The sequence below is a fragment of the Hirundo rustica genome, chromosome 8, assembly GCF_015227805.2.
Source record: "Hirundo rustica isolate bHirRus1 chromosome 8, bHirRus1.pri.v3, whole genome shotgun sequence".
Classification (NCBI taxonomy): Eukaryota; Metazoa; Chordata; class Aves; order Passeriformes; family Hirundinidae; genus Hirundo; species Hirundo rustica.
In genome coordinates, this window is record NC_053457.1 from 22,686,165 (window position 1) to 22,973,378 (window position 287,214).

The 287,214-nt window shown below is 45.6% G+C and overlaps 5 protein-coding genes across 13 annotated transcripts; 2 read left to right on the plus strand and 3 right to left on the minus strand.

Moving 5' to 3' along the window:
* The first annotated feature begins 3,525 nt into the window (after positions 1–3,525).
* On the plus strand, positions 3,526–62,645 carry FBXW4 (F-box and WD repeat domain containing 4). The gene is made up of 9 exons (XM_040072024.2): positions 3,526–3,870; positions 14,961–15,056; positions 17,626–17,811; positions 18,980–19,112; positions 21,624–21,718; positions 49,038–49,103; positions 61,189–61,329; positions 61,487–61,628; positions 61,885–62,645. Exons 1-9 carry the CDS (start codon positions 3,620–3,622, stop codon positions 61,999–62,001), a joined length of 1,227 nt encoding a protein of 408 aa, XP_039927958.1. The 5' UTR covers positions 3,526–3,619; the 3' UTR covers positions 62,002–62,645.
* A 1,638-nt stretch (positions 62,646–64,283) lies between these two features.
* On the minus strand, positions 64,284–71,461 carry DPCD (deleted in primary ciliary dyskinesia homolog (mouse)). The gene is made up of 6 exons (XM_040070972.1): positions 71,383–71,461; positions 71,046–71,126; positions 70,262–70,386; positions 69,333–69,466; positions 65,604–65,706; positions 64,284–64,486 (listed from the first exon to the last, which is right to left on the minus strand). The coding sequence occupies exons 1-6, from the start codon at positions 71,444–71,446 to the stop codon at positions 64,382–64,384; spliced, it is 612 nt and encodes a 203-aa protein (XP_039926906.1). The 5' UTR covers positions 71,447–71,461; the 3' UTR covers positions 64,284–64,381.
* Positions 71,462–71,519: 58 nt separating this feature from the next.
* On the plus strand, positions 71,520–83,156 carry POLL (DNA polymerase lambda). 4 transcript variants are annotated; one of them, XM_040071663.2, is made up of 9 exons: positions 71,520–71,723; positions 72,888–73,031; positions 73,287–73,584; positions 74,187–74,352; positions 76,835–77,158; positions 77,663–77,836; positions 78,755–78,883; positions 80,903–81,071; positions 81,380–83,156. In XM_040071663.2, the coding sequence occupies exons 2-9, from the start codon at positions 72,917–72,919 to the stop codon at positions 81,742–81,744; spliced, it is 1,740 nt and encodes a 579-aa protein (XP_039927597.1). In that variant the 5' UTR covers positions 71,520–71,723; positions 72,888–72,916; the 3' UTR covers positions 81,745–83,156. The 4 variants fall into 4 exon arrangements, with proteins under 4 accessions (XP_039927597.1, XP_039927600.1, XP_039927598.1 ...); XM_040071666.1 differs by having other exon boundaries at positions 71,526–71,723; positions 73,290–73,584; XM_040071664.1 differs by having other exon boundaries at positions 71,526–71,723; positions 72,913–73,031.
* A 16,361-nt stretch (positions 83,157–99,517) lies between these two features.
* On the minus strand, positions 99,518–108,170 carry LOC120755898 (solute carrier family 2, facilitated glucose transporter member 5-like). The gene is made up of 13 exons (XM_040071500.2): positions 108,109–108,170; positions 106,731–107,010; positions 105,734–105,832; positions 105,130–105,290; positions 104,923–105,047; positions 104,533–104,678; positions 104,320–104,452; positions 103,786–103,973; positions 103,554–103,664; positions 102,283–102,384; positions 101,687–101,762; positions 100,048–100,175; positions 99,518–99,831 (listed from the first exon to the last, which is right to left on the minus strand). The coding sequence occupies exons 1-13, from the start codon at positions 108,168–108,170 to the stop codon at positions 99,592–99,594; spliced, it is 1,851 nt and encodes a 616-aa protein (XP_039927434.2). The 3' UTR covers positions 99,518–99,591.
* Positions 108,171–112,306: 4,136 nt separating this feature from the next.
* BTRC (beta-transducin repeat containing E3 ubiquitin protein ligase) lies at positions 112,307–232,385 on the minus strand. 6 transcript variants are annotated; one of them, XM_040070782.2, is made up of 16 exons: positions 232,245–232,385; positions 215,586–215,654; positions 204,765–204,872; positions 183,764–183,841; positions 171,225–171,314; positions 140,871–141,102; positions 136,125–136,311; positions 132,430–132,526; positions 131,413–131,550; positions 130,830–130,948; positions 128,272–128,521; positions 127,490–127,608; positions 123,278–123,388; positions 122,586–122,664; positions 119,105–119,298; positions 112,307–118,084 (listed from the first exon to the last, which is right to left on the minus strand). In XM_040070782.2, the coding sequence occupies exons 1-15, from the start codon at positions 232,290–232,292 to the stop codon at positions 119,137–119,139; spliced, it is 1,887 nt and encodes a 628-aa protein (XP_039926716.1). In that variant the 5' UTR covers positions 232,293–232,385; the 3' UTR covers positions 112,307–118,084; positions 119,105–119,136. The 6 variants fall into 6 exon arrangements, with proteins under 6 accessions (XP_039926716.1, XP_039926717.1, XP_039926721.1 ...); XM_040070783.2 differs by lacking the exon at positions 215,586–215,654 and having other exon boundaries at positions 232,245–232,375; XM_040070785.2 differs by lacking the exon at positions 204,765–204,872 and having other exon boundaries at positions 117,687–118,084.
* Positions 232,386–287,214: the final 54,829 nt, after the last annotated feature.

A 287,214-nucleotide genomic window follows, 5' to 3' on the forward strand; every position in this document is an offset into this window, starting at 1 on the left:
ACAGAAAAAAAAAATGACAGGCAGGTATTCAAATGGTGTTTCTCCAAGCTGGATTTCATTGCCTTATGCTGTTAAGGCTTTGCGGATATAAGCCCCCTGATTTTTAGTTTACAAACCCTGCAAGCCATGATGTTAGAATGGTCTGCTACTTCAGCACAGAACACTACCCCCTTTGCTAGAGGTTGAGTGGTCATGAGCCATGAAAAAGAGTAGGATCTTCGCAAGGTTTGGGAAATACACATTATGCTTACACTGCACTGAGCACCTGCTTTGAGTCCTTCATTACAGTGTGAGCAATGCAGAGGAAATGATCATGCTACACACACAGTTTTAGGAACAGTTCAGAACCTTCCTTGGTTCTTGCCCCTACGGACACCTACATGCACACTTTGGCATTATTGTGAACACTAAAGCCATGGGGTTCTTAGTCTGCAATGCACAGCTTTGAAAGCTCTGCAACAGGCAGCATCCAAAACCATGCCTGAGTGTGTACAAGGGTATGCAGTTGCTGGTATATTTCTCTTAAAAAAGAACTCAGAGAAAGCAATGGATGACATCTACATTTTGGGCAAAAAAATGACTATTGTTACTATATTGTGAGACAATTATCCATACTTGAAAACAATGCCGCATTTAAGAGCTGTGTCTCGTAATTTTTTTCTTCACACTGCTCTATGTCCCCCACTTGGAGCATAGTTGACCTTCTCCAAAATTAGTGGGTATAAACACCTTTCATCTCAACCATATATTTCACAGTTGTTTATACCTTGGGCTACAAATTGGAGGCCACTAAGGCCCTCCCTTCTTCAGATGCACTTGTCCATACCTTGGACCTGGTATCCCAGAGGGTCATACTGCATGTGTTACTTTGCACCAGGCTCTTCTGGTCTGCACCGCGTAGTTTCCCTTGGTAAAGCAGCACAGCCACAGGCTGGAAACTGTCCACTGGAATTAGTGGGCGCCACACAGTGCAGGGAGAAATGCACCATGCACATGCTGCCTCTGTAGGGTAAGAGAGCCTAAGACTAGCAGAGACCCCTTGGACTGTCTTGGTCTGATATCCTGAGTTAGGACTCTCCAAGTCAATTCCTGGTTAAGTTTTAGCAGTTGTGGTCAAGCCTGTCTGTCTGTCTGTCTCTCTCTCTCTAAGGAAAAAAACTCAAAACAGGCATTGTTTTTTATAAATCCAGTAATGGTGAATCTACCATAAATCTTGGTAAGCTGTTTCAACAGTTGATTTTATTTACTACAATAGCACACTTTATTCATAAATTTGTTTCCCATCACCTTCTGTCAGGAGATTTTATCTCTTTGTCTTTCAAATGGAAGATCCAGACTTTTCTTCCTGTTTCAGTGCTTATAAGGTATGATCACCTCACACCTTAACCTCCTCTTTAGAAAGCTAAAATAGATTGAGCTCTTTGGGTCTTTCTACATGTTTGACAGTCCTGTAATCATTCTTTACTACTCTTCTTTGAAACCTCTCTAGTTTTAAAACATCCTTCTTGAAGTGTTGTCTGGACAAATTATTTCCAAAACAGTCACAACAGAGTCAAAACCAGAGGTAAAAGAACACCCAGCTCTTGTTTTTTTCCCAGGACAGCACTAGCCCTTTGGTCACAGCACTGCAGAAGGAGCTCACATTCAGCTGATTATTCATCTTAATGAAGTCTTTACGGAATTGCAGCTTTGCAGGATAGAGTTACATCCTTTCAGTGTGACCTACGTTCTTTGTTCCTAGATATGAGACTTTACATTTGGCTTGACTGAAATACGTATGACGTGATTATACCTAAACTTAACTTAGGGCAATGCAGCCATAAGCAGCCATAAGCATCCTTCGCCCCCTGCCCCACGGTTTGTGCCTCCTACAAAGCTTTGCTAAGAAGGATTTCAGATTTTTTTTCAGATTGTTAGTAAGAAATAGTGTAGGGTGCATTAGCAGTCTTTGTAGGATCCTACTAGAGAAAGACCAACTTGATAATAAGTATGTCTTTACAGCAACAATTTTAAGACAGAGAAGTCACTCTGCTTTTAATAATTTTAATGTTTCAGACAATATTGTAGTCTGTTACATAAAGAACCAAGTTTCATATCATCAGAAAGATACGAAATTGACATAAAACTGCATTCACACAAAGTTTCCATAATCTTAAGCAAAATTTGTTGTATCACCTCCCTTTCAGCTGGCTACTTAAGTCCTGTACTAGATGTGCTGTTATTTCATCTGAGCTCAAACTCAGGTTGAGGAATTTTTGATTACTTCAGACATCACTCGTTAAAAATGCTGATAAAAAAATGTGCTGCCTTCTGAAACTTCTCTGACTTCCAGGGTATATTAAAACTCAGTGTAAATGGACCAGAGAGCTCCTTATCCGGCAGTTCTGAACCTCTAAAATACGAGGCTTCCACACCTGGTGATTCTTTCATATCAGTATTTGGGAGCTTGAGATTAGACAGGCAAGTTGACCTTTTGGAATAGGATGCAAGTACTGTCAAATGGACTGTATGCTATGGTAACCTCATTATATGCTGAAATTTATTATCCTACTCCACCCTGAAAAATGAGACGTAGATTGTGGTGGCTAAGTGATACCTGTTCAAAGCATTCTAGGCAGATGATGAACTTCTTATAATTTATCTATTTTTTTTTATTCTGACGGCAAAATTTCCCCAGCATTTCAGGCTTCTGTAGAGTGGAAAGTACTATAAGAAAGAATAGCACAACACTAGACTCATATTTTCCTGCTGTACTGTCTGTGTAGAGCTACTTTGCCATTTTGGACCAGAATCCTTCTGCGTTGTCAGTACTCCAGGCTCCTGTGGATGGCAACAATGACTCAGTTATTATGAACTGTTCTTTCGAGGTGGTGTGCTTGTGTATGCGTACACACGTGTGAACTCCGAGCACTTTTCAGACCCCACTCTGTGGAGCTCTGGAGGGGGGAATGGACTGCAAGGAAGTGAAGTGCTCTGGTGAAAAGCCAGCCCTAAATCCATTGTATCAAGGCCTGCTCTTACGTGGGGAAGACCCTTTCTTTTATGTGTCACAGGAATCTGGGAGTGTTGAAAACCGCTGTGCGGCACCAGATGACCCCTGCTGTCACTTCGTGGGTGACAGGCGCTCCTGACCCTGGTCAAGGATAATTAAGGAGCATTAATCACCTTGCTGTTCAACTTCCTTTGCAGGGGTGCAGTACTTAGCTGGTGTTGCTCCAGGTGGTGAGGCAGATGTTCTGGTTACCTGGGATCACCGTCCCCACCATTAACTGCTCACGTTATTAATGAATACTCGGATCAGGTGACGTTGCTAATCCCAGATCGGAAGATACGGACCCGTGAGCCGGTCGTGGCGTTGCGAGGGGGTGTGGGGGAGGGCAATTGGGCACAGGGAGAGTCCCAGCGGCTCCCGTTAATGAATTAATCCGCTAACGAGGGTGGGCTCGGCGGCCCGTGCCCCCTCCGGTCCCGGCAGCCGCCTCCTCCCCCGGAGGGGGCAGTGACAGGCAGCGGCTCCTGCCCCATGTGACTGGGGAGCGGCTGCCCCGTCCATGGCTTGGCCTCCCCGGGGCAGCAGCAGCTCCGGCTCCCGGGGAGGAGGGGCGGGAGCTGCTGCTCCATGGGGAGGAAGGGCAGCCCCCGATCCCCCCAGGCGGAGGGGGGATCCCGGGCCGCCTCCCCCCCCTCCCCACTCTGGGCCTTACCTGAGGAGCTGCTGCTCCTCATCTGCTCCTACCTGGACGCGCAGGCCTTGGGCCGCCTGGCCCAGGTCTGCCGCCGCCTGCGCTTCCTCAGCGGCCGCGATGTCCTCTGGAGGCGCATAGCCCGCGGCTGCCTCAACTCCGGCTTCACCCAGCTCGGCACCGACCTGTAAGCGCGGCCTTCCCGGCGGAAGGGCGGGGGGCGGCGGCCGCGGCGGCCAGGAAAGGCCGGGGATGCCGCGGCCCAGCCGGTTGCCAGGGCCGCGCTGCGCTCCTGGCGCGGCCGCCGCTGGGCCGCGAGGGGCGGGGGACGCGGGGCCATTCCCGAAGCGCGGTTGCGCCGCCCTTTCCCTGCGCCAGGAGGGGCGGTGAGGGCACAGGAAGGGCCTCCTTGGGAGGGAGCGGCCGATGGCGCACCCCGGGATGGCGGGGCCCAGCCCCGGCGCTGCCCGGAGGGGCTGGGGGAGGCGACTCTTGCCCCGCGAGGGAGCGGCCGAGCGTGGCGGGGGCTTCGCGGCGTGTCTCACTGTCAGGCTCAGCGGGAGTGCTGGAGCGTGAGGCCCTCTCCACGTCTGGAGAGCCGTGTCCAGTTCTGGCCTCCTCAACACAAGAAAGACAAGGAGCTATGGGGTTAGGGTCCAGCTGAGGCCACGAAGAATGATGAAGGGTCTGGAATATCTTCCCTGTGTGGAGAGACTGTAGGAACCAGGCCTGTTCAATCTAAAATGACTGAGAAAAATCTCATCAATGCATATAAGTATCTCAAAGGCAGGTGCCAGCAACAGCACGAGTAGCAATGTCCATAAGCATGAAATAAAGTTTCACCTCAGCATGAGGAACAACTTTATGCTGAGGGTGCCAAAGCACTGGAATGGGCTGCCGAGGGAAGGCATGGAGACATTCAAAACCCTCTTGGACTCATGGCTCTGTAACCTCCTTTTGGTCACTCTGCCTTGGCAGGGAGGTCAGACTAGATTATACTCAGAGGTCTTTTCCAACCCTAATAATTCCGTGATTTTGTGATCTTCTTGGTCCCTAGATGCCTCCAAACACTGAGGTTTAGGGGCTTCAGGCTAGGGGAACTTGGAGCACAAGGAGACGAGCAGAGCTGCTGTGTGCAGCTGGGGTGGATCCTGTACCCCCACATGCCCTCCGCACTTTTGAGCAGTGATCCCTACCGTGGTCTTGAAAACACCTCAGAGAAGAAACTGCAAGTGAGCAAGGCCTGGGGTGGCATCCTGGGAAAAGGCTGGAGAGTGGGCCTAGTACATTCTTAGGTGAAAGCTTTTGTGGGCCTGCAGGAACACGTGTCTTAGGTTCTCATAGAGGAGCTTGCTGGTATAAATGGTGATGGCACAGAGAAAGTGACTTCTGGACTTTTCATGGCTTCTGTGTTTTAAAGTTTTGTGTATGGGAAATGCTTGAGTTTTTTGGTTTTTTTCCTGGGGTCTTTATTTTTCCCCCAGTTCAACAGCACAACACAGGTTAGGAATAGGGTCAGGCTCTCTAGGCTTTGCAGTGTGTATGACACCAGCATCTTTCTAGACAAAGTCCCTTTGGGGCTTGCACCTTGGCAGTGGTTGGTGAGGATCCAGAGTTTGCCTTTCCTCTCTCAAGTTCGGCTGTGTACCAAATGCCACTTGGAGGTAACCTCACAAAGTGGGCTCTCCTTCCTCATTTAAGAATCCCAAGAGAAGTTTGTGTTCTTAGGATCTACAAATCCCTTCCCATGGCTTCTTAGCTGCCAGCATGGATCTTGCTTGTTATGCAGTGACTCAGTATTGTTTCCATAAACACTGTGGTGACATGATTCAAAAGGAGGGATAGCAGGTTTTTACCCCATTTTGCTGTCTGATGTTGCTGTCTCATCAATGTATAGACTTTAGAGAAACAATTATGGCTTCTGCTGGCAGGAGCAGAAATTTGGTGCTGCTGAAAATCCTTGTGTTGGGTTTTCAGGGCAGCACTTCAACTTGCTTGGTGTTCTCAGGTTGGAAGTTAAGCATAGTTCCTTTGGAAGTCAGCAGGAATAAGCACTGTGGAATGGCTGTGCGTTGGACTCTTGTCTACTGTGATATATGATTTTGTCTCCTGAGGAAATGAAGTTCTGTATTTTTCATTAAGAATAAGGTGATACTCTGCTCCTTCAGTTGCAGGAGGGATCAGGTGTACAGCAGAGCAGGTGCAGTGTGTGTAAGGACCACCACTTCCTCCTGTGGAGGAATGAAGGTCTATAAACAGCTACAGCAGAGATTTGCTAGGTCAGAGGGTTTCAGAGAAGGGGAGGCTGCTTGAGTATCATGAACTCACAGGGATTTCAGTGCTGTTAGATTTGCTATGAACAGGGGTTTTTTTAGTAATTCTAGGATGTACTTTTGTGCTGTGTCCTATTTTCAAGTTTTCCTCAAACAACTCCAGTACTGAGAGCTGCTTTTAGCATTGGTCAGCACTTCCTTGGTCCTGGGGAGTTCAATCATGGGTAACACACCAAGTTACATTACAAGTGGTTATGAAGAAACCTTGAGATGTATCTGGAGAATAATTCCTTTAATTACTTTTGACTTCATGGAAGGCTAAGACAGTCTCCAGTTCCTTGAATTAATGTACCAAATCCTATGGAGAGTGCCTGAAAAACAAACACTTGTTTTCCTGGGGTGGAGATCCAGCATCTGGGGGCAGTTGCAGGAGTTTTACCCCAGTAGGGTAGGACAGTTTGGCAACAGATAAAAGGCAAGGACATATTGCAGAACCAGGAAGTCTGGATATCTGAACATCTACGGAAGAACCAGTATGGATGCATGTGTTGAGTTGTACGGCTGTAAAATCTGTACTTAGCTGAAGAAGAGTTTAATAGTCTCTGTGGCAACTCAAGGGTTTTAACTGTCCATGTCTCTTCTGTAGCAGTTGCTCCTCATGTGTGTCTCCAAGATCAAGAGCAGTCTCCCAGATTGCTGCTCTTGCAAGTGAGGGAGTAAGGTTTGCAGAGAGATACGGTATTTTATTTGAGTAATCAGTACCAGTTGGGAAGGGAGTTTAGGCAAGCTTCTGGGTACACCATCCTTCATAATAGCAGTTCTAAGTAGGAAGCTGGTAGAGTGCTCATTGGAGGTTAAATTTGAGCTGAGTAGGTATTTAGGCTAAAGTATTACTGTGTAAATAGAATGGTGATGAAGATGATGGATTGCTGGACCTTCTTGATAACTGTGTTTTCTTAGCGATATGGAATAACTCTTGAGTTTGTCAAGCTTGGCTTTGACTGACTGTGGAGCTGAAGCTTCTATTGCATGTTCTGACTAATGTTGCATGAGGTGAACACTAGTTTTTGCTTTTGAGAGGTTTCTGTGCAATACTGTGTGCAATTGAGAAAGCAAAGGCAGGAACCATTTATGGTTAATATGCTTAATGAAATAACATGCATGGTTCTCAAATTAGGTCTTAAACGGATGGTCCCTGGGAGGCTGGCATAATTTAAAAATTAGTCTAGGGAGTATTTACAGTTTAAAACAAAAATCCATCTCAGAATAGTTTGATCATTTCTGCTGTTAAATGTCTTTTGATAAGCCATCTGTTAATGCTTTGTAAATAGCAATAAATTTGAGCCTAAAGAGATACGTGTGAAACTTAACCCCTGCCCCCACTTTCCCATTTTTAAAAAGGTGATTAACTTGAAAATGACAATATTTCTTTAAAATGTTGTTTCTGTTGGATGTATCTTCTGATAATTGTAACAACAAGGATCAGAAGGAACAAGGTTTATCTTGTATTTAAAAACACAGTTTGCACAGTCAGCTTGCTTATAAGACTTCTTTCTGCCAAAATAGGGAAGAGGTAAAATTGATAAGAAACTGGTTGCAAACCCCTAGCTGTTAGGATCATGGAGAAGAAAAATAGTACTATATGTTAAAGAAAAAAAAAAACAAAACAAACCACCCACCTTTTATCTAATTTTTAAAATTTTCACCTGGGCTACATACTTCTAAAAATTGCCAGCTGTGGTTATCTCTAGACACAAGCTTATGCTTAAATGATACTAAATTAAGTTGCTAATGATGTCAAAGGAAGATGTGGACTTGAGCCCAGACACTAGCAGTTATGCTGAAAGGCATATTTGCAACGTTGACAATCTTTCATATTTTCCATTTCTGGTAGATTCAGCCAAATGGGAGCTACAGATGTAAGCCAAGTTAAGTATTTAAGGCATGGATTCAATTGTGCACTTGCAGGAGAAGAAAGAAGTTTGCTTTGATGGGTGTATCTGTACACTTCTTTCCTTTGGCAGAGGGGAATCACTAGGTTCACATCCACCTGAGCCACTGTATGTTAGGGATGGTAGGGGCTGACCTGGAAGTGTTCTTAAAGCACAATCTCAGTGTTACAAATGTGCTGTTTCTTTGTTAAATCAGCAGTAACTAATGTTCAATAGAATATGGTGTCATTATTATGGAAGTATAGGGTGGCTTTAGATGGATGTGCTTCTTGGCACCTGAACTGTGAGTCTCTGCAAATCAGGTTGTCACTTTTTCTGTATAGACAAGCTGATCTTACGTATAGACCTGTACTGCTACAAGACCTTGTAGGATGGTAAAAAGAGTCCCTATGGTAAGATTTTTGCTTTACTCAGTCATAGAAGCAGCTCAAGTAAAAGTTGAGCCATGTCTTCACGATGTAAGGTGAAAGGAGATTTTTTCGTTTCAAAAATGTGTGGCAGCATATCACAGAAAAGTTAAGTCTTAACAACACTTTCTGCAGCTGAACTGTGGCTGAGTAGTAACACAAAGCCCTTGAGGATTTTGGTGATATAGTGATATTACAGTTGTGTCCTGTAGTCTGTGTCTGTTTTGCCAGCTGTTGTACAGGCCCAGCAAGAGCAGTCTCTGCCCTGACGAGCTTGCTGCCTAAATAGCCAGGGTAAACAAGGGTTGGACGGGAAGGAGAGGCAGGGAGATGTCAACCAAGCTGCCCTCTGTGCTGCAGGTCAGTGTCAGAGCCAGGAATAGCAGAGGGTGCTTTAAGCCTTTATCCAGGGCCTGCTTGCTGGACCACCTTGGACTGGAGAAATCGGAGAAGCAAAGAGCTCATTGCGAGGTGATTCTTTATTTAAGGCATGGAAGAAAGGAATAAAGTTGCAGCTGGGCTAAACTTATTTCCTCTTTGTTACAAAGGAATTTTAGAGGGCAGCTTAAAAGTTGGAACCTAAATAGCTTGACAATTTGCTCTTTGTAACGTATTAATAGATGTCAAAATATAGCAATGTTCCACTGCATGTTTTCTCTTTCCCTGTCTCCTGCTCTGCCTTGCCCACTAGGATCACGGTATATTCTCCAGTTCAGAGAAGCAGATTCATTAATGGACAGATTTATCATCTATGAGTATTTAAGAGCTTGCGTAAGCATTTTGGTGAGTTAATAAAAGCTGTGTTTTCCCCAGATCTTGGAAAAATGTGTACACCTACAGGAGCAGGAAATGGCCAATCTGTGCAAGTCAAATCCAAATACAAACTGCAGAAATCATAGGAGACCTCAGCCTTCACCACTGGAGGGGGAGGGAGTCTGAATGCTTGTAAAGCTGCTTCAGTTTCCTTCATCTTTTAAAACTTGTTTTTTAAAACAAAACTTCATTACTTTAAGACAGAAATGAAGGAGGCAATGAACTGGTGCAGATGATGCAGAGGGGAATACTCTGGGGAGGATATTGCAGTAGCAGAAAAAGCTTGGAAGAGGGAATGCAGCTATTGCTTTGTGTGGGAAAAGTCAGTGGTTTTTATAAACTGCTGTTACATTTGTTCTTACTCTGTCTTAAACTGTTAATGCTGAGCAGGACAGATCTGCCAGGACAGCTCCACAACATTGAAACTGCTGCTTTTTCTGGGAATGTGAAGTTGTTTCTAAGAGTTCTATGAGGCCTGCCTACTTTTCCTTAAGATCTTCACAAGTTCAAAGAGGAAGAAGATTTTTTTGTAGTTCAGGGTTTAAAATATGTGTGCTTTGTTTGTCGCTGTTACCCCTGTTGGACTTGCTATGGGTTATTTCATTCTATCCGAGTACTGGCCTGACAACCTACTCTTTCAAATCAGGATACACATGGCACCTCTTCAGCAGCTTCAAGTTTTCTCATAATCTTTCCAGGGCAGTGCATTTTTTGGAGAAACCCAGATTTCGTCTCCAAAAAGCCTACGCAACTCCCTGAGAGAGTCCAAACCCTGCCTGGAGTTTCTAGCCAATATCCTATTGCAGTCACTTGTAAGGAAGAGGGAATCTGATGGCGGAGTGGCCTGGCTCAGTCTTGGTGGTGGTGGTTTTTTGGGAAGCCTTTGTGAAAATGTGTGTCCTTGCTGTGTGCGCAGAAATTTGTTTGCACCTCTGGATATTATGACAGCCTCTGCCTTCTTCATGAGGTGACTTGTTCACAAGAGCTGTTTGGTGGAGCAGTTGACAGCCTGGTAACATCTGAGATGGCATAGACACAGCAGAGGAAGCAAGGAGCAGTGAGGAACAGTTGGTAGAGCTCACTTCCATCTTGGAGTTATTTGAGCCCTTGTCCCGTAGGGAGAGGGGAGCACAGAGCACAGGCTGAACATGGCAGGAGGCTAAATAAGGGTCATGTGCTAAAGGAATTCAGTTGGAATTTTTGTCCTGGAAGAGACATTTTGAAAGCTAGCTGACTTGTTGAGGACAGCAACAGGGGCTCCTGACATAAATAGCTTTTCCCTCTTGGCTGGCTGTTGGTGGCCCATGACTTGTAGCTGCACTGAGACCCTGCCAGCCAACAGGTGTGTGCCGACTACACAAATAAGCGCAGTTGGTCCTTGTGTTAGCCAGCCTTGCCACAGGGCCAAGGTTGATAGTGGGGCTTAGCCAGTGTGACCTGTTTGTTCTCTGTATGACCCTTCCAGTTAGGCCTCAGCAGGCTGGTGACAGCTTTTATGCACACAGCATATTTTGTCCACAGAAGAAATTCAGTTTTGGCAGGTCTCTGCAGACTTGTATTTCCAGATGAGCTCTTCAGTACCTAAAATGTAGCAAAACATCAAGGACTTTGGTGGGTTAGGGTGCTGCATGCAGCTGGGTAAATACACGGTATGACATGTTGGTGTTATTTTCTGTAACATGGTCTATGTTGTTGCAGACACCACTGTTTTGGCACATGCTGAAATTGTAGACAGCTAGCAGAAGTCTCCCCGGGATGCAGTACAGCACAGAAGCTCTTGCTGTTGCAGAAATACCATTTCTGGTGGCAAAGGACTTCGGATGGGGAGGGGATCGTTGAAGGCAAGATCTGTTGGAGGTGAAGCTTTAGGAGGTGATGTGCCTTGGCTGAGTGATTCTTTTGTTGCTTTCTTTTGGGGCCCAGGCCAGCAACTGCCTTGGTACCTGAGGTCACCTGGGTCAGTGGTGCTGTGTGGGGACAGTTCCAGTCTCTTACTTCAGCAGCTGGGAAGTGGGCTCCAGAAGGAATATTACATTTCTTTTGGTAACTCTGCCAAGAAAGAGAGGAAATTCATAATTTGAGCAAAATACTTCTTGCTTTTTTGTAGGGTGGGGAGAGGTAGGAAGGGAGAAATGAAAAATCCTTTATAATAGGTTGCTTGGGATGATTTTTCTGTTGGAGCTCTCTCTCAGGCTGTAAGAAATGCTCATCTTCTCTTTCTTAGTATAACAAAGTTTTTGTAAAGGGAGACTCCATCAGGGGTGCATACAGTTAGAAACATGTATTGCACTATGATTTGGGATCCCGATAGAGCGCTTTTTGGCGATAATTAGATAACAACAAAGACAACCTTGTATGTCCTGAGTAATGTAACTTTATCAAATATTGATAATTGTGATGCCCTAGCAGAGGTGTAAAATGATGCATTCTAAAGGGCTTTAAGAACATTTTGCTTGAATTTCGTTGTTTTCATAATCAGTGTTCACTGGTTCCTTCATCCTGTTTCCTGTCATCCTTCTAGGATGCTGGACTGTACCTCAGTTCTTTTCTGATGCAGGCCTGTGCAGATCCTGCTGAAAATAGCAGTCCTTCCCCAGTGAGTCAGCCTGCAGCAGTCTTGAAGTTCAGTGTTGGGTGGCTTCTCTGGGAACACAAATGCCAAGATCTTGATTTCACAGAGTACTTAAGCGTGTGCTGAAATTTTAAGAATGTGACTTAGTATTTTTCTGGATTGTATACTAAGAAAGATCAAGGTATTTGTTGGCCAGTGGATAGTGTTCCCTCCATAGCATTTTATATAGCATTTGGCTTCATAAGGTGGTTTAGTCTCCTGAATCTTTGGCTGTTCAACACAGCTGCTGAAGTTAAGAGGTATCTAGTTGAGTCAACCACTCAGTGCAGATGTGTGATGTCTGTTGATTGCCTCAGGTCATCATGGAAAAATTCTTAAAAGTTTGCAAGTGTAGAAAGTGTGTTGATCATGACTGAAACTAAACAGGGTCTTGTAAGGGAGAAAAGGAGTTTTTTCTCAATTTCTTAATTTTTTACAGTGATACCTTTTTTAACTTTCTAAGATTTGAGAATTGCTCTCATGATTTGCAGTGGTACTCATCACTCTTTTTTTATGTATTCTGGGAGTTTCTCTGGAGGGTGCTGTTGAGGAAGCAAATCAAATGATCAAATGGTATCTCAGCACTTGATTCCATAACTGGGCTCGATTTAACTTCTGATATAAGAGATTGAATGTCTCTTACCAACACTGTGCTTCAATCTTTGCTGCCCCATAATTGGCAAAGGGGCGGGATGTATCAGTCCAATTTCTACATCATCTTTCTCCATATGTTCTGTCCCTTTTCTTGCATCTATTTTGAATAAATAAAATGTCTGGGATATAAAAGGAGGATACTTTTAAGATGTTTAAATAAGCTGGATCCAGAGTTGCTATATGGAGGAGGAATGCTTCATGAAAAATATAGCTATTAAGAGTAAAACAAAAAAACCAAAACAACACCATCACCACCCCCCTCCCAAATCCCATCAGACCTCCCCCATATAGTCTCTCCACCCAACCCTCATCCCCTCCAGACAAGAACTGTTGATATGTGGGAAAGAACGAGGTGTCTGTTACAGGAGTAACTGCAGTAGTGAACTGGGACCCTGGGCTGAGCCAACGTGTGACTCTTCAGAACTTCCATTTTCAGCAGCAGGAGGGTCAAGGCCCGCTAGAAAAGGGACCAGCAGGGTAAGATGGAGGCTGCTTTTTTGACCTTGGAGTCACCTTTTTCAGAGCCTTGGAAATTACATCAAGTCTTAGTAGGGTTTATGCATTTAGTTCCGAATGTCTGGTTGGACCAGCATGTGTTGGGAGGGGGATGTGGCATGAGTGTGTTTTCCATCAGTGTGCAAGCTGGTGACTTAAAATCTGTACGTGGGGAGAACTTAACTGAGGGTTGAGTGTAGGGAGGAGAAGTGTTTTGGAGTAATGAATGGAATGGGATGTAGGCGGAGAGCCTGAACTCTGTCTGGGAGAGTAATAAGCAATGATGAGAGTGGACCTGACCTGACTTTTCAGTACTATGCATTCCTCATCTCAGACACTATCTGGCCTCATGAGCTCTTGCAAGTGCTCCCTTTAAAAAAGGAATTCCTCTTCCTGCAGCCTAGTCTAACTCTTATTTTGGTTTTGTTTGTTTGTTTTTAAATGGCTATGAAAAAGCTTGTAGGTTTCTAAATTCAGTTTTAATTGGTGTGGCTCTGCTGATCATAAACGTAAAGTTGCAAAGCTTTCTAGAGGATGAAAAGCTTTTCTGTGTGTGGTTTCTGTTTTTGTTTAAAATGGGTCTCATGCCCAGGAATGCAGTCAAATTATAATGGTGACTAAGTGCCGGAAAGCATAGAAAAGAGGAGGGAAGGGTGAGCAGAAAAAAAGGAGCCTGAGGCTATGGAAGGAAGGCTGGGAAAATAAGAATCTGGCCAGACCCCAGGGCCAGGTTAGGGATTCCTACACCCATTAACAACCACAGGAGATGTTTATTTACAGGGAGCTAATCTTTGTTTTAAAAATGACAGAGTACCCAAAAATGCTGCTTTGGGGAAGTGAATTGGAGGGTCTATAGGGATGGGAGGAGGAAAGTGATTCTGATGAGGCACCAGTTCCCATCTCTCAAGGATCTTGCCTTCTCCCTATGCATCTGGGAATGTTGGCTGTTGAGAAATGTATGAATGCATGAAAGCGGGATAAACTCTTGTAATCTAGTAAGTGGTTCATAACCCCTAGTTACAAAGGATAAATTCTAGAGTTTCTTCTCATTTGTAGTTTTCTGATCTTTTCTACCTAAGTAGCTCCAGCAAGGATATTGAATAATTAGATTTATGATATGAGAAAGATGGGAACTAAAGCTGCCTTTCCTCCTGTCTTTAATCAACTCTGGATGATGAAAACAAAACAGGTGTTGAACAGCTGCTTGAACTGGGTGTATTCATGTAGACTCTAAGGAGACCTTGGTCCCAGGTCTCTGTGGTACCTACTTTTTGTCAAATATTGAAGAGTGTTGATCTTGGTTTGTCTCAGCTCATTCCAATAACTTTGATTTGTAACCCAGCAACAGCTCTATGAGCTACAGTCTCTCTTTTAGTAGCTTTAGTAAAGAGAGAATTTTCCAGCAATATGCTGGAATTCTCTGTCCTCTGGTGAGCTGCTGCAAAAGGTAATTTTTCTTGGGGTGTGTGTGCATTGGGTGGTTTATACATATGAATGTATTTTATCTTTGGTTTGAACACATCTTGATTTCTGATTATTGTATCTGGGTATGTGATTGTTAGACAAGTGAGACTCTGGAACAGTTTCTTTACTAGTCCTTCTGGATAGATACTCTCTGGCATCTTGTTTCAGTTTCTCCTGACTAGTGTTTCTTCCATCTGTTCTTGTGTGGTGTTATCCTTGTCTTAAATGGCTCTTGTCAACCTCTATTAAAAGGGTGATGTCCTGTATCTCTGGTTCTTCTGGTGGTTTCTTTCTGTGTCATCTTGTTTGGATTATCTTTTGTCTGAACTGTGCTGCATTCAGTATACTTGGTCAAGTCTTGATCGTATTTAAGGTTTGTGATCCTCAGAGGTGGCTTTCTTTGCTGGTAATCCCCCACTCTTGTCAGTGTTCCTTTCTTGTCAGCTCTCATGAATGTGCTCATTACAGTGTGGCTCTGGCACCGTCAGTGTGTCTCGGTTCATCATCGTGGAACCAGGGTTAGAGCTTACCTGTGACTATTTTGAGTGCATTTGTTGTCCCGAAGGCATTGGTCCTGATTGTTAATCTCACCTCTCCTCTGTCTGCAGAGCTGCTGGCATTCCAGTGAAGGAAAGGGTGAAGGTGTCTCAGAACTGGAGGCACGGACGCTGCAGGAGGGAGACAGTCCTGAAATGGAAATGCAAGCAAGTAGCTTTTTTCTCTTCTTCTTTGCTATGTGATTACTGCTGTGGGGCCTTGGGTGTATGCCTGTGCCCTGAAATGAGATGTTTCCTGCTCCTTGGGGTGTTCCATGGGGTCTTATGAGTGATTGTTGCTGGCTTATTTTGGCTATTGCTGGCTAGCTGGGTGTGGGGTAACTGGAGATGCTGCCTTGCCCTAGGGATTTGTGCTAAGTGTCAGGAGTTTCTTTCTTAGTAATTTGGATGTTTCTTTGTTCTGATCTATACAATTCTAGTCACATTTAGCAGCTGTTACTACAGATTTCTAACTGTTGCATTCGTGTCTACTGCTGTATACCATGAGCAATCTTTTGTCCTGCTCTCACAGTGAGCTCACCTTGATCCCAGATATGGACTTAGGTGTTCCCTCAAAAATTTTTTTTTGTCTCCTGTGTTTTATCCTGGTCCCTGATTTGGATGTACAAATCTAAAACGCTAATTGCCATTCACCTGCCATTTGCTCCTTCACTTAAAAAAAATAGGGTATTTGACATTAATGATAGGAGCTTGTTATTAAATTCTTGTTTGCAAAGGTGTACTTGGCTTTCAAAGCAAAGTGTAAGATAGGTCTCTTGTCTGAGCAGCACACCTAAATTTTCAGCCTTCACATCATTAGATGGAGGAAGAATGAGAAAGACTATGGTTTGTTAGCTGCTGAAGAGCAGGGGCCTTCTACTGAGCTTTCATACCTTTTTGTGCTGTGTAGATGGAAGTGGTGGATAATGTGCCGCTTCTTGTGTAAAGTTCTGGGAACAGCTGTAATGAGCAGAGTGGATTTTGGTGCAGGTTGTATACCTGCCTTTGAAGTGCTTGCAACCATCTGTGAAGACAGGCTCTGTGGATATTAGAGATCATTACTGAACCAGCTTCCCAAGTGAAAAGGCAAGGACTGATTTAATGAGGCCGCCATCCAAATGGCATCCCCTAATTTTCATTTATCCTGCTTCAGATTTGTTACTTCTCCTTATGAAAAAGCCAGAGAAAAAGGTAAAAAGCTAAACTTCTGCAAAAGGAGAGCCACAGAAACTGGCTGTAGTTTGGGTAAGCTGGATATTCACTTGCTTTTAGAGGACTGTGTAGGAGTGGAGGAAGGAAGGGGAAATCAAAGCCTGCCTAAACCCAAAGCTCCTACTCTAAATATCCCTCTTACTTTTTCCATGTATATGATCAAGTCCCAGATGAATAGTGTAAACTCAACTACTTTGTCCATGTGATTAAAAGCCTCTTACTGGAGATGAATACAAACAAGCAGGAACCTTCTGTCTAATGAGCAATCTTGTCCTCTTGCTTGTTTCTGGTTGTTCATTGTGATGTTACAAGATATGGCTGTGTGTAATGACTCTGATGACACAGAAAATCATGACCTCTGAGGATAAATGATCTGAAAAAAAGGGGGAGACAGGTTTTTATGAGAAGCCCCACTGCTTTCAAAGCCATTTGTTCCTGAATAGTTTGAAAACTGAAAGGCTGCTTGGTAGAAAGGTGCTGGATCTGCTCGGTGTTTCCATGGACATTGGTGCACTTGGCAATGACTGCAGAACAGAGACAATTTTGCACATCCATGTCCCATAGGACATGAGTCCCATGTGTTTTTCTATCTAGCCTCACTATATCACAATGATCTCGCTGCTTAAGTGTGTGTTGTAGCCTGTTTTCTTCTGTATTTTGGTTTTGTTTCAAGAATAGATAAACTTCTTGAGATGGCAGACTTGATTCAGATATTGCTTGAGTGTCTTCTTTTCTTCTTGGTCTCCCAGAAAGTAAAGCATTTTTTCCATATGTAACATCAGTATTCAAAATACTTTGGAATAGGTTTTTTTTGGCTCCACTGCTCTTGGCCTGGAACCTGTCCGTACAGACCTGCCACTGTCCCACATAAAACAGTGGGCAGAAGGGTGTATGGGCTCTTCTAAAAGATGGGCAAGGGAAATCAAGAGCTTGCTCTGCAGCTTACAGCTCAGCAGGGGAAGAGGTGTGAATGTAGAAAAAGACCTTCTCTGTATGATGACCATAAAGTTCTTGGGTAGTCTCAGAGTGCAGGAGGCAGGTGTCTTTCTGTCTGTAGGAACATCTGCGGTATTTTGGTGACATGCTCTCCTGCTTAGACGAGTGTGGAACAAAGAAATGCTCAGCATAGCTCACCAACACCAGAGTATGGCTTCTTAAAAAGTACAGAGCTCATGTGCAGGTTCAGGGGCCCTTAAGTATTTCCTATCTATGCTCACTAGACTTTTGGCCATCTTTTCTTTCGGAGATTCCATGCTTCTTCTCCTCAGCTCTTGGTTAGAAAAATGCCAGCAACGTAATCTGCTTCTTATGTTGCTGGAGAAGCTTCACTTGAAGCTGTGCTGCCATATTAAGCCCTGCTTTTGCATGTGTCCTGCTGTTCCAGCTTCACTTTTCTTGGGCAGGCATTTGTTTTTGTTGATATGTTTGCACGTGGAATTTTTTTTTTCTTTTTCTGTGTGAGGTTGTTTTGTTTTGTTTTCTTCTCCCCACTCCTGCATGCTCCCAACCTGCTGTCTGTTTGCAGTTTGATGCCCTGGATGGAACTGGATGGCGAGTATCTCTACCTGTCTCAAGCAGAGAACATCCATGCCTACCACCTCTGTGCAGAGGGGACAGGTTTGCAGCGTCACCCTCAAGCCATCTTCTCTGGCCATCAGGAGGACGTGTGTCGCTTTGTTCTTGTCAACTCCCACATTGTCAGTGGAGGGGGGTAAGTTGGGTGAATGAAGGAGCCCAAGGGTTCTGCCACTGACATTGGGAAGATTCTGTGTAACTCCAGCCCAGAGCACAGGGGCGAGTTTTGCTATGCAGTGTCCTCATGTTTGGCTGTGGTCAGCTGCTGCTGCTGCTTCCTCTCTTTTAGTAATGGTTCTGGCCTGAAAAGGCTTCTCCTGCAGCAGTGAAGGAGCTGAGTCTCATACAGTTGACTTTAAAAAGTGTCCTTTGCTCTTGTAAACTTGTGTTGATGGCCACAGGATTGTTGAATTGGGATTGACTGATCAGGCAAACCTGACTGCTGTGCAAGTTTCATTTCTTTCCCTGTTAGAGCCAGGGTAACTAGACTGTTCTAATAATCAGTACTGCTGGTTGGCCGGGACTGCAGTGCTGCAGAAAGTTTTCTGGAGACAAGTGTGTATTCATTAGATCCACTGATATAATTGTGGAGAGGGGAAAAACTGCCAAGCCTTCCAGCACACCCACACTTCTCCAATTAATTTTGCATTTGACTGGCCTTTTACACTTACAGAGCAACAAGACTTTCATTAATAGCTAAAACTTTAAAAATATACACAACAATTAACCACAGAACTGGGAGAGATAAGCGTGGCTGTCTGCCCTTGGTATAGTGGAACTCTCCTCTTTGAACTGTAGACCAAAATTCGGGTGAAAATGAAGGCTTGCATTTAGAATTCCAGTAACTGTGTTGGTTGAAAAAGGTCAAAATGTCTGTGTAGTTAATTCAAAGCACAGCACCCTGCACAGCTGCTCTGAAATGAGTGAAAGGGCTTGGACATGGGTGAGAATGTCCTCTCACTTGTTCTCTTACTCCACCCATTCAGCATACAGACAGGATTCTGGCAAGCTCAAAGCAGTAGGAGGAGGAATGGCTGCTTTGCTATCATTTCTCTAGTTCAACACAAAGTGAAGGGTGGAAAGATAACCAGGAAAATTTTCATATGCATCAGATCAGGTTTTAACTGGCCAGATGTGGAATTGCAAGAGAACAGGTGATGTGTGTAGAGTGGAGGATTAATAATGCTGCATGAATTTCAGCCGCTGTCAAAGACCAGTCCTGGTCTTTTTGTAGCACTCCAAAGCATTAGTGGAAGGTGCATATCAAGGGATACAGCTTCCCTGCTTGTGGATTTGTTTTTCAGAGATGGAAGTATTGTTCTTCACAAGATCCATGGCTCCTACAGTGTCAAATTCTCTGCTCATGAACAGGAAGTGAACTGTGTGGACTTCCAAGGTGGCCTCATTGTCAGCGGCTCCCGGGACCGAACAGCGAAGGTGAGCAGGGAATGTTTCAGCAGGTGCTGCTGTAGAGGTGACTTCAGAGGTCTTGTGCCATGGATATTTAAGTGTCGGCAGAACTGTTGTGAGCCCTGCACTCCTTGTGGGAGGAATGCTGATTATCTTGGCTCCTGCCTCTGAAAAGATGCTTGCTCTGCCAGGCTTGTTAGAAAGGGATTTGGCAGTAATTTACAGCATCAGCTGCTGGCTTAAACTTGGAAGTGCAGAAGGCAGCAGCTAATATTTTGCTTCTTTCCCTGTACATCTCTACACTGTAGTGGAGATGCATGCCAGTTAGTGTCAAATTTGCTGTATGAGTCTCAAACCCATCCTTGTTTTGTGATTTAACATTGCAATGTGGTTTAACATGTTCTCTGTTATATATTCAATCTCTGTAAGGATAGGATGATGTATTTTCCAAATCTATGGTTATTTACTAATTTCATTGTTTATTTATTTGTGTGTGGAGGTTTTGTTGTTGTTGTTGTTTTTTGGTTGTTTTTTTTTTTTTTTTCCCCTATTGGTTCTTGGTTTGCAAACCAGGAATGAAGTTAGACTATAAGTACTGTTAGCTCCCATTTTTTACTTCGAGCTGGCATCAGTGGGTCCTGTCACGTAATTTTTGACTATTTCTTTTTGGTGCGGGATCTTGTTGATTTTTGTCCTTCTGGATCTGGTTGGCAATGCTTTGTTGCAATGTGTGGACCTGGAGAGTTGTTCTTCTGAGCTGTAATCAGCTCTGTGTGATCAGTTTAGGAAGCTCTACACAGATGTTTCACGCTTATCCTGCTAGCATGATGCAGTACCTGTAGTATCTTCACAACCACTTGTTCCATTGTTGGAAGTGGTTGCTGTATGTTGAATGTTGTATGTTGGCTTTTGCTCTGGGTAGGCTGATAGAGACTCTTGCTCCCTGGTTTATATCATAGAGGTAAGAGGAAAACCAGTTAATTCCTGTTTTTCAAGAGGGGAAGTTGAAGCAAGGAATGACTTAAATTCTCTTTCAAAGTTTTATAGGAAGTGTGTGATGCAGCGTGACCCAATTTATTTTTGTTGGTCCCTCTGTACGGTTGTACTCCTGAGTAAAATGGCTTCCAAGTAAAGCGAGCAATGTTCAGATGCAAAAGGCAGTTTTGGGGTTGCTGTTTGCCTCCTGGGAGCAAGACCTTGATGCTGCTTTGTCTCACACTTTAGTGGTGCTGCTCCTGTCTGGTCTGTGGATCCTCTTTTCTGGGAGAGTGCCTTCTTGCTGCTTCTCTGACAGCTGGAGGACAGACATCCCCGACCTTGGGAACAAATTCCTGAAGCCCAGAGGGGAATTTCAAGCTGTTTTTCTTAGAGCTAGTGTGAGATCTTGCCCACCCAGTTCTCCCCACAGTATATACTCTGGGGATGTTCACCTCTTATTTTTTATTATCTCTTTTGTAGGCTGTCTTGTTTGCGAGAATGAGACTCTTGGAGGGTGGAAGGGAATCCCTACCAACCTTTTAAAGGGGCTCTAAGTGTCTAAGCTATTGAGGGCTCTGCTGAGTGTTGATTAGGACTAAGCCCTGAAGAGCTGCTAATGTACATTCCTGTGTGATAGGCAGCAGATAGTGTGCTCTGAGCAATATTTTTAACCTGTAGGAGATAGGGATGCCTTACAGGAGTTAAGCTTTTCTGCTGCTTTTGCTGACACTAGGTGCTAAATTCCCTGCTGACAAGAATAGCCTGCAATCCTGGGCATTATCAACAAACAAACAAATAGGGCACTCCGTGCTTTGAAGTCTTGAAGCAAAACATTGGGGGTTGGTTACAGACAGCTGGGGGGGCCTTGGGTCCTGTGGGCCAGGAATGATGGCAAGGTGGAGAAAATGCGGGCCACTGGCAGAGGCCCCAGCAAGAATTTTGGGGCCTTTATTAGGGCCCAGAAACAAAGGGGTGAACTGGTGGAGGGAGATGTGCATGTTTGCACTGTTGGGGGAGGGAAGGAATTCTCTCATACTGTCAGTGAGCAAGGGCAGCCAATTTGAAAACAGCCTGGGGTACACTTGAAACTTGGTCTTAATCGGGATCTTATAAAAGAAGATTATTTTACAGGCTGGCAAATTATTAACTTTGTAGTTAATATTAATGGAAAATTTTCAGGGATGCTTCTAAGACATTCCACACTGTTCAAGAGAACGGATTTGAACAAATCCTAGTTGTCATTTATTTAACTACAGAAGATGAGGATTTTGTGTTGAGAGCTGCCCTTAGAGAGCAAGTGGTGATGGGAGTGCTCTCTCTTTTACCAGTGAGGTGGAAAGACATATTTATGAGCTGATTCTTTGTGTGACTTCAAGTGCTTGTTTCTGCCAGCAACTGAAGGCTCTGCTCCCCCAAAATAAGTAATTGGAATTCAGGGAGAGGGTCACCGGGAAAGTAAGCATCGCAGTTTGGGCAGCTCTTCAGACACAACATTAGCAGCATGCATCCTTCCTTCTGCAATTTTGGGTGATGTGGCATAACATGCATCTCTCTCTTTAGGTTTGGTCCCTGTCCACGGGCAGAGTTGGTCAGTGTCTACATACAGTGCAGACAGAGGATCGAGTGTGGTCCATTGCTATCAGCCCATTATTAAGGTAACAGATCTCTTTATTCCCAGTTTTCAGCAGAGAGAAGTAAAGGAGTTGGATAGGCTGTGTGCCCACAAATCTTTCTGAGGCACCAGTGTGACAGTTCAGGGACTTGATTTGTGTGGAGGCTGATCAGGTGCTTGTGCCTGCAGCAGGAGCTCAGGGAAGAGCATGTGGTCTTTATTTCCTGTACCAGTGGAGTGATCCCCTCATAAAGAGGCTGTGAAAGTGGCCCTGGGTTCTTCTTAGTGCCTCATGTGGGACCTGTTCGTTCTTTCTTGACGAAGGAACACTGACTTGCTGATTAGAAATAGTGAGCTGGATCCTCTTGAGATTTTCTGTGCTGGAAAGATGCCAACTTGTATTCTCATTCTCTGGCAGAAGAGATGCTGAGCAAAAAGGTCCCTTCGTGAGAGCTGCATGCAGTGGTTAGAACTCAGTTTTTTTGAGTATGTTGAACTGGCAAAGATGGAGTTCAGGGATGTGGTTTTCCAGCCTCTGTTGCCTGTATCTCTGTGCTTCTAGTGCAGGCATGATGCTACAAGTGCAGCTTCAGCATGGGAGACAAGTGCAACACATGTAAGTGTCTCCCAGGGTGTTCTTTGAAGTGCTGCTGTTCTGGAGGAAGTGAAAACCTGAGAAACTCTCACTGTTAAAATCTTACACAAACCAGCAATGATCTGGCTCTTTAGTTCCCTGTTAAACTGGTCTGCATCCAAGAGAGTTTCTTCCTCAGCATACCTCAAGGAGGAGGGGAGGTACAGCTGCTGTTGCTGATCACGTGATGTCTGCAACAACTGAATTTTAGGCTTGTGTAAAACCAAAATGCTGTCCACAACTGCTGTCCTTGTTAGATTTCCAAGTTTGTTTTGCAATCAGCAGAAACTTAGTGGTACAGAACTAATGGCTTTATCAGGGAAATGACACTCCAGGCTTGCTATGATTTTGCTGTTACCTTGTTCTTTTGCTCCAAGTGTTTGAGACAGTTAGTGTTTTTGAAGAAGTGCCACGTGCATTAGTGCCACTGCAAGATGTAAGATAGAAGCCGTTTGCTGTCTTCTGTGCTGCAAGGGTCCCTTTCCTGGCAGACAGGCTCTGGCTCGGACACTGTGGCTGGTTAGAGGCCAGTGGCATTCTGCTTCCTGCTCCTAAGTGATGACCTAGTGGCGTGGCCTCTTGTCAGGGCAGTGTTCCTCTCCTTGGTGTGCATGCTTGTGCACACTGTCTGTCACAATATTTACCCTCAGTCTCCCCACCCACCCTGCAGGGTGATAAATTGGAGGTGGTGGGCTTCAGTTGTGCACTCTCATTTTTTTATGAGACTGTGGACTGTACCAGCCTCTCCCACCAGCCCACCCTTCTTCACCCCCCCTTACCCCTCCATATTTTAGGGAGGGGGTGTGGAGAATTAGAGCCAATTAGCCACGTCATTAATTCTTCAATTTGACGGCTGATATAGCAGGGCCTGAAACACGCTGCTGACCTCGTATAATGGGAACCCTGCTCCTTAACATATTGACGATGGGAGAAGTTAATTAAAATTCCACAGAGAGAAGGTGTCGGCTAACCTATAAACCTGTCGCTTCTCAGAACAAATCGCAGCCATCCTAGAAGAGAGAGAGGATCAGAGCAGGAGGGCATGTGGTGGGGGTGGGCCAGGGCAAGGGGCAGGGGAGATGAATTTTTCACTAACAGGTTTTATTACTTGCTGTCTAATGAGGGTGAGTATCAAAAAGATAATATCTGGTTTCTAGGAAAGTCTGCTTTGGGGAGCTCTGTGGTGTCTGCTTTATTTGCAAGAGCCCACATTTCACCCATATGCAATCCCTGTGCACTTTTGTGTCTACAGCTTTTCCTCCCTCGCAGTCCCCATCCTTCTAGCCAGAGCTTGGATACATTTGTTCCCCAGTGAGGCTGAACATGGCCTATAACCTCCACTTCCTCCTAAACATTTAACATGACCTTCTGATTCTCCCTTCTCAGTTGTGCTGATGTAAACTGACATCTCCTCCGTAAGGACAGGTAGTTCTACTGGTGTAGAACTGCTGGAGAATCAGGCTCCAACCACCTAAGTATTTTGGCCCATTGCTGCTAAGAAATGGCAGCTGTCTCTGCTGTGGATGCACAGAGCTCAAAGCAGTTGTGTGCAATGGGGTAGGAGTAAGGAAAGCTCCTCCAACTCCAGCCATTCAAAATTGCTTCGGAGAGGCTGTAGTTTCCTGACTTGGAAGTTTGCCAGGACTAAGACTCTCTAGAGTAGTCACCGTGATATTCTTACTGAACTTCAGCTGTTCATGGGCTGAAACTTTTTGTCTTTTCAGTGATATCTTCCTCTGTGTGAAGCCTCTTACAAAGTATCCCATGTGTTCCTGACCCACAGCTGAGTTTTCTGCTGTGCCTGCTGTAGTCCTGCACTGCTGGACTGCTACTCTAGAGGACAGTGCCTGTACACTCAAGCTAAATGTTAGAGACTTGTGCTCTTAGAGCACAGGTCCTCTGGTTTCAGGCTTTTTTCCTTAGGTATTCTGCTTTAATTTGTCCATAGTATCCCTGTGGCACTACAGAGATCATCCTGTAGATGGGCAGACCTAGGGGGAGGAGGCTTCCTTGTTCTTTGCGTAATGGTGCTATTCTGGAGGTTTTTAGGGTCTGCAAACAGAATGATTCCTATAAGGGAGATTAAGTAAAAGAAAATGTATTAAAAGGATACCAAGAATATTGGATCATCTCTTCATACTGGGCAGGAGAAAACGGTGCTTAGTCCTTTATATAACCTTTTCAGCTGGGGAAGTGTCTTGACATCCATGTGTGGTGTTGGAGCTTCATTGCTTTGGGGATCCCTAACAGTGCCCTACAGGGTAATGGGGGTGGGAGGATGTTGTGTTTCTGGATTTTCAGCTAGTCTGCAACGTTATGCTGGTCAGTGTGCTTTGGATAGCAGGTCACAACATTGCATGTCACATAAGTGACTAGAGAAGATACTGAGTGTTCTTAAAGTAGGATGCTTAAAATAAGGGTACGTCAGCTTCCTTCAGCCACTGGTTCAATTGATCCCCAAAGCTGTCCTTCTCCATGGATTAGTGAAATGCTTAACTCTGCTACATACCCTAAACTATGTTTCTTAACTGCTCATAATCCTCTTCCCCCCCACAAAGTTCATTTGCCATTTGAACTCTGCACCACGCAGATGTTAAACTTTCATTTACTGGTGCTTACTGCAGTGACTTATGTGTCCTCAGGGACCAGGGCAAGCTTGAGTGCAGTGGACCGATTCAAATGTACAAAGTGAGGCAAACTCAGGAGTTTCTGGTAGGGCAGTGGCACCTTCATGCTTTGTGGCTCCCTGAGGTGGCAGTGGCCAGGGAAGAGAAGGGAGCAGTGTACGATGTAAACCGGAGGGGAAAGAAAAAGACTTTCATGTTAAGTTCATTATTAATCTTGGATCCAGATTTCTTTTTGCATTGAATTTAAAAAAATGCTCAGATCTAAGCTAACTTCTGCCAGGTCTGGCCACTGGTATTTGCTCTTTTCATTTTGAAATATTTAAATATTTATCATGAGTTGTACTCAAAGTGTGTCAGATTTTTGAAGCAAGCAAAGAGAAGACAGAGGCACACAAATGGTTTCCAATGTGCAACTGTAGATGAGCTGCAGGATGCCAGGTTTCAGCTGTAGATAGAGAGCTAGGAAACCCTAGGTACATTTTGGGGCAATCATAAAGTGCCTTACTGTGACAGAAACACAGTCTCTTCTTTTCTGACTGTGGCATCAGTCTGCTGCAATAGATGACTTCTCCTCATGGGTGTTGCCTTGGTGAAATGCAGGTTAATTGCAGAGAGAAGGAAAGTTTGTACTGAAGACTAGCTTAATCTAAAGGAAAAGAAGTACTTATATGAGCAGCTGAATTTGAAACGTCAGGCTGGCTCTCCTGTTTATGCAGTGTTGTAATTGAGACCCAATTCCTCTATTTGAACATGCTGATTTTCACCTAATTGCCTCTCCCATGGATTATTATGAGGAAGTAATATCTGAGGAGATGTCTGCTTCTACGGACAACCTCAGGCAAATTGTAAAACGTACCCCAAACTCATTGGGGAAAGGAAGGAAGAGAAAGGTTACAGACAGGCAACTTTGCTGAATGGGCCCCACTTCCATTGGGAGCGATCAAAATGATTAATCTTGAGGGCTTGTTTTTAATGGTTATATTGAAACTTCTTGTGAAAGTGTAACAATCTGATCTTGGGGATTGCCTTAGAGCAAAACAACCCACTTGAATCAGAGCAACTTTGCAGTGGTTTTAACTGTGCAATTGAAGCCCTAATGTGTAGAAGTTAAAATGTCGGATAATATTCCCTTGTCCTCATTTCTTAATTTGATTTTATCAGCAGATTTCCCCTACTGTATATCAAGATGAGCTGTTGGCTGTAGTGTGCTCTGCTTTGACCTAGCTTTGTGCAGTTAACCTCTGTGAGTCTGCTAGGACTTGGGAGAAGTAACTGAGTTTTGTTCAGGTTTGTGCATTGCCAGCAAAACAGCCGGCAGCAGTAGTCCTTGGGGATCTTTGTAGAGCCTGGTTGGTTTGAATAATTGAGAGGGGACTCTGACCTGCAGCTGTTTCTTAAGCAGGGCAGGAAGAACCTTCTCAACTGTGAGATCCCAGAGTGGACATGCAGAATTAGTGGTGGCATTAACTGCCATCTTTTACTGACCTCAGAGGGTGATCTGGATGTGGGTTTCTAGGTACATGCAATAGTCATAACTGGCTTGGTGCTCTTTCATCCTAAAGCTGAAGAGCAGGAAATGAGTATCAGTTTCTGCCCTCTGGAGCTAAAATGACACCTGTGTCTTATGCATTTGCCCTGACTGTTCCCTTGATGTTGGGAGGAAGAAGACTTTGTTTTACCTTCTTTAATTGTCTGAAAATAACTCTATTTGGTCTTCTTCAGGTGGGTGAACACATGAACATGCATGTCCCTTTTCCCTCTCCTCTAGAAACAAACATGCAAGCATTTCTATAGATTGAGAAACTGCAGCTCACCTTTCTTCACTTCAGTGTCTTTCTTTTGCCCTCTAAAGTTCACGTGATTGATGACTTCCTCCCTCTTTGTCACTTCTGGCCAATACTCTTATCTATATATTTTCTGTGACTGTGTGAATTGCCTCGCTAGTGGTAGCGGGCAGGTGAGCAGGTTTTGGGAGGCAGTAGCTGACTGAGTTGGAACGCAGACATCTGTTTCTAATCATGTTGAGCTGTGTTGCATATTGAATTTTTTTTTTTCCTCCCCCTGCAGTTTTTTATCATTTTTCCTTTTGCTTGAAGGGAAAGTCTGTCTCAGAAAGCTTGGAGGAAGCATCTTTCTTGTGCTGCATAGTTTGCGCAGGAGAATCCATGACTGTTTAATCGATGTGACAGAAGAAATTTAGTTGAGGGGGCTGGCAACCTTATGGTTTGAGGTTTCCATTTCCAGTTTGTGATTGTTTTCTCTTTGCTTTTTAAGTTCGCAGGGGGAGAAGGTAACTTCACCAGACCTTGGCTGCTGTTTACCTTTGCTCGGTTGTGCAGTGTGCCTTTGTTTTTCCACCTTTGATCAGTGTCCTGCCAACAGATAATTTAGCAATTGCATCCTAGGGTGGAAGTGTGGAGTTAATGTTAAAATTAGGGGTTTTTTTCCTTTCCTTACTTCTGTGGCTGATGGAGCAGAGAAGAGGAGAGGGGAGGTGAAGGGGGCCATAAATTCTAGACCTGGTGATTCTGTTCCTTGTAGAGAAATGAAAGCCTCTGATGTCTCTTCAGCACTTTCATTAACATTTAAATTAAGGGTTTGTTTTTCAGTCGGCTTCAGTCGACTTCAGGCCCTTTCATAGTCTGACACATGGAGGCCGTTCTCCCTTTCCTTTTCTCTCTCTCTTTTTCCAGCTTGCATATCAGTGTACAATAGTAATCACTGTTTTATTATTTTTTTCTGATCTCTCAGGAGGGCAGCGACCTGACAAGCTGTACCAGAGGTTCAAAGAGAAACAGAAATGGAGTGCAAAGGTAGATGAGCAGGAGAATGCCAGGTTTCACTCCTACAATTAGAGTGGTGTCTGTTCCCTCCCCACCTTTCAAATGACTGCTTTTGGGGGCGGGAAGGGACACAGAGGGCTGGACCTTTCTTGCACTGTGAGAGCCCCAGGTGCAGATGCCTCTAACCAGGCTCAGCTTCTTCCAGTGTTACTCCTCCCAGATGCGGTGGATGTGTCACTGAGAGGGATGCAAGCTCATGCCCTGAGGTGGGAAGTGAAGCTGTAGTGTCCTAAGATAGCAGCCTGGCCCTTCTAAAGGAGTGTTGATTCACTCTCAGGACGGCAGGAGACTGGTCCTCAGCCTGCCATTGGCATTTGAAAGGAGGGTGATAGTGGAGGATATTGCCCTGAAGTAAAGGCAATATCTGTCTTTTGTGCTGCAGCGCTTAAGTAATGTCTGCTCTGAGCACTGCAGCTTGCAGTGTCTGAAGTGTCAGTTTGGATCTTGGCTTACAATGACCTAAACAAGACCATGCCTTTCCACAGTTAAGCAGTTTTTGGTATAAGAGCAGTTGGTTCAACATCAAGAAGAAAAAGCTGTTTTCCAACTGCTTCAACAGTTTTATAAAAGCCAAGGAACAAAGGCACAGTTTTAGGAATATCAATGACTGGCAGTGGAGAAGCAATGTAGTAGGATTTGTGTAAAGACATGAGTCTTTGTCCCAGAGCTCTTTTGGAATCTTCCACTTCTCGTCTCTTACCCAGCTGGTCACCACTGGTAGACTGTTACCTTCTGCAGGCTCTCTGACAGGAATTGGGGGGCTCCAGTAGCACTGTACTAGTATCTTTTAGCTAGAAGACAGTGGAAAATGAGCCAACACATGAACAGTGTTTAACATAAAGAAACTTACAGCTTGGTTGCTGTGACTGTTCCACTTTTATGACTTCACTATATTACCACCCCAAATTTGTTTTCCTTTCGCTAAGACCTTCAACCAGGTGGCCTTTGAAGAATGCCGACAGGTTGAGAGCAGCAAGCTGGCATGGGGTCAGGAGGGGTATTCCCTGAATGACAGTAGATATGGTGCATAAAGGAATGTGCCAAAAATTTCTGTTTCTTCAAGACTGATCATAAGTGTGCCAGTGATGGCTTTGACTTACACCATGTGGCTTTTCTGGAGTACCTAATTCAAAGTCATGCACTTGCAGAAGCATCCTATATATGCTGAATAATGTTCCTGTTATGGAGTTTGGATTTTTTTCTTTCCTTTTTGTGTGAACTATCACAGATTGTAGTCTGTCATTTCTTGTTCACTTGTCAGGTTGAAGTATTGCGTATGACCATTCCGAGTGTATGGTGATGACTCAGTGAGTGATGCAGAACAACCTTTCAGAAGCAGTTGATCTTGTTCATATTCCTTGTGCTCTGAAGCTGTCTGGTGGGATGTGCTTCTCTGATCCCGTCTGACCCATGCTCTAATTATTTGTTGTCCATCTCATTGTTCTGGCACATGGCTCCTACCTCCTCTCTGTGAGATATTTCTGTATAATCCTAAAAACTGCCACCATCAACATCATCTTGGTATCTTCATCCTTTATCATGCAAGGGGGTACTCAGAATGTCTGCTCTGCATTGCTGGCATCTCTCCACTCTTCCAGGTGCTTCAGCTTTTGGAGACTTGGAATTCGCATCCACTGAGTTTTTCTTCTTCAGTATTCGTTTTTGTATGGTGCTGACCATGTTTAGTGAAACCTACAGCCCGCACAAACCAAAGATATCAGCAAGAGGAAAGAGAATGCTTAGTATTTGTCACACAGTGTCCTTGATTGTGGCTTCTGAGCCACCTCCAGTGTTGCCCAGTCTGTAACTTTTCAGTGAGAAATGCTTTTAATTTAAGCTCTCCTGAGGCTGCATGCCAGCACGGAGCTCTGCTTGGCTGCCCTAGTGGTACTTGGGGCAAGTGTGCTGTAGCACTAGCTGAGGTAACTCCTACTAATTCTCTGAGGAAGCTCCACTGTATTTATGGGTGGAGAGGACAGGAGGATGCTTGCTCTCCCACCTTCCCCCATGTTGTCGCAAAAGTTCTTGGTGCATCTTTGATTAGGTGTAGGTCAAAAGAATTTCCACATCGTGACCTTAATAACTGAGGTTGATTGGCAGGCAGTCTGCGGAGAGGGAGCAGCCTGTCCCTTTCATCTCCCTTGGTGCCGTGCTGGGACAATGGGCCAGCATATTTTCCTTGTTGTTCCTCATTTGAAAAGGGTCTGGTATCTCTACTAGGTACCTGTGACATGGGGGTCTTGATTGGGGTCTCATAAAGGGCCCTGTCACTGTGTCCAAAGGCCAGGAATACAAAGGCGGTCAGTGGGTGGGGGTCTCAGCTGACCACTGAAGAAGGGAGGGGAGGGTCCTGGAAGCAGTGGAGGGAGAAGCAACCCCTGATGGGAGACCTTAAAGGAGGGAGGGGGGGAGGAGGCGGCCCATTTTTGTCCCGAACTCATCAAGCACATCTGCAGAATTGTCCCAGCCGCTGCCTCCCAGTTTCAAAAGAAAATGATCGTTTGATAAACCGTCCTGATTCACCACTTTCTCACAAGGGAGGGAGACCCACCTTTGACCTCTATGATTTCACATTGGGCCCAGCTCCCCCCCATCCAATTGCTGGAGAAACTTTGAAATGCATCCCTTGTGCTCCCTTTCCTTCTCCCTCTTTCCCTTTACTTGCTCTTCCCCCTGCATTTTTTTTTTAGTCCCCCTCCTCCTCTTCCCACCACCCCCACCTTCCCCACTCTCCCGCTTTGTAAAAAAGCAGGCGTACTGCTTTGGAGTTTAGGCAAGTAATTAGTAAAATCTTTTCTGCAGCACAATAAAACCACAGCCCTTGGCCTGCATATTCCCACAATTTACATACTTGCAGGCATTCGAGAAAACAAGTGGTATTCCCAGTGCATCGTTGCCTATGAAAATCATTTGGAAGGCAGGGAGGGGAGGGTGCTGAGACCCACTCGCTCCTGCGAGCTATAGGAATGTGCATGAATATATTAAAATGTTTTCACACAATGCTTGTATTTTCCAGCGGGAAGAGGCATCTTCTGGATGAAAGGCAGCTGGCCCAGACACAGGCCTCTTCCAAACGTTCTTTCCCACTCAGGATTTGTTTGCATGGACCAGATAGAGAGGGGGCCTGGAAGGGGAGAAAGGGGCAAGGCTGCTATCTATGAAGAGTAAATCTTTGTGTGCTTCTTACCCACTCCCCATTTGTGGTCCCAGAAAGTCAAATTATGAGGGAATTGTGTCTGCAGAGGGAGGCAGGAAAGGAGATCATCAGGACTTCCTGCCAAAGCGTTTGGAGGCATTGCAAACGTAGAGAGGAAATAGTTTGTAATGGAGCATATAGTGCTGTGACCAATGGGATTCGGTGGCTGCAGCAGGAAATGACTGAGAGGGAGCTGACTATCTGGAGCAGTATTAGCAAAGTGCCTATTAACAACAGAAAACACTACTGCAGCACTTTTCCAGCTTCATCTTAACTGTCAAGAACCGGCTACTCAATGCTCAGTCTGGGCAGCGTGTCCAGCTGTTGTTCTATGTTTTCCAAGAGGGTGGTTGTTCCCAGGCTCTGCCACCAGTGGAACCCAGCAGTTTCCACTCCTTTTCAGTCAGGACCCACTTAGCTGCCTTTCCTCCGTAGAGGTTCTTTGGGCACTTTCAACTTACAGGATGTTGACAACAGGTGTGTGGTAAAACTTGTGCCTGAAGAGTGTAGATCTATATTTTCCTTTCTAACAGACAAGAACTGATGGAGAAAATTGAGGTGAGGGAGAGGCCGAATACAAGTAACGAATGGCTTGGCTTAGGAGCAGGGTTTGTATGTAGGGAAGACTGGGTTCAGCTCCAGGGTTACTGTTTTATTTGAGAGTATTGGGGCAGGCTGCAAAGAAGCTTTGCTTGGAGGTAGGATGGTGGCTGCATTTTTTTATTATTTTTGTTCAGTAATAGTCTTCTGATGACTAGAAAAGCCCTTTGAAATTTCTGTGGGAAGTGGTGTGGCATGAGCAAGGTCATCTGGGTGCCTTTTCCTATGTGGTGTGTACACAGCTCTTCTGAGTGGATAACCTGTCCAGAAGGGTTCTGCCCTGAGGATTTACATATCTGTCCAGCCACAACCATGGCAGCACAAATTTACGGGTGCCATGAAGAGCTACTCCAAGGCCCATGCTACCCAGCTGAAGTCTCTGCTCTCCTGAAGGAACTTTGAGAACAAAGGCTCCAGAACAAGGCATAAGCCATTTAGAGAGGAGTGGTAAAGCTTTATTGAGAATTTCTCCTCAGCTGAGCCAACTCTTCATGTCCTTTCTGACCAGACTCTCCCTGTGACAGAAGGAGAAAATGTATTCCCCAAGACCTACAAGGAGCTAAACCATTTAACATCTCAAAACCTTTTGCAAAAGAGTATTCTTGCATGGCAGCTGTTCCTAAAATGGATCTGCGGAAGTAGCAAAGCTCTGTAATGCCGTTGCTCCTGGCTGACCTGCACTGGCCATACTGGTGTTGGTCATGGTGCAAAGGTCTCTAACCTTTTGTTGGAAACAACCAACAACCCAACTTGCAAGAGGGCTTACTTCTTGTTTTTAATTATTGTCTTCCCAAGTCCCTGCTCCTCCCCTTCATCTTTCTGCATTTCTTAAAGAGGCAGTGGAGGGAAAAAAGCTTTGGTTTTTGTTTGGGAAGGGGGTTAGGAAGGGCGACATGGCCCCTGCAACCTCTCATAGGGGTGTCTTGTCAGGGCGCGGCATGGAGGGCACAAACAGATCATAACCTTTAAATGAAAATGTGATGGAGGGGAGAGATGAAAGCAGTGAAACAAATTAGATACATCTAGAGGGGGTGCTCAACTGGAGAAAATTAGCATTTCTTCCTAATTGGAGTGCAGGGCATTCCATTACAGGGTTTCATTACAAGGAGGGAAGCACTGGGCCTCTTTGGGGGATTCCCCCCTTCCCTCAGTTTTTCTAGAAGTAAAAAATATATTTGGGGGAGAACTGCGAATGTTAAATTTATCGGAGTGAAGGTTTCAGACTGCTGCAGGAGGAAGAACTATAGTAAAACACCAGTTCTTTATTTACTAAGATGAGAAAGCGATGATTATGTACACATGAAGGCAGTTGCTAGTCCTAGTTTTCCTGAAGGAAACTAAAAAGCATACAGAAACTAAAAAGCATACAGAAGGCTGCAGGTGATGGTAACTTTCTGATTCAAGTACTTGCTGAATAAAATTTCTATACTATCCAGAATGCACTAGTGTGTTTGAAACAAAGGTTGATTATGGTCAATTGAAGCCTGTTTTATAGTGCATATCAAGTCCATGCTGCACAAAACACTTGTTTAATGTGTGTGTGCCTAACTCAAGCTGTTGTATCCAACAGAAATTTGCATATATCCCTGGGAAGACAATGGCCAACTTCCAGCACACAATGTCTGGTGGCTGCTTTGGGGCTTGTGCACAGCTTTGTGGTCCAAATAGCTTGTGCCAACTTGAGGAACAGGCAGACATATATATGTTTTATATGTACATCTGTATGTGTAAATGGGGGCAAGGAATAACTTGAAGGGAATTTAAGGGACAAGGTTTTGCACTGCATTTCCTGGTTAGAAGTAGAGGGGGACTGTTTCTTTTTTCCAAGCATGGGCTGGATTATTTATCAGTCAGTGCTCTCAGGAAAGACTGGGGGAAAGAGGAGAAGGGGGAGGAAGAAGAAAAGAAAAGCATACTTTCTTCAGGTGTGTGGTATGCAATGTATGTTGCTCTTCCAGTCTACAGTTACAAACCTTTCTGTTCCACCTCAGGAGAGGGAATACATGAGCATATCAATATGGATTGTAGGAAACTGCTGAAGGAAGGATTCTGTTTGCAGAGAAGGAGGATCCTGGCAGAGGGCAAGATGTTTGCAGCAGCATTGCCTTCATCCTGGGCAGGCTCTATCATCCATGTGTACAGGATGAGGATGCAGAATTTAGAGAAGTCATAAATGTAAATCTCTGACTTGTCACTTGCTGCTGAATTTCAGCATTTTGACACAGAGCATAGCACTGTCCAGAGGAGTATCTTCAAGCTTAGAGAAAATATTGATAAAAATGAAAGCATGAATCAGAGATGGGCTTCTCCTATATTAGGTCTGGCACACATCAGGATGACAATGTCTCCCGTTGCAACATTCTCCTTGTCACTTCAGTCCTCACAGAAGATGCTTGGCAGACTGCTTAAAATAAGGCAAGACAGGAACAGACCAAAGAGGCTGAAATTTGGAGAGGAGCAAATGGGTAACAGAAGATAGTCATCCTTGAAGGGAAACCAGTTCCTCTGAAGAACAGTAATTTCTCCTTAATGTGTGCATCTGGGTTGAATGCTGATACACTTTCAAATGAAACCTGCCAGAGTGCCTCTTGCTTGTTGCTAAGCTTCAGTTTCCTTGGCTTGCTGGTATCCTAAATCTCTGTTGTGGGTTGAATCAGACACTGCAAACATGGACAGAATTGTGTGGCTCTGTCTCTCTCCTTGGCTCCATTGCCTGTGGTTTCTTTTCAGAGCAGCATGAGACTGCTGCAGAGTGGAAGGTCTGTTCTTTCTGTGCAGTGTTGGCTGTATTGTGTTCTGTGGTTCATTATCTAGGATTTGTCACGTCTTCTCTACCTTCCCTCCCAATTGTGTGAAACACAACCGCTGCAACCAGTTTCTTGCTCTTAGAGATGTTGTGGGTTCATGATGCTCCATACACCACCCCTACATGTGTGATGTACTCTTACTGCTTTGTAGGCATCCTGATACTTAGCAGGTGCAAGGCTAATTTGGGACCAGGTATTAAAGCCAGCTTTTAATGTGCATTGCCCCGTCTAATTAGTAAATTCTTCTTCTCTCTCCTCTGAGATTGAAGCACATATTCCTTTAAGTCTAACCGTCCATCAAAGAGGACTTGAATGAGGCCCTGCTATGGTTGGTAGACACAGGCAGCTAATGACAAGAGAGAGCCCATTTCCTTTGCAAAGAGAGACCTGTACCAAGGTGATTTATAGTCCCAGAGATTTATTAGTGTGGGGGCTGAAGAGAGTCTTGCAAGCTGGAACCCAACAGCTTAGGCTTTTTTCAGGGGAAAAAGTAATCTGTGTGTGTACCTCTTTCCCACTCCTGAAAGATGTGGACTCATCAGAAGCAGCAATTGCAAACTAAGCTGGGCCAAGCAGCAACTATTACTATTGCTGTGCTTGGTCTCTTCCTCCTGGTGCAGCTGTGTTGAGCTGTACACTGTGCTTTGTTCAGTGACCTGCTTTGGCTGTTTAGGCTGATTTAATGAGGGTCAAGGATGAAGCAGGACTGTCTGATTGAAGAGTTTCTCACTTGCATCTGATTTTCTGTCTTGGCTTGGAGAATGTTTTTGTTTTCTGTATACTTGCCCTGGATTTTCTCCTCTTTGACAGTGGAGAAGCAAGGGAGCCTGCTTCAGGTATTAGAAAAGCAGTAATGTTTCTCTAACACCTGCCTTCTGATGGTCTCAGAGCAGTCTGGGAACATGGATGGTGTGCAGACCACTTCAGGTGAGTTTGGAGCCTGACAAAGCAAAGACTTCATGCTCCTGGTACATGGTGGAAAATATGAGGTACTTTAGTAGTATTGTGTGCAGGTAAGCATTGCTGTTGGCACTGTGCAATATCTCTGCTTCCCCAACTGGTTTGTGAGACTCTCATGGTCTTGATATCTGTGCTGGCTCTTCAGCTCTCTCAGTAGAGCCAGTGATACTGTTCCCTACTAATTTTAGGAGTGATTTAGGCTGGTTGAAGCCTCAAAACATGGGGCAATTAACCTGCCTCAGAAGGGGCAATGAACCAACAGGTTTTGAAGAGGAGATACACCAGAGAAACACTCCTCTGTACCAAAGAAATAGCTACATTCCTAGTTTGTGTCATGTTTTGGTGGTCTTTCTCCATACTTGCTCCCAAGTAAAACACTCTGCAGAAGTTAATGATATGCTGATATTTGGTTGCCTCCATTAGTCCTAGTAAAACCAGCCTGATATGAAGAGTAAGATGTTGGGGTTAAGTTTGAAAGTGGAACTGTTATTTACCAAATCCTACAACAGTAGTACCAGAGACATTTGAAATTACTAGGAGATTGTTTTAAAATGACTAAAAGAAAGTATTCCTTCACACAGTATGAACTCAGTGCTTCAGAAGGTTGTGGAGGTGGATGATACAGCAGTTTTGAAAGTGATTTTGTAAATTCCTGGACAGCAGGTTCATAATGGGGAACTAGGTGGGGATAAACGCTTTAAAATCCTTGATACAGCAATTGTTGATGCAAAGTGAATGACCACGGAAGGTTGCCAAGCTTACATGTTCTTCCTGAGAAGCATCTGCCAGTACCACTGGAGACCAAACACTGAGCTCTATGGGCCATGTCTTGACAAAAGTGGGCATTTCTCTTCTTCTTCTTCTGGCCAGCATACCTCTATCCCAGCATTTGGTGTTCAGCAGCGGTCAGTAGTAAATGTCTATGGAGAAGGTAAGAAACAAGGGCTAAAAGATCCTTTCTTGCCTATTCCTTCCCAGCTTCCATTGAGGAGAGATTAGGGTTTCCCTGGCTAGAGTTTTCGATGGCCTTGTGTGAAGCAGTAGCAAGCCACAACTTGCAGGTACTTGCTGGCCAGCTGTTACTTGGGGCAGAGTTCATATGGAGTGCAGTTCAGGCGTCCCTGAGCTGTGGTAAGCTCATCACTTCCTCCCAGTGCAGCCTTTGACTGGAGACCACAGAGATGCAGCCCAACATGAATTGATGGCCATGTAATTGGTTCTTGTGTATTCACATGATAAAGGATGAGTGACAGTTTTGACTGGGATACTCGTAACTGGCTACAGAATCAAATACTGATGCTTGAGTAATGTGCTCATTTCAGTGTAGGACGTGTGAGTGAGGTTGGTTTTGGCATTTCTTTGTGTGGGTGTTTGACTTACCAAGTAGAAATTGTTCTTTTAATGGCTGTGCTTTTGGATGTGACTTCCTATATTCTCAGAGCACATGGAAATAGAGCAAGCCATGGAAAGGAAAGGAGGAAACTGTGGTTTCACGCTGCTACCTGCAAAGCTGCCTATGCACTTAAAGCTTCTCGACTTCTGTTCCTTGAAGTGTTGGAGGACTGACTGCCAGCAGGTTGTCCTGCTTCACCTAGACAGCAGCTTACTGAGTGCTAGGAGGCAGTGTGGTACAAAAATATCCCTTTATCAGATATTTTTTGTCATCAAAGGGCAGTGTAGGTTAGGGGATCCTGTGTTCCATTGCAAACTTGAGATGTGTGCCTGAAAAGTCTTTTTCTCAGTCCTTTCCAATGCAATCCTTTCCCTCTTGTACCATTTTATGTGTATTATTCCCCCAATACACTGACATAAAGCATCATATTAAATTACTGCTCACCTTCTTGTCTTATCCTTTCCCTATCTCTATGCCATCTATTTTGTCTGATCACTTTCCCATCTTCATCTGGCTTATCTCAGTTATCAGTGAAATTTAATAATTCTTAGCCTGCCTTGCAGCCCAGCCAGAATACAGATACTGGAGGGGATAACCTGTGCTCTAAAACTGTGCCATATTGATGTCAGCATGGTTTGAACTCTGGCTTCTGCAAAACTTTTCCAGCAAATTTTTGGGTGGTTTGGGATCTATGTGGGAGGTGGCCACTATACATCTTTATGGCTTAGATGTGTATTATCTGTTAATGAAATCTTGTATGCCTTTCTCTGCATGCAAGGCTGGGGCTTCCTGGCCTGACTGAAAGGTTTGATTTCTCACTCTGGTGCTTGCTCACAAGCAAGCATGCCCTGAACCTGCAGATGGGGAGGAGGGGTTTTATTCAGGATCTTGGTTTCTTAGGGCTGAAGAGCTGACATGCTTCAAACACGTAGTATGAAAACCCTGAAGCAAATCATATTGCATAGAGTGGAGAACTGGGGAGGTGGAAGCTGCCCAGAGCTTTAAGGGCAAGTGGGTTAAGGTTGTTGCAAGCGTGTCCGTGTCAAGACTGGAATGATCAGAAGAGGAAAGCCCTAGGAGTCATTTCATGGCTGAGTTAAACGCAGATGAGGCTTTGCTTCCCTCCTCCATAGAACACCTGTGTCTCCATGCCTCAGTGTCCTGGCCCTCTCTGTGTGTAGCATGAGCTCCATATACATGCTTTTCCCTTTTCACCTTTTCTGGTCTTTAAATTCTTAAACCCCTCTGAGCATTATTTCCCTCTGATGAAGAACTCCTTTAGACTTAATTTGTAAATTGTTTGAATATCACAGGAAGATCAAGCACTCTGTTTTTGTGATTTGGCTTCTTTCCCCTAAAAGCATAAACAAGTACAGCTCCTGCCTCTGTATGGTGTCGAGAAAGAACTGTGCTAAGATAAGGAAAGTATATGTTTGTTGATAACTCTTCTTCCTCATCATCCTGATCACTTTTTTCAAAATTCTCCTAAATACAAGAGTTTGAATTTATTATATGTGTGTCTGTATGGCAAAAGGAAAAAGACAAAAATAATTTGTGGCTTGTGGCACCAAGAAAAGAGATTCCTTCCACCTCTACTTTTAAACTGAAACATTCTTGATTTTTACTTGTTCTGGCAGACCTGAAAGGATTCTCCCCTCCCCCTGACCTCACTGGCATGCATGGATTGCTGCTTATTGAAAAGTAATTTTCTGTCACAGATTCTAATGGAAAAGTTTATATAGAATGTCATTCTATATATATACATGCACTTTTAAAACAATACTTGTTAACTGAAAACTTTGCCAGTCACATCTGAAAAAATACTGGGATTGGTCTTGGCAGTCCTGAACCTTAAAAATAGGTGGTATTTTATAATAAAAGAGATTTTCTTCTTTTGCATCATGATTCTTTAAGCATTTTCTATATGTGAGCAAATATTTAGACTTTTGTCCAAAGCAGCGACAACTGGAATATTTACTTAAATCAAGTCTACATTTCCTCTTGTAGGGTGTGGGTTTATAAGAAGAAAAAGCCCTGGACCACATAAAGTTTGTGATAAAGTGTGAGCACAGATGACATTATATACCTTTTCCCACTGGTGCAGGGAATTTTTCTTTGCACAGTCTTGAAATTGGCCTGGTCAACATGGGTCTGCATTTATTCGTTCTTGGTGCCTGCTTCTCAGATGCTGGCATGGATTTCACAGCAAGCATACTTTGTCCAGACGTGTCAAAAGTTGCTTCTAAGGAGAAGTCTTGAGCATTGATGGGTCAAAGGCACAAAGTATCTGGCTGAACTCATCACTGTGACAAGTGCTTAATGCAGCTTCGTTGAGGCCGAAATAAATAGGATTGAAATTGAAAAATTGTCCTTTCAGTGAGAGTCTTTCATGAAATGTGACAGAAATAGATATGGCTTGAAAAGAAACCAGAATCATGGGGTTGAACCAGGCGTTTTGCTTCTCTAGTTTGCAGCCTGCTGCAGCATTGTGCCACAGTTGTATTATAGGCAGCTCAGAAATTAAAAGTCTGTGCCCTGGGGGTTGTGCTTCCTGCCTGCTCTCTTCCTACAATTGGAGTCCCTGAGGATCTCCTTTGCTTGTTGTCAGGATTGTTGTAATCGCATCATCTCCTAGGGCTTGCTCAGCACTCCTGTGTACCTGTCCTTTGATAACAGTGGCATCCTTTTACTTCCCTGCTTACCCCCTGGTCTTCATTGCACAATCAGGACCAAGCTTTTAGATGATGACAATTCTTGCTTTCTAGTAGGATATTGCAATCATAAGAGACACGAGGTGAGTTTTTTAAAACTGTGGTTTAACATTTAAAAGCAAACAAACAAAAAATCCCCAGACCCCATTGCACTGAAGCTGTGATGATTAATCCAGCTGAGCAGCAGCTTTAACTTGTCTACAAGACCTGACAAGTCAGGACAAGCTTTTCTATCCTGAAGGCAATGGTGATAATTCAAAAAAAGCATAGATGCTAACAAGTCCTGAGAATCAGCAGAGGCAGCATGCTACACACAGGGATGGCAGTTTCTGGCTTGTGGGACATCTGACATCAGTCTGATTTAACACAGGAGTGATACACTGGTGGCCAAGTTTTTTGAACCCACATGCAGCAGGTTTTCTGGTAGTTTTGCAAAATCAGTCTTGCAGCAGAAAGGGAGACAGAACGAGTGAGGTCCCACTATGAAAACCAGTTTTGGTTTGCTAATGGGAGATGTCTCAGCAAAAAGAAAACCTGGAGCCTTTGTTACTGTCTTCCTGGTTATGGCTGTTGCCTGACTTTTGGAGCAGATGTTAGAGGAGTTGACTTACTTTTCAATGATTTTTCTCAGCAATAAGAATTCTCACTCTGTCCTTGGCACAGTTCTTGCTATCCTATTTGGGACCTGCACTGTCCAGCTTATTCTCCCCGGAGTCTGTTGCCTTTCTAAATCTTAGTGTGAAGGTACTGGACTAGAAATCCTGTCCTGGGAGCATAGGCTACACCAGGCCTTCAAGAATCTGTCATGCATCGCACTCCTTCACATGCTTCTATTGTGCATCACTGGATCTCTTTTCACCTTTACCGCTATTTTGGCATCCTGCATTGCCCTGTTCCACAGGCTGGGGGAAGGATGCCGTGGGCTGACTCCCTCAGTGTGTGTCCCACCGCTGACCGTGCCCCAGCTATGCCAGGCAAACTGTCCTGCTCTCACCCCCCCTCTTGCTCGGCCCAGATTGGAGCCCCCGAGAGGTCTTTGTCGGCCTGTTGAGAGCAGCCCCTGTTCCTCCATTCCCACATGGCGCACCCTCCCCGGCAGCCCTCTCTGCATTCAGCACTTTGGGCTGAAAGAACCTTGGCTAATTACGCCAGGCTGAAAATTACCACTTTGCCGTGTTGTCCTGCTGCTGGGCCCATTTGTGTGGGGCCTGTAGTTAGAGGGAACAAAGTCCCCCCCGTGGAGCCAGGCAGGCCCCAAGTGTGAAGCTACAGGTACAAGCAAGAGGGGAATGAAGGGAATAATTACCAGCTTCTCCAGGTGAAAGCCCCGTTAAAACTTCAATAAGCCAATTAGGGGCCGGGGTGTGTGTGTGGGGAGAGTCTCCCCCACCTATAACTGATTCCCACCAGGCAATTAACAGAAATCATTTCACGGAGAGGAGGATAAGAAATGGCTCTTAGAAATTGTCTTAAGTTGGGGGGGCCTGAAACAGCACGACTGCTGCAATGGTCTTCATGTACTCCAACCTCCCTGCTCACTGTGTGGCCTGAAAATGTTGGTGGGGCTAGGAGGAGAGGGAGGAGGGAGGGAAAATGGCAAAGAAAAAGGAATCGCTGGAGCTTTACACCTGGGCAGGCTTTGAGAAAGTGAGGGCCGGAGTTCAGAGCTTCTTGTAAGGCTGTGTGTGGGCCCAGAGCACCGAGCTCAAGGGGACTGCTGGGTCTGGGGAAGTGGGCAAAGATCGAGCTCAGGGTGTCTTCCCCAAGGGGGGAGGATAATGGCACTGAGCAGAGTAGGGAGGGGAAACGTGATGGGTGTGAAGGCTGGAAGTGAGTGTGCAGGTTGGTGAGAGCTGAATGCCAGGCCCTCAGAGATCTGCCCAAGATGCATGATAGTCTCTAGGTACAAGTGGTGTCCAGTATCTAATACTGCATGTATGTATGCATGTATGTTATATAGGGATCATGTTTTTCTGCTGCTCTGTCAGCAGCTTCACCTGTTCCTTCCTTTCAATTAGTTTCAAAAATCCAGGGAATTTTCTCAAGATAGAGATTTTATTAAGTTATCTTGCAGCTCCCATGTACTGTATTGCAGATGGCATAAGCAGCAGTTGGAGGTAGAGCATGCTGTCTGGTGGGTACCTCACAGGACTCTTGCCCACTGGTGTTTGAAAGGCTCCTCTGGGGAGTAGAGCATAGGATGAAGTTGCTACAGATGGCTGAGATTTCTGTAGTGATGCTGGAAGGGAGAATGCACTGTGTGAGTAAAGAAGTTGAGACACCAGCTGCGGTTATTTCTTTGGTGGTCTACAACCAGCTGTGGTTGTATCTTTGAAAAAGAAACAAAAACTCCAAATAAACCTGCAACTCCTCAAAACACAAATGTAACCTTAGTAGCCACTTTCTTTGAATTTCTAATGTTACAGCTTCTGAACATTAAAAATGTTCTTTAAGATTTTGTTCTGGTTTGATAAGCTGATAAAACAGTGCTGTAGTGGTGTTTAACCACCTCGTCTGAAACTGACCCGGAAGTCCCTAGATTTCATATTTTTTCTTCTTTTTTTTCCCCCTTCTCTTTCTCCACAGAAAGCTCTCTGTGGTAGGAATAGAGAGCCCTGTCTCTCGCACAGCCCAGATTTTAGAAGTGATTTCTCATCTGAGGCATGTTTCTTTATTATTCAGCTTCTAAGATGTAACGCCAGTGATTGCCTGCAAAGAGAGCTCCACTCATGGAAAGGTCTGGTAGGCATGCACAGACAAATCGGTTTTGGCACAGGCTTTGATTTTTGGTACAAGTTATTCATAATGCCTGAATTATGAATTTATGTGCTGCAGGGCTGCTGAAGGGTCAGTGATCAAGATTGCGGGTGACTTGGGCACAGAGTATGGGGTGAAACTGCAGAGCAGTGAAGGCAAGATGGAGGTGTCTAGTTTGGATGCCTGCTAAACAGCTTGCTAGAGTAGGGGTGATCTGTCTACCACGCCAGGAATTGAGATTTTGGGGGTTTTAAAAGCTTTTTATGTTCGTCAGCCTGAGTGTCTCTGAAGTCTGGAGGAAGAGGCTAAGGAGGAAGGCTGGAGAGGTAAAGCTTCATGCCTCTGCCATGAGGCATGAAGTGAATTACCTGGGAGGTAATGACGTGAGCATTTCTTCTATCTCATGGGCTGGTGTTCTGCCTCAAATGCAACTTCGTGTTTCAACCCAGCATCTCTACAGTGCTCTTCAGTACAAAATGTAAATGCCTTCTTTCTGGGCATCACTTTTTAGTGGTCTACTTGAGGTAGCATATGAATGAGTTATTAGTTCATCTGTTCATGTATGTGTCACTGGTGCTCCTTGCAAGAGCTCAGCACTTCCTCTTGGAGCAGTAGTGGTTGTCAGCATTGCAGGCTTCATGGTCTCCTCTATGTATTTTGCTTTCTCTCTGTGCTGAGTCCATGGTGGGGTGTAGCAGAGCTCTTCTGTACCTTCCCTGTGTGACATTTATGAGGTATATCAGGAGCACAAATTAACTCTAAGTTGACTGGTGCCTTGGGGGATGCTATAGCATGCACAGGAGCTCAAAGAAGTAGCAGTAAACCTGCCAGAGCTTTCCAGTCTGTTTCTGAAACAAGCCTGGCTATTTGCCTTTCAGCTGCTGGATCTTTTCAGCAGGGTTATTCAACAAAGATGAGGCTGTGCTGCAGTGGGATTCTTCTGCTTGCTCAGGTGAGCTTCAGGTGCAACTGTCTTACCTGCTGATTTTAGCAGAATTTGTGGTTACAGAATGTTGACATATAACCCAGCTCTCTTAACTTCTGACATATGGAAGATGCTTGGTTCAATTCTCTGGTCATCCTGCGAGAAGTACAAAGTACAGCTAAAGGAACTGGTCTGGGACAGTGAAGGGGCAACACCAGCCCTGCATGACCACCCAGTCCTGGGTTTGTCCAGCATTGCCTGCATCTAGGGCAGGTGGGATTTCTTGCATGTTTGTGGTGCCTGCTTGCTCATAAAGAAGCAAGTGCTAAACTGACGCTGTGATGTTGGTTTTTTGTGGTTTTTTTTTTTTTTCTCCTTGCAAATTAAATGCCTTTAGGGAAAGAGCACTTGCTTCCCTGCGCTCTGTGTCTCTCTCCCTTTGTGTGTATCTGGTCTGTTGGAGAAGTGTCATGCCGGAGGTGGTGAAACTCCCTGTGCTGGGTTTCTGACCCCCTCATCTCCCCTTCACAATGTTGTTACTGTTGCATCTGCTCTTCAGCAGGGGCTCCATCAAGTTTGTGTGACCTTAGCACTGTATTCATGCTGGAGGAGTTACCTTCCATAATGATGTCAACTGATGAGGTTGGTGGGATGGTGGCGGCCACGATAAGACATGACATGTTCTAATGATTCGCCTTAGCGAGCTGCATGTGTGTGTTGGGGGGGCACAGAGGGGCTTGGAGAGGGGAGGTGGGGGCCCCACAGGTGCCGACAAAGACTTTGACCTTTGCTGCTATAATATCAGTGTTTCACAGGCAGGGCGGTTTGGTAACCCACTTTCAGCCCATCAAAAATTGATTTAATTGCAATTTTTTCCCCCAATTAGGAGCACTGGAGCTTAACTAATTGGAGTAATAGAGAGTAATAAGGCTCTGATAAAAAGCCTTCCTCTGCCTCCTTTGTATCTTGTGTCATCGCCTGTCAGAGGTCAGAGAGCTTGCATATTCTATTAGGCAGAGTTGCCTTCATTTGTACAAATTAGTTTACCCAACAGTAATTAAAATGCCAGTGCGGGTCGGGGAGAGCTGAATACAATTGATGGGCACGTTGGTGAAGGATTTGACAGCTCCGGTGGCCTCCCTTGCCAAAGCGTGTCAGTGCTGAATCAAAGGCTACACAAACCCACAGACCCGTGCGTTTAACCCGCGGCACCGTCGGCACCAACTGCTCTCTCTTCTCCTGTCTCCCTTTTGGACTGCTTTCTCTTCTCCTTCTTTTCTCATCTCACTTGAGTCTTTTTAAAATAGCTGTTTCCCATCTTTGAGTTGTCCTTTCTGTTGATCGCTTTCATAACGCTGCTACCAACCCCCCATCCTGTCTCCCTTGGTTCTCCCCCTTCTCTCCCCCCACCTTCTACATTCCCAGCTGCAGAACTCTGTCAAGTAATAACTTCTTTGTTTCCCAGTCCAGTGAGTCTCCATATATAATAGTTTCCAAAATGGAACAACGATGTCCAGTTCCAGGGGGCGGGGGAGCGCGCCAGGAGGAAGGAACAGGCTCTTGCACGTGTCAAGTAGATTCTGGATTTGAAATCCCTGAAGAACAAAATGGAACTAGAGAAGCAATCTGTTTACAGTACAGGGGAAGGGCACAAGCCTGGGGTACAGGGGAGGTGTAGTGAGAAGAGGTGGGAAAGGACCTGTTTTACCCAGGTTCCTTCAATGACTTTGCATTGCAAGATTCCCAGCTCTGGCAGGACTCACTCTGGAGGCTGGGTTGGTTGTGGGGTTCAATGTGTTGTTCAATATGACTTGTATTTCTGGAACTGAGACTTTTTCCAAGCCTCAGGGTAAACAGCATCTTTCCAAAAGGACTGATGGGCATCTACCTCTGTCCCTCTGGTCTGTTCACATCTGGCAATCATCTGTCCAGTATGGGCTAAAGAGGGATGTTACACGAGTCAAACTGTAGTTGGCACCTCGGTAGCAGCCATGGGATTATTGCAGCTGGAGCGTAGCCAGAGCACTACTGCTGTTGCCAGAAATGCCACAGGATCTTCAACAACCACAACTCAGTCAGATGGAGAGTTCTTGTGTTTCTTCCAACAGCACTGCCAGGATGTGTGTTCTCTTTCATTTCCTGGCCCAGCTTCTACTGGGGGATGATGTCTAATGAAATGACTCTTCTGCAATGTTGAGAAGGTCTGGCTTCTAGAGAAGCAGGCTCTTGGTTGTTTTCATTTTTTTTCTCTCTTGTTTATTCCTCTTCTCTCTGTCAGCAGGGAGTTTCAAATAAGAAAGAGGGCATCAAAGTATCAGATGGGTTGGAATATTTCTTGTGTTGGACCACAAAAATATGCTGTTTATAAAGTATGTGTGTCTCAGTTCTATGCAAAATTCTTGCCTTCCTGGTTTGTTTTTTGGCTTGGTTTTAGTTCCTAGGGGATCCCTGTGAAGACAACATGCCCTGTTATGGAAGCCCTACAATGGTGCTTTTTTCCCCCTTAGAAGGGCCTGTCAGAGAGAGCTTGTAGTCCTGGTAGCCAGCAGCTTTCAAAGGACAGAGGGAAGCTTAGTGAGGAAGGGGCTTTACATCTCCAATGTCATCTGGAGACCAGCCATAGCAGTTTTTATGGTGGATGTAGATGCATCTGATCAGTGTCAGTGTACATCAGTGTGTTGTACATACTTCAGGTAGGTGGGTCATGCCTGCATTAATATATTTAGGTTATCCTGTACTCCTCTCTTGCCAATCTAGTCTCTCCTCAGTCTGGCTGTTGAAAGCAGTGTGGGCCAAATGAATGACACTCTCTTAGCTAGTAACTCATCTTGAATTGTTTTTCTTGGGCAGCTGACAGAAATGGTTGTGAAAAAGCTGTGCTTCTCTAAGTTGGAGGGTTTTCTTACGTGTGCTCTGCGCTCTCTAAGAAAAAAGAGCCTTGTTGAAGATAGATTGAAAGAAGCAAGCCTGATAGAAGGCTTCAGCTCTGCTGAATGAAGCTTCAGAAGTTTTGGAGCTAAGCTTTACATGCTTTCCTCCAATCTGCATGTTGTTTTAGACATATGAAAGCTGAGTTATGTTGCTCTTTTGCCTGAAGCAAAACTGTCACCTCTGTGAGGTTCCCAGTTATGAGACACCTGAGGCTTCAAGGTGTGTGCCTGCAGATCAGACTCAAGGTGAGGAGCCCTGTATCATGCCTTGGAATCCAGACTTTAAGGTCAGTTCACTCCCAGCCTTGGAGAATTTCTCACTGGCACCGCTTCTTGTGCATGTCATCTTGTGAATGCTGCATTCTAATGCTGCAGTGAAGGTGGCCTGCTCTTGTGGGAGAAGTCTTATCTTTGCTTGCTAATGGGCTCAGGCTGTTAAAGATAAGGCCTGCAAACCTGATCCTGCTGAAGTATGAGACAAAATTCCTGTTGACTGAATGGAGTCAGCTTTACCCAGAAGAGACTTGTTTGTGGCCCTGAGGCCTGTATTTGATGCTGGAGAAAAATCTCTTTATCTAATGCTTTTCTCTCTCTCTCTCTCTCTCTCTCTTTATTTTTTTTTTTTTTTTTCTCTGAGGGGGTGAGGGGTAAGGACCAAGGAGGAAAAGCTGAAGTCCAGAATTGACAGCATGAGGGAGGATTAGACCTAGTTGTTCCTCCCACCTTTTTCTCCCTGTTGGTGTGCCTCCATGGTAATTTAGGCCTGTGGCAACCATCAAAGCCTTGTGCATACCTTCTGCACAAAGGGGTCTGTCTCCCACGTGAGAGTGTTCTCTGCTGGGACAGAGTCAGTTTGTCCCCCAAAAGAAAAATCTTAAGCACCCAATTGCCTGCTTGACTGACTCCCTGACTGCTATTATGTTTCTAACCACAGTAATTGACTTTAGTAGTTATTAATGGATTATGACTGGGGAGGGGGGACAAAACCCAACACGTAGCTTTGTAACAGAGGGACCTCCTGACCAAAGTGCTGCTTTCCAGACATGGGGCTTGACAGACAAGCTGTCCAAGTGGTGTTGTTTGCTTGTTTTCCTCTGAGATGGATGGCATTGGCAAAAGGGAAATGTTCCCTCCTGTCCTGGACTGTGGTGGAAGGAAGGCAGGCATTGAGCAGAAACCAAGTTTCCAAAGATGAAATGGTGCTCACTTTCTTCATTGATCCTGGTGGCTGCTGCACAGCAACAGGAATTGGATTTTCCGTAGACTCTCAGACTTTGGTCAGGGACTTACATGGAGAATAATGTGAGCACCCTGCAGTACCTGTAGGGACAGCCCAGTGCTACAGTTGCTTTGGCTGATTGCATGTGCACTGCCAATGAACCTGGAGTTTTGCATGTAGGGTGTCCTGGTTGGAGACACTTTGAAATAGCTCTAGTTTTACAGGCCTTTTCTAGCCCAAAAGGGCAGCTAAGGGTCACAGAACTTGTGGACACCTCCAGGTGCATAAGTTTAGGAGGAAGGATAGAGTCAGCTCAAAAGAGAGTCTTGGTAGCTGAAGCCCTTCCTAAGCTCTTGTAGCTCTTCAAAATGGTTTAATGTTACTGCTTGCCTCTTTTGCAGTGTTTTGTCAGTAATGCTTTGGCCTTATGGTTTGGAGAAACCAGTTACTCAGCTAAACCACAGAGACAGGAGTAGGAGTCCTGAGTTCTGCTCTTGCTTCCATCTGGTTCTTCCCTGGCTTTGATTGAGCCCGTGTCTACCACTTGGCTGCATTAGTGCTTCTCACAGAAGTCAAGGATGCTGCAAGAATCCGTTCCTGGTGCAGTAGAGGCTTGCAAACACGTTGACTTCCAAAGAAAGAATGCTGTAGAGGATCAAAGAAATGTTAAAAAACTGCTCTAACTGCTATTTTTACAGACATGACATTGTTTTCTTATTTTGCTTTCATCTTTCAGCTGCCAGTCCTGTGTCATACTGCAAAAATTCTTTAAGCAAAGTGTAGAGATGGCTTTTATTTAAAGCAGGTTCCATTTCCTGTGTTCATGCTATCTTTGTTGCATTTACTTAAATGTAGTTTGGGCATTTTATTCTTGGTAGCTGCAATAAATATGGCTTTGTGAGAGGTCATTTGTAACTTAGAAGTCCTTGTATGAGCTGCTTCCTCTTATTTGGACAGAGAATGGGAAATTGGCAAGAAACAAGCAGTGTGGTTTGGAGAACACAGCATGCATGTTCCTGATGCTTGATTTTAAGAATTTATTCTCTCTTATGAACTAGTATGAGGCCAGTGGGTATCAAGTGACTTCTGGAGCCAGCATGTGCAGCAGGGACATAGCATTGCCAAGATGACTTTGGAATGGACTCTGCTGGAGGATGTAAGCTGAGCCAAATATTGCTGCAGGAGAGCTGTGCTGCCTCTAACAGAGAGTGCCTGAGCACTGGGGAGGGCAACTTGATTCAGCTTTGAAATTGGCCCTGCTTTCAGCAGGCTGGACCAGAGACCTCTATTCTATGATTCTTTAGGCCTGTGGTGCTGCAGCCAGTTCACGATTGTACTCAGAAGTTGCCAACAAATAAAAGTGAGACGTGAAGTAGGAAATAACAGTATTTATTTCTGCATCTACAGCACTGACTGTGTATGAAATATGCTGAGTACTGTACTGACTTGTTTGAAAATGTTTACAGCTGTTCCTGTTTAGGTTTTCCCTTTGTGTTTACAAATACAGCTTTATGTCCTGCCAATTCTCTGCAGTTGTGACCTGCTGCATCTGGGAAGCTCAGCTAGTGAGAGTCTTGTGGCAGCTCTCCCTTTGCTGCTGCCTGTTCCATGTGAAATATGGTGGGACATGCTGAAATCATCTTGAACCAGAATTCAAAGTCTGGCTTGTAACCTGTTTTCTCTGTCTTGCTCATGCACTTTCTTCAGAACATGAGGATTAGTAAGTGTTTTTTGTTTATTTCTTTGTTTTTTTCAAACAGCTCATTTGTGACGGGGACAGCCTGCTGTGGACACACCTCACCTCTGAGAATCTGGGACCTTGAGAGGTGAGTGAGCTTACAGGTTACAGGGAGGGATTTGAAAAGAAAAGTGAATAATAGTGTAATATTGGAAACGCTGCAAAAGGGTGTAATTCCTTTTGTCAGTATAGGCAATGGATGATTGAAGATGAGATGTGTTGCGGAGTGGGGGACAAAGCAGACTGGTGTGGAAAGGTATATGTGGGGAGTGGTTCTGGTTCAGTAACTTGGCTTTTCTTCTGAGCTTTTCCAGTTGATGGCACAGCCATCCTGGTTTCTTCCCATTACCTGTATACAGTCAAAATTTACCCATTACACCCTCGTTTTCATCTGTCTCTGTTGATGCCTCAGCCAGAGGAGGTGAGGAAGGTGATCCTTATCCTCCCATTCATCCACTTCTCTGTGGTGCTGGGAAGCCAGAGGCAAACACAGGCTCTGAAGTCACCTTGTGCTGGCTGGCAGTTCCAGTAACTCAGAGAGGTGAGGTGTGGCAACACGTTATCTATGGAAGTGACTTAGGCACGTTGTCTTCTCTTTGTCCTAATAAGCACTGAGGAGGTTAATTGCTGTGGCCTCTGATTTGGGGTCTTTGAGTACTTCCTGTTTGGTGAAGGTGCTGACCTTAGCAACTGGGGAAATGTTGTTCTCAAATCTTGATGTGAGACTCAACTGCTGACAAATTTGAAACTCTCAGCCTGAGGGTCTTAGTGTAGTGATGGACAGATAGCAAATATTTCATGGGATTATTGGAATGGCAGCCCTGCCTTCCAGGACCAGGATACTCTGGGTAGGAGTGGCACAGCCCAGATTATCCAAAGGAGTGCTGTCAGGATTGAGGTGAGCAATGGCAGAAAGGGGCCTGAAGGATGTCAGTAGAGCTGTATTTGGGGAAAGGGGGTGGAGGAGGGTAGGTCTGAGACCAATTGCTTTCCAATCTATAGTTTAAATAGTTTAGATTGTTTAAGTCAACTGTATCAAATACAAATTTAAACCAGATGTTTTTTCTCTGAAGCAACAAAAATACTTTGCAACAATGCGTCCTACAAAGGACAAGCTGGAGCAGGAAAGAACACCAGTGCATTTAGTTACGGTGCATGTTTCTTAATGACCCATCCAGTGGTGCCTTTGGAATACCCCAGAAGGATGCAGGCTGTGCTGTGATACCCCTGCTCATCAAGTCTTCTGGCTGTTCTTGAATAGAGGCATCTGACAGGGGTGAGGAGATGGGCAACCCTCTCCCCCCTGCCCCAGCCTTTCTGACAGCCTTTCCCAAGGAAGCCTGAAGAGATAATAAAGCCGTGTAGAAAATAGGATTAAGGTAATGAACAAGCACAGCAGAGTTTGATCTTTCAATAACGTAAAAGCCTGAGTGACAGGCAAATAAAAACGCCAAAGCAACCTAGGCCACTGGGCCTCTGTTGAAATGGCTAGAGTGTCAAACTTATTCTTCCCTCTTCACCTGTCACAGCTGGAATGCACCATGCCACTGGGTCAGAGACCTGTGTGTGTCAACATGTGCAGGGCAGGAGGCTGAGTAGGAAGCATGGCTGGGACTTTAGCATGTGAAGCTTGATGTCGTCATTCATAGAAAAGGAGTACAGAGCTTTCCTTCCAGGTCTTGACTCTCCATAAACTGTTCATCTTCGAAGCAGAGCTTTGGATCCATCTTTAAAGGCTCCAGTGATTGCCAGAAGTGATCTTGTAGGGAGTGCTCCTTTGAGGCTTTTGAGTGTTGTCTCCCTGGTCAGACTTCAGGATTGACAGTGCAACATGAAAACTTAAAATCTTAGAGGCATCCAGGACTTAAAAACTCCTCCTGTGCTCAATGTGTCCTGATAACATCTGGTAGGCACAGCCAGGGCCTCTGAGTTTGCTGCGTATCCTTTTCTTGCGTCCACGAAAGGGCCCAGAGGCTGACCCACAGAGGCTGAACATGGCAAGGATATTATGTCTAAGAACAGAATCCAGGTAACTTCTGTCAAAAAAAAAAAATTAGGCAGAGTAGAATGATGCATAAGGTGTGTTCTTGAAAACCACGGGATCCTTAGCACCACTGAGGTGTTTAGTGCTGTCCAGGATCAGTTAGTTCAGTTAGGGAAGTTTTCTTTGCATTGGGGGGTGAGTAAGTTACAGTACAACAGTTTCTGTGCCATTCTCTTCCATTGGTGTAGGTGGTCTTTTTACCCAACAGCTGAGAGCTGGAACGTGCTACAAGAGGATTTAAAGCTTAAATAACCTTTTGTGTACTGATCATCTTAGTTCCAGGCCAGATAAGTCCTTGGCTGGTGCTTGTCGCTGTTGGTCATGGTATGTTTTGTATTTATGACCTTCGCTGTTCCCTGACCCTGAGGCAGCCACTCTCATCCCTCCAAGTGGAAGGGGATAATATCTTCACCTGTAAATATGTCCTGTGCTTTGAAAAGGGTTTGGTTGGTTTTGGTGCAGAGGAAATTTTTACTGGGGAAAGGAAACGCCTCTTGCTGCATCCCACTCCCACAACTGTCTTTCATTTCTGACTCTGCTGAGATGATGGTGTTGGATCAAAGCCACAACAGGCAGCAACAAGCAATTGTCAAGGGAGTCTAAAGCAGGGGAATGACTGCATAATGCCAAGACACTGTCTCTGATGGCTGAAATTCCAGCTGCTGCTACACCTGGCCCTGTCTTCTGTAATGAAGGAGGATTTCGATTTTTTTTTTCTTATGCTTTTGAAGCTGGCTAGCTGCACTTCTGGAGGATGTCTCTCACCCCACACGTGCTACATTGTACCATCTGATTGTTTTTAGATGTGGGGAAGTGGCTGTGCACTTATTCTTGCTCTGGATCAAGGTGTGTGTGTGTGGAAGGCAGCTGTAAGTTCAGTGATTAGAGGCCTGAAAGGAGAGCAGTGAGCAGTACAGCCCACGCGATACTAACTGGTGTCCTTGCATCAAGTATCAGGGCTTGCTGACTCCCTGTGCTCTTCCAAGCCCCCTTATCCTTCCTTTAGTGAAGGATATGGTGGCAGCTGCCCCTCTTGTGGGTCAGGTTCCTCTGCTCACTTTTTTTGCCTTTTTCTATTCAGACTGTCCTGTCTTGTTTGCCAGTGTGAGTGTGTGGCTCAACAGAACAGCCACTTAATGGTAAGCAAGAGAAAAGGAAACCTTATTCAGATCCTCCTCCTCTTTCTTCTTCTTTCTATTGCCTTTGGGAGTTTAAACTCCTTGGAAGATGAGGGTCATGCACCACTGACAGCTCCACGGCCAGCATTTGTCATTTGCCTGCAGAGAACTGTTGCTTCCCATGTTATTGGGGTGGTCTTGCATGTTGTTAGGAGACAAATGCCTCTGTTTCAAGGATGCTTCTCCATAAGATAGAATACTCCAGAGGTCTCTTTGCAGCAACTCTTGGAGCTATTCTGCAAAGCCTGACATTTGAAATGGACTGGTGATCTGTCTCACATGGTAGTCTTCAGGCTATAAACACTTTGAATGCACAAATCCTACAGTGTTCTTTCCTATGACATGACATGCTGCAGGGCATGAGAGCTGTGAAAACTGTACCAAAGTTAGCTGTGCCCTGCAAGCCACCCAGATCCTCCTTTTAAATATCCAGTCTTTGCCAAACTCCTCCCCACTTTTGAAGGTATTTTTGGCAGAGTGGAGATTTTGTTTGTTTGTTTTCTGGGATTTGTTTTGTTTTGTTTTTTTTAAGAACCCTCTAATTTCTTGCTCAGTTTTTCTCCCGCTCCTGAGCCCTTTGAAAGTAGCTTTATGCCGTCACTGACACCAAACTGACACTTTGCGTTTCCCCACTTCTTATCCTTTTATGGCAACAGATGTTGAAATTTTGTATCCCTTTTATCTGTCCCTCTTTGCCCTCTTCCTGTAATTAGGTGTCCCTTGTTAGCAGTACAAAGTGGCCCGGTTTGCTGCCTGGCCTTTTGAGCCATTGTGTCAGAGCTCATTTTTTTCCTCCTCTTTTCGGAAGAGTTCCTTCCCCCTTAAGTAATAGGCAGGGTGTGGGCCCGAGCTGTGGCTTTTTCTTGTTTCTTTGTTCTCCATTTATCTCTGCCACCTTTTTCAAAGAGATGGAGAAAAAAAAGTAGAGAGTACAGAGAAGGGGAAGATACAGAGTTGCTTTTTCTTGACCATCAGGCCCCCCTGCTCTTCAGGTGTTCAAGGCAGGTGCCTTTGATGTCTGCAGGTTTTGGGGAGGTGGGAGGTGGAGGATTCGTGAGAGTGACTTGGGGGTGGAGGAGGAGGGAGTTTCAGGGGTATGGATGGTGCCCTCAGCAGAGGGTTGGGGAGGAGTCTCAGGTAGCCAGGCAGCTGCTGAGCAGGTTAGTGATCTGTTCTGCCTATAGTGCTATTGCGCTGTGCTCTTTCTTTCCAAGAGCCAGCTTGAGTCTTACCATCCTAGGCAGCTGGTTGATGTTTGTTAATGTGCTGCTGCTGTATCTCTAGTGTGTGTTTCCATGGGTCCCTTGCTAGGTTACATCTGTCTGGGCCACAGAGGGGGCAAGAATGAGTTTCTATCTTTTCAACTTTTGCCTTGTGTTGATCTGCATCCATTTTGGTGGCTCTTCAGAGCCGATGGAGTTAAAATTTGTGCTCCGTGTACTGGTCTTAAACAGCAAGTGTAATTTGAGAGTTGAAGCATATAGCACTGAACACCCTGATCAGCTGATCACTATTGATGATTTCCTGTTTAAATCCCATCCTTCTTTACTTTGTCTCCTGTTGTGCTCCAGTTTTTTAATTGTGTGGAAGTAGATGAGTGAAATGAGAATCTGCAGATCTAGTTCTTGGTTATAAGTCTTGTTGAATGTTTTCAATAAAAGTTTTTAATGTAGAAACTTGGCTCAAGGCTTCTTAGTGTTGTGTTCTAAAATAATTTCTAGAGAAGAACATTCTCTCCACAGCCTTGAACTCCAATGTTTACACAAGTTTGAGACCCTCTAATTTAATCACCAAAAGAGCTGTTGGGTGAAGGAAGCACATATATTCAGAACTGGAGTTGCTAGATCAAAAGGAAAGGTAACTGGTGTGTGGGGAGTCTGTTTCACCCAGGGATTTAAACTGGATTTATCCAGTCACAGAGAAGTGGGTGCATATGTCTGATAACAGGAGAGACAAGCAATAGCAAATATTATCCTGTCACTGATACCAGTTTCACAGGATTTGGGAAGCAGAAGAATAAATGCAGTAGATGTGGAATACTCTTTCTGGCCCTGATTTTCTATACATTCTTATGCCAGGCATCTTTTTTTGCCAAGGAAACTCCTCCAGGTTTTGTGGGAAAGAGGCTTCCCATTCCTTTCAGACTTGCATTTCCTTCTCAGCATCTCTGTCTTGGCTGAGTTTTAAATCACACTGACCAATCCAGACCTTGAGATCTTGAGTGTTGTTGGAAGCAGGACACCAGGCCAGCTTGAGCCCATTCTGGAGAAAGCTTGCTGTTGCAGGGAGCCTCTTAAGTGGTGGTTTCTTGGATGTCTGTCCCTTTTAGAAGACTTTGTTGTGTTCAGAACTCTGTCTCCTGTATGTAATGGACAGCTTCAGTCTTGTCTGTGCAATGTATTCCCATGGTATGCATGTTTTCTAGAAACTGAAGCCTTGTTTTTCTTAACTGATTTCTGGTTGGGTTTTGGTTTTGGTGACACAGTATTTCTGAACTGTCTCACATAAGCTGGGCATCTTCTGCCTTCTTTTTGTTAAGAGGGCTTTAATCCATCTTAACCTAAATGTAAAATCATTGTAAGGAGAAGCATACAGGTGTTTATCCTAAATCCTTTCTTCCCCATGGCAGTCTTGGCCCTGTCACACTAGAAAGGACCATGATGCCAGCTCCTGCCTTTTGGATGTGTGCAGGTTCAGAGCATGCTGCGGCCTTTGAACTCTTGTTCAGGCATATTTATGACAACTTTACAAGGCCCTGAACAATCAGAGAGCATGGGTGGGGGCTGGACACTCCAAGCACATCAATCAGTTTCATCCCTCTGAGCCAAAGCAAAAGTAATCTTTATTTTTCCCTGGGTTGAGAGAGAATCAACAGAGGCAAGAGAGAAGAATGGGAAGGAGTGAATGAGGAACCCCCTCTGTCACTGGCTAGTGGTAGCTCATTTAAACAGATGGCTTTGTTTTGATTTGGACTCTCCATTTTTTTGTCTCCCCATTAAAGGAGACCTGCAGAGCTCTGTCCAGAAAGGGAGCAATGCAGCCGCCTGTTCCCACACAAGTGGGGCGAAAGGCGAGAGGCTTTGAGAATTCCCTGCTTCTTTTCCTCGCCTCCTGCTTTTTCTCTTCCTCCAAGAAATCACAGTTTGAGAATTCCCCCCTACTCCTCCCGTTGGAAAGAAAGACAGAGAAGACATTCTTGACATTCTTTGCAGAGAAAAGGGGTTAAATGTCTGAATTTGGGGGTCACCATGTTATACAAATTGCAATCTAATCGTTTTTACAAGAACACACGTGTGCTAAGAAAAGGAGCCACGGACAAGAAAGAAAAGAGGATAGACAACCTTTTTTGTCCTATCTTCTTTTTTTTTTTTTTTTTTCCCCTCAAGGTTTTGGGCTATTGTCATGTCCTGTTTCTCTCCCCTCCTCACCCCCGAGAGAGAGAACATTGGTTTTATAGTTAAATTGGTTCGTAAAGCAGAAGGGCTTGGTGCCATTTCTGTTTGTTTTCCCAAATAAAAGACCCAGCAGGGTCTCTTTTGCACCGTTGTGGCTTTATTTGAAGAAACTGGCTTTTTCCCATAGCCCAGTGTGTCAGTTTATCCTCTGAACTTAACCTTACGGGAACCCGAACAACAAAAACTCACAGGGTCCCAGAGCTGGAAAGGTAAAGAAATTGTATCTTTTTATTGGACCATTTAAAACGTGTGTGGGCCAATTCAGAGAAAGCAGAAGAAAAGAAGGCAAAACTCCCTCTTCTGTCTCTCCCCTCAACACAATCTCAGACCGTTGTTGGTGTCTTTCCCCCCTACTGCCTCAAGTCCCTTCAGCTGCACTGAAGAATCAGAGAGAGGTATTTGCCCTGAAAATCACTTGAAACAGCATCTCTGAGCCATTTCACTTGGAGCTGCTCCCTCAGAATTCTCCAAGCCAATCCCACACCTCCCTGCAGGAATTAGTAGCCTGGTCTAAATGCAAGGGCAACTTCGGGGTAGGATAGAAGAATAACTTTGCCAAGGATCTGCATTTCTCCCTATGTGCAACAGAGATCTTTTTTGATCAAACCTTTTCCTTCTTAGCATAAGTTGCTGCATCAACTCAGTGCCTCAGCTGCTGTTGCAAAGCACCTGGAAGAGACTGCAGCTCAGCTCTTCTCTTTGGTTTTGGTGCTCTCTCCTAATTGGGTGACAGAAATTGTACAAATGCTGCACTTGGGATAATTATTTTTAAATTGATTTGTTTTCCTTTTTCTGTTTGATACTCAGTTCAAATATGCCAGGGTTTGGAACTGAACAGGGCTCTTTATACCCTTTTTATAAAGTGCATGCTTGCCACCTGTATTGTTTCAAATAGTTATTGGGGCTGAAATATTGGTTTGGAGTTCTGTTTGATTTCTGAATAGTCATCTGCTTATGTGCAATAGATTCTCCTCTTTGATGGATGATCACACTTCACAGATGGGGATTCCAGAGCAAATGAATTGTCCTCAGTTTTGCATATCTCTGTTTTCAACAGATGTTCAAAATTCAGCAGTTTCCTAGAGTTTGCATAGTTATATAATATCAATTCTAGTGAATTGGGATCACCAGAAATTGAGGGTAGGGGAAAAAAAATGTTGTTTCATTCCAGCTTTTGGAGTGTAGTTCTTGTGTACTGGAGACAGCTGGGCAAGATCCTCAGCAAATGGGCAGGTTCCAGGGAAGTAGGTGCAGACTTCTTCTGGACTCTGACTATCAGAAAGATCTCAAGGAGATCCTGAGCTTTTATGGCCACACAAATAGCTGCAGTGGTTTGGGAGGTATATAACTTTAACGTGGTGAAGCAACATCCCATGGGTTATCTGGAAAGTAACCATCTGGGCTTTGCCATGACTGATCTTACATTAGTGACTGAGAAGGAGTAGAACTTGAAGCTGTTTTTTTAAAAAGAACAAGAACTTAAAGAAACCAACCTGTTTCTTCCCTTCACTGTGCTTCCAGGCTGCCTGTCTTCTGGAGGTATCAGGAGAGCTATGCTCATGGCTAGATTTCTAGCATGGAATGGAAAGAGTAAAATGTGGAAATCCTGAATAAATACCTGATTTTAAGAGTAATTTTAAAAAGTCTTGAGGAACTTGGAAGTTGATCAGGATAAATCAAAGGATTCTCTATAGTGTCTGAACAACATGCTTTTCATTGTTGGACTCCTCAGTTGGATGCATTTACTAGGCACATGGACTTTGTTTAAATATCTTGTTCTATCACCAAGGAGTCCAGAGCCTGGTGCTAATACAACCTTCCTGTGCTAGGGATGAAATAGGCTGCTCGATTTGCTCTGGCTCTGTTCCTTGTCGGCTGGTACTGGATTACTGTCAATATTATTCAGTTTGTCTAGATGCTTAACAGGAAGTATGAAAAATTAGGATTATGAGATTCCTTGACAATAGAGGCCTACCTGTGTGTTTGTAGGTGCTGCATTGGCCCAGACAGCTTGTGGTTAAATTGCTGAAATTGAGAGCTCTTACTCTAGACTGATCTTCCCAGAAAACTTGAACTGTCACATTTGTGATTCTGCTTCACAGAGCTCCACTTCTGCAGAGTTGTATCTGTTGGTGCCACCCAGCACCGGGACTGAATGTGGGCATTATCTGACCCAGGCTGTTCAGTACAAAGACAAGCAAAGCTCCAGCCATCTGCACAGGGAACTACCTGGTTTGTCGGAAGAAGACCTGGGAGCGAAACAGCTACTTGCTACTGCTGGAGCACCATGGCAGGGTGGGGAGCTGGTGTGGCCCTTCCATGTTTGGTCTCACTTGTGACTAACCTTCACAGCGTCTAACGAAGATAGGGCCTCTGAAGTACTGAGGATTAGCCTGCCTGGGATTTGAAAGGTGTTTAGGTGAAAGAGGAACCACAAAGGAAAGAAGATGGCTGTTTCCTGCTATGTTTGGCTGGTGTTGGTGAAAAAGGTCCAAGACAGCTATGCCATCTCTTTCTGTCCCTCATGGAGAAGGTTATCTTCTATCCCTCTAAGCTGTTAGAAACCTGTTGCCTGTTAATGGGTTATCTTGATCGGTTATTAAGGATTAGATGTGGGTTTTGCTCCCAAGAAAGGGGAAGCTGTTCAGGTGTGAGGTTTGAGGGAAGAGAGTATTTGGGATCACAAAGAGTGGACAATTTGTGGGCACTAACTTGTGATCCAAAGACTGGAAGAACTGTTGTGGTAAAATTCCCTTCCCAGCATGGGCTCAGCGTGGGTGTGTATGCTGCAGGCACATAGAGCTGGTCTGGCATGGTGATAGCTGTCCAGGGACACCTTAACCTGCTGAATAAAGGGGAAATGCTAATCATGTTCTGCATCTTTTTCATCTTAAGTGTGCCCATGTCAGAACACATGGGTGTTTTGTTTGTATGCCCAGTGTAGAGCACAGTGAATTTTGGGCTGGTGTCAGATGGTTAAGTGCTTCACTGTAGCAGCTACCACGTTGCCTCTGTAAATTGCCAAAGAGCTGCTCCTGTTTCTAGGGGCTGCAACTCCCACCTGAGAGGTGCTTTGGCTGACCTGTTCTTGAGCCAGGAGAACCAAACTGATTAATAAGCCAGCAAAGCAGGGTTTACTTTGCTACAGTAGTTTGCAAATGTCTGTGCTTATTTTATGCCTACAGAGAAAGGCCAATCCTTTTCTTTTTTCCTCCCCTTTTTTGTTGCCTTTTCTTTCATTTTCTTTCATTTTTGTTGCCTGGGGTGGAAAGGTTGGGCAGTCTGGCCCCTTATGCATTTCACAGGTAGTCCAAGGATTCTTGTCTGGGAGAGCAGCTGACTCCTCCTCATACCTCTGTTGTATATCTTACAACTCTGGGCCACGCATACATCTTTTAGGATGAAGAAGATTTTGTGGAAGCCTTGGTAAGGGCTGCATGCATGTCCATTTGTCCTACTGGCTTTGCAGAATGGCAGATGGAGGGTATCTGTGTGCTTGGAAGGGCAGCAGCGTGCCAGAGCACTCGTGTCCATCCATGTCTCACTTCACGGTGGATCTGATGACCCATCTCTGCCAACCAAACCCCACTGCTCTTGCTCTCAGTGCTCAAACCATGAGTGCTTTGGCCTCTCAGCCCACAGACAGGTGCAGAATTGCTGCTGGGTTGGTTTACAAGTAACCTTCCAAGGGTTAATGTATTGTGAGAAGGTTGCAAGGGGCTGAAGCCTGGAATCCCCTCGATCCCTTGCCTGGAGAAACACAAAGTCCAATAAGCCAGCACCCCTGGATTCGTGTTGGGGGGGATTAATTCATGCACTTGATGTTAAAGCTTGTCCGAGAGGTTTGCATGGGGGGGCCATTGCTAGGGCTGGTTGGCCTCTCTAAATGGTTGCTAGGGCCCTGGCATCAAGGTCCAATGTAGCTGCCCACAGCCACGGTCACGGAGGGAATTACACAGCCACAAAGAAATTGTTATTCTACATAATCTGCTCTTTGGAGAGTGACTGTGGGGAAACAGGCTGGCCCCAGCATGCCGCCAGCTCTGTGATCATAGAAGCGTGCTGGCTGCAAAGATCGGCCAGGGCTCGCCTTCTGATCTGGGGACACCAGGGCTCGAGGCGCTAATCTGCTTTATCAGCGATTTCTCTCTCCTGACACAAAGGTGTTTACTTGTTTTAACATCTCCCAGGACTCTATTTCTCCTTTTGTGTGGTCTTTATCCCCCGACGAGGGCTTTAGCCCAGATTACAGACAGAATTAAGGCATTTGGCGATGTGCCTCAGAACTGTGTGATGCTGGATCAAGGAACAGAATGTAACAAAATAATGGAGGGAGATGCTGAGAGTGACCCCACTGCGGGATCCGTGCTGTTGGCTTTCAGGACTGCTTCATTGTCCTGAGAACCAGGAGGCTGTTGGAGAGGGGTGGCCCTGCAGCAGAGTTTGAAAAGCAGGTGCTTCGAGTTTTATTGTGTCCAGCATTTTTGATGTAGAGGGTGTGAGGAGAAGGAGGAGGAAAAAAATGAGGGTTTGCAATAGGTGGCCATTTCAAGCAGCTGGGCAGATTGTCCATTCCATTCCCAAGAGTCTGTCATATCTGAATATCACTGGGTGCTGCAGCAGGTGGAATGACACTGGGACAGGCTGTGCCATGTACCTTGATGCAATTCTGTGTGATCCAGGGAGGGGGCTCAAGCTTCTTCTTGAAGTCTGGCAGGGTGGGACCTCACCAGGCACCATCCACCTGGTGAGCTGCTGGTTCTGTACATGAACGAGCATCAGAGTGATACCACCACGAAGCACCCAACATAGAGCTTCATGGAGACCTTGCTTTTGCTCTTTCACTGCAAGTAAAGAATTAAAAAGGAGGAAAGGGTCAAGAAAAAGAGAAAAAATCTAGCCTTTGGAAGGTCATCTCCAGAGCATCATTGGGGTGGTTGCTTTTGACCTATCACGTTCAGCCCCAGATATGGTGTTTGTAGAATTTGGTGTAACTGGAGGGCCTTGAGGAGAGCAGCCATGGCAGACTGGGTTGGAAGAGTCTAATTTGCCTGTAGATCTCTGCTGTGTGTCAAAGATCTAGGGAAATACCCCAGTGGACAGATTATTTGGAGTCTGACTAAGATGGGAGTTGTCTCCTATGGAAGTGGAGCCATATAATTCAGAATACTGGTCACTTCTCTCAGGGAAAAGGATCCCATTCTGGGAGTCAGCTGCACCTGTACTTTGGCTCTTCCACTTTCCTGCCGGTCACCCTTCATGACACCTTTCATGGTTAGTGGCCCAACCAGTAGCAGAAGCTGGGGGTGGGAGAGGAAAACTCTGCAGGCTATTCTATTCTATTCTATTCTATTCTATTCTATTCTATTCTATTCTATTCTATTATCACAGACATGAGATCTGGAAGACTTCTATGACACCATCTCTGCTCTGGCCATCTTAAATGGAAAGGCTTTTTGCTCTGAATGACTCTTCCCCTAATGTGCTTCATTGCAGTGGTCAGCTGTTGACCTGTTTAGGGACCGACTTCCACCGTGGAGCTGGAGTCTTGGATGTGTTCTATGAAACGCCCTCCCTTCTCCTTTCTTGTGGGTATGACACCTACATCCGCTACTGGGACATACGGACCAGCACCAGGTGAGCCTGCCCTGCTGGCATGTGGGGCCCACACAAGGCTCCTGGACTGTCCTTGTGCAGCTCCTGGGAACTCAGCTCTCACTGAATTAGCTCCTTCAGGCAGAGTGGATTGAGGAGTGGAGGCTCAGCCCTGCTCTGGTTTGTGTTGTCCTTGCAGGAAGTGTGTCCAGGAGTGGGAAGAGCCCCATGACAGTGCCCTGTACTGCATAAGGAGTGATAAGAACCATATGATTGCCAGCGGCTCTTCCTACTACGGTGTGGTGCGCCTCTGGGATAAGCGGCAGACTCGGTGCCTGCAGGTGAGCACCGCTGGGAGACTGGGCAGCTGCAGAGCTTCTCAGCTGTTCTCTGGCAGCCCAATGTGCATGCCTTGTGGGAAGAAGAAAGAGGGGCTGCTGAGCTGTCTTTGGGGCTAGTCCATCATGGCAAACCTAACCTATATGCAGGGAAAACCTGCTTTGCTCAGACATCTCAGTCTTTGGATCTGTAGCACCAGCCAGTGTCTTTGGGCTGCTAACGTTGTCTCTGAAAGGTTGATTCTCCTGTTTTTTGCAGAGCTTTCACCTGTCTTCACCTACCAGCAGCCCAGTGTACTGCCTCCGTTTCAGTACCACCCACCTGTACGCTGCCCTTGCATCAGCCCTGCACGTCCTGGACTTCACAGCCTCGTGAAGGGCACCACAGCTGCTTCTGGTGACCCCAGATCAGCAGAGCTGACACTTGGCTCAGGGAATTGCAGGGCAGGAGAGGTGAGAAAGGCCCACAAAGCTTCTGAAGGGACTTTTTTGCCTGCCAGAAAGCTACAATGAAGAGTGCACAAAGGGCCAAACTTTCTCAACCTTACCTGCCTGTTACTGAAAATAATAGGCCAATTGTCCTTTACCCTTTTTATTTTGTGCAAGTCAGGAATTGTTTTATTAACTGTGTTCCTTTTTTTTCTTTTCTTTTTCCTTTTTTTTTTTCCTGTGGATACATCATTTGAGGGGCAAGTTGAGCCAGGCTGCCCCATCAGCTGTGTGCTGGTCAGTTTGAGATCAGCCAAGCTCTAAGCACGTGAAGCAAGACTAGGCCGTGTGTGGGGTGGACTGATTTGGTGGAAGGGAAAAGTGCCTGGAGCCAGGCCCACCTTTCTCCTTAATTTGCTGTTCTGACAGCTGCTTGTGTTGTCCTTCACAGCCAAGAGCAACAATTGAGCTAAAAGGCAGAGCCAGCCCTGCTTTCAGTGTGCCTCCCCAAGCTGACCGTCAGGTCAGGCTATGCACTTGGCAGGGCTGAAATGGTTGTGTTTTGCAAAATAAAACTGAAAGGAAACAAAAAAGATTGTATGTTTTGTTTCAAGTTATGAAGGGGCTGTGATGTTCCCTGCTGGTTGCAGGGGCCTGGGTGGGTGGGGGAGGTTGGACTTATTTTCAGATGCTGTCTGCGTGTCTAATAGAGCTCTCTCCCTGGCTAGACCGTGTGACGCTGCTGCATTGAAGGCAGTTCCTGGGAGCTTGGATCTCCTGTCACTTTTTCAAACAAGAATTGAAAAAGTAGGGTCTGTGACTCATTTGGTGCCTGCATGATGAAGCAGCAAACCAGACTAGTATGAACACCTGGATGTGATTTACTGGGATCCTGTTGGCACATCCCAGTGGGTTCTGCTCCTTTTTGTGTCATCCTGACGTGAGTCTTTGAACAACCATAGCTTTTAGCGTGCTCTGTGCTGTCTGATTGGATGTGGATAATGTGCTGTGAGTGAATACAGTGGTGTGTGGGGTCTGGCCTTCCTTGGGGAAGAAAGTGTGGGAACCCTTCTTGGTTGAGTTTGGGTATCCTGGATAGGTAAAGGAGATGTTTTTATCACACAGTGAGAGCACTTCTAGGGTGAGCCACTCATTGTGATGCTCTGTTAGTACTTCATACATTCATTTCCACTGTCAAGAGGCTGTTCTTCCCTTGTGATGCACAAGAATCGGAGGAATATGTTTGCTGGAGCCCCAGACTCTAGGGAATTGTCATGGTTTGAAAGCAGCCTCATCAGGGGAGCTGTGCTAAGAGCCCATCAGCAGCCGACTTTAAGGTAGGTTTTGTTTGGGTAGTAACTGTTCAGGTATGAACTGGGATGGAACAACATTCAGAAATTTAAGCAAGGGGATGGCTGTTGGAGAGGAGTTGGTAAAGAAGCACTGTTGGGGTTGTCCCTGTGCAGTGAGGTTTGCATTGGGCCATGTTTGTGCCTTCACAGAAGAATGGGCAGCTGCTGCTCCTTAGCTAGCCAGTGGCCCAGGCACTGCTTCCCCTCTGTGCCATGCAAATGGAAGCAGCTGCACATTGGTTCCTGTGCTCTGCACACCCCTGTCACGTTGTGGATGGCTGGCACTAAGGAAGCAGCTGCATGTCTTCCTCTTTACCCTGTTTCATAGTCTCTGCCCACTCAGGTCTAAGCATTGATGCTGTTTGCAGAGATACCAGAGTCACCAGAGCATCCTTCTGACTGCATGGAGGAGCTGCGTAACTGCACAGGAGGGAGCTGCTTCCAAGCACATCCCAGGCAAGTAACGGGTGTGAGGAGGGAATTCCTGTTTTCCAAACATAACTGCCTTCCACAATGACGGCAGATGGAGAATTCCCAAGGTGTCATGTTGCTCTTGGAGGATGGGGACAGGGCTGCTGGTTGTGGATGTGGTATGTTTCCTTTGCATACAATAGCTTCCCACAATTCATAGAAGGATCATTCCATCCCTGGGAGTGTTCCAGGCCAGGCTGGATGAGGCTTTGAGCAGTCTGGTCTAGTGGAAGGTGTCCCTGCCCATAACAGGGAGGTTAGACCTAGATGATCTTGTGTTGTCTTTCCAACAGAAAGCATTCTATGGTTTTATGAAATGTCTGCATAAATCAGCAGGCCAGGCAGCAGACAGGTCAACTGCCCTACCATCTTTCTGGGCTTACAGAGATTCCTCCAAATGGCTCTATTAACAACAGAACTCATTTTTATTAGATAAGGCAAAATCAACACCATTAAGCTGTGCCAGAGACCTGCCCCTCACCTCAATCTCTCAGCAGCCACTGCCTACTGGGTCTTACAGTCTCCATCCCCACTGTTAGCTGCCTTTATCTTCTTCAGCTCCTTCTGCAGCTGCTCTTCTGCAGCCAGGATCTCCTTCGGCTTCTGGTACTGTAGGACAGAGAGAAATGCCCTTACCACTCCTGAACTCCTGTTCTGCCTCTGCTCCAAGCAGACCAGCTGGGGCCTGTTGCTGCCAGCCCAGCAAGTTCTCCTGCCAAGGGAGGCCTTGCCATTACCAGCTGCCTCTGAAGCCCATTTAGAGAGGTGATGCCATCAAGCTAGAGACATTTGCCAAGTTCTGGAGTGTCTTTTACAGTGCAAGTAAAACTTTCCAGTTAGGTGTGGAATCCTGGCCCCCACCAACCCCACTGGAATATCCTGGCAAGCAGATCCTTGCTGTGCTCACTGACCATATGCCCACGTGTATTCTTTGTACATACATACGTACATATAAAATACACTTTTTTTTTTTTTTTCAATGCAAAGAGAAATAAGAATTGCAGTTCTTCTGTCTTCCCCTCAGAGGCCTCTCACCCAGCTGCAGCTTAGTGGTGGATGCACGTGCTTTTTGCAAGGTTTGGCCAGTAGCAAGCAGAAGCTCAGGAGGACTCAAGGTGCTCCTCTTGGCCCATTTCCTCTGCATGTGCAGCCCAGCTCTGCTGCCAGGTTTCTCACAGAGGGTGTGCCCTCTGTAGCTGACTTCTGTAGTGAATAACACAAGCACCTGTTGCTCAAAAGCATCTGTCTTCTCCTTGCAGCAAGAAGTGTGTTCCCATGTTGTTCCACCACATGTGTGGAAGTGTTCCCTCACTGACACAAAGCAGCAGGTGATTATTTTTTATTATTATTTTTTAAGACTGCGAGACCTCGAAGTGCAGCAGGTCCTTGGGCTCTGATGCTCTGAGACAAGAGAAACTCAGTGTCACTGAGAGTGGAGGCTTGCTCAGACTTGAGGGAGGGAATACATGGAAAATAGAGCACGACAGACACTCTTCCACCTGCATGTCACCTTGAGCAGCAAGCAGGGCCCCTCCTGCTGCCTGGGATCTCTTGGCTAGTGTCAGCATGCCCAGTGTAATCTGAAACTCCCACCGACTGTGTGACAGAGAAGGAGCTGCATGGGTGACCCTCAGCTCTGCCTTGTTTCCCTACGTGTAAGAACTTCAGTTTCTTTGTGGACATAAAGAGAAGGGCAGAGTGCTGTTTGGCGTGGTTAAAACCTCACCGTGATGATCAGCGTGTTGTTGGCATGGGTGAAGCTCAGGGCAGCTGCATCCAAGGGGAGGCGGTATCGATCCAGATCAGGAATAGAGAACTTTTTATAGTACCTACAAATGAGAGGAGACAGAAATAAGGAAGGTGGGGTTTCTATTCTGCCACTAGGTGTGCTGAGACACAGACTGCTGGTCTACAAAGTGTAGATGAGGACAACAGACCTCTCAGGGTTGGCAGGAGGCTCTTGTCCCATGTTGTGTGCCTGCCGGTGCCCCCAGGTTAGCAGGAGTACTAGAAACAAGCCTCCAAAATGGAAACCAGAGCTGGCAAAGACCTGAAGAACTTTGGTGTGTGACAGCAGGCTTGATCCCTCCAGCTTGCCTGTATGTGTAGTGCCAGCTACATTAAAGATAGACTACTCAGCCCTACCATGGTGTTCCTTGTCTCTTTCCCTGCTCATGGCCTTTCATTCCCTGTAACTAGCAGCTCCTTTAGCTTTTGTCAAAATAGCTGTCAAAGCTCTTGTGCCATATGACTTACTTTCCTCTGTGATGCACCATTTTGTGTTGCAATCCTCCCTAAACCCCTCTTTTTAACTTCTTGCTGTACTTCCTAGGCAACTTCTTGCTTTGGTGGCATGGTGGGGCTCAGTTATACCCCTGAGCACAGATCTCCAGGTGCAACTGCCCACAATCACCTAAGCCTCTGCTCTGCAGCATCTCCATGCAGCCCCCATGGTGCTGTGGTGCTCCTCTGCACTTACAGCTCTCCTAGTTGTTCCTTCCCTGGTTTCTATCCCAGTCTTCCAATAACCTCTCACATCCAAGAAGAGGACAGAGAGGCTTTTGCCAGCTTAGAGATTTCCTAAGACTTCAGGGCCAGAACACTGTAGACCTGTGTCTGTGTTTGCCTGAGATCTGTGCTTGGCATGGCTTGCCCTGCATCTACTGCTTCTCTCTGGGGCTGCACCAAATACACTGGCTTGTGGTCCTATGCCCACTCAGAGACATGGCTGGATTTTCAGTCTCTTCCAGCACTCTCGTGGGCAGTGCTTTCCAAGGAATTGGCCTGTAGCTGGTACTGAGGTGGTTGGAGCAGAGTGGGAATAGGCAGTGGCTGCTACCATGAGGGGTGGCTCTCAATTCAGATGGCTGTGTGTGAGGCTTGGCCTCTCTAGCTACCTCTGCCCAAATTGCGGTTTATTTTCTAAGTCACGGTGAAAACAGCTACAAAGGGCAAATGGCTTTCCCGGTGCAGTGGGAGGAATGTACACGGCTTGTTACCGCAGGGCTCAAACCGTTCTGTGTTGTCACTGCTGTCGGTATTTGGAAAAGGTGGCAGACATGGATAATAAGGGAGATGTCAAAGGTTAAACAGCAGAGATTAGATGAACACAAAGACATGTTAAGGAAGTGTTAACTTCTTACCGATTAGACAAAAAAAAAGCAGTACACAGAAAAAAACCACTGTTTCAAAGGGCCTTGGGAGTCATCAATGAAACACCAGCATTCTGCTGCCCCAGGACTAAGGAGAAGGGGAGAAGAATGGCTTTGGCTGGCCTCAAACTAAAATCTGTGACAAGATCAAAGGAAACCAGATCTGCCTTGCCAACCCCTCCTCCTCCTAACATTACCACTGCCTCTCGCTACAATAATTGAATCAGGTTTGGCGTTTGGGGAGGTGGCTTTCTAGGTTTGTTTTTAGAGTTCAGTTTAATGGATTTATTTTACAGCAAGAGGTTTTAAGCAAATCCCACTTGAGCAGCCCTTGCCGTGGCCAGAGGGAACAGAGTGACTGGTGGAAGTGAAGAGCTCCTGTCTGGGCTGGGGAGGTAGCTGATGGATGGTTATCCCAGCCGATGCAAGCTGATTCTCTGCCCTCTCCTCTCACCCCATGGCCAAGGGCAGTATTACACTCTGAGTCCGAGTCCTGGCCAGAGATCCACAGTGTGTATGTGAAATCACCTTTAGTATTTTCCTACTGGAAACCCACTTTTTGTCAGCCCGTAGGGAAAACTGCTACTGGTATGCTGAGAATTTAGAGCTGAGCTATTCAGTAGTAACTTGGCAGCCCATCCTGTTACTTGTGCCTCTGGCTGGCAGTCAGCACAGCTCTGTTGCTCAGAAGCAGCGTGGCTGACTTCCAAGGGTTGGAGAGGCTCCGAGGCTTCCTTTCTCTCCCGTAGTGATGTGCGCTCTCTCTGTGGATTCCATGCTGCTGTTGCTATCTTGGAATTAGCTGCTGAGTGGTGCCTTGCCCTGGCTAAGACCCAGGAGAAATGATCTAAGATATCCTGGAGCCTGTACTAAGTGTGCTAATGCTGGTGTCTGTCCCTGCTCCCTACTGACAGCAACGTCATTCTTGTCCTCAGTGAGGTGGCTTTCAGCTTTAATTCTGGAAGTCCTTAACTGTCAGACAGGCCACGAGTGGGTGTTGGGTCCTCTGACACTAGTCTGTGAGAGAGCAAGTGTCAGCTGCTCATGGAAGACCCTCCTGAGAGCAGTACAAAAAAGTCAGCTAGGGCATAGGAAAAGCCTCAGTGCTACATTATAACCTTATGGCACCTATGCAGGAAGTTCCCACATACACAGGCAAGGAACTTCCACATACACACCACTATCAGTAGGACTGGGACTAGGTAAGTCTGGCTGTGACAGTACGTGGTTGGATTTAGGATCAAGTACTCCATTCCTGTCCTAGCTCCATGCATATCCATGTGTTGCTGATGGGAATCTTTTGCTACATAAGTCTCCCTGCTAAAGCACTACTGCTCTGTGAATCCCTCTGTGTGCATTTAAGCCAACATCTCTCTGTATTGGAGCTGTCATTGCTTGCTGTTTCTATGGGTTATCTCCCCTCTTCCCAGCCTTCAGATCTGGCCCCCCAGGTATGCTGATGTGCAGAGCTCCAGCAGTCCTATGCCGGGAGGCTCGAAGGGGCCGCGTTGAGAAGTCCTCAGCAGCCGAGCGGCCGTAGTTCTGTGCCGACAGCACCACCTACAGCCACTTCCATCACCTTCCCTTGTGATCCCAAGGCTCGTTCCATGCACTCACTTCCCAACACTAAAGCCTCATCTTGGCTTATCTGAGACTGTAGATGCTTTGGGACACAGTATGTGTTTCATTCCATGTGGGATGTCGTGTATTTACACACTACAAGATGCTTTAAAAGCATTTTCCATTTTCTTCCTCCAATCTCAAATCTTTCTTGGCAGAGCACCACGATGCTGCCTTCCCAGATTTAGTCATTCTTTTTTGCTTGTTACCTCCAGATCATATCACTGACATTGTGACTATAGGACGTGTTTATGCAGGGAGATCTGTCTGGGTGCCCACGACTTTGCTGTCCATGTTGAATCCTGCAGGATTTTGAGATGCAGTGACTAAATCAGAGGGAGAAAATGGAATGTTCTAGCTTTAAGAGGTCTGCAAGACTCTTATTTTATTTTTCTAAGAAAATGACATCTGACAGGGCAAGAACAGTGCAAGCACCACCCTACTGGAGCCAAGATGATTTGCAATGGCCAGTGCAGAGCTTGAGGGGCCCTACTTGTAAATGTGTCTGAGGCAGTTGGGACTAGAAATCAGGCAGCAGGAGACGCGTGCCGCAAGGTGAGGCCCATCAGCCCTTGCACACTAGGGACAGAAGAGGGGACAGCCCCCTGTGCATTCACTAGCCTGCCCTCTGTGCCAGCCCACCCCAAGGGACTGTCAGCACTGGCAGTGCTGTCCTTACTGACTTCTTGTTGGTGGTCCGGATGACACAGCAGCGCTGCTCCTCCTCCACGGAGACACTGTAGACCTCTTTGGGGTAGGGAAGGTTACGGATCCGCCACTGGAAGCTGCTCAGGGTATCCTTCCTCATGAAGATAGGCTACAGCAAACAAGTACCTTTAGCAAGGCTCCTCCAGCTGTCTCCTCTCTTCCCTGTCTCCTTCCTGTACTACCTTGTAAGACTCCACATGAGAGTAGCTGTTCTTTCACACTGGAGCATTAGGGAGTAATCCAAGAAGCTGCCTGAGCACAACTTTCCTACAGCTAGGGCTGCTCTGCCTTTGCCCAGGGCACTGCTTGCAGAAGGCTGAAAGTGTCCAGTGGGGAAGCCTGGCAGTACAGGGTTACAGGTAAACTTCCTCACAGACAACCAAGCTCTGCCTGCTCCAGGAACCTGCTGGATTCAGTCCTAGCTCTGTCCCAGTCTGTGGTGCAGAGCTGTGCTTGGTGCTTCTGGTCTGGAAAAAAGCTGGTGAGAGACTAAAACAGCTGCACCTTCAGCTAGAGGGGTGTGAAGATGAAACAAGCTGTGCCCTATTAGGGAGCAGCCTGCTATGCACTGCCTGTGCCTTTCATTGCTATCACCTCTGTTTTCCATCCCCTGACTTGTCCTGGCACTGGCCTTCCTGTCACCCTGCTCTTTCAAGACAGGATAGTAGTTTGCCAACACAGCAGTACAGTTCCTTTACTTAAGGAAATTACAAATCTCTTGAAGACTCCTAAAGAACCTATGCTGTGCCTTCTTTCTACTCAGCCCTGCAGTTTTGGGGTGATTTGTAGCAGAGTGCTAGGTGCATTGAGGCTGTCTCATGGTGATCTGTGCTCTACCAACTACTGCTGTAAGCACAAGACAAGGTAGATTTAGGTGCAGTGGTACCTGCAGACCCTTACATACATTTGAGCTGCTCTCTGTTATAAGCTCTGACTCCAGTGCTCCCAGGAGTGGCGAGATCGGCTCTCCCACTTCCACCTGCCACTTGCCAGTGCCCCCGAGGGTGTTCTTCTCTCGCCATTTTCTACCTGGGGAAGAGAAGAGTTTTAATTCTTCTGCTCTGTAAGAACTCCAGCAACTGACTGCCAAAGCTGCCCAGCACACTGAGATGATATGAATATATGCATCTTAATTCCAGTAATTTTGACTTTGGTGTGAGTTGATCTGCTAGTTGGCCTATTCCTAGGTCAGAAATTCTGTGCTGAATGCCTCTCTTTTTTTGCTACTTGGTGCTGAAGCCATGGTGAGGTTGCAACAGGTGCTGTGCCGCAGCTGATGTGGTTTTGGACAAGAGCCATAAGCGACACCTTGTTTGCGGTAGCAGAAGCCACCAAAAAGCATATTTCAGCCCTTCATGTGGTACAGACTTGGTGCCTGGCAGCTATGATGGCAATCCCATCAGTCCATCCAAGCCTTTTGTGACAGGTGGGATGTTTGGGGGAGATCCTGGGCTAAAGCAAGCTCTTCTATGCCATGAAAGTCAGAGAACCCTGGCTGCAAGATGAACCCTACTTCTGTCCCTACAAAATTCCGCTACAGGCATGCCCGTCTCCCAGAATAGGAAGGGGTGATTTGTTCCTGACCAGGTGCTCCCTCTCAACACCCCAGCGCTGAGGGTACAGTCCCACTGCCCTATAGTTCTGCCCCGACCCACGTCTGCTGGGGGCCAGCTGAGAGCACCACTTACTTATCAGCTGGCCAGTCTTAATGTCGTACTCTTCGGCCATCTCCTTCCCATCCTCGAACAAGTAGTGGATCTTCCGCTTCCCTAGAGGCAAAGCAGGTGGTGAGAGGAAACGGGAAACACCCACCCCTGGGTGCAGGGCTCTGTCCCACTGTCTGGGGCCCCATCCCATTGTCCGGGACCCCGTCCCACTGCCCGCGCTGATGGCCTTGCGTCCTTCCCCGGGGCCCTGCTCGGGGTGCGGGGCTGTGGCCGGGAGCGCTCCCCTCCCCGCCCGCTCGCTGCAGGACCATCCCACACTCCGCGGCGGGGGCTGTCCCGACCCTCGCCCCGCGATTACCGTCCTGCACCAGCGCCGTCTTGCCGGCCGCCCGCAGCCGCTCCAGCCAGCTCGGCACCGCCATGGCGGCCGCGCCGTCGCCGCGGCAACGCGGAAACTTCCGCCGCCGCCCGGGAGCGCTTCCGGCCCGGCCGAGCCAGCGCGGCCCTGCCCGGGCGCGGCCGCGGCCCCGCTCGCCTTCGGGGCCCTTTCCCTCGCCGGCTGCGCCCCCGTCCTCTTCCGCCTTCTCTCGGCTCCCCCCGGGCATAGCCGGGGCGGTCGTTCTTGCCCCCGAGGTTGTGGGTGCTGCCAGCCCCAGGGTGGTGACCTTGAGACCTTCGCGGCCTGAGGAGGCTGGCAAGGCAGGTTTGGTGCCGGGCGCGTGTGCGTTGTGGTTTATAGGAGTTAAAATGCAGCCTGCAGAAACACGCTTCTACGTGGGCACCCAGAACCTTGGCGGGCTTTTGGTGGGGGTTTTTGCTTTATCTAATAGAAAGGATTACCAGAGGTTTTTGTTGTTGTGGGTTTTTGTTTGTTTGGTTGGTTTTGGTTTTGTTTTTTTGGTTAGAACGACCTGAAAACTGAAACGTTTCAGCGAAGGTGAGTTTTAGAAATGTAGCAGGGTTTCTGTTCCCATGGAGCTGAACTCTTGCTCGCAGAAGCAAGGGCTTGAGTCGAGCTCTGAATTCGTCTTCAGAGGATTATGTTTAGTGCTCAGATGAGAAAGTGACCTTCTCATCTAGCAGGAAGCCATGGCCAGATGGGACCATATGAAGCTTTTCCAGGTTTGGCAGGATAGGTTTGTGCTGGACTCTGTGTGAGAACTCTAAGAGAAGCAGAGTGCTGCGCAGAGAGGAAACCAGGCTGGTGTTTACTCAGTGCTGCAGCCACATGGAAGGGACTGTTGGGATAGACTTGTTTGGGTTACGGAAAACTGAGCTTCCTTGTATCCTGGTAGTAAAAGCTCCAAAGTTTGCATTTGCAAGGCTTGTCATGGTAAAGCTACACTAAACTTGGCTAGTTAATCCTTAGTAATTTGCTCTTTCTAGATGAAGTCAAGTTGGGAGTTTTCCTCTTGTGGCTGTGTGAAATACTTGGTGTCAGTCAGTGTTCTGTCTCATAGATGGCTAGATTTCAGCCCTGGCAGGAGAAGTGTTTCCCTCTTGGGAATGTGCTTAAGAAATACCTGGGAAATAAAGTTGCTCTTTAGGTTGAGCAGATAGGAGCTCTAAAGTGTTAAAGTAGCTGAATGCTTTCCATTGCAGGAACTTGGCTGTAGATGTTCCTAAGATATTCAGGCAGGGTTGACTTAAGTCAACTTAAGACTTTCTGACATTGGTTTTTCTGACCTTGTGGGCTGCAATTCTTGATTCCAGTTGCCTCCCTCGGGCTGAGCATTTTTGTAAGGCAACAACAAAAAACTTCAGAACAACAAAGACAGTGAGGAACATGAGTGAATCTTGAGTTGAATTGAGTTTTTATTAGGTAAGATCTAAGCAACCTTCCTCTTTCTTATTTGTATTTAGCAATTGCTGCTAATCTTCCCACCAGGCCTATGGAGCCACAAGGGATTGTCAAAGCCTTTCCCAAGAGGAAGAAATTGAGGGATGACTCGGGGAAAAGCATCCCTCCAAAGATCCCGAAAGAGGAAGGAGCAGAGATACCTGAGGGTAAGTCCTGTGTCCCTGTGATGATATAATACACCCAACGTGTTAACTGCAAGTGCTGTTCCCCGAAGGCTTTTTCTGGCCTTCAGTGTGTTTTCTGTAGAGGTCATGGCCAGCTAGGTTTGGTGTGTCCAGCTGGAGCCCCCCAAAGACTGTCTGCCGGGGCTGGTGCCATCAAGTCCCGTGTGAGAGATGTAGCCCTGCTGGGCTGGGGCACTTTCTCTTGTCACTGTGTCCCTGCCGCTTTGCTTTCCTCAGCAGAGTGGCTGAAACCAGTCGTCGCCTACGTGCTGCAAGCCGGCATTGGCCAGGCCAGGGCCGAGATCTTCCACAGGGAGATCGTCCAGAACGGGGGTGTCGTACGCAGCCAGCTCTCCTCGGAGGTGACGCACGTCATCGTGGCTGAGGACATGGACTGCGATCGCGCCTTGCGGCTCCTCAGATTAACCAAGCTGCGCCCGGGGCTGCAGCTGGTGAAGGCGTCCTGGCTTAGCGCTTGCATTAGAGACCAGAAGCTGCTGAGTACTGCTGGCTATGGTGTCTTCATCCCTCACAGGTATGCAAATGCCACACTGCTATTCCTCCCTGCGTGTCCTCTATCCTAAGCTGAACGGCACTAAAATTTGACCTCTGCTCAAAATCTTGGACTGCAACTCCTGTGAGCATGACTCTTAAGTTCTGTGTGGTAGCAAAACATGTAATAAGGCCCAGAAGTACTACCAGAAGTCCTGTCACTTCCTCCAGGTGCTAAAGGCACCTCTTCCTGATCCATCAGTGATAATAAGATGTCTCAAAAATACTGAGGATTAAATACTGTTTCTTGCTTATTGAAGTTGAAAGGTAGAGAGAAATTGGCAACTAGACAAGAGGAAATTAAGAATGGAGCACCAGGCACAGGTTAGGGTCAAAATGTTTTGGCAAAGTTTTGGGGAGACAGTGTAAGAGTGAGGTAGGTAGGAGTGGAAGTTGCAGGTTAGCAAACTAGATGTTAATTGAGGAGCTGAGCTAAAACTCAAGTAGTTAATCTGTGATCTGAGAGAGTGCAATTCATATGGGTTGTGTGGTCCATCCCAAAACATGCAGAAGGATTTCTTGGTCAAACTTCTGGGGAGTGAGAAGTCCTCCTTCTCTTGTACTGAAACATCTGATCCATGACAGGTACCTGGAGGAGGAAGAAATCCAGAAAGAACAGCAACAGATCCTGGACAGAGAAAAAACCCAGCCCCCAATAGAGGAGGGAGCAATGAAACTGAATGCTGAATCACAGGTGGAGAATTCTTCACAGCAAGGCTTGGGCACCCTTGGACAGCAGCAACTGGCTGAGGTGAGGCTTTGCTGCACAAATCCATCTCCTTGTGAGCAGATCCTGCATGTTGCTTTTCATGGCTAAGAGCATCCCTGCAGGGATACACAATGTGAGGATGTTTCAGTGAGCCAGACTCAGGCTGTGGACATGGTTACTGCTTCTCTTTGTCCTATTTAGGTGTTAAGAATAGAAACAATGCCCCTAAATTGCTGTTCCCAACAGAACATTTCCAGCTGAGACAGTCCTGGTGCTCTGATCCGGCCAAGGCTCACTATGGAGATGTCCTTTTCAGGAATATTCCCTGTCTGAGAATATCTACTTTTCAGGAAGCTGTCTCTGATACTTCATCCCATGTTCCTGCCTGAGCCATATGGACCAGTTCTCCACTCCATGGCAAGCACCCTGTTCAGACACATGTTTTTACAGTGGATCAGGTTGCTGCCAGAAGGATCGTGGAGGTGTTCTTAAAATATCTGTGTTGGGTTAATAGTGGCTTCTGCTGTGAGTCAGCTTCTCTGGCCTGCTGTTAGGTTTCCTTCTGTATTTTTTCTCAAATTTGCTGAATTCTTCTTGTAGCAAGTTACCTCAAACATCCTCAGCAGCTGCCTTGTATTGCTGGCATCTGTTTTGCCACACAGTCCAAAATTTTGTTGCCCAAACCCTGATATTACTCTCTACCGTGGCAGCTCACTGAGGGCACAAAAGCCACATTTGTAGACATTTCAGTAAAATCCCTTGTCCCAAGCTTATGTCTATGTGACTTGGGGAGGAGTGGGATATGCTTTTACAGACAATACCAACCACTTGAGACCCAGCTACCACAATAAAGCTGAAACTTAGTTGAGACGTAGCTTTTAAACACAGAGTATTTTATAGCTTGGGTGGATGTTTTTTTCTCTAGGAGATGATGGGTGTGCCAGTGTTTCGTACTAAACAGAGACTGATCTGGGAGTTCTGCCTTTGGATATAAACTCCTGTGAGGAAATCCTGTTACCAGTCAGACAGGCAACCACTTTTTGACTGGCATCCAGATGCAGTAGTTCTCTGCAAGGCAGCCTCTGTAAGCAGTGCCAGTTGCTCTCTGTGAACCCAGAGCTGTCAGCCCAGGCTGCCTGCCTCCCTCTCAGGTAGCCTATTGCTGCTACTTGGTTTTGCACATGTGGTTGTAAAGAGTCCATCAGCTTTGCTGAAAAAGTGTAGAGACTCAGGGGTTTAAGGGCTGTTTCACCTCTGTGACACTGCTGGCCAAGAGGATGGGAATTGCTTCCAGCTCCAGCTGCAGAGTTCTCTGCATTGTAATTGGATGACGTGTTCCTTTATATGCTTTTAAGGGGCTTACTGACTTATCTGAGCCCTCTGAGGCTTTGCTGCCCTTAGGGGGAACAACATCTCAAGGGAGTTGCATTTCAAGACAAATTAAACTGATTAAGTCTATCAAATCTTCAATCTGACCCAGTTTTCAGAGTTATAAAGCAAGACTGCAAAATACATCCCATCTATGTGTGTCCAGACCTCCTACCTCCTCAGCCAGCAGAGCCAGAGGTTGTAAGGATGTGGCTCTGACTTAGGCTGACGCTGCAGAAACTCATAACAGATCATGGTGTGCTGCATGTAATTGCTGGACTGATCCCAAACAACCCTGCATAGCTCAGAGTTACTTCCACAACACAGAAGCTCTTGGATCTTCACAGACTCCTGTGTTTATACATCAGGGGAGATGGGGACCCCAGTGAGCAAAGCAGTCTACAAAGCTTCTGTGCAGCTTCCTACTTCTATCCCCTTTTGTTCATTACCTGAAGCCGAGGTTCATTGTTTCTTAAGTCTACACAGAGGCATCCTAATGCTGAGAGTATCAGCAAATGCATACATTGGTTCTTTCTTCTGTCACTGAGGAATGTGGAGTCCTTTGTGTCATTCCTTCCTCCCCCTTTTCTCTTGCAGATAGCCATGGGGAAAATGAGGGGGTTTTAATTTACTACTATGTTAAGATTTTGTGTTTGTAAACTGAAAACAAAGTTCAGTGCCTATCTGCTGTTGTCTGCATCATGGGGTAGAAGTTGCTGAGTCTGAATGTGAGAGATGTGCCTATGCTGCCACCAGATGAGCTAAAGATTTCTCACTGGGAGTAGGGAGTCAGGATCTCTCGCAGCTAGGGATTTTGGCATTGCCACAGCTTGCTGCTGGCAGCAGTTGCTCACTTACTCAGTGTCTTACCTCAGTTAGGGGCTTGGCAGTAGGAGGAGGCTGTGTGCCTGAATCACAGGTAGACAGCAGTAGAGTCTCCTGGGCAGTGTGAGATGTGCGTGTTTAGCTTGAGGTGTGAGGAACTGTGGTGTGCATGTAACCAGCCATTTCTAGAGGTGGCAGCTGGAGCATGGCATGCCCGGGAGGGAGGGTGGTTACTGCCCTGGCTTCCTAATCTCAGAAGCAGCCTGTGCCAAGGGGACCTATGAGGCATCTGCTTATGCTCACACAGCTGCTTTCTGATCTTTCCCTAAAGAAATACTCTGAGGATGAAGACAGTGAAGGAGAAGATGCTGGTGTCACCCAGGGAGACCTGGAAGCATTGATTTCTGGCCGATACCCTGTGAAGTCATCAGAGAAGATCAGTGACAGCTCTTACACGGTGGCCCAGCCTCCCAGCAAGTGGGTTTGTGCCCAGTCTTCCAACACCAAGAAGGAAAATCACAACCAATCTATCACAGAGAAGCTGGAAGTGCTGGCAAAGGCTTACTCTGTCCAGGGGGACAAGTGGAGAGCTCTGGGCTACTCCAAAGCAATCAATGCGCTCAAGAGCTACCACAAACCAGTCACCTCCTACCAGGTAAAACACCTCCCTGGGGGGTGGAGCAGGGAGATAGGCCTCTGGTGGAAGTTGTATAGCAAGTGCAAGTTGAGATTTATTGACCACACACAGTGTTTGCAGAACAGCAGAAAAATGGAATCTGAGCCTTTTAGGGCCAGATCTGAACACTCACAAGATAAATGCCTTCCTTAGATACAATGCAGGGACGTTTTCACCTTCCTTTTCATCAACAGCCACTGGCCACTGATGGCAATAGCATATAAAACTAACTGGATATGAGTCTTAGGGGCTGTGGCAGTCCAGCAGTTCAGTGTGTTCATGTTTCAGTCCCATTCTGCAGGCTTGTCCTTTCCACTTGATTTGATCAGCCAAGGTAAGCCTGGGCTAGAGAGGAGACCGTCAGGCAGAACTAGTCCTGCCACTTACCCTTTACTCATCAAATGCCTAACCAGGCTCTGGGTCAGTAGCAGCTCCTCAGCTTGTCTTTGATCTTTCCCAGAAGCAGCTCTGGTTTCTTTCTAGGAAGCTTGTAAAATCCCTGGGATTGGGAAGCGGATGGCAGAGAAGATCCTGGAGATCTTGGAGAGTGGGCACCTGCGCAAGCTGGATCACATCAGTGAGAGTGTGCCTGTGCTGGAGTTATTTTCCAACATCTGGGGAGCAGGGGTCAAGACAGCTCAGATGTGGTACCAGCAGGTAAGTTCAATGCCTTACACAAGAGGCTATCAGGTTATGGTTTGAAGACTGCTGCTGAGTGTAGGAGAATTACTTTCACAAATAGTTTTTAATTGCTGATATCTACAGGTTAGATTTAAACCTGGGGTTTTTTTGGGAGGAACTATGAGGTTGGGTGCCATTGTGTCTCAGCACCCAGCTGAGATTTTATTTGTGATGTGGTGGGTAAAGGACAAAGATGTGGAGAGAAGGAGTGGGAGACACACTGCCTCTGCTCTAGCATCACTTCTGGGAGCTCATGTCACACTAGTCATGGCAATGATGTTGCTAAGAGCCTGGCTTGAATCAGGGCATCTTGTCCACGAAAGGTCCTGGTGTGATTGCTGGCTGTTGGCCTGTATCTATCAGAGCAGCCATCCATCTTGTCTGGAAGTTATAAAGATGAGGTTGAAATAATGGTGCCAACAGGAGCAACCCAGCCCACTGTGTGGGTTCCTTCTTTAAAAGCAGTTTGTCTCCTAAGCACGAGCTAATGAGGTCTGGTTTCCTGTAGCGTTTGGTTTGTGACCGGATTCTTGACTGTTTTAAAAACACGTTTGTGTTCACGCTGTCAGCTTTCCCTCATTGGGATGTTGTGGGTGTTGTTCCTTTACCTGCATTACGTGTTTTCCTTCAGAGTGTAGGGACACGATGCCTTCAGAGCAGTAGCCTTCTGTCAGAGAAGGAGTGGAGATTAGAGGTGTGCATTGACAGTGGGATTGCCTAAATCCCTTCTTTTAGGATCCAGGCCATAAAGCGTTCTCTGTATGTGATCTCAGAAGCTGTGACTTGGCCTGAACTTGAGACAGGCTAAATACAATCTCCCCAAATCCTGGTGGAAAGCATGTGAAGAGCATAGTCTTGGTAGATGTCTGACTATCAGCACGTGGTCTGCACTAGGGTTTCCGGACACTGGATGACATCCGCACCAAGGCCACTCTGACGGGCCAGCAGGCCGTGGGGCTGAAGCACTACACGGATTTCCTGGAGCGCATGCCTCGGGAGGAAGCTGCAGAAATAGAGCAGACCGTGAGTAGCTTGGCCCCAGGCCCTCAGAGTGCAGTACCTGCTGGGACATGACAAGAAGGTACACTCTGTGAAAATGGTCCTTGTGTTATAGCTTAGCTCTTCAGCCTCTCCTCTGAGTGGGGTCAGTGCTTGGGGGACCCTTTTTGGGCATGGGCACACAAGGCCCCTACCTTGCCCCCTAAGAAAGTTCAGTCTGAGTGCCTGGCAAGGAGGATACTTCACAGGGCTCAGTTCTACACACTGCTTTGAAGAAGGCTGCATATGGCATGGTGGAATAAGCAGGTTCCCAGCTCTGCTTTCTTGCCTCTCATCATGTCTGTAGTGCTTTCAGCTGATGTATCCCTGGTGCTGCTTCTTCAAAGGAAGCTGTGAGCACCTCATGATCTAGTTGTCAGAGAACAGAGCGTGGATATCCTTGGTGGAAGCAAAGGGGATCCAGTCTGCAAACGAGTGCTGCTTGCTCTAGGATGCTGTGGCACTCCATGACTACGGGGTCCTAAGCCAGTGTACCCTAATGTGAGCAGAGAGCCTGGGGGACGCACTGTCATTGCTACCCCTGTGTTCTCCAATCACCATGGAAGCAGCAGCCAGTGTGACCCTGTCACTCGGCCACAGGGCCTGGCCATGAAGAATACCCTCCTGCCAGGCTCCTGCTGGGGTGTCAGTCCTGTGTGCCGGATTAGCCATTTTGGTGGTGAGTGGTCCCTTTCCCAGGCAGGCTGGGTTGAGAAGCTGGCTCTTGGGAGTGGGTCTATTGTTATCTTGATGGGATTACTGTGCTCCCCTCCATACACAGGCACACACCTCTGATCCAGGCCCAGGAGAGAGAATGAGGGATTAGTCACTGTCTGTGCTGCCTGTCACAGTGAGATCTGAGGAGCTTTTAGGCTTTCGGGTGGGGCTGGGAGTTTTCTAGAAATCTTCATTTAAAGCCAGAAGGGGGGCAAAAACACCAGAGGAGGGCTTGCTCCGCATGAGAAAGGCTTGTGGCTTCTTGGAGCACCTTTGGGGCAAAGGTTAATGGGTTTATCTCTTGCTAATGAAGGATGATCCCTGAGAGTGACAAGGGGCTGTGGGCACGGACACTGCCTTGCTGAACCCCAGCCTCTGTGATGGCCCCATCACTGGGAATTGCTGAGGCCCTCATTATTTGCTGCCAGCAGGGTGATTGGCACAATCAGACCAAGAATACTTTATTGCCTTGTCAGGGTCTTGGGAGCCTTTCTTAAACATGTAACAAATGAAGCCATCAGTGTTAGCACTGTCTGCACAGAACAGGAGCTGGGGTCCAGCCTGGAGAAGACTTTAATAGGGCAAGTTCTGATTATGTGTTTGATTGCTGGCAGCAGCATGTTGGCATCCCTTTGGTCTAAAATGCTGGGACAGTTGTGCTTTTTCTGGGTCAGGAAGCCCAGCTGTCCTGCAGAGGCAGAGCTCCTTGCAGGAGTGAACTCCAAGGGGTGCTCACAGATTTTCTGCTGTGTTGTGTTCTGGTGGGGAGACTTTGTGACCCCATCCCTGTTTTTGAAACAGGGCCTGTGACCATCACCTGTTGAACTGATTCCTTTTGTGGGCAGAGCTGGTGTGCCTTGTGCCTGTAGGGCAGCTAAAAAACCTCTTATCTCTTGCTGTCTCAGAAACTGAAGGCTCTGAAAGCTACTGCAGTACTTCGCCCCTTCATCTTCCTGCTTGTCCCAACCCAGTGCTCCCAAGAGCTGATATTCGACTGTGGAATCCCTAAAGCCCATTGAAACTCCTAAAAGACACGCTGTTACAGTCAATCACTGTGCGGTGTGGCATTGTGCAGGGTCTTTGCAGGACTGGGTGGAGGCCACTATGGCTCACTCCTCCCCTGACACCAGACCAGCCTTCTTTGTGGGGCGGTGCGCCATGCCTTCAGATGTATGGAGACTTTGGAGAAGCAGGACAGGCCTCAAGGCAGACACGAGATCCTTTGCTGCCTTGATGCAAAGGGCATGAAGAGACTGGTCTCTGACTTCTCATCCCTCTTTCTCAAAGGTCAGACAAGCCGCCCTGGCCCTGAAGCCTGGCCTCGTGTGTGTTGCCTGTGGCTCCTACCGTCGGGGGAAGGCCACCTGTGGAGATGTGGATGTGCTGGTCACTCACCCAGATGGGCAGTCTCACCGTGGGGTGTTCAGCAAGCTGCTTGACAGCCTCCGCAGAAGCGGTAAGAGGGTGGGGAAGCTGGTCTTATAATGGCCAAGGCAAGGAGGTAGTGAGGTGGATGGCATTCATCGAAGGATAGGTGATCACTTCTCCCAAGGATGGAACGTCTTGTTAGTCTTTAAAACTGCTGCCTCTGGACCTGGCTCAGCTGTAGTGTTAAGGAGGGAATTGTGCTGCAGCCCAGCACGTTATCGCTGGGGTCCCGCAGCACCTTGTGAGACATCTCTGCTGCTCTCTGGGCAGTGGGGAGTTCAGCATGGAGGTGTCCATCTACCATCCAGCTCCTCTTGGCCTGTTCTCTGTCCCCAGGCTTCCTTACAGATGACCTGGTGAGTCAGGAGGACAATGGCGATCAGCAGAAGTACCTGGGGGTGTGCCGCCTGCCGGGGCCAGCGCGGCGTCACCGCCGGCTCGACATCATTGTGGTGCCGTACCGGGAGTTCGCCTGCGCCCTGCTCTACTTCACGGGCTCGGCTCACTTCAACCGCTCCATGCGCGCCCTGGCCAAGACCAAGGGCATGAGCCTGTCAGAGCACGCGCTCAGCTCGGCCGTGCTGCGAGGGCCTGGCGGGGCCAAGGTGTCATCCGGCCGTACTCTGCCCACCCCCACCGAGAGAGATGTCTTCCTTCAGCTGGGGCTGCCGTACCGGGAGCCCTCCGAACGGGACTGGTGATGCCTGGTCGTCACCCTGGGCTGGCTGCTGTGCTGCTGTTTTGAAGGATGGGATTTCCCCGGCGGTGGAAAGGCTCTGTGGTGCCTGCATGCTGAGGAACGTATCCCAGCAAACTGGGGCTCCGGCTGCTGGACGGAGCTCTGTGGCTTCCTCAGCAGAGGCTGTGGGCTGGAACCACACTGGAAGTGCTCTCTTGGTGTGGCTACCAAAGGCTCACTGCCCATCAGCTACCCTGGCCCTGCTCTCCCCAACTCTGGAAGACTGGGCTGCAGAACCTTGTGATACAGCCCTTGACAGTGCTTGAGAAAAAGGGAAGTGGGATGCATCTTTCTCTGTAACTGAGCACTGACACTCTGAAATTTCAGTTCTGAGCTGTGAATGAAGGTAGCAGAGGCCTAGCTTGGTGCTGTGACAGGCCTTCCTCCTCACTACTGCTGGCAGCTGCTACTGCAGGAGTCTCAAGGGGTTAACCTGTGCTGCTGCTCTGTCCTTCTGAGCTGATGTGTCCTTTGATGGGTCCCATTGCACAGGACCAGGCTGCTGTGACTGCCACTAGCTTTCCCTGGTGCCAGCTAAGCCTTGAAAGAGAGGTAGGCACCTGAGGTGCTGTGCCTGCTTGCTTCCAGCCTTGTCTTCTGAGGATCCTCCAGATTTACTGAGAGCCCTGGTTTGGCCCGAGAACTCCTTTCTTCTTGGTGCAGGAGAGGAGCAGAGCTTATAGCTTGCGGAGCTGTGCTCGGGAAGGATTTGAATGTAATGGCACTGAAAGTAACCCAGCAGGGCTGTGTGTCTGTCTGTAGGAGGCAGGTCTGTATGGAGACAGAGAAACACAAGGAGATAGTTAAATTCTAACTGGGGCAAAGCAAAGCTTTTTCCCTTTTTTTTGTGTGTGGAAGCCATGGATTCATCTGGTCCTTGATCAGGGAAAGTGTGTGTGTGTTTGTGTATACATGTGCGTGTGGCTGGTCCCACCAGTTCCATGGAAGTGAATTTTATTTCTCAGGAAACCTCGACTGTTTTGTATTGTGAAGATGAATTTTCCAGAGACATTGAGTACTCTGTCTGTTACAGGTATTGCAGTGGTTGCTTCTGGCAGAACTGCCATGGTGGGCATTTCTGTGCCAGGACCCTGGGGCTCTTGTTCCCTTGTGAGGGATCTGGTCCTGTCACTGTACAGTGACAAAGCTGCATGTTTGCTGCTAGGGCAGGCACAAACCAGGTGGGTTTGTACAGTTCCTGTGGCTGCTGGGCACCAGCAGGGCTGGGGCTTTGCTGGGGTGGCCCAGACCCCAGCAGTAGCATTTGTCCGCCCAGCATTGCTGCTGGACACCTGAGGGAAATGAATGTTTTTTGGCATGTCTTGGTGCTTTGAAATATGAAGTGTAATAAATAAATAAATCCCTTCTCTCTTTGCCCTTGGTATCTCTGTCTTTTTGCTCTCTGCACTGCTACTGTTGGCACTTTCTCCTGCAGCTTACCAGGAGCTCCTCCAGTGCTGGTCCATTTCCCTGGTTTCAGTGGAGGTGGAGAACACCTCCAGTGTGGAGATCATCACACTGTTGGACCAGCACTTCTGGCTCTCAGGACCGGGAGTTGCTGGCCACCATTCTCCCATACCATCCTCTGTCCTGGCATTCAGCTGGCCATGTGCCTGAGCTGGGATTGGCTGTTCCCAGAGAAATGAGCAATTCTTGAGCTCTGAGCCTTGGGTTGAGCTCACTCTTCAGGTGTGGAGTCCGGAAAGGATTGCTGTCAGCTTTTCCATACACATCAAACAGTAGGGCATATGGGAGTTGGCTGCTGTTCTATTTCCTGTTTTCTGCCTGGAACACAACTCAGAGTCCTGAGCATGGAAATGCTTTGGTTATCCAAGGGGAATCTGAACATCCTGGAAGGGGTTCACATGGAGATGAGCAGCAGGACTGATTGGTTCGAAAGGGAGATGGCGAAGCTATAGAAGGCCAAGGGCTGCTGAGGCAGAAGCAGCAAGAACTGAGCTGTGTTATCCAGGAGCAGAGGGGTGGCAGCCTCAGGCCAGGGGCCTGTCAGGTCCACGGAGAACACCTTGACCCCAGGAGGACTGTGCAGCCCAGGGACCACCCCTCAGGGAAAGGGGTTCCCATCCTTACAGTCAGGAAGCTTTGGCTGGGCAGCACCAGATCTGGCCTTATCCAGGGCTGGGGATAGCCCTGTCCCACAGGGAGCTTAGATGGGGAGGCTGCCTTATGTCTGACAGGCCATGGGCCTATTTCTGCCTGGGCTGATGCAGGGAGCACAATGCAGGGCTGCTCACCTTTGTGCCTTGGTGAGCACGGGTTTGCCTCTAGCCCTGGATGCCAGGGCAAGCTGTTCCTGGGGGGCCAGGGCTGCTTCTCTCAGTGGGGACATGTGCTGAAGACACCAGTAGTGGTATGGGAAATATGGCACTGCCAGCCCCCAACTCCTTTCCCTTTGTCACCCCTCCTCCAGGGCTACAGTTCACACCCTGACCCTGCTGTTTATCTTGCTTCTATTTAGGGAGAAGCTGGACATGGGGATGCATGGGGCCAGGGCTCCACAGGAGCAAGGCTTTGTGCCCAGCCCCCTGGGAAATGCCAAGGAGGGTGGCCCTAGTACATATGTGTCATGTGGAGGCCACTGGGTCCCACCAGTCCCCAGCTCTGTGAGGGAATGAGCACGATGTCTGTCCCCTTGCACCCCACAAATCCCTGCCCAGGAGCTTTGGAGGGGGCAGAGGGCCCTCATGTGGCTAACTGCAGCCAGTTGGGCCACGGATGGATAAGGACCCTTTCTCCTGGTTGTAACTGTGGAGGTTGAAAGGGCAGGAGGTGAAGGAGCTTGTCTGGAGCAGCTGGAGGCTGACATTTCTGGTGCAAGGAAGGGGAGAAACATGAGAGGTTGGGCTGTGCTGCCCTGTGAGTCAGTCCTGGGCAGAGGGGACAGAGCTGCCCCACACATGCTCCTCTCTGTACCTCTAATCCTTGCCCTCGCAGCAGGGCAGGGTCTGACCACCCCCTTATCACAGCACGCCTCCTGCCTCCTCTAAACCAAGCATGCCACACTTGGGAAGAAGGTACAAGGGATCCTGAGGTGTCTGGGAAGAGGTGGGTGCTGAGTCTCCAGGATCAGTGCAGGCAGGGAGAGCAAACATCATTTTAGGCTTCTCTAACGAGGTATTGCCTGGTTTCTGCTTCCCAGGAAGGGGCTTCAGCTATTCCCCCCCTCCCAGCACACCCCCTCCCTCTCTCCCTGGCTGTGAGTCTGATCATCCTGAAAATTAAAAATAAAACAAAATGCAGCAGCACTTAGAGAATGAGTGGAAAGTCGTGGAGCTGGGACAGGCCCTCAGGTTCTGCCACAGAGCTCCTTGCTCCCACCCTGCCGTCCCTGTACCCCGAATCTAGACTGGGGTCTCAGGCAATTCCTGTCCCCCCAGTAAGCATCTCTCTGCCACCCTCATTGAATAGGAAGAAAAGCTCTGGAAGAAGGAAAATCTCTGGGCAGGGATTAGACAGCCTTTCCCACCCTGCTCCCTACCCTGTGGGAAGGGCACCCATCCTCAGCTGTCCTGCTCATCCTGGTGCAGGGATGGGAGGGGACTGGGGGAAAGGGGTGCAGGGAGGGTAGGTGGGCCTCTAACTCTGGCACTTTGTAAATATTTGCTAATGGCAGCATGGCTGGGTGAATGTAGGGGAGCTGCTGCTCCCCCCGTCGGAGCAGGCAGGGAAATGAATATGAATTTATCATGATTAGGTGAACTCAGCAGGGAGAGCGGGAGAGAGAGGGCTAGGCAGGGAGGGGGCGGGCGAAGATGGATCTGTGCAATAAAATTAAATAAGGACACCAAATAAAGTCACTTCTCACGCACTCGCCCGCCCTCCCGTGTGCAGGGCCTCTCCTGCCTCCCGCGCTTCTCTGGCTTTGCTGATTTCTCTCTTCCCTCGAATTTATGAGGCCAATTATGAGGATGAGGTTGGAAGTTCTCAGAAGTTCACTAAATGCAAAGTGTGGTCCCTGCTGTTCCCATCAAATTAATTAACCAAGCGCTATTGACGGCCGGGGTGACTTCGGCGTTGTGCGGAGCATGAGGGAAGGGCTGCTGGGGGGTAGCTGAGGAAGCCTGGTTGGAGAAGGCCTGGAGGGCACAGCACCCTGTGGGGCTTCCTCAGGGCCAGTGGGCAACAGGAGCAAGGAATGCAGCAGGGCATGCACCAGGTCCTGGTGTGACGGTTTCTACTGCGATCCCCGCTTCCAACAGTTTCCTCTGTGTGGAATAAGATGCAGCTGGGTGATGGCAGAGCTGCCCTGATGGGAGTATGGCACGGGTACATGGCAGGATGCTGTGCTGTGTTCTGTACAGGATACCGTGGTAGTGTCTTGTGGTCTGCACGAGCCTGTGTCTGCAGGAGCAAAGCCAGGAATCAGTGCCCTCTCAGAATCATCCTCCCCATCTGGTGAAGGGATTGTGATCCCAATCCCATGGGAGTGGTCTGCACAAGGGCGTCATGCTTGGTAGAGAAGTGACTTTCTCTATGGCTCGGCAGTGATGGTGCAGCTGGGACAGGGCTACTGCCACCTTCCCTTGTTGCCTGAGTCCCAGCAGCCCTCCCTGCCTTAGTTTCCCTGCCTGAGCTATAAGAAACAGCCTGCCTGGTAGGATCTCATGAGCAGAATATCCTGATTCTACACACCCCCTTGGCCACCCCTGACCTCTGTGCAAAGCTGCCCAGCTCTGCAGGGCTCAGGGTGCCAGGGAGTGCCTTTGCCATGGGGGCAGCACCCGTGTGCCTGGATCACACTGGTTCTCATGTGCCTGGCTGCGTCGGTGTCATGTCAGCCCCCGCGAGGGAATGTGTTTTGGGGGGGCTGTCTCCAACATGACCCTGTGCCTGCCCTGTCCCATGGTTCTCTCACTGCAGGGAAGGTGCTGCAGGGCTGTTCAGCACGGGGATTGTGAGTCCCCAGGCTGCTCATGTCCAGGTCAGACACTGGACACAGGGCCGCTCCTTCGCCTGCTTGGGGGAAGTTCACTCAGAGCAGTTCGTAGTTGCTCAGGTTAAATCTCAGCACTGTCTGTGCTATAGCAAATACTTGAGGTTGTAAAAGGATTCCCCCCTACTGGTTGAAACCCAGGTTATCTCTGCATGCCACATGGGCATTCTGTGCCTCAGCTTCCCTCCTTGCATCTCCTGAGGCTGTTTTTTCTTTGGGCAGGGTCTGTTTTTCTCTGGGTGCAAATAAGATCCGAGTTCCTGAGCATCCTTGGTCACATTTAGTGGCTGTGAGTTGTGGCCAGGTAAAGGGCCAGTCCTCACCCCCAAACCAGCCTTTTTTCACACCATATATGTGTTTCATAAGGCTCTGGGCTTGTACCATGCTGGCATAGGGACCTCCTCCATAGTGCCATGGACTCCTAACTTAAATCCTTTTGCAGTTGCTGGCCCAGCAAATGAACTTGTTCAAGGGGTGAAAGAGGCAGTCTGTGTCCTTAGACCAGGGATCTCACAGAGGCAAAAGGATGCAGAGGGCCAGATCCAGGCATCCCTGCAGGTGTCCAGCTCCTGGCATGGTTCTAGCTGTGTCTCTCCACCATTCCAGCTTCTGCTTCTCTTTGCTGGCTTCGCTCCTGTCCCAGTGATCAATGGGCTTGGATAAGCTGGAAAACAGCACAAACAGAGGCATTTACAAACCCGCTGTCTTTCCAACAGGGCCATAACTCAGGCTCCCCATCACCGTGGGGAATGGGAAGCAGGAGCTCCTGCTTTGGTGACAGCAGCAGCACCGACATTTTTCCTCTTGTGGTAAATGTGTTACTTGAGGATAATTTACCTGCTTATGTCAAGTTTTAAAAAGAAACAGACTGGCTGCTGAGCAGCTCCTGACACTTGCAGTGTGCATGGCATGAGCACACATGTCTTCCCAGAGAAAAGAAATCACCTAAGCTGAATGCCTGCACTTTGGAGCTACAGTCTCAGCGTGGAGTCCCTGGTGTCTCGGGCTGAGATCTTGCCAGGGTCCATCCCTCCATGGGGTCTCCAGGGTCTGCAGCTACCTCCTGGTTCTGGTAAGGCTGCCCACTTGTGCGGGAGACTGCTCGGGGCTGGGTGTCCCACGTCTCCCGCAGCGTGCTGGGAGCATCCTCTGCCCGCACCCCTTCTCCAGGTGAGCGGATCGGGGGGCGTGTGGGAGATGCTGCTGCAGGTGCCCTGTCATCCGTCGTTGAAGAACTTGCTGGGGATTTCGGGCGGCTGAGGCGCTGCTCCGGCCGGCTCGGGCAGCCGCCGTCCTCGCCGGCAGCAGAGGGAGCTGGAGGACCGGGGATGGCAGCACGGGCAGGCAGAAGGAGGCTGGACTGGGCTGGGTTCTACTGGGCTGGGCTCTACTGGGCTGGGCTGGGCAGCTCGGGGCCCAGCCCCATGGCGGGAGAGAGACCCTTCCTCACCCACATCCTGCCCTAGCAGGGCAGCGGGAGGTGTTGCAGCCTGCGGACTGTCCCCTCAGCCCCGTGGTGTCATCTCACAGACACATCACCCCTGTGGGTGCCCAGCTCTGTGGTGGACACTCCCTGAGCTGGCCCTCAATCCCCTATCTGGGCTTTTAGGGTCTCAGCCCTGCTGATTCATTCTGGGGAGCCGTGTAGCCTCTCTCTGTGGCACAGTGCCCTGTCCCCTCCCTGCGGCACAGTGCTTCTCATCACCCTCAGGAGGGGCAGCGAGGTCCCCAGGGAGCCTGGCTGGATGTGATGGGGTAAGGCCTCCATCCCTGGGAAGCATCCCAGGGCCAAGGTGGTCGGGTTCTACAGCACATGGTCACTGTCACTGCCGTCCCCAAATCTTCTTGCCCACAGGGAGCTGATTTATGTCTGGGCCAGCCTGTGCTGACCTCCTGCCTGGGCTCAGGCACTATAACTAATGACAGGTCAGTGGAGCTACAGCTAAAGTGAAGTGGCTGCTATGGGTCGGGGGGGGATGCAGAACAGAGGGTGCTGAGGATCCCAGTTCCAATGGCACAGCTGCCCAGGGCAGTGAACAGCAGGGGTGAAGCAGCTGTAGCTCCCAGTATACCCCCTCCACCCTGTCCCCTGCTCCTGAGCTCTTTTTCTGACCATACTCTCCTGTTTTAACCACAGGATGTTCTGGGTCAGTGGTATCAAGCCTGGGGAGGTGGCTCCTTGTTGAGGGGAAACCGAGGCGCACATGGACTGTTATTTTCATGAACATCAACAGGAGAGGCAGGGAGGGCACCAGGATCTGAGCCCAGTTCCTGCCCAGGACTCAGGGTGAGGAACCAGGAGGACCCGATACAGGTACAGCAGAGGGCAATGCCACAGTTGGTGGCCCGAAATGTCCCCTTTGGTCTGTTGCTCTCACCTCCTGCTTGACCCATGAACCTTAGGGTGCAGAAATCTCCTGTGGGGGGCACAGCCCTCCTGTTCCCTCATGACAGGTTTACCTCCAGGTCCCAGACCCCAGTGACCATGGGCCTGTGTCACTCAGCCCCATCTCAGCACGCTCTGTGTGTTTTGGCAATGAGCCCTATTTGCTTTCCCTGCTGGAGTGGATAAGCAGCCCAGCACCCAGCCAGGCTATGGGAGCTGAGCTTTGGGGACAGCTCTATCAGCTGCCACCCCAGCCCCTGCCTGCACCAACTGCTGAGGTGAGACCTGAACGTGGCTGTAAACCTGGGTATTCGTGTACCCACCAGGCAGCTGCTCTACATCCAAGGACGATGCCAGCCCAACCTGCCAGCCTAGGTGGTCTCAGTCAGTTGAGGGGAGCCCTTGGGGGTGCAATAAAAGACACCCCGTGCCTCTCCTGACCACACACTGAGCTCCCCTCTGTCCAGCAGTAAGGGAGTGCATTTTTACCGACACCTTGCCTTTGCTCTCTACTTGGGAAGGAGGAGAACAGCAAAACATATCTGAGGAAGACATTAAGGACTTTCCCAGGGATAAGCTATATCTGCCTGCCTGTGCTGGGACGGGCTCATTTCTGGTGAGCAGTACAGCCAAGGCTGGGGTGTGCAGGCTGCCAATGCCCTGGCTGGGTAGGCAGGGCTCTGTGAGCCTCTCCTGGTACTGCCTGGCCATCCCACAGGTGCAGTGGATCTGTCACAGTCCTGCCAGGCTCCTGCTGCTGGTCACAAACTGAAGGGTGTGCTGGTGTCCAGGCTGGCGCTTACGCTTTCCAACTGGTAGCACATGCTCCCATTGCTCAGCCAAGGAGTGTTAATAAGCTTTTAAGGCTGCAGCGAGAGCTCCCATCCTTCTAAGCAACCCCTCCCCAACAAGTTTATCAAGTCCTCCAGATGACCCCATTGCAGGCTGTTTTTGTAATGTTATGGGGGTGATTTATCTTTTTAGGGTCCTTCTTAGGGCTAAGCTGGGATCAGACAGCAGCAGCTTGAGGCCAGTTCTTAAGCATCACCCTTGAGCACTGGCCTCTGACAGGTCCAGGTGCAGCATCCAAAGCTCATCCCAGCTGGGGAAGCAAGTCCCCTGATTGAACCTGCTGCAAAACCAGGAACTTGGTGCTTTCCCAGCTGGCTCTCAGCAAAGGTGATTTGTTTAAAGTAATTTCCATGGCCTCTGCACTTATTTTTGCTGCTGGATCCTGGAGAGCAGGTTCAATCTAGGCTGCTAGGCAGCACCAGACCTGAGTTTCATCCAGAATAAACTGTTGGAAGGCTTTGCTCAGCTCCCACTCTGAATAGGTCTAAAATTAGATCGGGGATACAAAAGTTGATGAGCAACAGATACATGAGTCTGGCTTCAGATTAGCAGCTTTTACAACAGAGCTGGGATGCTCCCACTGACAATGGTTGCCATTTGGGATCAGTTTTACTCCAGGAATATTTCAAGTTTGTCAAAGCCCCTTTGAAGGCCTGGTCAGGAAAGGAGCATGGGGAGCTGTAAATAAGTGTGAGCCTTAAAAAACTTCCTGAAATGACCAATAAATCCCCCAGGACATGACAGGAATCATTTGGGGATCCTTTCTGAAGAAACCTAGCTCTCCATTGAAAAGGAAGAGTACTCTCAAAAGCATGTTCAGAGCAGCGAAGTGTGGTTCCCGGGCAGGGAGTAGCCTATGTCCAAGCCTCCTTCTCCATCACCCAAGGACAGTGACATTCCCTGACAGGTCCCTGTGCCACTTACTGCCCATAACTTGCTGTGTCCTGCCCAGAATTATTAAGATGTATGGGACAGAGCCAAATAAATGGAGAACCTGAGCCTACAGACTGCCTGGCATGAGGTAAATACATGCTGGATCTGGCCAGGACCTGCAGCAGGAGGTGCTGCTCTGTGCTATCCTGTGGGGTGTAGAGTGTGTGTGGGGCTGCATCCCCTTGGCACCACCCTCATCATGTCTGGTGAGGGCTGGAGGTTGCCCAGACCTTCCCTGCATATAGAAAAGATGGGAAAACTCCATCGGTGTTTCCCCTCAGCACATCTGCAAGGTGCAATCAGGGATAGGTCCAGCCACACAGAAGGGCTCTGGTGGCAGTGCCACTGCTCCTCTTAGGAGCTGGACTGCAGGCCCTGTTGGGTGTCTCCACAGCACATTGAGACACCCCACAAGTCTGACCCACATCTGTGAGTGCTCTTCAGATCTCTGGGGAATGAGCTGTCACTTGCACTTCTCTTTCTCCTGGTGACAACACCCAAGGAGGCTGGGGATGTGGGGTGGGCAGAGGCAGAGAGACCAGACCTACCTCCTTGCTGGGCAGCTGGGAGAGGGCAAGGGATGTGCAGGCAGCTGGGTGGCAGTGGGGAGGTGTGGGGACAGTGGGGAAGGTCCCTGCCTGCAGAGTCTGGGCGCCCCATCTGGGCTGTGGGGTGTTTATCCCCACTGTGCACCCGTGGCAGTGGCTGACTCCTTTCCCCCCGCAGCTGCTCCTCACTGGCAGCTGCGGTCGTGTCCTTGTCACCAAGGGTGGGTACGGACACACAGAACTCCCAGAAGGACTGACCCCCCCCACACAGAGGATTTCCCTCTCCCACTCCTGTCTGAAAGCAAGCTGCTGCTTTCCATGAGCATCCCATGGACCCCTGCTCAGCCCCGTCGATGGCCACCCCCTCTCTGTGCCCACAGGAGCCGGTGGTCGGTATTGGTGTCCCTGCTCCACAGGGCTGAGCCTCTTTCCCAGGGTGACACTGTCCCTCCCATCCCCTCTCTGCCGCGCAGCGCTCCCCCCGCCATTTCACACGCTGCAGCAGATGGTGGAGGTGACATTTGTCTCCGAGTGACGCATTTGACGGTGGCCGTGTCCCCCCTCCTCCCTTCGCCCTGGATGGGGGAACCTTGAGCCCACCTGGCAGAGGCAAGAAGGGCAGGCACAGGCTGAGGGGTCCCCCAGCCCCCACCCGCCCTGCACACCCCCAGACATCTGCACTTCTTGTTCATCTGCATCCCCACCAAAGCCCTCTCCAAGGCTCCGGGGCACCAGGGCAGCTGGGGGACATCGTCCCTGAGGGCGAGCGCCCATCACCGTGGGGCGTTTGAGGGGGGAGACTAGGTGGGAGCCGGGCACCGGGGACTCCTGTTCATTCTCCGTTTTCTGCCTTAATTAGAACCCGGAGAGACCAGGCGAAATCGCATTAGCGCGGGGCCCCGGTGCGCTGAGCCATCCATCTTTTTTTATTACAGCGTAATGGGGCTGCTCGCGAGGCGCCGTGCGATTTGTCACAGGCCTCGTTCCCTGATAACGGGCATTTGTCATCACTTTCTTCCCGTGTTAATGTCATCATCGGCGAGCTGACAGGCAGACCCGTTGAGGGAGCACTGGCGACAGACCACATCCGTCAACCTAATATTTCCATGGCTGTGGGGATCAGCCGGGCTGCGAACACACATTAAAGCACTTATGAGGGGAGGGGGGAAAAAGGAAAAAAAAAAAAAAAATGGGGGTTGTCATTAATTAAAATGTTAGTGTGAGAGCGTGAGCGTGCGCGCGGGTGGCACTGCGTGGGGACGGGGGCACCGCGGCGCGGGGCGGGTGCGGCGCGGTGGCCTTTTAACGGAGCTTGCATCAGCTCCTGAAACCCATTTAAAAGATATTTGGGACTGGGGAATCAGCGGTGAGCACGGTGGAAAGGTCATTGTTAATAAGGGAGAGCACGTGGGAGCACGTGGGGAGGGCGCAGGCATGGCCAGTGGAGGATGGAGGAGATTGTCATCCCCCTGGAGCGGGGCCGTGTTTGTCCCACGGGGAATAGTTGAGCCACTTCTGTCATGAAGTGAGTGGCCTCAAGTCTACGCGGCAGAAGGATGAGGAAGGGAGAAGGAAACCCTGCAGTGGGGTTCCACAGCTGGCCAAGGGCAGGAGTGGGGTGTGGGATGGGCTGTGGGGCTGCACCCCTCACAAACAGGGGTTTGGGACAAGGCTCTGCAGCTGCAAGATGGGCTTGTGGCAGAAGGCTAGAGGGTCAAACCCGAGATGTCTCCCCTAACAAACCAATGAGGACACCTGCCCTGGTCCTGAGGCCATTCACTGACAAGGGGGCTCAGGTCCCCACCCCAGAATGTGTGGTTGTTGCCATGGAAATGGGTGGTGGTGACTGGTGTGTGGGATCTTGGGTTTTCCTGGCAATGGGAGTTTGTTTTCTGGACTTTTCTGAGGTTCCTGTGTCATACAGAACAGGAAGACCTGGTGGGCTGCTTTCTTTTTTTTTTTTTTCTTTAATTATCTTTTTATGGTTTTTTGAGGATTTGAGGATGGGTATCTCAGTCAGATCTACCCAGCTGCCATGACATACTGGTACAACCCTGATTTGCATTGCAAAGTATGACTCCAGGAGCTCTTACACAAATGAGACCAAAGATGCTCCTTCCTCTGCTTAAATCCCATCCCCAGGTTCCCTGGGAAAATCCCCTGATGTTCCCTACCCGTGGCTGGACACAGCGCTGGAAGAACAGGCAGAGGCAGGGTGCAGGTAGGCGTGGGCAGTGCTGAAACCCTGCTGAGTGCAGACGGGGCTCACTGTTTGAAAGTGTGGCTGCACAGAGCCTTCACCCCCATGTCCCCCATCTTAGGAATGGTCAAGGGCAGCCTGTGAAGAGGAACACGTCCCATAGCCCAGGAAAGCTCATGACTCTTTCTTTCATTGTTTTTCTTCTTTTTCTTCTCTTCTGCCCTTCCTCGTTCCAGTCACAGGCTCTGTGCATGGGAAAGTCAGGTTTGGGATGAGGTGTGGGGTGTTTTTAGAGATCTGGGCCCTTTATGTGTGTGCACACGAGCACACACTCCTGCACACGCATCCCCATAAGTAATTTCTATAAGTGCACCCCAAACTTTGGCTCACTGGTGAGCTCTGATGATGGGTGGAGCTGGGAGAGGGTAGTTTTCTCCAGGTGCTGACGGGGAAACTGAGGCACAGAGCAAGGATTTTCAGTCCTCATCCACGCTGTGGATCATCCACATCAAACAGGTCACCCCATCACCGGCAACATCCAACAAGTCTGCAGACATCAGGGGAAAGGTGTGCAGGAAATTTTCTTAGGACTGCCCAGCAGTGGAGAGGCTCCCAACCCTGTGACACCCCCAGCACCCCTGGCAGCAAACCCTGCCACCAAAGCTCCCTCCACTCCAGCTCTCGGCCATAAATCAGCGCCCTGCATTGGCCGAGGACCTTTTAAAAAGGATTTATTAGGGGGGATTTCAGCGCAGGCGGCGATACGGTTTCATAAATCGGAAGGCAATAGCGCTCATCGTTACCGGTTTGCTCGGGGGGGACACCCCTGCTCCCCCCGTTCCCACGGCCCTGTAACAGCTCCTCCCCAGCACCGCTGCCTCCGCCGCTCCCCTTCCTCCCCGTCTGTGGAGACCGCGAGTGTGGAAAATCCCCAGACAGGGAGTGTAAATGCTTGTTCTTTGTAAATGAAGAACATAATTAACATTAAATTAAGGTAATACAAATGAAGACAACACAGAGCCTGACAGGATGAGTGTTTGGGGAGGCAGTAGAGAGAAGTGATTCATATTTTTAATTTACTGTACAAATAGACTAGCAGGGCTGGGGGGAAAAGGGCCATCCAAGTGGAGTGGGGATTTTTTTTTTTTTTTTTCCCACTGTTGTTTTGCTGTGCTTTAAGCACACAATGACTATTAAAGTCAACTGCCCATATAATAGGACATCTCCTACATGACTGCTCTCCGAGAGGCAGCTTGCTGTAGCAATAAATTCTGGGAGTGCCATCTGCTGGTGTGCACCCTCCGCCGGGCACCCTCGCTCCGGCCACCCGGCCCCTACTGGTCCTGGCGCCCCACGACTGCTGCAGAGACCTGCAGAGCACTGGCCATGGCCCTGAAGGCATCCATATGGAATTATTGCATTTCTCATAGGGTAAGAAACACTTTCCCCCACCCAATTGCAAGTATTTTTCATTATAAATTTTCTTTTTTTTCTGAGGTTGAGTGGGTATCGTTGATGCCCGGGAAATATTTTAGGCTTTAAAAAGGTGTGAATCATTGTTCTCCGCCCTTCTGAAGTGCTGGATTTCAGCTGAGTGCCTGTCACCCAGAACACAGTAAAAAAATACGCCCATTTTAGATTTTTACCTGCAGGAAGACTGTTGATCAGAGTCCATGAGAAGTGCAGGCTGGACCTGGCTCTGCACTTTAAGGAAATGAGAGCTGTGGTGTCAGCCTGGGTGAGGGGTGACTTTTAGCCAGGAGGGAGCCCAGTTTATCATAGCACAAAAGTGTCCACGGGGCTGTGACACGTGGGATGAGCACACCCACAGTGCCTCCGTGTCCTTGTTCCATTCCCTGGGAAACTCCTGACATCACCAGTCAAAGGAAAAACAAAAGGAAGCGCCAAGGGGGCCCATTCCTAAATGAAATCACCCGTCCCAGGCAGAAGATGCCCTGGGATGGTGCTGAAAGATTCCTCTGCTGTGTCAAAAGAGGAAAGGAATTTCCACCATTTGGGGGGGCGGGTTGGGGGTGTGGCCTAATTTTGGGTGTACAATCTTTTCACTCTGGTAACTTGTATCCTGGCAGTTATTACTGCGAGCAGTGCTCATGGGTCCAGGGCAGCCACTTGGCCAACTTGCCCTTGAGCACTTCCAGGGGTGGGGAATCCACAGCTTCGCTGGGCAACCTGTGCCGGTGCCTCACCACTCTCACAGTAGAGAATTTCTCCCTAATATCCAGTCTAAACCTTCTTTCTGTCAGTTTAAACAATTCTCCCTTGTGCTATCACTACATGCCCTTGTTCCAAGTGCCTTCCCAGTTTCCTGCAGCCCCTTTATCCAGTGAAACCTCCTCAGAGCCTTCTCTTCTCCAGGCTAAACAACCTCAGCCATCTCAGTCTGTCTTCATAGGAGAGGTGCTCCTTCATGGCCTCCTCTGGACTTGTTCCAGCAGGTGCATGTCCTTCCTGTGCTGAAGACCCTAGAGATGGACACAGTATTCCAGCTGGGAGTCACTGGAGTGTACCAGAGGGACAGTATCCCTTGACCTGTTGGTCACAGCTCTTGTGATGCAGACCAGGATATGATTGGCTTCCTGGGCTGCAGGCATGGATTGCAGGGTCATGTCAAGCCTCTCATCCACCTCCAAATCCTAGAATCAGTCCCTGAACCCCTCAAATACCTCCAGGGCCCAGGCTGCAAACACAGGGTCTATTTACAAACCGAGCTGACCCCAGATGATGCCCCCTGTGTCCAGCACCCTTCTCCCCTGGCTGCTAAACTGGAAGCATGGATAATCTCAGTGAGACAAGAGGCAGGGACAAATTCTGCACCAGCCTCTGTGGGGGAACAGGGTGCTGCCCCAGCGTCCCTTTTCCACATGGAATAAGAGAGGAGAGGGAGCACACAGGAACCTACCTCAGTCAAAACTGGTCCGTGATGGAGCCTCTGCAGTCAGGTGAGATCTGCGGGGAGTGAAGGCAACCCCGCTGTGGTGACAGGGACAGTTTGCTGTTAGAACACTTGGTGAAACCAGTGCGAGAAGGGTTCAGCCTCAAAGGCTTGGTGGGCCCTCAGGATCCATGATCCTGGAGCCCATCTCTGCTGGAGCCGTAGGGCTGAGGGCACTGGCAGGGTATGAACGCTCCATGGCTTGTCTGACCATAGTCTGCGGCCGCTTGGGGCCTCACCAATCCCCAGTCATTGCACAAGGACACCAGGGTGCATCCAGCAAGCCTTAATCAGCTTTCCAGTTGGGGTGTGACCATTCACCTTGAGCCAGGTGCTCTCCTAGAGAGCTTCCATGAGCGATCTGCAGATATCCAGGGATGGGCCATGACCATTTCCTTGAGGACCCCATTGAAAGCATCTGCAGAGTGCAAACTGGCGTCTTCTCTCCCCTTCCCATCTCCCATTCCATTCCCATTGTCCTGGGCTGAGCCTCAGCCCTCCATGTGAATACTTCAGCACTTGAACCCAGCCACCCTTTAGTACTGGGCTCACCAGAAGGCACTGGTGCATTTGGAGAAAGCCACGTTCATCTTCATTTCTGCAAACCTTAAGAGGATCAGCAGCATTTCCAGGTGTCCAAGCAATTTCTCAGACTCTTCTTGCACCTTCTCCAGTCTTTCAAGGTGTACTTGGACACTGCTGGAGATTACAGCCTCATCCTCACCAGACAGAACCAGTGCTTTTGGAGGCCAGAATCCAGGGAACTGGATTTCAGCTTGGGGAAGCAGCTTTGGACATGGAAAAGCAGCTCAGAGCTCACCCAGCCATATCCTTCCTGAGAAACCTGCAATGGAGCTTCTGGGAATGCCTCCCTGCCGAGACAAGGAGAGAGGAAGCCCAAACCCCTCTTTTGCAAGAGTACCAGGTCATTGGCATGGGGCAGTTTGAACTACAATCCCCCCCAAAAAATCTTGCCCCAATAGCCTCGGAAAAAACTGATCAGTTGCCAGTGTTCCATGAACATGGGGGCTCCTCTTACCCCCAGGCCCTGATGGAAAAGAGGATGAACGTGTCCTTTGACATGGTACCCTCAAATGAGTCCCCGGGAACAAATGCATCCAAAAGGCACCATAGAATTTTGCCACTGACCCCCAGTCCTTGGAATGAGGGCACTTCTGGCTCTGGTGGCATCCAAAACCCCGAGAGAAATAGGTCCTGACCCCACATTTCCCAGGTCTGCCCCATCTCACTGGCCACTAAGAGCAGTCCTTGGCCATAAGGCAACATTCCAACTCCTTGGCTGTGCCAGGACCCCAGGAATGGGGGGCTGGTCCCAGGGGCCCCATTGCCTCCCACATGGAGGGCAGGGGGCAACCTCCAAGCTGCCCCACATGCTGGGTGGGAGAGATAGATAAATACCAGAATAAATAAATACAAGTGGCAAAGAGGCCTGAAATGATGCTGTCGTTTGCTGGGAATGAGAGACACAAGTGTAATTTAGGTTTTGATATTATCAAAGTCTCGCTGCTCTAAAACAGCAGGGCACTCAGTGCCTCATTAATAAAGGATAAACTTGGAGTCTATTTACAATGCACTTTTTGGGGTTATTTACACTCCATTATACATATGTAATGCTGCACATATTTACCGCTCTGTTCTGCTGCCGAGAGCAGCCGAGGCGGGAGGGAGGCGGGGTGGGAAGCGGCGGATGCTGCAGAGCCATGACCCTGCTTTGACTGAAGTCCTTTAAATGCAGGAGAGCCCCAAGCTGGTGGCTGAGGATGGAAGGGATAGGACCAGGCACTGGGGACTCAGTGTGGCCCAGTCCCTGTCCCCACAGGTCCAGCACCCACACACACCCAGAGGCGCCCTGAGGCTTTGCCAAGGGATGCAGGAAAGGGTGGGCTCCTCACTGAGACACCAGAAACACCGAACACCAAGCTGTGGACCTGTCACAGAGAGGGAAACTGGAAAAAAAATAATATTTGCAACAAAATGATGTCTATGTTGGCATGAGAGTGTTTTGGCTGCACAGCCCTCCCCACCACCTGGGTGTACCTCTCACCAGAACAAAATGTTGTAGTTTTCCTCCAAACGATGTCTCCTGGGGGTCTGGGAACCCCATGGTCTACCATGGTACTGGTGGGAGCTGCTGTGGGGGCGGGTCCTGGGACATGGGACAGCCTCTCCCTCCAAGCACAACCCCCAGGATTCAGGGCAGACACGGGAGAGGTCAAGCTTGGAGAGCACCTTGGGGTCCCAGCAATTCTTGGAGTACAGTAAGGGGATGAGGGTGTATCCTTGTCCTCCAGAGAGTTTGGGAGTGTACAGGGCTCCCATGGGAGCACTCTGTGGGGCCAACACACGAGGCCAGGCACCAAGGGCTTCCAGCAGTCTGTGGAGGGGCACAGTGCCTGGACAGTCACCACCAGCTCAGAGCTGCTCTACGTCCCTTCTGCAACAGCTTCCAGCTTTGCCTGAACAACTTGGGGTGAGATGCAAGAGCCTGGGAGCCATCCTGACTACCCTTCCTAGAAAATGTGGGGTGACCTTTCCAGCCAGTCACAGCGGGGAGGGGTTCAAGCCCCTCTTCAGATTCTGCCCTTCCCTGGTACTGGAGAAGCACCTGCCCATTCAGCACACGCCTGCTTGCTGCCATTCCAGGCTAAACTTGCCAAACAATGGCTCTGGTGGCAATGCTCTTTATTAAACAGCTCATGCCAGAAGCTCTTGCCAAGGCCCCACACCCAGGAACAATGAGAGCCCCTGCCTCAGGAGGTTCCCATGTCTTACAGCATGGAGACCATGTCCATTAGTCAGAGCAACCTTGGTGCATCAATGGGGCTCATCCTGGGTGCAGATTGTGCCACAGAGAAATGTCCTGGGAGACCTAGAGATGGCCAGGGTGGAACAAATTGGCCCCCACATCCTTCCCCAGCCCCAAGCCTCCTCCACCATCCCCATCCCGCCCAGTCCACTCAGGTCAGGGCAGGCTGGAGCCTGAGCCCTCCAGGGAGCTGCTCTCCAAAGTCCCATAGCCATCGAGCTTCATCATCCCGATGAGATGGGCCGGGATGGAGAGGACGGAGCGGCGCGTGGCAAAGATGTGGCTGATCTCCATGAAGGTTTTGTTCTTGGTCTCGGGGATGACGAGGTAGACGTACAGGGCCACCAGCAGGCAGACACCACAGAAAACCAGGTAGCAAAAGGCACCGGCTGACATCTGGGGACAAGAGCAGGATGAGGCAGAGAGACAGGCACTCCCAAACCGGGCATGGCAGGAGGCAGTGTCCCCTCCCATCAGCCTGCCCGGGGCTGGCTCTGTCCAGCACTGAGATGAGCCAAGAGTACGGGCATGCCTGTCTTGGCACCCCATCGTGGGAGAGCAGCAGGGCTGTGTGCATTCCCTCCATCTCCCGGGGCCCCTCTGAACCGGTACCTGCAGGAAGGGGAAGATGAAGCCGACGGTGAAGTTGCAGAGCCAGTTGAGAGAGCCCCCCACAATGTAGGCAGCCGGGCGGTGCGACTGCGTGAAGAGCTCAGCTGTCATCAGGAATGGGACCCCGGCTGCAGAGGGAGGGGACAGAGCAGGGGTTTGGGAGACAGGCTGACTCAAGTAACCCTGGGGTCAACGGGTTCTGCCCACCTCAGTGCTGGGGCCAAAGGGCTGGAGCCCAGCAAGACTCATGGGTCAAACTGGTGGTGCTGGGAGAGCTGGAGGAGACAGGGAGTGTGGTGGAACAGTGTCCTACGCTTGGTCTCCCTTGGGATATGTCTTGGGGTGCTGGGGATATCCCTCTGTCGTACCACACTGGCACATTGCTGAGTGCTCAGGCCAGTTCCCCAAGTTGCATGACTGAAAGCTTTCAGACCAAGTCGAAATAAAGGTGGAACATTTCACGTGGATCTTTGTTTTCCAAAAACGCTGATATATTAAATCATGTTTCTAAATGCTGATATATTAAATCTTATAGAAATCACAGGCATAGAGAAACATCTTCCTGCCACCCTCCATAATGCCCTTTCCAGACTGCCTTGATGAAAACTGTTTAGAAAACTTCCTTCTATCAATCAGCTTCTGTTGCCACTGTGGCTGATTCGGGGAGGAAAGAACCAACCATTTGTCTGACCATCATCTCCCACAGGACACGGAAATGTCATTTTCCAACCTGCTTTTCCCATGTGTAGTAAAAAACCCTAGAATGTATGGAAGCGATTTCCCAAGCCAACTTGTAAGTTGTCTGAAAACTGGACACAGGTTGTGGCTACTTCTTCTAGAAGGACTTAGCCTCTCCAGCCAAGTGTCACTGAGCCAGAGGTCCTGAGTCCCAGGACCGTCCCTGTGTTGGGGGACAGGATGCAAGGTCCAGAGAACATTGCAAGACACACAAAAATCTGGCAAGGGATTGCATTTGATATGGTGACGTGCCTGGGGTCTCAACTGCCTGGCTGAACCTCTTTATAAATGCTGGGAAAAGATGAACTAAAAATCAAGTGTAAGAAGTGAGGGAGGAGTGGAGCCCCTGATGGACTCTTACTCACAGTTCACCCAGAACAGAGATATATATTTTTTTTTTGTTTTAAAACTCTATTCATCATTGTTTGTGAACAATGAGCCATTAAAATCCTAATTAAAGATGTAATTACAGTGAATAAAGTCTGGGCTGAGGATGAATTATAGATCTGCTAAGAGCTCTGCTAATACATCAACTGGGTAAACCAGTCCAGGTTTCACTCCTGGCTGTTGGAGCCTGCACTCGATAGGGGCAGGGTGATTCTCACCAGCTGCACTGCGACAGCAGCGGTGACACCTCCACAGAGGTCTGGGGAAGGCTGCCAGGGCTTTCACTCTGCCTGCTCCTGGAGCACGGCCCAGCAGGAGGAGGGAGAATGTGCCCTGAGGATGCCGGGGCTGGAGGGGTTTGTGGTGGGGTTTCACTTGGAGGTACAGCACCATAAACCAGGGCCTGACCGTGGGGACGGGGCCAAGGCTCAGGTCCTGTCACCTGCCCGCAAATCCCACCGGTCCCCTGGAGCCCCCATTCCCACCCCATTGCTCCCCACTCCCCCAGACCCACCTGGTCCCATGCAGAAGCCAGCGATGATGCCGACCACGCAGGCAACGCTGACGTAGCGCATCCAGGGCAGGGCGGCCTGCGAGGGGACACGGGGCTGGGATGCTGCTGGGGCCGGGCTGAGCTGGGCACCCAGCATCCCTGGCACTCGGCTTCATGCCTGCCCTCGGCCTGGTGGTGGCTCTTGGGGACAGTGGCCACACAGCGCATATTGGTGAGGTGCGGACAAGCAGCCAGGCTCAGCAGCTCATGATGCTGCAGTACCCCCAGAGCCAAGGGAGGATCCTCTGGAAGCAGACAGCAGGAGAAGGACCCTCCACCTGCCCTGGCATTTCACAGCTATCTCCCTGGGAACAACTATTTCTGAAAAAAAGTCACCAGAAGCAGCAGGATTTTTCTCATATGGATTTGTGTTTTCTTTTTTGTTGTTGTTCTTGGTGCTAAATTTACATTCTCTTTAACTTTGAAGGGAATACATGACTTGGAAGAGCCAGCTCACTTCTCATTTCCATGTACGCTCCTTCCCCCGGGATTCTACCCATCCCTCCGGCGCTGAGCCCCACATGATGGCCCAGGGGGTGGCAGTGGCCTGGCCCTACCTGCAGCAGCAGCGAGATGGTGATGCCAGCCGAGCAGACACCCATGGCACAGAAGCCGGTGATGATGAGGGGCCGCCGGCCCACCCTCTCGATGGTGAAACACTGCCAGGAGAGAGCAGAGACTGATGGGGTGTTGGGGAGCTCCAAGGTGGATGGGAGCACCCCTGAACCCCAGATCCAGCTGAAGGTGGAAGGGTGCTCCCAGTGGCATCTGGGGATCGGGGGCAACCCCAGCTCAGAGCGCCAGGGTTGGGGCTGGAGCGTGGAAAGTGCCAGGGGTGAGCATGCCTGGGGCAGGAGCTGGGTCCCACAGAGCAGGGCTGGGGTGCAGGGCTGGGGCTGGCTGGGGTGGCACGGAAGCCACATTGGCATCAGTGCCAGCTGGGGGTGCCGGGGCACGGGGTGTCTGTGGGGCAGTGGGCACAGCAGGGTGTGGGCAGGCAGCACAGCAGCAGTGGGAGCAGGCAGGGTATTGACAGCAGAACAAATGCCTGTAATTTTATAACCAATCTCAGCATGTCCATCGGGGGCCATTCGTGGGGCTGCTCCCAAGCAATCTGGCTCTACGCTGGGCAACAGCTGGGGGGCTGGGACAGCCCCACCGACAGGGGAGGGGAGAAGGGAGTACCCTTCAGAGAGGCAGGGGACCCCACTCTGCTCTGGATTAGGCTAGGGGAGAGGGGAGCAGACCCCCACTCATTCCCTGTTCTCTGGGAGCAGCCACCCCCATCCATCTCTGTAATTGTCAGGGAGCGGATTTAGTGCTGGGTGGCTTGAGCTGGCCCTAGGTGACACTTGCAGATGGGACAAGGACCATAAATCTGCCTGGCCCAGTGCTAACTCTCCAGCTAAATGAGGGCTGGCTGGGTGGGGGGGGGGCAGGGCTGCTAGCCTGGGGCCGGGCCAGTGCTTGGCTGGGGGCGGGGGGAAGTGGGGACATGTGGCTCTGCTGACAGAGGGACAATGAAAGCGAGAACCAGAAGGAACTTCTCATCCCCTCCATCATCTCCAGCCTGCTCTTTGTCTGCCATCTCTACCCAACCTCCCTGCTACCTTAAAATTATCCCACCACTCCTAGATGTGACTCCTAAATTGAGCCTGTCTCATCCCATCTCCCATCCCCATTTCCATGCCAAATCCTCCAAATGGGCTGTGCTGTGGCACAGGTGATATTTGGGTGTCCACTCTGTCCCCCGTTCGATGGTGCTGGGAGCTGGCAAGAGGGCTCTGGCACGGAGGGGGCTGTGTGCATCTGTCTGTCCCTCACTCACCCCGATCAGCCCGGCAACGACCTCAATGGCACCGGTGCCCATGGTGGTGTAGGGGATCTGGGACGCGGGGATCCCGGCGTTCTCGAAGATGGCGTTGGTGTAAAACCAGATCTGCCGAGGAGGGGGCACGGCGTGAGCTGGGGCACGGAGCCGTGGGGCGCTCCACGAAATGAGCTGCCCGGCCTCAGCTCGGCGTCTGCAGAGCGCGGGGTGAGGACCGCGTGGGGCTTACGGCATCGATCCCCGAGAGCTGCATGCCGGCGTTCACCACCGCCACCGAGAGCGTCTGCCAGCGCAAGGAGCGGTCCCGCAGCAGCTGCCAGACGGACGCCATCTCCATGGAGGAGAGCGACCGCTGCTCCTCCTTCATCTCCTCGATCACATCCTGTACGTCGGGGGTCCCCAGGAACCGGTGCAGGGCTGCGGGGAGAGTGGGGCCATGGACGCGTGTCCCTAGCACGGGGTGGGTGCTCACAGGTATGGCACAGGGTAGGGGCTTGGCTCTGCCCTTGCCCAGCTTCCCCAGCAGCCCCCATGGGGCTCAGCATCCATAGGAAATGGGGAAAAGCCTCACTCCATAGTGCTGGGCACCGTGGAAATGCTGTGGCACAATCAGGTGGGACAGAAGGGCTGAGCCATCAGGACTGCGGTGGGCTGTGAGATGTGGGTACGGAAGAATGCCATGAGGATGCACCTTGGTCTTGGAAGACCTTGGAGAAGCACCCAGCACCTTCCAGAGCCAGTCTCCCCCAGGATATCCCCTCACCTTTGGTGGCCCCACAGACATCGTTTCTCTCTATCAGCAGGTACCGAGGGCTCTCGGGGAAGCAGTGCAGCAGCAGAAGCTGGAGGGAGGCAGGAACGACCACCACGGACAGGAAAAGGGGCCAGAACCTGTCCTGAGGGGAGTTGAAATAGGAAGTGTCATGGGGAGGGCAGAGCAGTGTCCAGCGTGTGTGGGCTGGGGTATTGTGCTCACCTTGCCCAGCAGCTCAGGGAGGCCCAGGACCTGGGCAGAGAAAACCCCCAGGCAGATGAAGATGCTGGGCATGAGGCCCAGGAATCCCCTCAGGTTCTTGGGAGCGATTTCTCCCAGGTAGAGGGGCACCACACTGAGACAGATACCTGGAGGTCACAGGAGGGACTGGGATGGCAGAGGCAGCAGGGAGAAGGGTCCCTAGCCAGACCCTTGGTCCTTCTCCACCCATGCCCAACATCATCCGCAGTGGGGACCCCATGGCCTTGGAGGTGGCCCTGGCTGTACCAGAGAACCTCTCCACAGAGCTTGGGGGAGTACCAAGCCTTCTCCATCCCCCTAGGATGGCTGTAGGGGACTGAGCCGTGAGGAAGGGGCCGTGCAAGCACCCACCTGAGTGGAGGCCCGTGATGGAGCGGCCGATGATCACCATCTCGGGGGATCCCAGCTCCCGGCTGAAGCCCATGAAGCCGCCGGCCAGGAGGACGAGGAGAGCGCTGCGGCTCAGGGCGCCATTCCTGGCAGGCACAAGCAGCGGGGCAGCTCCTCCAGCCCCATCCCACCTCGGAACCGCCCCGGCCCGCGGTAGGACAGCCTTACCTGCCGTAGCGCTCCACCAGCACCCCCACCAGCAAGGAGCCCACCAGCCCGCCCAGGGCGAAGATGGAGACAGTCAGGGCGTAGAGGAGGGTCAGGGGGCCTGGGGCCAGCCCGTGTCCGTACCGCTGGGACCACGTGACGTTGTAGAAAGCCTTTATGTACTGCAGGGCAGAGACACACACAGGCACCAGGCGTGTTAGCAGAAAGGGGAGCACAAGGGAAGACAGGATCTAAAGGGATGATATCATGGGTTTAACAGCGTTACAAGAGATGCGGGGCAGAACGTGTTGTGGGGATGACCGGGATGTTCTAGTCTGGTTGCTCAGTAAGTCTCAGCACCTGAGAGGCCTAAGGATGACTTAGAGATACCACAGACAGTGCTCAAGCTGGGCAGGGAGGTTGTGGCCAACTTTCCAGGTCCTGCTTTCCTGGGGAACCAATTTGGTGCACGTGAACGTGGACTCTGATGTCCCTCCCACGTCATTCCTCTCTGGGTGACTGCTCAAGGAAAATGCCCGTGTTGTGGTGTGGGGCTGCTGGACAGCTGTCCCTCCCCCCTCCAAGGGGGGCATGCAGAGCCGTTTTCCCTGCTCCCATCCCTTACCTCTGCTGGGGAGTTCACCACTGCAAGGTTGTAGCCATAGAGCATGGAGGAGCCAAAGGACACCAGAAGGGTGACAGACAGCAGGGGGAAGGTGAGACGCTGGGAAAGAGGAGGAAGGATCAGCACAGCCCTGGCCAGCAGAGCCAGGAGCCAAGGTGTCATGAACTGCCCTTTTTCCAGTAGGGATGACCCTGGCCCAGAGGAAAGACCCCAGTGCAATGGAATCCTGTGTCGAGCACTGCTTCCTGCCGCTGCCCACACCCAGCCCAGCTGATCCAGCTTTCTCGTGGCTGGTCTTGTGGCTGTGCTGTGAGGTTTTTTACCGTGGTGCTGACCCAGCCTGGGTAACCTGGGCACCCCTGCCCCCAGATGGGAGGGGCAGGCGGAGCAAGGAGGGACACGCACCCCCCTACCTCAGCGGAGCAGCTGAGTGGTGCTGCTGCGAGTGGCCCAACACCATTGAAAGGTCCCCGTGGAAGGTCCCAGCCCACCCCAAAACACCACACGGACCCACCTAAACCCTCGCCCCCTCCAAGGCCTTTGTGTCCCGCTCCAGCTGCCGGGGGTCCTCACTGCAGGAACAGCCACCCTGCAGCTCTGACCCAGCCCAGGATCGGGGCGCTCCTCAGCATTCAGAGCACCCCGGAGCAATGAATGTCCCCGGAGCGGCGGTGCCCGCAGGCGGCGGACACGGGACGAGCCCGGCTCCCCCAGGAGCAGCCCCGCTCCCCCAGGAGCAGCCCCGCTCCCCGGCACCCACAGCCCGACCCCCCTCGGAACACCCCCCGCACAGTAGCCGGGTTTGTAGCACCCAGCAGCTCCCGGCTCACGCACGGCAAATCCCCTCTAATCCCATCAGGAATCCCAAGCCGGGAAAAAGGGGAGAGGGGAATGTCAGGCCGAGGGGTGTCAGGCCAGGGGCTAGGGGGGGACAGGGACACCGCAGGGCAGACGGGAAGCAGGGATGGGGCCGCCTCCCGGCCCGCAGGGAGCTCACCCCGGTGATGTCCCCGCCGGGCCGTGCTGTCCCCTTCCCGACCGGCGGCTGGAGGCTGCAGGAGGAGCGCGGGGCAGGAGGAGGAGGAGAGGGGGAGGAAGGCAGCCCCGGCCCGGCGGCCCGGCTGCTCTCTCCCATTTTCAGACAGAAGAAGGAGGGGTGAGGGAAGGGAAGGCAGGGCAGGGCAGCCCTGGGGCCCCGGGGCTCATTGGAGGCGCCTGAGCGGCCGGAGGAGGAGTCCGGGAGCCTCTCCCCTCGCCGGGGCAGCGCCTCCGGGCTGCTGAGGGGTCACGGCCCAGCCTGGGGGCAGCGGAACCACTGACGTGATGCTCTGACACCTTTGAGAGCTCTCGCATGTCCCCTCCCAATGGGAGCGACCCCGGGAGCCGTAAGCGGGGGAACATCACTGCCCCATCCCCGAGGCTGGCGGCGGAGGGGCGGCCCCGCGTCACCGACCCCCCTCGGCCTCCGTGGGGCAGATGTGGATGTGCCCCAGCCCCTGCGCTCGGGAGGAGGCCGGCAGCCATGGCTCCGGGCAGCTGCCTTCCCCGGACACGGAGGGACACAGCCCTCAGCCCCAGAGAGGAGAGAATCGGCTCACGGCAGCTCAGAGGAATCCAATTTTGCTGCGGCCAGGAGCTGCCTCCCCTGCTGCTAATGAAGTGCCTTTAATTAGCAGCCTAATAGCATGCTCTTAATTTGCCGAACAGCCAGTTGAAAGGATGGGGACCCCACTAAGGCACGGCTGGAAACAGCTCCACGGGCTTAAAAGGGACAGGTCCCGACAGGTCGGCGCTGCTCGGGACGGTCCCGTGGGGCCGGGAAAGCGGAGCAGAGCTGGGGGAGCTGCGTGGGCAGCCCAGGCCCGCCGTGCCTGCCCCAGCCGGGCTGCCTGGGGTGTGGGAGAGTCCACGCTCCACATTCTCCCACGGAGGATGTTTCAGCTCTGGTCTCCTCCCTGCACATGAGCCTCCAGCTCTTCCTGAAAGCATCGGGCCCTCTCCCCCAGCCGCCAGCCCATGTGAGCCTGCCAGAGTTCAGTTTTCCCAGGGCTGGCCCCTGCTCAAGGGTTCCCGTGTGTTGCCCAGGCTCAGTTTCTCCACATCTGGATCAGGGCATCACCTTTACCTCTGTGCGGGTGTGCTGGGTGGCTGCAGAGGCCTTGGTGACAGGGCCACAGTGGGGGACACCTGCATAAGCCACCGTCCTTCTGGGGATGGTCCTGGTTCATTCTCAGGGCAGCAGGATGAAGATCCATTTTATTGGACTTGACCATGGGTGAGACGACTCAGCAAGAGAAGATGCAGCCTGTGGGTCCCAGCCGTGCCCAAAGCACCTGCAGTGCCGCAGGGCAGCCCTGAACATGCCCAGGACTCACCGCAAGCCCTTGCTAAGATGGGGCAAAGCAGCAAACTTGGACGGGATGATGAGCAAGGCCATTCAGGTACATGGCTCTTCTCTGGGAGCAGCACGTGGAGGGTTAGAGGTGTCCACTGGTCTCTGGAAAGAGGAAACAGCAGCAGCCATCTCTTCCCCAACCCTGGTACTCTCCCAGCAAGTACCTAACAAAAAAACCCTCCTGGAACTTTCCGGCTCCTCTGCACTGAAGCCCATACCCATCCCCGAGCCCCGTGCTCATCCCTACAGCCACAGCCTGAGGCTGGGGACCAAGCAGGGACATCCTCCGGACACAGCTCCAAGCCAGGGGATGGCTGCTGCCTTGATTCAGAGAGTAAATCCGGGTTATGGTCACGGGTACCCAGCACTGACTGGGATGCTGGGAACAGAGCCTTAGCAGCAAATGCAGAAGTGAGAAACGCGTGGTGTGGCAAGAAGGGGGAGGAGGAAAGCCTGGAGTGCCAATTAAGGATCACATGGGGGCTGGGTTAATTGGAAACACTCCTGTGACCTGACCCGGTGATAGTGGCACACGACAGACAAGGGCTGGTGAGAAACAGCCACTGCTCTGAGCTGCAAGGGAGCTTGTCCCCACATTTTACAGGCATGCCTCCCCTGCCTCCATGCAAGATATCCCTGGCTAAAATATTCCCAGGGAATATTCCCTGCCTGGGAAAGTGGCTGTGAGCCCAGAAACCACGCTGATCCCAGAGCTCCTGTCCCAGACTCCAGCGCTGGGGCTGTCCCTGTTCCAGCATTCCATGTCATGGGATGCTCACGCATCTCCTCTCCTCAAGGCATCTGACAGTGTCTGAGGCACACCAAGAAACCCATGAGAACCGGGAGAGGCAGAGCAGCAGGTGTAGCTGGTCCCAGCACACATCCTGCAGAGTGATGGCATTTGCTGAGGCCAGGAGGATGGAGAAGCAGCTGGGACACCTGAGGGCTTCCCCTGAGCTGACAGCTCCCCACTGGGAGGTCTGTCCCCTTTTTCAAGACGAGATAGAAATCCCTTGGAAAGGATGTGGCCTCAGTGCTGGTTCTTTGGGTTTGCCCAGCACCATCTAGTCCAAACTAGATAAATTACACAAGGAAACAATAAACAGCTCATGCAAAGGCAAAAAGATGCATTGCTTAGCATTGACAAAGCCACTGACCCCTTTCCCTGTGCTGGAGGAGAGGGAACTCAGCAGCATGGGCAGGGCAGGCAGAGTGCTCACAGACATCTCTGCCGCTCCAAAGGTCAGAGCAGTTTGCCAGGGCTGCCCTTTTGGAGTTGACACGGCAGAAACGGAGATGGTCTGGCAGCTTCCCCACCTTAGTGCCCTTGGAGGAGAAGCCTTCCTCGATCTGCCTTTGTAAACACCAGCAGGGTGCTTGGGGCACGGGACAGGGAGTTTTGGATACATCAGCTCTGTGATGTGAACCAGGGGCTCGAGTTTCTTCCAACCACAGTGGCCTCCAGAAGGAAGTCAGTGCTGTCCCCAGTGAAAGCACCGCTCAGGCTGCTGCCTCTGCCTCATTGCACTGCAGAGCCCATCTGATTGCTCTCCATCTGCAGACAGGCTATTTACCTGTACAGGTGAGACCTTTCCAGCCCAGGTTTCCCTGCTCATATTCCTTATCCAACTTCAGTGGTCCCCAGCTGATCAGCCCCACAGCTCAGCAACCTCTCTGCCAGTTTGGAGATTTCTAGCTGCTCCTACCAGCCAAGTGCAGGTCAGCAAGTGATTTTGGAGAGAAAGCTCAGGATGGGAAGATAACATAGATGTGAACAAAGGGTATCTCTCTTGGGGATGTAATGAATGTGTCTGAGCTCTTTTAGGGTAAAGCAAAGTGACTGGTACTCACAGACATGCACTGCTGGGCATGAATCAGCTGGCAAAGGGCTCAGGCTGAGATCTCTGATGGCTGCAGCCCACTGCATGGGAGAGTGCAAGCAGCAGTTTATTCCTCCTCTCCTATCTCCTCCAGCAGCCCTTCCTGGGACAGGGTCATGGGCAGGGTGTATGTGCTGGCTGTGGAGCAACCCCAGCACTTGGAAAAGCAGAGCTATCCAGAGCTCTCAAGACCAGGAGTGGCATCTTTTTCACAAAACACTGAATCATTTCCACGTCCTGGGCACTGACGTGTGCCATTGCACAGGAAGCTGTGCCCCACATTGCCTTGTAACAAAAGGGGCCAGGACACTGCTGGAGCCAGGCACAGCCCTTAGTCCCAGGACAGACACAGCTCACCCACAGAAATCCACGGCAGCCTTACAGTGTCTGTCTGCTCAGGGCCTTTTGTTTCCTTGGGCATGCTGCCTCCTCTCCTGAGAGCTCATCATCCTCTTCAAACCACCAATTGCTAAACTCATCCTAAACGGTTATTGTAAGAATTACATTCTTTCTAGCTTAGCTAAGAAAGACTGGCCAATTCCCCCTTTCCAAAAAGTGCCTTACTATACTCTTGAAACCATGTATATAAGACAACAATAAAAAACCACCAAACAAGAGATTTCATTTTAAAGTTGTAGGTTGATCAAATGCTGTTAATTTGAAGCTATGGCAAACATTACTTTCCTCCTTCATTTGAAGTGGAAATAAGGCACACATTTTTAAACAGAAAGGGTAATTAACCACTGAATCTATTTAAGATAAGCTGTTCATTCTTTTCCAGTGGAAATTTACAATTGAGATTGCTTTTCTTTCTCAACGACTCTCTTTAGTACTTGAGTTTTTGGATTCCAGTCCAGATTTCCTGGGAGAAGTTTTCCAGCTCATGCCCTGCAGGACAGCACTGTCCTAGTCCTAGAAATCTGGAACAAAGACCCTGATTCTCATTTTTAAACATCAAGGAGAAGGGGAAGGACTGTCTAAGGAACATTTAGAAATCACCCACAAGGAGAACCTGTTTCTCATGGGAGCGGGCACTGTGTGTGTTGCTTGGCTACACACAGACACCCGGGACCGTGGGTACGGAAGGGGTCTCATTTGTGTGTGCTGGCACTCACAGGTTGTAAAATCAAGCTGCATTCTGTGTTACAGACCAACCCAAACCAATGGATTAAGCCTGTCACTGCAATTCTTCCAAATCTATTATTGGGTGGGAGGAAATAGCAGAGAGGGAACAGAAAAGGTTAAAGTGGTGTAAATGTATATATATTTTACATATAATATATAAATATGTATGTAAAATATATGTGCGTGCACACACACACATAAACACCAAAGCCTTGCCAAATAAAGCACAGGGCTGCTGGGAACCCTGTCACAAGGAGAGATGGAGATTGGAAGTGACAAGAATCCTGCTCCCAGCACTTCAGAAAAGCAGGAGCCTTCACAATCTCCAGTCCCCTGCTGGCTCCCAAGAATGGAGCCAGCAGGGAAAGAGATGTTGGGAGCGCAGGGGTTTGTTTGTTTTCTGACCACCCCTGGAGTCAGGATCTTAAAACTGCGGTGGCCTTTGTTTTAAAAGGGGCTGTTAAATAAAATGGAAAGATCCAAGGCTGCTATCCAAGGAGCACTTTTAAGAGGAAGGTAGTCTGAGGGCAAGGGTGCCTGCGTTCTGATTTGGGCGAGCAGTGAGCACGGCAGCATCCCCAGCCATGGAACTGCGTGGCGGTGCTGTGATATGTCAATTACTCACTCATTATTGAACAGCAGGATTCTGATTAGCTTATAAAACAAATTTGTGCTTCTCCTACCAGGATCTTGCAACAGTACTCAGAAAAACAAAGTCTTTATAGGTTTTCCCTCACACTTTTTTAATGGGCAGAATGGCTTCAACTTTTCTCTATCAGTCACATGCACTCTGGCTTACAGGGCAGACTCATCTGCCCCAGCCAGAGGCCATTAACTATGAATGGAGAGAGTGTTAATTAAAAAGTATGCTGTGGTTTTAGGCATAAGTGTTTTGGTTTTGTGTTTTTTTTTTTTTTTTCTGACTGCCAGGACAGTCTTTTATGCTGCATTTGTCCATGAGCAGCAGCTCTGAGGTGGGACTGGCTACTGCAGACTCTGTGTGTCCTGTGAGGATCCACTTCAGGCTCTGGGCAAAACTGTCCACCTTTTGCTCCCAGCACTTCCAGGTGTTCACACTGCAGATGTTGTGTGACACACACACATGGGGCTTGAGGAAGATAAAGGACTGGTATTTTGACAGTGTCTTTCCCCCCACAAGGAAAACAGGAGAGATTCACAGCTTAATCTTTGTATTTAAGTTATTTTCTGAACAGTTAAAAAAACAAAAACAAAAACAAACCACACTGTTACCATGATCCTAGCTCAAGTGAACATTAGTACATTAACTACACATCACCGTAACATAATCACAAAATTCAAAGCACTCATTACTTAAGAATCCAGATAACAAATATAGCAGAGTAACAAACAGAAAACTCTGGAGAAACCATGTTCTTTCTCACCTCTCCCACTTCCACAGCCTCCCCTGCCTGAGCAGGCTGGAGTGATGCAGCACAGGCTGGCCTGGCAGGCATGCAGCTCTCCGAAATGCAGTGATGAAAAATGACGGGAAGGAACAGGACAATACATTTTGCTGAGCTCCACACTATTGTTCTGCCATGCTAAAACTGGGGCTAGGCTAGGCCCTGCAGTGCCTTGCATGATAAAGACACAGTAGCCAAAGCAAAGTTTTACTCTCAAAAGCAGCTCCAGATTTTCACACTGAATTGCTCAAAGATTTTCATAGGTAGCTCCTTGTAAAAGCCACTGCAAACAGCCCACTGGCCTGCCTCCTGCATGTGGAGATTTGCTCAGATGTGAACCAGTGCTCCAGTGCCACGGGGATAGAACACTTTGCCTGTGAGGGCAAAAAACTGTTCATTGTGCAGGTACGAGCACAACTGCTCCGTGATGAAAACTTGGATTCCATGCTGATTTTCTGGCCACAGCTGCACTTGGTTCCTGCTCGAGCAGAAATCAAGGTATCTCTCAGGGTGATAGGCTATTAAAGAAAGGGACTTAATTTAGCAGTTGTCTATAGCATCTAAAGGGCTTGCTGCACATCCATGTACATCAGAATTCTTCTGATTTTGAGAGTATCATCTTAACATCCCTAAGGATCAACCAGTGCTGCCAACTCCCATGGGTTATCTGCTGGACAAGACATGTGGATGCCCAGCGATCTTTGGGAACAAGCACAAAGTCATGGGAAGAGTTTTCTGACCAGTCAAATGATGATCTATTCTGGCAGAGTGCCAAGGCTCCCCCTGGGGATTTGCTTTGGGGATTTCACCCAGTAGTTTGGCTACACCTCATCTTTAAAAAAAATGGGGCAAGGGGGGAATGGAGGGGAAACCAAATGCTCAGACTCAACAAGCATCCATTCCTCTCAACCCACTACTGGGATTTTGGAGAAGGAATACACCCAAGGAACCTGCTGCTCCCACTTTCTGAATTAAAAGCAGGGGTAGAAAGGCTGGAACCTCCTCATGCCAATCAATCCAGTAGGTATTTTCCAGCAGGATAGAGGAATTTCATATGGAGACCTCCTTTGAGGACAGCTGGGTCACTTGCTGTTTCCCCCCTCCTCCTGGGAAGACGCTGCTTATCACTTTGGGGGAAACAGTGGGGCAAAGCTCAGCATGTCAAGTGCATCATGCATGCCACCTGGAGACCCTGGCAAAGCTCATTCTTCTCTTGGCAAGTGCAGTTTAGACCATCCCTTTCTCATTATGTCTCTACTGCATCCCAAAAGGAGCATCAGATGTCAAGTTCAACAGTTGAAGGCCTTACTTGATCACCTCCTGATGACTTCTCATCATGTAAAATCTTCATTTTCACCCAGCCAGCTGCACAAGCTAAAAGATCTCTTTTTTAGCATAGTCCCCACTTCTGCAGAGATCCATCTCCATCCCCACATACTCCTGGTTTTCAACCGCTCAGATCAGCTCCTCCTTTTTCTCCCACAGTTAAGAGCAAGCCTGCAGTAGGAAGGCTGGACATTCCTTCTTGTTCCCTTCTCTAGCAAAGGAGAGCTGCTAGTATTTGTGATTTATTAAATGCAAATATTGCCCTTTCTCTGTGAATTAAGGAATAATAAGCCACAAAAGGCAGATCTAAAATCATGTTAAAGGAAGCTAACAAAGTTAGGCAAGAGCCCAACCTAGAGAAGTGCTTCCCATTTGAGCCAGGATGCCAAAACACTCAGAACCAAGCCTGGAGCCCTGCTCAGACTGAGGAAGGGAGATGTGGAAGGGGCAGATACACATACCCGGGAGTGGAGAAATGTGCATGATACTCTCCAGTTTTTTCAGTATTCAAAAAAAAAATAAGAAAAAGAAAAAAGGATCCTTTGGAGCAGGAGGTGGGTAGGTAAAGCATGGTGGTCCAAGTCAGCTTCCAGTTTAGAAATAAGTGTAAAGCATTTCTACGTTTCTGATGATCACAGACTTCTCAATTTGTCACCCGGATCCTTCCGTTCCAACAGTGTCTGTCCTTGAATGTTAACAGGGAGCAGAGGGAGCTGCTCCAGAGGAGACATCTGTAGAAGTTATCTCACTGCAAACTCCTTCATGCCATTTTCTATTTGCATATTTGAAAGCAAGCTGTGCTCCTCTGAGGACGAGAAATATTTGCAGCAGAACTGTGCCCAATTGCAAAGGAGTCACACGCAGGAGATGGTGTGGCCACAACAGATTGTCCCACACCTCCAGTGCTTTCCATCCCATAATCCAAGGTGGAAGGCTAGCATGAGCTTCCTACTTGTGGGAGAAGTGACGATCTCTACGCAGCAGAGGTATTTCATTTCAAAGCAATGTGCAACACTTAAAGCCCACAGACACTTCCAGCCCTTTTTTATCTCCTTTCAGCAGGCATGTTCTAGTTATTTTCGTTATAAACTCTGCAATTATTCTAATCTGATTGAGGGATTATCCATCCTGTTCATGCTGAAACCTCTCTCTCACATGCACTCTTGCACACTCACACACACATGCACACATATCCTAAGGGAAGGGAGTTTGAAAAAGCCACTTTCTTCTGACATTGAGAAATCTACTTACCAGATTGCTCCTCCCTGGGTGCACAGTAAACACCACCAAATGTCAGGCTGTGGCAGTTTCAAGTTCAAGTTAGATCAGTTAACTTCAGTTTCCTTCTTAGCTATCAGAAAATTTGTACAACTCGGGGAGTGAAGTAGGAATCCTCACCCTTCTGCAGTCCTGTTTGAAGTACCTACACACAGTCCCTTCCTGAGGGTGACACACCTTTCTTACCACGTGCCAAAAATGGATTCCAGCAGTTGCTTGCTAAATGTACCTTAAAGAGCTCTATACAGCAGAGTACAAAGTATGGTACCACTTGAAGAGCCAGCGGAATAGCAGCATAGAGCAGCAGGGCTATGACAACCAAGGACAATTTGCACTGGTGGTGTCTCTTGTATTTGGCCAGCCAGTCTGCCAGTTCTCCCAAATTCTCTCAACCAGAAAAAATACAACATATCCTTGTAGGTGTTGGCCACAAAGATGTAATTAAAATATTAGGAAGTCCTGCAGCCTTCAGCAGCTGGAGTAACAGATCATTGTTTTCTACAGTAACAGAAATGGAAAAGACAGAGGATGACCAAACTAAAGAAAATAATTGTTAAATCTTCATCCAAGGTATAGAAACCCCTGCTGATATGCAGCCATGCCACAGACCTTGTAATACCTGAACTTAGAGGGACAGTGTTAAAATAGTATTAAGACTCAGAATTTGAACTGAACAAAGTTTGGGATATGAACTTTGATTCTTTCTGCTCCCTTGCCACTTTAGCTTTGGGACTGCATTATTCATGATATGTAGAGCTGCCTGAAAGCCAAAACAGCCTTTCTGGACTTAAAAATAGTGCCAAAATTAGTTGTGGACAAACATTGTGACTCAGAACTTACTTATGATTCTGCAGGGGTAAGTCACTCTGTCACTGTTACCTGAACAGAGTTGTTAACCTGTTTGACAGTAACAGTTCAAACAGAAGAGAGGAGTGTCATCACATGCTCTGAGATGCTTGACACTGCTGCCTACATGCTTCTGGAAACACACTAGGTACTCCCCAAGAACCAGCTTTGCCCTCCTCCCTAACTCCATCGCCTTTTTGTCTGTCTTAGCTGTCACTTAAATTATTCAAGCCCACTGGACTGCTCTTTGGGGACTCCTGGACCTTGCTAGATTTCCCTGGGGCAAAAAAGCACATCCCAAGCAATTAGAAACAATGCAACAGCTTTCCCAGCCAAGTGAAGTTGATGAGATAAGCTTACAAAAAAAATCCCATCTGCCAAGTTCAGAGGGTGTTAACAAAGCCAGTTTAAACCCCTCCATCCCAGAGACAAAAGACCTCGATTTCCTACTGTGGGATTGGAGCAACTCCCCACTAAAGCAGTGGAGATTTTTCCAGACTGACAGCAGAAGATCTGGGCCTAAACCTGGAATGGCCAGGAACTGATTTACAGAGTCATTTCTGATGTAAATGCAGGCCAGCTGCAATTTGTTCCAGCTCTGTGAAGAGAGCTGTTTACCCCCAGACCTGTCTAGTTCAGAGACATGCAGAATTGTTTCTCATGTACCTACTCTTCAGGGCTATTTTTGTCTTCTAAAAGCAACAATTTGCAGAAGTCTCAGCCAGAAGGCAAAGACCCATCTCAGCTATTAGCAAAAGGACTAATCAGCCTGTAACCCTAAACTGCAATGCAGTATATAGGTTAGAGAAGGAGACCAAAAACTCCTCAATCCCTTCTAGCAAAGCCAGTCCCAGAAATACTGCAGAACTGGCCTGGAGTCACTGCTAAATGCAATGATTGTCCTCATGGCCACACTCCTTTTACTCAACCACCATCTCCAGGGTGTGCATTTGCTCATTTAAGTGAGGCAAAGTCTTATTGTCATGGCCAGAATGTTTGTGTAGTCCAATCTAGGGTGGCTCTTGAGAGCTCCATGAAGTTTTTAATAGCTCCCTCTTCCAGTACCCAGCTACAGCCTCTCTGAGGGGAGAAGGAATGGAAAGATAGGAGCAACGTCCAGCTTTCCTTCTCAGCCCAGCCCCAAACTTCCTGCAATTTACAGAATGATTCATAAACCATCAGCAACATACTGTCTTCAGGGAGAACAGCAGTAGGAAGACGGTACAGACAATCCCTTTGCCAGTGAAATACTGTCCTGGGCCAACAGTTCACCTGGGGTGGGGGTGGACAGGATCTCAGCTCCAGTCCATCATGCTTGGGACTTTGGCAGGAGAGAGTTTAACTTTTCACTGACTAGCATTCCCCAGCCAAGCAGATGTTAAGGGGGGACTACAATACACATCCAGCTTCCAAAGGGTTAGCATAGCAGGCAGGAGAGGAAAGAGATGGATTTGGCTCATAATAGTCAAATTTCAAGGGTCCTCTCTCCACAAAAAATAAGTCTGCAGTCAGAACAGCCAAAAGCCGCAGGGAAGCTGGGGTTGGGGGGATGATGGTCTGGCTGTTATAAGTGTTTCTGCTGCTCTTCAGAGCTGAATGCTTTTTTGAAGGCCTAGCAAAGGATATTGATTTCAGCCTGAGAGTAGCAGCCTCTTCCCCACCCCCCCTCCCACCCACCCTGAAGTGACTCTCAGCAGGATGCACTGTGGCTGTAAGTCTTCTGCTTAACAGCAAAGCAACACATTCTGGCAACATCTTAAATATATTCATAGGACTTCGGTGACTGGGCTTGGAGGGGAACCAAATGGGGTAAAGGGAAGAGTGAACATGAAGAGGGGAATGAGGGAAAGAAAGGGATGGGAAGGTTTAAAAATGTTAACTGTTCATGAAAGATAAAAGTCATCTTCTGATATAGCAGCACTTTAGCAGTCAGCCGCGCTGAGTAGACCCTGTCTGAGATCAACCGCATGCCAACTTTGTTCCAGAAACAAGTCTGAGAGCCTCTCTCTTCAGCAAGTATTGGTTACGTGGATAGTTCTTTTGTCCTGGCATTTAAATACTGCAGCTTAAATGAGACCTGGGAACAAAAAAACAGAACAAACCAAACAAGCCCCATTCATACTAAGCCTTTTAATGATTTAAAATAACATCTGGTTGACCAGAGTGTTTGAGAAAATCAAGATCTGACAGGTGCAGAGCATCACTGTATAGTTATCAAACAGGATACAGGATATGCCCCTAACAGAACACTTTCATGGGAAAATGTCACTGTGGACATCCCTCTGCAGAAGCCTGTAAGCTCTTCTGCCATTCTTCTCTCTTATGTTTACTGCTATTAACAGTAACTGTGCACATACCCACCCATGCAGGCAATCATGTTATCCCACCTCATTCATATGCATCAAATTCACTCTACAACTGACCCAGACATATGAAACATTTTGTCCTCCTCACACTGTGCTGGCCAAGACAAAAGGTGATGAGCAAACCAGGCTCTGATATGAATAATTTAACATCCATGCTATGCGAGAGAGAACAAGGGCTAGGCCCCATCAGTAAATTATTTTGCACATTGGTGCATCTCGATTTAATTTGCCTGGGCTTGGGCCTCAGTGTCTCCTCCCCTAGCCAAACTGTAATCTTGAATCAGCTTGCTGCAGAGTGAGGAGAATGATCATCACTTCAGAGGGAGGTTCTTGGCAAAACCCTGCTGCCTGGTGACAACTGCCCAGGGTCAGGCCATCTGCATCCTCTTGTTAGGCAGCAGCTGCTCTACTCGCTCTGCAGAAACCCTTCTTCCTTCTGGACAGCAGTAAAACTGATTTAATTATTGATGATGATGGACAGAGGAGGAGGAGTTCTTCAGGGGGAGTCATCGGCACCACATGTCACAAATGGTAAAATAAAGTCCCTATTCTAAGGTACCAGAACCATTCCTGTCCTTTTACAGGACACTGTAACTACTGTATAACCAAGATGACAAACACTGACAGACCCAGCCAGTTATTCAAGCAGCAGGCTCACACTACATCCAGTGTCACCTTTGAGCCTCACCTTACTTTTAAAAGTTTTTTATTTTTTTTATTTTTTTTTTTACCTGTGCGAGTGTGAGGTACAGTATAGTGTTATTTATCTGGAGATGTAGGTGTATGTTCTGGACGGGGAGCGAGTGGATTCTGCCTGGGCAGCTGGGTCATTCAGAAAATCCCAGATGAGGATGGTGTCATCATGTGAGCTGCTGACGATCTGGAACTCATCAAACTGAAGTCGAAAGACTCTTCCAGAATGCTCCTGAAAGGCCAGTGGGAGACACAGCACGTTACTTTGCAAACTAGCTGGCATCTGGGATGGAGCAGGGAAGATGAACTTGGGCTTGAATTTAATGTTGTATTAATTTGTCAGTAAACCCCACATGACACACTGTGCAACACCATCACGGAGCATAAATTAAGCCCTCTCTCAAGGAAAAGAGTTTGCCATATCTGAGTACTTGACATGCAGGAAGTTTACGTTCAAGTTGTCCCACTACTCCTTAAATCCCAATATTAGACATACACTGTGCAGAACAAACCAAGCTCCCATCCCACATAATTCCATCTGGTGAGGCTGACAGGTGCACTGTCTTCCTTATTCCATGGCAAAACTCCTTCCTGAAATTACAGCATTCCCAGGTACAGAAGGTTACAGGGTAAGAGATGAGAACTTCGCTTTCAAGACTTGGCATCATTGCCACTGCTGAAGAGGGAACAGCTTAACACTGGAGGACACTAAGGAGCCTATTCTAAAGTCCAGTAACACAGCAGTAATTCCTCCTAAGCAGTTTTAAAAATATGATCTAGAAAGGACATTCTTTATAGGCAGTTTGCATTCTGCTCCGAGGCTGTGTGGAGATGGCATGACGATTTGGCAAGAGTTCAGACCATAGTTAACAGGAGGCAATGGCAAGATCCTGGATATCACAGAGCAAATCCACTCTGCTTTCCCTTGTGTGTTGTCTATTTTCTCTTGGTGCTCACGAGACTCCAAGAGCAGTGGCCTCCTCCTTGGTCATCAGGGAACAGAAACTGTGCAGCAACAGTGCAGAGCCCTAGCTCTTCCATGAACACACATTTCTCTTTAGTGCTCACACATCGAAAGGGGCTTCTGAGGGTCGGGAAAAAAACATGTCTTAAAATACTTTAATACTGAAACTACAGGCTTCTCAAACATTTAGGCAAACGAGAATTGCTAGTTACTAAAGGGGAAATCTTTGTCTTACAGCATAAGACTACAAAAATACAGCTCAGCTTACAAAGAACAGGAGCTGTTTTAAAGTGAATTTCTGAATCTTTTAATCAAAATTATCTAAAAATAAATGCAAACGTAAGTCAGATTCTAAGATAAATTTTTTGGACTTTCTAATCAATGGAACCTTTTTGATCTTCTAACTGTAACTTTATTTTGTCATATAAACACCTTAGGAGTTTCTGTCTTCCTTCCCACCTATTCTTAAGGGAAGTGTTTTTCTAGATTTTGTTATAGCAGTAAAGAAGTTCTTCCAAAAAGTATCATTACAGCAGTCAGATCCACTGACGGATTACTCACAGAGACGGGGGGGCGGGGAGGGAGAGAGGTACTTTCAAAAGGTCTTTTCAAAACTCTCTTTTTGATCCCAGTCACTGTGGGCTAAGTAAGGCTGTCCTACCTGGACTGTTTCTGTCATAAGGAAAGCTGAACTGTGAGCTTACTCTGTTCATGGAAAGCCTCTGTCAAATTCATGTGGCCACTGTTCCAGCTAAGGGAAGACAAAACTGGAAGGGACCTGGCATGCAGCGAACATTTGTTATCTGTGCACTTTCCTCCTACTGTTTGAAAATTGAACACAAGCAGCAGGAGACTCATGATGTTCATTGTGCAGCCAGGTTTAATTTTGGAGGACGAGGGAAGAGGAAAAAAACACCAAAGCATGGGTAAGCGGGTGTAAGGACACCCTGTTGTCACAGAAGTCCTAAAAGCACCGCAACAGCTTCCTCTGCTCCCCGCCCTGCTTTTGGCCCCCTCCATTGCTATCAAATAGGGATTTATGAGTATCCATGTGCTGAGATTCCTACCGTGTTTCCATCCCACCGCTTCTGATTTATAATATAATTAGCTGGGACACTTTGGCTGTCCACTGCTGGAAAATGCAGAGGAAATCACACCAGTTAAATTAGTCTACAGGTTACTAGGCACACATTTGTCTCAGGCTGGAGCAGAAACGCTACTAATACCAAGCCTAAGTCTTAGACTCTCAGGATGTGAGCTCATGGGCACAGAGTTGTTCCATAGCTTGGAATGGGGCGACCAATGACAAAGGGTTTTTCTGGATTTCAGCCATGAAACTATCTGCAACTTCTATTTGGCTAACGAGAAGATTTTTCAACATAGCACCGTGGGCATCCAAAGCTCTCATGGACTCTGATCCTGAAGCTGATGGTCCAAATACATGAATGGAAAAGGGTAGCATGGCTTCATGATCTTACTACCTGTCAGCTGAGCCCGAGTAACCTCACAGCCTGCACCAAATGTGATGTAAAGTACTACAGAGAAACCTACAACAGGAGCAATTCAGGTGGTTGATGAGTGTGCAGAAGGTCAGCCAGCACAGCTCAGCTGGTGAGAAGAAACCACGTTTTTAGAGAACCAGCCACCCTTAGTACAATCCTGTTTTAGAGCACAGACTACAGTCATGTGCCTCAGCAGGAAAAGGTCTAACATACACCCATTGAAACACTGCCCAAACACTTTCAACCTAAGAAATAAAAACATGTGCTACTGATTTTTCAATGAGATTTTGGTCCTGATTGAAATCTTGCTTTACCCCCAGCAACAGTGCCGGTTTATTGGGTTGAATGTGGTAGTGGAAGAATTATAGGAACCACCCCAAGGCCTTGGCTGTCCTGGAATTTTTCTCACATTTTTCCCACATTATTCTAAGACGAAGCAGAGACATTGTTAAACATGACTGTGAATGTTGTTAACACTCACATAATGACATTTTACCACACCATCATCGACCTGCACTAGAAACCCGTGGACATGTAGCATGAAAAGAGTAGTTGCTGTTTAAGCATAAGAAGATTTCACTGTTTCGGGCCTTATCTGCTTTTTATTTAAACACCCAAAAGGCAGATAAAAAGCAATCCCAAGAGTGTCTTTGTTCCAGTTCCTCAAATTTGGAGTGTAGTATTTTTAAGAAATTTCATGCCAACAATTCAGAGAACTTACTACTGTATCATCAGGTACACATAGATTAATGTAAACCCATTAGCATATGGTTTCCAAGGATGAGTTAAAAAATGGATTCAGTTATTAACTTCAGATCACAGAATAAAACTGGTGAAAAGTCCAGAGCGGAGTGAAAAAGCAGAGATTCTGACTTTTAATGCTTGCAATTAATAGCTTGCAAAATTAAAAGAAGTTGGACACCCAAAAATGCCAGACCCCTAGAAAGTATTTCAAGGTCCTGCAGACTGGGGCTAAACTGACTTGAGTTTTCACAGCTCACGACAGGTCTGAACAAGCACACTTTCTTCAACACCTCTGTCTAAAGCTCTTACCACAAGGGTTCGCAAGCAGAGGGTCCCTGCTGGAGCACGAGGATCCAAAGCAGCCACAAGATCCCATACTTTAATTTTCCTAGTGGTGAAAAAACAGACAAACACCATGGCTCCATTAAAGAGAAAAGAGCAAGTACTCACAGAAAAAAAAAACCCAGAACACCAAAAAAACTGTTAGTACAACTTAGCTAATACACCAGTTTAAGGAAAACTACAGTAATCCTTCTGCTCCTGAGACCTGGTTTGTGCACTTCCCCTTTGTAAAGCTTATAGAACTTAATGGGAGGTAAAAATATGCTGTCAATAAAGTAAAACACATAAAAAGCAGGTGTTAATAACGAACAGAAACTCATGGGAGTGCAGACAACTAGTCTGCAATGGCAAGCAGTCCTGCAGACAACCTCAGATGGGAAAGATTGTTCTTACAAGTGGTTGAGCTGGAAGAAGTTTCAGGTTGAGCCAGTCAGATACTCTTACACGCACAAGAACTGGACCACACACATCAAACCACGTGGACTTATTTCAAAAGAAGAATGAAAGCTATGCTCTGTAGCACAGTCCTCATTTACTGGGCATAAAAAGGCATCTCTTAGTATGACAGAGAGTTGGTATTTATACGGAAGATGCACAAAGTGGGACGGGAGACACCGAGACAGGAAGGTACAAAGCACTGACTGTGCTGATAACCTCACCCATCGTATGCCCCACTGACTATCCTCTTGTTATCAAAGCGTATGCATCTCACCAACTCTTCATGGCCTTCCAGTACTCGTAAACACGCCCCACACTCGATATCCCACAGCCTGCAAGACAGTACAAAGAAGCATTAAGAATTTTTTAATACCTTAGCATTGCAATGAAAGATTTGGTCTTTGCTTGTAGTTAATGGAAACTTGAAAATAAAGGTTATGATGGAACAACAAAGAAGAAACAAACTACACTCATGGCTCCTTTTCCCACAGCTAAATGGATACATGATTTTCCACATGACCCTATGATCTTACAGTAACACACAGGAGATGAGTCACAAACCAGTTGTCTCTTATCTACTGCTCTAGCAACACAGGATATCTCTCAGTGATCTCCACAGTGAGCCTCACTTGATTTTACTGAGGTTCATTGTTCATAAAAGTGTTGTGCCTTGGTTTGAAGATACTAAGAGAGGGAGACTTACCAATCCCCTTGGCAGCTTGTTTCAATTGATATGATCACCTTCAGAGGGCATGAGCCCCTTTCTGTTCCCCTACATGCCCATTTCTGATTTGGAGACTATCGTCAGACAAATTAAGTTATCAATATAGCGGTGAGAAGTACAAGAATTAACAAGACCTTATCTTTTGTCATTTGTCTCCCTGAAGGTATGTTTAATCTGTAATCCAGGCACCTGATGCATAAGCTAAAATGGATGCTCTGTGTTTATTATTTTGACATGCATTTTTTCTTGCTTTCAAGTAACTCCTGTGGCTCTATGAGAACTTTTTCTAATAATACAGTATTTTTAAAAAGTTTTGGTACCCAAACCAATATAAAGTAAGAGGCACAGCAAAATATTATTCTCTCAACTGTAACTATCCCAGAGTTTTGGTTTTTCTGATGGATTTTCAGCATGGAGAATACATTAAAATACATAATTTTTACACCTGGACACTACCTTGCAAAATAATTAAATGCTTCAAACAGTTACAAAGTAAGTCTGTTTGTTTTTCATACTTTTGCCAGCTCTTTGACATGACTCCCAATTACCATGGATAAAGAAAGATTATCTGCCTAGAACTGAAGTTCTTTGACATGTATTGTCTAGAGGTGTTCCATCTCTGGTTGAGACATGCTCTGCTCATACAGCAGTCTTGTAACAGCAATACTCGCTTGGACTCCCTGACACACAGCAGAAAGAAAGCAGTCACAAATGTTCTCAAATGCTCATTCAGTAAGTGCTCTGACTGGCATGAACTTCACAGTAGTGAGAAATATGGGGGATTTGTGGAATTTCTCTGGGTGACACATCTTGAAGCAACACAGCTGCTGAGAGGTCAGGTCACTTTTGCTTGAGAGACAAAGAGATAAACCATCCCCGCATATTTTATTCCGGAGGTTCCCCAGGGAATAATCCAGATCCAGCTGATGTGTGCCCAAGGCTGGTGGAAATGACTGCAGCTGTCTTGCCACGACAAGTTGCTCTCACTTTGGACAACAGAGGAATGAACAGAACACTTTTGTCACTGTAGAACTGAGAAAGGATATGTCTCTGCACATGTTTGAAGACAACAAGAAGCAAAAGCACACCAGTCAAGGTCAGAGCAAGAAACTCCATGGCAAAGGTCAGCCAAAGGCACACTGGCTGGTCAGAGAGCACTACATCTCTCAAGGACTGTAAACAAGATGGACAATGCCAGAGATTAACTGGTGCAGAAAGGTCTGAAGAGCAATCTTGTGCCAGGAACTTTTGTGCCATGTGTTTCCATTCCTTGCCATTGATCCTGAAATTGCCAGCAGCTCTGGGAGGCTGCATCACACTAACTCAGGCCTGTATTTTCAGGTCCCAGTCTGAGGTTTTACCTGAATCTGAATGGGATTACAAGAGATGATAGTGTCCCTTGTCACATGGCAAATGGGTTTTCATGTACAAAGGGAATAGCTGTTATTAAGAGTAAGATCTCTTAGTAGAGGGTCCTTCTCAGATTTGATAAGTTTCTCTAACTTCTACATCTTTAAATATTCAAAGGAACAAACAGTATAAGAACTAAAGGCTTGAGAATGAACTGAAAAAAAATCACTACAATGTGTATGCAGTCAAACACACTACTACTGTTCCTTCCTGTAACTTTGGGAGTACTTCTGGAAGTAGAGGGAGGTCTGTAATTATCTCAGCCTTTAATTCACTTGAAAGCAGAGCAGGGAGATGTACAGAAGGCAGGTGAGTCTGAATCCCCGCCTTTTAGAGAGAATGCTGTTGTCTAAACAGATTGGTATCAGATCCTTATGTGTGCACACACTAGTAACAGACACATGACAACCAACCACTCATTAAAAACTTAACCCGAGATGATAAGGTCTAATTTTATTTTCTTGCCCTAAATTCCCTGGTTTCTTTTTTTCTACACTATGTTTATTTGTAGCAAATAAGAACTTTGGTCCTAGAAGCTAAGATACTGAAGTGATTGGATTATACTTGATGGACCGGTTTCTGCTAGATGGAAATTAACACAATAATAGTGATGTCTAGGTAGCTGTGTCCTCTTACCCAGGTGGAATTTCCAGCCTAAATCAAAATCTAAATCATTTTTCTATGTGGAGTCTCCCTACAGAAGTCTCAGGTACTTCACATGCCCTTAATGTTTGCAGTTGCAAAACTAGAAACCACAAAGTCATCTTCTGGAAAAGAAATTTCCCTGCAACTGAGGAATAATGGACATTTGAGTTCTGTATTAGCCTCTACTGAAGTCCAGCACACAACACCTGGTACTGGATTAAAATCAAACCTACAACCGACCAAGTCATCCACAAAGATGACTTAGGAACCTTTTTCTTAATCATCCTCCCACTGACTTGTGCCCTCTGCTAATGGCCAGGAGAAAACTGTCTTTTAGCACTGGGTAAGCTTTTTGTCTTGCTCACACTGCTGCTAAACTTGACTTCCATTAAGAATCACTGTTGACATTCCTGAAATTCTAGTATAATTTATCTGTCAAGTAGGGATTTTGTCCAAAGCAAGCATAAAAGTAACTGTATTCCTGTTCAGCATTATCACTGTCTTGACATTTGTTTTTATCAGCATTGCATATTTTAGATCCTTCCTTAACTGTTGTAGTCTTTAACTATTTCTTGCTCTACTTCTGAGGCTGAGTTTCACAGTACAACTGCAGAGGCTTATTTTTTCTATTTGAAGTGCAGAAGTTCTCACCAAGTGGTGCTGCTCTTACACAATGCCTGTAAACCTCTTCCCTTGATTAAGAGATGGAAGTTTTAGCTCTCCTGGTCATGCTTCCAGACAGCCCTGTACTAAAATCTGGAACAGTGACCTGGTGATGTCAACCAAAGGACCACTGTTTTCCTACAGAATGCAGAGCAAGGAGAGGCAGCGTGTTGCAAACCAGGTCCATAGGCAAACAACAGCATGGATCATTCTCACAGAGGAAAAATTATTACTGACATGGTGAAGTGAAGGGTTCCTGCTGACACTGTCCAGATTTCAAGTTTTATCAAAAGGCAGACAATTACTTAAAAAAATTTCAAAGGGAAGAGGAAGGTTGCTGCTACTCCCCTGACAGAACCATTTTTCTGTATCATGTAAACTAACATTCAAGCTTGCTCCACACATCCTGAAATGAGTGGGACATCCCTCTGCCAGCAGCTGCAGGATATAGGGAGAAATTCTTGCTTGTGATACCAGAAAGAGTTAAATCTCAGATTGCAACCAGGGCAGCTGGAGAAGTGCAAAAGGCAGCAAACTGAACTTCATACTCTAAACCAGCTGTTCCAAACTTAACCAGGTGCCAAGTACCACAAGAAGAGTTTGGCGAGAGCCCAGGAGGATTTCTGCAGAGGATTAAATGCCTCTTACTTTAAATCTGACCCCTTTAACTAGACACATAGTCCAATTAAAATATCACAAGAGGACATCGTAGAAAGTGGTACTTGCCAGTTCTTTCATACACCAGAACTGTCAGAGCAATGCAACTTGTTGATTAGTATGGGACTCTTGAGATGCAGAGGATGAAAGACAACACAGTAAAACAGGCTCCTAATATCTCTTTCCAGTAGTTCCCAATGTTCTATACCAAAGAAAGCATATTTCAAAGTTGACAAGGGTACAGAGCACTTCAGTTGCCTAACCTCTGCATGTCTCAGGGCACCAGAGACAGTGTGCTTGCACAGAACCCTGCGATGAGGAGTTTGTGTCTCACCTGATGGTATTATCTGAAGAGCCGCTCACTACTAGCCTGTCTCTGTACTGCAGACATGCAATGCCTCGTTTGTGGCCATTTAAGGTGCGCACAAATTCGCAGGTACTAGTGTTCCATACCTGTGACAGGAAGCGGGGAGGGAACCACACAGAGACAAAATTATTACGAAGAGACTAACAAAAGATGGTGTCTGTATGATATCTAGATGCATCCAGAATGATCTCAATGAAGATGCTATCGCTAAGACTGGGAAAATCACCCCTCTGATGACCTGTGATTAGAGTCTGCAACCGGCAGTAGCTTGGGTCACTGTACACAGAAGATTTTTGCCACACAGTATCAAATTAGCTTCCAGGTTTAGCATTCTTGGGCTACGATTGATTTTACACACAATAAAGATTTTCCTGAGGTTTAATGCTGCAGACTGGGATCACAGCAGTAACACTTTAATGTCTCCTATCCACTCACCTTCACTTTTGTCCCCATGCTGCCCTCTAACTACTGTTTAAATGACTGAACAGGTTATGGAAGTGGTCAAGTCGATAAAGAACACAGAAAAATATGTTCTTTTTCAACTGCAGCTGTACCTGGAACTGATTTGCCATAAGCTCTGTAAATGAGTTTTGCCAGCTCAGCTGAGGAGGGACAGGTGCATATGAGCAGGAGGAAGAACACTGCTTCTAAAGGAAGATCCTGCCAGGGGCCATCTTCCCTGTGTGGTCACTGTTCTTTGTTAATAAACACCCCAGTGCTGCAAATAAAAAGCCTCCGAAACACCTCACCTTTATAGTTCTGTCACCTGATGCCGATACAATGTACTTGTCATCGAAGTCCACCACATTGACGGCAGCTCGGTGCCCTACGAGCACCCTCCTCAGGGTGATGTCTGTCGGGGAGGCCATGTCCCACACGGCGATGGAGCGGTCCTTGGAACACGTCACCATCATGCCGTTGTTGAAGCGGAGGTGCAGCACGGCTTCGCAGTGGTGGATCAGCGTGTTCAGCATCTCGCCCGCGTTCACGTCCCACACCCTGCAGGTTCACATTTCAAACCAGAGAGAAGAGAGTTAAAAACCCGCACGGTGAAACTTCTGCAGAGCGAGAGAGTGACGGGGAGAGCTAATCGACTCTCCAGCGATATTAGAGAAGCAAACACCACAAGGCATATATACATCTATTAAATAGTTCATTAAAAAATGTATTAGATAGACCTGTTGATTACATGTACATTGAGACAGTCCAGCAGCCAAAAACCCTGCAATGCAGTTAACGCCATAAAAATAATGCACCCAGGAAAAAAACATTCTTTAATTAAGGGAATTTAATGCTGAGGAAAGGTAGAAGACTGATGGCCTTAAAGACTGGTGTCTCCTGGTTGTGCCAGCCTATTATACACTTCATTTCCAGTCAATGTGGAAAACTAAGTTCTCTGACAGGCTTCATTTTTGACCTCTCTCACAGGACTATCAGCTCAAGTGGTAATTTATACCTTAGTAGAAGAAAAGACAATTCTTTTCAAACAAATACAAGTAATTGCCACAAGTTGCACAATTTGCATTTACCCTGCGGTGCATCTGGTACACAGCTACATTCCAGGAATGTGCTGAATACCCAAATTAAGACACAGCGTTTATGTCAATTTAATGTTATTGGAACTAACTGTTTCAACTGAGAGATAATTCAAGATGCAAGTTAGACAGAAAGCTTCATACAGAACTTCTAGTACTTGAAATGAAGATTTTAAGCCTTAAAAATACTTCTTTTGGGCTATTCTGTTGGCAAACTTCTTTTGCCCTCCATAAAGAGAGTTCTTTTGGCACTATCACACTTGTATCCCAGATACACTATATGAGAACAGAAAATGGCTGTATCATCAGGAACATCAGACCCTGAAGAAGTTAAAACTTCCTACTGCTAATAAGGCAGCAATATGAAAAGGCAAGATGTGAGAAAGACATCTAATATCTTGTTTTCTAACTTATGGAAACTAAAGTGCGTCAACATATAAACTCTAAATGAGAAAGAAAACCACATTCCAATTAGAAAATGCAAAGGAGAAAAAACTAAAGACCTGAGCCATTAACATGTGAGCAGTTTGCAGACAGAGTTGCCAAACTGAACAGGAGCTGGAGACCCACTGACTTCTTTGGACAAGTGCATCCCTGAGATCTCAGAAGCATTAAGAGCCCATCTGTACAGTCTATTGGATGAAGCCTCTCTTCCTGAGGAGACCCAAGGATAAAAGTGATGCATCCTATGTGCCTCTGGGGTCTGCACAAACATTTATAGATACAGTGGGAGACAAAGTATTCCTGGGCAAGTAGCCAGTCTGCAATTTGGCCTGCCTGGCCTGATATGGAAAATGACAGGGCTTGTTACAGAAATCAGCCTCTCCTTTTGAGATCTGTTTAGCCCAGTGCAGTTCCCACATCACCTCCAGGCAGGCAGTGCTGCCGAAATTCTGGATTCCTATGAATGACAGGACTCCAAAACCTAGCAGGACTGCAAGACTACATGCATCACATGTCAGGAATTCAATTTAATAGTTACTACCTTAACACTAGTAGTTTACACAAGCACAGAGGAGCTTGCAGCAATAGGAATGCATGCTAATAGCTCCAGAAAAGATCACCCACGCAGCTTTTTGCTGCCTAACTTCACTGCTTGAGCATTGCATGACAAGGCGGGAGTATGTAACAACACGGAGAAGTCAGACCTGCCCCTCCACATCCAAGTTCAAATTGCAATTCATTACCTCATATGTGCCTCTATTTACACTACAGGTCTTACACCCTCTGGTATCCTCTAATATGACTAGTGGACTTCACCACTAGTGAGTGCTACCTTGAGGTGTCCAGCCTTTTACTGGAGACTTGAAGGAAAGCAAGGTTAGAAAGACTGAATGAAAAGAAACATCATGCTGAAATTTCATTTAACGTCACAGGACATCTAGTCATACATATTTTGTTAAAATTAAATGACAATGGATGACTAAACCTTCAAACTTGCTTTGAAAACTTAAACTTCTAAAAAGTTATTCTCAAAGAGAATTTATACCATTCTCACGAAGTGTCAAAACAAGCAAAACCTTGGTGAAATGCCAGATGGCTTTCCTAAGTCATCTTGACCTTGACTGGCCTTGGCTTAGATTCTCATTTCTCCTTGACAGCGATTTGCATGGGCATCTGATAAACAAGGACAGCACAATGCTGAACAAATATGCTTGAACTACTTCTTGGAACTGCTCGAACAGCACACATTTAAGAAGAGATCATTTCAGCAGCTTGCAAAGCTAAAATCTTAAGAGGCAAACAGAAAGGTCCGAATCATGAGCACACACCTGACTGTTGAGTCTGAAGATCCAGTAATGATCACCCGTTCGTCATACTGGAGGCACAGGACAGAACCCGTGTGTCCGGTGAGAATTCGCTTGCATTCCAAGGTATTCTTATCCCAGATCTAAGACAGCAAACGTTCAAAACCAGACAGTTCAGTAAGGTTTTCATCTCTCAGCACTTACTGGTTTGACTAGACTGTTTTTTACTACAGCACATCTTCCACAGTGCACTTAAGAACACCTTTAGTGGCATCTGCAGAGTCTTCTACAGGCTCTTTGGTGCAATACATTGGCATCTTTGATATTACTGGCTTTACTATGAATATTGGTTTTACCCTTCTCATTAGGGTACGGTGCCCATAAATTACATAGCCTGTAATTACTGCTGGACAGAAACGCTGCTGGTGAAGCCTGTCTGTCTGAAAACAGGGTCTCTAGCCAGATAAAAGAGGCATAGCCGCTGTGCAGGTGGGAGATGGGGGAAGGGGAAGGAGAAGGCTAGGGTAGGTGTCACTGAAATCAGGACACTATTATTTATGGTATAGGCACTCCAGGCCATTAGTATGCCGTGATGGAGCATTCTCACCTTAATAGTATTGTCTCGTAGGCCGCTTACTATCTTCTGATCATCATACTGTAAACAATAAACCCCTTTGCTCGTCTCACTTCGGCAGTGGATCCTCTGTAAACTGTGCCTTCCACACCGCCAGTTCGACTCTATTGTCTTGAGGAGAGACAGGAGACAGATGTAGGGGAAAAAGAAAAAGCATAGAACTATCTCTCCGTTTTTTTGTTTGGTTGAGAAAGCAGCAGACACTTTCCTTTATGCTTTTTCCTGCAATCAGGCCCATAGAATGACATAACCGCTTTCTAGAATACACGTAATAAAAACAATTAAATGGACAAATGCTTGAAAAACATATCATGGCTAAACTGGTCCGTGTTGTTAGGAGTGGTGAGGAAGAAGTAACCTAAAAGACTTTTTTTATCTCCAACCTTTAAACCCCTATGACTCAACAGCTAAATAAATGAAGAGAAAGTCTCAGTTGAGCTCTAAGTGCTTTTGCAAACTTGCCACAACAGTGCCCAAGCACTGCTTCTGCCATTAGAAAACAACCAGAACATGCCATTTTGCTCACACTAAATGCAAGGCAAACATGCTCGGCTGCTTCTTGTTTCCCTGAGTCTTAGGATTGAAGACTTTAGGAATGCACTTTCTCCCTGCCTCAGTTCTTGATATCATCCTGTAACAGCCTATCAGGTCTCATTGCACCAGGAGGAGCAAAGTACTGTGGAACAGAGAAAACCAAGATGTTACGGTGCTGCTGTGATATCTGATGTGCAAAGTGTGGAGACACCACCTGCAAACAGCTCACTGAACAATCCAACCCATCCGCTGTCTAAAGGAACAGCAGGATCTTTTATAACTATCCCAGATCTACAAACTCCAGACAAACACAGACAAGTCAGATTTAGTGAAATATTACACTGCAATGGAATATTCCTACAATTCCAGCATCATGAATAAATCAGGAAAATCTGAAGAAAACAAAACTAAAAAACCAACAGTGAAACACCACCACATCTGGCAGCTGTTTCTTACCTCTATGTCCTGTATTATTTTGGGGTAAAGTGCTCTGTAGAAGGAGTTGGGTGGTGCAGTTCCATCAGGAGGTTTATTTTTAAATAGATATTGCCCCCTGGAAGACAAAGAACATTTCCATTGAACACAAATCATGTTTCAGCATTTTGGAGAAAGGTCCTCCTGGCATTTTACAAATGGGTAACCACTGCTGACAGATTCATAGTCAAACTTTATTTACTAAGATGGGATGGTTCCTTGTTTGTTTGCCCTGCAACATGTCAGCGTTGTATTCTAACACTGAAATACCCAAGAAAAATCTGTGTCTAGTAACTCAGGGAAGGGAAATAAATTCACTATTATGGACATGGGCCCATTCAGCTCAGCAAGGGTTGACACTGGCTCATGCTTGCAATATTCACACACATTATCAGAGATCACCTTTAAAATAAAGCATGCAAAGTAAACTAAAGAATCAAAGGAACCCTCAAATTCACTAAACATTAAAGGCTAGCTTTTACCTGCGTGAGCAGGAACAATATCAGTTTGGGTACATGGACATTTTACTGCTACTATTCTGTTTTGGTAAGCAACACCTCATCTGTGGTGCCTCCCCCATCTCAACACTGATCTGGAATACTCATATCCCAAGCTAGAGTTTTGTTACCAAAAAAATCTGTAAACGGCAATCACTGCCTGCTGTGTAAAAAACTTTAATTCCTCATCCTGAAGTTAAGAAGCCACCAAACACGGTGTGGAAGCTAGTAAACCCCACCATGGGCGTACTAACTGCTGCTCTGCCTGGCAACATGCCTCACAAAATGGAGAGAGGCACAAATGCCTCCGAGTGTAATCCTGGCATCAGAGGCACAGAGTTTACACTGGGCCAGCTCTCCACTTCTCCCTCCCATGATCCATTACAGCATAATTAATCGCTCAATACTTCCTTGTGCATTTCCTTCCTGTCCTTTAAAACTCAAAACTCATTCCAGAGACTGTACATTAGCTGCCCGAAAGCACTTGAATGAGAGAGATCACAACAATGAACCAAAATCTTTGGGTTGTAAGGCAGTACCAAACTACAGGATTGGACAAACAAAATGACAAATGCTCAGGAAAAGAGCTTTTGATACTTCTTTAAATCAAGTATTCTAAGTAAAACTTGAGAGAAAGGTGCTTTCATGCGTGGACAGAGGAATTACCTGTTTCTTCAAACACAATGACCAGCAGACACAAATATGGGAACAAATACACGAGATGGCACACACGGATGCAGACAAACCACTAACAAGACAGATGCCTATTTACTGTGATCCAGCCTGGAAGTGCGTTCATGAAAATTAATATTACTGGCCAAGGAAGACGAAAACCTATTTGGAGATGCACAGAATACCTCAGGGACCTTCTAGAAGACTTGGGGCAGGTCTAGAAAAACCTGTGTACAAGCCTGTGTGCCTAAAAACCTTTTTATTCTTTCTAACTTTACTAGCTAATGTAACACTTAGTTTGGTTGCTACCTGTAAGTTGTGCCCTGCTGCATGTAGAGTCAGTTGTTTACTGTTCAGCTGAAGGATTGCTTGGAATTTCCATGGCATCCCCGTAGTTGTTGTGCTGTGGCTCTGGGATAAAAGGAACTATTGTTTGCAGGTTTTGATGACCAGCCAATTCAATCAGATGGACACAGGCATGCCCAGATTCTGGGCTTCTGTTTTATATTCCTCTAATCTGTGTAACCCTTACCACTCCCCGACAATCTGCCAGGGAAGGCTGCCATGCTGCAGAATGGTGGAGGGGGGGTGGTTCTGTTGTAAAGCACAAGCTGCAAATGCTGAAATCAGGCAGCTCATGTGCAAATTGAGGAGCTGTAACCAAGTAACACCAGTCATCCATCATTCTGAACTGTCCAGTTAGTCATCTCCTTGTGCCATGCACTGATTACAAGCTGTAACGTTCTATATGGCAGAGATGGAATTGCACTGGCTATTTCCTGTCTGCAGCTCAACCACACAGTTCTATCTGCTCATCACAGGGATAACCAGAGGGCAATCTGAAAGACTTGGGCACAACCTGCTCTTGTGTCAAAGCAACCTCCAGCACACAGCACAAACCTGAAGAGGTACAGTAACAGGGTGACTGTCCTTGAGATGAGAAACAAAATTTTTCACCTGTCTTTCAGAAATGTCATGTGTCTGTATGATTAGTATTTGGAGCTAATGTTATTTCTAAAGCGTGGAGGGAGCACAGAAGACACTCAGCTGATTACACCAGACTCCAAGAATTGAGTAGAATAATTGGAAGAGTCTAAACAGAGAAAACCAAAAATACTAAGAGAACAAGACAACACGTCATTATGGTTGGCTAGTGCAGCCAAAACATAGGAAATATGGTCATCTTCCAACATGGAAAAGATTACTGCAAAAAGAAGAATGAGAAACTGTCCTGTTTATCTGTGCAGGTTAAATGTAACAAGTCAAACTGTAGCTAGGAAGACAGCCTAGATAACAGGAACACCTCTCAAACACTAAAGTTAGAGGAGTAAAAAAGTGAAACCGTGGAATTCCTTTTCCAGGCACTGCCTGGGGAATCCCCATCAGTAGAGGATTTTAAGAACAAGTTAAGACAAAGATTTGAGATGACTTAAAAAAAACTTGTCTCTGCCTATGGGAAACGAAAAGGACTAAAAGATCTCTCAAGCTCCTCTTAGGACTTACTGTGACCTCAACAGTAGGAAGAAGCAATGGAAGTCCTGGAGAGAATAAGGCACTAAAAGAAATGCAAGTTACCACTGCCATGCTTGTGTTTATTTTACACTCTTTAGAAACTCTGCACTATTGGAAGCAGATCAAAGTAGTATTTATTTTTAAAGAATGTCTCATAATCCTGATTTACTTGCCTTTACTTCCTGAGACAAACAGTATAACAAAATTAACCATAAACCATGGGTCTTTGTTTGCAACTCTGTATCTTTTTCTTCTTAATAGCAACCAAAATGCCTGAGCTGTCACTTTTATCTTGTTTATGAAATATTCATATCCAGTTTCCCTTCTGCCAACATCCTAGGGACACCCTTGGAAAAGAAAATTATGTATTAAAGGGTGTACCCCTGAGAGAGAAAGTTCTAATGAAATGTTAGCAGAGCAACTTCAAACTTGAGTGAGACCTACATTGTAGTAAGGCTATTACAGATGATTATTAACTAATCTATCTGCATTTCTAAAGTCCCCTATTCTCTGTGGTACCTACCCTCGGCTTCCAGTTTGAAAATTAAACAGATATCTAATAGTGAAAATCTGCTGAGGAAAACAAACAGACCTATCAGGAAAGAACTAATTCATAGCACATGCTCCCCCACTGCCACTCCTGAAAAAGCTCTTCTGCTCTGAACTGCTGACCGGTTTAGGGTTCCCCCGAGGCACACACAGCTTCTTAATTTGAACTGAATGACAGCTGGGGGTAAAAATCTCAGTCCATATATCTCACTTGTCACAGTGGGGTAAGAGAATGAGCAGATGAGGAAGCTGAGGAAAAAATCACCCCTGATGCCACATAGCCAAATGATGCCCGAACTCCCCAACCCCTGATTTCTGGTGAAACCAACTGTCAGGTTTGGAACCCACATGATGTTTCAGTGCTGAGTAACTTCCAGTATGGTTTGAAACACACAACCCCTACTGTCCTGAAAGGGGGCAAAAGAGGTGAAGATTCAGTTTCCTTACCATCCTCTCCTCTCTGACAAACCCCTCCACAAGGAGTCTGTCCTGACCATTCTCTCAATGAGTTTCTTCCACAGCATCCCATCTGACGTCACCCGGTACCACTCCTTGCACACCAGCTCAGCAGCACACAAAGATTTGGCATCCAGGTATGACAGAATGTTCTCAGCAATGTGATCCAATCCCCGAGCTAGGGGAGAACAACAACAACAGAAAAAACATTATTTGCTGGACAGACACAGTTTAAAACAACTCCCCCTGCTCGTACAGAGACACACTCTCCTTCCATCTCCTCTTCCGCATGTAGAGCTGGACCAAATGCACAGAAGAGCATTTGAGGGTAACTTCAGGAGTGAGCAGTGTTCTCCAACTTCCTTTGGATATAGCACAACAAGTCATTAAAAATAATAAAGAATCCAAGAAGTCATTCCAATCTATTTCGATGGGTTTTAGCACTAGGGGGATATTCTATGGATGGCATTTCCAACTCAGCAACGCAGCCCCCAAAATCTCTCTATATTAGGACCATTTCTCATCTCACTGCTACAGCTGTTCTCATGTTGCAACGGCTCAAAAGCTGTTTTTGCTAAAGTAGTAGCTTTTAAATGTAATGAAGAAAAAAATATATATTCCCAATGTGTGCCCTGAAGGGTAGTGGTACCTTTAGACAGGGGGGAGGGAAGGATATGCAGATGCACAGGGACATCAAGAGGGAAGGAGAGGCTGTGTAAGGAAAAAGTGAAGCAGGTCTGTGAGTTTCATTTATTTCAGGGGGTGAAGGAAAAATATGCACCAAAATAATATTATTTGCAAATATTTCCCAGTGCAAATACCAGGACTGGCTTTACTTCAACATGACTGGAGTGAAATGTAAAGCAATTGCCTGGTTAGCACCAAGCAGCTCAGTGTAATGTCTATGTAGTGAAGGTTATGCTATGTTTCTTAACTGGACAGATGTAGTCAGTAAAAATGTGCCCTTACCACCTCAAATTTAATCACAATCAAGAAAACAAGATGCCTTTAAAATGAGAAGTTGTGCAAATACAGCTCCTCTTGAAGGCTGTTTAATCCACAAGTGAGACACATGACAAAGAGATTATCTCACTTCACAGGTTAAATTTCATATGCTTTGTGAAAGTTTAGACCACATCATCCCTCAGGCATAATGTTCAGTCCAGCCAAAAAATGAAGCATGGCAGATTGGTATTACATGCCAATCATTACATGCCTCTGGTTCACATTTGGGACAAAGTTAAATACATGTTTTCTCGCTTTTAAAACAAGAGTCTCAAAGACCAGGCCCTGCTTGTGAGAGGGAAAGAAAAGGCAGTTAAGTACATTTTTACAGTTACACTGTGAAACCCAAACTGGGTGCAACCAGCTGACTTTGATTAGAGTTAATGACACACAAATGGCCCAACCTTTTTTTTCCTTAACGAAAAGATCTCAAAAGTATCTCCCACTGCATGAAAATGAGACTATTCAACATGCCTCCTCCTGCTGCTTTCAAATATACTAAACTTAGAATACACTTTGGGTCAGATGTTCTGCTCAGCTTTTTAAGCTTCAATTTTTATGTAGAAAAAGCAAGTGAATGATACCAGGCACAACCAGAGAGTGGAGAAAGAGGTCTGACATTTCTTATCTTTAGAGATGCAAAATTAGATGTCGACCTGCAAAATAAAAGCATCATCAGCCTTTATTGTGTATTTAATCTGAGAAGACATGTACAACCACTATTAAAAAATAGTGTTTGTAAATTTAGATTGACTCCACAGCATATTGTGGAAAGAGGGAGACAATGGTTTAGTGAATGTGAACTAGAATTCGCAGGAATTCCACAACTGGCAGGGTAGACACAGACATCCTGTTGCCCTGCTCCTGAAGCTTTCTGTGGAAATGGCAGATTTCCCAGTGTGTGTTGCTTCCAGGGGGCTCCTGGACATTTAGACCCACCAGGACACTTACAAATGCCTGCCTCCACAGCATCCTTACAGGTGGCTTTAAGTCAGCAGGGTCACAGGATGCATTTATTTTATATATGGGGAACAACTGGTGGATTTAGGAAGCAGGGCTACACTGCAACACCTGGACACAGTAACCTTCACCCATGTGCCCTTTCTATTTCATCAGCAGTTGCAGCTTTAGATCTTGGCTGCAATGAGGTGCTGTAACTAACTGCCATGTCCTTAAGTCATCCTTTGCCATTAATACCAGACCCTCTGCAACGAAAGAATTCTAATGTTTTGGCCTCTCCTCCTCACATTTATGATAAGTGGATGGGCAGAGCTATTTTGGCCTGGTTGCAAACTCAATTTTATTGTTTTGTCTCTTAGGAACAGCACAACTCACTGAGGCATTGCTTCCTTAAAAAGGGAAAACTCTGCTCACAGAAGATTTTGCTAAATGGATGTGAAATACGATTAGCCCTTCAGCCCTCCAAACCAACAAGAATGTTTCAGTTATTTCACACATGAAATCCTTATCAAAATGACTTTCCCCATAAAAAATGTTAAACAGCTTGAAAATGCTAAGCAGAAGCCTGATTTTTCAGAAACTGAACAAATTTTGTTAAGTACACAGTTAAGCTGTATTTTTCAAACAACCTTAATTTCGTTCAAAGCACTGGGAAAATAATCTGAGCCAACTTTACCCTATATTAGTAAAACATGTCCATGATCTAAAACGACCTGTAATTCTGTTCATTCTTTGGGACCGTGCTAGGAGGACAGAGATAAGATGCCTCATGATTTTGAAGTCGCTTTATTGTTTTATTCACACAGGGGGGAGAGCAGGAGAGAGAATGAAATAGCAAAAATGAAACCAGAGTATTGAACTCTTAGGAATTTCAGAAAGCTAAAAACCACTTACAGAGTTTAGTTGGGTGGTGGTTTTTTTTTTTTTTTCATTATATGACTTAATTTAGAATTTCAGGTTCATCACTCTTTCCTAGGCAGTTTTTTACCTTCCTCCCTTCCCATTCCCCTCATTAGAACCTGCTTATACTCGGGACATCCTGCACAGACTGCAGAGTCTGCACCAGTGTAATTCCTAGTCATTAATTTTCTCCCTCAGAGCTATATTCACTAGGACATTTGCACTTCGCAAATATGCAAATTGATGCACATGCATTATTTACGCACACATTTCCCCCAACTATGAAAGTACTCACATATTAGCTGCTTGATTCCTATTTATTCTGCATTCTGATTGAGTAAAATCAGCTGCTTCCTGGGCAACTGTGAATAGATCAGTAACAAATATGGTATGGCTAGGAAATCTGGAATGTCTCTGCAAGTATTTATAGCACCTTCCCAAAATTCTCAGAAAAAGCGCTGTAGGAAGAAATGAACCAAGTGCAGTGAGATTTGTTGATTTCATGGGATGCTTTCATGGGGTTCCATGGAGAAAGACCTGGAAAAATTGCATATGTAACTACATGTATACTTCCACTTTAAAAGTGGGGAAACCAATGCAGCTTCCCAACACGTCCTATTTTTCTGAAACAGAGCAGCTCCACAAGTTATAATGCTGCTCTAAGTACACGAGATTATTGCCATTGGACTACTAAAAACTACCATAAAGCAGGTACTTAGCATAACTAAGATTTTTTTTTAATGCTACAACAGCCATTTGATTACTGGGCACAATGAGCTTAAAATCCAATGAGCCTACCTATTTAACTTCATAGCAAAACTCCTGCAGTGCCTTTATGCTTTATACAATTCACAGTTAAACATACTTTTTCCATCTTTTAAGGCTAGAATTTATATTTCATGTTGAGAACTCCCTTCTGAAGAATGATCAAATGACTGGATTGATCAAATTGCCAGAAGTTCAGCACTTCTCCAAAGGTATTCACAGAATAAGCTTTCGGCAAGAAACACCTCTCTTCAACTGGCTGTTTAGAGACACCACCTGTACCATTTTCTGATCAGGCCCCTCTCAAATTAAGGACCTATGGCATGGGAATGCTAATCTATTAACTGTCTATCTATTTATCTATCTACAGAGGTATGATCTAATGGTCTGAAAAAATATGAGGAAAAGAGCCAGGAATTTCTGTTAGGTTCTGAAACTCTATTGCTGTATCTATCTGATCTCCCATCACCTCAGTTTTGCCTTCTGTAAGACAGGGCCGATATAAAACTGCATGTACGCTACTTTATGTGTGCATTCCGTGAGATCTGCCCAATGCCGCATCTAAGAATAGCTGGGATATTTTCACCGGAAAGCACTACAAAGGTGTAAAAACCAGAACACTTCCGTCTTTTGCTCTTATGCTCTCATTTTCTATAAGCAATAATCACATAATCAAAACAATGACATCACAAAGTTATTTCAGTAGGAAAGAGAGACAAATATCTAAATAAGAAAAGAGAAAACCTCAGTTGAGCAACAAGAAAGAGTAGTAGTTTTAATTTAAAAAATTTTCGTTATTCATGTATCGTTGTGGGCATTAAAAGCACAACTACCTGCCCTGTGGCTTGGGATAACTACCCTTCCAATACACAGATTAGCTATCACACACTCCTAGACAAACCATGACGGTGTTAGATCGTGCCTTGACACCCAGTAGGAAGACAAATTAAAATATGCCGACATTTCATACCAGTATAGAGCTTTTCATTCAAAAGCTATTATCTGTTTTGCAAACTGACCCTACAAGAGACCTCTCCAGCAGGGTAGGGTGGAACAGAATGGTTTTTTGAAAGACAGGGAGCAAGCTCCCTCTGCCTGCAGAAATACCTGGCAGTGCAGTGATGAAGTCCCGCTGTAACATGGGTTTGAGGTATGAGTTTATGTGTCCGTGCTGGTAGTGGCACATCTGGGAGATGAGGTGCTCCACAAACTCCACCTGGTCAGACTCGGACCACTGTTCAAAGTACTTGACGCAGAGCTCCTTCTCCTTCTCATAGCTTGCAGACAGTTTTCTTTGCTTGGGCACAATCATACTGGAAGTGCCATTGGCAAGTTTTGTCTGTAAACAGGAAGGAGAGGAACAACCCAAATAACACATATGAGAAGAAACACAAGCATTTGTACAACTTCTTTTAGGGGGCAGACAGCAGAAGGCAAAAAGCACTCTGACACAGGAAAGCTGTCTGAGAACACGTATCCCAGCCTGCAGGACAATGCACTGCCTCGTGCCACAGCTGCACACAAAGGACTCTGCTCAGATGGGAAACCTTCAGAGGCCATTTAACGTAAACACAACTTTATTTAACATGCAGACAGTAAAATGCATTTGGATTTCTAATGTACATATACCAGTTACTTCAATGCACCAACAGCAAACTGCATTTGCACTCTGTGGTACTTTGTTTTTTATTTCTGAAGAATGGATTGCTGCTAAAATTCATAGGGAATGCATGAAATGGATGAAAAAAAAAATGAATTATACCTTGAGAGCAAAACCAGCTAAAATACACCCTGACATTTGATAAATACTTCTTTCACAGAATAAAATATTTTCAACTTTCTGAGCACTGTTAATATCTTGTCAGAAGGAGTCAGCTCAAAGAAGAGTTTCAGGGACAAAACAGAACACTGACGTTTCAATTTACTATTTGATAGTAAGATATAAATTCTGATTTCTAAATGATTTAACTGGAAGAAAAGTGCACATTTTGCATTGCAAGGGTACCCTATATCCAAGTAAGATTAATTATTTGCTGGGAGATTTTTCTTATGCTGGTCAAATAGTTTCTATTTCCTGCTGAAAACACTGAAAACATGTTATTTTCTCTCATTCGTTGCAACAGTTTAACACCAGACAGCATTATAATAACAGTCAATATTATTACATCATTTTTCTTGTCAAAATATATGCAGAGGTTCATCATTAATTATCAAATAATTAGAAATAACTTAGAGATGTAAGAACACATAAAACACTGAGGTAGGGATGCCATATTTTTGTTCTATGATGATAATTCCAAGCATCAACTTCGCCAGGGGACCTTATTAAATTTAAGGGAAAAAAATTAGTGCCTAAATCTCTCTGCAAAGATATCTAATGAACTAAAAGAAATGTCAATGATTAACCAATTTCACAGGAAAAGGAAAAACAACAAAAAAGCCTCTTTTCAGCAAGTGCCAAAACAGCAGGCCATTTAGAGACCACAAAAGTTAGTTACCAGTAGTAGATTTGGAATGCAGAAGTTTCTCATTTCCTGAGACTAAATAACTCCTGAACTTCAGTACCTCCCAATCCCAACAGAAATCCTGATTTTGGAGCACCAAAATCTTGTAATTTGAAAATCTACTTACCTGATCATCATATGTATTTCATTTTCTTAGAGATAATGCACCTAAATACTCTTTTCAACAGTTCTGAAGAGCTGGACCTTCCTTTGGTAGAAAAAGACAGTGAACAGCTATGATTTCTAACAAGCAGCTTTTTTTATTTCCGGATTATAGTTTGACTTAAGTTTCTTTGAGAACAGAGAACAGGGTGATCACACCATCAGTGCACCATTCTGCAGCTCAATGTTGTCAAGTTTACCCCCGCTCCTCCCTGTGAATGTGTGGCTGTGGCTGTGTCCAGCAAGATCATGCAAGACAAGGACAGCGAGTTACGGTTTCATTCAGTGCTCACATGGACAGCACTGACTGCAAGCAAGTCACAGAGCCAGCACTGGGCAGCAGGAAAGAAAAACTCTGTCTTAGGCCAAAAGAAATCACTAAAGAGACTGTGAGAATCAAGTCCTGTGTGTGAAAGACTGGAGTTTTTCTAGCAAAGTTCAACAGTACTTAAGGGCCTGGCAAAAGATGATTACCAGTGGAGTGGATTGAACACCTGTGTTAAGGGATTCTGGTAATTTCTGCTGCAGCTAAATTGCCTGCAAAACAGGCATCCCAGTAAAAATGCTGGATTAAGACAGTGGGGAGATGTTGTAACCTACAAGCTTGATCTCATTTAATTTCTCGTTTTCTTTGCTGTGCATCTTACAAAACAGGTTGTCTCTACAAAGCATTTTTATAAAACCTATACATCTGTCTTTTAATTTGAGAGACTGTGAATTCTGCCTAATATGCTGAGCCTGAGCAGAGTATACAGCTGATGTGCAAAGGACACAGCTGCAGCTCCTTTCACAGGGTGGCACCACGTTCTGGCCTTTCCACCCTTCAACTCCCCAATACCTTCTAAAACATTGGTTTGTGGTATCAAACAGAAGTTGCAACATCTGCAGATACAAGTCATGGCTTATGTGTGTATAAATTGATGGCTTAGATGGGACAAAACAATGCATTCTGCCTGAACACTGGCTTCTTGGATTGGACAATGAGTAAATTGAAGAATCCATTGACCAGCACTTTTAACAGCTCTGGAAGTGAAACTCCAGATTTATAAAGTGGTTCTGCTAAGAAAAGTATTTTACAATGTTTACGTCCAAATTAGCGGACATGAGAACACCATATTTTTCAGGTTCGTACTTCACTGCATTCTTATAATGTCAGCTTGGAATTGTTTTGTACCCTTGCCTGCTCTGGTTTCCCACCAAAAAGAGTGAGCATAAGCCCAGAGGTGTGCCCAGCAAATCCTATGGTTTGTGCAAGCACAGGACCAAGAGGACAGGACATGCCATGAACACACCAGTTCTGCAGAGCAGAGACAGGTAAACTGACAGGGCTCCCAAATCACTCAAACTACGGTTTAGAACAGAAGTTCCAGAATTTGAATTTAAAGATTCCTGAAAATCCACAGGTAGCTCAGTGAAAAAGGCCTATTACCAAAAAAAAAAAGCATCAACAAAACAACATCATCAAGCATCTGTATTACTGAATCATCTACAGCCTCTTCCCTATCGATACAATAACCAGGTGTCACCTGAAAAAGGGAAACCTGCTGCACTTGCCACCCACTCTGCTAGGGTATATATCCATATATACAGTGCACTGTATACAATCACATTTTTTACAAGCTTCACTTCCAAAAATGGCAAAGAAGAAGAAGAAGCACTGGTAGTTGATCATCTGGGAGGAAATTTGGGTATAACGGAGTAAACTACTAAGTTGGAACAGATGAAGCTTCACCAACCCCTTTTCACAAAGCCCTGTACATGAGGGCTGAGAGGTGCCCAAGGTGGCTCTGGGCACCATGACTCCTCTGCAGGAATGGCAGGGGTGTCCCCTGACAACGCTGAGCCCCAGCTCATAAGCTGTGCCAGGAAACCCAGGGGACTGAGTGCCTCAGGTTGGTACTAGCTCAGGGATCTACGTACTATGCTCCACTGCAGCCCGTAATTACAAGACCATTTCTCCAAATGGCTACATTTAACACAAAGCACATTTGTATGCCCAGTGAAGTAGAAGAGGACTAACATATGAAAGGACTTTAATCTAAATAATGGCTTGCAACTGTAGGAAGGTGCAATATTTCAACACAGATAAATAAAGACTGGATAAATCTACTGCTTTGCATATAAAACAAACCAGCTATGGTAAATCAGACCTGCAACCCATATATGATAACCAAGCTTACTTTTGGTTTTGTTCAGTACAGGGGACCAAGGAGCCTCCTAAAGCACAGAAAAAAACCCAAAACTAAGAAACTTCTCTGACTGTAGTACAATCAATAGTGTTTACCCACCAAAATGAGTGGTCACAACTTCTATACTTTTTTTTTATTTTTTTAATTACATCCTCTAGTCATTGCAAAAGGACTTTGTTCAGGCACCTTTCACAGCATAGATGAATTCAGGTTTTGAGTTTCTCAATGCAAGAAGACATCTCTTCATGTCAAAGAGAAACTGTCTCCCAGAATATTAAGAATGGCTTAAATGATCCCAGCAAGGTCTGGGACCTTCTGAATTTTCAAGACATCTTTACGCTGAAGCTCTAAAAATACTGAGAGCTTAGACCACCACTGTAAATTTCAGTTTCTCCCTAGATAAAAGGAAATGTCTTGTCTTCCATGTTCCAAGACAGGTCATACTGGACTTCTTCCCTCCTTTCTGGACTTACTGGGACTACAGCCTCTGATACAGACAAATGTCCTTTACTGCTTCTCTGCAACTGCAGCATTTCACCTCCAACTGCTTGCACTGCCCATCATGGTTAAGTCACTGATCTAGACAGAGCCACCTTAACAGGAATTTTGGATGGGTCTTAGTGAAGGGGAGGAAAAAAGAGGACATAATGTTTAATTATAAGAAATGATTGAAATAGGCACAGACATACCCCGGGTGCCTCTGCACTGCAGCAAGCTCTAAACTTGTTATCGTTAATGGTTTAAATTTCACTGTGCTAATCATTTCAGGACACAAGCCTTTCTTGATAATCTAATGAATTATTCCAACATCCTTCAGCAAAAAAAATCCTCCATGACAGCACTAATTACAAGACGTTTTCCCAGTGCTTATGTAAAATATGACAGAGCAGCAGCTTAGGGAATTGCAGAAAACTGCTTCTAATTTCCACTGAGAAACTGACAAACACCTCTCTTTCATCTCTCCCAGCTCTCAAGTAAGATTTAACTTTCTCATTTAGTTAATTACCGAGTGAGGATCATCATTTTCCCGGATCGGAGCGGCACAGAGCCTTTATCGTGTTAACTTGTGAACTTGATCGATGGCTGCTGCTAAAACTTAATAACTTCACCCCCTGGCAAATTGTAAGATAAATATAATAGGAGAAACTCTGACAGTAAAAACCTGCCAGAAATGAGCGTTGTGTTTATGTTGCTTTGCAGGCAGCAAAAAAACAACCGACAGCTTATTACTGGGTGCGTGTTACTTATATTTAAAAGACTCCAGGCAGTTAACTTTCTGCGTACTGTTCAAACTTTTCACTCACAAGATAAAAGACACCGGGGAAAAAAACCCCAAGTAATGGAATGACAAAGAAAGGAACCACGGAGGTGTTTGTCCAGGGGCCAAGGAAGGCGGGGAAAGACAGGAACTTCACAATGAGAGCAAAGCCATGCTTGCCTCTATATCCTGAATATTCTTCAAGATTGACCATATTAAAAATGCCTATAACTGTGAATCCAACCATGAAACTATTTTCACCAGCAGCAAAAGCTCAGGAATTCTGGATCAAGTTAGCAGCATGTGGGAAAAGCAGAGGGAGTAAAAAGTACCAGCATGACCATGGGATGATTTGGTTTTTGGTTTGATGCCTGAAAAGGTGCTCTTAGCCAGAGAACCTCAGCCCAGCTGGCTTTCCCACAGTTACTTGTGTGGCCATGGAATTGCTCACTACTGTCCAAGATGAAGTAGCCACTCAATGCCACACCAATGTAACCACAGCAATGTAACAAAAATGATGAAACAGAGCTGAGGTACACCAGCCCTCCATGCTAACTAAAGGCAGAGATAGTCACTTGAGAATCCAGTTCAAAGGGTGTTTTCTATATGGCCCAAAGGCAGCAACCTCATAATTAAGAGGATACAGGTTCAATTTCTATGGTTGGCTTCTTCTTTTTAAGTCTTGCAATTACCAAATGCTGCAGAACTGATTCCCAGACTGCCAAGGCTAAGCAAAGAGAAGTTCCTTTGCAGCTCCTCACTGGCAGCTTCCTATAAAAGAACTCCTCTGCTCTGAGAATTGCGGGGTGGTGAGGGGATTGTCTCACCATAAAAACCACGATCTCATGAGCCATAGCACCTGAGAGACGTGAGTAGGGCAGCCAGCTCCTCATTTTTCTCCTTTGCAGGATGAACCTGCTTTTCCAGTGTTTGAGTTGACAGCAAGGCTACAATGCTAGGTCATTAAACAACTCACTCCATTTACTTTTATTTTAAAAGCTCAGTTTAGAATCTACCCATTTCTGCCTGCCTCCATCTCACATAACAGCCTCTGTGAGGTTAACCATGGGTTTAGCTCATATATGGACTTACTCGCTCAGTACTGAATTACTTTCCACGCTGCAAAGCTCACTGAAACATTCTGAAAAACGAACATAACCCAGAAGGAGATGATCATCAATCACATCTGAGAGTCAAAAAGAAAGCACCATGAAAGAAACCACAGCATCTCTACTGTTTATTTTCAATTGAATATTTTCAAGAAAAAATTCAAAACACACATATTGAAATTAACAGCACCCAAGGAACTAGCAATTTTGCTTCCCTGGAGCTTTAGGCTGCTTGTCCACATCTGGTTTCTAATAATGCTGCAGAAAAGCTGTTTAATAAAGGATACATCTAGATGAAAGATCATGGGAATTACGCTGGACACAGCAGCCCAACCTGCTGCACCTTCTGAAATCTTAGGAGGGCAATAGTTTTCAGAGATACCATCTAAGAACCTACAATATGGTGTCAGCCTGGAGGGCACCTGGCTAAGGAGGGATATTACCTCAGATACAGAAGAAAGGGAAAAGGCTGATTTTGTTCAGGGCCAGGAAAAGCTGCATACACCAGAGAAGAAACATGAGGAGTCTCTCTAGGGACTGGGGAGACAGGACTGAGCCATGGACTCTCGCACATAGGCTGTACGAAGAGCAGCAATAATACCTTGCTGGATAAGATGCTCCCCTCCCACACTGCTACACAGTAAACAGCAGCAGGGAGATGAGATTAAAAAACTATTCTTTTAAGCTAATACTTAATGTTTCAGACAGGCTAATAAAGTTTAACAGTCTGGAATCTCATAGCTCTTACAGTAAACTTTCCTTTGATACAGGTCTCCCACCTAAATTTTAAGTGTTGACAAAATCCTCCAAAATAAAATTTCTCTGATGCCAGCAATGGATGTGAATTGGGAGTCCCTCTCCTCCTCCTCATCTCCAAGTTGTCTTTGCAAATAACAAGCACTGATGAGAAATCTGCTTGCATCAGCACAGCACTGGCATATGTTACTTTCCCAAACTACAATCCCAGACCAAATGCATATCTAGACATTTGGGGGGGAGGGCAGGCACCACCACTCTTAAAGAGATAGATTTCAGAGCACTAACTGTGCACCTTTTACTGATTGTGATCATACACACATTTCAAAGCAGACACTCCAGTAACAACAAATCTCTTCCAGTGGAAACCACCAAAGGAAATGCTTTCTTCCTTGGCATGGCTACCAGAACCAGAGTTGAACTGCTGGGACCATTATGTGTTATAACTGTTAATGGAGGGAAGGAATATGCACATTATGGCTTGGAGAACCAGTGTAGTAAAGTCATCAGGTAGTGGCCAGTAGCAGCAAAGCGCTCATTTATGTCAGGGAGAGGCATAAGTAAACAATGCTCTAAGCAGCAGTTTCACAGTTTTCTGGAACAGTTGCTTCTGTTTTTAAAATACTCAAGCATGATCTACTGCCTGAGTGGAGTTACTCTTTATGCATATTACTGTTGATCTCCTTCTTGCTTCAAGTGTTCCCTTAACTGAGAAAGAAAGGCAGCCAGGAACAGGTAGATGGACTCAAGTGATTCAAAACTGAAGTAACACTGAAGACTGATACCACTGCAAACAACACAAAGAGAGAGAAAATGATCGTAAAAACCTATTATCTGCTCTCAATAACACTACTGAGATTTTCAAACCACTTGGTTCTACCTATGTAGAGGCCTTAGCACCAAGAAACACAAGCCCACCTCTCAGTAAATACTCAGTGGTATTTTCCATGAGGTTTTTCCTTTGAAATGCATTTTGTTACCAACAACAAAGAGGGCACACGTGCACTAAACAACTCGGCCAAGGCAACGTGAGACATTCAGAACTGGAAGTCAGGAATAAACATGCTGGGTATCATATAGTATTTCCCAGCTACAGGCGTACTACTACATATTTCCAGGCATACTGGAGAGACTTAAACAAAAACTCAGCAGCCTTCTGAAGAAGCACAAGATTCATGCACGTGGTCTGCTCCCATTGCAAATGTACTCCTTGGATCTGCTGGAGGAGTTGGCTACACAAGCACTCCCTAACCTATTTCAGTCAAAATAAGCTTGTTAGCAGAGACCTGCTATTTAAACTGTCTACGTTAAAACACCTCATCTTAACTGAGAGCAGGTTTGTAGTTTTGCTGACAGATCCTGCAGGGCAGCAACCTGCAGCAGCCAGGCAAAGGCTGCATGGTATTCTTTTCCATCAATACAGCCAGATCAAGAAGAGGACACCTCAGCAACTCACACTGGCTGATACCAATACTACTGCTGTTAGCAGTCACCACAGAGGGAGCTGTAAGAGGACAAATCCATTAAATATTCTTGTACAGTGCTAAATTAAAACTGGTCAGTGGTCTGCAGGAAAAATACTGAGATTTTGCCTTGTAACCTCCTATAACCCCTGCATGGTTGTCCAATAACCCTCCCTTGCTAATGAGCATTATCTTTTTGAGATGAGCTGTTCTGCTAAACTTTCAGACAAATGTTACCTTCCTGGCAAACTGGGGTGATTCCCATGGAGGACCCCGAGGATTGCTAAGGAAGATGGATGTGCTTTGCCTGGAGAAGAATGGCGGGTTATCCACCAGCCTTCCACTACCTAAAGGGAGGTAACAGCAACAGGCTGTAGCAAGCAAAGCCCTGGACATTAAAAGGAAGACATTCAAAACATGAGTGGACAAATATCCAAGCAAAACGAACTGGTTGTGAAGTAATCCTCCTCTGAAGAGGCAGCTGCTGCAGACCTCTAGAGGTCCATCCTATATTGAAGATTTCTTTGAATTTCTATCTTAAGATTGTGTTGGTCCATTCTTTCATTGGTACCTAACAAGGGATTTACGACCTGAGGAAAAGACTCCACAAATACATGGTAAGGACAATGAACTCTGTATCTTCAGAAACAGCATTAAGCTGGGTTAGGCCAATTGCTGCTGATTTGTGAAAACACATGGCAGAAGAAAGGCAAAACCCAGTACCCTCTACTACAGCAAGTGAGCAGGTTAACCATCACAGCACTTCAGGAGGGCTGAGCAGACTTCATCCCTATCAGCTGACACTCAAATTGCGTAACTCAGAAGCCCAAGTCACAGACTGTTCCACTAGGGATTCCTCCTTGGCTCACTGTTTAGCTGCCAATAATCTTCCAGAAAAATACCTCAAACTAAAGGGGGGAGGGAGCTTTCCATTATTCTTCTCCATACAGTAGACTCAATCAAAGTGGATACATTTGAATGTAGCATATAAACAATATAAATCCCCTAGTAAATTGTGGCAAAACAGAACTGCTAGCTTCACTTGGTCCTTCAGCATACCGTACTTTCCACATAACGTTCCTTCACTCAAAGCCATGATTCTGCTATTCCTTTTCCTGAGTTTGTTAACAAACAATGAAAATAACATCAATTCACCTATATTTCCCTTTCTACAAATAATAACAAAAAAAAATCTTATTTTTTTCATCCTATTTCTGAGAGTTTTTTACTTTCCTGTCATATTAAGAATGTTATCAGCGTGGAGCGTATGATGTGAGAAATCCCTCCCATCCTCATGCACGGATGCATCCCATTTGTAAATTTATCTAACAACCACCAACGCTTTCTATAACTTTCACTATAATAATTGGCTAAACATCTAAGAACCTATTACATGCTGAGTAAAGTACCTTCTACTTCCAACAGTTTAAAATGTATTCTCTTTTAAATACCATTAGGTCTTCTATGGTGAGAATTTTTCTCCTTTGTGAAAGGAAAAGACTATTAGACTTTAGCACTCACTATTAGCTAAACACCTCCGTGATACCACTCGCTTTCTCTATTTTCAGGTAGCTCACAATAGCCTGTATTACATCTAATAATAGTACACTCGCAAATATACTATTTGCATCTTCTCATCTAGGAAGAGCAATTTGGGCTCATGCCTGGAAAAACCATATGCAACCTCCTGCTACAAAATAAAATTAAAACGTGAAAAAAAGTCAACGTTTCCTACCACAGCCCAAACTCTGAGATGCACCATTGACAGCCTATTCCTCGATCGAGGGGTTAGAGCTCCCTCTAGCACTCTCCAAACAGAACAGCCAGAGATGGCAAGCTGTGACCATCTGATCTCACTCAAAGCAGTCTTGGGTAGTGCTGTTCGTAATTTTTACTTGATTTTCTCTTTTTGTCACATGCATAGTTAGGAACACATCCACTAGTTTATCTGAAATTCAAGAGAAACAAGTGTCGTTAGAAATTCCCCCTATAACTGATTAAAAATACTCAGATTGCTATAATTAACTGATCTCTGTCTTAAAATGTAATTTAGGACAAGCTGAAGGATTATCATGTCAGCTTGTGTACAATGTGAAATGGAGCAAGAAACTAAATGAAAAAGTTGTTGAAAATTTTCAATTTTCCTGTCATAAAAAAGTCTTACTACTACCTCACCCCCTTCTGGCTGACAAACATCCCAATGCAGCTGACTGCAGTTGTGAATTACGTGTTTCTATTTCACATTAAATATTGAGTAATGCTGCTTAAGTAAAACTAAAAAGGTGCAACACTGCTGAGTTCTGCACAATGCTGAACACAAAGAAACATCTCACAACAGAAAGAGTGTCAGGCCTATTCAATCACAGGTTATTACTTATTAATTCCTGATAAACTGAAAGCTGGAAGTACAAATGTAAAAATGAGAAAGGGAAATGGGAGCCGAGTCTTTCGAGTTTTTCTCCTAACTCTCCCACTCCATTCCTGTGCTGCCATAGGCAAGTCACTCCACTTCACAAATCTATCAGTTAAACAGATGTGTCCCAACACACTTCACACAAAGACAAAGTACTGCTTAATGCTGGGAATGAAGCCTCTGCATCAAAGGTGCTCATTGAGGGCAACATCACAAAATAACACCACACCACACAAGAGTAAACTTCCTCTCAAGTGTTAGCAAATAAATCTGTCGTGTCTCACTTCACCAACTGGAAAAAATGCATCAGGTTGTTTCCACAGCCTTCCAAAGCAGAACCAAAAAGTCAAGTGTGTTATGAAAATATTTCACCTTGAGTTTTCTCAAACTGAGACACCCAGATACCACTCCAAAATCAATACAGACATGGCAACAACTCACCTCCCGAAGGTAAGTGCCCTAGGGAGGATATGCTTTGGGTAAGTTTCTTTACTCATCACAGCAATTCTGACGTGTAGCCACCGGGGGACTTCAGAACATCGCCTGGGTTTAGAAGTTTGTGATTTTAATACTTGTATGTGACAGAGATGAGGAAATACAGTAGGATGTGCTACACTACCCACAGCTACGTTTTTATGCCTCTGACAAGTCCAATAAGAAAGACTAGAAGTAACTAGACCCGAGCAGATGACAGAAGCACCTGACCAAAACTTCCCAACATCGCCTGCCCATGTCCCTCGGTCCCATCTGACAGCTGTCCTTGCCATTTTGGGCCCGAACTCTGTACACAGTCCTGCTGCTGCACCCAAATCCTGACACACAGACCTCCCTTCTGCACTACAAATGGCATCCAAGGCCATTCCTTTTATCCCCTTAAGAGGACTTGGAGAAAAGCACTGGCAACAACTTCTCTCTCCCCACACCTCCTGCATGAGGCAGAAGAGGATTATAGTGTGACACCTGACCTGTCCAGCAGCACTGAAAGGACATCTCAAGTGAAAGCAAGGTCTCTGCAGTTGCAGATCTGTTGGTGGAGCTGGTGACCTTCAGCAGGGTGTCTCTTTGGCTGACACCACAATCCATCTGTTCTCACCTCATCTCCACAGAACTGTGGCTTAGGTCTGAACGAGACAGGTGAAAGGCAATGCTGACCACCCTGCAGAAAGACAGCAGCAGCAATTCCCACCAATAAGGGACCAGGTACTGAAACTTCTGAGATCTGCGAACACTTCTGTATATTAGCAGCAATGTATCTCCCTTCCTTCTAGGAAAACAGCTTGCAGCTGTTTTTGTGTCTTTGTTACTTCAAGCCTACGTAACTTGATGTGATCCTTGGTGCTCTCTTAGGAGATAAAGGCAGGCAACAGCTAGGGCAAAACATAGCCCTTCTTATGCAAAGTACGCACTGGCTTCACTTCTCGGTGCAATCTGAGACCTCAAATTGTAGGCAGATGTTCTGTAAAACCCACTAGAAGCAGGTACCTGGCAGTGCAGCTTACCTGGGAGTAATGAATTCAATATTGACTTTGCTGTGAGCAGAAGGCTGGACCTCCTGAGGTCCTTTCCAACCTAAGTGACTCTGTATTTCTAACCTCACTATCAAAGTTCATATACACTTGACGGGCTTTTGAACAGTTACAACTGTCTGATGTTGATGTATATAATTTATCATAAGCAAAATCTGGAACTCTTTTTAAAAGATGCTGTATAGAGGATTATTTCTTAATAAGACTTTCCAGCTCTAGGGTTCAAAAGACCAGGTTCTTCAAGAGTACTGCAGATATACTTTCCCACTGGCTTTACAAGCAGTATTCATCTGTTCAGACAGCCAATACTGACTTTCAATAACATCTGTCCAGCTATTTAAAAATTTTTAAAAACTGTCCATTTTTAAATGATGCATGTGTTCTCTAGGAACTTCAACTGATACTCTCCTCAAATAAATAAATTCCAAACATATCTTCACTTATGATCTGAACCAGTTTCAAAACTCAGGTCTTACAATTAATTAACTGCCCGTGAAGCCTAATCATCTGCAGTCTTCTAAAACAAACTTTGAAATACTCCCATTACAAACCACCTCAGAACTATTTGGGATTACAAATTATGATCCAGAATAGGGCTGACAGGTCTAAACCAACATGGCAGGAGAACAACCCGATTCAGCTTTGTAGTTCACACATTTTTGTAAAATACAGTGACTTGAAAGAAAACAACAAATGCACATAATTGCCATTAATTAAGAACATTTTTATTACCTACAATCAAAGACCTATAAGGAAGGTTTACTTGTCAGAGAGGGAGCTTTCTTTGCTGAGAAATTACAAGTCTTAGTTAATTAACCATCTAATTTTTTGTAGTATAGTTGTTAAGTAGTTTTCACTTTTATTTTCTTCTAAATGAATGTTAATCTAAACACAAAAGCAGTTATTTAAAGTGAGGGTGGTGAGGTCAGAAAAAAACAATGCTGTAATATTTTAGTCATGTCTTAACTGAATTCTCAGTTTCTTCTCACTGTCACAAAGGTTTCATTGTGCGTTGAGAAGCAATTTGAGTTGAGAAGGAGTTTTTCAGACTTTTAATATTAAGAGAAGACAGTTGAATCTGAACCTGTGCACACACATTTAGGATAGACCTATTGTATTTCACAAATTCAGGGCATCATGAAGGCAAGTTTGCCTGTTGGGCACAGGACTCAAACAGCCTGGTTACACAAGTTGAGCAGGTAAGGACTACTCGCCTGTCCAGATTCATTATTATGGTAAAACAAGTAATTGCAGCCACTTAAAATACTATTTTCAGGACTGTGAGTGCAACTGCTTTGCTGCTCATTTATGATTTTCCTCAACAGTAAGGTTCAGCAGTGTATACAGTGACTACTGCTGTCTCGCTGTAAGCTGCAGCCTCAACAAAGCCATCGGTTACAAGCAACAAGGGACTGCCTGCCTGCCTTGCTGAAGTTATCTTAGGTATGAGCTTCCACAGGCAGACTAATTCAAATCTATTTTTGTAAATTACAGATTGTGTTAAATATACATGAAGGAAAATATGGAACAGTTGCTTTTACTGCACAACATGAGTTATTTCCCATTACAAATTCCCTCCGAGAAAACGATAAATTTTAAAATCTGCCAATTAGTGGCAGTGACTACTGGTAATTCTGTATTCCAGTCAAGCAGTAGTTTTTGCTGAGTACTGCACAGGGCAGAACAATATTCCAGGAAAATCAAGGACCACGATACCTGACAATAACAAGTTGGAGGACGCTGTGCTTTGTCCAAGTTTTCTCTTTTAGAAGGATACAGGCTGTGTCACTGCATCAGCCAGAAGGGTTAACTATTTACATGTGTGTAAGACTGTCAATACCTGAAGTACCGTTCAGAGCAATAATTTGACAACTTTTGAAACTGAGAGAGAGTGATCAGAAAAGTAAACACAAATTCTTCCTAGAAAACTAAGTCCTCAACCACAAATGCTCAAATATCCTTTCGCTTCCATTTCTTAAATCACACCACTCCCTGAGGACCATTCAATTTGTGCTAATAAAACAAGGTGGGTATAACAGCTCTCTAAAACTGTAGGTGGATAACAAAAGGAAGAAACAAAGAACTGGCACTACAATCTCTCCATGAATAAGCTAGCTTGGAAACTCTAGCAGGGGATTCAGTCATTAAAAAACTGAGTTCTAGAAAAATCTTCTGATGGAAACAGTGGAAAAAAGGACTGCAGATTTGACCTTGATTGTAAGATGAAACTTTTTAAGTTCACTTAAGGGACAAAGTATCTACAAGACAAGAAGCTGGAATCTGTGACCTGCAAGGTCCCAAAAGGTGGAATTGTGAAGGTTGGAAAACACCTCCAAGATCATCAAATCTATCTGTTAGCATTGCCAAGTCCAACACTAAACTAAGTGTCACATATACAAACCTTTAAAATGCCTCCAGGTCTGAGATTCAGCTTCCCTGGGCAGCTTGTTCCAATGCTCCATAAACCTTTCAGTGAAAAAAGTTTTCAAAAGTCAGTCTAAACCTACCCTGCACAACTTGAGGCCATTTCCTCTTGTCCTGTCGCTTGTTACCTGTGAGAAGAGGCTGATCCTCACCTTGCTACTCCCTCCTTTCAGGCAGTTCTAGAGATGATAAGGTCTCCCCTGAGCCTCCTTTTCTCCAGGCTAAGCACCCTCAGCTCCCTCAGCCACTCCTCATACAACCTGTGCTCCACACCTTCACCAGCTCCACTGACCTTCTCTGGACTCACTCCAGCACCTCAATATTCTTCTTGCAGTGAGGGAACAAAAACTGAACATGGGATTTGAGGTGCAGGTTCACCAGTGCCGAGTACAGGGGGATGAGCAGTGTCCAGGTCCTGCTGGCCACACTACTTCTGATACAAGTCAGGATACCACTGGCCTTCTTGGCCACCTGGGCAACTGCTGGCTCATGATCAGTTGCTGTACCCACAGGTCCTTTTCCACTGGGCAGTTTTCAGCCATGCTGTCCCAGCCTCCAGTACTGTGTGGGGTTGTTGTGATCCAAATGCAGGATGCAGCACTTCGCTTTCCTGAATCTCATACAGTTGGCGTCAGTACATTGATCCAGCCTGTTCAGATCCCTCTGCAAAGCCTTCCTACCCTCAAGCAGACCAACACTCCACCCAATTAAGTGTCATCTGTAAATTTACTGAGGGTACACTTGATCCCCTTGTCCATATTGTCAATAAAGATACTAAATGGAACTGGCCCCAATACTGAGCCTGGGGGAGCACCACTGCTAACTGGCGACCAGCTGCATTTGACTCCATCCACCACACTCTTTGGGCTTGGCCCGTTTCTCCAGGAGAATGCTGCAGGACCTGACATCAAAGCCTCTGCTGAAGTCTAGGCAGACACATTCAAAGCCCTTCCCTTATCACAGATCAGGTTGGACAAGCAGGACTTGCCTCTCATAAGCCCATGCTGACTGAGCCTGATCACCTGTTTGTCCCGTATCTGCCATGTGATGGTACTGAAGATGATCTATTCCATGACCTTCCCCAGCAGCAAGGTCAGGCTGATGTGCCTGTAGCTCCCTGGGTCCTCCTTCCAGCCCTTCTTGTGTAACAAGGCTGGCAATGTCTTGCTCTGCAAGAGTCATTCAACGCTTCACAGCTCAGAGCATACCTGAAAAGGCACAGATGCAAAATTGCTGATTGTTAACTAAGCAGACTGACTTTGAATGAGTAGAGAACACTGATGGGACTGTGGACTCCACTTTGCTAATACACAAAGATGGGGCTTCATTCTTCTGTCATGGATGACTGGAAGAGCTGTCAATTTTCAGTCTGCCATGTGCCCAGTGAGCTTGAGCCAATATGAGATTTGTGAAATGTACAACCTACACCTTTCCACCATGTGCCGAACTGCTGAGTTGCACATGACATGCAGGAACACTGCTTATTCTGGTGAGGTTTTATCCATTGATCTTGCCCCCAGGAAACTCCCAGGTAACTTCAGATTGCCCTGAGGCCATATTCACTGTGCTTGTCACTGGTTTCACAGCATATCCCTCATGTTGTATGATGTATTTATAATACACGGGAACAGAGAATATCTCTTTTCATACCCTCACTGGCCCCAGGTAAACTCTCACAGGATCTGGGACAAAGCTTTTAAATTCTTCATTCATGTGATATCTGGAAGTCAGATGAAGATCCAGATGTGAGTAATGCAAGTGACCTTAAGAGTCCCTGATATGGAGACACTTTTGCTGGAGGAGTTGCCTTCAGGTCACTTGCTGGGAAGATCAGGCTGAGATCTGCTGGGCAGCAAGATGTTCTAACTATGAACTCCATTTTCTCCAGGGACAATTGTCTATTGTTTCCACAATTAGAAGAAAAGTTACATGGTTGTGAAATTTCAATATTGTTATTGTTTTTACCCAGTTAAATGAGTATAGACTGTAGTGGCTATCTGAAAACCCCTGGGATTGCAAAGAGCAAAAACTCAGGTGCCAGTTGGATCCCAATATGAATCCAAATCAACTCTTACGACCATCAGGATCAAAACTTGTCCTGCCAGTTGACAGTGATTCACTTTGAGAGAAAAGAGATAGAGGCAAGTGTCTGACCTCCACACAGACTATTTATGTTGAGTCCCTTGAGGTCCCACATAAGATGAAAAGTTCTTTAGTGTAGTATCAGGAAACTCTGACAGAAAATGTGTCTCCACCTGAGGACAGGATTTGAAGCATGTTGATCTGGTTTTTCATATTAGAAGGGATTCCACCTGTCAGTACCTGATCCAAAGAAGTTACTATGGTAGTGAGTGCCCAGAAATAAAGGTAATTACATATTTGGAAGTAAACTGAGGGCAAGACATCAGGCTGTCCTGTGAGAACTGCTTTACTCTTAAAGATGAAGCATTACTGTAGGATATGAGACTGCAGACTCAACAGTGCTGCTCCCATTTCCCAACTGATAACTTATCTATGCAATGTATAAATTCACATTTCTCTGACCCCACCTTCATGGGAACTACAGGATATATTTCAGGAACTACTACTTTAAAACGCATTAATTTCATTAGCATAGCTAAGGTTTTATAATTTCTTTAGAGACAAATTACATGCTGGAACAGTTTATAAGTAACTGTTTAGCTAACAAAAAACCCTTAATAAGTAAACTTAAACAACTATTTCTCTTAAAATAAATGTTATCCTTGTGTTTTGAAGTTATTAACAAAAGGAGTTTAATGTACTTACAGTTTATGAAACAGATACTGTTTCACCACTCATACTGCTTTTATGAGAAGGGACAGTTAAAATCAAGGGAAAATTTTGAATCTCAAATTTTAAAGTTATTTCACCTATAATAAATACCACTATATGTAAAAGAGTATAAAGAAGAGGATTACTAATACAGCTACAAAAAACATACAAAACTTTTTGATATATGAAATTTGCTATTACTTTTCAACATGCAAGTCAGGCTAAATTGAGTTTGAAAATATTAATTCAGTTTAACACCGTCTTTATAGAAAATTTAAAAAAGAGAAATTTAAAAAATGTTGCTGATATTCTATCAACAGCTAGTAGACAGTTTGCTAGCCCTCAGAGAGTAAAGAAAGAATTATAACTGGATGAACTAAAATATGGACCTGACCAAGAAATCCAACACTGATAAAAACATACACTTGCAAAACCCAGCCAGGAGCTAGAATGAAATTATTTTATTAGGTTAAAAAAGAATTAATGTTGGCTCTATATTCATATTAACATATACATAAACATTAACAATCCCAAGGCTGCCTATTAATTCACAAGTGGCATATTTACAGTATTTATGATATTATACCCCATGTTGGGACATCCCATTACAGAGTCACGGTGGTAAGCTCCATACTTAAGGTGGATTCTGCAACACATTGCATCTTTCCAGTTATTCCCCTGCAGTATGATTACTTTGGGGCAAAAAATTTACCACTTGGTTTCCACCCACACGGGAATCTCTCTGGAAACTGACAAACTGATTTAAGCAGCTGTGGAATAATTTACTGGGTCTTGAGTTTTATTAAAGGAGAACAAAAGGCTTTGAGAGCTTTTGGTGTTTTATGCCACAAGAAGGATGTTTGGCTTAGTAACTGTCCACATTCTCTGAGATTTTCCTCTTGTCCACAAGGATCGTATTTGACCGCCATTTGAATGCAACCACTGATAAGCGCATCTTTCCCAAGATGCATGCCTAACACAGCCCTTTAAAAATGTAAGTGGTCCTGGGAAGAGAGAAGATGCCACAACAACAGAGCCCAAATCAACATTAGGAGTATATAAACAAAAATAGTGTTTAAACACAAAACACGCTTCAACTGATACCATGTTTCCAGATTCCCAAAAGTCTAATGAGGAAATGTTAAGCAGCATTATCCTTTTTACGGATGAAAGAACTGAGACAGAAGAGCAGAATATGGCAAAGACAAAACTCAGAATCTGAGGTAATAATTCCTAATCTAATATTTTTTCTGTGAGTCTCATCGCTTACTATAAATAAACTATTTCCTCCCTAAATTTCAGTTGCTGAAGTAACTTTTGAACTTCTCTGCAAAAAAAGGGATGCTGAGAGTCCAGCACTAACCCCGAGAAACACTAGAAGGATTAATTAAGGTTTGTGAAGCACTGAAAATGCAGGGTAAACCCCCAGGAGGAAGTCTGTATTTCCATATTGTGACCAGGACTTGAAAGGCATGCAATAAATACAGCCTGGGGCACAGAACAAGTAATATGAATAAAATAAAATATTGAACAGCTGTTTGTTAAGTGAATACTGTTCATCCCACACACCAAATTTTATTTCTGCCTTAGGCTGCAGGGAGTGGGAGGCTGAAATAAAATGTTACTTTGAAGGGTTAAATAGTGACAATGTTATAAAAAATTGGAACTGCTTCTTACAAATGAAAATATTAAAGACAACCTTTACAAGCAGAACTGCAAGCCCCGCTCATTATAATATTAGAAATACAACTGGTTAGATAGTACAAATAGTTTATGGTTTACCAGGTTCACTATGTGAAGACGCAGTGTCTTTCAGCCTATAAAAACTACGTGGACACCACCAAACTCATACAAAGCCCTCATTATTTAAAGAGGGGTGAGAAGGAGAAAGATTACATCGCTCTTACAAAACCAGGACCATTCCAAATACTACAGTAAGCAAAGGTGGCGAGATCTGCCTGGAACTAAACCCCAAAGGAGCCAACCTCACCCACGGCAGCTCTCCTCCCCAGCACATCGCTACCTACGTAAAGCAGGCAACACCAAGTTGCCGGTGGGTGTGAGCTCACAACTCACACAAACAGCCTGTACACCTTGCTGGGTGCAAAATGACAAGAGTTTACTTGCTTTTCAGCATCAGAAAGCGGAATACCTAGAAGTACAGAGAGCCGGTGTCCTGACTGCAAAAATGAAAGCAGCACAGCCGCTGTGCCCAGAGTGACGGAGCCTCACTCTTACACCACTACAACTTCTTCAGGAATTACAGGGAAGGTGAAAAGAGCTGTCGGAAAACAACAATACAGAGAGCAAGGAAGGAAGAACAGGAATCGTGGTAATCAGAAGTAGCTGCATTCCCACTGCAACCATAAATATTATTTTCTAACATTTCTTATTTACCTTTCCAGAAATTGCTCCATAATATTATTTTTTCCCCCACAATATTTTCTCCCTTTACAAAAATCAAGATTTTCCTAAGACTGGTACTCAGAACTGACAGCCATTAACTCCAGTGTCTGTTTTTAGAATGTGCTTGAGAAAACTGTGATTTTCTCAAACCACGAGGAAAGAAAAATCAATTCAATGTTAGCACTTACTGCAGTCAAATATTTTTAATTATAATTTCTTGTTGTTAAACGAATGAACAGAAATACTGGCAAAACAACACATTGGGAAAAAACCAACAAAAAGGAGCATTAGGAAATCAACCCAGTATTTGATGTCTCCTTTTTTTTTTGCTGCTGAAAGCCACATGGCACACACAGTATTTTTAACTGAGGAGTCTCGTTTCAAATATATGCTGAGGAATCTTATTTCAAACATATTCTAAATAAGGAGAGGAGTATTAAAACAAGCAGTCCCTTACTCTAATTTTATCCATCTCCCTCCTCTTCTTTCCTTGATGCAGTGAAACTTCAACACCAAACCCTGTCTCTCTCTCTCTTCTTTTTTGTAAACAGTGATCAACATTTTCCTAAATGACCCCCGAAACGACCTACTTCGAAACTACTCATTAGTAACAGCCATGTTTGCAATATTAACCTGGATGTGGCTGTTTATTAAGATCTTTTAAGGGGGTTAGAATGAAGACACACTGCCGGTGTACAGGGAGCACAGAAGGGGTAATTTAAAACCCATGTTTTTCCTCCCCCTCACCGAAAACATGCCCAACACTGTGCAGCTGTGCTGCCAGCTTCATCACTCCCTCCATCTCCACTCTTGCTAATTAAAAGGTTGATCACAGAACAATGCTCTTCTCATTAATTTCAGCTTTCTGATTGGGCAGGATTCCCACTCGCTCCGCCTGATCTTTTCCACACTGCTGAAGTTAATGTGACAGGAGCCCGAAGATGGATTACCCGCTGCCATATTGCCCATCACCTCCAATCAGCAGCTATCGGGGTAAACTGATTGTTCTAATTTGCTCTCATTATTTTTACAATATCAGGAGAAAATAACGCACACAGCTCACTGTCAAAGCCGTGAAAATCAGCCATTAGTTAAACCCAGACACTGAGTGGCTTTATTAGAAGCACTGCAGTTTATTGATTCAGCTTCGGTAAACTAAGATAATACCTGTCCTCTTTAAACACACTTTTTAAGGTGCACTTACGTAGCAAGAAAATATTTATTAGGATACTTTTGGAAATGCTCGCTGTCTCAGCCCGTTATTTTGATACGCTGGCAGACAACAAAGATTAAGAACAATGGAAGCTTGACTTCCACATAAAGAAGGGCAAAATATGCAGCATTATCCACACGGCAGCCTGCGTGCACGTCTCAGCTGCTCTTCTCCAGTTTAAATAAAAATCATCTCAGGACTAATATGGCAGGTGAATATGTAAATACACCCCATAATCACACAAAATGCAGTACTACCATAAAGGCAGACATGGTACAGGCATGATTGTATGAGCTATATGTACACGGTCAGCGATTTAGTATTGGGTTTTGTTTTCTGGGTTTTTAGCTAAGCAAAAGAACCTGCATAGCCCAGCATCAAAACACAGGTTCTGAAAGCAGAAGGTCCCAGTAAGAAAAACAGTTTTATATGGCTGGGAACTATTTTTTACACTATGTAAAGGCATTATGCTGCCACAACTTGGGAACAGGATCAGAAATGTCACTCCACGCTAAAGCCTCACAGGATCCCAGAGCTAAGAAATGAATAAAGTATTGTTAGCAGTATGAACTCAGGCATTTTTGCACCAAGCAGCATTTAGAAAACACTGAAAATTCTGGACCTCTGACTGTCTCTATGTTGTATATAAAGGGATCTATATTATTTTGCTTGCTGCCTATCTGCATCTCAGCAAAGGGAAATGCTAAATAATGGGATTAACAGAAATATGATACCTTAAATCTTGCTAAACATAAACCCTTAACTGGTGTCTACGATGCTCTAACTGGCAACGTACTCCAAGAGTGACAGGCAGAGCACAGCAGACTGATTTTACTTTTAAATAATATCTAAATTAGATTAGTTCTTTGTGTAGATCTGCATGAACCAGAGGGGACATTCATCATTGTGCCAAAAAAGTTAAATTCACTGGGGTACGCTCAAAGTGAATGGTTCTAGACCTACGTTTTATCTCTCAGACGCATCATCAAGATGCTGTGCCAATATGCATGAAGCCAGCTAGGGGCTGCAAGAAAGACAACGGGAGAGTAACTGGATAGTAGAAAAGGTTTAATTTTTTCCTTTGTAGATTATGAATTGCTTGGGATCTGGATCTGTGGTTTCTCTGTCTTGTAAGCACATAGCATCCCTTTCAAGACTCGAGCTTCTTCTTTAATATTTAAATGGCTTAAATATAAAGAAGGGTTATTCTCCTCCCTCCCCCTCCAAACCAGATGTAATCCTAGTTCCCCCTCCTCTCCCTGATGTAATTAAAAACGCTAGAATTTTCATTACTGCTTTTTAATATTTTTAAATCCTCATCAACTAGAGTCTTGCATTCGGAGTTTGATTTTTCCTCCCTCTAGAAAAGCCACCTCCTAGCTTTGTTTGGTATCTCTTTTGACCCTTGCTAATGGTGTTCTCCTAGAGGGGCGTGCCATGATTTTCCCCTTAAAATTCCTGCACTGAAAGACTGCACCACACCACACTCCACAAAACGTGCTGATGGCACAAATTACAAGCCCCCAGCCGAACACTCCAGCCCCCACCATTCGGGCAGATTTATGTGGGCTCTTGCCGACGTTATTACAAGTCAGAGTTTATTGGGAAATTGTTACATTATGCGGAGTGTCTAACAAATTGCTTATGCTGCTATAATTGGATTACAACAGCCGCTTGCTCCCACCGGTAAGATTAGGCAAGTAGGACTCCTGCCGATCTCTGAGCGTTAGCAGTAATTTTATTTGCCTTGCCTCTCTCTTTCCTAACAACATGCCTCTTTCCCTGCCAGCTGTCTGCTGAAAAGGCACAGGCTTGTTCCTTGGCCCTAACAATGCAATTACAGCCCTGCAGATCGCACTGTTTGTGCATTAAGTACAGAGCCAAAACGAGGCGAATTGATCGTTTGACTTTTGGAGGAGCCATGTGATCTCTGCGTGCGGGTGATCCGGCATGCACCAGTGGGCAGTGCTGCAGTGCGCGCCTCACCACGAACCCGCTCCGCGCTACCTCCCCTCCCCTGCCCGCTCCCAGCGGCAAAGATGCCGGAGCCCACCCCGTGTTAACCCCCATCAGGCGACAAAAACAGCCTCATTTTTGGGTGCTTCCTTGCTAGGCTGAACTCGGAACTCGCTCTGCCTTCTGAAATGTGATACTTGGCCACATCAGTGGTTCCCTGCAGTGGGCTACACAAGGAAATGGTTATTACAGCATTTCATACCACAAGCTTTAGCACAAGAATTGGACATATTTTCCAACAACTTCTTCAATTCTTGTATTTGAAAAATACTAAAAATACATCTAATGTCATGTATTCTGTACCATCTGAGGGTGCCATCACTGCAGGTGACTACTTAAAAAGCAATGCTTCCCTTCGTGTCTGCCACCATTCATCACCAAAGTCACCAATGACTTGGATTCCAAACTGTTTCGCATTTCCAGCATAAAGGATCCTAAAGTACTCTGCAAATGCAAGTCCAATTTGGTTGTAACACTTATCCTAGTAAACACTCCTTACAAGCTCAATGTGATGGATCATGAACGAAGACCTCAAGGCTGTAATTCTTTATGCAGAGTATCCATCACCAAACCAGCAAACACACAGCAAGGACCTACAGCATGTGATACTGTCCATAACATATCATCGGGGAATTTTGACTAAGGATGCCAGGTCAAGTTCTAAATTTTAAAATACTTCTATTACGTCTTCACTGCCTGTACACTGAGAGAATTCCAGGATAATTCTATTTAGAAGAGACCCCTGGAGTCCTCTAGCTCAGCCTCCTGCTCAAAGCAGGGTGCATTATGAGGTCAGATCAGGTAGCTCACGGCTTCATTTAGCCTGGTCCTGAAAACCTCCAAGGATGGAGACTGCAGAGCCTCCACAAGCAACCTGCTCCAGTTTGACTGCCATCACCACAAGAAAACTCTTCCTTGAAACCTCTCAAACCTGAGACGGAGCTTCTAACATCTGTGGGGGGACCTCCCAGTATTTATTGAACTCAATCTGAAATGTAATGCAATTTGCTTTATCAAGATTCCAAAACATGGGGTCCAAAAAGTAAAAACATTTCCATCAAGGTGACCAAACTTTAAGAACGATTCTTCATATCAAGATTTTGCCTATCCCATGCCTGACCACCCTTACTGCAGAGCTTGGAGAACTGATCTCCATAATATGCTTAAGAGATCCTCAGCTACAAAGCAATGTGTGAGCTAGCTTTTATATTGCTATTTCTTCAAAGTCTCTGTTGCATTTAAAAAAACCCCTAGTGTAGTTCTTTTTTAATTTGTGGTTTCAGTGACATGCAAAGTCATTTTGGGTGGTAAGAGAAGCAGAAATGACAACCACTCCACAATGTTTGCGTAACTGAAGACTAAAGAAGCCTGTTTACACATAGTTTAACACTCAAAAGAAACTCTGAACAGCTGAAATGCCTTATAAATAGCTCAGACCCAGAGGAAGTGCAAACGTCTGCATTGTGAATTGTAGATCTTAATTACAGACAATGGCTGGTACAGCAAGTAGCACAGAAAAAAAAAAGTGAAACAGTTGCACTGTTCATGGTTGGCAATAATTCTTCAGGAAAATATTTACTATCAATCAGTTATGAGAAAAGGGACTCTGCGCTCATAAAACAGCACGTTGCTTCTCATACCAGGACCATTTTGCTTCAGCATAATCTGAATTTAAACAGCTTGTTTCCTGCGGATATAATTTTGGAAATAAATAAAAGAAGTCTATCAAAATCTGGAGAATGTGTATGGTGGGGTGGAGTGGGGGAGCAAGAATATCACATTTCTGTCTCCGTCATTTGCAAAGAGGTTATTAGACCAAGATGAAGCTAAGGCATAAAGATTGTCTTGACCTAAAAAAAGCTAGACAAACTAGCAATGAAGATAAAAGTAGTCATATTTGTGAAAGGAAGAACATCATTAGGTCAAAGCTTTTAGATAAACCACCGATGCCATTTTCTACTTTTGCTGTCTGAGCATTCACTTTCAAAGCACCTTCTGCATGTTAAGAACTCCCAGCAATGTCCCTGCAATGCCAGCCATTCACACAAGCCTCTTATTACAGAGAGAATACCTCCAACAGAAGGCTAAAATGACATGCTTACATCTCCAGCAGCCAGTGGCTGAGGCAGTGTTTACCCAGTTTGCAACAACCTCAAAAACTGCTGTCCCTCCCAGAGAAAGGAATATCCAAGACACAGCAGAGGATATTTTACAGAGGGATTTGGGGCTGGAAGCATGTCCACTGACAGTCCTTCTGCATCACTACACAGAAGCTTAATACTAAAAATTAAGCTAACATACTTCAAAAGGTCTAGAAAACTATGCATTATCTGAAGATATACTGACTCAGTGGTATATCACAGCAGAACTCTGAGCTGGCTGTGCTATTCAAGCAAAGTAAATGCAAACACACTCTCTGGAAAAAAAAGAGCCATCAATCTGTGACATAAAGGGACTTGAGAGTACAAGAGGGACACTCTTCAGATCAATTTGTCCTACTGCCAACTGGAACATCCAGCCTGGAACCCTAAATGCTTCTTTATTAAAGAGTGCCCGTGGCTTCTCCTTTAAATTCACATAAAAATTCCAGACTTAATGTTATTACTGTGCAGACTATGTTTGTTCTAAAAATTTGAAAGTAGTGATGCAGAAAGAACTGACAAAGGAAAGAAGATTTCAATTACCAGCTACTTCCACCACTCCTTGCTTTAGCTGAATCACCCTTGAGTGCAAAATGTGTAGCTATAGCTAAATAATAAGATGCACCTTTGAAAGGAAATTTCACATAGCATGCTTGAAGTGCCAAGGCCTACCCTGTGTTTCCAGAATTGAGAACAGCAGAGCTCTGTCCCACCTTTGGAAGTATGATGAACAGCAAAGATTCCCTAAAAGATGGAAAATGCTTAAAAGACCCTGGGAAGTCCCTTGGTTTGCTAGGACCTTATAAAGCAAGATCAGTTATCACACGTGAGTAGCAAGCAGTGGCCTGAAACACAAGTTGGACTTTTCAAGGGTGGTGTGCACAACTCTATTTTTCTTCTTCCAATTTTACTTAGATCAAGGTAGAGAACCTCTCCCAACTGCTGCTGCTGAGTTCAGAACTAAGCAGAAACTCAGGGATGCTGGATGCCATTTTGAAGGTGTCTTATCAGCGCTGTCTCTTGCAGGGATGCCACAGGGTGCCTGTCTGTGGAACAAGCAGGAAAGAATTCAACGTGCAAAATGAAACTGAGAACGCTCCTCTGTACAGGAGATACAGATGAACTGGAACCAATGGCAAGAGTTAATAAACAGTAAGACATTTAATGAATGGAGGAAATGGATATTGGCTGTAGGACTCTGAGATCAGTTATACGCCAATCTCTTGTTGGCAAAGAAAAGAGCACTTGGAATCAAAAGGGTATTTCCAGGATCCAGAGAAATGCAAAATCTAACAGAACTGGAAGCAAACAGCAAAACTCTGACCAAATACAGCCCGTATAATGAAAGAGTGAAAAGGTAAAACCTCTGTTTGAAACCAGGACTGTATATAATCCATCCAAGCGAAGACTCAGCCAAGGAGACTGAAGACACACCAGAGCATCCCTCACCACACCTCAGACAGAAAGTGTGAAGGTCACCACAGCTAGATTTCCTGGGTACAGAACAGAAGAGAAACTTGTTTGCACACCCAATCAAAAGAATCCTAGTGACATACCAGATGCCAGGGGACTTTTAACTATGTCCCTCTCTAATTGAGGATGAAGCACACACCAACACCATTATCTGCCTGAAGATACTGGCTTACAAAATATGGAACAAACAATAGGAACAGATGCTCATTTGGCCAGATTTCAATAAGCCTCATTAAAATCAAACACCCTGTCCTTGGAGCCTAGGTTCATGCAACATTTCTACCTTATTTAAGCACCTAGTACCAATTCCTAAGAAGTTGTCCACTTGTGGTTGCACACCAGTAGTATCATTAAAAGAAACCCTCTTGCAGAGCTTTTTGGTTTATAAAGAAGCAAAAAGGAGTTTTTATATATATGCCTGTGTGCGTACACACATATGCAAAAACACAATCAGAGACTGCATTTCCTTTTAAAAGATGTTAGCTTGAATATACATCACACTTGTTGATCACTCAAAGTCAATAGGCAAAAAGATGCCAAAAAATAACTCTGGTGCATGGGAGAGAAATGATCACACATGAAATCTGTGCACCACAATGTATAATTTTTAATTTAAGATCCCAGCTCTTCAGTCAAAACATGCACACACTTCAAACTATTTCTAATGCTCCTTATTTGCTTTTACCCAAACTTGTCCAAGTCCTATCAATGGAATTTCAGGGGACAAATACCAGGAAAGAAGGGCTAAGAACAAGACATAGAGATTCATCAGAATATTATATTCTAACTTTATTTTTAAATGTCTGAATAAAACTAGTTAATTCATAGGTTTGCAAAAGGCACTGAGCACCTGGCTGCAGAGGCAGCATGACACTCTACACAAAACCAAACAGACAAGGTTTACAAACCTGCTTGACTGATCCAAATACTGTGGCCTTATGCTGCTTTCCATACCCGAATATGTGTATCTGCTTTTTCCCCCTCTATTTTAGGAAGAATGCCAGTTGCTAGGTTGGTAGTTTATACTGGATGTCCTGTAGAGAAGCACTCGTTCACAAGAGAGTTTAACAAATGGACAGTGCTTCAGTCTGAGAAGGCACCTCAATATTGATATGTGTGGCCTCAAGGGAAACTGCATTTCATTCTTTGAACAAACTTTTAGAAATGTCAAGCACACAATCAGTAAATGCCATTAATACAGTCTTAAGAGAGCACATCTTTTCTGCAAGTAGGTGCAGAATCAGAAATTCCGTTTTCAGAAAAACCATTGTCTCTTGCAGACTGATTGACATATCTGACAAGCAAGTGATAATGCAAGACAGTGGCTCCCAGTCAGGGCTGATACTGCGCTGCAGAATCAGAAAAAGTAAATCATGCTTTCCAAAGTAACCGTTTTTGTGTTTCACTGCAAGTAAAAAAAAAAATAGAAATTGAACTGTTGCTCAATTATATGTTTGGAAGAGTGCTGTAGATAATGAAAACTGCAGCACCATCCAGTATTCACCTTCCTGACAAAACATTTTGAAGTCCAAGGCTATAAAATACATCAATCATGGAGGATAAAACTTGCTGTATGCATGTGGTAGGAGAAGGCCTCTAGACTCCCTAAATCCCATTTAAGTCCTTCACCTAGGGAACATTTAACAGCTGTGCCATTTGCCTATGCCATCACTGAACCATCTGCATTTAGATAGCTGGATTTATAAATGCTTCGACACTTCTGGAATTTGAAAGACAAGCTTTCTTAGAACCAACTTCATCTGGTTTGTAGATAGAAAGGCAAAAGAAAGGAGTACAACAGCCAGGAAAGCTAGTACTAGAAGAATTATATCCCCAGAAAAGTCCTTATGGTTTTTTAGAGAGTTATATATATTTCATATATACACACACGTATGTGCATGTATGGATGCATATATATATGTGTGTGTTTATATGTGGTTTTCCATCCCTATATATATGATGGCAGACTGTCCAAGACAGACAAATATTCCCCATACATGCTACTTCAAAAACACACATTTTTTTAATCTCCTGCATGATGTCTCAAATTCATCCTCAAAAGCATGAAAAAAGTCTTGCTGTTCCTGCCTTGAGCCGTACCCACACCTCTCACCACAAACTGCTGAAAACATAACATCGGGAGAGCTTATTAGTTAGGACACAAAGTTGTTGAAGTATGTGATTTTATTCAAAAGAGGCACCACTTAAATTAGCTGTACTTCTTGCACACCCTTGCTCCTTAGTGAGGCAATCAGGTCAGACAGGACACTGTAGAGCAGGTGGGGTTGAATGGGTTTCCTCCCATGGGCTTGCTGTGAGCTGCTTTACAGCCTCGCAACGATGCTCTATGATAAGACAACTCAGCCAGAGTTGCTCTGCTTGAAGAGTTTCACTTAGTCTGTATAATAAAAGCACCTTAGCAAGCAGTGTGTAAGACCAGTCATGTTAAGAACGGAAGTGCTGGTATTAAACTTTGTACCAGAACTGGTAGCTTCTCTCAGAAGTGCTTCTCCAGTGGAAGGTAACCGGCATGTCAAGCACAGTTTATGAGTGCTAAGCCAGCTGCAAGCACCATTACTAATTTCTATGGTAGCCAATACCCTGACAAGAGTCGAAAGTAATGGGACATCCAAATTTCACCAGCAAAACCCCAGCAAAGATTTAGCTGGGAAATTATCTTAAAGGTCAATATAAAAGCGGCCCCTGAAGGGACAAGGCACCTTTAACAACCAATCAAAGTATGAAAGAAATGGACTTCAAGAAGATCAAGGAATAATAACTGAAAGAGAAAACAGGCTTTTGAGTGGTCATGTTTGTGGTGACAGAGGAGCAACAAAATGCCAGCTGGCTTCAGGGACAGATGGCTGCATGCACTGATGTGTCCTGCATGCCCATTCTAAACTTCCTTTCAGTGGAAATACAAAGCTTACACAAGGCTAAACGCATCCTTCACAAAGCCTTTCCACACATCATCATGGTTCAAGTGTCCTCCATTCACAAACAGACCAACCTGTACATTGTTTTACTCTAGTTATGCTGTATTCTAAGAAAAGAGGGTGGCTAATGGCACCTCATCTTTTCCAATAACATCTACTTCAATTGTCAAGAAATTACCTTTCCATGACAGGCTAATAAATTCATTTTCTTACCCTTCTGACTGTAATATCTCCCTTGCCCCTTTCCTTTAAGTACAGTGTTCACTGTATTTTAATTGAAAAGTCTTTTTGCACCTCCCTTCTGGTAGCTAAGAAAGGGTACATGATATAAAGAGCTCTCATGCAGTATTTCTAATATGTATCTGGACATTTATCATTTGAAGTTGTCACAGCTAATTACATGGCCGGCATAGGTCATCCCACTGGAAAAGCCCATTACTTATATAGCAGAATGAACCCTTCAATCCTACATAGCTCCAGACTCAAGCAATCATTTCCAGCAGAGAGAAACAGCAAGTCTAAAAATCTCAACACTGAAGGACAAAAAAGCCTACCCAAAATACTTGCTCTTTGTTTAGATATTTTTGCTGAACTGTAATATTGAACAAGAACATTTTGTTGACTAACAATGAATGATTTGCTAAAAATCTCTCAAAACCAAAGCTGTTCTCTTACTTACTTTGGCCACACAATTTTCAGTCTTCATAGCCGTGCTTCCTAGACATACTGTTTCCTGGTTTAAGCACAGTCTGGCACAGCTGTTGTAGGTCTGCAGAAAGATTAAAATGGTTATGAATAGAAGAACACAATTTTCTTTCAGGCACCACATTTTTGGCACAGGAACCTACATTTACTCTACTACATTTCCTTTTTCTAAGACGTAAATGTTTCAAACCAAAATAAACTCGTTTATAGCAAAAATCTATGTTCAGGGCATACATGTCCTCTGAGAAGCTATGTGCAATTTACAGTACAGAAATACAAAGAAAAAGATTTTTCTTCTCTGTTCCTTTGAAAATGAATTTAAAAAAATTCCCATCTCAGTTTTCATTCTTTCACAAAATGCTGCATAATGGAACAACTAAAGCAAAGCGATTTCTGAAAACACAGTAGTTATCAGAGAGTACGTCAAATGTGAATAAACATCTGACTTGATCAGAATATAAAATGTAAAATACATGGGACAATGAAGGTTACAATCAGAAGGGAGCAAATGCAGACCACATTTCATTGTATTTACTGTTTTCAGTTATGTAAAGCTTTTTTTATTTTTTTAAAGTAGAATGTCTTTTTTCTTTAATGCTGTCCTGCCCAAGTGACCCTCAGTTGGGGCTGCAGACTTCAGAGACTTTGCAAAACACACCACCTGTAATCTCTCTCCCTTTTGAGGGAAGTGTATGAACAATACTTATGAGGTGGGCTTAAAATTATAATTTGGTTGATCTGGCTGTTTACACTAATATGCCTGAAGAACTCAGGAGCTTCTAATGGAGGCTTTCCTCCTCACTCCCAGCACCTCTGCATCTAAGAGCTTCAGTATGGGATTAATACACCTCCCACCATTTACAGAAAAATGCAAAAGTGGCGGCTCAAAAGCAAGCAACAACTTGGTTTGTTTCAAGAGTAGAAAGCAGACCACAGAGAAGATGTTGCCACCTCAAGCAGTTGCATGGAAAAACCCAAAAAAGATGCTGAGAGAGAATAAAATTAAACTTGTTACAAATACATTTTCAAGAGCACTAAGTAAAGCATACTAACACTCATGATATTTTTAAGATTGCCTTAATGGGAGGACTCACAAAGACTTGTAGTGAGCTGCCTGTCAGTTTTCTCCCCATAATACTCCCTGGCAATCTCTGGAGATGTTTTTTTCAGGGTTTGCTATGATTTCCATTCGCTTGATTCGAAATGACTACAACCCCAAACCTGCTGTAGGTTACAAAACCTGTGGACAACACTGGCATGATGAGGGCTCCTGAACTTCTCCCTCTGCCTCAAAGCTCCATCACCAGAGCCAGATTCCCTCAGTGCCAAGGACCAAAAATGATCTCCCTCTCTTGCCCCTCTGCCAGAGGCCTGACTGTGCAAAATGTCAGCAGCAACACAAAAACTGGCAGAGGAGCACATGGCCAAGGATGTCAGAGGCAAGAATGAGAAAAGATTAAAAGAGGTTTATGCTGAGCGACAAGGAGATGTGTCCACAAAGCCAGTGCTCCCAACAGCCCCCAGCTCAGGTAAGCACCAACTGATGGGGACTGAGTGTTCACAATCAGTTTACAACATTCACCTAAGTTCTTAGGATCCTCATGAAACATTCCTTACTACACACCATGGGAAATCTGTATACTGACTTAGGTGGATTTGTACTGGACCAGCACAGTATAAAGGTTCTTGGAGAAATTAAGGAAATCCTTTCCACCTTATCTATTTACAGAGCTCCTTTAAAGTTCACCACGAAACAGAAACAAAAGAGGAGCAGAGAAGCCCTATCTTCATTGTTTTAGCAGTTCATGTTTTATTTCTCAGTGAACTCTCTAACCAGAAACCAACCAGTGACAGACAGGAATGCAGAATATTCTGTCTCCAGCAGCTCTCCTTACATGTCACAACATTGATATCTGCTTTGACTAGCAGCCAGCAAGCAATTTCTGACCCTAGATCCAGAAGGAGAAACTGAAAAATTCAAACACACGAATTCTTTCAAGGTGCTGTGCAGATGAACAAAGTGTATCTTTCAGCAGGAGAAGCTCAGATTCAAACTGGATTAGGGCACAAGCAAACAGAAGTCTGATTGCCTCCTGCAAATATTTGCCAACATCCTAAAACCATCACCCTGGTATGCATAAAACTTTCTCCTCAGAAGAAAGATCAGAATGATATAAACTACTAGAAATTGGAGCTTAGATATAGCACCCCAACTGATAGACAAAAAGTGGATACCATCTGCTTTGAACTAACATTCAGACAATACCACGCAAACTTCATTTTGCAGGCATGGTATTAGTTAAGTTCAACCAGATTGTGAACATGAAAAAACCATGAAGAGTTGGTAAGATGTTTTGTTCAGTTTTTACATTTCTGTAATTTAACCCATTTATTGTAAATCTGTGACTTTTTCACTTGCAATTTAATTCCTATAATTCCATATGCAGTATTTCTGCACAACTTGACTGCTACATACTGTAAGTTTTACAAGGAGCCCTGACTTGAGGATAGCTACTATTAACTCCACTTTGCCGATCAAAAGCTCAGCCAGAAAAACATTTACTGAAAGCAACAAGGAAGTCTGTGGCTCTGTGAACCGAACCATGAACTCAAATGTTGTCAGTCTTTTTCCTCCCAAGACAGGTATGCACAAACCTTGGTTGCATGCCAGCTTTTTAAAAGCTGCGCTTACAGTAGGCTTTCTCCACATTTACAAATGGGAGAGAGTAAATAATTCAAATACAAAATGTGAAATACTAAATGCTAAATCTAAAGATGTCAGCATTTTCTGAGAATGAAAGAAGCTCACTATGTACTGAAGTTACTAGAGTAAAAGTTACATGCATGTCAGAATGCAAATGCAAATAGTTATTTCAGTGGATTGCTTACTTTTGATTACTTTCACCCATGCATTTACATCTCAGTGAGAACAGCACCAACTGAACTTCCAGCATAACTTGTTCATCAAATCCTGCAATACCAGGACTACTGACATTTGACAGAACTAGTATAGCATAAATTTAAAGAAGATAAAATGAAATACTTCTTCACACAGCTGGCAGTGAACTTTTGGTGCTTCCTATCCCAGGACATCATGCAGAGAAGCATCATTAGAAGTGGAAAAAGGGACTAAATAAACTCATGGATAGCAGCTCAATAGATACTAGGCACAGATATCCTCCAGACATCCCGGGTGCAACAGCAGTAGGTGCTGCAGGAACAGGAGGGCAAGGGAGTACCAAAAGAGACCAGGACTTGTTTGGTGTCATTCAATAGCACCTTCTACTGACAGTGCTGAAGTTGGCAGTGGATGAGCTGACTCTGGGTCTGACTGACCTGGGCATTCTCCTGCTATCATTACACCTCTCTGCTCTTTGACAACATGCCAAGGAACTCCCCCTTCCCAACCTTTTCAACCACAGAAAGAGAGAAGAACATGCTTTTACTGTAAGAGCCAACTTTTACATAGTAATTTTATTACATAAGGATTTATGTGTGTGCCAAATTACCAGATGACCATTTAAGTCCTTCAGCAGCTCCTTGTTTCTCAGTAGTAAACAGGGAAAAGAGAAAATGTTAAAAAGTATGTATCGTGGATTCAACACACCAGGATGCATATTTGAAAATAGAACACAAAGTGTTCTTCGGTTTAACATACATTATTGTCTTTGCAAAGTTACAAAGTTCTTATTTTCACATTCTCACAGACGAATGCCTTATTAGCCTTGTGGGATGAATAAAGATGGCAAAGAAGATTCACGCTCATGTTATACAATACGTTTTCAAGGGTTGAAAGCAAAACACAGAAAACCTAGTTCTCCCTCAAAGTCAAGAGAAAAAACAGGTAATGTCACTCTGCTTGATAGGTCTCAATGGAAATGTCTTGCCAATGTTACAAAGAAGCCGCACGTGGCTCAAGAGGCCAGGTCCTAAGAAGCTTGGAGAAGATACTGTCAAGGCAGTACTATATGAGAGTCATCAAATGCTTTTTTGCAGGCAGCAGTTTTTGGCTACTGAGACACAAAATGGCTGGTGGACATGGTGATTTGGTTTCATCTGATACTGTTTGTACACTAATAGCTACTGTGAATAGGGCCAGGGAATAGACCAGTGAATTCTGAAAGCAGAATTAATGTCATATCATCAAGTAATAATGCAGAGCCCCTCATGTTACGTGAAAACATCTGATGATGTCTAATGCTATACTGCAACACAGGAGTACCTCCTTTCATTTGTTCCAATGCCCATGGGAACACTGACTTACCTGGAAAAAAAGCAGGAAAATCAAAGCCAAAACTAAGCCTTGGAAAAGGAAATTTCCTAAGTCCTCCTTTAAAGCTTGACCGTTTTACACACCTCATCTAATCTGTACCAAAACAGTTCGAGTTTCTCCTCACCTTTCATCAAAATAAGAGGTTTCTTCATCAAGGAAAAGTATTCTGAAATGGTAGCCTGGTTCAATGCTACAGGCAGATAACTCTGCGTTGGAGTGCTCTAATATGTTTTTATATTGCATATAAAGCATGCAAACATAAACCAGTTTGTTGAAAACTACCCTCTTTGTGGAAGCTGGCTGTAATTCTGAACAAGTTTTCAATTTTCGCACTGCTGCTAGGGTAAAACATTTTAAAGAGTTTAATTTTTACAGTGGCTTCAATGACACGAGATTATCTAACAAAGTAATGGTTAATCAATAGAGGGTTTTGTTGTCAGGTGAAACATATAACACACTAAAAGGGATTGATTGCAAGACTCCTCCTTATTTACTGGGAGGTATATATTTAAAATGACACAAACTTGTTACCAAGCTGCATTCCCCTAACCTTGCAAAAGCCGTTTGAGAAGAGTGTTAAGCAGCCCTATAGCCAAACAAGCTCTAATGAAAGAAAAAAAGAATCCTACAAATATATGGGAGAGCCAAATCATGTCAGAAGCAGGGGAACCACAAAGCTGTATTCGCTCTCGGCCAAAGGCTTAAAATGCCACAGAGGCACTAGACTATGGTTCACTAAAGATAGAGCTGTATCTGATCTCATTCCTTGAGTGTCTTTGGTTACATTTTTCTTTTTAAAGAAAGTATGATCCTGCTCTTTGACACAAACACATAAACATTTCTACTCTTGTCTGTGTAGCTCTGGATGAACACTGAGCACCAGCCTGAAGCCTCGAACCCCAGGCAGAACTCTGTGTGTGTGCAGCTTTTCCACCAACTGAAATCCATTTCTTTGGCCATTCATTCCAAGAATCCTCAGTCCCTGAACAAAGCTCCACTTTTTAATAGAAGCTGCAACCCAGGAGTTCAATAAGATTTTCCCCCCAATAGTTAGTAATTACATGATTTATCAGAGAAAGATAACACTAATAAAAACACAGCAAAAAGACAAAACCCATACGCTCCCTTCAAGTCATTTTCAGGGAAAAGATTATTAAACTGTTCTTTTTGAACAAGGGCTTTTGTAGCTAAGCACAAATTGCCAAACGGTTAGAAAAAAAGTTATTAGACTCAGAAGAATTCTGCAGAACTGGGAAGTTATATAAACAAATCACTCCAGCAGTTTTGGAAAGATCGCTTTAATCTTATTTAGAGTCTTAGGAGACTTGCATTAATTACCCTTTAAAGGTCTTTCACATGGACTATTTAAAATAAATGCAATTTATTTATTTATTTCATTTGAGGTGCTTCTTCTGAAAGAATTAACTAATCTTAACAAATTTAAAAACGTTTTTATAAACAGGTAATTAAAAAGAAGACTAGAATTAAGTCAAGCTGTAAGACATTACCCAGGATCCGCCTCGACTATTTTCTCAAGTTGAATTTTTGTTATCCCTAGCCCAGCCTTGGGAAGAATAGTCTCCACAGAAAGTCGTAAGACAAAATAAAGACTAGCAAAACAAAAAAATAGATCATTTACAGGATTTTCCCTAAAGCACAGTTTGTCATATTGCAATTACACCTTGCTGACTGTGAAAGCCAGAGTCCTTAATATTGCCACTAGAGGGAAGACGTGTCTTAATACACGGCAATGGTAGTTGGGGAGTGGGTTTTCTTGAGCAATTACCATAACAAAGCTCCCTTGGCTGTGTGTACCTTCTAATTACCCAGTACAATTAAAATGACTTACCTAAAACAAACATGAAAAAAAGGCCCCTAAAACAAAAAACCTCAAGACAATGCAAACAAAAAGCTTTAGTCCAATATGCTTGTTACCTGAAATTACATTATAGCTGAAGATTTTTTTTAACTCATCCATCAATGCACAAGGGGGAGAAAAACAAAAAAGGAGTATGCCACAATGCCCAGCACCATGGGGTTGTTCAGCTACATAAAAGCATTAAAACAAACAAAAACAAAGAGCAAGGCAAATTAGAGCTCTTGTTAAAGAAAAGAAGGGAAAAAAAAGAAAAAGAAAATGTCGTGGTATTTAGCCATCTGGTAGCTGCTTGAAAACAAATTGTCCTCAGAAGAGCAGAAATACAGTATGTCTCTTCTCGCAGTTCACTGGCTTATGAATCAGACTACTTTTCCTACTTTTTTTTTTTTTTTTTAAATACAGGCATGGTAATGTTAGACTTCTGTGCTGCTGCTTTCACTTCTCTTGTCCCACTGTGCAGACATAACCATGGTCATCCCAATCAGACCTGGTTATTCCAACCCAGATGCTTTACGCACAGTCTTTCCAGATACATCTTGTTGGGCCCATTGCTCCAAAATCCCCCAGGATTTTTTTTTTTCTTAACAGCTACTTGCTGATTTTTAAACCCTTAAATCTTTCATTTTATAAGGCATATCATTAAGGGAAGATGGCAGCCAAGTGATTTTTCTTTCCATTGACAATTTGTGACATTTTTCCAGCAGCGTGCAAGGTGTTGAAAACCTGGCAGCTGTTACCTCCCGGGATGAAGATCCTTTTTTATCCTCCCTTGACAGTTTAACTCAATGGGTCAGCACCTTTAAAGACTGCAAAGTACCCCTGAAGTGGATGGAGGTTTGAATTACTGCTCCCTCCCTAATCAATGTAAACCCTCACTGCAGGTGAAACTCTTCATCTATAGAGGTGCATGGGGGAGGAAAATGTAATGCCCTGAGCCAGATGGTTTTCATCTTGTTTTTTAAAGAAGAAAGGAACAAGCTAACAAGGGGACAGCTACTTTTGTTAGCTTCTTGGCCTCTCTCATGGCTTTGGATCCCCAGGGTTCCAGCCACACAAGAGAAAGAATACAGAAAAACATAAACACTTAAAGAAATATAACTAGGGGGCTGGCAACATGCTGCTTTCAAAGAGCTGGGAGCCCTGTTCAGCGCTTTATTTATCACTGCCCACGTTCTTCGGATGGTAAGTGGACATGGACACAAAGGGCAGGGGGGAGCAGACAACACTTGCAATTTACTCAATTACAGAGGAATGCAGCAATGCGGCGGCGGGGTGACAGATTCCTATTAGCACTAATGCTGAAAGAGCCCAGTGGCCTTTCCGCCACAAGGCAGCATTCCCATTGTAACTTAGACTCCAGCACAAGCCGCTTTGGCTAGCTTTTTAACATGCACTAAGTGTTGCAAAAGAATGGACATTTTTTACCTTGGTGGTGGTATTTGAGAATAATGGGAAAAAAAAAAAAATCTTAAAATAAAAGAGTAATCTTACAAGTATGCCTAAGGGTGTACCTCTAGCAATTTCAGGGGGCTTTTCAATCAGCAACTCCTTATTACCAAGCGTCATGTGAAAGACGAGGTAACCAGGATAACTTTATAGACTAGGAATGCCCTGCCTCAGGCCAGCCCTCCAACAGAAGGCAAATCTGAACTGCAGCGTCTTTCCCAAAGAGATAGAGGGAGCTGAAGGACCCTCTCTTCCTCCACACCATGCAACTTTTCTCATCAGTCAAGAAGAGGGCTTCAATTCTGTGCGGCAGAAACGCTTTTGCAGAGGAGAAATACACCCGGAGAGGAGCCCTAAGCAGCAGGATGAGGCTGCCAACTGAAAGTAAACCACTAGCAATTGCTAGTTGTTGTTTTCCCTTTGCTCTACCTTCTTCAGCCACTTTCTCACAGTTTTCTTGACTACTGGCTTTAAATTCTTAAGATCAGACTGTGCCTATTTTAACTTTGAAATAGCGCCCAGAGCATGTTTTGAGTGCTAGATGTAATTTTAGAAAATTATCTCAAATCTGTAAGAGTGAATTGAGGTAATATTCTGTGCCAAAACTCTTAAGAGGGAGAATTCTTGAAAATGCTAAGGGGCTTGTCTGAATGGGGTAACAGACAGGAATTTTTTCCCCCGGACTTCCATCTGGAAGCTTGCAGAAAGACAGCAGAGTCCAATGTGAGGTTTGCAGGAGGTACACTGTGGCAGCCTTGCTGCTGCCAGCTTTTCCCCACAAGGCACCTTCGCCCACAGATGAACCACAGCAGCAAAAGGCACTTCATTATTGCTGCACTGAAGAGAAGGGAGGGAGGGTTTTAAACAACCAGCATTGTGCCCGTCTTCTTTAAAAACCAGCGGGGTAATCAAGTTCAGGGCAGCCCCGGACAGCTGCCCTGTGACCTATTCATGTTGACCCCCACTATTCATCACTTTCCTTAGGACTATGAGGGCAAGCTCCCGGGGAGTGACCACCACAATAGACAGATACGAGCCAACAATAATACGGTTCCTGCAAAAAAACCAGATGGCACTGCAATAAATTTACAAATCTGCATTCATGGCTCTGTTAAAAACACCCAGAAGCTAAAAGGCTGGAGGGGCCCCCAGAGAGTTTCCCCTTCCCAGTTTCTAAAGGCTGGCTCTCTCCCCAAGACTATTGAGCTCATGTTCTTCATAAATGAAGGATGGAGACACAGCCCTTAAAATAACAAATGGCTGACCTAATCAATCTAGTGTTTGGGTCTAACACTAAATGATAGGCACTGAAAACTAATTATGTTTTTTGGCAAGGAAGTTGAATTAAAATGGAAACACACAGGTTAAAAAACGCACTGAAGCATTTGCAAGTCCCTTTGAAAGGGCAGCACACACACACACTCTCACATGCAGGGCTTGAATCAGGAACCTGATTCAATAACTCATGCATTTATTTTTAAAATGAATCAGATTAGTCCCATGTGTGACCTGCCGGTCCATCTGTATGAGCTGGACTTAATGGGCACTCTTCTCACGCTTACTTCAGTTTGAAGTATGAGAGAGATAAATTTAGTTTAATTTTCAACAGATCAAGCTATCCATTTTCCAAATGGACCATCTGGATCAGCCTATTAAAATTAATTTATAACTTTGCAGTGTGAAAATTCGTTTGTTAGCTTAAATAAAGTTGCCAAAAACTTTTGCCACTTGTCATTGTTTTTTTCTGGTCTGTTTTCATACTATGATTTTCAGTTTATCCCTTCAAAATTTAATTCTGTGAGATCAAGCACTCGACAAAAACTCAATGTCTGCATCCATATTCCAAAGTCTGTAATAGCTTAGATCTTTTTGCTGTTCCAGCTAACAGTGTCAAGTTCATTGCCTTTTTCTGTTCCCCAGCGCTAATCTCCATGTCTCTTCTGCCTTGCTGCCCCCACATGCACCCAACAGTGGCCATGCCTTCCACTTCCAGCAATTCAAGGAACACAGCCCCCACTTGTTGAGACTTCTGAAGACACCCTTCTCCATAAACCATTTTAATCAACAGCAAAATGATATTTCTCTTACTAAGAGTTCCATAGCACTGAGCAATGGACGTCTTCGGCCCCTGCACACAACTTCAGACGCGTAAGTAAGCATGACACCTCCCTTACACCTCCAGCTTCTGGAACGTCTGATCCACAAACCCACCTGAGAAAATATTATGGCTGAGGGTGCATAACAGCACTGCAAACAAGGCAAGAAAAGGAAATGCACCTTTACCTAAACTTGTTAGCAGCTGAACATGTCAAGACATAGTACTTACCCTGAAGTGGTCTGATGCATCTCATTAATTTTCTAAGTCTAATCAAAATGTACTAAATATGAGGATACATTCACTGGAAAGACCATTCAAATAAACAAGACTTCTCTTCTACCCACATACACTTGATTTCTCTGTGTATGTAGGTCCATGTCCCCAATAATGAAATATTAAGGGAGTCTCACAGAAGGAACTGAAAATACAAAACTGTTCACACAATATTTACCAGTTTAGCATCTTTCCACTAAAATGGAAGGCATTTTTTGTGTATTACTGCTTTGACAGCATTTCCAGGTTCCAATTTTTGGTTCTACAAAGTATGGATAGATGTAAGACAGCAGTCACTCTGCATACCTTCCTACAGGAGATGCAGACCTTTCCAGTATTACTCATTGATTGTGTGTATTGAGGCACATGGCGAAATACATGTCTGAATTCTGGAAGGAGCGCCGGAAAACTCCGCACTGCTCCTATCCCTTGCTAGTAGAGAAGAGGAGCAATCTGAGCCTTCAAAGTGCTCAGACAGCTTTATTTACGTCTATGTAAAGAACCAGAATTCCCTCCGTAACAGGCAAAAAATCATGGACAACCAACTCCTATGATCTAGATAAGAGGGCACTTGCTTTAAAACTAAGACTACATCTTGAATTGATTTACAAAGACTGTTCTCAACACAAAGGCCCCAGATAGCAATAGAAGACCCAAGGATTTTGTCCTGCATCTGTCACTGTAAGGACTGGACACAAAGATGGAGACTGATACGATGTCTCAACAATACTGTGCAACACAGCTAACCATCTTCAATGTAAACAACATCCATTGAATTCTTTCCAATATGAAATCTTGGGACACTACAAGTGGGTTTTTTTTAGTTGTCCTCCTGATATCTATTTGATTATGATGAATTGTGGGCCTGAGGGAAAAGACAGCTTTCCTGTGACACTTAGAATACTTCTGCAGATTGAAATGTAACAAATGGAAACCCAATTCAAGAAACTGTACCTTCCTCATCTGTATCATACAGTTTGTAAATATCCGTTTCTTCAATCAATAATCATGAGGAAGGACTCCGTGTGATGAGAAGACACGCAAAATAAGTAACTCATGAACCTTTTAAATTAACATCTCTTACTATGAATCTTATTTTGGAGAAGAGTCATATACCTTTTCTTGCTGAACCTGAAGGCCTGCCATGGATAATATAATTCTAAAATAAAACTCCCCTGATTTTCTGGCATGCTGGGGACCTTGTTTCCTATCCTGGGGATACAAAGTAGGGACCTAGTAGGTTTGCCCTCTTCCTCCAGCTCTTGTTTGTTTTTGAATACCAGAAACAGTTTAAGTTTCATCTAACATATTTAATCAATTCTGTAAGGTAATCTTTCTCAGCTATAAATGGGACCTCAGCCATTATGCCAGCATATTGCCTCATGTCTAGAAGACTTATATGGACTGCATCTGTTAGATGGACTTGTCTTAGTCACATGTACGTAGTCCATCACATGACACCTCCTCCCACAAAATCAAACACTCCTAAAACACTGCATTACTAAAACACACCAAAAAAAAACAAAACAAAACAAAACCCAAACCAAACCAACCACGCACAACCAAAAACTCTGAGCACAAGTGCACTGTATCAAAAAGATACTTCTTCCTTTACTATGGTTCTGAGCCACAACTTCTCCTGGAAATAGCTGATGTGGGGCAGGATGTGGGGCCATCTTACTCCTCTGCCCGAGACTGCTGCTCCTGTGGCTGAGAAGCAGAAGGAAATGTAACAATTTCTCAGCCGTTGCAATGCGTGGCCTGGGGTATTTACTTAAGTCACATTCACCAAGGGTTTCACTCTGATACACCAGGCAGCAACCTCAGGCAGCTAAGGCATGGACATAATTTTGCTTCTGCTGCCTGAAGGTTGCAGTGGGGAGAAAGACCAAGGTGAAAATGGATCAGAAATCACTAACTTAAATTTCCCAGAAAGCACATGCCAGACTCCCTTTGTTGGCCACAAGGATTAAAGAAAGGAATTACTTTGAATTGGTAAGAAATTTGCTTTACTATATATAAAGGACAAAGAAATCTTGTTTTATTAAACCATCCTTTCTTTTTTTTATCCATTAGTAATTTAAACAAATGTAAAAGAAATAAGAATAGGTAATTTTTCAGGTTATTAACCTGGATATCATCTCCAAGAAAATCTACCTTCAAGGGCAATAAAAAGTTTAATTGTTGTAGAACATTTTGAGAGTCTTAATCTGAGGCAAGGTAAAATACACTACAAACAAGACAAGAACAATTACAGAAGAAAAGGATGAAGAGGTCTTGATGAACACAAACCGGAGAAAGGTAAAACTAGAGTCACAGTTGACTGAACTATACTGAAGCATACATTTCTTCAGAGTCATCAAACTCCCCTGAAAGCTAAATCTCTGTGTCTGATTTTCCTGGGTACAATGTGACTTGCTCAGACCTCAAAGAAGAAAAGAAAAAATTTCCATGAGCACAAGACAGACTTCAGCTTCCAGAAGCTTTTAAGGATTCAAATAGCTAGAAAGTTTTATCGCATTTTTAAAGAGACTGATCACATACCTGTCTAAGTGAATTCTTCTCAGGAATGATCTTCCTAGGGGGCTCATCATTATTACAGTCTTCTCTCTCAGAGGAGTTCTGTGAAAGAAAGTAAGCTTTAATTCAGTTCTTATCCCTAATATTACTCTGTGAGGAGAAAAGAAACAGAATATTTTTCCTACACAGGCTGTAGCATTTTACATATACACATACTGGAGGCTAACTTGTAGTTTTATGCCAAACAGCTTGTTATGGCAGAGAAAGAATTTCTCCTTAACACAACAACGCACCACTGTGCAAGTATCTACTGAAGAAGCCCGTGCTTCAGGGATTTATTCTGAAACTACCAGTAACAGCCACTTTGAAGAGCTGAAATGGTGGTTAAATTGGCATGGCAACACTGGTGCTCCTGAACACCCCAGAATAACCATTTAAAACAGTGGAACCTGTTGAAAACAAGAGGTTGTTAGCAGGTGCAAGTGTTGTTCTCTGTGCTCCTATGTTTTCAATCTGCCTAACAGTTATTAATTGCACCGAGTCTGCCTGGCTGCCTAAAATCATAGTGAAATTATAGTGGAGCTAAATTCTTGTAAAAGAGGTTGTCAGGAAATCCTTCCAAAAAAATCTCCAAATATTGTATAGTGTATGATAACACAGCTATATTTTTCTCTCCCGCCCCCTGACTCCACATACATTTACAATTTCCAGAAAGACTGATTCTCTAAAATGTAAGCTGCCACCTCCAAAATAGAAGATCAGTAAGACAAGAGATGGTAGACAAGAAATACAAGGCCTTTTCCAGCTTGAGTGAAAAATACAACCGGGAAACTTGTCCTGTTGATGTCATGATTAAAACCAAATATTCCTTGGTTTAAAGACAAACTATAGTCTATCAGGACACGAACAGTTTCTTCTAAATGTTTGGTTAAAAACTGCTGGATACAGCGGGGACAATGCTGACCTCACTGCCAAAGTCACCTACCCTGAAAGACAGTGTTCCTTTGCACAGGTTCAGCTACCACACTCGGGGAGCAATGACAACCAGCTTTGGGGGAATCCCACACACGCATCTAAAATCAGTTTGATCACCACAGTATTCATAGCCTTAGGCCACATTCCCACACATTCAGTAGTGAGCAACTTAACAGGTTTTTAGGAGATACAGAAAAACTTCGGAGGGAGAGCTCTGCCAGGAAAAGGGTGGTTTTCCAGCTACTTGGAGAAAAGCTCAGGACCGTGTCTATCACAGCAGGAGTTTGCATTCTGTACCTATCCCCCAAATAACCTGTCCTTCGCTGAGCATGGCTCTGCCTGGCTTCTCACAGAGACAGCTTCCAGCCCAGCACCTCAGGAGACACAAGTGGCATCTGTTGGCAGAGGAGGAGCGGGGCCCTGCGAGCAGCGGCAGCGCAGGGCCAGCAGCAGCACGGCGGCTGCGGGGAGCCGTCAGCAGAGCGGAGCGTGTGCCCACTGCAGCGCGGCGTGATCCGGCACCGCCGGGCTCGCTGCTCTGGGCAACGGGAGCAAAGGCACAGCCACGAGACGGGGCAGGGACAGAGGCTGTTTGCTGAGAAATGGCAGAGACGGGCTGCAGGGAGAGGAACACAACAATAAAACCCCACTTGGGATGTCATAAACTGGTCAGGAGTAAATCAAGGCTCGCAGACCAACTAGTGATTTTGAAATTTTTTTTTTTTTTTTTTAAACAAGATGTAGAACTTGTAAGGCACCATGACATTTGGGATGCTGTAACCAGGGTTTTATAATGGAAATCAATCCTAAATGGGCCTGATATATCACTGTAAGAGGGCAGCTTTTAAAAAATTTTGTATGAGGTCACAGTCAGGACCAAGTTATTACATTAAATCCTGCTTTGAAAGAACTGTGATCATAAAAACATAGAAGCTAGAATCGCACATATACAAAAAGGAAGGTCAGACATTAAAGCTGCTCTTTTCTGCTCATGAAATTTAGTTTAGCAAGTGGTTCATTCAAGTTAGGATTTTAATTTTTGTGCTTTTGGGAAAAAGGAAAAAGGTCAAGAGTGAAAATCATAAGAACCTGAGGAGAGTTACTAGAGATTTTCAGGAAATGCATTTTGTTATGGCTGCAGGGCAAAGGGGTTGTTTAATACTTCTGGATTCATTTTCAACACACACCCCCTTCCCTACAGTAAGTATCAGAATGATTGCCCTTTCCAAACAATCTCTTTGACAGTGAAATCTTGCATTCTTCTTGCCTTTCAAAGCCACTAAGGATCCTCCCTCACACAAACATCAAAAAGCAGGAACTGCTGGTGAACTGCTAGCCCTTATTTTGAAAATTCTAGTTACTGCAAAGCATCAAGTTATCTACTTTTTCTTTAAGCTGAGCATCTAATTTTAAGAGCAAGCAGAGGACCATTTTGCATTCATTATCTTTATAGGTGGCAAGGCTAAGAGGTTGGCTGAACAAAGACCAGACAAAGACTGCCAAGTGCATATGGTGGTTCACAGCTTGGCGTCTCACCATTCTACAGCACCAACACAGCAGCTCCGATAGCAGACTATTAAAGAGGAGCGCTGCTCGTGCACTTTTGTCGGCAAGTAAGTTACGCTTGGTGAAGACAGAATGACTGGAAAGCATTACAGTTAAGAAAAAGCACAGATGTTTATAACTCCCGCTCATTTCTCAGGAAAAGAAAACCTATTAATCCAGGTGCAGGTACAGGACCCCGCATATTTCAGGGCTAACTGTAGCTGCATGGAAGTGAATTTCACTTGACAGGGCAACACATAGCCATGGCCAAGGGAAGAGCATAACGTAATCGACTGAAACGGTACATCTATATATTTCTCCTTGCTGAACAAGGTGGGAGGAGGGATAAACATGTGCGAGGTCAGAATAAGGTTTGTCTCAGCAGGACTCCGGTGATGCTCTCGGCCACAGGAGAGGCAGACAAAGGGAGGAACTGCTCTGAGCACCCTCTCGTGGTTACTGAAATGCACATCCCAGGCACAGACTTGGAAAGAAGCATTTGGTGTCCAGACGGTAAGTTGGGTGTACTCACTGGGAATATTAAAGATCTGCAGCAACTGTACTTCATACATAGTAGGGGAATGATGGAATTTGTTAGGGAGAAAGAAGCAAAGAAAACTAGTGCACACAGAAAGCTGAAAAGCCATACAAACTTCCCTTCCACCAGGGAAAAATTTTTACTTCCCACAGGCAAGACTTCTTGACTAAAGCTGGGCTGGCTAAAAGTGATTGTGCTTACCTGCAACAGTCTCTTCTTTTGAACAAATACAAGCAAGATTATATGCTGAAGTCTCCAAAGCACTCCCTCTTTCCACACACAGGTAAAATAATGTTATTTTTTTGCCCAAGGTCACACAATGACAGGGGAAGTACTGAGAAGACAAGTCAGGAAACCCAAGCTCATAGTTCTTGTAACCTTGAAAATTTCTCTCTAACAGAATTCCTGCAAAGGGGCGCTGCCTTCCATAGCTCATTTTTCCTAAAATGGCTACTGCCTGTAATGAGATCCTTTTAAATCTGATTTGCATTTAAAACTTCAGCCTGTAATTAACAGAATATAACGCCATGGCAGGTTGTCTTAAAGACCACTACGAAATTATTACTATTTAACTCTCCCCATGAAGCCTCCTCCACCACTAAACACAACATGCTACAATGCATACGAAATCCCCTGACTGAAGCATTTGACGGGAGATGACATGCAGTATTTTGTGCACACAGCCCAGCAAAACACTGCTGGGAATGAGATATAATACATGGAGAAATGCGCTCCCAGGGACTACCAACTGGGCAGAGCTACCTTTAGTACCGCCTCACTCGTGGTGGAAATCAAACACCTGCCAACTGGGGGAGGCTTTCTTTGATGCTGTTCTGCCCTGCACTAATTATAAAAGAGTACAGACACAGCCTTTTTCCAAGTGTGTTGAGGTGGGGGTGGGGGAGAAGCGTGTGTCTATGTGAAGTGCACAACTATTTTTTATGCTTTCAAATTCTTAATCCTGTTTGGAGCTGTCAGTGGGGGTTAATGGAAGCCTTGGATAGGAGAATTCCAATCTGGTTGGCAGATGGATAGGTTGGTTATAGCTGCATAACTATGTCTTGCCTGCAGGCACAATTCAGAACACTGTTAAAGCAATATAAAGTCTCTGTCAAGCTGAACCATTTGGATCAGTAGCAAGGAGAAATAATAATAAAAAAGGAGTTCATTTCTGGGCCTTGCGTGTTTATGCTAGTATGCAGAAACTGATTAATTGTCATCGTGCGCTGGTCTGCTATACCTCGGATTTCTACTTCTGGAGTAGATTTTGCATGCTAATATAATCATTCTCCCTCTTGAGACATTAGCAAATAATCAAATGAAAAACAGGATCATAATTTACTGAGATTCGGGCAATTCTCTATGCAAATTTGACTTGTTATTGCTGCTGCCTCGTTAATCTGAATGCCTTTGACAAACTCCTTTGATTTATGAACTCATGACAACTCCAATGTGTATATATTTTGCTAGATTGACATTATCATTAAGAGTGGGTGGACTGAGCTCACATGAATGGCTGATTTTATTCGCTGGTGTCTGCTGCTCAACAGCTGAGCATCTCCTTCTCACAAAGCCCCTGAGCGCCAGGCTCTTCCCATCTACCCATCCATTCATCATCTCGATGTTAATTGGCCCAGGCTTTAAGCAAATTTTCAACACGATTTAAAGGCACGATGACACTGATTACTGACCCTCTGCCATACGGTGCCTATTGATTAACCTGACAGAGATGATGAGCTTGAGGGAAACTAGGTGTGTGTGAACCTGAGGGGAAAAAAATATTATATTGTTTATGCAGGCAAAACACTTGTCTTTATCCCAAAGGCCAGAATTTGTGCTGCACTGGCCCTTAAAACACACTATTGCTTTAAACACCTGCATCCAATACAGAAAATGCTTGCTTGCTTGCTGTGGAAAAATGATTACAAATTTGATGTCATGTGCAGTCTGTACTTTAATCGAGTTCCCTGATAAATAGACCCCCTCAAGCCAATCAAGTCTCGCTCCAGCCATTGCGTGCGTATACATCAGTTTGAACAGAAGCCTGGGCAGGGTGTGCTTTTAGTAGTATCAGCAGATCCAACTGCATGTAGGAAATCTACTTGGGTATTTTAGGTCTCTAAGCAAATAATACGGTGGGAACACAGTGTGCAAACAGTTAGAGTAGAGTAAATGTTCCAAGGGCAAACTGGATGCCAGACATAGCTGTCTCAGTATTTCTGCTGCCACACTAAAATAGATGCTTTAGCACACACCAATGAAATAGTGCATTTTTCCTTTTCCAGTGCAAACTGTTGATATGACCTGACCCTCAAGCTCCTAAGTGCATTGAATGAACACAGTATTTTATCAGAAATTGAAAATAACTGACATCCTTTTTCATGTTCCTGGAAGTGTCCCTATGCTGCACTTGGTCCTCCTCACCAAGGACAGAAGGGTACTCTCTCAGTCAAGAGAGAGCCACTGAATAAAGAGGTACATCAGCATTCTGTCTGCAGACTGGTGCTGTATGAAAGCAAAAGGAAGCAGAAGGCCTGTTTAACCCCTGCCCAGCCCCGGGTTAAGTCTGTCAATCAGGGCACACTGTTCTTCTCTCCCAGTTCAAGCCAGCAGCCTGCCAGACATCAGGACATTCCTCTTGTTTAGGAGGGGGGGATTTGGGAGAAATAGGGTGTTGCTCCGAGATGCTGTAAAGTCAGTTGTCTTGCAGAAAACAGGACAAAGCATCATCAAGTAAAGGTATGGAGAAATTAGCTGTAATTGCCTAATGCCGATGTCAGCCAGAGAGGACTGAAAAGAGAGAGATATGTGTGGAAATAAGTGCCAGTCTAAGACCAGAGGCACATAGAAGCCTTATGTTCCCTTTCCAATAACCCTTGTAAGTGATAGATGAGTCCAAGCCCATTGTTATCGTTAAGGGACTGTCAGCTTCCTCATTTTATAAATACTGTCTGTCAGTTTATAAATATCTCAGCCATTTCAAACAGTGCTAGGATGAATCCTGGCATAGCCAGTGTCAGCCTGAAGCAGTATTACTGTTAAAAAAAATAAGTGTCTAAGATACACTAAAACCATGTAAGGATAGCTTCTCCTTTTTCTCCCACCATGAGGCCCAAAACATTCAAATTTGCACTTATTTGGCTAGTCACTACAATATATAAAACCAATCCTTAAGACTGGTAATGTTCTTTAAGAAGAACAAGTATGAAAGCTGCAAGTTCGAAGGCAATTCTCTGCTGTTCAGTAGATAAAACAAAAATGACAGCTATAACACACAGGGAGATCCACAGCAATGAAAATGCAGAGATAAGTATCAGACCCCATTCCTCCTCGGCATTTGCTGCTCTGAACATTCACCGAGATTAGATCTTTTAAGAGAACACCATAAATTGCAATGTGTAGGCACAAGGGGGTGACTTCAGCCTGGAATGAAGGAACAGACAAGTTTCCCAGCTCTTACAAGTTTAAAGTTAAGTGGTACTCTTGCAAGGGGTTTTGGCTGAGCATTAGAATGACAGGAGAGGGCAGAGAATCTGTAGCCTGTCTTGCACTGACTGATAATGGAAAAAGAAAGGGAATAAACTAAAAAACCTTCCAGCTCAGTGCCTGCTTTACAGACTGGTATGCACACGTCTGTTTATTATATTTATTATCTTGTTAGCTGCACAGAATCATGGCACTTTTTTTTCCCTCCAATACATTGATAAATGCCCTATGATGGAGACTTCACCCCCACCTGGAACATTTACAAGTTGAAATTCATGCCCAAGCAGCTCAGGTACCTACTAGAACTTAAATTCTTAAAACTGAAGCTCTGAGAACAGTGAAAATGGGAAGTACAACACTGCACCTCTGACCAGACACATACATACATGTTCACACAAGTCCTAATTTGGTCTGCCTCCATGCTAACACTGATAATGAGAACAAAGGTTTCAACAACCAGGACAAGATTCTGGTTTTCACATCTGCAGAATGGATCCTTCATGGTTTTCTTTATTTTTCACTCAAATCAATAATTGTAAAAGTATAAATTTTCAAAGCAACAAGACTCGATAACAGAATTTCATAACATCAAGAAAAACTTATTATGACGTTCTTTAACTTAGCAATTTCTGGTTGGCTATAAAGGGTAATTTAATGGTGTGGGAAGTCACCATTACTAGAACAGTAAATTCAGTTTAACATTAAAATACTAAAAACCAGCACAAATAGCAAATATCTGATGAACAGATGCATTTTGAACAGCAAAAATCTAGTTGTAGCTAAAAAACCCCCACCATTGCCACCACCAGCACCACCCCCCCCTGAAATATAGATGCTGGGAGCAAGTCATTTAGGGGAATTTTAAAAAGCCAGATTCACTTCATCCACATTTTTCAAGACAGGGGAGAGGGAGAGAGAATATGGCTAATGAGAACAGGCTTTCCATGTTTCCCAGGAAGCAACCCTGCTTAACAGTTCCGTTCTGTGAATTTAAGAGAGTCAGCAGTGGCAAATTTGTTTTTAATATTCAAGCTTTCAAGCCTTGCAAGCTAGTTGGCCAATGGCCCTTTCTATTCCAATGTTTGTTGGTGCCTTATTTACACACACATTACATCCGGAGAGCCTTTGAATATAATTTCACGTGGATTAAGGGAAGAACATTTGCTTCTGCTAATCAGGACATCTGGTTATTTTTGTAACTCACAGACATCTGCATTAGGCAGTTCGACTTCCCCATTCCTCATAACAAGGTTAGAGCTTTAGAAGCCTCAAGGACCTCTAGTTGAATTTTATTATTTGCATTTCCTCACAGCCAGGTCTGTTTCAGAATTTCCTTTCCTAAATAGCACAAATTGATCAGCATCTTCACAGATATACACGTTTTTATAGCTAGCACTTTCTATGCATGATTTTATAGCGTACATCTTGTACTCCAAGATTTTATGTAGTTCAAAGCTATCTACATCTTTTTAAGGAACAGAAAGCGCACATTCCCAAAAAAGCATGGCTGAAAACATCCAATTAACCTTACAATACACACAATATGGCATACTTTCAAATATTCAACCAGATCACCTACGTAAGACTGGTGTCAGGACTTGTTCTGAATCTTATTATCTCTGTGCTTTGGTTTGTCTCTTCCTACTGACTTACCCTTGTACATCTGCTCCTCACATTGAACAAAACAATATTCTTCTCTTTCTATTCTTCAGGGCAACATTAGTAATTTCTCCCATTTTTTAAATTCATGTTAAAATTCCTTTATAACAGTTTCAGTTGGGGTTAAATTTTTCTGCCAGACTGCTGAATAGTGCCACACATACTTCAGGAAGAAGGATTTTGCATGCAACAGAAGCCTTTTAGAGAAGAACTGAATCAATCCAGGCTTGGCTCTCACTTCTTTGTTGCTTTCATTTTACTACATTCCTTCCACAAAAATTCATTTTCAACACTCATCCCAGAGTGTAGAAGTACTGAAGTTTGAAATTATACACTCTTATTCACAGTTCACAGCATTCTTTCCTCCCATACTCATGAATTGTAGGCTTTTATCAGTATGCTGGAATAAGATGTTTTCTTGATTTCTTTTCCCTACATGTAGGGTGGGGGGGAAAGCACAAAGTCAGCTTTTACAGGCTTGGAATATAAGCCAACATTCAAATGAATGTCAAAAACATATTTCTAGTACTAACAAGAGCTAGTAAGAGCCAACGGATCCAGAGAGAGTTTTAAAAAACTTTTTATTTATTAAAATTCTCTAGATACAGTTTAACTTTCTTTGTACAATATTTATTACATCTTCACCTGCATAGGAGCTGCTCTTAGAAACCAATTGTAGAAGTGTCTAGTTTTGCTGTAGATTTCATGTCCTTGATGCCCAAAAGATAGGTTGGAAATAAATCCCCACAGACTGATGTCTATAGAGCAGGTATTTGCTTATCGCAGCACTGGTGGTGAGGGGCATTTCTCCACCTAGCTCACCCACCTTTGTTAAGTGCTGCGGTGTATTTATACAGAAGGGGTTGCTTAGTATCACTATGTCACTGTAACGTCATCACATATGCACCAGAACTAATTTACATTGTATGATCTCATGGTTATTAGAGAGTTCTTCTGCAGTGCACTTATCTCCCCAATTCAGGGGTTGTCAGGGGTCTTTGATGAAGGCTTCCAAAGTCTTCTTCTCTCTGAACTTTTCAACTTTGTCTTTGGAGCATGTGCAGTTACAGTGTTCCTTGGCCTGTCTGGTCTTAACTGGCCTAAATTCTTTGTTTTGTGGCTAATTGGCTTTGCACTTGCCAATTTTTCATTAGTACTGGATTTTCGATCTCTAAAGCTATCCACCTAGCAAGGTTTTTTTCTTCTTTTTTGGTCTATTCAGCATTAAGCAACTACTTAACCATATACTAGACATTACATTGTATAGAAAGTTATTTATATCAGGTTATACAGGTATAAAAGTTAGGATTCAGGTTATATAGGTATCAGGTAATACAGATATATAAAAAGTCATGATTTAGGTTATATTGATATCTTGTATCTCAAGCTATATAAGCACCTTGTAACTTTGATCTAAGTTATATAGGCATCATCCTTCTTCAAGCATTATTTTCTAACTTTTTTAACTACTTCTCTCAAAGAACCAATGCCATGTCACTGGACTAACTGTAAAACCCCTTGCCCTCTCATGCCTGGTCATCACCTACACTTATTATCTCTTTCCAAAACCTCTCACTCTGAGCCTTCCTGTCAAACACACAAAATACCTCCACTTGTCATCACATCCCTTCCTCAGAGCCTGTGGCATTCTCACTCCCAAACACCTAAATCAGCTACACCATCCTCATCTCTCTGTACTGTTTTATGCTTTACTTGTTGTTTATTCCTTCCTATCTTTTATTGTAGGAAAGGCGAAAATGAGATACAAACAAAGGCACAAAGCACAAGTTGTCTGTCCAAAGTAAAAATGACAGCATAGGGGAACAAAACTTGTTAACTTTTTAGGCACAGTTTCTCCCCTAAAGCAGCTCACTGGTTAAGAAATGGCTATTCAGTGATCTCACTGCAGTGTCAGAATGTTGGGAATTCACTGCACACTGTCTACACCACTCTGATCTTTGTCTTAAGACAGTGTGAGCCAGGTAACCCTGCAGCCAACCCTGCTTGGTTCTCCATCTGGAACCGGTTCAAAGCACCAACAGAGTCACCATGGAGCAGTTTGGATGACACAGCTCCACCTCCCCAATGTGCCTCACAGTAGTAATTAGTCCATACAGTCAGGCTTTGGTGCTTTTTCCAGCTTCCAAAGCTACATTTATTACAAGAAGCATCAATCACACCACTGGACTATGAGGCAAATTTAGTTAGCTTTCAATACAGGGTGTGTTTACCTCCATACAGTGTTGCTGAAAAAACTCATTGCTGATATGAAAAAACTGTGTGATTGTTCAGTCACATTAAGAAAAAAAAAATTATAATCTTCTAATAAAAGAATCAGAAGTTACAGATTAGGCACTGCACATTATATTGTTTGGCTAGCAAGCACTGCAGCCTATTAACAGCTGCCACCCAAGAAACAAGCCCTTGGGTTCTCCTGATTTGGCTACAGCAAATTTAAATGTGGCAACACAACAGCCCCTCCTACAGCATTTAAATTTAACAGCTCACTACTAGGTTCTACCATTACAAAATAATTCCAATTCTAAACCAGCATTTTCTTGAACTAGAACAAGGAGTTACAAAGTATTATTTTAAATTTCATTGCTCTGGGTAAGGAAGTGTTGGACATGCTTTGGAGACCATCAAATGGGGTGAGTAGCCAAGCAACCAGAGAAGGAAAGATAAAGATGTACATAGGTTCTCACCTTCAGATACTTTGGGGCTGGCAAACATTTTGTTCCTATAGGATATTATACAGCTCTAGACCACCGCCTATTTGAGCTTCGGTTGCAGCTTTTTTGCTACAACATGAATGGCTTATTAAACCTACAGCATATCTGTTTTATTTAACTTCTTGGTGGAAAGGGGCCAGGAAAACAAAATGTACTTAAATGCTGAATTTTTTTTCCAGGCTGAATGCCTTTCATCCAGTAAGACATTCAAAGCAGTGACCCAGCAAATGGATTGAAAAAGCAATCTTCCGTCTCAGTGCCACATTATCATTCCTATTCAGTATTCTCGGTGAGATATCTCAATCAGCTGGATGTGTGTGTAAGTGACAGCGCAGCCCATTGCTGGGTTAATTAAACATTTGACTTTAACACCCTCCCCATCATTAAGCAAATAAAAACAGATAATTCAAACTGCACTTCATCCACGGGGTACACAACATACATGTCAAAATTAAGAGAGTCCAAGGCCCTCGGGGAGTTCTGCTCGGGGAGGTAATCAGTTTAAATCTTATCTGGTTTATCAATTATTCTATTGATTAAAGCAGGGTGATTATACAAAACTCCCTCTTGCCACATGGGATACATGTAAGCAGTGGAGGACAACACACAGAGGCTCAAAAACGATTTAAAGAAAATACAGACAGATGAATAACAGTCTATTAGTACATACCAGTAATCCATAGATGGAAAAACTGATAACTTCTAAGCTAGTGAATTAAGCCCTTCCAAATTAGAGTGCCAATGCTTTTACCTCATCTGCTTTAAAATCAAATCTATATGTTGAAAGGACCACATTTCTTAATTTTAAACAGGTAATTTTTTGCCTGAAATATCTTTTACTGATACAGTCCCAGAACAGGACAAAGACACCAAACACCAGAAATTCCAGACTTTTAAAGACATCGTACTTATCTATCAGTGACTCTGAAAAAGGGGATGGGAAGGGCATTCTCTGTATTTTCACTCTCCCACACATACACATGGCATAGCCAAAAGTAGAATATTATATTTTAACAATTTAAGTGTGACAGATCAACTCAGACCAAAAAAAAAATGTGCTGTGGAGTTGCGGAGGTTTTTTTTTTGCTTTTGCAACCCTCCAAAGTGAGATATTAGCAGCTGTGGGAGGCACCACTGCCACATACTCCTCATTTTCAACAAGCTCTCACAGAAAATCCACCACAGTGGTCCTTACCACAACTGTCTCTCATACGGCCACACTACACAAAACAATTCCAGTTACTTCTCATTTTTTGTTTCCAGGTGAAAACCTCTTTCTCTTCAGACGTCTGTGTCCTGAGTTTATGGTCAGTCCCACCTACACCATCTTCCAGCAATACTATGTTTCAAATTTCATCTTATTGTAAATTGGACTGCACAAGACCTTGTCCTACACATACAAAACAGGAACCTTTTAAAAACAAAATACTGGAGGCTACTGCAAACAACAACTGGAATATATTTCTGAAAGTTCCCTCAAAGCAATAATTAGCAGCAAAAGAAAGCTCAGGTTTAAACCAGGGCCTTTTTTTTTTTTTTTTCCTATAATATCTCCTATGATCTGCTTCATAATGGTTATACTGGCAGCATAAATTAGTCTTCTAATCACATCTCAGCTCTTAACCAGGACACAGGGGATGAACCACAGCAGTCAAAACACAGACAAGCCAGAGAGCCCCAAGACCTCACCGGCCAGTGCTGTTGGAGCTGCAGTCACAGGAATTTTAAGCAACAAATGACAGCTAAAAAGCAGGCCTGAGGTGGGTTCTTGCCCTTCACCTTCAGGAGGGGATTATGTGCCACTCCACATTGGCCCTGAGTGTGTGTCCAACTATACTTCAGCCTCTTCTTTGTAGATCCCTTTTCTTCTTTGGAAGCAAACTAGAACCTGCATTAGCATGCTGTATTTTGCTCTCACCACTAGAAATACTGAGGGTGCTATTTGTAATTGTATTCTTTTAAGAGGTTTGTTCTCTGCAGCTGTTTTCTGCTTGCAGTGTATTTTGTGTAATCAGCACATCATCATAAATACATTGGCTGTTCCCCCGAGGGAAGCTGTCACTGTTTAATTTACAGAACAACCTGGCCAATGTGAATTCTAACACTACAGCACTATGGCAAGAAGTTACCACACTCGGAAAAACAGGTTTCTATGAATTTTTATATCAAGAGCTGGTCCCAGGACAATTTAGTTTCTAGAAATAGATTGATTTTAAAAGCACTCTATACACTGGATGGAATAGATTCTTTCCCATTTACAGCCTCTTAAGGCAGCACCAAATTCACTCTCACTTTATTTTAAATGTGACAATCTCACCACGACCATCTTCACTTCCGACTTTTACCAAAAGAAGGCACTGGATAGAAGTGTGGTATCCTGCACACCAATTTTGTGTGTGTGTGCCTTTGGGTTCTTTAATGAACAACCACCACAACATCGTGTTAAGTTTGTCTTCATTTGCACAAGGGAACGTACTGTGTTGCAAGGTCAAATGTTATTATCTACATCAAAGGGTTGCTGCACAGTTTATTACTCTGAGGATGTGATAGAAGAGCAAGGTATATTCCTGAAAGAGTACAAGCGTATGCAGCTTTATTGGCTGAATGAAGAGTTGCTTCCTTTGTTTGCTGGATATATGGCTGTATTTTGAGAGAATAAATCACAGGGATTTTTTGTAGAAGGTAGGCAAAAGGCGATAGTTGATCTTGCTACATACAGACACAATTTCGAAAACTCCACAATGGTACCAAATTATACGGTAGTCATTTAAGAACTAGACATGAGCCCTAAATAAATATTTGGGTATGATCAATGAGTTACTTGGATATTTCATTTGCAATGGCTTCTAGAAGCAGTTTACCTGACTACTTAGAAAGGAGCCAAGAAGACTGACAACCTGATTTTTTTTTTATACTTACACACACACATACACACATATTTATATATGTAAATATACAAGTAAAATGCTAGAGAGAAGCAACTATAAATATAAATAAAATTTAAAAAACAGTATAAAAAGTACAAATTTCTTTGGGAATTCTCCTCCAAAAGCAACAAAAATCTGTTTCAGTTATTTAACAAACAAATCTGCATTTTATTTTGGAGGGCAGCTGACTGTTAAATAACTTTCAGTATAACTGAAAATTTCTAAAATTTCTGTGTTTGGCAGCAATTTTTATAATTCTTAGTGATAATTAGAAGCCCTGTTTAACATCACCAGACACAGGGCAAGTATACAAGCATCATAAAAAATAATCATACATTATCACAAGGAGAGTTTAATTTTACTTTGTTTGCAGAGTATTCTAGAAAATTATTTTTATTTCCAATGTAAAAAAAATATAAGAAACCATTAAAGCAAAACAAATACTAGCTTGTCTCTGAGATGGTTTATGTTTATGAGAATGATCTACCAAACACAGATAAAACTAAGTGAAAATAGCTGAGATTTTATGGCAAAGTGAAGAATCTGGTTATCAGCAGAGAAAAGAATACAGGAAAGAGGACCTGAGTGTTTTCGCATGCTATGTAAGTAACAGCTAACAGAAAGCAGAGGAAGTAAGAAGAAACCCACACAACACAGCGTAGCAAAGTACTTCTTCAAGCTACGAATTTTAAGATCTAGGAAGAGCATTTCTACTGAGAGTGTTTGGGTTGACTGCCTGAAATTTTGCATGTGTTCACCTTATTTCAAAGAAGAAATATTTTATCTTCTTATACAGAATTATTCAGACCTATCTCTGCATATTTCCTAAGAATGACTGTATTCTAATATTGGCATAAATTTAGATGCTGGTTAAGAAAGTATTTCGTGACTTCTCCAAATTTGTGGTAAAATTCCACATTTGCGTTTTTAAATCAAAATTATTGGTGTTATTTCTTTGCCAGTTGCACATAAATAGGTACAACTTGATCTTGTGCCACCGGCTCCCTCTGAAGTCCTCAATGCCCGTGGAGCCGTCAAATCCAAAGTGTCAATGGAGCGATTTACAGGGACTAGCCTGGATCTGAACGCACCGCGCCACCTGTGACTGTGTGCGAGAGGGCTGCAGCGCGGCACCCTCAGAGCCTCCTTTCCCCATCGAAAGGGACAAAGCTGCAGACCCCGGAGCAGCACGGGAGGGCGGCCGGAACGCTCTCCAAGCACCGGCGGAGCCCCGGGCTGCAGTTCCGGGCGCGGCCGGGGGAGCGCAGCACAGTCCGCGCCATGGCCCGGCCCCCGCCCCGCGCCGCGCCCGCACGCACGGCCCCCTTCTAATTCAATTAGCGCAGCCTGCAACTCCAGAAAAGAGTAATTCAATTAGTGCATTGTGGAGCTCCACAATACCTCCAAGCAGATGTTCGCAATCCTGAGGAACCGGAGCTAGTTTTAAAGATACCTGTATGCCTCCAACGCGGCGCTGCATATGCTGTTTGTCACTACGGCTTTACACACCTTCCTGACTCCTAACGAGGGAGGAAGGAAGACTCGGATGAGTTTTGTTTCATTTTTTAAACCGAACAGCCAAATTGGCACTGGTGCGCTAGAAACCTTGCCCTCACCTCAGCAGGAAAAGCACATCAGTGGTAACTGGACCATCACCACCGAGGCTGAGGGAGGGGGAGGCCTTGTAGCTAAAATGCAGCTTAAATTAGTCTTTGTGCTGGACACACTGGGGTGGTATTTCTCAGTGAGAGATACTGTCACACTTCCTGATACTCAGATTAAAGAGCTAATAAAAGCACATGGAACTTGTGGGGATCAATGTGGGCGCAGAACAAGTGCCGATTTCTGTTACTAAATGTAATTACTCAATGTAATTAGAAACTAGTGACGTGCTATAGAAAACAACCAAACCCATCCCGCTGATCCACAAAGAAAGATTTCTTTCTAGTCCCCTTCATTTCTTTGCCACCTGAAAGGCAGAAAATATCTCCTGGAGCACAGCCTGTCAACTCCCTGAGTTTGGTGGGGCTCCCCAGCATCACTCAGCCTCTGCATTGGTCACACCACCAGCCAGACAAGGTCACCAGATTTAAAGAGGGATAAATCCTCAATATGCTGAAGAAAGCTCTTCTGTAGTCACTGGGGACTTTATTTAGAGAAATCTCCAGCCAGGTTAACCATCATGGTTTTCCTACAGTGAAGATCCCAAAAGTCTGAGCTACAAATGGGGCTGGAGTCAAACACAAAAATCATGCGTTTTGGCTTCACTTCTGCTCCTTCTTGTATCATCTCTCATGCCTTTATAATTGCTCCTGCCAGGTGGTAAAATGAGGAAAAGCAGAAAAGACTGCTGCTGAACACCTCCAACAGGAAACTTTGCTTAAAAAAAACAGGTGTCACATTGTGGCAGTTCAATATTTCATAGCCAATACAAGGAATGTGCAACAGCACTGCAACTTTAAATCTTTGCCTCCTGTGTCAGTCTATCTCCTCTCATTGTAATGCCAAAGGGAACAGCAATCAGAGTGGAGATGTTCAACGTGATAGAGGTCAGGACACCAGTGGATCAACGTACCAGAAACACGACCTTGTTTATTTTTTTCCCCAGTATTATTGTTTACAGGGTGCTTTGCTCATGTACCTTGTGGTTCTTAGCTAAAAGATGAAATTACAGCCCAGGATGAAGCGCTCAGGCACACATCCAATTTGTGTTTCCATCTCAGAAAACAAAAAGCTTCTGAGGCCCTCAGGCTGCCATTCAAACTTGGAGAGGCTGACATTTTTAACAGCATGAACCAGAGACTGGCAGAGGAATGATCTAATGCATTTCTGACTTGTCAATCAAAGATCTCACCTCTGCTGTCTTGTAAACAGTTGGGGGCCACCTAACTACATTCACAACCAGGGCAGAGCCTGCTGCCAGCCGGGGAGGTGCTGGAGCCACATGCTCTGGCTATTAGTCACCAAAATTAGGATTCTGCGTTAGAGGTGCACTGTAAACAGCCCCCGGGCAGATTTCACACGGCCACTGGCAGAGCGAGAGGGGTGAATACAAAGCAGGCTTAGTGTCTCCATGCTGATGCAGCCTGCGACTGGACACCCCACATCTTTCCCAATTAGAAACAGAACTATGCACACCAGCAAACACTGGCTCCAAAGCCCATTTCCCTCAATCGTATTTCTCACAAACACACTTCTGAGCATGCAGTTTGCCCACCCCAAGACTCTAGCTCTAACCTCCTGTATAACCAGAAATGATGTGCTACTACTCACATTTACACTGTAGTTCCAGCAATAAAATGTCAACTTCTAACACAAAAGTGCATGAACAGGCTGAAGGAAATTTACAGATGCAAGTGTTTCTACCAATACACTGACAATGCTTCTTTCACAAATATTCCGCTTTGTAACACAAACATAAACATTAGGAAAAATTAACGTAAAAGTAATTCGAAAAATAAGTTCACGTCTGTCTTACAGGGACAACAGACCTCCCTCATGGCATACCTTTGACACCTTTTGAATTTTCATCTTTCTGCAAAAGTAATCTCAGTCCATAGAGGTCACATCCACACTGACCAGCCTCAAGTGCACTCCCTTTTGCTTCAATTTGCCTAGCACAGTGCACCCATGCCTTCCTCCCCAGGACAGAGCTTTTAGCCCAGACCAAGGAAGTCTCACACACATGCTCACTTCTGCAAAACGAAGCAGAAGCTCATCCTCTTCACCCGACAAACCCTGACGTGCAGCTCTTTATGGCCAAGATCTTCAGGTAAAACAAAATGCAAATTTATGACATTCTATAGAGACACTGCCATATTCAACAAGATGCTACTAACCTCCACCACCAAAGTTAATCCTCGTCTTTGATTACTAGAGCCTGTCACAGAAACAAAAGTTTCAGATTTGGCAAAATAAAGCTGACAAGACAACTCCATTCTTCTCCACCCACGTCTAGGCTCCAGACAAAGGTAGCAAAAGCATGACTCTTGTCCTACGAAGTTTACAATCTAAACAGGAGCTGGTATTTGTGCTGGTTGTGCATTAGGTAAAAAGGAAGAGGTGGACTGCTCTCTGTGATTACAGCAATACGTAAAAGTCTTTGGCAAGACTTAAATTCTTCAAGCATCCTCATTCATACAACAACCTACAGAAATGAACTCAAGGAAATACTCTGGTCTTCTGCAAACCTGGAAGGATTAATAAAATCATTCCCTTAGCACACTTGATGGGTGTAATTGTAAATTTGAATTTTCAAAGAGTTGCAGCTATGAGAAGCAACATAAATAGAGCCTTGTGAACATGCATGGAAAAATATTTTAAAAGGGAAAGTAATTATCTTCACATGGAAAATGTCATGAAAACAGACACCTGTTGGCACACCTGGAAAACTTCCAAAGCACAAATTTCTAAGAAAAATTAGTATATTACACGTAATTTATTTTTTATTGTTTAGGAGACTCTACATGCAACCTAATTTTCAGTTGCTTTGCAGAATAACAGTACTGTAAAATCTGGCATCCAAGACACTGAAAATGGAATGGCTGGCCTTTCTCTCTTGTTAAAATATCCCCTTTACCATTTCCCACTGTGTTTTACAGGAGTTCATGTTCCAATTTGCTGCCATCTTCCACCATGATTGCTATGAAATTCAGCAACACAGTAGATTGTCAGTTGCAAAGCCCTTTGAGATAAAAGATGTAAAAAAGAACTGTTTCTAGCTCCTTATTCCCCGATTAATGGATTTAGCCTTAAAGCCTTTCCCACTGCAGGATGATTGCTTAAAAGCAGGGCTGAAGAACCAGAAGATCCTGTTTTCACCTAAGTGTCTCCAATAATATAAACACAAAGAAGAAAAACCAAGTTATCTGACATATTAACAGAATAATCTCTAAATCGACTACCTGCCAATGCTTCCCATGAGGAGTCAGCAAGACTTTAACTGAGCTATTAAAAAAGAGCATCTTTCCACATTTCTGCCTGAGCATCTGAAGGCAGCCATGTAAATAACTAGACAAATTCAGCAGTGACTAAGTAGCCTTCCAGATGGCATCTCCTCTTTTGCCACAAGCAAAGAACATTGATATGCTTCTCCAGTTACTTCAAGCTCGCTATGGAAAAAAGAAAGTAACTTAATATGAGAAAATTCACCAGGCTACAAGAAAGTCTTTAATGCTTTCCCAAAGATTTGATACCAGAAAAAAACATTAAAGAATGATGAAATATTGCAACATCACTGCTCCAAGCAGGCTCCAAACCACTCCCTTCTGCACTGGGAAATGCAGAAGCCATGCCTCAGAGAGAAGTTTTCTTCAAACCATGCAAGCTAATGAGGATCAATCAGAGCCCATTGAAAAAAATGGATTGAAATGTGGATGACTCAGTGCTGCAGAAGCTGTTGCTGGCAATGTGGTTTCTCTCTCAACCGGCAGTAAACGTGCTCCTCAACACGGCAGTCAGAGTTCAGTGAAGAGTACCAGTACTTCCCCAATTCCCATAGTCGCTAAATACACATGGAAATCTCTCTCAAAATCTGCAGAAATGTGAATGTCAGTCCTACCAGTATCCCAACACTATGAATAGTTGTGCAGGTGACTCATTTGACCCCAAATATCAATGCACTGCATTAGCAGAACAGTTATTGTTCACATCTATGATTAGCAATGACATCTTAAGCTAAAATAAATTAATTTCTCTTCCCCTTTATATTATAAGTCTATTTTAGGTAATCAAAAATAATTCAATTAGAAAGGAAGAAGTCTCAATTTGAGTTTATAAATTACTTTCTATATACTGCTAAGCTTAAAGAGAGCTGAGATTTATTCAACAGCCAAAAGCCAAAAAATTAGGCCCATCAGATTTAGTCAAATTATGCAAATCAGGATTAAGAGTCTAAGCTCTGCCTGTTGTCTCTAGAGTCTTCTTAGACTAATAAAAAGTCGTGTTTCCCCCTCCCCCATGGAAAGCTCCACTAAAAGCTTGGTTCAGCAAAGGAGGCCTGGCAGGACACCTTCCAGACTCCGTCAGTGCTACTGCTGTGTCAGCAAAAGAGTTGCAGCAAAACGATGCAAGACACTCCAGCCTCCTCTGCGACTAAGAGGATTATTTCCACAGCACTATCCTGGCTCTGGGAGCAAGAAGTAAAACTTAAAATAATCTTTGCATCCTTTCCTTTAGAGGCGCATAATGAACTTACCCCGAAACAAGTGAAAATTTCAGAAATATTCTGGCCTATTCTTTTTATCTGGTTTTGAAAGATGCTGGTAGATAAAACTCTGTCACAGGTTAGGCCAGCAGTAGCATAATCTAGCAGCATAAACCTTGAAGTAAATGTTCATGCTACCATAAGTTCAAATAAACATGCTCTCTACAGAGATACTCGTAAATTCCCTCAGTCACTGCAGTTCAAAAAATACCTCAGTTTCCAATGTGAATATGACATCTCTGGAGCCCAGTCTCTGCTGTGATGTCCACATGTCATCAAAAATGCTTGCAATGATCTTGAGAGCCTTGTCTAGATTTCTTGATGCTCACCCAGCACTTGTCTCACTCTCTTACAGGAGAATGTCTGCATTTTTTAAGATTCACGGGTCACCCCAAAGGATCTGAACCAACTTGTTTGGCAGAAAGCTGACTCACGACTCAAAAAAAACGTTTCCTTTATTTGCCTTTTGACTGACAGCTTACTTGGACAATAATTTTCTGCAGTCATAATGTCCAGACTCCTGCTAACAAAACTGAAGTAAAAAAATGCTGGCATCAATTATCATTATGGCACTGAACTCACCCTCTCAGTCCTTTAAGTGGTACACAAAAAATTTAGATAGGAGGGGAATCGCAAATAGCCAGAATAGCCAGATTGGAGCCTGTGTGATGGATGCTGTTTGCCAGATATAATTAAGTGGTATCTTTTTGACACAATTTAAAGCCAATGAAAAAGATGATAGTATCAAGCCAATTTAGATAAAATAATTGTATCAAGGTAAATGGAAATGCCCCAGCTGCCCTGAATCTACACAAGATGGGTTAAAATGCCAGAGATCAGAATGACAGAGGAGAGGCATAGAGTATGAACCAGAATAAATAGAGGTCAAGCAGGCAAGTAAAGGAGATGCACGAGCACACAGATGGAGAAAAAAGGAGTGGGGAGAGACAGAAAGTACCTGGAAAGCTGGGAGTGCGCCAGTCCCTGGGTTATACAGGCATCGCAGTGAGGGCATGCTGTCCGCCAGGCTGGAGCAGCCCAGCCACAGAGATCTGGGCATAGAGCACTGCAGAGAAAGGACAACTATGAGATGGAACTGTATGAGACAGGATGGCACAGATTACAGGAACTTTTAAGGCTTAGCCACATGGCATCAACACATTTAAGTGATTTGATCCCTTTAAGAGAGCACTAACTGCATCTTTTCCTTGAGAGAAGCTTTACAGATGTCATAGTAGCAAGAAAAAAGCACTATGGATCAAGAAAGTAAATTTTGATTAATTTTCCACAACAATGTGTTTCATTTTCCCAGTAATAAAAAGGTTTTTTCCAATTAATCAGACCTCTTCTCCATCCACAGCAATGCTCCAGGCAGAACACAACGCAAGCATTTTTGCAAGGAAAGCAGAAAAGTAAATGACAACTTTAAGTGTAATAATTGCAGGGAAAGAAAATATTTGTGTTTTGTCCGTAAATGGGAAAAAAGGAAAAACCTATGATCCAAGGTGAATAGGAGTTGGTGACACTTCATAAGAGTTTCGGGTTTCTGCTTGCCTTGTTGTTTGTTAAATAAAATACAATTATTACAATAAATTGATTCAGTTCCTACAAAGAGAAATACAAAAGAGGAGCCAAAGCAGCCAATCAAGGAAAATACTAGCCATTTTGATAGTTAAAGCCATTGCCCCTTGAAATAGAGAGCTGCTTATTTATTTTACACTACTACTATTAAATTTAGGGATGCATTATGATAGCAATTGCTTTTATCAGACACAGAGTTTTCGATGCCATCAGCACTACTGCATTTGTCTAATTACTGGCAAGGCAGGAAAAAACAAGTGTGTTCTAAACTGGCAGATAGTCATGAAAACTGAAGGATGTGATAGATTAGCTGTGAGAGATTTTAAACCCTCATACTCTTCTTTTTTGCAATCCTGCCCCTGTTTTTTTGTTGGGGTTTTTTGTGTTTTTCTGTTTTGGTTTGTTTGGTTTGGTGTTTGTTTGTTTTTTTTTTTTTTTTTTTAATAGAGGGGGAGGGGATGGGAGGAAATTTGAGTGGAAAGGGCAGCTGGAATGGGTATGAAATGACAGCTGCCTTCTGAGCTACCATTTCTTCCTGCTCTTGAGAGGACTAGAAAACCTTGCACAATCTTGCACCAAAGGAGTATATAAGGGCAACATAACCCATTTTGAATGAGTAGAAAGGTGATCACCAACATCCATAATCTAGTCCTGTGCAGACAGACAGAGAGATTAACCTTGTCTGTCACCACATTCTTTGCTGTACTTCGTTGCAATTTACACCGCTGTTCCAGAAATAGTATTTAAAGACTGCTGGGGAATATAACCTATAGAAATATTCTCAATAGAAGTTTGTGATACCTTAAAATATATTCCTCACTGCATTTTCATTTAAAAAAACCCAACCAATCAACTCTTCCCCTTACAAAGATACTGAAACTCAAGAATTTGAGTACATCACAGTAATACCTATCACACGAACCTGTATGTAATGCCCCTCCTGAAGCCAAAAAAATTACAGCCATAGTATTGTAACAAGCTACAAAAGTGAGCCATACTTTTTTGTCTGCCATTCTAACCTCCCAAACACCCCCACATATAAAAAACCTTCCAAATGCCAGCAATCTTTTCTTTTTTTTGCAATGTAATATGTATCACTACAGCTACTGAGAGCTGTTGTGACAATAACTAAAAAAAAAAAAAAAAAATACATGAAATGACCATCCACGGTTAAGCATTTCACCAGTCTAATTTACTTGTATCAAAGTTGTTTATTATTGTCCAAGAATGTCACAGTAACAGGAGATTCACTACACAGTGCCTCTGATGAAGAAGAGCAAATTCGCTAAGTAAGCCCCATCCTAGGATACATAACATAATACAAAATAAATATAGGATGATTTTACTTTTTATTTTCCATACAGTTATCCAAGACTTGCAGCTATCATTTATTCCGTATTTTCAAGCTTTCCCATCCCTTAGGTTGGCTCAAGTTTTCATGTTGTGATAATGAATGTAAAGAACTGATTGCCATTAAAACTGACTGGCAAGTAAAAAAAAAGAAGTTACTTAAAATATTTGTACTGACTGAAGTATGGAAAGGAGCAGAGGCAGGAAAAATGAGGAGCACTCTGTCAGTGGAAAGGCAAGCTTAAGTTGTCTCAAGGTTTACACGAGATTACAGCTCAAGTCAGAGTCATTACAATCTGCAGGTAGGGTACTCTATTGTGCCAGGGAACTTACAAGGCAATGAAATGTCTTCCTCTAAAATTGCCACAATAACAAAGGAAAACAATGAAGGGCTATTCTGCAGAACCCTCTGTCCAACAGAGGATATTATTCCTCACCCATGCACTCTTGCCGCTTAGTATCGTTCCAGAGTCAGGAAGTACAAAGTAAAAAACTACCAATACCTCAGATGATTTCTGAATCTCTTCCAGCATATAACAAAATCTACATTAGTGACACAGTTCTGTTACCTAGCTTAAACATATAAGCGTGAAGTTGCACAGTGTGGAAAGAAATGTCATTCCCGTACTTGCCTTTTACCTACTGAAGGAAGCAGACACTAAATTACTGTTGGTGACTGAAAGAAGCTTATTCACAAGCCTGAACAAAAGGCCCCAGGTGCTTCAATAGAAACAGCTTGTGTGTAAATCAGATGAGTGACCCAACAGAACAACTTCATTTAGAGCCTGATCTCTGAAAAGTCTCAACAGCCTCTATCCCCATGCACTGAGCAAGCCACGTGTCAAACACTCACTTTTGTACTGTCAGCTCCACAAACAAGGGACTGGCCCCAATGTTCACGACTTGAAAGCTGACTGACAAAATCCTCTCCTGAACTCAAGTCAATCTACATCGATTCATCAAAACAAAGATACAGAGGCACAGTGCTTGGGCTAGAGCCAAATGGGAATGCTGGTATTGCTTGCTAAGTACTGGGCCAGGACGCAATCTCTTTACTTTCCTAACTCCCAACTGCATTAATACTTCGGATGTCTGCACAACTTTCAGACCCGGAGACGCAAAGCTTTTTATTTAGAAAAGCTAAGCATCTTTAATACACATTGAGTGGCATAAAATAGGGAATTGTTTGATAAAAAACCCAATTTCTTTTTCCAACTGATTTTAAAATCCCACTCCCTGAACTCTGAAATGTATTTTCCCCCTAAATAAATACAGGGACTACAGTTTCAAACAAGAGCAGCATCCTCCTTCTGACAGAGGTTGCTTCCAGCTGCTCCACTGGTGATTAAAATGTGTTTGCCTTACTTTGAATTAAAACAGGCTAGAAGCATTCACAGCCACTGCCTGAGCTGAGTGGACAGTAACCACGAACTGAAGGGAAGATGTATTTTAACCTATTCAATTACTCTTGTAATTATATTGCAAGAACATTTTTTGACTACATCAGATGTTCTGCCTCTAATAGTCTACCCTCTCTTCCAATTATCTGATGTCCTAAAGACAAATTTCAATACACACTCAATGGCTAAATTTTTGCCAGTGCTAAAAATTGGTTATTTACTTTATTTGCTACTGCATTACAAGATTATACCATTTCAGACTGGGTTTTTCTTATCAAATTTGTTCTCTTCTAGTCCTTCAGCAAATACAATATACTAGGGGTAACTAACACAGTTTTAGTAAATTGTGTTACAGGTCAGAAATATATCACCTTGTCCTGTAAAACTAAGTGGCTCTACATGGGGAAAAAATAGTTCTTGGACTACCACAGTTCTCAACTTTACAGCACAGGTATGAAAGCATAAACTGACTAGACTGAGCTCACTGTAAAACAAGAATGACCAGAAGAAAATCAAACAATAGCTGAAGGATATTTTCCTTATAATCACTTCAGAGAAATTAATTAGATTGTAGTATAGAATGACTGTCTCTAATTGTGGCCCATTTTAAAATAAATAAAATAAAAAATTAAATTAGATATTACCTACTACCTCTGTATGAACCATGTACTGAACTTTATGATAACCTGTGCACTTAAAACACCTTTCATTTACAGGCAGCCTAATATATTTTTGTACATCTTCACAAGTTAGTGACAAAGCCGAAGAGGAAACCCATTCTTCTCCCCAAGGGCTGGTGTTTGGTGTACTGTAAATAAGACCAATTTCAGATGCTAACTACATCTATTTCAGTCCTTCCCTAGTTCAGAATTATTTCCCCTCTACTACAGCATCCAGTGCCTTATGCAGACAAACGAACAACAATTACTAACTCTTACAAAAACCAAGACATGAGGGGAAAAGAGGTCCCAGAAATTCTACCACCCAAACTGGAGCAGATAAAACATAAGGGATGCTCTGAAGGGTATTAGAAGTATGTAAACCAGACACGAGCTTGATATGAGGAGACAGATCACCACGTAGAAAGCAAATATGGGATGGCTGGCAAGATCAATTCTCCCTGAAAGTCTCTTTCACACTACTGTTTCCTGCATGCTCTATAAAACCTAATGCTCAGGAAATGTGCCCAAGGAATTTTAATCCTTTATCAAACACATGCTCAGATCTTACTGGGATTCCTAATATTCAGAATTATTTTTATCATACACCACAAAAATGGGAGAACAAACCTCAATACTTTTCAATCTCACTCAGTTCCTCTTATACTTTTTTTGGCCACATACTTAACTAAGCCAATGCCAAAAATATAACATACATCACTTTCACATTGTGTTCAGTCTGCACTATTCCTGTCACCACAGAATGCAACACATTGCTTGAAACAGATCAGATAAGGCAGCTGCTATTTACATTACAAATGCTGGTCTCATAGAACTTAATAACAATTCCAAAAATTTACTTCTGGCTAAAAAATTATTTTGGATCCTTTCTCTGGTCCACTTTTCATTCTTTTAACCTCTCACATACACATAAAAATGAAAAGGTATCTCTTGCTTTTCCCTCTACTGTTCTGAGAGGTGATTTCTGATTAAATATATATAAGTATTAAAAAAATTACTCCCAGTGCATCTTGTATACTTTTGCAATTAAAAAAACTGCCATAGATATTTCATTTTTTTTTTAGCTTTGGTAGCTCTTCTTATCTGAAAAAAAGTAAATAATACAACTTCTAAAAAAGCCGCCAAAACGGAATGAGAATATTCTTTTATTATTTATTTTCAGTAGATTTTGTGGGGCTTAAGGTTTTTTTTTTCCTTTTCCCCTATCCCAACAATGGATGCAAGGCATACTAAATACATAATTACATGAGAGAGCCACAAAGCTTTCAAAGGAGCCATTCAAGTGAATTGTGTAAATAATATGCCTTTAAAAACCCTAACATATGAATACAGATTTACCAGTTATGAAGTAGTTATATACCTGAGAGACAAGAATATGCATTTAAAAAAAAAATTCTGGCCAATTATGAACTTACCAAGGAGACTACAATGTCTCAGAGCAAATTAATACTTTCATAACTTTTGGAGAAAGTTTTTTGCCTATTTTCACTTGAAAATAAGAAAAACATTAAAAGCTGTAAGTCTTAATTAAGACAAAAAAACAATAGCAAAAGCCTTACAGTTAAAATGTGCACTTCCTTCCAGCCCAGACCACTTTTCCACGCTTATAACCAGATAATTCTGACTTTGTCACTGGCACTTTTTCTTGAGTCTTTCCACAGTAAGAAAATTAATTTATAAAAATGAAGAGGCAACTGTAGTAATCTTTGGAGTGTGACCAAGAGAAGGATCTCGCAGGGCTCCACCAGCCCACCAACCATCAGCTCTTCTAGCTGCACATACTGCACCAGAATTGTGAAGGGCCAGATGCAGTTGCTGTCACAATCAGTGCTTTGCACAATTCCTCACCTTCTATTACATTCAGACACCTTGGTCACATTTCCACAACTATGTATGGGGATGATTCAAAGTGGTTTGTGTTCCTGTTTTGCCATAACAAAAGCTGAGCTATCTCACTGAAGACCCTTGGACCGTTTTTCACAAACTGCCAATCAAGCAAACAAACATTTCACTTTGGGAAAGCTGAGTGTATGTTTCTGGGACAGCCAGGGTCTGACTTCCAAACAATTAAGTCTCACAAATCAGAGGCTGAAGCAATGCTACTAGGATTCAATTATAACATTCTTCCTAGACTCCAAACATAGGTAATACTGGACTCCTTAACCTGGTACAGATCACTGACTTCAGTGCAGCAGTTTCTCCCCTCACCCTCAGGGTGTTACTACATTCTGCCAGCTTTGCTGTGCACACAGAGCTCCAACTGCTGAAAAGGGTTCTTTCTCCTTCAGCCACCCACTTTACGTGTAATTGCTCAGTAAATTTTCCTTAACGTACGTATTATGCAAACTCTTCTCTAATCTTCTGGTAACTCCCTAGCTAACAGTAACTTTTTACAAGATATTCCAGTTCACTAACTACTTTTAAATATCAAAGATAAGACATGTGGAAAAGGATTTACGTATTCAGATTATCCAAATAATAACTTACCTGAGTGGGATCTGGGAGGATCAGATCACAGCTTTTAGGTAAATGTTTGTGAAGAAATGCTTTTCCCAAAGAGTGGTTACTGGAGTTCAGCCTTTGTGATTTCAAGTCAACAGAAATTACATGTCCCAGCAAGGTGCCAGCTTCCATCTATAAGGATGCCAAGTCCTTGAGGGAACTTGTATGGATCACATCTGAATTCGACAATACTAATATTTTCGTAATTCTAGCTCTTAAAAGCATGAAGCTGATAAATCCAAACCAGTGCAGCTGCAGAGCTTTAAGATTTAGGTGCCATACCCTTCTCTAAGAAACAAAACTTGCAGAGACTTGTGTGTGCTTCTTTAAACAATACCAAATTTACCAAGAGCAATCTCACCAAGGTCTAAAGCGTGAAACTATGCGAAGTCTTAAAATGGAGATCTTACAAAACCAAGTGCACGTGGCTCTTTGGTAAGTAAGAAAACACAGTCACTACTAAGATCCATTATATCTGATGATCTTACAAGTATCTTCCAAACTTAATGATTCTGTGTCTAAAGCCTGATAATTCCAAACAATTCCTCATGAGTTTGGGCAGAGTAACACAGCATCCTAAGGAATGTGTTGAAATCTCTTTATCTTGGAACGTTTCTAGAACTTCTCTCTACTCCCATGACACAAACTGCAGAGGAAAAAAACCCTACATTGGTAGAGAGATGAAACGAAAAGTTTCATTAGATTTTTCCCTCATCTCCGACTTTATTTAATTCCATAAAATCTCTCAGAGTTATTGTTATGCACCTACCACACAGAAGTGTTCCAAGGATAACTGATATGCCTGCATAACGCTTTGAGGATATAATGCACTATAAGAGTGCCAAGTATTAATAAATGAACTGCAAAAAGAAATCTTATTTCAACTTTCCACCCAAGGAGTTAGTATCTGAATTTTAAAAAGCATATGGATCCACTGAAAATAGATATTTTAGAAGTTAAGGAAAAGATGCTAAATGACAAAATTACAAAATCAAAATATATCCAGAATAATTTCACTTTTCTCTCAGCAAAGTGCAATTCTAGCAGAAGAATCCTGGTTTCATCACAGTCCTGGTTTTTATACTCTCTTTTCCAGCTGACTTGACTGAAGTGCAGACCATTAATATTGGAAGTGCCTTGTTTTGATTATACTGGCCTTTGCTGGTACCAATCTAGTTAAGGTATCACCAAGAATTTCCAGCATAAAACACATTTACAGGTTTATAACTCGGCTTTAAAAATTCCACTACAAAAAGACAGTGGGAGGCAGAAAGGCTCAGATGAGTGCATTACATTACATATCCTCCATGATGCATACTTGCTCACAGGGCTATGAAAAAGGGAGGCATTAGCTTTAGCTCTGAATTACCATGTTTCAGAAGTCACCTAAAATGATACTTTTACTTCATTGTTTATGTAATCAAAATAATGTTTTGTTAGCATTTTACCTAATTAGCTCAACTTGCCCAGTTTCATAGTTTGGCTTAAATGATAGAAGGTGTCCATATAATATAGGAATTAAAATATCATGTCTATTGACTGTAATTACACACAAACATTCTCCCCCTTTCTCCCTTCAGAAGTCAATTGTGGCTTGTCTCCAAAGGATCAGTAGCTAGGTGATGGGATGGTACAGACTGCTAGCATGTCAAAAGCTTAAATGAAGTTCAAGGCTGAATAAACCAACTGTACCGTCTACAAAAAGACAAACACCTAAACAGGAGAGAGCTAGAGTAAAGAGAACAATGCAGGTTACTTAAAATGCCAGTCTTAAAGCAACTATGTATTTCTGGCCACTGGTATTCTATTTCCTCTAGCCCACATAAGAACACAATACAACTCTCCATTGCAGCACAGCAACATTAAATATAAAACCTCTCATTAAAGGGCAGAGGGTAATGACATCAGTGTGGGCAACCCATGCTCAGGTAGTGTTCAACTATTATCTCCAGTCTTAAGAAGGCTGAAAATACGCAAATGCAGCCAGCACTGGTTTTAGATAAAATTGTCAGTTTTATGGATATTTATAGTATGTGTCCAGTCTTGCAGAACTCCATCTTCCTCCACCTCATCTGTAATATAAACTGCTTTTAGTCCACATTAATACAATGTGTTACTGGGATATTTCTCACATTCTGTATAAGTCAGGCAGCAGATCAATACTCAGACATGCTGAGGAAAAAAAAATCATTAAGTTAGGATCCTGTTAAAAATACAGACAGCAGGAGAATAAACCTGATGCACAGCCCCCATTCCGTCTGGATGCATATGTAGATTATGCTTTTACATGCATCAAAAGTGGCTTTCTTCTCAATACACACTTTTAAGGAATCCTACAGGTAGTACCCTTGATAGATATCCGACACCAAATCAAACTCACCCCCAAAAATTTAACCTCTCTGCTTCTCATGAAAGCTCTTCCCAGCATTTATATCAACTGCCTTACCCTTACACTTCCTGTGGTGACATCACAGCACAAAATTGGAATAGCAAAGCTATTTCCACGACAGTATCTGCTGATGACAAGCACAGGTTTATAACTTCTCCTTGGATCAAGGAGTGAGAAGATTGAGATAGACATTAGAAGTAGTATCAATAAACTAAAAATCAAAGGGAAAAGATGCTTACAAAAAGTATCTTTTTCAAAAAGTGGAAGTTCTTCTATTATTTGAGGTTGCCTAGTGTAAAGCCTCCTTGGAAATTTTACTGTATATTTTAGGTTTTTTACCCCCTTAGTATTTTTCAGAGTCCAAATAGCATATATCTCACCTGCATCAGAGCACTGGTAATATAAGGCTGATCTGTTTGCCTCAGAAATGACAGGAAAACAGAACAGCCACACAATCCTCTTCCTATTGTTCTCCCAACCCACATAAGAAGCAGAAAGTGATGCCATGCCCCATAGGTCAACAAACTTGAGCTCTGTGAGACAATAATTGCAGAGTTGAGATTCCTCTGAGACACCTTGCCTCCGGCTCAGCAAAGCTTAAATCAAGAAAACATAAGCTTCAGTGTCCCAACTGACCTTCACTAGAGTGGACTTGAGAGGAGAGAGATAGAAACGGTCTCTCGGAAAGAAGCTCCAAAGCACGCTTCACCTTTGCAGCACATCACTCATTCAAAGAAATGGTTTGCAAATAAAAGACTTGATGCCCGTCTTCTAATAGGTGTTCCAGCTCTGCTCAGTTTCACAGAAGTCAATATAAGTTGACAGCAGTAACCAGCTTGCACAATCAAGTTACTACCTACTGCTTGGAAGATACTGACACAAGACTGCAGACAATCAAAACCATCCTGTTTGCACCTTCAGTGAAACTCTCATATTTTAAGGGGATTTGCTGATGCAGATTTTCATTCTCACACTCTGTCCGAGTGACTTGGCTCTTCGTTTGTGTTGGGCTCACGGTACCACCTTGAAGATCCCTTCATCACCATGTTTTGTCATTTCACAACTGCAGTTGCCATGACAACAGGATGCAGCTTATCTGTGCTGTTTTCATATTTCCAGTTTTTGTTGCCATAACAACACATTCTGGCTTTCTACAGAAACAGCAACTTTAAGTCATGTATTCTCAAGGACACAGGATTCATCATATATGTTCATCAGAGAAGAGATCTGTACAGGCCATTTGTAAATTAAGCTATTTTTTCTGAAGGGGGATTTTTCACTCACAAAAGTGAAAAGCTGACAGCAATTGCTAGAGGCAGACTGCTGAGACATCTAAAGCCTGGCCTTTAATAATAGCCAGAGTAATATAGCACTAGGCCACTTCCGAGTGGGGACTCCCCACAGTGTCAGACTGTGTCAAACTGCACAATTGTTATGTGATGTGAGTAAGTGTCCATACTTGATTCACCCAGGCAGATCTGAATTAGATGCTAGATGCAATTCTCTTGAGTTTTAACCCAGTGGCCTCCCCATTATTACCAACACCACCACCATGCAGCTTTGTGTTTGAAGGCCCGTTTTAATTCTGTAATTCAAGCGGTTGTTGATGATTTGTTTTCAGACTCTGACCCTCTTCGCTTCCAGGTGACTGCATCTTGAACTTTTATTTACAGGAAGTGCACATTCATCAGACTGGTGAGAAAATGTTATACAAACACAGCATGCATAAACACAAAACAGTGATGGCTATGAGGGGTATCAGCTAACATGGCACTGTAACTTCATTACACCCTCATTTATGTACTTCACTAATGAGACAAGCACAGGTGTCCAACACGGTCCCTCACATGAGATGAATAACAATAATACAGTCCAACCTGCTTTAGCCATGCTTGGTATCCAGAAGATATAAGCTGAAATCCATCTTTTGGCATGTGTATTCGAGGCTAGGAGAGAATAGACATAAAGAGAGACCTCCTTTTACACTGGGACCTAGCTAACCTAAGTCTATTTTCTGGAGCATTTTAAACCATGCAGATTTTTTTAAACCGCACATGAAGGTTTAGTCCCCAGATTAGTTCTTGTTTGCTGCTCTGATATCAGCTGCTTTAAGAACACTTTTTTAATAAAGTCACCATTTTTTATGTTTTCCACCATTTTACATTTCAGTTCAGTATATATATGTATTTTTTTAAATATCCACAAAAACGCACTTGGATAAGCACAGCCTCTGTGGTGGGTGCAATAGCAAAGACTAATGGCACTACATAAAAAGCAAATGGTGTCAAAACAGCAGTAGTCAAGCTATGAGTGTTTTCACAGTTACCATCCTCAACATGGTCAGACCAGACACTGGACAACATGAAGAGATGACAGAAAATTCCTGAATAGGTGCAGCCTTAATACCAGGGTAACAGGTTGTTATACTTACACACAGCCATAAATTATGTCTCGATAGACAGACAAATACAATCTACCCCCCATCTACTGTTTTCATGCTTTATTGGACTGAAAAAAAGGCAGGTACATCAAATTGCTGTAGAAGCACAAAACATATATAGCATAACTTACAGATAGGAAAAAGTATGCAACAAACCCTAAACCACTTCCTGGCATGACATTTATTCGCAGTTTAAAGACACTTTCACATTCAAGTGGATTCATGTGTTCCCCTTCCACGCCCTCACCCCCCCTCCCCCCAAAAAAGGAGATGCTTAGAAATTAAAATCACATCTAAGCAACAGGACCAGACAGAACATTCACTACCACCAAGTCCAGAGACTTTTCTTACTCCCAGAAACTACTTCACGCTCCCTTTTCTAACTCATAGTACTTCCCCTCCAAATCAGAGGTGTGCCCCTACAACTCCTCCTGGAAGGCTGCAAAAAGCTTACTCATTTTCAGAATGGCTCTGTTAAAGATGAGCTTACTCTCACTTGTTCTTGAGTCAACACAGTATTTAGTGTGTACAAACCGCATCCACTTTGGTACTCGTAACCAAAACATACAGAGAGAAAAAACGTGTTACGGCTGAATGACAAATCTTCACACTTTTGGTGGGCAGCCTTGGAATTTGAAAATAAAGTTAGAACTAGAACAGACTAAAATCTTGCCTCTAAAGAGAAGTACACACTCAGGATTTGACAATATACTTTGAGCACTTGTTATTTTTGCTTCTCTCCAGTTTGAATTTAAATCCTCCTAAATCTTTCAAAGTAGTAGTAAGATTATGCCCTGGTGTCCTAGCCAATGATCTCAGTTGAACATGAATTTTAATAACTACCATTGTGCTGATAAATTAAAGTCAAGTATGCCTGGTTACTGCATGCACCTGCTGTGTTTGGACTTGCAATGCTTAACACATTAACAAACTATGTTTTAGGAGACTCCTCACACAGCTAGAAGCATCATCCTCCAAGACCTAATCCTTCCTTCAGCACTAACGTCATGGGTGGTTAGTCTCTCTACGACTGTAAAATGGGGACAACACTCATTTAACCCACCTCACAGGTTTGCTGAGAGGAGCTCTTGACATTTCTATGTGCTTTGGAAATGGAAGAAACTATATGAAGTGCCGCATATCTAGCAAGAACACTACAGAAATACACATTTTACTTCTGGCTCAAGTGCTTCAGTTTCTTTTTCAAATTAGCACAGCCCAGTATATATCTAGCCAGGAAAAAAAAAAATGCAAGTCCTCAAAAACAAGAACAAATAACAGTAATTTTAAATCAGTGTCCAAAGTAGAGAGACCTGAATGCCAGTCTCAGACGAGGCCAGTTTCATACAACAAATTGTTGTGATGATAGAAACAAACTGCATTCACAACAATTTGTGGCAAATTACTTCATTTCTTTCTGTTTCTGTCACCTAACCTACAAATTAAAGGATAACAGTCAAACTCTTCGGACCAGCAGGCTGCTTAACATTTGCTAGTCCATCAGTCCAGAGCAGTCTGAATAATTGATTTAAGACATTGACTTGAACCATTTAATTTGAAGGCCCTGGTCCTGCAAATATGTAAGTGTTTTAACAGATCTGTTGCCAGCAACAAGATTATTCTTCAGCAGAAGTGTTTCCAGTAGTAAAGATAACACTGTATTTCTATTTAGACAACTCTTACCCACACAATTTTTTGTGACTCGAAAGTAAAGTCGCTTGAGTATTGTATTAAGAGCAATCAGGACTTTCTGTAGATTAGCAGCTACTGTAAACTCAATTTATTTTTCAGTGCTGACAGGTGAAACGTAAAAATAGGAGAAACTAAGATCCATCACTCATCCCTCAATAGTGAATTGGCAAAATCCTCTCAATGAGGTATGGCTCCTTTGCATTTGATAAACCTACTCTCATCTAAGAAGAAATGAGAGACTACATAGAAGAGAAGCAAATTTTACCAGTATGAGGTATGTGTGTCATTTCGCACATACTGCTGCTTATGCCATTCAAGTGGGGTATTTGCAAAAGTGAGCCCTCATTTACATCAAAATAAGCACAATAAAAAAGCATAATTTAATTAAAATTTCTCAGATTGATGATTGGCTAAACTCTTACAACAAATCTCCTAAATTCTGAATTTCTGTGGTTCTCCAAGGCACACTGTAAATGACCCCTAGGAATGCATTCTTCAGCAGAAAAAAAAGGCAATTAAAGCAATACATCTGGTTAAAATATTCTGAATTGGAAGTATCCCAATGACAGCAGACAAGACTGTAAGATGACTGTCAATTTAAAAAAATAAAATAAAACTGCCCCTCTTTCCACCAGACTTAAAAAGATGTGGGACCTAGAAAACTGTCTTGTTTGAAAGCTGTATTAATTTTTAAACCAACACTAAAATATTCCATGATTATGATCTATTCAAAGCAATTCCACCAGCAATACAATTAATTGCCCAGCAAGACCTACTCATTTTTGTATTTGCTCATGGTTCAATACCATTCATAAGCACAGCATTTTCTCTTAGCACCTGCTAAAGCATTTTCCTTGACTAAAATTCAGGCTGCTAAGGGAATTTTGCTCTCTTTTTCAACAGCATCGACAGTGATTGCTTTCCTCAAAAAGTAACTCTGAAAGCACTCTAACTGCTAATTTCTATCATGCTATTTTGTGAATATTTCACATGTTGATTTAGGTGAGTGACTAATTTGTAATATAACCTTGTCTGCTTCCTTTTCCAAGATATTCATGTTTATTATTGAGGCACTGCTTTAAAAAAGAGCCTTCCATTACCACAGATGGCTTATTCCACAACCATCAGCACCTTACTCACGGTTCTGAAATGCAATTTTACTGTGTATGAAATCTTTACTCTCTCTCTAGTCTTTCTGGTGTCTACAGAACTTGTTATCTATACCTTAGCCATATATTAAAATTACATATATTGCATATGTCTATAAACTGAGGACCCAAATTGCTTACTTTGCTCATCTCTTTGTCTGCAACCCATTTGGTTTTTGTGGTTTTTTTTTGCTTTAGTAATCTACTCTTCCATTTTTAATCCATTTGGTTTCTGCAGTCCCTAGCAAGGCCCAGAACAACAGAATGATTCTTGAGAACAAGCCAGTAATTTAAAATTCAGTGGTACCCTCTCCACTTCTCTACTAAGGCTGATTTTCAGAGGACATTTAATTACAGGCCTGAGTTCCTATTTTCTAAGCCTAAACACAACCCCTGAAGGCTTACAAGATTTGAGTCACAGCTGGAGCTGTGGTTACTATACAGTTTAAATATCAGCCTCTTTACTGTGCAATTTGTTTCGAAAATCAAATCAGATGCTGTGTCATAAACAAGTGCTAATTAAGTACTGAGCGGAAATTGGGCTTTTTTGTGCAAGAAGGGTTCTTAAATATCTGCATCTTCACTTCCATAAGAAAGGATAAATATGTCAAGAATGATAATTATAAAAGGAAACCTACTATGGTACTTCCAAGGCAGTACTGCTGCTTCTGCATTTCATCCGCTTCCATGTAATAAGAAATGAGGGGGGGAAAAAAGTTGAGACCTTGTATGAAATATATATGTACTAAGGATCTTATTAATCTGATCATATCACCCATAATGCTTGCTGTTCCCTCAGAGAAGACATTCACTCTGGGTTTCCATCACACAGGATTTAAACAAGCAAACTAAACCCATCTCTCTCCGTCACTGCAAAGCAATAATGAAGCTACTTATATTACCATTTCTTTTAAGTCACAATCTACACACAGTATTTATTTGACAATAGCATTGAATTCATTAGATATAACACCTTGTTTGATAAATAGCAAGTGAAGAATAGGAATAATGTATTTTAATACTCTGAAGATTGCCTCTGAGTAACAATATTCACGACTCCATTAACTAACAGGCTCTCGGCTACAAAAGCAGAATTAGATCTGTCAGTCACTGACATGGAAGGGCATGGCCAGTTGCACTGAAGATTGTCCAGTTGAGATGACTTCCACAGCAAAGGAAAGTATCCCCTGTGGCCTAGAACTCGTAATGAGTTTGCATCCATTACAGCAATAAACTGAATTCCTATTACAGAATATACAACTTCATGGGCCAAACAGACCCCTGACTCTACTGCCCAAAGCAATACTCAAAATAAGGCACAGCTAGATCAGTGGACTCCAATTCTACAAGACCAAACACACAATTTCAAAATCTTTCATTGTTATTAGGAGAAAAACCCACGAGCTATCTTGATCCTAAAAGCTTAAGTTGCCAATATTTAAGTGTGCACTTTGTAAGATTTTGTAGAAAGAATGAAGAAACACTAAGTCAGCTGACTGTCAGGTCTCACAGTTTGATACAAACTCCTTCAGAAGGACACAGCACTCTCAAACAGTAGGCTCTGACTGCCTGTGAACTTAATGAGCTCACCGCACGTGGTGAACATGGCTACTCCAGTTCTTTAATGAATCTGCCCGAGTTCGTCGACTGAATCTGCCCAAAACCAACTCCCACTGGAGAGTGTCTATTTATACTCCTTGACAGATAAATAGATGCAAGGGGTTTTTTATATCCTTCAAGAGCAGCAGCAATCGGGTAAACTACTTCTGTAACATGAAACACCTGGATACCTTCTTTTTGGGTTCACAAGAACACTAAGCTACAGTATTGAAAACCAAATTGAGACCCATGACAGCACTCCATTTATCTCCAAACAAATAACAGCAAGATCCACAAACATGCTTACTCTAGCAGTGTGGAGATTCTCTTCATGCCCATGCCTGATTTCACAATCATTTGACATTTTAAGTATGAAATTCAAGCACTATATCCAGCCTCCTTCAAGACTGCAAGATCTGTGGTGAAGACCACTTCTCATGCTACTTTCTGAATTTGTGCCAGGTAAGTATCCAACAAGAACAGTGACATTCATAGCACAAGCACTTACATATAAAACAGCAGCTGGACGCTTGTCCAGAGGTCAACAAAACGAAGCTGCTGCCTTCCAAGTATTGTGTCTCCTTTTTGTAAGGCTATAGAAAAGTCAGAGAGCTCACCTGGATCCTAATTTTTCACTGAAATTCAGAGCATTAGGAATAGAAAGTCCTGTACTTAAAAAAAAATACAGCCAAGGTAAACCAAATTAAGTTTGGAAAACTACAATCTCCATAATCAGCATAAGAACCTACAGTATTAACTTTCACCTTCCCAATCTCCTGCTGAATGTTAGGTAACAGACAAAAAAGCATGCAGGAGAGATGGGTTACAGGTCTGTGCCAACTATCATGGAAGGAAATCTACAGTTCACACATTAAGCAGATAAATTCATAAAAGGAATACCATTTTTTTCTAAAGAGAAGGAAACACTTTGAAGAGCACACTCCAGCACTCCACCACATTTTCTGCTTAGCTACTGAGCAGGCTCCAGCACTAGCCAAACATTTTCCCATTCAAAAAGTAACCAAAACACTTCCTTTTTGCAGGAACAGCCACTCTGTCCAAATACATTTCCCTTACAAAGCACTCTGCTACAATTACAATGCAGGACCTTTTCACCCATCAGAAGTAACCTGGAATCCGTAACTAACTGCCTCAAAAACTTACCAAAATATCTTAAATTTATTTTCCTTATGTAAATACCCTGTAGCAAGTTCAGGTCCATGACAGTTCTCAATTCCTGGCATAGGATACAAATGTTCCTTTGGCTTAACTAGAGCAAACTCCTCCTTCAACGAAGAAACACCAGAGCATCACCTGGTGTCTTGGAGGACCTCAAAATGAAGCTGGGCAAACAGCACCAGCTGAAGATAGCTAATGGGAAGCCTCTGGTAGCATCCTCACCCAGTACAAGCATCAGTAATTCTAACCAGAATGAATCTAAAATGCTGCAGAAATGACTGGCCAAAACAGAAAAAAACAAAGCCACAACACAGACAAACAGTATGTCCTGTCTCCCAAGAAAGCAAATCTACTGAGGTTGAATACCGGTAACTATTGCCAAAATGAAACAGTCACCATGGGAGGCTAAGCAAATCTACTCCCAATTTAGAACAAAGGAGAATTAGTGCTAGACTAACCCAATCTTCTTCTTTAAGAAGATCACTGAAGTCCAGACAAATTAGAAGTAGTTAAGCGTTTGATAGATACATGTAGGAAGTTACTAGTTACAATGAAGAGGATTAGGATTAATACCAGAGTTATAAGGAGGCTAAGAAAAAGAAAACAAACTATAGAGTATCACAGGCAATTTTGAAAAAGGAACCATTAAACTGTACAGAGAATGAACCTTGTTGAAATCTATCATTATTCTTGAAATTAATGTTAAACATTCTCACTAATGGCTAAAATACTCAAGAATTACCAATGTGCTAATGAAATTAAAGAGGCATCATAAAAATATAGGGCAAAGCATCTTGAAGGTATGGTAACAGAACTGACACATGATGCATATAAATCAAGAAGTTACATTATTTCCATTATAAATTAGGAACTCAGTAACTGAGAAGAGGGAAAGAGGCCCTGGTATATGTTACTCATTAGATAATGATGGCTCACCCATAAAATGTGGCCACGGAAATGGCAAATACAACTATAGAGTATTATATAAAGTAAAAAAAAATCCCAGAAGAAAGGAATTAAGATCACTGCTTTAGTGCAAGGAATCCACAAAATATTTCCTGGAATGTTGTGTATAGCTCTGGTCATTCTTGTTTCAGAGAGACTAATCAAATTTTGCAGCTGTTTAAAAAAGTCTACTAAGATGATCAAAAGTTCCAGGAAATGTCTTACAACAGAAGGAAAAAAAAAATAAAGAATGCTGGTTTAGCCTGACCAGATCCAGCTCAGAGCAGAATATGATTGCTCTCCACAAATACCTGCAGATGAGCACAGGGGAAGGAGGAGAGCTGTTTAAGCTCAAGGACATTGGCGTACGAACAAATGAGAATGAATTAGCCATGAATGGAGTTAAGCAGGAAAATAAGAACTAGGATTCTGACTTTCAAAGTAGTCAAATTTGGAATAGCTCTGCAGTGGCATAGCAAGAGAACTCCATTTAGCAACTGCTTTCAGTAGTTTGTGAAAGCCTTAGAGAGTACTTTCGGTTGCCAATATCAGACTTGAACCCAGACTCCACAAAACCGATTTCAATCCAACACCAACATGTGTCCTCTCACGGATGGGCCCTTTATGGTCTCAACATAAATTCTTATTTTAAGGTCAGTGAGATTATAGGAATATTTTCTTGTCAGCAAAAAAACTTGCAGGGTCTTTATGCTTGCTTGTAAAAACAGCTGTAACAAAGCACTAGAGCAATACACTTCACTGGAGTCATCCTAGTCAAGAAAAGGAGAAATAAAAAGGAAAAAGTTACAAAAAGAAAAGGGAATGTAGATTTTTGTCCTTCTGAATATATCAGCAACAGGAAACACCTTCCATTACATTTGAAAAGTCTGTTAACATTATTTGGATTTCTTTCGGTTGAGATGCTTTTAAGACTCATCTTCTAAAATAAGATCAATCGATCTTGTCTTGGGACTACACCCCTTTCTCATTGTTCTAATTTGCAGGAGATGAATGATAGCTGGCTGCATTTCTCAGTCATGCTGACATTCTTGGCATATAAGAAGGAAGGGCATTGAGCAGACCCAACAAACAACCCCCCTGGAGAATCGCCAACATCTTCCTAATAGACAGAATTCAAGGCCAACTATCCATAAACTAAAAGCAACTCCCACTGCTCCATTCTCTATTGCTCTCACAATAAATTACAAACGATGTGTGCAGAGAGGGAGACTGACTACATTGTATGACAGGCTTTCATGATAGACCATTTTTCTCTGAAACAACTAGAGACTGTTCTGGTTGCTGTATGGGCAAACATGGAAACATTCAGACTCTTTTCTAGTCAGCATACAGTCCAGCCCTGATTAGCATCCAAAGACTGCCATCATCTTTCTCTACAGTGTTCCATCCATCCCACTTTATTTGGGGGAGAAGAACCCCCTCAATTCTGTAAGAATAACTATGTCCTTAGATAGAAATATCATGAGAGAGTATTCCTACAAACAGAAAAATCCCATGTAAGGCACAAAGCCAGCTGACAAAATCCACACCAGAGTTCTCCAATGGCTGGTGTTATCAGAATTCCCTCTCTACCATCTTCTTTAGGTCTGGTTTGCTCCAGTTGCTTCTGAAGAAGATAGGTCCATCTAGACTATAGTTAAAAGAACACATTATTATTGTTCTGCTAACATACAACTGCAGTTAAGGACTTCTTCATTCCTTTGTAGTATGCCCCTGAAACCTTTCCCTTCTCACCAGGGGATGAAGCAAATTAAACCAGCATTAGGCCTTTTTGCTGCTTCTAGTCCAAACTGGTTACTCCAGTGGATTCTGCCAAGAGGCTGCACGGCTCCTGCCCACAGACTATAAACACTTCTGTCCTTCCCTCAAGAAGACTAGAAAGATCCCTTGCTGAGCTTTCCCATTCTTCCTCATTCTCTCCTTTCTGTTGCACTCATCAAAATGACTGCACAAGACCCTGTTTTAGCAGTGCAGGAAGGAAAATGAAATCAGATGTTTCTCAATTTTTAGTTCAGAGGAGGACTAGAATTAGCTAGAGAGTGCAAAATTATGATCAATCATTTGCTTCCAAGCAAAATCACTGTGGAAAAGTGAAATAATTTAAAACTACAAGTCATTATGTCTGCTTCTGAACCCTTCTGCCGTCCCAGCTAACAAATCTGGCTGTGCACACGCAGCAGCAAATAGGGTGAGCACCCATTGGTTAATGGGACCATGGAACTCGCACATCAAAGAGAAAAAAAATGAATTTTAATGCAGTTTTTAGAAATACTTGTCATTGTTTCAGCACTGCCATTTAGTGAATGGGACCGATTTCTCTCTCAGTAGGGGATGATATTTTAATGATGTAACAATGTACTTCCCAGAAGAAAGACAAGCCTCATGAGGCAGATTAAAACTAAGAATATTCAGATCCCATTAAAATCAGACAGTTTCAAGCCATTTTTAAAATTAATTTTGTTTAATGATAAAATGGGTTATCTTAACAGGTGGCTAGCCAATTGTAAAATTAACCAAAACATGGTCAGAAGCACAAGGGTAGCTATTAGAAGAACTGGTTTCTTTGTATTCTGCCTTCTATTAACAGTGCACCATATCACTCTACACAAATTCCTGCAGTCCATGACCCTTGGCAAATTTCTTCAGCTTTCTCTTTCTGCAAGCAGGGGTAGCATTTACCCAACACCAGAGTTCCCCAGCACCTCAGAAAAACTGGCATTAGAAAGCTCTGTCGTTTAATAAGCAGGAAATACTTAATGCAATTCCTAAGAAGTTTATTTTCAAGAAATTCTGTGGTTATCAAGAAGTTTTTCACAGTACTAATCAGTATCCTGTCAGGGAAACAGCTTCATATTTGATTGCTTATTAATTGTATGTTGAGCACTTACTCTTTAGCTGCAGCCACTGGACACTGGTGTGCTACAACTAATTTTCAGCTTCCACAGCTGAAAACACAGTGGATTCAGCCCTTCTGTGCAAAATCACTTAAAATGTATAAAGAAAATGCCTTGTTGAGCATCTCCTGAATTGTAAGGAAGAGAAGAGGAAGACTGAAGCAAATACACAGTACTGGAAATACCAGTTAAGCTTGCTACTGAGGACAGTTAAATATTACACAAATCTCACCAGTATGCATGGAGTTTAAGAGACACAATATAAGCAGGCAAGGAAGTGAGAAAACAGCCTATTCCATCTGCATTGATGAATTCAGCATGAAATTTTTTATACAAAAAACCAAGTTGCTCAGCTTGCTGGTTTAGCTAGTCTTAAATATGACCCTAAATACTGCTGCAATAATCACTGAGAAAATGAATATGACACAAATATATGACAACCCATAAAGATGAAAAAAAGTTACAGGAATCCCTTCACACAATACTTAGTGAGAATTCCTAATTTCCAGGTATAAATTACTCTCCTTGTATCAGAAAATAAGTATCTTTCATTAACATGTTTTATAATACAAACAAACTACCAACACAGTAAAATCCATAGAAAACAAAATGATGGATGAACACATTCACTTGACAAACATACCCACTCAAGATCTGTATGTCAGGAGATACTTTCTGATCCCCACTTAAAATTTTAGAGTTTTTAGATGCGAAGTGAATTTTAAATGAGATCAGACCAGGAAGCTTCCTCAACCATTTAACTTTTTGTCTCAAGTCAATATTCCTGCTACCTCAATAGCCACTAACACTGAAAATAAAGAAGAAAACAGCATAACTTATATTTCATCTCATTTATGGCTAAGACACCAGAGCTTGGAGTACTTCCAGTGGCCAACCAAAGATGACCATTTGATTTTTTCTTCATTAGGCATCTCTTAAAGAGGCGATCTCTGAAAACTGTACATTCCTACCTTACCATGATGCACAACTATGGAATAATTTTATATTCTTGCTCTAAAATCCTCATTACCTTTTTGCATATCACAAACCATTTTAGGATATTGAGAATGTTGAGGCCACCACATGCCTTGTACCTTCCAAAGACTATTTAGGAAGCCCTTTGCCTAACCAAACTTCGTGGTTAGAACAGTCTGCTTTATCTTACTAATGAGAATGATAATTTAGTATCAAATACTCATGAGGAATTATAGCTCTGCTGACTGGCAAATAATTTGCCAAGGCAGATTAGTTTAGCTGCATAAAATAAATATCCACCTGCACATACTAGCACTAATCAGGGCGTGAAATTAAACTTTTTATTCAGTGGGAAATAACTGCTGCAAGGCGGCGATTTAGTCTGAGAAGCAAATATTAAGGTCAGCCTATTCTCTCTGATGTTTATAGTACATATTACAGTGTGGAGAGCATGGTGCAACAAATTTGGCTTTTTAAGTCTATGAAACTAAATACTTCAGTGATGCGATGGCAAATTTGCCATTTGCTTTTCTAATTGCATACATTTAATGGAGCAAAGTGGCTGAAATGAAACATTACCAGAGAAGTGAGGGTGAAGTTACTGAAGTACCAAAGGCCTGAATCGAGTGCAGAAAAATCTACAGCATGAAGTTTGGGGTGGAAGAAATTAATCAATGTTTTCCATACAATATACTAGTCCCAACAAACACCCAAAAAACCAGGCTGCTATTTCAGTACCATTGAAAAAAACTGGTAAGTGTATGTTTAATATCCAAGCAGGATTTGCAACTCCACATTTAAGAGGCAATGCTCTGCTATGCCCCCTTACAAAATTATTCTCACTGATTTCATGACATCCTTGCTTTGGATACCCAGGGTTCTCTGCCACAATGTCCATGACACAAATATGTTACTGGGAAGATTGCAAGGTTCTCAAAGGTGGTTGTTTTTTTGGGTTTTTTTTAATAGCTAACAAATAATAGGTCTTAAAAATCCTGGTCCTATTGACACCATGAATGACATAGGTTCAGTGCAAGCAGAGCCTCTTTTAAAGTATAAGCCTTTGTCCGTCTGATCCATATTTACACATGCACACAGCAGGAAAAAAAAATTCTAACTTTATTACACTTCAGCATTCAATTACACTCACTGTTCTTTACTATATTACCTGCCAGTTATGTGGGAGCTCCCACAAACATGCAAATACAAAAATTTATGAACTTCAGAGTTTTCCCTCATTACAAAATAAAACAAGCCACAATCAAAAAAAAACCAAAAAAACCCAACCACAAAAAAATCACAGAAAAAAACCCAAAAAACAAAAACAAAACAGAAACCCCCAAAGAAACCTCACAACCAAAAAACAACCCACAGATGCATTTTAAAACACAATCAGAAGGCTCTGGTTCTCTTGTGAAACTGGAAGGCCTATCAGCAGTTCCTAGGTTCCTAGAATCTGATCATTCCTAGAATCTGATCATTCGAAACCAAAAGGAAAATGGTATTTTGGGAGTGAAACAGAAAAAAACCACAAACACTCAGACTGACTTCTTCTTACAAATGAGCCAGGAAATTAAGTGAATTATTGCAAAATAATCAATTCATATAAACTGAGAAAGTGAAACTCTTCTAAGGATCACGCTTTTGCCTCTCAAATGGTCCTAGACGGGACCCCAAAGTGGTCAGGTACTATTCCAAGCACTGCTAATTAAACACAACTGAAGTTGTCACTAGTCCATTCAAGAAAACAGATGTCGCTTCATAGAGCTTTGATATTTTTCTTAAATACCTTTCGAAATGAGGAACAAAAAATATGAACTCTTATAAAAAGGGCTTTATTGTATTTTTATAGCATATTACATACCTTGTAACAATCATTCTGTTAAGTGTGAATGTCAGTTTTATTTTCTGTCCCTTTTTTCCTGGCTATTTACAAGCTTTGTAAGAATCATTCCTTAATTAAGTCTAAACATAGTTTTATATAAATGGATTCCTGGAATTAAAAACGTTCAGACTTAAGAAATGATTGTTACAGAGACTGTAACAGGCTGTAAAAAAGAATGCCACTTTAAACAAAGATTTCTCATTTTAATTAAAAAGATAATCATCAGAACATTCGTATACTTAACAGAACCATTTGAAGCTAGTTTGAAAAAATATCTACTATTCTATGCAGGCTTATGTAGTTTACTTTATATGACATTTAATCAAAGTCTCAGTTGAGCCTATCACAGTCACACTTTAAACACTCCATCTACAGTTTCAAACACTTATTCAAACTTGAAAGTTACTTACTGGGCACCTCGATTTCTTGTTCTTTTGTAAATGACTATGACTATGGAAATCCCATATTCCTGAATGCATAAAAGCAGAGCTCTCTATGGCAAGGGGCTTCGGGTGGGACTTTTATGTGCATTTTTTTAGGTTAATGGGAACAGTCACCTCTCTCTTTAGCTTGTGCATCAGTCTCTTATACACTGTACCTCAGAAAGAGTGTACTTTCATCAGTAGGACTGTACAAAAAAAGAAAAGAGGCTGAAGTGAACTAAGACACGTTCCATTCTGGTAGGATCCTTGCTGCAGCTGCAGAACACTGGACTATTTAATTTAAAAGATTGTATTTTAAATCTATGAACCATCTTTCATTCAAAAAAAAACCAAACCAAAACAAAAACCTCCCACAAAACTTTTGAAAAATGATGTGCAGAACAGATGATACAACACACTCATTCACTAGCAAAAACAGTCCTCCCTTGTGAGCAGTTGCTTAGTATTATGTAGTGTTAATACACAGCAATTTAATATCAGGAATAAATTAGCTCTTATTAAGACATAGAGGTAAATTCAGCAAGCAAGAGAAATTAAATTAATAACCTAAACCTTAAAGTGTTAGATTATACATATTGTACCTGACCACAGACAACCAGGAAACTGGCAGATATCTGTTAAATCCAATACTGCTGAATTGGCAAAGTAATCCAGCCAACACCAGTGAGAAGGCAGCTGCTTTCTACTCCCATCAAAAAACTGCACAGACATGAGCATACAGAAGAACAACAGAGTACTGTTTGTCTCTCAAAGCATCAAATATAGAGGCTTTAAAGCCAAATAATTTCATTTGTAATACTAGCACTGGATGAAGCTTTCCCATTACACTTTTCTGTTAGCTGGACGTTAAAATGAAAATCAAGTCACCAGGTCCATCTTGCTTGATACCTTGTGATTCAAGAGAGCTGCTCAAAGTCAATGTCAAAAATTAAGTACTGACATTTTTACGTGGAAAAAAAGTGTTATTTTCTAGAGAAGCATAAACAAACTACCACCTAGAGGATTGCTTTTCAACATGAAATGAAACCTACCCCAAACACATATCAAAACCAAAACAGTCCCTCCTGCCTTTGATAACAGGCCTCATACCTCCAAAATGTATTTGAATATTTACCTACAATGCTCCTTGGGAAGCTCTCAGGGAAAATCAATAATTAATAGTAAAGCCCACCTCGAGCCAAACTGTGAGCCACCTAACAAGGAAGATGCAAATGAAGCACATCACACACTCAGATAGACAAGGTAATCTAGTGTGAATGATTCAGCATTAGCTGAGAGGATGCACGAGCTGATCTGCACCCCTGTGTGAATAACTGTACCAGTGCCATTACTGCAGTGCCTGAGCACTGTCTGAGCGCCACAAGGCAGAGAAAAGACATTTCTGAGGAGGGCCAAGATGATACTCGCAACTGATTCCTCATGTATCCTGATGTATCCACCGGTGCCACCCTTCCAGAACACCCCACCAACTCTGACAAACACTCCAGTCCATCCGCAAAATTTAATTAAGAGCTGCATTGTGGACGGATGCACGCTAAAGCAAAAGCCTGAGATGTGCTTAACAAAAACCTTTGCTTACTCTACCCTCAACCTGCAAGCAAAAATACCCTAAAAAGTTCAGAGTGGGCAGAGGGAAGCCACATCTTTCACTGCATGCTTTACAAGCATTTTACATACAAAAGGCACTTTAATAAAACATGAAAGAACATGGGTTAGCTTTTAGCTCTCAGTGCAGCCTGGTCTCCATAATTCTTCCTTTTATTTGGTGCTCTTAAGAGATGCATATCCCAGAAGAGCAGCTTCCTCTCATGGTCATGCCTCTCCCCAGTGTCAGGGAGCTCTACTGTTTGAATGGGACACTATCAACTGCAGGATGGACAGGGACTCCCTCAGCCTCCAGGCCCAATCCTACAGATGATCTCAAACCACCTGGACTAAGCCCATGAATGAGAATCTTAGCACAGGGGGTGAAAAAAGTAATGTATGAGAAGTCAACGCAGCATGTTCACAATACCCTCTGGCAGCAGAAAGGAATGTTTCAGCAAAAACTTTTTGGGATGTGAAACTCACTATCAAGAGGCAGGTTGTAATTACCAAGCTTGGCCAAACACACGTGCAGCAGGATCTGGGACACTCCTTTGGCCAATGCCACAGCAAAGAGGGCCATTCATTATTACTAATTGCTACCTTGCCTATTTAGGTGTCCATAGCATTTTTCCACTTCACCTAGCTGAGACTCCATAAATCTGGCAAACTTGGAGACTACTAACAGACGGGTCAAAAAGTCTCAAGTGAGAAACAAGTTCTTCCAGATTAAAAACCAAAAGCCAAACAAGTGTTTCAAAGCTCAATTCGAAATTAAAATTTGCAACTAGAGTTTCCACAGTTTCATTCTGAGCATATGTTCTGAAGATTTAATAGATTCCTTCTTCCTGATGAGCTCAAGTTTAATTCTGTGCCACTAGAAGCACTAATCCAAAACAAACTTTTAGCAAGTGTTGCCAGTCATTTAAATTATAACCTCAGGGAAAGAACAGTTTGGGGCACCTGAAATTTGCATTCAGTTTAGTTGGCAACCCTTCTTTTTCATTTCTAAATTTAACATTTCTGGCCAAAACGCTAGAAATATCAACAAAGGAAGAAAAAGAGAATGAAGCTACAGTTTAAATGCACAATGCCTCAAATCTATGGAAATTGGCCATTTTTGAAGAGCATCTTGGATGCACGTACTGTTTTCCATACCAAAGGCCAGCTCAAAACCTAAACAATGTACGTGCTCCCCGCAGTCACTATCACTGATATACTGCTGCAGCAGCAGATGAAACACGCAAGTGCCAGTATTTAGAGATCATGCAGTAGGAGGAAAAACAAGAGTACAGAGGGATAGTGAGCAGTACAGAAGGACAGTCTAAGGTGCACAAATAAAGAAAAAAAATCCAAGAATTACACGCGCAAAGCCTGCCGGTGCCTGTGGGCCCCTTTGCCAGGTCCTGCCTCACTCCAGTTTAACTTCTCCCGCTCTCAGGTGGCACCTACAGCCCCCTCCCCCTCCTCCCAATGCTCCCTTTGCCCGGATCTGGGGACCCTGCTCCCTGCCCTCCCCGCAGGCAGGCCGCCCCCTCCCCGGGCCCCGCTCGCCACCTTCCCCCGCCCGTCAGCCCAGCGCCCTCCGGCCCGGCCCAGCCCAGCCCAGCCCTAAGGCCCGAGTCCCCTTCCCCACTGCCCCCCGCTCCATCTCGCCCCCCCCGCAGCCGCTCCATAGACAGAGGTGCCCATTCTCCCCCGCCGCCTCCGCCAACCCCCGCGGCCCCTCACCATAAACTTGAGCGCCTTCTCCTGCAGGACGGCCTCAGCCGGGTCCATCGTCCTGCGGGGCCGGGCCGGGGCCGCCCCCCCCGCTCAGTGAAGGCCGCAGCCAGCGCAGACGGGAACCTGCGCTGCCCCGCGCCCCCCCACCTCGCCCCGCTGTCCGCACGGCGCGTGCGCCGCTCCGCAGGCCCACGGGAAATGGAGTCCCCGGCCACGTCCCTGGCAAAGGTTCCGTCGGCGGAATAAAACTACAAATCCCGGCAGGCTCCGGAAGGGGGGCACGCTGGGAGCCAGCTGGCGCATGCGTTATGTGCAGTGCAGGGGGCCGATGGGGGTTGTAGTGACATGGCGCCGTGACGGTGCGAGGTGCGGGCCGAGGTGGGATGGACGCGGCCGCGCTGGGCGGGCGAGGGAGGGAGATGAGGACGCGCGTCCTGCAGGTGCCGTGTGGGCAGTTTCCAGCTCCAGACCTTCCCTGGGCTGGAAGGTGCGGCTGGTTCCTGAGCCACAGCCCCGCAATGCTCCGCAGGAGATGTCGGCTCTCCCACGCTTTGCTCCGGCTGCGCTCCGTGTTCGCGCAGCGTCCGTGTTGGAGCCGATTGTTGCTGGTAAACCTAAACAGAGCCTCGTGCACTGCGTGCCAGAAATGTCTGGTGAAAAGTCACCAGACCGAAGGTCCACGTGGGATGTGAAATAGGAAAATTTGCAGCGCTGGAACGGATCAAATAGGGTGACATCATTCTTAAGAGATGTTTGAAGCCGTCCTGTACATAAAAAGCCTCCCGTGGTGCTTTGGTGCCCTTTTTCTGATAATATTTCTAGATCAAATTTCCCTGAAAATTTGACCCAGTTCTCTTTCTTTAAGCAGCAAAGAGAAAAAAAGAATTGATCAGTATTCCTTGACTAGCAGCTGCACATAGACAGGAGAATGTTTACCATATCCCCTCTGTTGCACATGCTACAAGACCAGCTCGTGTGGTAGCCATTGCTTCTAATCCTCTAGTTTACTAAATTTGTCTCATCTCTTTCCAGTTTTTCTACATTTTTCACAGTGCCCATAAACTGAAGCCTCCTTGTATGGAGCAGCAAAGAGGAATTGCTTCCTGTGGTTTTAATACCAACTATAAGACCCTGGCAAGTTTTTAGTTCTCTGTAGCAAACACAACACTGATTTCTAGCCAGTTTGTCATCTAGTAAAACACTCAGGTTCTTTTACTTGCTGCATTTATGTATTTGGCTCTGCATTTTAAGTGAGATTTCTTCCTATTTAAATGCAAAGAAGCCAGCCACAAACATCAGCCTTTGCTTGCCCGTATGCAACTCAAACCCGTTGTTTTCATTCCTGTGTTAGACACAGGAACAAAAGTGACGCTTCAAGCAGGTATAAAATCAGTATCTCCTCAGTCTTCCCTCGTTTTCTCTAAACACTCCATCTCCTCCAGATTTTGAGGCAAGAAGATGAGAGAGAAAACAGAGAGTGCAGAGAATGTGCCCATTACTGGATTGCTCCCAGGGACGTGTGACTAGGTGGTGCCTCATGATCAGGTGCTAGGAGTGTCTGCTGCCGCCAGTGACCCAGCAGAGGTGACAGGGAATGTCAGCCTTTGCAGGGTGTGATGCTGGCATTATCTGTGTTCCCAGAGCAGTGGTCTAAGAGGAGGAAGAAGAGACAACCTGACATTCCCCCTCTACAATCCTAGGGCATAGAAATCTCCCAAATAAAGCTTCCATATCACCAGGACAAAAGGCTGCCATTCTTGGACCAGCCCAGCCATGCTCTTGGCTGTCATACTTTTAAGCCCAGACTCTAGCAGTGAAATGCCTGAAATGCTTGGCTCTAGTGGGGCTGGGCACTTTCCAGACTGCTGACAGCACTGAAAACACTCACCACGATTATATAAATAACAGTAATTATAATGAGGGAATCCTATAATTACAAAGGGAGGGCTCCTGTAACAGCACTGAAGGCAACCAGGGGCTGCTGGTGCTTGAGGCAGGACTCTCCTGTGTCTCCTCCCTCCAGGCATCCTGCAGCTGGCTTGGGGTGTAAATGGATCCTCCTGGTAGCAGCATGGCAGGCTCAGGGCTTTGATTGCATGGTTTATTGGTCAATAATATCTGATGCCGGCCTAATCGTTGGAAAATTGGAGAGTGTAATGCTTCAGCATTAGATGCCAGTGTCCTAAAGCCCTCCAAGCTGATTGATTTGTCTGGACTGTAACCCACAGGGGATTAACATCCCTCAACTATGTGGAGCCAAAACTAATGAGTGTTTAGGTGCTCGACTTAAACTTGGTGGTAGAAGGTCATGGCTTGGTTATTCTGCCACACTGCCATCAGGACCCTGCAATGCAGAGCCACTGCAGAGGGACAGGGCAAGAGCCTCGACCACAGCATAGACTAAGGAAAGACTCACAGAAGCAACACTTGGCCCAGCAGCACTGAGCATGGAGTAACACCTTGTTGTGGGAACCTCACCTCTGCATCCGCAGCCTGACCTTGTGTCCCCTTCCCACTGTGGGATGCTCCCTGCAGCTGAACAGCCAGTTCTGCACCCACCAGCTTGCTACGTCCTCTATGGCCAGAGGAGAGAACGGTCAGCACACCGAGCTGTGACACCATCAAGGTGTCACATCACAGAGAAGGCAGAGACACTGGAGAGGTCCGTGGTGCATAAGGCAGGGGAGAAGGCACGTTTCAACAGATTTACAACCAAACGAGCAATTATTTGTTTGAATTGCAGGAACTGGATATGTGTAGTCAGTGCTGTCTCTGCCACAGTAGAGCCACCCTGACCAGCTCCTCTTTGCTTTTCCTTGAAACAGCAACCATACCCCCCCTCCCTGCCCTCCACCCCCTCACTGCGGAGCACGTTGCATGAAACGAGCCCATAGAGTGCTCAGGGACCTCACCATCCTTCCAGATGAAGGATGCTACCTAACAGTAAAGATATTACTGTGATTATTTTTGCAATAGCATATTGCTCTGTGCATTCTGGACTCTGCGGACCACATCCACGCCTGGTGTAACGCCATGTTAATTTGCTGTGGCAGTCATTAATTGGGTAAGGAACAGCTGGTGCTTTGCTTCAAGTGAAGCTGATTGGGTCAGTAAGTAGGTGGTTAAGCGATCTACAGCAGGTACAGCCCTACCTTTCTCTGCACTCCAGAGGGGTTTCGCTTCTTGTCCCGGTGACCCATGGTGGAAGCTGCAAGATTTGGCCATGAAACATTAGGGAACTTTAATCAGTGCAGTTCCTTTGGGCATTATTGCCTGAATTTTTATATTTTGAATAATAAAGGATGATTTTAAATTAAATTTGTGGAGTCACCATCTGTGTGTGCTTGGCCTTGTTTTCCTCTACTTTGGCAGTGCCTTGGCTTCATTCTTTCCAAGTTGGAGCAAAAAAGAAAGGGAAGTGAAAAGAAGGGAGTTCACTGGTGGAAGAATGTTTTGTTGTTCCCTTTGTCCTCCAAGAACTTGGCGGCAGCAGTGGCAGCAGCTGCTACTGGGGCTCTGCTTCACAGTGGTGAGCACACAGGCAATCTCTGATAGCATAAGAGCTTGTGAGAAGGTGACAGGGACCCCTGCACCCAGAAACATCCCAGTGGTTCAGCTCAGCCTCTCCAGCCCAGCTTATCCCTGGCTGTGGCATGTTTCACACAGGGCTCTGGCATCCCAGCTAAAGACACGTGTTGTGCAGTGGCCTGGGGAAACTGAGGGTAGAATGGCTCCCTGCAGCCTGTGGGCAAAGGGGCTTTTTTAGGACAGAGGGACACTCAGTCATGCAAGAGCAAAGGGAGAGAGTCCAAGACCACACACAGAGTAGGAATTACGTTCACTGAGCAGGACAGTACTCATTACCTGGTATAAGAAGGTGTGCAGGGCTGCACGTATGGAGGGGATGACCAGAGAGAAAGGCTCGTCTGCAGAGAAACCACAATAGTGTAGACTGTAGATTAACATTTACAGGTTGAGCTGATTGTATCCCTTGTGCTGCTGAAAAGGGGAGCTGCATCCTCTCTCCTCTGTCTGACAGCCACATGTTTCCTCCTCTCACCTTCTGCTGTCTCCAAAACCTGTTTGCTAGCACAGTGTTTAGTTCACTATAGTGGCAGGAAAATTATACTCAGGAAATATAAATGAAACACTTTGCTGGCAAGTCAAACTGGCATTTTCTTGTGAGCGCACTAATGGCAAAGCTACTGTAAGGGCAGGTGGGAGCAGGGCACAGAAGGATGAGACTGGTCCCTCTCAGTTATTATTATTGCTGCTAATTCAGCAAATAGAAGGTGGAAAACCTCGTCTTCACACTTGTCAGGATCTCCTGACCCTCCTGGTGCTTGAGAGCCCTCCCTGCTAAGAGCATCATCACTGGCTCTGGATAGCCAAGGCAGAGTGTCTTGGACAGGGCAGATCCTGGGAGTTTGGAGTCCTTACAGGGATCCTGAGCAGATTAAACCTGAGCTCACTTCCCAGTTCCCCATCTTACCACGGTGGCTGCATTGTGCTGCTCCCCACTAGATTCACTTGGCCACTGGGAAGCAGAAGATGCTGAAGCCCTGGTCCCAGTCCTCTCCACAGACTCTATAAGTGCTTTGTTTAAAATATGAATTAAAATAAATCACGACAACAACATTCTTGAACAGGTATTATACCGACTGTCCAGCAGCCTTCCCAGTCTCCTCTTGCCAGAGGTCCTAGCATGGAACACCAGGCTGAGGCACCTACAGAAACATGCACCCCAGCTCCTGGCCAGCCAGGGGCCCCCAGCACAGATCTGGAAGTGCGTCTTTACCCTTAAAGCGGCTCCTTCGCTCTCTGAGGCCTTGCTGCCTCCCCCTGGGCTGTGTCCTTTGGTGTTTGCAGCACCTTCCATCAGCTTGTCCTTGACACAGCAGCAATGACAAATTCATCAGTCCTTCGGCAAACAGGAGTCCAGAGGAGCATTGCTGGGAGCTCATTGCTGCTGCCTGAAGGGTGGCAAAGGGGAAAGAAAGATTTCTTCTTATAAGGACAACAAACAAACCCAAACCACCAAACCTGACCCAGCAGAACAAAAACAACCCCAACAAGTACCTTGTAGTCAGAACAGCCTTTTAAAGCCTCATGAATATTTAGTTTGTCCTCATGTAAAATATATGACTTTGTGTAAGGATCAGGCAAAGGAGGTGCATGATTTTTTTCTGATTTATGGGCCCAGCAACGGATTATTCATAGCAGAGCAGCTGTGTGGAAAGATTCATCCACTGCAAAATGTGATTGTACATCAGGCAGTGTGAGGGAACAGAGCTATGACTAATGGCTACTTTACATATAAATGAGAAGGTTTGCGCTAGGAACTGTAAAAAAAAATACAATCGTTCAGCTGACGGGCCTGGCCTCTTTATCGCAAGTGCTGCACAGGGGCCAAGGAAAGCCAAGAACAAGCCTGGCTGGAGGCGCTGCCTTTTCTCACATCCTTCAACATGCAATAAATGAGGCAACAGCAGTTAAGGCTTCCAAGGGCCAAATTCGTTGCTGGCATCAATCTGCAATGGGTGAAGACAGATGTTTCACGTCCTGCCTTGAACGCCCCTGAAGTCCCTCCTGGCCAGGCTGGGATGGACCCTGCTTTGAGCATCATGCTCAAAAGCAGAGGGGCAGCAGAAGTCAGGGTGCTTGGCACAAGCCCCAGCATAAACCCTTTGCTTCCCATCCCCACTGTGATCACAGCACCCCCCATGCTCGCTCTTCTAGCCGAGACGGGTTGTCTAGACGTTGCAGATGTGGACAGATGTTGGGGCTGTAATTTATAACAATGGCCTCCAGAAGGCAATTCCAATTTGTTTCGCTAAAGCTTTAAGTTACAGGCAGCAAGATCTCCTGTAAATACTCTTGACTTACATAGTAAGTACATAAGAGAGTTTTCCTGGCAAAAGCCCACTTGCTGCAGTGACTGTGCCTTTCCCCATATCACAGAGGCACATTACAATTCATAGACCCAAAAGCAACTGCCCTCTGCCATGGACCCAACTAGTGCAAGAGCGGCCTGTGTTCCAGGAGCTGACAGACACACAGTTCTTTCTTCTAAAGCATCATTCGCTGCTCGGAGGAGGAGTTTGGAGTCCTGCCTGCAGAGTTAACCCACTCATTCATGTGCACCCCATTCCTCGTGGGGTATTTTCCTGCCATTTGGTGCCTGAAGAAGAACTCAGAAAAGGAGATTTGAGATTTTCCCAGCCCCTGAAAATACTCCCAAGAGGGACACCTCTCTTGAAGGCAAAAGGGCCTCCACAGAAAAGACTTCCCGCTAGGAAATGACACACACAGCCTTGTCTCTGCCCTGGTTCCTACCAATCCTTCTCAGAACAGCCCAGAGTAGGCATCACAAGGCCTTCTCTCTCTGTCACCCAATATCTCAGACACTCCTTTTGCTGCTCCAACCTCCCTGTGAAAGATAACCATGGTCCCAGTTTTGCAAGCCTGCAGCAGATACCAATGAAGGACCCATGAGCCTGTAGCCATGGGTGAAGAGGGCACCCAAGAGTCACAAGCAACTACTTTGAGCACTTCTGTCATTCCAAGCCTTCTACCCAAGGGTTAGACAGGCAAGGGAGAATTCTCCCAACACTTTCACAGCACCTGCTGTTCATCTGCTTGCAGAGTCAGAGGGGAAAAAATAGAAGCCCTTTAGAAATTACTTGCTCCTGCAATTGTGTTTGTGCAGGTTGTTCCTAAATTGAGCAGCACTAAGGTGCTCTGCAGTGGCTGTATTGGTGCACAGGTGCATGAGTACCTATGGAGGCATGTGCTGAACTGGCTGGGAGTCCCTTCAGTGGTCCCTAATAAATTACAAAAGCTGTATCTAACATCCAGCAGCCAGCCAGGCCCCAGAGATCCCACTCTGTAGCAGATTCAATCATGGTGCATTACCAAGAGGACCACTGCCGAGAAAACCAGCAAACTCCTTTGTTTCAGTCTATATAGATTTCCACATTTGTAAGTTTGTCAGTCTCATTTATCTCTATCTCTACCATACTGGTAAAAATCTGTAGAGGACCTCTGCTTGTATAAAACCACCAGAAAACAGAGTCATGAGGTTTTATCTCGTGTTCATTGGACATGAACATATTTAGAGACTGGAAAATAGCATATGGCTGAAATCCCACTTTCAGGAGTCCCAGCACAGGACATCAACCAAAAGAAAATTAAATATATATGTATATTTATATAACCAAATGTATATTTAACGTCTATATATTTGAAACAAAGAGCATGGAGTATGGCTGGAGCCAGCCGCTATGACAATTTCACCCATAAAGCAAGGTTATGGAGAAACAAGACCCTGCAAAGTCTGGAAGAAACAAAGTGCTTCAATTAGGGGATGTTTGTGTGAGGTTTGGCTGGATTTAGAGACATGCTCCATTAGGATCTGCAGCTGAAAGTCTGCAGCCACGTGAGAGTCAGAAAGAGAAACCCACTCCCAGAGGTATGGGAGCAGAGTCCAAACTAGCACAATCATGCTTTTTAAAATTTGTGTCACTTTGGTTCTAGAGTTTGCAATTAAAGCAATGGGAAATGGCAGTGTTCATGTTTTCAGCCAGATTAAAAAGTCTTACTTTCCCCAGCCCCCAGAAGTTTAATCTCAGATTTAATGAAACATTTAATTTGAAGCAATTTATCTTAATTTGTGGGGAAGCAATTTATTGAATTAAAGTAAATAAAGTAATAAATTATTTATTGTTCTTTAATTTTAAATTTTTCAGTGAAGCGATCAGCTGAATTCAAGGCAAAACAAATGTCTGAGCCCCCATTTACCTTCGTCTGCAGGGGGAATACTTGATGCCTCTTTCAACTCAGCGTGGTGTGGGAGAAGGTCTTGAGGAAGAGGCTTTTCTAGGAGAGAATCAGACTTTTGGCACTCAGCTCCTTTTCCAACCACAAAGACGCATTTCCACACCGCTTTGCATACCTGTGATTATCAGTGGCACAATGGTGCTGCAGCTCATTCTGCAGACAGCATTCAGACCAGCCCAAGGCAGGCAGATGGTTTCATCCTTGGGAATCTGACTTGGAGACTTTTCTGTACCCTGAAGGATGGTGCGGGGATTAGGATCCAAAAGTGGATATTCTCCATTTCAGCTTTAAAATGGGAAAGCAGAGCAGGCCTCTTAAGTTTAGGTTACTCTTCCAAAATATACTGCAGTTGCAAGTTGCATACCCAATACCTGCAGCCCAGCCAGCTGCTGCTGAGTCCCAGCCTGGAGCTATGCCATCCCTGTTAAGGGAGAAAAGCCACATTTTCATGGGGGAGGACTGGGCAGCACAGGAAGGACAGGACGTATGCCTCACTTGCACACTTCATGCCCTGAACCAGCTGCCAAAGTAAAATACAGACCCAAATACTGCATCTTCCCAGACACTTCAAGGCTGCATACTTCGTGACCCAGCATTTCCACATCCCATGTAGGATTCTAGCAACTGATGGAATAGAAAGCCGAGGTTGCGGTGCACAGTTGACCCCAAGGAAGAAAACAAGCCAGACCCTGCAGCTTCCCCAGCAGTCAAGAGGGTAAGGTGGCCCTGGGACTAGTCAGCTCCATGGGCATGAAGCCTGGGGCTAGTACTGCTGTTTCCAGAGAGCTGGACTGGACAATCCCCTCCCATGTTTGCTCAAGCACTTCCAATTAAACCCAGTGGAATTCAATCTCTTACTCTTAATAAACTTCCCTGTTTCCTTGCCAACTCCCCTCCGGACACCAAGACGCTATTACTCCAAACACAACAGGAAAGGGCTATTTTTTCTGCAAACTTTCTGACTGAGGAGGCAAGCACGATCCCCCCTAGCAGGATCTGAGCCATTAGGATCCATGAAAATTAACTGCAAATAAACATTTGGGAAGGGGAGGGGGAATGAGGCTGCCAAGCCACAGCAAAAAGGTTGTGCACATCCTTCCCCTGACAGGTGAACACAATAGTGTGTACCTGCACATGGGACCCAACGTGGAATTTGGGAACTTGTGTTCTTCTGTGAGCATTTGTATCTCCAAGGATGCTGCCCCTTATTTCCATGCCACCACAGGTCCGTTTTCATGCATCCCAGGCACACAGTTCTCTGGGTGGGGAAGCTCTAACAGCCCTTTCCTTGTCGCTAACACCACTCTACAGCAGGCACACGTAAGGAAATTCTACAGCCCCCCTCCTCCAGCCTAGAGTCCTCATCCCCACGTGCTACATCTCCATTGCACAGACCCAGAAGATTAATGCAGCCATCTCCCCTTTCCCAAAGCCCTGGTCACAGCTTTGCGAGGCAGGAGCTTCCTTCTCCGCTCTCTTCTCCCTGACAGATGCCTCAGAGCCCGGGGCCGCAGTTAAGGTGACAAGATTCAGCAATTCTTTATGAACATTTCATTCCCGCTCGCTACACGACGTAAATTAGATGGTGTGTTACATTCGGGCAAGAAGCACGATATGTCACTGTGGCGCCGGCCCATTGGATGGAGAGGCTAATCCTGCCGTGAATTTCATTACTGCTTTTATGCCATCGGAATTAGCTCGGTGACAGCGAGCCTGATTGTCTTTCACTAGGGGTTTGCTGGGGCACAGGAAGGCTTCCTCCCTGATGGGAGCACTACTGAGTGACCCGGCGCTGTGGCCGCTCATTGTGTCTTCCCCGGGGCAGGGAGAGAGTGGCGTCCAGCTCATGGGGAGCTCTGATATTCCTCCTCCCCAGTGCTCACATGGAGAGAATGAAGGATCCCTTTGCATGGGTGTGGCCAGGATGGTGACAGCCCCCCTCCCTGTATCGGGCAGGTATTTTATCCCTCCCCCTCATCTTCATGTTCACATAGGCAGTTGTCCTGAGAACGCTCTTCTTGCTGTGGTGGATTCCTCATTCTCCCAGCACACACCGTGTCAGGTACCAGTGCTTGAGAGCCAGGGACACAAACTGCAACCTGTGCTGCAGCTGGGCCAAGCTCAGTTCTCATATCAGTGTCTGCACTGGTGGGTTTCATGCCCTTGCCCAGCAGAAGAGGAGATGCATAAGATGCACAGAGCCATTTCCCATCACTCAGGCTCAGTTTGGCCGAGTTTCCTCCTGAAGCATCCTGATGAAGAATATCATAAATCTGGGTGACTCAGCAGGTGCTGACTCTAGGGAGTGAAGCTGGACAAGTTGAACCCGTCCTGTGTTTATCTCTCCATCTCTCCTGTTATAGGGCTACTGCTAATCAGGGGGCAAAGCCAGGCACACACAAGACCCTTCCAAAGATCCAGTGCTTACCTAGGTGACATTGCTGAGAGGTCAGACACCCTAAGGCAGAGAGAGAAACCTGGGACACCTGGAGAGCCCAAGCAAAACAAAGGTAGGGCTGGCCACATCCAATTCCTGTATCCACTTAGCAAGTTGCACATTCCCTGGTGAAACAAGGGGTCTCAGAAACATGCTGTAAGCTGTCCCCTGATGCTATCTCCAGACACAGCCATCAGGAGTCTGCTGAAACTGAGCACCCACTTTTCACAAACATCATGGCTTTAGTTCCCCAAAGCTATTTTCTGGAAATACTTTCTCTCTCTCCAAAGGCCCGTGACAGCCACAGCTCACTCCTCTCCATTTTTATGTCCTCTCCTATCCACGCTGCCCACCCCCAGTTTGCATCCAGCCACATTTGCTACCCCTCTACCAAGATAAGTTGTCTCCATACACAACACCAGCGAACACCCATGTGCAGACCCATGCCTGCCCACCTCTTACTGAAGCACTTGACCTTTCTCCTGGTGCTTTTGAGCACTGCTGCCATTTACAATGTTTAAATGTCAGTGCAATGCCCTCCAGGGGTCCAGAGGATTGAGCTGGGAAACACTTGAAGGTTGCAGATGACGTTGGTGATGGTCATCAGGCTGATCTAATTGGTTCTGCATCCTAGCATAGGTTCAGAAACCAAACTGCAGGAGCAAGGGTAGGGGCACATATTGATCATCACAGCCTATCATCCCAGTGCACCTCCAAAGTTCAGGTTTTGTGGTTCTGCATAGTTACAACTTCAAACCCTCCTCCAGTACTGAGTATGGCCCCTGGAAAATGCACAGGAGGTTTCAAAGCCAGACAACTAGCAGGAAAAACTCTCATGACGTTCATGGATGGAAGGTGTGGGTATACAGCAGCTGCTGAAGTGTGCCTCCAGACAGACCCATCCCGCTCTCCGTCTGGCTGTCCCAGTGTCTTGTCCCAGGGCAGCTTTGGGTGATCCAATATCAAAGTACTGGGGCAGGCCCTGCAGAACATCCCCTGGGAGAATGAAGGAGCCCTCCTGTGCTGGACGTTGCACAAACACAGCATGGAGAAAAAGTCTTCTTTTGCCCAGATATCAGGAAAGCTGATATCTGTAACTGGCAAAGGACCATGTTGCACCTACTGGGAGTCAAATCCACCTGGCTGCCTTGTTACCAAAGGGCAAGTTAGATCTGAAACCCACCCCTAAGGGGGAAACTGAGAGCAGAGATGGTCTGACTGTACAGCCTGAATATCTGGAGAGAGACAGTAATACCGATGTCTGGAGCTCTGCTCTGTACTCTTAGCCCCCTCCTCCCACTCTCAGGACAAGAGGATGCACAGCCTTAATGCACATCTATTAGTCAAAATGCTCTCCTCTTAGGTAAGTACTTTGGGAAGCCTGCCTAGACCCTCACAGTAATACTCCATTAGTCCTTCACTCCAATTAGTGGGAGGACGAGTGGGAGGGGATGGGAAGAGCAGGAGGAAGTTAACAAACCGATTTGGGTTGATAAACTACATAAGAGGTTTGTCAAAGACAGGAAAAGGAATAAAAGCAGTCAAACCTCAGGACAAGTGCTTGAAGGTACTTAAGAGCAAAGACCAAAGGAGGGGGCAGGATGCAGCCTTTCCTCTGTCCTTTGGGATGGGGAGGCAGGTAGCACCTGGAGCTTGGATGGGGATAGCAGCTCCCTTGCCAGCAGTTTGGGGGATTTGTTGTTGGGTTCAACCAGGATGAAAAAAAATAAATAAAAAATTCAAATGAGGATAGAATCTGCTATATGTCCGCAGCCCTCTTGATAGAAGTTTCCTCTTCTCCACCATCAAGTCGAATACAAACCTGCCCCCAAAGAGCAGGGCCAGGGCAGAGGACCTCAGTGCTCAGAAGAAATCAGATTGGCTTTGTGACATGTTGTGAGAGGTGACAGTTGAACCCCAGAGGGCAGAGAGTGTCCTTTTTCTGGGGATCACTGTCTGAGTAGTGTCAGTCACTGCTCTTCACCGCTTGAGAAGCCTCCCTGACCCCGGAGGAAGCCAAACCTGGAAAGGACTCACCTGTGATAGGAGACAGCCTCTAGGCAGATCCAGCAGGAAAAGGTTACTGGAGAAAGCAGCATTTTGGGCACCACAGCACATGACTGTCCCTCAGCCCAGCTCTGCCACCTCGTCACAAAGTGCCCCGGCGACAGAAGGAAGGGCAGGGGAGGCTGGTCCCTCCCAGCCCCCGGCCCAAAACGCGGACCAGCCCACCAGTACTCCGAGCATCACTTCCCTCCCCTCCAAGCCTCTCCTCTTGCTGTGCCAATCGTCCAGGCTTCAGGCAGAGCTGATTGATAGAGACAGCTCTCCCGGCAGCCGAAAGCAGTCTCGGCTGGATTTGCCCCCAGACGCGAGGAAGCCTTGGACAGATAATTCATCGTGCAGCCCGACGCAGCCGAGACAAGGCCAGGAGCTGTACAGAGCAAAAATAAAAAAGTCACCGGGACTCCCCATATCATATATATATCAGCCAGCAACAGCTCCATCGGGAACAAAGGTATTCAAGCATTGGAAAGAGAGTGCTTAGCAGTAAAATAGGTCCTGGAAGCCCTCGGGCACTATTTACTGGGGAATGAATCTACCTTGGTGACTGATTGCAGCCTTTTAACCTGGATAAATCAGATGACAGATAAGAGCGTCTCCCAGGTAGCCCTGCCGGCAGGTACCTCCATTACAGCCCCATCCATTTCATCCAGCTCTGTCACCCACCAGGGGACTCGTAGCCTGCTGCGTGGGGTGAGCCCTGTGCCGGGATCCTTTGGCACAGGTGCCTGCTAGTTTCTGGAGTGCCTCTGCTCTTCTCCTTATGTCAGGGAAGGAAAGGAAGACTTTTCCAACTAGAGAAGAAGCAAAAGCATCTGCAAAGCTGAGGATTCATCCCTCTCTGTCTCTGTAACTCCAAAGCATCTCATAGCCCAGAGTACTGCTGGGGGGGGAAAGGACATGCAATAGATGCCAGCATAGGTTTCTGGGCTACAACACTCCAGCACACTTTTCTCATCTGCAGAGGGCACCTTCCAGGCTGCTTGCAGCAGGACCCATTACAGTTTCTGAATCAGCCTAAATCACATCTAAGAGATGGCAGAGACAGAGCCATCCCCAAAGCCACTTATACTGCAAGGACAGCCATCAGCTGGGAAAGAAGCTTGATTTATATAAGGACACTTACAAGTCGTGAGTGCTCGCAGGCAGGAGTGAACAGGTAGCCTGTCCCAGTCTTTCATTTTGAGAGATGCCCTGTCTGCCGCCCCATGGCACGTATTAACTAGGATTCAAGTGTCTGCAATATGCACCTTCCCTCCTTATCCTGTCCCAGAGAGAGGCTGCAGGGACCGAGCCTTCCATCTCCCCATGTGGCTCTCCAGCAAAGCAGTCAGGAGGGGTGGCAGTGCTGCACAGCAGTGCCATGAAGGCAGCAGGCCCTGGCCATGTGCTTTCAGGCTCAGAGCATGCAGGGCTGGACTGGCATGCACTGTTCTGCCAGGTCAGCCACAGCCCACCGAGGAGCTGGCACAGATTAACAGCATCAAAGTCTGCCCCATGCAGGCTGTTGCTGCTCCTTTGTGTTTTCCTGCCCATTTTTCCCCCTTTAAGCACTCAAAACTTGCAAGCACACACTTAACATCCACAATTTCAGCCACTGCAAAGTCTAGGCGCCATCCTGTCCCATTTCTGCTCCCAGTGCCTTTTATTGCTGCTTCAGCCTTTGGAGGGCCCCAATAACTCAACACTCACACTGCAACTCTTCTGACACAGCAAGGAGTGCTCATGAGGAACACCAACATTTCCACAGCCATTTGAGCAATTAGTACTCAATACATCCCTTTACCTTGTTAAAAGGAGAGCTAGTCCCTTCCACAAAGCAGCTTTCCTACAGGCACCTTTCTGGGGCAGAGTAGGGACCCTATATCCTTCCCTCTCCTGCTTTATAGATTTGAGGAAAAACACAAAAGGCACAAACAGGTGTTCCTGCACCTTATAACCCAATCCTGTGCTCTGCTGCTCTCTCCAGCACAGCTCCCACCCAGGGCCAGATGCTGATGTTCAAGAGAATTAATTACCCACATGAGATAGTAATCCTAAGCAGAGCACTGGGTGGAGAGGAGTTAAAGGAGCAGTGCCTTTGTCTCTGAGATAGAGTCTGGGGTTAGAAAACCTCACAGTGCTCCACCACTGCTTCCAAACAAGAGACTTCTGAAAACTTTGAAAGCAAACAACAAGTGTGGGAAGGATGCAAGGAAATTGAGCTATGGCTTTGCATGTTGGATCAGCATGGTCTGGAAAGTGCAAAACTGTTCCTGGATTTCTGTGCCTTGGCACGACAGTTTCCGGAGTCAGAATGGGAAACAAAATCAAACTGACATATCTTGAGTCTCTCCATATGGGAATGCTCCCTACCATGCCATTCCTATGACAGCTGGGTGCCAGTTTCAGCTAGAGGCATGCAGAGCAGGCACGGGATGTTTGCTGGAGCTGCATGCAGAGCAGGGCACGTAGCACGGGGACAATGGAGCCCTAGTTACACCAGAACATGCACAGTGATGCTCGGTCTGCCAGAAATCACCAAAATCAATCACGAACCCTTCCCCTTTCTGGCTGGTTTAAACTCATCAGGCTGCAATTTTTGGAGCTGCTGAAATGAGCAGGAGCTCCTGGTCAGGGTTATTCCTGAGAAGCCTGCAGAAGGGGTTTCTCCTCTGCAGTAGCTGTTAATCATGTTGGGAACTAGAAGAGGATGGGTCTGATCCAGCAAGTTGCCTCTCAGTGGGAAAATCCAGTCAATTCCCTGCAACTGCTCTGCTCTGTGTAGTGGGCTGGATCAGGTACCTGATCCCTATGGGAATTTTTTTTTAATGGTGGTGGGTTTTTTTCAGTCGGATTGCTTCCCTGATCTAGCCTCCATACATCCTCAGGGACAGCAGACCTGAACGGGGTTAGACAAACAGCTTGGCTGAGCAGCAGGGGTGAGGGTGCCCTGGGGCAGGATTAATCCCGGCTTGACACATTTCCCACACAGCAGAGCATTCGAGCTGAGATGGAGATGCTCCGGGGAGCCGGGCAGGGGCTGGTAGGCTTCAGGGACCGGGACGTCCCCTCTACCCAGCCACACAAACTGCAGCATGTCCCTGCCCCACTCTAGGGGCATGATGCAGGTGAGACAAGAAGCCGGGTGTCTGGCTGTCCAGCCAGGTCTGTCAGTCCAGTCGGGTTCCACAGACCCAGGAGGTCAAAGAGAGATGAAGCCGCGTGTGCGAGGGCTGGAGAGTACCGAGGATCCAGCCAGAGCCTGACCTCCCTATCCATCAGAGATCGCACCCTGGAAGCCTTATTCAGCCATCATTAGTATGCAAAGACTGTGATCCGAGAGAGGGGGAGAGAGAAAAGGAGAGAGAGGGAGGGGGGAGAGAGGGAAGGGAGAGAGAAAGAGAGAAAAAGCCAGTTGTTTTATTCATGGCTGGTGATATTATAGACTGAGTGAAAATCACATTATCGTAATGGGAAAGTTAGAGTTGCCGTGATGATGCCCTGAAGCTTGTGTGCTGATTGGGGTGTGATTGCTATCTGTATTTATATGTAGAAAGCAAAGTTCACTGCCAGTTCAAGATGGTGGAGCCTGCTTCTTCATGCTACATAATTCTTCAGTAGGGAGAAGCTAAGAGCAGCCGGGGCTGCTGAGCAGGCGTGGGGGCTCCCGCCGTGCGGGGCCGCGGGCAGGGATGGTTTGTGCTGCCCAGCGCTCCCCCGGCCGTGCGGGCTGCTGCGGGCCCCGAGCGGGCTGGGGGCAGCGGCTGGGATGGGATGGGATGGGATGGGATGGGATGGGATGGGATGGTGGGATGGGATGGGATGGGATGGGATGGGATGGGATGGGATGGGATGGGATGGGATGGGTTGGGATGGGATGGGATGGGATGGGATGGGATGGGATGGGCTGGGCTGGGACGGGACGGGACGGGACGGGACGGGACGGGACGGGACGGGATGGGTTGGGATGGGATGGGATGGGATGGGCTGGGCTGGGCTGGGATGGGTTGGGATGGGCTGGGATGGGATGGGATGGGTTGGGATGGGATGGGATGGGATGGGATGGGATGGGATGGGATGGGATGGGATGGGATGGGATGGGCTGGGCTGGGCTGGGCTGGGATGGGTTGGGATGGGATGGGTTGGGATGGGATGGGATGGGATGGGATGAGATGGGATGGGATGGGATGGGATGGGTTGGGATGGGATGGGATGGGATGGGATGGGATGGGATGGGATGGGGGCAGTAGGTGTGAGCACCCGGGTGCGTTTGAGTCATTCTCGCAGCCCTAGTTGTTGGTGAGACTGAGCCGCGGTTTCAGTTTTGAGGATCCAGAGCGACGGAGGGTGCAGAGCAGCGAGAGGAGGGGATCAATGTGTTCTGGTGCTGTTTGCAGGCTGCAGAGGGCTGCAGGGGCTTTGGGGAAGTTAATTATTGATGCCTCTGGTATTTCTGTGAGATGGAGAGTCAGCGTGACATCCTGTGGACTCTGCGTGTCCCCTTCGTCAGCCAGCTTTCCCCCTCGTCCCCCAAAGACTTCTTGAGTGAAGAAGCAGCCTTTGACTTTTCCTACTTCAAGCTCTGGCTTCAGCTCTACAGCTGGGACGGTGCTGGGTGTCTGTGCAGCAGCAGGTAGTGGGGATGTGAGTGCTTTTGGAATAAATCCATGAAAGAGGGATGGTGCTCAAAACCCTCCAACCTCAGTGCTCTTCTGCCAACCCTGTCACTCATGTCTGACTGCTGTAGGTCCTGGTCCCATCCTGCCCCTGGTATCCTGGAGAGGCTGTAAGCCCAAGAACATGATCCAGACCAGAAGCTGCTATCTGTCATACAGCAGCACTGTGGGATGAGGACAAGTCAGAGTCACCAGCTCTCCCCAGGCAGTCACAGAGAGGAGATCCAGGGGTGGAAATTTACTGCTCTGCTTGGAACTCAAGCAAATGCCCTGATACTGCAGCACAAGGCAACTTCCACTCACCAGTTTGGGTTTTTAGATGCCAAAGCGACACACATTAAAAACCAGACTATGAACTGTGCGTCTGCCAGGAGTAACACTGAGGTTATACTGGCACCCTGGTGTCCCTGAGTTCTCCAAGGACACACTTTGCAGCAGGCTCCTGCATCTGCAGAGAGGCGTTGGCATCCAAGGGGTGCATTTACCTTGTGTTTCTGGGCATAGTTTGGGAGAATAGCAAAAACCAAAGTTTGAGGGAAACAGAGGGTAAGTTATTAAACAACAAAAGAGGGAAATAAATATAACCAGTGTTGCAGAGGTAAAGTGAGGCAGATATTGGAGAAATGGGAAGAATGGGGAAATATGCTAAATCATCTTCTTTCTTTCAGCGGGGTTTATAGCAAGCCTAAATGTGCTCTACTCCCAGTGGAGAGCCTTCTTAGTCAGCTCAGTGGGTGCCTCCCATCTTGCTGTTGCTTTTTCCCTTTCAACCCCCCACGAGGACCTGCAGCAGTGTGGTGGGAATTTCCTGTGCCCCTCCAGACTCCTCACCCTTTGGTGTGCTGTACAGGCATTTGCAAACACACCTTGTGTACGAAATGCTCTTGTACTCACATTCTGCACTGATGCAAATGGCACAAGGTTCAGTGCCCAGAGCAGTGTCCCCCAGATTTTCTCTCACAGTTCAGGGCATGACACAGCCTGGGAGAAGACAGGAAAAGTCTGGATTGTGCCTGGCCTATGTGGAGAGCTGTTGCAGAGCAGAGGGACTGAGGGAAGCAGTTGCTCCACAGGGACAGCTCAGCACCAAGGTCAGAGGGAAGGACAAGTTTTCCATTCCAGGCAGAGCTGAGACCTGGCCCTTCCATGACACGTGGTGGCAGAGCCAGCTCCTGGGTGCCAAACCCCCCACGCCCTCAGCACACCAGATGGATGCTCAAGCTCCCAAAAGAGCAGCCATTACCTCGCTCGCCTCCCTCCCGCTGAGGGAGTCAAATGCAGCTCCAAAATGTGCCATGCTACAGAGCAGAGACTGCCTGTGACCCCACCTGTCCCCTCCACCAGCCGTCAGGGTGGCTGCCAGCCAGGACAGGTAGGCTGGGACCAAAGGACAGTGAGCTGGGATGGGCAGGAGGCAGCAAGGGGCTGGCTGGAGACACTCAGAAACAGGAGAGCATGAAGGCTGTCAGCTGAGCTCGAAAGCAGGAGGAGAGGAGGCTGCAGGGCGCTGTGGAACTGGGGACAGGGACAGCAGAGGCAGAGTGAAGGTCAGGTCATGCATACAGGCAGCTGGGGAGCATCCCTGGGGTAAAATACAGTCTGGGGTATAGCTGCCAGTGCTGGTGGCTAGAGGGAGCTGCCTGAATGGCTGCTCCTGAGCTGCAGCATCAGGTCCCCATGCTCAGCTCCTCATCACTGGGCATGGCAGTGCCAGCTGTGCCTGGCTCTGGCACCAGGCTGACATCTCCCCCTCTTCTCAGCTGCAGGAGAGGCTGTGCCAGGGACACAAGGAGACAGGGGCTGCTCTGAGCTCTCTTTGTGCCATGCAGGCTCTACCATGGCCAACAGCCGGAGACCACAGCCCGCTTTCCTTGTTCCTCAGGGGCCTGTGTGCAGGCATTTGGTTGAATGTGTGTGGGGCACACACACAGTCCCTGCACACACACACTTGTCATTAGGGAGATCAAGCACACACACATGCAAGAAGCAGGAGCCCAAGCTCCAAAACTTCATTTCATCATTTCCCCTGCTTGAGACATGGCACCCCTGCTCATTTTTTTCAGCTGGTGCATGAAAACAAATAAAGAAAATGACATCTCACAGACACAGACACAGACCTCAGCAAACACCTACACAAAACTGAAGGTCTCCTCCTGCCAAATGCCTACACAGAGCTCTGTCACACACAGCAGTACACTGTTGTCCCAACACACCCACATGGGATCATTGCAGCCAGTGCTGACTGCTTCACAAACGTCTCAGCCCAAACCTGTGTGGGGTTTGTTCTGTGTGTGGAGACATTACCCACATGCTCAGGCACTGCCAACACATGTGAGCCAGGTAGTGGGAGCATGGCAGACCCAGGCTGCAGTGACCAAAATGGTATAAACCTCTGGATATCCCCATCTGAATATTGGTGTGCACACACACACACACACACACACACACACACATTTTTTATCCTAGATGTCCAGGCCTAGCTCCCTGCTTCCCATGGCACTGCCTCTTTCCTGTCCCTAGCTTATCAGTTTTTCACAGTTTAACCAGAATCAGCAACTCCTGTCACCTGCTGCTACCTGGTGCATCCCTTCCCATGCTGGCTAAGTCTGTTTGAACCCACAGATGTGTGATTAAACACGGCGAGCGTTAGTGGCGAAGCACCGCTGCGCGCTCCCCGTATGGCTGATGAGCGTGCAGCTGGAGCAGAGCTCCCTGGGGTACCCTGCTGCTCGCTCAACATGCACCAGGTCGGGGGGAGGAAGGTGTCGACATGGCAGGGAGGGTATTTAAGCATTAAGCCATTTCTTTTCCCTACAAGGATTCTGAAAACTGCACCTTTTCCTGCCTAGGTATGTCTGGCTGAGCTTCTGACGGGGAGACTGGAGAGACTTTGCTCTGTAGAAAAGCTGGAGGGAACAGGGAAGTAGTGAATGGGAAGAGGAATGTGAGGCAGTGGAGAAAACTGTGTAGAACAGCAAAAGCAGCGGCCGTGTCTTCTCCCAGCCTTGCCACACAAAATTCAAGGGGCTTCCAGGGGAACCGAACAGCAGAGAACATGGGGGTGGCACAAGGAGCTTGTACCTTACTGCTGGGTGATCGTGCTGAGACCAGAGAAGAATATAACACCGTATATGTTTCCAAAGGGGAAACTTTGCTTCACAGGCTTCAGCATGCAGACCACCCTCTAGCTTCTTTTAGTATGTGTTCCCCAGCTCCTGGGGGATTTGGTTTCCAGAGGACTGCCCTGGTTTATGTAGCCTGTCAACCAGAAGCAGTGAGACTGACCCCAATGTGATCTCTGCTGCAGGGGAGAGGGGTGAAGAGAAAGGTGCCTTGATCCAACTCACTACAAAAACCTTTGTTGGTGACTTGCCGAAAGAGAGCATATTATGAGCTCAGAGTGCCTGGTCCCTTTTCCAAGCTCATCAGTGTGAAGCATTTTGGGTCAGACTTAAGATGCATCAAGAGGCATCTGAGGAGAGATCCCAGAGAAAGGGACAGAGATGTTTCACATTTGCCTCAAATAAATAGCAAGTCAGCTTTCTTGCGAGTCTAGTCCAAGCTGCAGAAACACAGGGACACACTTGAGTAATGCAGTAAAAAACCTCTTACAGCACAGGACTGACCTGCTGTGTTCTCACTGCTCCGTGCCATGGTCCTGGCCAGCAGACCCTACCCGGCTCCTCTACTTCCCTCTCTAACTGGACACAGCATCAGCGCAGCCTCCCAGTGCCACAGCAATGGGATAACCACCTGGGCCAGGATGCTGTCTGCCTCATTCCTGAAGGGAATGACATGTGGCTCACTTTCAGCATGCCAGCCACTCTTGTCCGCAGCAGTTCCAGGGGTGTGAAGGGTGAGTTATTATGAATATCCCATTTTGGAGTGTGCTCTCTTGCCATTTTCCTGCTGAAATCAGGGCTTTCCCTGGAGAGGGGACACAGCTGGAAAAATGCTGGTGGAGCTGAGGAACAGCATGGGACAGAGCAGCCTGCCAGGCTGGGCAACTAGCACTGCCCATTCCAAGGGACATGGGCACCAGGTCTTGCTGCCTCTCTTATTACCTCTCTCAACTCTATCTTTCCCTGGAGGACCCCTTCAAGACATCCATGCACAGCACAACTCCATCTGCTCCCAGCACTGCAGCTGCTGACTCTTTGCTCCTCTCTCTTGCCTGTCTTCTTGCAAGCAGCCCTTATTTTTCCTGTCCTCACTTCTCCCCACTGGGTATTCCCTGTCAGCCTGCATCCAAACCTTGCCTCTCTGCTTCCGTCTCTTCTCTGCTTGCTCCAGGTCCGGCTGGCCTCACCACCAGCCTCCTTGCCTCCCCGTGTCCTGATACATTGGGGAGCAGATTGGGTGCAATGCTCTTCTTGGAGCAGGCCCCACACCATGGAAATGCTGAGGTGGCTGTTCTGCTGCACACAAAGGGTTAATGCTTAGAGGGCAACTCAGAAGCCTGTAGGACCGCGGAGCATCATTCCTGGGGAATTAGTAGCACGAAGATTGGCATTGCGCTCCGCAGCTGGTTTCCTCTGTGCAATGCCTTGTGCCAACAATTACTGCAGGCAGGAAGAGGAAGATAAACGGATGAATGGGTGGTTCATGAAAGATCCCTGGATGGATGGATGGATGAAGGACAGCCCGGATGGGTGCTAAGTCCAGTCAATGTTCCGGTCCAAATTCTTAAATTCCTTATATTAATTTACTTTCCCCATCTGCTGTAGTGAAACCAAACACTCCCAACTTTTCCTTAGTCCCACTTTCTGACATCAATTTGACGCCATTCTGTTGGTGCTTTGCTTGCCAGTCACTTTCTGCACAGCATGAAGCACTGCAGTGAAGTAGCCAGGACTAACATCCTTCCCACAAGAGCATCGTTCCCTCAGGGCCAGATACCAGGTATTTCTGAGTCTGTATTTTCCCCTGTCCCACCTGTGACAGGAGTAGTCTGATCAAGACCTCCGCACTGATCTTCTGTGCCCTAGAAGTGGTCAAGGACAGATTGGATGAGGCTTTGAGCAACCTGGTCTTGTTGATAGCATCCCTGCCCTTGCCACAGGGGTTTGGGACATGATGAAGTTTAAGGTCCCTTCCAGCCCAAACCATTCCACAGCTCCATGAAACAGGTATGAACATTCCAGGACTTTGGGAAACAGAAGGTTGCTAGTCCCTGTCTTCCCCAAACACCCTGTGATTTGCAGAGCAACAGAAGAGTCTGTAGACCTCTGTGTTTTGGAGGAAATTTTCCTTCACTGGTGAGCAGCATGGCTGGAGTTACCCAGGGACACAGTTCTTGGGCACAAGACAGCAGTAATCTCCCTCTTTACCAGATTCCAAGCCCTTGGCTCGCCACACCTCACATCTGCTGCCTGCTGCAGGAGCCAACTGGTCAGAGGGCACGCAGAGATACTGGGAAGGTGGTACTTTGCATTCTACAAGTGGTTTTGGAGAAAGCAACAAGGTGTTACTTGCATGGAGTCAGTGGAATCAGCCTTATTTTCCTTGAGATGAGAGACAGCAGGAACTGGTGACGCTGATGTCTTAGCAGGGAAGGGTCAAGGATAACCCTGTTCATGAGCTGTGCACATCTGCAGCAAGTGCTGATGGAGCTGGGTGACAAAATATTTTTGGACAAAACGTTTTTTAAAGCAGACCAAGTCCTTGGCAGAAACTTTTCACTTCAGTAGAACTCCCCTAGTTATTGTTTTGTTCATAATTCTGCAAAGCCCTTGAGTCCAATTTGGGTCTTAGCAAGGAAAAAAAAAAATACAACCAGGAGTTTCTTCTAATTTTTGGAAAGCCAAGCACATTCTACAAAATCTGGCTTTGGAAGTTGATTTTGGAAGAGAGGGAGGGCAGATTGCTTCCAGCCAATACTTCTCTGGAGTATTTACTCATTGATAGGGGAAAAAAAAAGGGAGAAAAATTAAAGCCATTGGCAGTTGCATACAAACTTGGAGAGGCAGAAGAAAAATGTCAATGCTATGTCACAACTCTAGCTGGTACAAGACAGCTCTTAAACAAAGATGTGAAAGGGCTGTTTGGGATCATGTACCCTCCATTCCATAAATTACAGCTGAGTTGACAGGAGTAGAGCAATGCTGGACTGGTCAGCGGTTTTGGGAAGAGGTCCCAGTTGGTTCCTATTTCATCCAAAGTGGATCATCTGCCCCACCTCCTGTTCCGTCTCGATTTCAGACCTGGCATTGCCTAACAAAATCTTTGGGTGGTGGTGGGCACCTTGCTGTGGCCCTTTGATCTCACTCCCTTTGCCTTTCTGAGCTCTCCCTTCAGAGGAGATATTTGTGGGGTGGGTAGAGCCGGGGGGATGGAGACGGCCACCCCCCTTGTCCCACATAATTCAGGATCCCATGGCACTGAGACCCTGTGGGCCAAAAAAGCACTGGCACGATGCAGCCGGGCAGGCTGTGCTGCGGGCTGTAAATCATGCCTGCACATTCCTTCAGGGGCATTTTCCTCACAACACATCCCCCCCTTAAAAAGTATAGCAAGCTTGCACCCCCCACCTCCCCACCCCTGCCCGACCAAGCTTCACCAGTCCCCATCTCAGCCAACAGCACTCAGCCCCTTCTTGTAATTGCTGAGCATGAAGAAGCGTTAAATTGTAATCTACCTTCTTGGCACTCTTTCTCCTTCCTTGTTCTTCTCCATCCCCAGTCTCCTTATCCTTCTGGGCCCATAAATCTTAATTGTGTCTGTGATTTTGGTTTTCGTTTCCCCTTTCTCTTGCTCTCTTTCGGTCTTGATCTTTCTTTCTTTTTTTTTTTTTTATGATGTTAATGAATCATATTTAGGCCTGGTCCCAGCTGTTACCATAAGGAGAATCCCTTGCCAGCCCCCTCTCCCCGCCTCCAGCCCAGATGCATGTCACTTTTGGATAAATCCAGCCAGTTGGAGGAATTCTTTGATTGTCCAGCAGCGGAGGCACTGAGTGATCCGTCACGCTCCCTGTGCCACCTCTGTGACATGCCATTTGCAGCGCTGCTCCCCTGGTGATGGCCCACCCATCACCATCTCTAAGGGGTTCCTGCTCCAGAGGAAGAGTCCCTCTGCTCAAAGACATGCTGAGGAGTTTTTGCAAGAAGCAGGACCTGCCAGCCCAGCCCTTATGTGGATGGGAGTATTACAGGAGCAAGAGGCGATTGAGGGGCTCCTGTCTCTGAGGCCTCGTCCTGCCTGGAAGGGATGCAGAAGGGAGAGAGAGGGCCCATTGGGAAAACATATGGGGGCAACCTCGGCAGGGTTTCTGGGAGGTCCAAATGTAAGGTCAGGCCCTGAAATCAGTCTTCCCCTGTTCTTCCATCCCCTCCCTTCGCTGTGGCTGGCGCTGCTCCCTTGGAGCAGGAGCAGTGTTTGCATCAGGTGACAGGGCTGGCACATCTCTGTGCCACATGGCATGCCATCTCCAGAGGTGACCTTGTGTCTGACACTGCTGGGACGCATGGGGACATGCAGGGAGGTGGCTCAGTGTGCTCATGCTCTCCAGAGCCTGCTGCCAGTGGATATTCAGTATCAAAAAATAAAAAAAAAAAAAAAAAAAGAAAAAAAAAAAAATCCCTCCATGTGCTACTTAGGATGGTTGGGAATCCTTGCCTTGGAAAGAGAGAGGGCTGAAATAACAGATGTGGGAGAGGTCAGGTACACCATGACATGGAGGATGGGCAGAGGTCCCTGAGAAGGGGCAAGGAGAAAAGGTGGGATGCAGGCAGAGCCCAAGGGTGCAGGGAGAGCACAAGGATATCGAGGGAGCAAAGGATGGCTGAGCAGCAGTGGCAGAACTGGCACTGGGGTGCTTTGGGAGAGATGCAGAAGGCATGAGGGCCCCAGCAAAGGGGACAGGGTTGGACAGCAAAGGGCTGGACTATGTACCCCAGCTGATGGGTGAGTGTGACTAAGGCATGGATTCCACTGGCTTCCAGCCACGGCCAGCCAGCACTGGCTCCCAGAACTTACAAAAATGCTTGCCTCTAGTGCCCAGTGCTTTGCTGCTCCCCAGCAATGCACCAGCCTGCCACACCAGGGATCACATGGGCCAGATGTGAAAAGCCCATGGGATTTCCCCTCTCTTGCCCCTCGTGCCACGTGTGCTACCCAGCACAGGTTTCAGCTCCTTGTTCAGGCTGTTCACGGGTTCCAGGTTGCTTCCAAACATTGCCTGAACAGCACATCCCAATTCTCAATGCTCCTGGTTCTCTGGAAGCTATCTTGAAGCTCCTTCTTTGCCTCCCTTCCCTGACGCCTGTCCCTCTCAATTATGCCCTTTCATTCCCCCATGGCTGGCTCCTAGTGCTAATACCCCTCAGATATTTGCAAGCTATCATCGTGTCCTCACTGTGTCATCATTAGGTTAAGCTCTTGCAGTTAGCTCCTTCAAAAGTTCCTTGTAAATCTTTCCCTTTACACCTCTGCTTGTTTTCGTAGCCTTTTCTGAATGTCTTCCAATCATGCCAATGGCTTTCAGGTCATAGGCCTGGAAATGACTCTTGGAACTCTACCTGGGCCAAAGGCAAAGCTGCTAAGGGGTTTTCTAGGCTGATCCTTCCCTCTGTGCATCTGTGCTCAGTCCCAAATCATATCAGCGCCTTTCCCATGGCAATCTCATCTTTACTGGCTACTCATGGATGTGCCTGTATTCCAATATGAGCTGTACCAATGTAGACTGGAAAAAAAAAGACAGTAACATTCCATTCTGCTTATTCCATTTGGAAGAAAGCCAGACTATTTTCTTTTAATCTCATATGGGAAGAGGTGGCAACTCACGTGAAAAGCGGAGCAGGTGAAAATGGATCAGTATTCTTTCCCCAGTGAGAAACCAAGCCACCAATGGGTATTTGAGGTTTGGGGCTGGAAGGAACCTGATGGGCCCCATCTGTTACTTTTCCCTTTGCAGATCAGCTGTGTTTTCCCAAGCTGACCTTCATCTGCTATTTCAAACCCCAGGTCAGAGTTCCCATGGGCTTTATCCAGCTCCCACTGGGAATGAAACCGGGTGCTAAATATTTTGGTGTCATTTCACTATCTGTTCCTGTCTTTACTACCACCTACAGGCTTCAGGAATGAAGCAGCTTCTTCCCAGATCATTAACAGGGAGCTTAATTAAAAGCTGTCATAACATCAGGCGTCATTGCTGGAAAAGTGCAGTCCACTTTGCAGATGGGTGACAGGGTCATGCTGTTCTCATTTTCCCATCAAGAACATGCTTTTTTTATCACTGACTCCAGGACTCATTGTGGCTCCAACTCATTTTAGCAACTTGTACCTCCTGTAACCTTTTCTGCCCTTGTTGAAGTTCTGACCAGTTTTTAAAATTGAAAATGCCCCTTTGAAATGAAGAATACAGGACTGATGAAACAAAATATTGCAGCTTGTTTCTGTCCCATCACTATCTCCTCTGGAGTATTTATCATGGTGAGATTTTTTGGGGTTTTAAAGCAATATTTCATTAGCAGGTTTGGGGAAGGGACGAAGTGGTTCCCTAATATCCACAAAAAATCTTCCTTAGATTTAGATGTCACGCAGACAGAAATGTCAGGCACAGCCAGGCCAGAAAGTTCCGTATGTTTTGTAAAAATGGGGCCCAAAGCAGGCTTTGTTCTCATCTGAGGCTATTTAGGTTCCAAAAGCACTTTCTCACAGTAACCCTACATCCAGAAAACTCCCTCTAGAAGAGGGAGGGGAGAATGATCACTGGGCTCTCTTGGTTTTGCTTCACTTTCATTTGCTAGAAACAAAAACTGTTGACAGGGACCTGTGCAAGATATTTTGGGTTTTACTTGACTGCTTCACCTTCCCTGCTCCATGCTAGCCTTGCTTTGTGGATTTTCATACCCCATTTCCTGGGATTTTGCAGTCTGTGAGAGCAGCCATGTCCCTGTCCCGACTGACATGAAGGGATGAGCCTTTGTTCATATGTACCCTAATCCTACCCGACCCCCTGCACCCTGTAAGTGGGTAAAAGCCTTCACAGAGATTTGTTTATGTCCTTCCCCTTGCTGTTTTCAAAGCTAAGCCCCACTGGGACCCCAACTCACGCAGATATTGAAGCACACACTCAAACCATGACCACATGAGCTCTGCCACTGCTCCCAGAGGACTTCAAAGGGTTGGGCCCACGTGCTTAAAACTGAACAGGTGTTAAATAAGCTGCTGGATCAGGGCATCAGTCATCGGCAAGGCAGGGGGCACTGGATATATCTTGTGATAATAGACCACTTTGCTACATTTACACAGGCCTTTGCAACAGCCAATAAATCAGGCAAAACAGCTGCTACTAAACTATGCAGAGACTTTGCCCTTCGACGCAAATTCTCTGGAAAGATCAGCCGTGATCTGGGCAGGGGAATTTGAAGCTGGGCTCCTGCACACCCTGTAGCCAGACTGGGGATGGTCAGGGCAGCCCACCCTGCAACCCCACAGAGTAAAGAGCAGCTGGAGAACAGGACCTGCGGACCCATGTGCTCAGCCAGCTGGACTAAACACTGTGCCACTCTGTTAAACCAGGCAGCATCATCAGGCTCTAAAACATTTTGGGATCTGCTGAGCATGAGGACAGCAGGAATTTGGGGCATGGGTCCTCAATCTGACTCCACTGGCTGCTCCTCAGATCCTGTGATTTCAGCCATTTACTCAATTCCCTGCTTTGTTAAATGATCCTCTCCAATTCAACCAGCAATTTACTGGGCGCAGTTCCCCAGGGTGTGTTCTCTTTGGGCTTTATCACCTGTGGCTGTGAAGCAAAAGTGAAGGAACCCCCCAGCAGTCAGTGAGACCCCAGACACACACTGTTGTAGAGACAGCAAGAAACAGCTTCTGGAGCATGTAGCAATGGATGAAAAAGGCAGAGTGGGAAAAGCCTAAGTACAGCCTGAACAGAAAGAAGAAAAGGGGACAAAGACCCAATTTGAGGGGAAACCTCAAATGAGATGTCTACAAGCTCCTCAGAGCCCACCTTGGGCATAAGGGCTACTGCTGCTCTCCATCCTGATCCCAAAGGCTCATTTCTGCTAATGGAGAATAGTTTGTGTTGGCCAGGATCCTCAAGGTGATGCCAGCTCCCATCTTGTTTCTACCCACACCGGATATTTCAGGGCATTGCAAGCCTGGAATCTGTACATTGTGCCTCAACTATCACCAGGGCACTGGGGGGCTGACAGAGCACAGCTGCTGGACCAAGCACTGCGCTAGCACACCATGTTCCACAGAAAACCTCTGCTCGGTTTTCCAGAGCCTGGCAAACACTTCAGAGCTGCCAAAATACTTGTTTGCACAAAATGTGGAAGGGATTTTCTTTGCAGGACAAGAAGTATCACTTCCCTGCGTCACTCCTTGCAGGAGCTCAATCCAAGGCCTTCAAATTTGAAAGACAATCTTTACTCTAAAAGACCAAGCAGCCAATCTGTGAGCTAAAGCCACCAGCAGTGAGAGAACACACTGCATTATATCAGTCTATCAGGCAACAAGTTTACACTGTACTGGACTCACTGCTTTCAACCTGGGCAAATATGTCCAAGCAGGAGAGGGCAGCTGAGAGAAGGTTCTTTGTGCCTTTTGCATCCTCAACCCAGGGATGCAGAATGCCTCCCAGAAAGCTCCTCCAGGCCTTTGTCTTTTTCCCTGCTGCTTTTCTGCCTCTGTCTTCACCCCCCACCAAAAAAAAAACCCAACAATCTCTGACTCATTCCTGCTCCTCCTGCGAAAAGGTGTACAGCAGGGGGATTTTGCTCCCCTGCTCATGCTTTCTTTCACAGCCATGGGTTAGAGCAAAGTTTTGCTCATGGAGATGAAAGTCTTGATGCTGTGGCAAGGTCTGATGGGAATAGAGTGCTGTAAGCTTAGTGCTGTTTGTTAAAAGGTGTAGCTGGGCAGTCTACAAATTGTTATCATCTCACTGTTCAGACTCTACAGGATAGGGATAAACAATTGGGCTTGTCAATAATCCAGGCAAAGTGGCAGGAACATCACTCCACCTGAAGCCATTGTTTTCAATTTCTCTGCACTGAGCTCAAAGTTTCTGCAGCACATAGCCAAACCTGGAGGAGCAACTGGCTGAGAAGATCAGGTAGTGGGTTGCCAAGAGAAGGGAAGGTGGCTGATTGGCCACGCTGAATATCAAAGGGCTTCTTTGTCTGCCATTTATGGGTGATTGTGGCCAATAAATTCATTTTAGTGTGAGACCCTAGAAAACTATTTGGGAACTTGGCGTCTACCGTCTACTTACCATCTACCTGAGTAGTCTCTGAGCCTTATTTTTCCATGTTTCAGGTAGCCTGATGTATCTGCTCTCCATTTTTAATTGTGGTCCGGTCAAACACCTAGTCCTATTTCTCTCTTTCTAGTAGTCCCTTCATGAGCAGCCAGGTGTCCCCCCCTTTACCTGTCCATTCCCACACGGTATCTCTCTCTCCAAAGTCACCTGTCCATGCTTGTATACCTGTCTGTCCATCCAACAAGGGAACAAAGGACAGTGAGTTTGGTTAGGATGGAATCAGATGGCAAAACCCAAGGGCACCTTGTCCAGCTGCCTGTTCTTGCAGAAGGGAAAGATTGAGATGGGGCAGGAAGACCCATCACACAATTTGGGAAGAAGATCAAACAAGACTAAAATTTGGGGAAGATAAAAGGTGATAAATGTCCGTCTCTTCACCAAACTTTTCTTCTTAGCCTCTTGCTGAACCCAATTACCCTAACTAAAATGAATGTTCTAGTGTATGACAGACTTTTCTCTGTGATTAAGGACTTGCAGGCTTCTTGCAGGTGATGCACTCTATAACTCATTGTAAAGATGGCTGCGTTTTATAACCAATGAGTTGCGTGGAGTTAAGGGCATTTTTTGCCTGTCTCCCCCTTCTTCCCTGTTTCCTTGCTCTCCAGTTCAGACCGAACTGGGTTTAACTAGGCCTGAATAATTTAATAGAGTCATTATGCTCCTGTGTTTTTCCCTTACTGTCAACTGTAAAATCCATACAGTAGCTTCGGGAAATGGGGCTAATTTGAATTGATAATAGGAGACTCTGGAAAAAGTCATCTATTGCCGTGCAATGGTGGAGCAGATGCATGCTAAATCTTGTATAATGAAAGAATATGCTGGTGTCAATTATGTAAGAAAACGACTTTACAGTGGTTTGAGGCAATGGGTTAGCATTCTGCTTGATATTATCACATAAAGAAACACCCATCAAAACTTCTCATAAATATGGAACGGCAAGTAAGATTACATTATAAATTTGAATGTTATGAATGTGTATGAGAGAGACAGATCGAAGCAGGATACCCACCTCTCATAACTGAAAGTACAAAAGAGCCATATTTCAACATTTACGCAACACTGTCGCCAGGAGAGCGGACCAGGAGACGGACTGGGGCTGTGTCCCTCCCCTACCTGCCTCAGAGCCACTGTCACAACATTTGCTGGGGAAAAGACAACTACTGGGCATTTTCTCTCAGTCATGTGCCTGCATGAAATAGCTATCTGTCATCAGGCAAGGTGCCTGGGAAGGTGATGCTGCTTCTGCTGCAGGTGTACAGGTGGCTTTCACTTCAAGAGATGTTTGCACAAGGATCTAAACTTCATGGCAGTCATTGAGCTCAGGGGAAGCACTTCTCTCAGCTTTTGAGGTTTGCTGCTGCCTGGGAACTTGGTGTTTCAAAAGGAGCGTCATGGATGCCTATTACAGTTCCAGTTGCTATCAGCCAAAATCAGTGTCACTGCCCAGAGAAGAGAGGACAGCACATGGCTGAGCGTGCATTTGACTGTAAGAGGCTGCAGCAGTTTCTGTTAAGCAGGTCAATGGGGAAGGGTCTGCGCCCCTGAGGAGAGAGCGTTATCGGCTCAGGTCATGGTGGTGTGGAGTGAGACAAAAAGGATTAGCCAATATCAGAGGGGATTTGCTTCAGAGCAGATTCCCAGCACAAGCTGGAGGGAGGAGGTACTTGGGGTGAGGGAATTCCAGGGCACAGAGTCAGTGAACCACATAACTAAATTCAATTTGTCATAAAGCCTGAGCTGTGCTGGGCGTAGAGGAGAAAAGGGAAGTCTGGCCCAAGCGGAGAGTGGGGACTGGAGGAGCTCCGTGGCCAGTCACACAGTTGCACATCTAGCCTGGGGCAAAGTAGGTCACCCAGTGCAAACCTGCTGAGCTTGCACTGCCCACTTCAAATCCCCTTGAGACGCAAACACCGCCTGAGCCACTGACGTCACAGGGCCTCCAGCAGTGCTGTCGGTTATCCCTGCTCTGGGACTGGACAGAAACTGGACCAGATCCAGGTTCTTTGTGCCCAGCTGATGGCTGAAACCTGTCAGTTTGTTGTCCCTGGGCTCCAGCTGGCTGGCTGCAGCCTGAACACATCAGGCTCCGGCAGCATGGTGCATTTGAGCTCCCAACACGAATGGGAGGCATGTGTGATACATCAATTTGCAGCCATTCCCTCATGCTCTCACAGATGTTGCTGCCCTCCAAAACCCAAGACAGCCAAACTCATCGTGCAGCCAGCCCAGAGCCATCCCGATCCACCAAAAGCATTTAGACACCGCTGCATCGGCACAGAGGGAAATGTGCAGACAGGGCTTAGGCTGTGGCACTTTGGGTGCAAATATACAACCACACGGCTGCTGTGCTGCAAAGGGGCAGCTTTGGGGTTGGGCCAGTCAGGGTGTGAGGGCTATGACATCTGACCTTGGCCTACAGCACCTGGCTTATCCCTTGCCCTCCCTTGCTGGCTGCCCTGCCCTTCTGCTAGATGTTGCTATTCTTGGAGCAGAAAGGGCAGAAGAGAACTTGGCCTTCACTGCTACCACCCCAAGCATTAATCTGCGAATTCATCTTCAGCAGTGGGTTATGCTGACCCCCCCAGGGCTGGTCTCTGCAACAGAGGCAGGGATAATGTTGCTGTGGCTCAGCCAACCCAGGTTTAACTGTGTTAAATGACCTCAGTGTGGTCTTGCTAGCCCAGAGACCAGGCACAGCTAAAGTTATGGCTTGGATGGGTCGGACCCCCTGTGGAAAACCAAACATCCGTCTGCCCCTTGGGACTTGGAAGGTGCAGTGCCACCCAGTAGAGAAGCTGGTTAAGGAAGGGGGGCTCTCAGTGCCATCATCTCCCCTGAGAGAGAGAGACAAGTCAAAGAAAGGTGCCCCTCACCAGCCGTACCTGACTTGCATATAAAGCATTGCTGGGAGCGGGGAATAGTGCTCTGAGAACATCCAGTACTGCAGCTCCTTCATGGACTGAGCAGGCTCTGTCTTACACAAACATTGACTTTGGCCCACTCTGGCCCTGTGGGACGCCTATTCCAGCCTCTCTTTGCTGGCTACAAATCTGCTGCTAATTTCCAGCCTACATTTCCTTTCCTTGTGCTTTAGCCCTGTTTGCTCCAGTGCCAGTGTCCTCTTTTAGCTTCAGTGGCTCTCCCCTGCTGTTAGGCCTGTTGACGTGTTTATGGACAGCAATCAGATCCCCTCTCAGCGGGTGTCATGCTGGGCTAAACAAGCCGAGCTCTCTCAGCCTCCCCTTTCCAGAAGTGATAAGGACATCCTGCACGGAAGCAGTGCAGCTACTTTGCTTCTGCAGCCAGGTGGGAGCACATCTGGGTTGGATTCATACCACCCCAGCCCCTGTGCCTCGCTTGCTGCCACCGCCTTGCTGGGAGTGGGGACAGATGCTGTGCCTCGCCTGTCCCCTCCAGAACAGACATGTATGTCCAGCAGTCACCCTAAACAAGACAGGCACTTCCAAAAAGGCTTCTCTAGGGACAGTCTGAGGTCTTGTTTACCCCTGGGGAATATTAGTAAGAAAATGGGGAAAAACTGGATAGGCTAGGGTCTGTCCACCCAACAGCAGTGAGGAGGATCCGTTCTCTTTGCTTCATGGAGGGGCTTCTTGTCGTCCCTGACCTTCATAACTTCCCTGCTTCTCCCCTTGGTTTTTTGAAAAGACGGGCAACACCCTGCTTGAGGTCAAATGAGTCAATCAATGTGCTTCCTCCCAAATGCTAAGTTTATTGGTGTTTTTCATTACTGAAAGAACTTCTTGGTTCATTATTTGGGACAACTATCTGGCTGTTATGGTTTATTTCTCCTTAGAAATAAGATTGTTTTCCACCTTCCCTAAGATTATTTTTTAGACTTGTCAGTAAAGCTTTCCAAGGGTAATAAAATAATATTTTAGAGCACATGATTTCTATGCCTATTGAAAGAAGGCTTCTTCCTCCTGACACTTTAAGGAAAAGGACAGAATGGTGCCTAATTTTACTAGGATTTTAATTTGAAAGAAAATACAAAAGAAATGTTTGGTCAATGTTTAAAGACATCACTTCTGTATTTTCAAAAATTACTATGTTTAGACCCACCTTTTTTGTTTTAACATTTTAACAGTATGATGCTTTTAAACCTTGACATTAAAATGAAATTAATTAATCTGATCTGAAAAGAGTGTTCCTCGAGGACCTCCCTTTGCAGATAATTTTGAGATCAGTGAAAGGAGAGAGGGAACAAGATGGACATTTCTAATTAAGTGTTGAACATCTGGAACTCTCAGCATTCTTTCTCCCCTCTGGATTTTGCAAACTTCTGCACTTTGCAGAGCTCCGTCCAGCTCTTTATTGTGCTCAATGCTATAGAAGCATTTAAAAATGGTAGCCTCAATGTCAGTTCAAATCCCAGAGCTTCAGTTCTTACGTAGCCAAATGTTTTTCATTTACAAGCATGGATTTTCTCCTCCAAAGCTGTTTCTTGCCATATCTTTGTGCAGCATCCATTGCACTTTAGTCTACCACCCCTAGTTTCCTCCGAACACGCCCTTGCTCTGTCCTAGACCTCTTGTATAATCCACCAGTTTCTTGGCTGTAAAATAGAAACACTTTGCCTAAACAGAATAGTGGTTTATTAATTTTTATCTTTTAATTTGCTGAAGCTAAACTCTTCAATGGGCTGCTTTAGACGTTTCCTATTTTATTAAAAAAAAAAAAAAAAGTGGAAACATTTTTTAAACAGTTTACAGGCTCTACAATGAAAAAGTAGCTGTTTTCTGCTTAAAGGGAACTTTTAAATTTACACCGTAAGATAGTTTGATGAAATGTTGGAAACTGAAAGGCAGTGGTTCAAAGTGGCACATACAAAAATATTCATCCGGATTTCTGACCACACAGTTCTGGGGATGGGAAGTGGGCTACTGTGACTGCTGGTGGGTGTTGTTCTGACTCGGGAATGGGATCTTTTCTGCAATTCTCAGAAAAAAAAGCGCAGGATTTTCTAATCTTAGTTCCAACTCCATTTCAAGGCCTCAGACTGTAAAACTCATAAAGATAAAGAACTTTATCCCAACTTTGTCTCTTCCCCAGCTGGACAGGCCTAACCTAAAACCCCAGGGTGAGTATTCCCAGCCAGCTGGTTTCCTTGCAGTCTTTTGCCTCTTTTGCCTTGCCTTTTAAGCTAAGAATGGGGAAACAACCTCTCCAGCCGGCTGGAAAGCTCTCCTGGGGTTTGATGGCAGGGCCCGGTGTGTGTAGGATGGATCCTGTGCTGCCTGCGGTCCCTGGGAGCCTTGCCCACATGCTGTTCTCATCTACAGGGGGTTATTTATAGCCGCTGATGCCAGGAATTCGGCAGGGACGCTGCCGGGGAGGATAACAAGTTTCTCTTTAGGAGGAATGTTCCACCCCGACCGGAGGAGCAAAGAACAATAAAAGATGATTGATTTCCTCGCAGCCGCCTCGGAGCACGGCGCTATACCCACGCCAAGCATCCCGATGTGCAGGGCTCCCTTTCCCCAGCTGATGTGTTCTGTGTCCAGATGCAGGATAGCACCGGCGGGCGGTCAGAGACCGGAGTGTGATACCCATGTTGGCTCACCAAACTGGACATCTCCCATCATCTTCACCTGAGATGAGTGAGAAGAGGAGGGAGGGGAGGGAGGGCTTGCAAGACTCTGTCTCTGGGCCTGCAGGCTCTTTCTATTTACATTCTTTCGAGTAAATTACTGAGGCTTAGAAATTTACAGTGAAATCGCTTTGATTCTTAAACCGTATGAATGAAGCTGCAGATGGAGAGAGTAATGGCTTAAATTTATTAGTGCGCATAAAATTGTTGATGCTAATTTTCAGCCGTACACTAAGCAAACACTCGATGGGATTAAACCGGATCCCTTATTTAAACGAACTCGCAAAATGTAATTTACATCTAGTTATTGTTTCCTACTCTTCCCAGACCCCTTCCCAAAGCTCCCTCTAATGTTGCCGGGTCTGTATTGCACCCTCTGCCTCCGGCTCCTCCATCACCTCGGGACAGCGTTGAGACTGCTGCCGGACCTTCACCGGAGAGATATATATTTAGACAGAGCCGTACTCGCTGAGATTTGTTCTCCAGAGGAACTGTCCTGGATTATTTTCCACTCTAGAGATGCAACATTTGCCACTAGAGATGCCACTTAAGGATGGGGTTTTTTTCCACTACCGATACCAGTTATGAGCCTTTTCACCTCTCTTAGATTGAGCCATCACCAGTGGGCTCTCACAATGAAGGGAAATCCCTGTTACAGGGCAGTGCCACGTTGTCATGCTTCGAGGATTAAGTGTCCAGCCTTGTCTCCTGCCCTGCAGCCAGTCTGGATATCGCTTGTGCACAGCACCGAGTATCTCCCCTGCCTTTTGACCCCTACTTCTGACACAGGCGTGCCTGACATACTCTCCTGGGCCGAGAAGGAGACTGAAGGGACACAGCAGGGAAATAGAGCTCATGAGGACCATGAGAGATAGTCTTCATGCCAGCAGTACACTCATGCCTTGCTCTGTGCTCCAACGCCTGATCTGACATCACCTGCCGTAGGAAAGCTCAGCAACTGCCCCTGAGACAGCAGAGAAAACTGGACAATCAAAAGTGTTTCCTCTTCCTGTAAAAATCAGCAGGTCTACTGAGGATACACTGATTAGATGCAGAGTGCCTGACCTCAGTGGGGTCCATAGGTGCTGCAGGGATATGAACTAATTAGGTGGGAAAGCTCTGTTCAGCTTCAGCCCTGACAGCGTGAACTAATCTTACAAATTTATTCCCTGCTCTCTGGTGCCTCCCTATGAGAGGAATCTGTGTTACAGAAAGTCTGGGTGTCACTGGAGGGTGGGAAGGCTGCAGAGGAATAACAAAGCTGACAGCGCATGCGATAATACAGGAATACCGCAGGAGCTGCTAATCCTGCTCCCTAAGGCTGTCAGGACCATGCCAGCAAGACCCATGTGCTGGCATCCTGTGTCTGGCAGTGGCAGTGGGTCCCGTTGGTCCAGTGTGGAGCACACGAGTCATCCAGAAATGCCTGCCCAGGGGCTGGCTGAGAGCGGGAAGGAGAGGGCAGAGCAAGGGGATTACAGGGAGATGCTGGAGCCACCTGTCCGCGGAAAAAGAGCTCTTTGCGTGGCACAGCTCTTTCTTTGGTGTCCGATGATTGTGGTAGGGCCCCACAGTGTTTCTGTGTGTCCTGTGGGGGAAACATCACCACGGTAGAACTGACCAATGGTGAGGAAAAGGTGATCAAAATCAGTGCAGCTCACACCTTCAGCACAGGGCTGATTCAAAGATTTCCCTCCCTAATGGCCAAGCAACATCTATTCCCAGGCCCCTGGGAAGCTCCTTGTGCTGGGGTGTGTGATGGTTAATCTGCCTGTGGGAGCTGAGCTGGTTGGGTATGTCTGGCTCCTGTGTCCCTGTGGCAGAAGAGACACAGGGATGAATGCAGGAGCAGTGTTGTGCTGCAAATCATTCCTTGTCTTCTGAGCAATGCTGAAGCTTTACCACAGGTCTGCAAGGACAGGAAGGAGAGAGTGATTTGCAGAGTACATCCCATCTAATTGTCTACTTGCCCTCTTTCATCCTCTGCACCTCCAGCTCCTAGAGACACTCCACTGGGATTGTCATTTCTTAGCAGAGAGAGAAGAGATTGGATCCTTCCTCCCTAAAGAGAGAAGAGCACAGAGGTAAGGTCTGAAAAGTGGCTAGCAGATACAGGAGCTGCTGCTCCTCCAGCAGGACAACAGGGCTTGGGTGGAGACTGGAGAGGAGACCAGGAGCAGAGATGGAAAGCCACTTCAGCATCTCCCCTCCCACCACGCCACTGAGAGCTGATCAACCCCGTGTCACCTTACAAGCCACTTAATCCCTTCCGTCATGCTTCTCAAGGAAGGGGGTGTGCGGGCCAAGGTTTAGCTGCCACCAGCTGCCCCGAAGTCATATGCTGAGCATCTGCAGGAGCATGTGCAGGGGGACATGACTGACACCTTGCCAGTCTCCTGCACCTGGGAATTGCCCAGCCCTGCAACCCCAGACCCAGCTGGCTCTTTGATCTCTGTGGGGGCTGAAAAAGTTCCCTTCCACTCCAGCTTTGGAGAGGATCATTCTGATTTTGTCTGGACTTCTCATATCCTGGCAGGTGTCAGTCTTGACTTCCAAGACACCATGGAGGGGGAGGTGGGAAACAGGAGGATTATAAAAATAAATAAAGTGTTGAAAACTCATGAATGTGCCCACCCTTCCTCTCAGTCCATGTGTCGGGGCCTTGTTAATCTAAGTAATTGCCTTCTCCTTCCTACTAATGCCATTAGCATCCATAAGAACATCTACACAGTGTCTTACACTGGAAATATCAGCCTCAAATTTTTGAGCACCCTGGAGGTGGAAATGTGTGTAGATGGAAGACCAGGAGACAGCCTGTACCATGTCTCAGCACTGGACAAAGTCATCCACAATCTTGTCTAAGGAAAAAACCAAAGAGACCACCAGGCATATGCTGGGTGCAAGGACAGAGCAAAAACTCAGGTTCTCCTCAGCTGCCCTGCTCTGAGTCTCACCAGCGGCTGCTCACACCATCTGAGCTGTGTGATAGATTAGTCTGCGCTGTTCCCTAGAAGGAGTTGCTGTAGAGGTAAACCATTTACAAACCAGGAGCCTCTAAAGCCTTGAGTGTCCTCTACCTCTGCCAAACACACTCCAAAAGCCATCTTTCAACCCATGCCAGAAGGACTTTCGTATCAAGAGAGATCGCCTGCTCTTGAGTACTCCAGTCCCAAACTTGGTAGAAGTGAAATACGATGAGAGTTTCCTCACAAAGTTTGGTCTTTCTGTCTGTTGAGGCTTAAATTACAGACACAAAAGCCATGGCTGCCGGCAGCTTTAGCCTAGATGGACCAAGACACTGCTTTGCATTGGCCCTCACCCTTCAGGGTGCTTGACCTTTGCTCCAGACAGTAAATTGATCTCACACCTGGCTGGGATGGGATGTGTGAAATCTTATTGTAAACTGCCTTAAGTCCAGGGGCAGGGACTTAAAGGAAGCTGTGGCTGCACAAGGCTGTGAGGCTGGTCAGCATTCCCCCACCTCAGTGTCCCACATGAGCCCAGCAGGCACTTTTAGCTGAGCAATACTTTTCAGGATCACAGCATATTATGCTACAGGACAAACTCCTAAATAGGACCAGTAAGTCTGATCTGTTCTCATTCTGCAAGACTCTCTGATGCCTTTTTTCTTCTCTCTTTCTTCATGTTCCTCAGATTTCTTCTCTTTAGCTATTGAGAGGCTCTAGATGACTGAGACAGCCAAGGTGTCCTTCTGACAGCTGATGCTGAATCCATTTTTTAGCAAGTCCCGTTGTTCACTAAAGTAAGCAGAGTTCAGGGTGCTCAACAAAGGCATGGTATGAGCCAGAACAGGAAAAGACCTGGCTGGGTCAAATCTAAGATCCAGGCAATCCTGCACCATGTCTGAGAGGATACCTAATGTGTAAGAAGAGGGTCTATGTGCTATGGGATTTCTTCAGAATAGTTTCCCAGTCTTCAATGATCTTTAATGAGGGACTTCCTCAGTCAAGTGTTGTGGCTTTGTATTTAACAACAGCTGTTGTGGATTTTTTCCCAACAATTTTCTTGAGCTCCTTTTTAATTTCTTCAAACAGGTAATCTCCATGTATACCTAGGCAAGGAGTCTCTCTGGTTAGTTGTACACAGCACGAAGGAAACTGGATAAGGATGAATTGCTCTCCATATTCAGCATGGGGACAAGGTAAGGAGAGCAAGGCCACATTTGCAGTAGGCATGATTTAGGTCAGATGTTAGGAAACTCCTCCAGCTCTGAGCAAACACACACCCTGGAACAAGCTGTCAGGAAGGGATGGAGCCTCTCATTGGCAGTATTTACTAGCAGGTTGGGCACCCATCTGTTGGGAAGGTTTGGGGAGAGCTGTCTTGCAAGACTGTCTATCAGGGTCCCTTCAGCCTCACATTTCTCCCTGTGTGTTCCCACTGTCAAACCCTTCGGCTAGGACAGACTGTGCCATCCGGGCACTGGAGAGGCTCTGCCAAAGGCCCTCAGGGGAGGAGCAGCACTAAGAGGAAATCTGTGCAAATCTATTATCTGTACTCTCTGCCCAAGGCAGGGAGGGTCTCGGTATCAGGCATGTCCCCAGTGGGAGCTGCCTTCTCACCTCCCTCTGCTCCCCCAAAATGTCACTGCTCTCAATACAGAAGACATCACAAAGAAAAACTTGCCAGGGGCAGTGTGGATTTTGGTCATTTGCAGACCCACTGGCTTTTCTTTCTCATTTTTCAGGGACATTTTGGGAACCCGTGGGCTACAGGCTGGAAGATGTTTGTGACAATTACATGTCATGGGTTCATGTCCCTTCCAGGGTCACAGAGTCTGGAGCCAAGCTGAGAGACCCCATCCTTCTCATCTGCCTCAAGGCAGAGGTGCCTGCTCAAAGCTCTGAATCAGACCACGTAAAAATGCCTCCAGTTTTGTCACATCACAGAGCAGGGCTGCTGTTAAGGCACCCATTCCTCAGCTGCCCAGGGAAGATGGGGTGGACAAGCAACAAACTTCCAGTTGCCCAATGGATCTTGCTGAGGACATTTTTAGAAATCTGAAGCACAAAGTTTTAAGAGTTTATATCAAAGGAGGCTTCTCTGTGAGAGCAGGGTGAATTGCCTACCAACTCATGCTGCGATACAGGTGTGGTGAAGAGAGGGATTAGGTAGGTCAGATGTGCACAGGCCACCCAAGGGCATGGTGTCCATGCAGTCACTTCCACATGTGTCCCTGAGGACAGTCACATTCTGGCTGAAGGTACCACTGAACTGCTCTGTCAACACTGCATTCATTATGTGAACCTTCTTTAGTGACTGAGCTCAATTCATGTGTCCTCCATGGGCTGTCAGGACATGTGTTAATGGTGGAGAATCATTCAGGTAGCAGTAACGATCCAGAGATGGTGATCAGCTCCCTCTCCAGATTTGTCTGTGTGGCTGATGCTGCACAGTCACTGTTATGTGCTCTCCCTTCCCTCTCTCCTAGCTCATGCAGGGCATGGTCACAAAGCAACCCATCTTTTTGTACTTGTAAACGCATTTTACAGAGTTGTAAATGCTCTTATTGATTCGTCAGCCTTATTATCCTTGCTGTTCAGCCAAGAATCAACTTCCATTTGAGGATAAATTATTAATCAGACTTCTTCAGGTTTATTTCATAATCATTTCCACCATTCTGGCTGTCACATAAAAAGGATTTGCATATTTATTCTGCCACTTTTCCCCAGAACAATACGTGGCAGCCCATGTTTACCTGCAGACTCTTAAATCACTTTCCCTACCTTATAAAATCTTGGCTTTTAGACATAGCAGGCCCTGCACAGTTCAGTCCACGTCCTTCTGACTCATTTGCTCCGTAGCATATTTTTGTAAGCTAATACTTTTCCTTTTCACTTCTCTGCTTTTTCATTGCTTATTTATGATACCCTGTGGGGTAAAACTGTGTGGTTTGTTCAACAACCCATAACAAAAATGTAGAAGCTTCCAGCCTGGTACTGACTGTCTTCGGTCCCAAGCCCAGCTTGCACAGAAGAGTGTGTTAAGCAGGTATTTTGGCTTTCAGCACTGTTTTTTTCCTCAGATGGTCACAGATGAGCAGCCCTCATGCCCCACTCAAAGCATGGCTGTGTTTCTGTGACAGGGGAGTGCTGGATAATGGGAATTGTTTTGGGAATGGTAGGGAGGAGCAGGGATGGGAACATGGTGAAGGTGATGGCACCTATCTAGGAAGGGACAATGTTTACACTCACAATAAGTCAAATGGAGGGGACTGAGACACACCAAAGGTTAGTGTTTTAAGTAGCAACAGGGAAACTGAGGTTCAGACCAAACCAATGCCTTTTGCCAGGCTCTGGAGCAGGATGGTGTCAGAGTCAAGGAAGGCCTCCAAAACTGCAGTCTTTAAACAGCACTGGGAGAGATACATGGGTGTCCTGGTCCCTCTGAGCACAGGATGGGAAGGCAGAGAGAAGGCAGATTCACCCCAGCATGGCCCTCATCCTTGTTCTGTCCATGGGCAAATTCATCCCAGGACTGCCCCTGTCCTTGTGCTGGCCGTGGGCAGATTCACGCCAGTGCTGCTCTTGTCCTTGTGCTGTCCTCGTTATGGCTCCCGAGTTTCCATGTGGCAGGCAAGTGCGCAGGCTGATTCCTTCCAGCAGATGGTAGCAGGAGGAAACAAGGGGATGGGCATCCACACTGGGATCCCCGGCTGGACACCGAGGTGTTGCTCCTCATGTCCAGAGAGAATGGCTGCCGAGCAAGCAGCACCAGAGCCAAGGCACCAAGGGGTGCTGCTGCCCTTCCTTATTGACAGGGCCATGGGCACATGAGTTTGATGAAGGACTCACCATTCCTACCGTGAATTCACATACAAAATGGCAGGGGATGTGCTTGTAGTCTCAGTGGCCAGTTAGGGTGGGTTAGCCACAGTGACAGCCATGGCACAGGCCGGAGTGGTTGCCATGGCATCGAGCAAGATGTCAGCCATGGCTCAGGCCAAGATGGCTGTCACAGCAGTGGGCAGGAGCTGATTCACAGCCCCATTTCTCCCAGCTTGCTCTTGGACTGTGGCTCTTCCACCTGAGACCTTGCAACTCTGTTCTCTCAGGGGTGACGAGATAGCAGACCTTGACTTTCCCCATCGCTCCTCAGGTTTACTCCAGTGGCCCTGCCTGTTTCCTTCCTCTGTTCTTTCTCTTTCCCCCACATACATCCCAGTTTTTATCCCTCCTCTCCTGTTTTATCACCCATGGTGATGACTTTCTGCAGGCCTTCAAGATCCAGATTCCTAACACCAGGACACAGAAGGGAAATTCTCTTTCATTTTTTTTTGAGAGGAAATTTAAGAAGATGATATTAGTGTAACAGGAAGAGTGGAGACCAGTCAATAAGAAATTGAAATGAGCTAATGAGCACTTGGTTTAACAGAAGGGCTTGGATGGCTGAGGAGTCTGTGGTGCAATGAAGACATGGCTGTAGCATATCTAGAAGTGACGCCAAGAGATGTTTTCTCCAACAGTTCAGTCTGTGCCCAGGCTCCTGCAGAGCTTGCAGACTGGTTTGCAGAGTTGTGTTGCTACATCCTGTCTTGCCAACTTCCCACCTCCAAGTGGTCCAATTCCCATTAGTTGGCTCACTTTCCCAAGACCCCAGCATGGGACTGGATGATTGGAGTGCTCCTCCATGAAGGTGTGGAGTTTACAAATGTTGAGTGCTGAAGTTTGAGGAGGTGATGGCACAGCGCTGGGAAGGGGAGAGCCTGTTCCTGCTGCGGAGGGACCCATGGGTCAAGTGCTGCTCTGTGTGACATTTGACAGGTCTGCAACATATGCTGCATCCCACTGCAGGCTGAGGCTGTCCTCCAAATCAGCTTCCAGCCTGTCTCAATGTGAGGTTAAATCCTTGCTCAGGATAAAGAAAGTAGAGAAGCAGCAGATGGAACCAATCAATTTGCCATCTGAAAACCGATCGATTTGTGGGGACCCCTTCCCATCCAAAGACAGGGTGGGAACAGGGTCTAGCCACTGCATGCATGCAGGAAAGATCAGTGGGCAGCCCATAATAAACTCTAAATGTATTTCCAGCCATAAAATGCTTGACATGCCTTCAGAGAGGCTGTTGAAATCCCTGATTTGCAGCTGGCACTCATTTTCCATTGCAGGTAATAAAAAGACTGAGCCAGAGTGCTCAGATATTTCATCGTCGGGGTCCGTTGCCACCCCCCAGCCTAATGGCCAGATCACCGGGACACGCACACCTCCTCCTCTTCCTTCTCAGGGCTCCCCTTTCCCTTCAAACAGTATCCGGACCCTGCAGGTGATGGGAGGCGAGATAACAAGCAGGAGTGGTGATTTCAGGAAGTGGTAGGGACTTGTAAATCCTCAGAGGGGCTTCCTCTGTCAGAGGAGCTATCCGGGCAGCGGGGCATGTGCTGGCTGAAGTCATGCCTGTTAGGGAGGTATTTGTTCTTCTGGCCCCCACGGCCCAGGCCGGTTGCCGTAACATCCCTCGAGCCGGGATCTGGTTGCAGCAATAAAGTTGAGCGGGTTGGGTTCCTGGCTGGACAGGAAAGAGTTATTGATCAATGCCATGGATCCTTCCCACCTTCCTCCTGCCCACGGGTGCATACCAGGAGAAGTGAGGAGAGGAAGCTCAGGCGATGTTCTGTTTGGGAGTAAAGGCTGGCATGGTCAGGGCAAGGACATGAGAAAAGATTAAACACCAGCTGAGCAAAACACAGGACCTTTTAAACATCTCTAAATCAGGGCTGGGAGCAATTTGAGAGACAGGCAGGACCCTGATCCAAGGTGGATATCTCACCACAGTTGGGTAATACCAAGGAAAATTAACTGAAGTACCAACATGCTCATGTCTTGCATTTTACAAGATCTCCAGGGCTTTTATCCTCTCCTATGGTGGGGCTGGGATCATTAGTGGACAATCACTGTGTGCTCACCAGGAAAATGTGGCCTGAGACCCAGCATTTCAGTCAGCTAGTCAAGCTTCATAATTTCTGATCCTGAGCAGATATTATGTCTATAATAAGATTGATATTAGTAATACCACTAACAATTGTGGTAATGCTAATAAAATAATGTTGGGCTCCTCCATCCAAGGAGCTCTAAGCTTTTAAAGGAAATTAAGTCTCACAGCATCCATCCCACTTCAAGAAAACTTAGCAGCAAAGCCTTCTCGCCACTTCTGTGGCATGCAGTCTCCTCCAAGGTGGAACACAGCAGCTATTTATGAGCAGGCAATAACAGTCCACAGCAATCTAAGTGAAGTAATGAAAGTAAATACCATATTCAGGACAATTACAGGGGTTATAGAGGAGACAGTGTACCAGGACACCCAGCCCAACCACTAGGCTTTTAGATGTATTAAGGGACTTTTTGTGGTGTTCAGAACCTACAGTGGTCAATCACTTAGACCTTCAGCAGCAATGTGGTTTCTCATCCTGCTCTGGGTACCATATGCTCCTGATTTTAAAAGCAGGGAAAGCAGGAGCCTTGCTGGCTCCTCTGTGTGACTCAGCACAGACTCACTCTGGCACTCTGCAGGAGGCATTTCTTTATGTGCTACCTTGGGGTTATCCACTGAGACCGACACTTTGGAGATGGAAAACAAACTGTCTTTTGCAAGCCATGTTCTCTTCCAGAGCTCTGTCAGTACAAGTCTGTCCTGAACCAGCAACCCCCAAGAGTAAAATCACATCCACAAGAGAAGGTTCTTCATAACCAATGAGATTCCTTGAGCCACCTCCTTTTCTTCTGTGGCCTTGAAGTCACAGGCACTAACAGCCCAGCCTGAATATCTCCAGCGAAAACTGCTCTGAGACTTGGATCTGGGAGGTGCTGGTAGAAAAAAATCTGAGGCAAGTGTGCTGAAAATCCAAGGTATTTGTGCTCATCAGTTCACACTGCTCTGCCCCCTGCTCCTGCAGGCTTTGATGAATGCAGAACTAGTTAGCAGCACTGGTGTGAGCAGGTCCAAGAGGTCATGCTGAAAAATGGCACTTTGTCAAAAATGTCATTTCAGCAGCATTTCATTGCCTTTTTCTTTAAATGAAAAAATTCAAAAGGAAATTAAGCCGATGTGTTATTTCACTGTGATTTGAAATTTTTTGCTGCTGATTTTTAAAACTTCTTCCTCTTCTCACCTTCTTTTGGTCTATCATTTGCGGCCCAAAGAGCAGATTTTTGTCAGTCTTCAAAAGATGCAGATTAGGGCCACATCACTCAGTATTTCCTTTACTCAAAGAAGATGTGCCAAGATGAAAATTTGAGCCCCGCAGACTTGACCCTGTGCATTTTTATTTTTTTTTAATGAGCCAGTTTCAGAGAGCTTGACCACCTCTTTCTACAGAACCTAGACTGTGCTTTGGGGTCCTGTTTCAGGAGGCCAGACCTTTTCCCATGGTAATTTTTGGAAGCCCAGGACTGATGCAGGATGAGGGCAAACACAAAGCCTTACTTGTCCTAGACCTCTTCTTCCCATCTCAGCCTGCCAGCTTAATGCTGGGAGATTTTGGGTTAGGATCAGCCACGTCGCTTGTGCTCCACTTCCCAAAAATCATCCCTCCCAGACTCAGGGATCTCAAGGAACATAACAGCCATCACTGCCTTAGGCTTGAGCTCCAGCAGCTCATCTCTTCTTCCACTTGAAAAACGGGGATTTTGTTGCTCATTCAAAGCCATTTGGCTTCATCTCCAGCTCTGCATTCCCTGCCAGAATAGGCAATAGGCTGTGGGGGCCCTCTGGCTTCCAGCATCATGGAGAGAAGAGGTGTGAGGGCTGGAGGAGCCCATCCTACCCCTCCCCACTGCCCTCCCCCTCCTCTGCTTTCTCGCTGTCTGAGGAAGAGAGAGCAGGACCCCACCTAGGACCCTGGAGACAGACTTTCAGCGAGGAAGAGTCAGCCACTGTGCATGTCAGGAATGATTTGATCAGCCAGGGAGATGAGCACCTCTAGCACTGACATCAGGGGACAGACAGAGGAGAGTGCGAAAATGCTGGTGATGGACAGCAGGACTGCAGCACATGGCAGGGTGCGGACACTCAGGGCTGCAGAGCAGCACCCATGGATGTCACGAATCTCTGCTGGGGATAGCACGGGGCTGATGCGACTGTCTAATGCTGTGCTAAATTCCTTCTCCTGCAAAACCATCCCTGCTGCTTCCAATCTGTGCTCCCGCTCGTCCTGCACTGTCTGGGAGTAAAACCCACTGGATGGTGCAAGGACCTCTGCTCTTACCCACATGCATGGATATTTACTCACATGTGCAAACACCCCACATTGCATGTTGCCTATGAAAAGGTGATATAAAACATGAAAAGATGGGTGAATTTCCCTAAATGGGGAATGAGCTTCTTCCAAGCACTCCCTGGCAGACCCTACTTCAGCCTGCTGTTCTTGGGAGAGTGGTCCCTGATCAGCCACATCTGCCAAGCCTTTCTGAGGGCTGCCCCACAGCCTTCCTGTGTGCTCACTGGAACTGTCAGGTCACCAAGACCCTCGACATCCTTCTCTGGCCTCCCTGGCTCAGCAGTTTTTGAGGGCAAGGATGCCAGCAAATTGCTTTGAAGGGTTGGGTTGCCACCAAGCTCAACCCAAAGCCTGGCATTGCAGCATGTGCAAAAGGACCATGGGTATATTTTTGCCTCTCATATAACCACACACCTCAAGGTGTAATGCTCTTCAAGGATGCTCATGGAGAATAGGCCTATGGACAATATTTTCTCCCTGAGAGAAATTCCTCTCCTTTCAGAGCCAGTTTCTAGAGCTCTTTTAATACATCTTGCTCTTCTCTGCCCTCTCGTCTTCAGAGTGTTTTGCTCTCTCTTTGCCTTTCTTTCCTTTGGGAACAACTCCGTTTAATTTTAAAATTCCAGGGGCAAAATGTAGGCAAACAGCTGCAGGTGGGCATAGCCTGTCAGCCTCCACTTTAAAAAACCCCTGCAAAACAACCTCAAAAAATTTGAGATCAGAAATTCTGTAGAGCACTGCCAAATGGTATTACCACCACATCTACAGTCAAGCCCCCTGTCAGAACCTCACCCTGCCCCTCTGCATGTGATTCTCACCCAGACAGTCTGCTGGTGTCTCCTTGCCTCTGTTTATACTAAAGCCCTTGTAGAATAAAACATCCATGTAAAATCCAATTTCCTCTGAATCTCTCTCTGAGAAGAGGCCTCGAGATTGAGTAGATAACCTCTGCAGTAATTGCCTGAACCACTCCTGTTTGCTGGAAAGGTGAGATCCATTTTTCAATTATCTATCTGCAGTGACAGCAGCGAGCAACGGAGCTAAGAGGAAGGAGAGAGAGAGAAAGAGAGAGGAAATCCAGCCAACAAGAGCCGTCTGTGTCAATCCTGGCAAACGGGAGGTACGATAGATGTGGTCACAGTTCCTGCCATCAATATCCTCTAATATAAATGTCAGCGATGCCATTTTACCCACAGTCATTTCCCACAATGCTGATTACATTATCGTATAATAGAGGGGCGCCAGCCGCACCGCTTTCTCTCCTAACCCTCCTTGCGGTAATGTGTCAATAGCCTGCCTCCATGAAACAAGTCAATTTTCTGCAGGCTTGGCAGCAGAATAAATCTGCCGACTATCTAGAGAGCTGGAGATATTTATACACACCGTGTCCTCTCTCTCTCTCTCTCTCTTTCTCTCTCTCTCTTTCTCTCCCTCCCCCTCCCACCTTCCCTCCCTGTGTGTGCAAGCAGAGATGTGTGTCCTCAGCAGAATTGAGTGATTTTCAGCCCAGACTCAATAAGAAGAGAATTTAGGGCAGTCCTACAGCTTGGCTTCCAGTAACAGCCCTACACGTTTATTTTCTTTAGCTTAACAGGAAAGAGAGAATTATGTTTAGATTTATATGACAGGGGCAGTTCTACCAAAATGCTTGTGATAAGCGCTGTGAAAGGGGGAGGGAGGTGTGTGCATGTGTGACAAAAACCAGGCAGGCCAGTGGCAGAGAGGGATTGCAACACCTTGCAGGTCACACCAGGGGGGATCCTCTGGGAGCTGGAAAAGCAGCTCTTACTTTAACCGACAGCTCCTTTTTCAGTGTATGTCTGAATCAAATATCAGTGGAGGAAGGAGGAGGGAGGCCATGGGCTCCTCCATCCTTGCTGACGGATGAGAGTGAAGGCTTTGGCTCCGGTCCCTTGACTCTTGCAGGTAAAGAGGCTTCCAAGGACAGGATGCTCTGGCCACTGCAGTGTTGGTTGTTCTCTTGGGGATGTCCCTAGGACACCCTGTTGTCATCCCCAGGACACCCTGTGGTCCATTGCCCCATACACCCCCACTATGATGTCTCCCTTTCTCCAGCACAGATGGTCCTCCCTGAAAGCTCCAGTGGCTCTCTCTGCCAGCCAGCAAGGGCTGCTCAAGCCATTCTGGACTCCCAGGCACTGGTTAAAATGGCAGATTGTATGCTCCTCATGCTCACAAAGGAAAACTGCCACCCTAGTGAGGCACAGCAACAACCGGAGAGTCTCAGCTCTCTCTGGATGCTGGACAGAGAGACAGACTCTCAGCAGATCTCCAATCCCTCTTAGACTAAACCAAGAGAATGTGAGGTGTTTCTCCTTCCTCTCATCTCTGCTCAACACAGAAGACTTTATACTTAATTCTCAGTGGGGTAATTTTTTTGGTGATGGAAATTATCATCAATTATTTTTTGCCAAGACAGAAAAACAAAGCCTGAAAAGATTAATAGCCAATACAAGATTGCTTTCAAGTTTTTGGACTTCGATGTTTTTTGGGTTTTTTTAAAATAAAAACGTGCAAATGTTCCATCTGTTTTTCATCAAATTTTGTGCAAAAGGCAAATAATGCTTGGATCATTTCTTTTGGCTTGATCCAGAACATGGCAGTTTCTGGGCAAGAGGGTTGTGTGTCCTCCACTAGCCCTGGGATGAGTGAGTCCACCACCTCTCAGTGATGGGGAAGGCTCCACCAAAACCACAGTTCGCAGTGGAAGGTTGTCCTGCTGCCTCCCTAGAGTCACTCCTGTCAGCTTTCAGAGAGTAGGTCTTGAAGAGGATGGTGACCTTCTACCATCATCAGGAGACCTCAGGGATCTCATTCAATCCCTGGGCCAGCGCAGAGCTCTGCCCATGTACCCCCAGCCTTGGTGAACATCACATTCTTCCTTGCCCACCTCCACTGTGACTTTGTAAAATGTCATTTGTAACCCACACAGTCACCACAAAGTTAATTGCAAACACAAATCCTCTCTGGGCAAGAGCAGGCCCAGAGGAGGACAGTATGCTCAGCATGGTGGGGTGACTTGGCCCTGAGGGAAAGCCAGGAAGTGGGTACATTGGAGGGTACTGGGCTTGGGCTCTGGTTCCTCTCCACAGAGGGAAGACATCCAACACGCCACTCACTGTTCTGCTTGTGTACACCTTCACAATGATGCCAGCAGCTTTGGTTTTTTGCTCTGGCAGCTGTGTCAGAGATTGACAAGAGCTCTATAAAACTGGGAGGGAAGTGAGGCCCTGTGTCTTGAAAGTTTTATTTAGAAATCAATGAAACCCACAGCTCCATCACACAAACTCCAGTTCTTCTACCCTTTTCAGTCCTGTCTGCCTGGACTGCAAATCATCAGCACCTGTCAGAAAGAGAGGCCTGTGACGAAGGTACCTAAGAAATAACAGGCACCATACCCCCAGAGGAACCTAAAATTCCTTCCATGCTATCTGGAAAAGACCCTTTGTCTGGTAAAAAGACAAGGTACAACCCTTTGGCTTGTAGTGGGTTTTTGCTGGGAAAGGCTCTCCCCACATCTGGAAGGGACAAATCTGTCCCCAGTGGAAAAGAGCCAAAGTTGGAGATAGTTGGGGCTGCCCAGTCCAAGAGCCATCAGAGCCAGCGGAGCCTTCTTGTTGACACAATCAGCCTTCAAATGAGTCTAAAATCTGGACACATGCCCTGGACCACAGCCTTCAGAGGTAGATATTGGGGCTGTTTCACTGCCAGACCCCAAGACAAACTGTAAAGGAAGGCTACTGCTGTATCTGTTAAGATACATTTCTCCAGAGTGAAGAAGTGGGGACTGACTCCAGAACTCTGATTCAGATCCTTGTCTGCATACGTGGAATATCATTAAGGGAGAAAAGCTGGCTGCAAGCTTCAGTTGCTTACTACTACACTGGCAGGAAAGACAAATGCAGAGCATAAGATAAATGAGGCTCTTCCAAGTGCAAGAAAGTCAATACTATAGAGACCTTCAAACTGGAGTCTGGGGAGCAGCTTACAATTCAGCTAGCTGGTACAGACAGGAAGACATCTCTGTGAGCTGAGAGCTTATCAGCAGTTCGGACTGGTACATCCCAGTGGGGTGGCAAAACAGGTGGCCACATGGGACTGGACTGCACAAGTCCTTGCAAAAGCCCACTGGGAGGGATTGCTCATGCACCATCTGTGTTATGGAAGCTCTTGAAGGAAATCAGAGCCCTGCTGTGTAGCATAATGTTCCAGCAAAAGAAGACTAAATCCTGGTTCAAGATAGTCTCTAGTGTGGCCCGGCAAAACACAAGATAGAAGAGAAAATAGGCTTGCCCCAAAATTTTGTTTAAAAGCCATGCTAATATCCCTGGGACTGCTCTTCAGGATGCTCAGAGCCACCCAGAAACACCGGGCACCCAAAACGCTCTGCCACGTCAGACCCAATGCTGTGCCTTTCCCCCTTTCCCTGCTGTGGTTCACTGAGGGGCCAGACCTCCATGGCACAGCAGTGCTGGGCCATGCTGGGTATCAGCTTCTCTGCTGTGCACACACACAGCACAGCAGTGTGTGAGGCTGCATTAAATATGGCTCTGGGTGCATATGCACATGCTCAGTCCCACAGCTGAAGGAAATGCAAACTGATCCACCGAGGAAAGAAAGGAAGATGATGCCCTCCTTTTTTCAATTATATCCAGGTCCAAGGTCAGCAACCTCTTCCCTCCTGCTCTGCAGTATCTTGTCACACAAAACCCAGAGAGAAAGGGAATGTGATAAAGATGAAAGTGATGTGGCAGGCTCGTATGTGAAAACAATCACCCTTCAATTAAGTGTGATTGATTTCCCAAATCAGAGATGCATTCGGCTTTCAACAGATAGATATGGGTGAAGGCCAGATGCTGGGGAATTCAGCACACGTGCTTGGTCTAGGACATCACAAGGAAACAAAATGGAGATGCTATAAAGTACCAGGTGCTTTGAGATGAATCTGAGATGGGCATAAATCTGAGACAGGAAAATTTTCCCCCTGAAATTAAAGCTCAGTGCTGAGAAACAAAATGCAGAGAAAGGTAGTGTTTTTCCAAGCTTTGAAGAAGAATTTTTGTGTCAGACCAGCAACCAAGGACAGCCCAGAAGCGAGTTTGCAGGGATTTTGCAGATATATGGAAGACTTGCTGACAAAGCTGTTTCTGTACAGGACAGACAAGGGACATAGCCTGTATCATGGGGAAGGTGGGTGCAGAATGCTGCAAGGCACTTTAGTGACATCTCACAGTGTTGCTCTTAAAGCCTTTGACAAACAACTGAGAGGTTCAGAAACTCCATTTGGCTCTTCTAATGTCAGCTGTGTCCCTTTTCTCATTCAGATTCACAGAGAGCCCTTCCAGCTGTTTTACACACCCCTGATGCTTTGTGAACCAAACCTGCCCACCCATGTCTACACTGCCCCTGTCAGGGCAAAGCAACTCAGGGTGTTTCACAGTAGGCAGGCAGTGGTATAGAGGATATCAGAGAAGCCCCTTTGCCCAAAGAGGAGAGTCTGCTGTAAATGTCTGCAGCAAGCAGACTAAAGCACTGCAATGAGGCAGAGGAGCAGCATCCAGATAACCAGCCTCTGTTGATATGGCTGTGCACATCAGGGCAGGCCAAAACATATGCTAAGCTTTAGGGGAAAACTGGGTACTCCAATGCTGGTCACCACAGCTACTCTAACTACTCCTCATCAGCATTTTTTTTTAACATGCAAGGGGGGCTTGCCACCCCCTCAGAAATTTGACCCCTCAGTTCCTGTATGAGCACCCATTGCAGCCTCTGGTCACACCATTCTACAGATCCTGCGTTTATCAGTAACAGGCAAGGGCAAAACTGGCAGCCCCAGTGAGGTGCTTAGCTAGAGAGAAAGGAAGGCAGCACTGCAGATTTAGTACAGTTCATAGCAGGAGAGCAGCTCCTGTATGTTAGTCTGGACTGTTGTCCTTTATTCCCTATCACGATCAGCCCCATCCATCTCCCCCTCTCTCCCCCTTGTCCCTTCCATGGATTTCACATAAAAGGTCTGCACTTGACCCCCCTCCCCCCTGCAGGGAGAGGGGAAGGCCGTGAATAGAGAGACCCTCATGTTTGCAGAAGTGATTTTCACATTAATGGCAGCATATGTTTGCATCGATTCCAAGCTGCGGGGCTGAGCGCGTGTGTGTGCCTGCGCTCGCTGCGGGCGCGGGCGGCCGCCGGCTCCGCGCGTGGGGCACCAGGTGCTCGCTGTCAGGCTGAACAAAAAGAAGTGTCAGCGCTGTGCGCCGGGAGGCTGCGCTGGCAGCTCCCCCCTGCCTGCAGCCCCGCGCTCAGAGCATCCTGCCTCCGACTGGCAGGAGCATCCTCTCCGCTCAGCTCCTGAGCTGCCCTCCTCGCTCCCTCACTGGGGGCTGTCTGCCGTCACCCATCCCTGCCACCCAGAGGCTCGCATGTTGGCTTTGGGTGGACGGTGCTAGTGCAAAGGGTGCTGGAACACACTCTGGAGGCTGCTCTGACCTTCTGCCAGACCGGTACACCTCACAGTCCATGTAAATTCCTGCTATACCCAAAACCAGATCAGAGAGGTCACTTGTTGGATTGGCATGTCCAAGCCCATGGCTGACGCAGCCTGTTGCCTCCTTTCACCCCTTTTCTGATGCACCGTGGGGCCGATGCATCAACAGGCTCTCCAGGCCATCCTGGCTGGCATCTCCAAGGTTCTCCGGGTGAGGAGAACTTCTCTGTCCCCAGCGCCCCATCTTCAGTGTGAGTAGCGCCCCGACCCCCTGCGTGGGGCTGGACACCCTGCAACCAGCACCAGCAGAGCCTCAGCTCTGCCCTCCGCAGGGCAGCAGGGAAGCTGAGTTGCAGTTTAAGAGCCGTGGGGACGAAAAGCAGTTTGCACAGCTCCGTGCCCATCCAGGCTGTGCTAAATCCTGGTGTTTCCCAATGACAACGGAGCCACGGATTGCAAAGGAGGAGGCCTGACCCTGTTGCCTGGTTCACTCATACCCGGGGAATTCGCCAGTTCGTGGATACACTCAAACTTTCATCAGCAAAACTTTCTGGGGGAGTCCAGGACTTAATCTTTTTTTCTGCTCCATTTCTCCTGCCTCTGAAACAGGAGTCACTGTGTTTCTTTTTGCCGCACTGTGCATCCATCTTCTCTTTTTAGATCCTGACCTGACTGGTCCCCTGCAGATGTGCAATGGCTCCAGCATCTCCCTGGGGTTGTCCAAGCGCTGCTGCAATCACAGTGAATTCATGAAGAATAAGAATTTGGTGTGACTCTGTGTGGACTGTGAGGACCCTCAAAGGCATGGCTGGAATGCATGGACAGAGCAAGCGTGTCAGCAGTCCTGCTGCTCAGGACCCGATGACAAGTAGTCTCTTCTCTTCCCAGGTAAGTTCAGGCCTATGCCCTGTGGGAGAGCTGTCTCATGCCCCCAGGTGAGCTCAGCTGCTGAAGAATCCCACCCTGAGAACAGTAGAAATTACTCATCTTGCTGGGTAAGCCCACCTGACCTCAAGTGTGGATGTTGCAGACTTTACAGCCTGTGCCACCTATTTGACACCTGATGAAAATTTTACTTCTTCCGTCCTTCATTTAATCTCTTTTGTGGGTAGCAAATGAACAGTGACACTTGTGGGGTTTGCAATCTGGAAATTATTCATCTTCTGCAGAACAGCCCTGTGCCTTTGCAACAAGATGTTGTGCAGGCAGAGCTCCTAGGGAGAGATGTTGTGGTACTTCCACACATTCACAGTGCTCACCTGGGACAGAGTCAGGGCCTTTGAGGCGGCCAGCACCAAGAATCAGTGTTCATATACAGAACCAAGACATTCTGCCTGGAACTTGGAGTAACTTCTCTTTACTTTTTGTCTTGTCAGCCTGGCAAGGCATGAAAATAAACAGAAATTTTCACTTGTTGTAAATCTTGGTGTTTCCAAATCATTCTCAGTGGGGAATCAGAAGGAAATTTGAAATGTCAGAAAGCAAAAGAAAAAATCTCCAAACTGCAGATTGCAGCTAAATCATGAATCTAGAATGTGAAAACACCGGCGAGAAAACTCTCTTTTACCATTGGAAATGTAACTGGGGAAGAGGAAATTTCTTGTCGTATTTTAAAATGAAGCCTGCTGCTCAGCCTGGGAATTTGAAGCTGGAATGATTTGTGCTGTTGCTTTGATTCTCCTGATCAGAAAGTAGAAAACCTGTTTCAAAATATTTTCCTCAGAAGGATCTTGATGCTGGAATAACCACATTTTTCTCCACAAGAAGTTCTTAAGCAAAACAGATCAGCTCTGTCTATTTAGATTAATTTGGACTCTAATCTTAAATTTTTCTTTCTGGTGTCTGCTTTGGTTTTTTTTCCCAAAAGACCCAGAACTGACCATGTAATCCCAGAATCTGGGAGCCAGGGCTCTGGAGAATATACCTGATACCACAAAGGAGCTGATGCTATACATAGCCCAGACACTACACTGCCATAGACAGGAAGACAGGGAAGAACTTGGTGGGTGCAATAGCTCAATGCCTTATTTATAATGTGAAGCTTTGAAGCAGTGAAGCAGTGGTGGGCAGAGCTCCGGTTGCCATTTCCTTTGCTGGTGTCATCCACTCTCAGAAGGATGTCTTCAAGACAAGCTATTTTAGTCTGCCTGGGCATACTCTATCCCCTGCTGTGGCCACTCTCCTTTTTTTACTTGTGCCTTACATAAAAGTACCTGCTGCAGATTCATGATCAACTCTTGTGTGTAGACATAGGTGATTTTCTTTATTTTCTCACTTACTCTGATGGGAGGGGCTGCAAAGCTCTTCTTGATGTACAAGAGATCTGCTAGCATAGCTTTGTAC

Excerpts from the sequence above, each read along its gene's own strand:
- FBXW4 (XM_040072024.2), top strand. The coding sequence starts at position 3,620 with ATGGGGAGGAAGGGCAGCCCCCGATCCCCCCAGGCGGAGGGGGGATCC. Across the intron at positions 15,057-17,625 it reads GTCCTGAAATGGAAATGCAA|TTTGATGCCCTGGATGGAAC; the intron begins GCAAGTAGCTTT and ends GTCTGTTTGCAG. Across the intron at positions 17,812-18,979 it reads CACATTGTCAGTGGAGGGGG|AGATGGAAGTATTGTTCTTC; the intron begins GTAAGTTGGGTG and ends TTTGTTTTTCAG.
- DPCD (XM_040070972.1), bottom strand. The coding sequence starts at position 71,446 with ATGGCGGTGCCGAGCTGGCTGGAGCGGCTGCGGGCGGCCGGCAAGACG. Across the intron at positions 71,127-71,382 it reads GACGGCGCTGGTGCAGGACG|GGAAGCGGAAGATCCACTAC; the intron begins GTAATCGCGGGG and ends CTTTGCCTCTAG. Across the intron at positions 65,707-69,332 it reads ATCCGGACCACCAACAAGAA|GTACTATAAAAAGTTCTCTA; the intron begins GTCAGTAAGGAC and ends TCTCATTTGTAG.
- POLL (XM_040071663.2), top strand. The coding sequence starts at position 72,917 with ATGGAGCCACAAGGGATTGTCAAAGCCTTTCCCAAGAGGAAGAAATTG. Across the intron at positions 78,884-80,902 it reads CTGCAGAAATAGAGCAGACC|GTCAGACAAGCCGCCCTGGC; the intron begins GTGAGTAGCTTG and ends TCTTTCTCAAAG. Across the intron at positions 81,072-81,379 it reads TGACAGCCTCCGCAGAAGCG|GCTTCCTTACAGATGACCTG; the intron begins GTAAGAGGGTGG and ends CTCTGTCCCCAG.
- LOC120755898 (XM_040071500.2), bottom strand. The coding sequence starts at position 108,170 with ATGGCCTTGCTCATCATCCCGTCCAAGTTTGCTGCTTTGCCCCATCTT. Across the intron at positions 100,176-101,686 it reads TGGCTTCTGCATGGGACCAG|CCGGGGTCCCATTCCTGATG; the intron begins GTGGGTCTGGGG and ends CTCCCTCTGCAG. Across the intron at positions 99,832-100,047 it reads TCATCTTCCCCTTCCTGCAG|ATGTCAGCCGGTGCCTTTTG; the intron begins GTACCGGTTCAG and ends TCTTGTCCCCAG.
- BTRC (XM_040070782.2), bottom strand. The coding sequence starts at position 232,292 with ATGGACCCGGCTGAGGCCGTCCTGCAGGAGAAGGCGCTCAAGTTTATG. Across the intron at positions 171,315-183,763 it reads AGAAGAATTCACTTAGACAG|ACCTACAACAGCTGTGCCAG; the intron begins GTATGTGATCAG and ends ATCTTTCTGCAG. Across the intron at positions 128,522-130,829 it reads TCTTCAGACTCAACAGTCAG|GGTGTGGGACGTGAACGCGG; the intron begins GTGTGTGCTCAT and ends GTGAACCTGCAG.